The sequence below is a fragment of the Pogoniulus pusillus genome, chromosome 5 (genome assembly GCF_015220805.1).
Source record: "Pogoniulus pusillus isolate bPogPus1 chromosome 5, bPogPus1.pri, whole genome shotgun sequence".
NCBI classification, from domain to species: Eukaryota; Metazoa; Chordata; class Aves; order Piciformes; family Lybiidae; genus Pogoniulus; species Pogoniulus pusillus.
This window is the reverse complement of record NC_087268.1, coordinates 20120285-20408642: the sequence shown is the minus strand read 5'-3', so window position 1 is coordinate 20408642 and position 288358 is coordinate 20120285. Positions and strand designations below refer to the sequence as shown.

The window sequence follows — 288358 nt, the reverse complement described above, 5'->3', positions numbered from 1 at the left end:
TGATTCATGGTTAGCCCACTCCCCCTTCCTGTCTAAAGATCCATAAAAGCAGGGGCACTTCCTGTTCTCCCTCTCTTCCTGCTCTGCCTGCCTGTCTGAATCACCTGTTTCCTTCTGCTTATTGTTTCACCACGTGGCCATCATCACGACGAGGTGGACAAAACCCATTGCCACCAAACCTGGTTGTATATTTACGTGTTTTATATCTTGTTTTCCCTTCCTTACACCTTTGTAACTTCCCTACCACATATACATTTTATTTATTGTTAAACTTTTCTTCTTTTAACTTCTAAATCACAGTGAGATCATTTATTTGGGTCTGCTTACCTTTCCTCTCTATCTCCATCTAATTCCTTTTCATTTTGGGAAGAAAGGGGAAGAGGGAAAGGCATTCTATAAATTGTTACTGGTTCTATCAACTGTATTTGAGTCTCTGGGAATTTAAATTAGAACTGAGACAGGATCTCATCCTGTTGCTTAATGATAAAAATTAATGCCCAAGCCACACAGACTATTTTAAAGGATGTAAGAATCACATTACTATTAGTCTCTAATTTTCAGTGTTTGACACAAAGTTTGAACAATTATTTTAAGGGTGAACATAAAATGAATGGAGCTCCATTCATGAATAAGAGAGAAAAAGGAACAAACCTCTACGTACTTCAACCTCCTGCTAATAATTTTATTCATCACTTATACCACCAATACACTGGTCAGTTCAGGCAAAGTTTACAGACAAACAAAAAAAAGCCAAGTTATATTTTAGTAGGAGAATGCTGGCAGTTCTCTTTCTACTATGTGCAGCAGCATCAGAATGCTCTGGGACAAGAGCAGGACAGGCACAGAGCAGACTACAGCTGCTGTTTTGGAGGATGGGGCTAGGAAAATAGATCTGGGAAACAGGCACATAAATTCATACTATAAGACAACAAAAAAACAATTATGAAACCAGAAAATGCCATGATTATATCTGAGATTTTGTGTGTGTTGTTTTCCAGTTTCCATACTTTCAGTTGCATCCTTATGTGATGCATTTCCTGCAGGTAATACATTTTTCTTCCATATATCAAATACCTTTGAAGTCACAGAATCACAGAATTTCTCAGATTGGATAAGCCCTTCAAGCTCATGGAATCCAATCATTAGTTTCACACTAACAAGTCCTTGACTAAACCAAATCCCTCAGCACAACATCTAATCACTATGAATCACTATGCTTGGAAAGGACCACCAGGATCATCCAGTCCTTCATCCCAGCATCCTTCATCACTAGACCATAGCCTCAAGTGCCACATCCACTCTCCACACTCTCTCATCCACACTTCCAGGGATGGTGACTCCACCACCTCCCTGAGCAGCCTGTTCCAGTGCCTGACCACCCACTCAGGAAAGAACTTCCTCCCAACAGCCAACCTAAACCTCCCCTGACACAACTTGAGGCCTTTTCCTCTTGTCCTATCATTAGTAACTGGGGAGAAGAGACCAGCTCCAGCCTCACCACAACCTCCTTTGACATAGCTGTAGAGGGCAATAAGGTCCCCTCTCAGCCTCCTCTTCTCCAGACTAAACAAGCCCAGTTCCCTCAGCTGCTCCTCATAGGCCATGTTTCCCAGATCTGTCCCCAGCCTCATGGCCCTTCTCTGCACCCACTCCAGCACCTCAATGTCCCTTTTAAACCAAGGTCGTTATCTCTCACTTCCTACTGTAGAGCAGCCTTAACTGTTCACAGCAAAGTGCTTTTTCTCCTTGGATGTCTAGGGAATACCTAGCATCAAAATTAAATAGAAATGTGTTTGAAAGCTCATGGGTAATTACAGATGCCAGAAGGTGGAAGACAGACAGCAGATATCAACTGTGAGAGTATAAATCTTCTCTCCCTTGTTCATGTAAATCAACAAAGATAAAAATCGCCTTTGCTAGCCCTCTCCCCTCTCCCCCTCCCCAGACAACAGCTGCTCAGGTGGTTTTGCCTGAAATGTCCAAGGATGTGTACTGAAGGGAGGGGCAAAAGCACACTGCCAGTGCCAGACCCCTGCAGGTAAAAGGACTCCTGAGATGTACAACAATTTCTGCCAACGACTTGGCTGATGGGTCACCCCTGGCCACTGATAACACACCTGGCAGTCACTTATGCATTAATGTGGGCCAGGGGGAGCTGTGAAACTGAATAAAAGACTTACATCAAGCATAGAGAGCCTGTGAGGGAGTGAGCAAGGGAGGGAGGGAGGAAGGGAGGGAGTGAAGACATCACCATGGACATCCAGCCTGGAAGCAGCAGCCCACAAACCCTCTCTCCGCCACCATGACCAACCACCATGCTGTGCCTTGATTGATGCCTACTCAACAGAAGAAGACATCACTCACTGGAAACACATCCATGCGCAAAACTGATAAGGACTTGGACTTTGGAGACTCTCTCCCTACCCTCCTCCATCGAAGGATGAAACCAGGAACATCTTCTGCAAGCCAAAAGCAGCCCTCCTGGCCCTTCTCCGGTCAAATAAAGCATCTTGGGAGTGTGTGGGGTGTGGTAATATAATCCCTTTTCTGCTCTTCTCCTCTTTTTGATTTGGTTTGATCTCTCTCTCTCTCCCTCTCCTTCTCTCTCCCCCTCTCCCCCTCTCTCCCTTTCTCTCTCTTTCTCTGTTTCATTAAACCCCATCTCTCTCCCCCTCCTTCTCCAGCCGATGGCAATATAATCCCTCTTTTTCTCCATTGTTCCTTCTCTCTCTCTCTCTCTCCCCCTGTTCACTTTACCCTTTAATAAATAGTCTCACTGTGATATACCATCCTGCTTGTACCTTAATTCCACAACACAGAAATAGATAAGAGCAAATCTCACTCCTCTAAACAGAGACATTTTTAATCTCTCTCTCCTCCAGACCATGACACCAGCTTCAATGCAAAAGATTTTGACAGTTTAATATCTCAAAAGTGACAATTAATTTCTGAAGGGATTTCATAGTGATCAATTCATAGACCCAGATTTCTGGGGTGGAAATATGTAAAATTATTAGTAAGCGATATAAGAAAACTCAAGGACTGCTGGTAAAAGGGCCTTATAGACCTGATGCTCATTTTGAAGGTGTCTGTGGTAAACCATAAAATAGCGAACTTTGTAGAGATGTTTGTTTATAGTGATCAGCTGATAATATGCAAACCTAAACCATGGCTGCTGTAGAAGTGTTGGAATGGTGCAACTATTGGAACTTGAAATACTGGAACATAAGTCATGGACAGGAAAGAGTGCATGAGCTCAGAAGTACTAAGTTAAGATAAAATAGAAGATTGGAATGACCTTAGAGGATGTTGTAACAAATATAAACAAATGTAAGCCTGGAGCCTGTGGTTTTCACCTATCTCTGCTGACTTAGATTGCTTAGACACAATGCATGTAGTGTTGAGAGAATATGATGTATGTCTACGCCAATTAGTATGGAATTTCTAATGCAAGTACATGTAACCAATTACAGAGATCTGTGATATGCAATCTTGTAAAGGCTCAGGCCTACAGTGACTAAGGAAAGCAGGAAGGAGATAAAAGAGAAGCAGAGATATGCTGACATCAGCAATAAAGAAGGGTCTGCTGACCAGAGATGAAAAAAAACCTGTGAGGAAGACTGTGTGGGATGTTCATCACAGATAAAGATTCCAGACCACCTGGATGGGTTGGAATTGGGGAGGAGAATGGAAAATACCTCTGTTAATGAATTCCAAGAAATAATTCTAATAACTCTACCTCATATTATGAATACATGTGCCCTTGTAACATAAATTGTGGCTTGTGCCAGCATCAGGGTTTGGGCAGCACTGAGTTATTTGAAATAAGAGAGCAAGATGGGTAACATTAGGACACAGAAAAGGATATGAGATAAGGAGTGCAGCTTCAGGGAGAACAACCTTGAAAATCTGGCAGAGAACCTGCAATGTTAGCTGTGTGAGGGGACTAAGGGGGGCCGGCCAGTCAAATTTGCTCCTAGGGTGTGTGGACAGCCCATACTCTGTTGTGCAACCTATCAGAATCATACACATTGTATTAGCTCTCTATATAAGCATTGATTTTAGCTGCAATAAAAGTTCAACTTATGCATCACATTGGTGTCTCAGCATCGTTCCGGTCCCTGCATGACCTAGGAAACCCCGGCATGCCAGCATGGGCTGTGAAAGATTGATGGAGCCATCCTGCCTGCAGCCAGTGCTGTAATAAAATATACCTACTGCAGAACTCTGCATGAGTTTTGGGGTCCATTTCACAAGTCATAAGTATAAAAGTCAAACATACCTTTTCAAAACTCAGTTTTTGATTAACAAGGCAAAATCAGTCACTGCCTTCCTGCTCCATGTAGCCATCCTTTGTACAGAGAGGAAAATGCAAGAAGGAAAAAAACAACCAAAAAAATCAACAAAAAACCCCAAACCCCCCAGACCACCACAGCAGAGTCCATGACACCCAAAAGTCCCAGTTCATGCTCATAGCTCTGATCTTTTTGCTAGCCAAGCAGCCCCCACACATCTTACCACATGTTGCACATTCTCTGCTATGGAAAGGAATTCTCTCGACTCCTTCTGCCTGTATTCTGGGACAAACTCTATGTTGGCAACACGTAACAGTCCAGCAAAATACAATGCATCTTTGTTTGCTGCCTGAACTGCAAAAAAGAGAGATGACAGTTGTCATTCATATTCTTCCTTTGCTTTCTTTCATTTTTTACAAATAAACTCTAAACAGTAGAATCAGTCAGGGTTGGAAGGGACCACAAGGATCATCTAGTTCCAATCCCCCTGCCATGGGTAGGGACACCCTACCCTAGAGCAGGCTGCCCACAGCCTCAGCCAGCCTGGCCTTAAACATCTCCAGCCATGTGGCCTCAACCACCTCCCTGGGCAACCCAGTCCAGGCTCTCACCACTCTCATGCTGAACAACTTCCTCCTCACAGCCACTCTGAACCTACCCATCTCCATCTTTGCTCCATTCCTTCCAGTCCTGGCACTCCCTGAGAACCTCAAAAATCCCTCGCCAGTTTTTTTGTAGCCCCCCTTCAGATCCTGGAAGGCCACAAGAAGGTCACCTGGGAGCCTCCTCTTCTGCAGACTGAACAGCCCCAACTCTTTCAGTCTGGCCTCACAGCAGACCTGCTCCAGTCCTCTGAGCATCCTTGTGGCCCTTCTCTGGACACACTCCAGCATCTCCACATCCCTCTTGTAATGGGGGCTCCAGAACTGGATGCAGTACTCCAGGTGAGGTCTCAGCAGAGCGGAGTAGAGGGGGAGAATCACCTCCCTTGCCCTGCTGGCCACAATTCTCCTGATGCAGCCCAGGATCTGGTTGGCCTTCTGGGCTTCAAGTGCACACTGCTGGCTCATGTTGAGCTTCTGGTCCACCAGCACTCCCAAGTCCTTCTCCTCAGGGCTGCTCTCCAGCGACTCACTGCTCAGCCTGGATTTGTGCTTGGGATTGCCTTGACCCAGATGCAGGACCTTGCCCTTGGTCCAAATGAATATACTCAGCCAAAGAACACTAGTTTTCACAACTCAAGCAATCTGAGTATCACAATACAAAGGCTAGTTGAGCACCTTTTCCCTACATACAAGATAAGTTACCAATGAAGGCAATATCAACATCTTGATTCTGTCTTCAGCAGAATTAGCATTAGGGGTCTGATGAGGACACAACCCCATTAGACACATCTGTGGTTTGTTCTCATTTAATGTCCTTAAATCTTTTTTTGTGTAAGAGACAAAGAACTTACCAGACTTTCAGTAGGCCAAGAAACACAACAGAAGTCAAAATTTCAAGCAATCGAGCTCATTGGAACTGTCGGATCTGTACAACTAGCTAACATCTTAAAAATACTTAAGAAAACACTTAAGAAAAAAGTCAGACTTCCTAAAGCCAGCAGCTTTACCCAAAAGTCTTCCAACCCCCATTTAAATAAGTTCCAATTTTAAAAACAGCCTTTGAGACAAGTTCAACCCTGAACTCAATTGAAAGTACTATTTGGGACAGCCATGTCATGAGCTTTCTGCAACTCACCAAAGAAGAGCCACAGTAATGTCCAGCTTACAACTCCTAAAATAAATAGGATGAAGGTGAAGATAATTATTTTGTTTTGAAAATTCCACATCAGTGTAAGAGTTTTCTTCAGTTTCAGTTTGTCACGTTTTTGCCTTGCCAGAATCCTCCTTGCCAATTTATCTTCTGCACTTGCCATTTGGACTGAAATACTGGCTACCTAAAATAGGATGAAAGGCAACAAAACTGTGAGACCTTTCCAAAATCAATTGAGTGATCAATGACTGAAACAGACGCCTGCATATTCAGTCTTTTACTGCATATACTTCAGTTCCAAGCTAAAGTAATTTCCTTCAAGAAGTTTGCAGAGTAATACATAAATATCTGAAACCACAACTGTAGAATAACTACTTGCCATGAAACAGCTACCCAGCACGAACCATATGAATGAATGAAGTGCATATCTCTCACTATCCAGTTATGAATAACTTGACAGAGGTTAAATCCTCTTCCTTTCCAGCTTGGTCCTGGTAGGGCATAAATCTTGCTGGACTGGTCTGGGGCCACTGCTCTCCTCCTCCCTTGGGTCCAGAAATCATAGAATCAGTCAGGGTTGGAAGGGACAACGAAGATCACCTAGTTCCAACTCTCCTGCCATGGCCAGGGACACCCTACCTAGAGCAGGCTGCCCACAGCCTCAGCCAGCCTGGCCTTAAACACCACCAGGCATGGGGCCTCAACCACCTCCCTGGGCAACCCATTCCAGACTCTCGACACTCTCATGGTGAAGAACTTCCTCCTCATGTCCAGGCTGAATCTTCCCACGTCCAGCTTGTTGAACCTCATGGTCTTGGCTTGTGCCCAACTCTCCAGCCTGTCCAGGTCTCTCTGGATGGATCCCTGCCCTCCAGCCTGTCTGCTGCACCACACAGCTTGGTGTCATCAGCAAACTTGCTGAGGGTGCACTCAATGCCTCTGTCCATGGCACCATAATGATGTTGAACAAGGCTGGTGCCAGGACTGATCCCTGAGGGACTCCACTTGTCTCTGGCCTCCACTTGGACGTGGACCCATTGACAGTCACTCTTTGGCTGCGGCCATCAAGCCAGTTCTTTATCTAGCTCTAGGTCCACCCATCAAACCCATGTGTCACCAGCTTGGAGACCAGGATGTGATGTGGGACAGTGCCAAAGGCCTGGCTTAGGTCCAGGTAAATGCCATCAGTTGCTTGCCCCTCATCTATGAATGTTGTGACCTCTTCATAGAAGGCCACCAGGTTTGTCAGGCAGGATTTGCCCTTGATGAAGCCATGCTGATTGTAGCCAACCACCTCTTCACTATTCTCCTGTCTCAGTAGTGCCTCCAGGCTGATCTGCTCCAGGAGTCAAGTTGCAGAGCAGACAAAACAAAGGGAACATCTTCGTACAAGAAACATACTGGGCATCAAGGAGTCATGAGTATATGTGCCAGTTCCATAGTTACAATGTTTCCTGGGTTTGCATTCCTATTTTCCAGGTTCTGATTGTTCAAACTGTTTAATTCTGTGTTTATAAATACCCTTTGTGCAACTACTTACTGTTGACCAAGAAACCAAATTAATTTCATGGAATTTTCAGCATTTTTAAACATGAATAAATAATGTTTTTTATATGGGAACATTCATATTAATAATTAATATTTGATATATTAATTCATCACAAGCTTGTCCTTAGATATCAGAGGGGCTGGAGGGCAGCTGAGCTTAAATTCTGAGTGATGTCAAATTGGATCTTTTATTTTGACTGGCTGTCTAGGTTCTACTAAATTTCCCAGAGACTCAAATGTAGTTGATAGAACCAATAACAATTTATAGGATGCCCTTCCCTCTTCCTCCTTCTTTCCCAAAGAAAAATAATTAGACGGAGAGGGGAAAAAGGTAAGCAGGCCCAAATAAATAATCTCACTGCAATTTGGAAGTTAAAAGAAGAAAAGTTTAACAATAAATAAAAGGTATATGAGGTAGGGAAGTTACAAAAATATAGGGAAGGGAAAACAAGATACAAAACACATAAATATACAACCAGATTTGATGGCAATGGGTTTTGTCTGCCTTGTGGTGATGATGGCCATGTAAGTAAGACAAAGAGCAGCAGGAAACAGGAATGGCGATACAGGCAGGAAGAGAGAGCAAACAGGAAGTCTCCCTGCTTTTATAGATCTTATAAAGGAAGGGAGAGTGGGCTAACCATCTTCTGGTAGTGTTCAGACCCACCTCTGGGAGGGGTCACACCACCTGGGGCCAGGTTCAAGATCACACACACCCCCCCCCCCCCGGAGGGTTAACCCTGTACACTGGCCTGACATTCTTGGGAATGGAACTAACACTCAAAATGGAGCTAAGCACCAAACCACTTTATTTAACCAGCAACAGGTGCAGCTACCACCACGATGCTCCTGTTTGTAGGCTGCACTGCACTGTGACAGCTCAAGGAGGAACAGAGAGTGGCAGTGGCAGGAGCATGAGTGACTGGCACGAGAAGAGTGTGCTAGTTTGAAGTTAGCTAGAATGTTTTGGTGAGAGGAACTAGATTACAGGCTGTGAAAGGGAAACAATGGTGATGTCTACTTCACTCATAGACTTGCTGAGAGTTATAACAGCAAGAATCCAAACATAGATAACATAGTCAGGAGTTGCTCTCTGTCTGGGCTTTGAGCTGCATTTCTCTCTTTCTAACCTAACCTGATTAATCCACTTGCTTCCTAATTCCCCTGGCTGACCCTCCATTCTTTCCTGGGCACAAGGCAACATGTGGGGTAAGGTAGAGGGATGGGAGAAGGTGGAAGGGCCATTGGGAGCCCCTCCTGGAGACTCAGGTTTCTGGGAGGGCTGTTGTGTTTCTGTATTACCTTTCAACTTGTATATTTCTGGATATAACTGTATATATTGTAAATACCTGCTTCTCTATTGTGCTAAGCTGTAAATATAAGCTTCATTCAGTTTCCAGAGCCGGCTGAGTTTAGTCTGGGTGATGTACTAAGTTGGGGAGGGTGGGGGTGGGTAACACTCAAACCACTACAAAGAGCAAACAGGAATGGCAGCTCCTCAAGGGGAATGGCAGCTCGCAGAAGTGACAGCAGCTCACAGAGATGGCTGCTGCAACAGCTCCCTACTGCCAAGCTGATCTCTTTGGTAACATCACCGTGCTGCTAAAAATAGCCATGCCTTCCTTACTCCTCAGTTGACTCTGAGATGAGATGCAGATGACTAAGGTTGGGTGCCTTGTGTTGGTTCTGCATGTAGGCTCGTTTGTTTCATAGCTACGGGGACAAAAGTTCCACAGCTTAAACTGGTCTCCGAACAGCGTTGATACAGATTTGTGTATGTTTTTGATCCCTTGCAATACCTTATTAGTGCTAGATTAGCCCTCTTTAGACCAGAGGTAAGACAATGTTGAATTACCTTGTACTATCTGCAGCTGAGATGTATAGACAGAAGTATGGCAGAACAGCAGCTTTTCAAGAACAGTTTGGTAGCATAACCTAACAAGGTGTCTCGTGCCCCAAATCTTAGCTGCTTCGGTGGTGAAGCAGACAAACATTCAGCTCCTCCCCTTGTAGGAGCTGGGAGGGAGGGGTTAGCATGATATTAAAGTTGCATGTCCTTTAGTCCAATACTATGGTTTGTCATTTTACTTCCAAGGAACCATTCAGCCTACACACACTTCCCAGCTCATAGTCCAAATTACACTGCTGCCCCCATGCCCCTAAAACTGTAAGAAGATATTTTCTTCTCAGACTAGAATGATCCCTACAAAAGTAAGCTCACCCCACTTATTCCTCAGGGAAAAAGCTTCTACTTCCTTTCAAGATGAGGAGCAGAGGATGTGGGCAGCCTCCTCCTGCATGTCTAGCTCACTTTGTAAAGTGCCCTGCAGTGAACAGGAGGATGTCCTCTCCAGGTACAAAAGACTGCTGTGTAACCACCTCTGCATTTGCAGCAATATTGTCTACTTCTTGTTAAAATGTCATTGTCGTGGCTTTTAAAGAGAGCTGACAGAAATGAAGCTCTCGGATTGGAGAAAAAACACAGAATTATATTTGGAGAGATACAGAAAATAAATGTCAGAAGCAGATACAACAGTCATGGTGAAGCCCCTTGAATTCTCCCCCAACCCAAAACTAAATCTATAATCACCAAGTGCTTCAATCCTATCCCCACCCCCCTCCCAGAATGGCTCTGCCATCCAAGAGGCCTAAACATAAGCCTCTGGAGGCCCCAAAACAGGCCTGCTGCTGACATGTTTGTCCGATGAATTGTCTCCCACTCAACACAGGGCAGGAGGGGGAGGAGAGGAGAACAAGCTGGCCTTGCCCTGAGTTTATAAAGAGATAACAGAATTATAGATGTGATGGTTTGGGTGTTACCCATCCACCCCCCTGCTTAAGAAAATCACCCAGACTAGACTCAGGAAATTAAAGAATGAAGCTACATTTACAGCTGAGCACAACACGCAAGCAGGTATTTACAATCCATACAGCTATGAACAGACATAGACAAGTTACAAAGTAATACAGAAACACAACAGCCCTCCCAGAAACCAGAGTCCCCAGGAGGGGCTCCCAACCACCCTTCCACCTCCTTCCCACCTCTCTACCTTACCCCAGACTTTGTCTTACGTTCAGGGTGAGTTTGGAGAATCGGCCAGGAGAGTTTGGAAGCAGAGGCATTAGTCACACAGACGGATAGAGAGAAAAAATTTCATGCAGCCCCAGAGCCCAGGAGCAACTCTCTGTTATCTAACTTTATGTTCTTCTTGTTATACATCTCAGCAAGCCTATGAGTGCAGTAGCCATCACCACTGTTTCCTTTTCACAGCCTAGCATCTAATTCTTCTCACCAAAATATCCCAACTAGGCTCAAACTAGAACAATGGGATTGAATAACAATCTTCTAGTCCCCAGAAGATTTTTTTAAACCTATATTTCTCAACCTGGGACAGTTACACAGCTACAGTTTGGTCTGTTCTGGGAAGTTCATACCAGGCATTTTCTTCTGTGGGAGACTGTCAGCACATTTAAGCATATATTTAAGTTGCTCCAGGTACAGCAAAAGCTGTCTAAGGAAGTCTCTGAGTCTTCACAAAATTCTCTGTTGGACATCTCCTGTGACAAATACTTTGTTGTGAGATCAGCTAGAGGTTCAATCACCTCTTCTCAAGTGTTCTCACTGGGCATATTCCCAGGCTACTCAGGACATAGATTATCTGAGTATGAAGACAGGCATTGTGATATTCAGCAGCACCACAATTAGAAACATATTGTGATGGTTTGGGTGTTACCTGCCCCCTCACACTTTGGAAATCATCCAGACTAGACTCAGTCATCTCTGGAAATTGAATGAAGCTTATTATTTACAGCTTAGCAGAATATACAAGCAGATATTTAGAGTATATACAGTTATATACAGACATATGCAAGGTAAAAGGTAATACAGAAACACAACAGCCCTCCCAGAAACCTGAGTCCCCAGGAGGGGCTCCCAACTGCCCTTCCACCTTCTCCCACCCCTCTCAACCTTACCCCAGTCCCAAGGAAGAATGGAGGTTTGGCCAGGGGGTTAGGAAACAAAGTGGATTAGTCAGAGAGACAGCAGAGAGGCTAGAGAGAAGTGCAGCTCAGGCAATGCCCCAAGAAGAAGAAGTGCCTTATCTATGTTTGGATTCTTGTTCTTGTACAACTCAGCAAGCCTATGAGTGAAGTAAACATCATCTTTGTTTGTTCTTCACAGCCTATAATCTAGTTCTTCTCACCAAAACATTCTAGCTAGCTTCAAACTAGCACATATATTTATTTTTAAAAATCCTTTGATATCCTGCTTATATCACAGCTACCTAATGCTGTCACACTAATAAGGAACACCCAAAGAAAATTATTCCAAACCCACATGAATTCCAGTGAGACACAAGCTCTCAAGCTGCTGCCTTATGAAGTTCTGAGTTCTACATGACATTCGCATTCACAAGCAACAATCAGTACCCAGCAGTGAGAATTTTAGTCTGAAGTCTTCCAAGGAACACGAAACAGACTGTGACAAAAAAATATCAGCCTCAGGATCCCAGAACATAGAAAGAAAATGTTGGTCTTGTTTGTTTATGTGTTTTAGGAATAAGTAGTTTTGAAGATTTTTTTGGGGTGGGTCTCTTCCACCTCATATCTAATTTCATCCTGATTGTGACCTGGGACCTACTCAGAGATATGGCATGTTTCAGCAACGCCAATTCAAGGTGTAGTCTCCACCTTTTCAGTGAGCACATACCAAAGAGTTCACAACCACACCAGAATGGATGCACAGAATTCAGCTTTGGCAGATGTGACACTCTGTAGATCTACAGAAGTGGCTGGCAGCAAGGAGAAAGGCAACAATGAGCTGCCATTTACCATGGTTATTTACCATCATTTCATGCTTTGAAGTTTCTTGGAAGATAAACTGAAAGAGCAGGTGATCCGGAAACTAAAAGGTATATATATGACTCATTTTTCAGCCCTACTAATTATATTTTACTTAAGGAAAGTCAGGAAGTTCTTTACTGTGAAAGTCAGGAAGTTCTTAGCTAAGAACTGCATTCCACATTTTCAGTGTTGGATACAACAGCTATGTGTGCGATACCCAGGAAATGCCAAGCATATTTACTTAAAATACATAATCATTTTCCAGGTAAAATTGTAATTTGGCTATCACCATATACTACATGATTTAATTACTTCTTTGTGGCAATGTTCGTACAATAATCTGCTTCTGTATCTTCTCGGGGAAAACTAAAAGCATTTTATCTACTTTCTCCACCAGACATTTATGACAGACTGCCATGACATCAAACAAAGCCTTTAGCATTGGCATATTAACATTCCTAGTAATTCAGTAGTCTGGAAATAATTGTTACTAGCAAATTTGAAGATATAAGTTGATCTTGCAGGTTAAGTTATAAAACAGAAAATTGTAACTGTGTTTAATACTTAAGAATTTGATCACAAGAGATTTAATAATATTAGAAAGTGTATGGAATCAAGAATGCTTAAGTCACCTACTTACTCTTAATTCATCTTCAGCTTTGGCTGCTGGGTAATCATTCTTTTCATCCATTGCAGCAGACAGTTTTTATTGCTTGTACCAGCTGAAAACCAGCCTAGCACCTTCTCCCAGACACTGATGTTTCTGAAGCCAAGGACAGCTAGTAGGACCAAGAGAGGCATCAGTTTACCTTGATGAATTTCCAATTGTAATCTCATCTGCCCTGTTGCTCCTTTTGACGGTAAGAGAAGGATCAAGTAATTTTAGACCTCAAGGTTTGACTGAATAAAACAGACTTTTCCCAGTCTTTTTAAAGCTAAAATAACTGCTAGTTTATAAAAAAAAAAAAAAAAAGCAAAACAAAAGAGCCCACCCAAACCAAAACAACAATTGAAAAGAAAAACTCCAAACAAACCCCATACCAAAACAAAAATAACCCACAAAAAACCCAACCAAACAAAAAAAAAAAAAAGCAAACAAAAAAAAACCCCAACCAAACCAATCACAGTGCTAGAATCCATGTAAAATTAAACTATACAGCATAAGAAAATTAGAAAGCTGTGGTGGGTTGAATTACCCCCAGAATAAATCATCAGGGGACCTCAAAAGGTTTGGAAGGAAAAGAAAGCAGTGTGCCCAGGTGGCCAGGAGAGCCAGTGGTATCCTGGCCTGTATCAGGAACAGTGTGGCCAGTAGGACAAAGGAGGTTCTTCTTCCCTCCTACTCAACACTGGTCAGGCCACATCTTGGCTACTGCATCTAATTCTGGGCTCCTCAATTCAAGAGAGATGTTGAGGTGCTGGAATGTGTCCAGAGAAGGGCAGCAAGGCTGGTGAGAGGCCTGGAACAGTGAGGAGAGGCTGAGGGAGCTGGGGGTGTGCAGCCTGAAGAAAAGGAAGCTCAGGACAGACCTCATTGCTGTCTACAACTACGTGAAGGGAGGTTGTAGCCAGGTGGGGGTTGGTCTCTTCTGCCAGGCAACCAGCAACAGAACAAGGGGACAGAGTGTCAAGTTGTACCAGGGGAGGTCTCGGCTGGATGTTAGGAGGAAGTTGTTGGCAGAGAGAGTGATTTGCATTGGAATGGGCTCCCCAGGGAGGTGGTGGAGTCACTGTCCCTGGAGGTGTTGAAGCAAAGCCTGGATGAGGCACTTAGTGCCATGGTCTAGTAGCCCAATGGCTAGAGCTGGGTGCTAGGTTGGCCTGGATGATCTTGGAGGTCTCTTCCAACCCAGTTGATTCTATGATTCTATAATTCACAAGCAAGCTAAAACCTAGAAGTGTAAAGTACAATGTATATGTACAAAATATATATAAATACATTTGCAACTATTTACAATTCAGAAGAAACACAAGGACCTAGCACAATTTTTTTTTCCATTGTGTGAGAATCCTGGAGTTAGCCAGAAAGAGTAACAGTTTTTGTGTGTACCCTTTTCATTTGAGGAGCTGGATATTTTCATATTTGAAACAGACTTCTATCTTGCATGAATAGCAGCAAACTTGTGCATTTGAGGTTACAAGCTAAAGGATATGACCTAGCCCCAGATTCCTTTTTCCAGTGAGTGAGGATCCTGGAGCTAGTCAGAATGATGCATAGTACTCATGTGTGCCCTTGTAGGAGCTAGAAGAAACAGAAGCATATTTCAAGGAGGACTCTTTCCCAGCCACACAGTAACAAAGGTGTTCATTCCATATTATAAGCTAAAAGAAATTGTATAGCCCCAAATATCTTTTTTGATTGCATGAGGATACTGCAGTTAGTCAGACTGAATCACAGTTTTTCTGAGTATTCCTTTTCCTCTTAGGAGCTGGATGGAAAGATACACATTTTTGAAAGAGACTTCTTTCTCGGCTGATTAGCAACAAAGGTGAGCATTCAAGGTTGGAAGTGAAAAGAAACCACCTGGACCAGATTTATTTTTCCAATATGTGAGGATCCTGGTAACAGTTACAATGATGCATTATATTCATGTCTACCCCTTTCCTTGTAGGAGCTGGAAGCAAATACATGCATTTTGGAAAGAGGCTTCTTTCTCGTCCGAATAGCATCAAGTTTGAGCTAACAACTGCTGTTGGTTACACAGATTGGGAGTGATAAGGTTATGGACAGGAGTACAAAGGCAATTAAAAAAGACTTCAGGGTTTTGGGGAGAATACTTGAGGGCTTGGGTGTTCTCAATCCCTCTAGTGACAGGAAGAGATATTGACGCAAAGAAAAAGCCCACATGATTAACACAGGCCTTGGAGGTTGATGGCACCAACAGAATTTTGGATTTTTGACCACGGGGAGGTTTTCTTGGCACCAGGCCTACCAAATGCACATGAAGTTCATGTGTCCCATCAGGGGAAAAGAATCTTTGCACATGAGTTTTCTGGGTTCATTGACAAGACTTTAAACTAGTTTTAGAAGGGGACAGAGATGTAGCTGGCCTTGCCACTAAGAACCTTGGGTGTAGTGGTCCAATGCCTTTGAAGCAGTGTGTTGGCATCTTAAATAAACAGGTCTATCCCTCCTCAAGGTAGAAAACTATGTACTCCCTCCCTAAAATGTTTATACACCAAGGCACACAGCCTGGGCAACAAACAGGAGGAACTGGGGGCCATTATGCTACATGGAAACTATGATATAGCAGCCATCACAGACACCTGGTGGGATGACTCCCACAGCTGGAGTACTGCAATCGATGAATACCAACTTTTCTGAAGGGATAGGCAAGGAAGAGGAGATGGTGGAGTGACCATTTATGTTAGGGAGACATATGAAACTGTGCAAATGAATGAAGGTGATGATAGGATTGAGCCCTTATGGGTAAGAATCAGGAGTAAGGCCAGTAAGAGTAATATTGTGGTGGGAATTTGTTATAGACCACTTGACCAGGATGAAGAGGTAGACAAAATTTTGTATAAGCAGATGAGAGAAGTTTCACAATTTCTACCCTTTGTTCTCATGGGAGACTTCAGGTCCTGGCTGTCTGCTGGAAATACAGTGTAGCTGAGAGAGAACAGTCTTGGAGATTCTTGGAGTGTGTGGAAGATAACTGCCTGTTACAAAATTACTGTAAAATATTAATTATTAATATTACTACTGACAATTAATTGTCATTAATATGAATATTATTGTTGATATTAATTTATTGATATGAGTTTTGGGTATGACTGGTTGATTCTATGATTCTATGAATATAAAATATTATTTACTACTATTTAAGAAATTAGGAAATCCCTTAAGATTCCTTTGGACTTTTGGTTGACAGTGTTGTGGAGGGCCTGTAGGCCCAAAAATAGGCTTGTTTATGCCTTGCCCTGCCTGGACTTGTTTTTCTGCCCAAACCAGGGGTAAACACATTAAAAGGATAAAAGGGGCACAATAGGCCTGGGGCCATGGAGTCTGGCCTGCCTATGGTCTATGTTGTATAAAGTGTTTGTAAACAGGTTGTGTAAGCCCCCAGACACCCATCTCGTGTCTCCCTGGTGTAAGCCCATGTGATTCCCATATTTGGGGAAAGTCCAGGCAAGTGCTTTTTGCCTATTATGGTAAGGTTTGGCTGACTGCCAACCTGATTGGTCATTCTAATGGCCAAGGGGCCATTAATCTTGGCCCACATTCAATAAATAGTAGTACACATGTAAACAACGTGCTCAGACCCTCATTCTCTGACCCGCTTGCAGCGCAGACACCCCTGCATGCATACCTTATTTGCAGAGCTCACTTAAGCCTGCCTATATATATATATGTGGAGCTCATGGTCTCCCAGCCAGCCATGCACAGCTTGCATGCCTGCTGCCTTATTACTGCCTGGTAAGCTCCATGGTTGCTGAGTTAACCAGGAAGCACACTCTGGATTGTCTGCACACGATCAGCCTGCTAGCTGCATGAGAATCATGCTGAGACAGTATGACATCCTACTCCTGCACCTGAAATCCTGCCTGCTAAGAATCTCTAAACAGCATCCAGAAGAAGCCAGCAACACAAAGACAGAGATTGCATCCTTCACCAGTAGAACCAGGGCAGAGACTGTCATTTCCCCAGAAGCCAGGAAGAATCTCCTTTCCTCTCAAGCCAGGAGGATTCCAGCCTCAAAGTCCACGGGCAAAGCTCCCCTGAAGTTTGGACACTGGCATAGGCTGTGATGTAGCCCTGGAGGGCGATTGATAATTAATAAGAATTGTGAGTAAATGCTTTAATGCCTCTGTAAATATCTGTTGTCTCTGCCATAGAGCAGAATCAGTTTCCAGCCCACTCTGCTGGACGAATAGTGTATAGACCCCAAACAGCATTAAGCCGCGGGGAAAAAATCCTCTCTCTGTTTATAGTTTGAACTGTTTGCTAGTTATTAATATGTTACTGTAGATATTTTATCTTAGAATGTTTTCATGACTGTGTAGAACATTTTAATATTAAGTATACAGTGGTTGGGGGGGATGAGAGTTCAGAATATTGAGTTTAATAAATATATATTTTTATATAATATTATCTTGCACCAATTAATTTCTCCCCTCTGCCAAAATCAGTGCAGGTGGCAGAATACCCCTCCGGGACAGACAGTAACTAGTCGCACACAGATTATTTATAAACACAGGATTAAACAGTTTAAACAATCAGAACTTGGAAAATAGGAACGTGAAAAGAGGAAAACTTCTAACTATGCTTATGGAGCCATAGCATTAACTCTAGTATATGTACTCACGATGCTCTGATCCCTGAGTAATTTCCTGTACGAAGATTCTTCAAAAAAATATAATTATGATCCTGTGGGTAAAAATGCAAACTATATTCCAGGCAGGGGGAAGAAAATGAGAACTGAATTTCTGCAAGCTGCAAACATGTGGCCACTTTGAACAATGCTCATCCAGCCTGGCCTTAAATACCTCCAGGCATGGGGCCTCGACCACCTCCCTGAACAACCCATTCCAGCCTCTCACCATGCTCATGCTCAACAACTTCCTCCTCACATCCAGCCTGAACCTGCCTATCTCCAGCTTTGCTCCATCCCCCTAGTCCTGTCACTCCCTGATATCCAGAAAAGTCCCTCCCCAGCTTTTTTGTAGGCCCCCTTCAGATCCTGGAAGGCCACAAGAAGGTCACCTGGAAGCCTCCTCTTCTCCAGACTGAACAGCCCCAACTCTTCCAGACTGTCCTCATAGCAGAGCTGCTCCAGCCCTCTGGTCAACCCAGTGGCCCTTTTATGGACAGACTCCAGCATCTCCACATCCTTCTTGTAATGAGAGCTTGTCCTGGAGTCCTGTATACCCCTGAATTCCTCTCCCTCTGTGGCTTGAATGGGAGAGGAAAAGGCGCAAAAAGACCTGTTTCCCCCGCCCCGTGCCCTGCAGGCGTGAAGGGGGTGAGCAAGGGGCCCTTCCGGCATGAGGGGTGCCTCGTGCAGTGCCCGTGTTGGAATCGGGCTGGGGATTGGCTGTGGTCTTCGTGCCTAGGAATTGGTAACTCTGCTCTTTGTCTAGGGAGGGTATAAATATTGGGGGACTTCCCACTCTTGGGGTTCCTGCCTTGGAGTTCACCCCTGCCTGAGCGTTCGTGCCTGCCTGAGAGTTCTCCCCCCTACCTGGATAGATTCTACAGAAGGAGCTGCTGGTGCTATGCTCTGAAGGATGGCTTCATCCATTAGTGCCTATTAAGGCCTTAACAACTCTCCTATGACTTCTGAAAGAAAACCCGAGCGGACAAGCAGCTGGACCACCCTTTTCAGCCAGCCTGACTGTGAGTTATTTTGGCTCAGATTTATTATTAAGTAAAAAATGCTATAATTTAATAGCTATAATTTAATAGTTAAAGCCTTCTGACTTCCAAAATAGTCAAATGGTATCTGTGTAGATCTTCTCAAACAAACTGAATCTGGTAATTAAAACTAAATTAATTTCTGTATATAGTTTTGGGGGCAGGTTTCTGGGAAAATAAAGTAACTCTTTTTATATATAAATTCATGACTCGGCCACATTAATTCCCTGCCTCCACAACAGAGCTCCAGGTGGGGTCTCAGCAGAGCGGAGCAGAGGGGAAGAATCACCTCCCTGGCCCTGCTGGCCACATTTCTCCTGATGCAGCCCAGGATCTGGTTTGCCCTCCAGGCTGCAAGTGCACACTGCTGGCTCATGTTGAGTTCTCGTCCACCAGCACCCCCAAGACCCTCTTCTCAGGGCTGCTCTCCAGCCACTCACTGCCCAGCCTGGATTTGTGCTTGGCATTGCCTCGACCCAGATGCAGGACTCTGCACTTGGTCTTGTTGACCTCACAGGGTTGGCTTGAGCCCAACTCTCCAGCCTGTCCAGGTCCCTCTGGATGGCATCCCTGCCCTCCAGCCTGTCTGCTGCACCACACAGCTTGGTGTCATCAGCAAACTTGCTGAGGCTGCACTCAATGCATCTGTCCATGGCACCAACAAAGATGTTGAACAAGGCTGGTCCCAGGACTGATCCCTGAGGAACTCCACTTGTCACTGGCCTCCACTTGGACATGGACCTGTTGACAGCCACTCTTTGGCTATGGTCATCAAGCCAGATCTGCTCCATGATCTTACTGGGCACAGAGGTGAGACTATCTGGCCTGGAGTTCCCTGGCTTACTGTTTGAAAATGGGAGTTCTGTTTCCCCTTTTCCAGTCAGTGAGGACTGCACCAGACTGCCAGGACTTTTGGAATAGAATAGAGAGGGGTTTAGCAACCTCATCTGCCAGTTTCCTCAGCACCTGTGGGTGTTTCCTATCAGGTCCCATTGACTTGAACACTTTCAGGTTTTTCAAGTGATCACAAACCTGATCATCACTTACGATGGGCAGCTGTACAGGGTTAACCCTCCAGGGGGAATGACCTTGAACCTAACCTTAGGTGGTCTTGAACCCTCCTCAGGGGTGGGTCTGAACACCACCAGGTGATTCATGGTTAGCCCATTTGCCCTTCCTGTCTAAAGATCCATAAAAGCAGGGGGACTTCCTATTTTGTGCTCTCTGTGCTCCCTGCCTCCCTATTTACCAGTATCACCATCCTGTTCCTTGTTCTCTTTGGTTTACCACGTGGCCATCACCCACGAGGTGGACAAAGCCATCACCATCAAAATCAGGTTGTATTTACACATTTTGTATTTGTTTTCCCTTCCCTATACCTTGCAGCTTCCCTACTTCAGATACCTTTTTTAATTTATTGTTAAACTCTTCAACTTCCAAAACAAGTGAGATTTCTTTATTTGAGTGTGCTTACCTTTTCCTCTCTCTACATCTAATTTCTTTCTTTTGGGAAAGAAGGGGGAAGAGGGAAGGGCAGTCTATAAAATTATTATTGGTTCTATCAAATATATTTGAGTCTCTGGGAATTTAAATTAGAACTGAGACATTTAATTTGGCATGTCAACCAGTGGGGCTAGGTAGAAAAGAATTCTTTTAGACAAGATTTGGAAGTTAAAAATGGGTGTTTTGAAAGTTTTAATAATCCAAGCATTTGGATGGCTATTTTGGTCATGGATTTTAAAGTTGATAAGTTATCACGTTTTCTGAATAATGATTGATATGGTTTAAGAATATTCTAAGCATTTGCCTATGCAGGTGCATGCATATTTTCTGAATTCTGTTGGAAATCGAACCATTTTTGGGAATGCTTCTGAAACATGGAACAACTCTGAGAATGTGTGCTGGGAAACAGAAGGTCCAGATATTTTGTGGGGAAAATGGTACTTGCTAGCAGTTTTTGCATTGTGTTTAAATGTGATTCAGGGAGGCTTTATTGTGGTTTTAACCTGGACCACGTACAAGCTGCATTTGGCTGCAGCCATTAGGACCTTTGGGAAAGAGATAAGCAGAGGGAGGAGTGGCCTGCCCAGTGCTTGCTGCTGTGGGGGTTGTCATTGCGGGGGCTCTCAGACTGGCATTGTGAGTGGCCCAGCAGGCCTTGATGTGGTGGTCCCTGCCTCAAGCACAACTCTGCCCCAGGCTCCGCCCTGAGCTCCACCCCAGGCCCCACCCCAAGCTCCACCCCCACAGCCAGCAATTGCTCTTGCCCCTGTGACTACGTGCACGACTAAGTTACCAAAGATGAGTCCCTTCCCAGACATGGACAGCGGAAGGAAGCTCTGTGGAACCAGCACCCCTCAGCACCACACACCAGATGGAAATGGGTCTGAAAGCACAGTGGTACTGATCAGCTCGATGCCCAGGAAGAAGATCAGGCAGACAAGGCAGGAGTAAGCCAGAGCCAATGGACAATCTCTTTTAGCCTGGCTCTTGAGCTGCTGTGTTGGAGGAGCAGAAACTGTGGACTTAGATCAGAGGGAGGCTAAGCAGTTGGGGTCCTTGTTGAGAGATGGGGGTGTGGATAAAGAGCTGGGGAGGCTGAATGGCACACACACACTTTGGGCCAGACTCCTCACAGCTGTGAGATACAGATACCCCTCCGAGGATGACATGATCTTCCATCCTCTTAAGTGGGCAAATATGGAACAGGGGATCATGTACTTGAGGCACATGGCTGTACAAGAGATAATCTATGGTGATGGCCAACTGCCTCTGGACCCAGATGATGTCCCTGTGAAGCCAACCGTCTTAAAGAAATTGACCCAAGGTGCCCCTTCCACATATGCACACACACTGGGAGGGCTATTCTTGGGCAGAGACCTGAACAATCTTCCAACTGTCCAGGAATTTGTTAATGACCTGAGGCAGTTTGAAGACAGTGCCTCCAGAAAGGCAGAGGATGATTACGCCTCACCTTCTGAATGGGTACAGGTCTCAGCTGTTAGAAACACACACTGCTGTACTGCCCCTTCTCCTCATAGGAGACCAGTCCAAGCCAGATAGGGGACACTTAGAGGCTCATTGTGGAGAGCACTGTGTGAACACGGGGAAAACGTGGACAAATGGCATGGCCAGCCCACCTCAGCTCTGTGGGTCAGAGTGAGGGAACTACAGGGTGCAAACACAGGGAATAACTCCTTCAGAAGAGGGGTTGGTCCAGTGTCACACAGGCAACCCTCTCGCTCAAGGGGTGGTCCTGCCAGTAATTCAGGTCCATGTGCCTCATGTGGTCACAGTGCTCACCATTAGAGGTGCCCTGTCTCCAGAGCAGCTCTTCCTTCCAGCCCCTGCCATTATCTTTCATGGCTCCAGGAGTGTGGCTGCCCAGGGTGGTGGTTGAGTCACCAACCCTGGGTGTGCTTAAAAGTCATTTGGGTGTGGCTCTTGGGGACATGGCTTAGGGTGAACCTTGTAGAGCAGGGATATCAGTCAGACTTAGTGATCCTGAGGGTCTTTTCCACCCTGAATGTTTCTGTGATTGTGTGAATCTGAGTGGTCATTACAACCTTGGTGAACAGAAACGACCCCTGATGTCAGATCTGTGGTCCCATTATGAGCATCAGGGAAGATCACACCACATGGAATGGCCTACAGGAAACACACTGCAAAGTAGGAGTCTTTCCTCTAGGTGGGAACCTTTTAGGTAACTTTAAAATTAAGTCTCCTGAAGGAAATGCAAGCAAAGGCCTACAGGCAAGTACAATCTATAGCACATGCAAACTTCCCATTGAGCAACAAACATTGATGCACATGTTGTGTCTAAACACAACCTGAAACTTTGAAGTCTAGCAACTATATTAGCATATAACTTTACAAATAAACACTCTGGGGAAAGACTCTTCATTTTGGCTCTACTCTCAATGCTTTCAAAACAACAGAGACTTTCAGTAAGCACCAAGTCTCCCATGGCTAGACTTCTACCACACAATCAGTTTAGAACAGTCCACTGTTTTGATTTATATTTGACTTTTGGAACAGATTGTCCTACAGTAGCAAATTACCAAAACAGATATAACCTTTCACATGTACTGCCTTCTATTGTGTGCAATAATGGGCCTCTCTTTTGTGCCATTATCCTGTGGCAGGTTGACTTTGCCTGGCTGACAGATGTGTATCAAGCTGCTCTTTCACTCCTCTTCCTCAACAGAACAGAGGAAGATAATTAAATGGAACAACTTGCGGCTCAAGATAAAGACAGTGAGATTAGTTATCAACTACCTTCAAAGACAAGACAAACTCAACAGCAGGATGATGAAAAGCAAAGAAAAAAATAAAATCACTCCTTCACCCTCCCCTCCTCCTTGGGCTCAACTTGCCCTCTGCACTCTTGACTCTTCTACCTCCTGCCCAATTCCAAGAGGCACAGGGACATGAGTAATGGGTGATGTTGTGGTCAGTTCACAACACTTCTACTTGGCTGCTCCTTCCTCCTCACAGATTTCCCTTGCTCTAGTGATGGTTACACCTCACAGGTTACAGTCCTTCACCAAGTGCTCCAGCATGGTTCCCTTCCATGGAGAACAGACTGCTTCAGATTAGGTTCCCCATGGGCTGCAGTTTCTACCAGAAAATCTGCTCATGCATGGGCTCCTCTCCATGGGCCATAGCTCCTGCCAGAAGCCTACATCTGCCAAGGCTCTGTGCAACTTGCAGGGGAATCTCCTCTCCAGACCCTGATGTCTGTTGGACTGTTTGTTTCTCGTGCATTCTTTTGTACTCTTCTCTCAACTGTTGCACAGTGGTTTCTACCCTTTCTTACACATGTTTTCCCAGAGGCACCACTGTCTTGGATGAGTGGCTCATCTGTGCCTTTCAGTGGATCTGTTGGAGCTGGCTGGAATTGGCTGTCTGCAACAAAAGCAGCTGTGATGCTTTGGCACTGGCTGGAGGTGAGATGCTCACCAAAGCTATCACTGCCCTTCTTAGAAGGACAGAGGAGAGGGAAAATATAACCAAAAGGCCATGAGTCAAGACAGAAGCAATTTAACAGTATGAAAAGCAAAACAAAAGACCATGTGCAGAAGCAAGAGTAAACAAGGATGTAATTCTCTACTTTCTATTGGCAGATTGTGTTCAGTCCCTTTCCAGAAAGAAAGGCTTCAATGAATGTAGCAGTTGCTCCAGAAGACAGACGCCATCAACAAATGGCCCCACACTTCCTTTTTTCACTTAGTTTTTATAGCCGAGCTGATGTCATATGGTATGAAATGTCCCTTTGGTTAATTTGGATCAGCTGGCCCAATTGTGTCCTCTTCCAAGGTCTTGCCCAGCCCTCAGCCTACTGCTGGAGGGGAAAGTATTGAAAAAGCACAGCCTTCATGCTTGGCTCAGCAGTAGCCAAAACATTGGTGTGTTATCAACACCCAGCAATATCACTGCAAAACACAGCACTACAGAAGATAATCTGGGAAGATTTAACTCCAGCTCAGCCAAACCCAGTACAGCAAACCTCTCTAGCACAGGCCTCACTGCCATAGTGCCTTACTGCCAACACCTGCACACCTACATCCAATACATATCTCAACATAATTTCCTCATTTAATGTATCTCTTTTGAATGATGCAAGAAGTTCTTGAATGCAGGGTCTGCACTACCTTAAAAAGTCCAGCTGCTTCGGAAGTCCTTACCCTTCCTGTAAGGTCTCTGTCAATAGGTACACCTCCCTGTCACAGAAAGAATAACATTAAAGTGTTCTATCCATGGCAACAGTACTACAAAAATGCTTCACCCCAGGAATATCCACACTTCAGCCCCTCCAGACCTGTAGACTTTATCCTGCATGAATGGTTACTCATTTTTAAAATGTTTATTCGATACAAGGCCCACAGTACCACAACAGTCAGAGTTAGCAGAGGTCCTTTAAAAAAAACAAGCTCTATAATGCCCAGAGAGCTTAATATATGCTGATACTGGCATTTGCATCATTTAGAGAACATACTGCTGAAATCCTTCTCACTCGTGGCCACTAAAGACAATGTAAGATTTCAACCACAATTAGAGTTGGAACCATATGTAAGGCTCCCACTTCCACAGATCTCTACAATTTATTCTCATTTCCTGGCTTTAGCAGGTATTCAGCCTTAAACATCAGACACAGTATCTCAGTCATTTACGTTGACTTAACTCATTGTCTGGCCTTAAATGTTTTTTTTGCCTTTCAGTGAATCCTCAAGTTCTTCCTGTTCATGGTCTGAACGTTAAACCCAAGGTCTTTCCACACTCATACATATTCTATGTGTTTAAAACAACACTGCAGGTACAGTTGAATAGGACTGATCTCTAATTCCACAAAATACTAGTGAGTCCAAAGTCCTGCCCTATCTGTTATTTATACCCTCAAGAAAAATTGCCACTGTTCTGAGCTACACAGTTCTACTAGGAATACATTTTTATAAGAAGCCCACTGGAATTTCAAAACTATGACACTTTAGAATTAGTTGATCTGATTTTTAATAGCAAACACTCCCAGTGGTAAAACACTGATGTCTTGAAGAAGTAGCAAATGATTCTGCAGAAGCCAGATCCAGTACAGAAAAAGATGCTGAATTACTTTGGGAAAAATGACTAAAAATGAACTTGGCTTTACTTGTGGTTTCTTATGAATGCAAACAAATCACAACACTCTGAGAAAGCTCACTTGGCATGTTAATCAAGTGCAACAGAACCACTGCAGCTGGAAACTTACATTTCATTCTCCTCATCTAGTTTTGATGCATCCTCCTGAAGCACCTGTAACTGTTGTTGGGCCACGCTTAGTTTGTGAGATGTTCTCTCCAGGTCTCTCTCATCAGTTCCTGGTTAGTCAGCTTCAGCTTGATGTTTTCTACTTTGGTTTCTTTACCAGTGAGAAGTTTTGTAGATTGCTGCTCTAACTGGGGTGGAAGGAAAAGAAGAGAAAGTAATGTAACTGAGGCATCTTGGGTTTGAGGCTTTCTGTTAAATTCTTAGAGGTCAGTTGAATAAGGAAGCTATTTTTGTCAATGCCATTTGAATAAAACATATATGATGCTCTTCCACTGCTCTGTGTGCAGACATAGCTGCATTACTCAAAAATAAAGCCATTCTACTCTCTCACTTCATTTAAAATAGTTCAAAAATGCACCAGAACAAACCACAAAACAGGTGTTAACAGAGCTGATATTCATGACTACTACTTTAGACAACTTCCCACAATGACAAGGCCTATGAAGAGTGATTGACACTTCTGCCTAAAAACTATTAGATTTAAATCTGATAGCTGATAAACCTTCCCATCCCCAGTAACAGCAATAAGTGGTAACCTTTCTGCCATCTCTGCTAAATCTGCAAGAAGTGTGAACTCGTGCTTTTTTGTTCACTTTTATATCAAGTCTCCAAAGTATATACAAAGGAAAGATACATCCTGCTGTGAAACAGGTAACAGTGATTTCTGGCTAACTGCGCAAATTAAGATGACAGAGCAAAAGTTATGTAAACTAAAATTAGTCCACTTCATATTAGGGACCTACTGACCTGAAGATCTAAAAGGTTTTTAGATTTTCCCAGTATGCATTTTGAGAGATGTGAAATGTATTAGGAGCATTACACTGATACCAGTTCAGTCTACTAAAACTGAGACACAATGAAGGATTTTGTTAGAACTCTAATTTTGCACATCCCAACAGCAGGATCCCAAACCAAAATCCATCCACACCCAGATCTGCCAGTCTGTTCATGTTCCACATGTCTTGGTTTTGAATGCAACCTTAAGGTCCAGGTTCAAAACAAAAGCAGACAATGCTTTTCTATCTGAGACTGTGAATAGTCAGGAACAAAAGCAGAGTGGGCACACCTAACAGCAGCAGCAGATTAACCTATTTGCTGAACTGTAGCCTCAGCAAGCTTATAATTCCCATGAAACGCTGACTAGCTGGGCATCAACGTACTGACAAGCAATGCTGACTCACACTGATAGATCGCTTCAGTTCCTGAATATTGCTTCCAGTTCTCTGACAAATTGAAGTTATGTAGTATAACTAAAAACCAAGATGCTTCAGTGGTCCGGGGTACTCCAAATTCCTTTCTTCCCCCCCACCCCCGCGGGTTTGAATGGGAGAAGAAGGCTTGAGGGGTGGAACAGCAAAAGGTACTTTCCTGCATGTGGGCTGACCCATGTGGAAGCCCATGCTGGAATTGGGCTGGCAGTTGGCTGGGTTTTCACATCCAGTATAAAATGGTAAATGGACACTTTGTCTAGAAAAGCTTAAACAGAGCAAGAGAGAAGGGGAAAAGGTTCCTGCCTTGAGACTTCCCATCTTGAAAGATTCCTGCCTTGAAAGAGCTCCTGCCTGATAGAGTGCCCAACAGAACAGGTTCCTGCTGTGACTGGACCATCTCTGCTTTTGGACTGCTCCTACCTTTTGCACAGCTTTTGATTTTACCTCATCCCTGCTTTTGGATGGTTCTCCCCACTTTTGCACCCTTCTGTACAAACTTGCAGGCTTGGCAAGCCCTGAAGTCCTTTGAGAGAGCTGCCAGTGACACCTGGACTGGCCACTCTCAAACCATATCAGCAGCTGACTTCCTGGCTGCCTTCCGAACTGGGAAGATGCAGTTTGGGCTCTTCCCTGCCACTATGAGGGCAGCATTGTTCCACAATCATCCCACTTGTGGAATAATTGTTTGGGAAATTGCTGAGTTTGGCAGCACTACCACTTGCCTTTAGCTTTAAAAAGCTTTCTTTGTCAACTCCCTCGACATCTTTAAAAGCTTCGTAGAGAGACACGATTATATCAGCTGATCTAGCATTTATCTGCTCTAAAGGCTCACTTGCCGTTGCTGTCACAGCTTTCCTTAGACTTGCCGATTCAAAAGCGGAAGCAAACCTGGCATACAGGGCGTCTGCGGTATCTGGCAGTGTGGCATCTCCTGCCGCAGGAGAACTCCTTCCGAACTGAGCCATCTTTAAATTTTTAACTCTGCTGTATTTACATGTACCTCAATCCCACTTCTGACACCAATTCTGTCATGGAACGCAGTTTCGCGGCAGAGTTTATGGGGGAAATACGTGAGGCGTTGATTATTTTATCAGTGATTTATTGCAAAGAATGCAAATTCCCTCTTCCCGAAACTACACCACCACTGTGAATTCTTTTGATTGAGGTCGAAATAACATTTCAGAGAATGGCAAATTAAAGAGTCTATGATGTTTAAAGAGAGTTCTTTTGAGTCTCTGAGGTTTGAGTTAACAGTTCGTCAGCTACTCACAGTCTGTAGCTTGGTAGGGAGTCCCTTTCTCCCGGTGAGGGTCCAGGTATATGCAGGCTTTCCTGCCTCTGCGGCTCGGCGTGTCCGCCCGAGGCGAGGCTAGATCGGCAAGCAGTTTGTTGTTGTTAAAAGTTCGAGGAAGGACAGGAGCGAGGATGAGGTCCAGAAGGACGGGAAAAAACCCGCTTCTGCTGTGTGGATCTGTACTGTTGGATGTTGCCTGCAGTGTCAGAGGGCTGCTTCCACAGAGGAATCTCACCTCCATGAGTAAGACCTGCTGTTCCCTTAATCCTCTGCTCAGCCTGAGCAACAGTAGGGTAAAGCTGTGTTTGTAGCTTAGCCTTTTCCATTTCCTGACTTCCTAAATCTCTACATTTGTCTATAACTTTTTTTTTAAGAAGCTCCCAATCAAATTGAATCTGTAAATAAACCTAACTAATTTTGTATATAGTTTGGGGGTGGGATTCCAAGAAAATAAAATCATTCTATTTTTATGCTTCCTGACTCAGCCACATTAATTCCCTGCCCCTATGACATTCAGTTTACTAGTAGATGAGACTTTCTTACCCAGAGGAGCAGTTTTGAGAGGTGCAAAATAGGATTGCACAAAGATGAACTTTCAAAAAGCTGAAGAGCAACAGAAATCTCACCTACAGAATACTATGGCCATCTGAAAACTTGCACAGAGACTGGCCTGGAATTGTAACTGCAATGGCAGCCATCATCAACTCCCAGAATGACAGGTACAGATGTCAGAAATATTTGTTAGAAATCCTGGTGCCTATCTGTGGAAATGGAATGAAGAAGGATAATAACAGGTAAATGCTGACCTTGATTTCCCACAGCTGCTGGCTACATTATCTGAGGAAGGATAGATAAGTGGACAACTCATTAATAAGAAAAACAAGGTGGGTTTTTATGCAAAGGACTGGTTTCTTCTTGCCTAATTATGCTAATATGTAGATGTGTTCTCTAGGCTCTGAGACTATATAATGAGAGCCAAAATGATCAATAAACATCTCTGGTATAATTCACATTGAATCATCTGGAGTTCATCACACTGATCTGTGAGGACTTTGACCACGTCTCCCACAGCAACCAGAGAGCTGCAACCCCTACCCATCTGAGAAAAAAAAAATATTAAAGCTATGCTTGGTATCAGAGGTCTCAGGATACAAGAGGAGAAAGTTTAATTTCACAGCATTACAGCTCCTTCCTTTTGTTAAATTTATACAAACCTTTAAGTCATGCCAAATGGCACTTTTACTGTTGCCATTTAAGCAACTGCTAATAGAGTGGAATACCTCATGAGGTGCATGCACAATTGTTAAAGAATGGCATTGACTCAATAGGCTCTGACTGCTTATTGGAGCTGAAAATTGGCACCCATGGTGAAGCGGATGAAAACTGAGTGGGAAAGACTCATGGCCCACATGCTTTAAAAAAAAAATAATCTAAAAAGCAGAGAGAATTAACCAATTGCCACAGACCAAGCAGGGACACACAACAACTGATGGTCTCCTTTTCTTTTCTTTTCTTTTCTTTTCTTTTCTTTTCTTTTCTTTTCTTTTCTTTTCTTTTCTTTTCTTTTCTTTTCTTTTCTTTTCTTTTCTTTTCTTTTCTTTTCTTTTCTTTTCTTTTCTTTTCTTTTCTTTTCTTTTCTTTTCTTTTCTTTTCTTTTCTTTTCTTTTCTTTTCTTTTCTTTTCTTTTCTTTTCTTTTCTTTTCTCCTCTCCTCTCCTCTCCTCTCCTCTCCTCTCCTCTCCTCTCCTCTCCTCTCCTCTCCTCTCCTCTCCTCTCCTCTCCTCTCCTCTCCTCTCCTCTCCTCTCCTCTCCTCTCCTCTCCTTTCCTTTTCTTTTCCTTTTTTTTTTTTTTACAAAAATTTGAGGAAAACCTCACAAGTTTGAAATCACACAAAGAATTGGGATTGTCTAATACAAACAAGTGACTTATGGAAAATGAGACCTCACAACACGCAAAGTGTTAAGGCATGTTTAATCAGCTCTGGGTGATGACAAGGGGAGGTCATCCTCCAAAGCCCTTGCACACCTTCACCTTGTTCAGGCAGAATATTTATGCTACCAAATCATACATATTCAGTACAGGGGTAGGGTTATTACAATTAGTTCTGGGAATAGGTGGAGTTATTACAGTCAGTTCCTGTTGCGGAGGGGAAATTAATTGATGCAAGATGATATTTTATAAAAATACATCATTTATTAATTTTAACATTCTGAACTCTCGCCACCCCCAACCACTGAATTTTAATATTAATATTTGTTCTTTAACACAGTTATGGAAGACATTCTAGGAATAACACCAAACAGAACTATTATTATCTAGCAAACATTCAAACAACAAACAGAGAGAGGGAATCTCCACAGTCAGTATGCTGTCTCAGGTCAATATGCTGCTTGCTCATTAAATGGGCTAAAGCTCTTTCTGTTCTATGGCAGAAGGCAATAGAGAATCACAAAGAGGCACTTAAGTACTTACAGATTATTATTATTATTATTATTATTATTATTATTATTATTACTCTTGTGGGGGCTAGCCACAGTCCAGACAGTACCCAAAAGCTCTCAGGGGACTCTGTCTTGTTGGACGTTGAGGCTTGAATCTTCTTGGCTTCTCGGGAAAGAATGCAGATGATCTCTGACCTTATTCTCCTGGCTTCTTCTGGACAATCTGTGTATATGTCCAGGAATTCTAGGCAGGACCTTCAGGTGCAGAAGGCAGATGTTGTGCAGTCTCAGCACAATGTCACTCTGGCCACACAGGCCAATCGCGTGCAGACATCCAGGGTCTACTCCTGGTTACTCGCAGCAGTGGAGTTTACCAGGCAAGCAATAAGGCAGTGTGCAATAGCAGCACAGCTGGGCACAGCAGAGAGAGCAGGCACAGAGCAGGGAAGCAAAGCAGGGAAGCAAAAGCAGGTTGTTCACCTGTGTATCTCCTTTTATCAATGTGGGCCGAGATTAACTGCCCCTTTGGACACAGAATAGCCAATCAGGATGGCAGTTAGCCAAACCATACCATATTAGGCAGGGTCCACAGGCCTGGCTCCCCCAAATATGGGAAGAGCACAGGCCTTGTACCTGGTAGGCCATAAGCTAAGTGCGTGGGCTTACACAACCATGTTATGCAACCTGGGCCCTGGGCAGGCCAGACTTTATGGTGCCAGGTCTATTGTGTCCCTTTTGTGTCCATTTGTGTCTGTTTGATAGGTAAACAGGTATAAGCCTATTTTGGGCCTATGGGCCCTCCACAACAGTTCCCAGAACTAATTTTCCATACTGTCCCACCTCTTCACACATGCATATTGCCAGCTGGTGGTTGCCTTTTGGGGTCTTGGGGAGGAAGGTTGATGTCTTCCTCAGGCTGACCTCTCTACCTTTCGTCCACCTGGCATCAGTTGTGGGTCACATTCTTGGCTGGAGCCTCCAATGTTCTCATCTTTGAATACAGTGTTCTCCATGAGAGTGTTTCAAGAGCCTCTCAAGCTTAACCCCCCTCCTTTGTGTTTGTCTGATTGATGATGCTTTGTATGCTGCCATGAAGGTCCTGTTGTTCAAAAGCACTTTTGTTGAGACTCCTGCAAATTTATAACAAGAGAAGAAACGTGAAATAATAGGAATTACAAATAGATTAGGCAAAACACAAAAAATGGTTTAGCACCAGAAGTAGAGTTAGATAATTGTTGGACTTGCTGATCTTAAAGGTCCTTTGCGACTAACACTATTCTATGTTTTTACAATACTATTAATAACAAACAATGCTATTAATAACAAACAATGCAATGAATAAGAAAGGGAAACACAAAATTGATTTTGAAATTCTAATAAACACAAATGTTGTTTCATTTCTCCAAGTTAGGCAATAGTAGACAATAAGCAAGGGAGATAATAATTGTAAACTTTCCTGGTACTGCTGCTTGTATCACTTGATTGCATTGACTCTAAGCCTTGGAATGGTTTCTGTGGCTTTGATACAAAATTTAGAACACATATATTATGGAGAACCACAGGAAATGTGTTTTACAGAACTACTGGTTGACAACCAAGTATTAAAAAAATCTTTGAAGTAAAAAAAAAAACAAAAACCACAAACCTGGAACAAACAATTAAAAAAGAGTAAAATCAAGTTAACACTCTAGCTTTATTCAAAATGTTAAGTAAAGAATTTTATTGGATTCAGAAGAACAGCAATAAGATAAGTCTACATCTTTCCATTCTCTTGCTATTTAGGATAAAGTCTGCTGCATAAACAATTCTCTTCCCTTTGCCTCCCTGCCTCCTGCTTCTCACTCTCATCCTGCCCTCCTGTGCTGGTTCAAGGCTAATTGCAATATTTTAACAAGATAAATTAGATCATTGGTTATGAAAAGAAAGCAGTGATGAAGTCTGTGTCATTCATTGGTTTACTGAGAGGGATAAAAAACTAAAAGTCACAGCCTTCAGGTGTGTCAGCCAAGCCTCTGAGTTTGGTATCATCAGCAAGATTGTTGCTGGCAATAGCAAACCGGGAGGCTTGGCTGACACACCTGAAGGCTGTGTGTCCATTCAGCATGGCTTGGGAAGATTGAAGATTTGGTCAAAGAGGAACTTGATGAGGCTCAACAAGGGTAAGTGCAGAGTCCTGCATCTGGGAAGGAACAATAAATTGCACCAGTACAGACTGGGAGGTGATCTGCTGGAAAACAACCCTGTGGAGAAGAGCCTGGGAGTCCTGGTGGACAACAAGTTATCCATGGGACAGCAACGTGCCCTTGTGGCCAAGAAGGCCAACAGAATCCTGGGGTGCATTAAGAGAAGTGTGGCCAGCAGATTGAGGGAGGTTGTTCTCCTCCTCTACTCTGTCCTGGTGAGACCTCACCTGGAATAGTGCACTCAGTTTTGGGCTCCCCAGTTCGGGAGGGATAGAGATCTACTTGAAAGAGTCCAATGGAGGACCACAAAGGTGATCAAGGGGCTGGAGCACATACCCAATGAGGAGAGATTGAGGGACATGGGGTTTTTTGGTCTGTTGAAGAGAAGACTTAGTGGGGATCTAATAAATGTTTATAAATATATGATGGCTGAGTGTCAAGAGGGAGGGGACAAATTCTTCTCAGTTGTGCCCTGTGATAGGACAAAGGGCAATAGATGTAAACTATAGCACCTCAGCGTGAAGAAGAACTTCTTTACTGTAAGGGTCACAGAGCACTGGAACAAGCTCCCTAGGGGGGTTGTGGAGTCTCCCTCTCTGGAGACTTTCAAGACCTACCTGGATGTGTTCCTATGTGACCTGCACTAGATTATGGTCCTGCTGTGGCAGGGGAGTTGGACTTGATGATCTCTGAAGGTCCCTACCAACCCCTACAATCCTGTGATCCTGTGATAGCAATGAAACTTATCACAGAACTATACAGAATAGTCCCAAAGGGATTTCTAGGCAGGATTAATTGTGCATTGTTATGTGCTTCCAGAAAAAGGAAAAAAACTTGACATATATTCAGTCTAAATAAGTTACTTCATCAGCAGTACACCTGACTTACTATCAGTTTCTCACTTACCACATCTGTCTTCCCAAAGCTTTATGTTTTAATCTCTTAGAGGTAAGGTATAATTATTTTAACTGGTTTCTCTTATAAAATTCTCACAGCTTGCATGCCACTGATGAGGGAGGAAGTGTTTAGAACAAATTACTCCTTTTACAATTGACAAACCAGAAACTGTATGACTGCTGCCAGGTCTTTGGGACCTGCTGAAGGAGTGCTTCTGCCCTCTTCTGACCATATAATGAACACAGACCCGCCTGCTACTCCAGTACAACTGCTTGTGGATCTTGCTGTAAATCTGACTGGTAACTATATGCTTCGCCAAATACAGCTGGAGTGCCTTACTGCAGAGTTCAAAGGCACAGATCTTTTTAATATGACCGTTCTAAAAATTTAGAGGGAAAAAAAGAAGAAAGAAAACCTATCCAAAGATACCACTGGAGCTTAAGGAGAAATCTGCAGTGACCTCCAGTGTGCTCTGTGCTTACTTTCTATCTGTGCTTACTTCTCTTTAAATATCAAACCTTCACCCTGATCAATAAAAAGATGGAAGTCAAATAACTAAGACCATGATTTGAACCAAATTCTGCAACATGCATTGAACCAAAACATGTTGCAACACTAATGCTCAAGACTCATGACAAACTCAGGGCTCAAAGTGCAGAGCTGTGTTCTAAGTCTCAGGTAGAATTTGCAATTTCAGAAAGCCTCATGTTTGTTTGTAGTCTGGAAAGGAGAACCTCAGAACAACCAGTAATAAAATAATTTCAAACAGCAAGACATGTTCAGGAAGGTCTAAATGTCTAATATAATTACGAGGTTATGGACACATCAGAGGACTTCATTCACAAGATCTGTTCTGTGAAGTTAATTGGATTTGAGATATTCATCACTTTTTATACTCAGGACTCCATTGGAAATCATGCCTCATACTAAAAAACTTAATGTTTGCACCTTGTATTTTGTGCTAGTTTGAAGCTTAGCTAGGATAATGTTGACCATAACAACTCCAAGCGGCCCAGGGCTCCTCAATTCAAGATAGATGTTGAGATACTGGAATGTGTCCAAAGAAGGGCGATAAAGCTGGTGAGGGGCCTGGAGCACAGCTTTGTGAGGAGAGGCTGAGGGAACTGAGGGGTGTGCAGCCTGGAGGAGAGGAAGCTCAGGACAGACCTCATTGCTGTCTACAACTACCTGAAGGGAGGCTGTAGCCAGGTGGGGTTGGTCTCTTCTCCCAGGCAACCAGCAACAGAACAAAGGGACACAGTCTCAAGTTGTGCCAGGGGAGGTCTCGGTTGGATGTTAGGAGGAAGTTGTTGGCAGAGAGAGTGATTGGCATTGGAATGGGCTGCCCAAGGAGGCAGTGGAGTCATCATGCCTGGAGATGTTCAAGCAAAGCCTGGAGGAGGCACTTAGTGCCATGGTGTAGTTGATTGGACAGGACTGGGTGATAGGTTGGACTGGATGATCTTGGACGTCTCTTCTAATCTGTTTGATTCTATGGTATTTTAGTGAGAGGAATTAGATGCTAGGCTGTGAAAAGGAAACAATCGTGATGTGTGCTGCGCTCATAGGCTTGCTAAGATGGATAAAAACAAGAACACAAACATAGATAACAGAGTTGCTCTCTGGCTTTGGCTGCCTGCACTTCTCTCTCTCTAACCTGCTGTCTGTGTAACTAATCCATCTGCTTCCTAACCCCCCTGGCTGATTCTCCAAACTCACCTTGAACATAAGGCAATAACTGGGATAAGGTAGAGGAATGGAAGGGAGGTGAAAGGGTGCTTGGGAGCCCCTCCTGGGGACTCTGGTTTCTGGGAAGGCTGTTGTGTTGCTGTATTACTTTATACCTTGTCTATGTCTGTCTGTAGCTATATGGATTGTAAATACCTGATTGGATATTGTGCTAAGCTATAAATATAAAGCTCCATTCTAATTTCCATCTCGGCTGAGTCTAGTGTGGGTGATTTTCTTAAGTGTGGAGGGGCAGGTAACACCCAAACCATCATGTATTTGAAGCAACACTTCATTAATGATGAGTAGTACTGAACTAACAAACAGCAGGATGCAGAAGTCACTGACACAGGGTACCTTTTGAGAAAAAAAAAATATTGATTTATGTCTTTGCTATAGAAAGTGAACAGGAAAAATGCAATGAAAATCAACTATACTAATTTCAAACTTGCATTTGCAATAGAGGGATTCTAGATAGTCATTCTAATCAAGCTTCGTCAAGAACTGTAACAGTATATTTCTATTGTGCAGTCCGTCAGTAGAAAACATCTTTATTTTGTATAGTTGTGCCAGTTTGAAGCTAGCTAGAATGTTGTGGTGAGAAGGATTAGATCACAGGCTGTGAAACAGAAACAATGGTGATGTCTACTTCACTCATAGGTTTGCTGAGATGGATAAGAACATGAGTAAAAACATAGATAAGGCATTCGGACACAGCCTGGGCTTTGAGCTACATTTCTCTCTAACCTCACCTTCCGTCTCCCTGATTAATCCACTTGCTTCCTAACTCACATGGCCAACCCTCCATTCTTCCTTGGGGCACAAGGAAATGTCTGGGGTAAGGTAGAGGGGTGGGAGAAGGTGGAAGAGTGATTGGGAGCCCCTCCTGGCTCACTCAGTTGCTCCTCACAAGATTTATTCTCCAGGCCCTTCACCGGCTTCATTGCCCTTCTCTGGACCCACTCCAGCACCTCTACATCTCTTTTGTATTGCAGTGCCCAAAACTGAACTCAACACCCGAGGTGTGGCCTCAGTAAGGCCAAGTGCAAGGAGACAATCACCTCCCTACTGCTGCCAGCCACAGCATTTTTAATACAAGCCAGGATGCTGTTTGCCTTCATGGCTGCCTGGGCACACTGCTGGCTCACATTCAGCTCTTGTCTGTTACAACCCCCAGATCCCTTTCTGCAAACAGCTCTTCAGCCACTCTGCCCCAAGCCTCTAGCATTGCTTGGAGGTGTTGTGACCCAAGTGCAGGACTTGGCATTTGGCCTTGTTGAAACTCATCCCACTAATGCTGGCCCATTGATCTAGCCTATCCAAGTCTCTCTGAAGAGCCTCTCTACCCTCATTCAAATCATCACTGCCACTTAACTTGGTGTCATCTACAAACTTACTGATGACCTCTCTATGCCTGAATCAAGGTCATCAATAAAGATGTTAAAAATAAGTGGTCCCAACACAGATCCCTGTCCATCCAGGGCTTTATCCAGCAGACAGTGTGCTCATGCAAGCCATGAGTAGCCAATCTGTCTACAAGAATCTTGTGAGGAACAGTATCAAAGGCTTTTCCAAAGTCTAGGAATACAACATTGACAGCCTTTCCCTCCTCCAGTTGCCAGGTTATCTTGTCATAGAAGATCAGGTTGGTCAGGCAGGACCTGCCCCTCATAAAGCCATGCTGACTTGGCCTTATCCCCTGGTTATTGTTTATATGAGGTATGATGGCATTTGAGATGACTGCTCCGTGACCTTCCCTGGTACTTCTTGTATTCTGTCCATTGTCGCAATCTCAGTAAGGGAATGTCTTGGGATGCTACTGATCTGAAACCTGTGCACGAGAGGTAAGGAAAACAGCAAATCAGACCATTTTAATGATACTTTCCACAACCTCTTAGCAACTACCTCCTTCATTAGGCAATAAAACTAGGAATGAAAAGATTTTTGGAAGTGCCTACCCTTGATGTACTACACTCAAGACATCGCAAATGGTATAATGGAGAGGGGGAAGTCTGAGTGTAGGATAAGACCTCTGAAAAGTAATCTCAAAGCAAAATAAAACAGTTTCATGAGAACAATAGACAATCAGTTAATTTGAATAAGAAAACACAAGAAAGATGAGTAAATAAAAAAAAAAACAACAACAATTTAAAGTCACTGTAAGTATTCAACTGGTATCCTTTTTGACTCTGTTCACCTTAACAGCTTGCATCCAATGCTTCATATGACAGCTACAGAATGAAAGGTAACTGATGACTGGTGGAACCTGCTGGAGGGTGGGAAGTCCCCGCAGAGGGATTTGGACAGGCTGGAGCCATGTGCTGAGGCCAATCGCATGAAGTTTAACAAGGCCAAGTGCTGTGTCATGCACTTTGGCCACAACAACCCACAGCGGCATTACAGGCTGAGGGAGGAGTGGCTGGAGAGCTGCCTGGTAGAAAAGGGCCTGGGGTGTTGGTGGCCAGCTGACTGAACATGAGCCAGCAGTGTGCTCAGGTGGCCAAGAAGGCCAAAAGCATCCTGGCCTGTGTCAGAAGTGGTGTGACCAGCAGGAGGAGGGAGGTGCTCATGCCCCTGTACTCAGCACTTGTGAGACCACATCTCGAGTTCTGTGTCCAGTTTTGGTCACCACAGTATAAGAGGAACACTGAAGTGCTGGAGCAGGTGCAGAGAAGGGCAATGAGGCTGGGGAGAGGTCTGGCAAACATGACCCATGAGGAATGGCTGAGGGAACTGGGCTTGTTTAGTCTGGAGGTTGTAGTGGGGCTGGAGCTGGTCTCTTTTTCTCAATTACTAATGATAGGACAAGAGGAAATGGCCTCAAGTTGTGTCAGGGGAGGTTTAGGTTGGGTGTTGGGAGGAAGTTCTTTACTGAGTGGATGCTGTGGTAGGCCTGATAGACCCAAAATAGGCTTATACATGTCCTGCCTTGCCTAGGCATGCTTTTCTGCTCTACCAGAGAGGCAAGCACAGGAAACAGACACAAAAGAACCAGTAGCCACTGAGTCTGGCCTGCACAGGGTCCTGTGGTAAACAGAGTACACACACTTATCTTGTGCCTGCCTAGAGCAAGGCCTGTGCTTTTCCCAAATTAGGGAAAAGTGAGCCTATGGCTTTGCCTAATATGGTATGGTTTGGCTAACTGCCATCCTGATTGGCTATTCTGTGTCCAAAGGGCAATTAATCTCTGCCCACATCAATAAAAGGAGATAAGCAGAGAAACAACCTGCTTTGCTTCCCTGCTCTTTACTGTACTTCTCTGCTGTGTTTAGCCGTGCTCTGTTGTTGCCTGCTGCAATTGCTTACTGCCTTATTCCTTGCCTGGTAACCTCCACTGCCATGAAATTACCAGGAGCAGACTCTAGATGCCTGCATGCAATCAGCCTTTGTGCTAAGACTGCATGACATCTACCTCTACACCTGAAAGTCCTCCTTAGCAGTCCTGGACATATACACAGATCATCCAGAAGAAGCCAGGAGACAAGGTCAGAGATTGTCTGCATCCTTTCCCCAGAAGCTGGGAAGATTCAAGCCTCAATGTCCAACTAGACAGAATCCTCTGAAAGCATTTGGGCACTGTCTGGACTGTGGCTAGCGCCCGTAAGGGTAATAATAATTTGTGAGTAAATGCTTAAATGCCTCTTTGTAATTCTCCATTGCCTTCTGCCATAGAGCAGAAAGAGCTCCTTGAGCCCATCTACTGGGCAAGTGGCATATTGACTGCAAGCAGCATTTGTCTGCCGGTATCTTCTCTTCCAGTTCAATTAGTGTTTATATATTTTGCTGGTTATTACTAGATCTAGATATTATCTATGGAATGTTTCCATGACCGTGTAAGAGGGGGGTGGCAGAGTTCTGAATAGCAAAATTAATAAACAATATGAATTTTGGAAAATAATCATCTCACAGCAATTAATTCCTGCAACAGGAAGTCCAGCAGAGAGCCACAAAAATGATTAAGGAAGTTGAACATCTTCCTCATGAGGAGAGACTGAGGGAGCTGGGGCTTGGAGCTTGGAGAGATGACTAAAGGGTGACCTCAATCATGTTTATAAATGTGTAAGGGGTGAGTGCCAGGAGGATGGAGCCAGCCTCTTCTCTGTGATGCTCAGTGACAGGACAAGGGGCAATGGGTGGAAGTTGAGGCATAGCAGGTTCTGTGTGAACAGGAAGAAGAATTTTTTTTCCTGTGAGGGTGACAGAGCACTGGAACAGGCTGCCCAGGAGTGTTGTGAAGTCTCCCTCTCTGGAGATATTCAATAACTGTCTGTATGTGTTCCAGTGTGAGCTGCTCTAGGTGATCCTGCAGATGAGCTCCCAGCCCCTGGCATTCTATGATTCTATATGGGCTGAAAAGATACAGTTTATTTAGTGGCCAGTGTTTATTTGAGGTCTGAGTTTTATGTGTTATTTTGACCTCACTTTTGTGTTGGTGGAGCAGGCAGGTTAGCCCTTGTGCTAAACCATTACAGAAAACCTCTCCATAGGGCACCTGTCCTCATCAGCTCCCTTAGGACCTGCACCAAGATGTGCTTCAGCAATTTCCTTGACCTGTTTGTGTCTGCTGTGTGATGTTCCCAGTTGATGTCTGGGAAATTAAAATCGCCCATAAGGACAAGGGTGGTTGATGTAGAGATATCCCATAGTTCCTTGGTGCATTGCTCCTGGTTGGGTAGGTGATAGCAGACTGCCATAACAACATCTGCTTTACTTTTTTTCCCCTTCATTCTTACCCAGAGAGTCTCAGCCATCTCATAACCAGATGTAAGCATCCAGCCCCTCCCTGACAGCAACTGCCACCTGCCCATGCCTTAAGTTCACTTAGTTTGCCCATCCTTTCTGCAAAGCTGATGCCACAGAACCCTCTACTGAGTTATAGAATCATAGAATCATAGAACCAACCATGTTGGAAGAGATCTCCAAGATCAGCCAGTCCAACCTAGCACCCAGCCCTAACCAATCAACTAGACCATGGCACTAAGTGCCTCATCCAGGCTTTTCTTGAAGACCCCCAGGGACGGTGCCTCCACCACCTCCCTGGGCAGCCCATTCCAATGGGAAATCACTCTCTCTGTGAAGAACTTCTTCCTATACCTACCCTGGCACAACTTGAGACTGTGTCCCCTTGTTCTATTGCTGGTTGCCTGGGAGAAGAGGCCACCCCCCACCTGGCTACAATGCCCCTTCAGGTAGTTGTAGACAGTAATAAGATCACCCCTGAGCCTCCTCTTCTCCAGGCTAAACAGGCCCAGCTCCCTCAACCTCTCCTCATAGGATTTGTGCTCCAGGCCCCTCACCAGCTTTGTTGCCCTTTTCTGGACATGTTCCAGCACCTCAACATCTTTCTTGAATTGAGGGGCCCAGAACTGGACACAGTACTCAAGGTGTGGTCTTCACTGTGCTGGACGTTGCCACTTAGCCTGAGAGCCCTCAGAATTCTGATGGTACATATGACCATTAAGCAGCTCAGTCTTTTCCCAGTGCATGATTCAGCAGCAGGCCTATGCCTCCCTAATTCTTTACATTTTGGGTTGAGTTTGTTTGCTTTGTTGTTGTTGCTGTCTTATTACTGCTATACATCTAGAAATCCTTTTTGCTGCACTTCAAATCCCTCGTTGAATTTCATCATCTGTACTAAATAAAAATTCTAACAAAGAAAGTTTTTACTTCCATATGACCTGCACTAGAAATATTTTTTCTTAAAGCACATACATGCTTCATTAGGACTGTTGCACAAACTGGCACTTTTTCCAGTAAGGCAACATAAGCTCAGGAATAAAGCAGGAATTAATAGGGGTAATAGTGTAAATTAAGAGCTTAGAAAGCAAGACTTAAGATCTACATTGCATATTTGCCCTGTCCCTCAGAAGACAGTGTCCATTCTTCCCAGTTGCAGCTCAGCACTTCCTACCTCTTCTGCCTGTAGAGGAAACCAAATTAGCTATCTAATCCACAGTGACCTATTTCTTCCCCCTTAATGTTGGAAGTGCAGCCTTTGTGCATGCTCCTGCCTACCAGCAAACCCATTTCTGAAATATTAAACCCCACCATATTTGCAGGGGAATGTTCAAATCAGGGCATCCTGATTTTTTTTTTCCTATCACATTTTACAGCCACACTCTTCATACTCCTCAGATTGAAAAGCAATTAATGTTTATTTAATGTTTATTTTAAAAGAACAATGGAATTTTGGAAAGTTTCACTGCAAAGGTGTGGAGTCAGTTGTATAATAGATTAATTTCTCTCTTAGGCTGTGCCATGATACAGTTCTAATTCTATGCAATATTCCACAATGTGCTAAATCATAAACTAGTCTTTAAACCACACTGCTATTAAAAATCTTGATTTACTCTATGAAATGTATTGTCTGTCAAACCCAGCATTAATTTTATATTGCCTTAATTATTCTACAAAATGTTATGCTGAGGGGATCATTTTTTGTCCTCATCTTGGTAATCTGTCATGAAGCATTACATGGATTCCAGCCCAGAAACAGCTGAAGTGCACTGACAGCTAAAGGCTCTGTTAATCACATCTCCTCAGATCGGGGTTTCTTTCATTTAAAGAAATTATAGAGATAGGTAGAGAGAGAAAGATAGGTAGAGAAAGACAGGTAGAGAGAGATGGGTAGAGATAAAGGTAGAGAGAGATGGGTAGAGAGAGAAAGATAGGTAGAGAGGTAGAGAAAGATAGGAGAGAGATAGGTAGAGGGAGGATGACAGGTAAAGAAAGACGGATAGAGAAAAAAAGGTAGAGAGAGATGGGTAGAGAGAGAAAGATAGGCAGAGATAGACAGAGAAAGATAGGCAGAGAGAGGTAGAGAGAGATAAAGGTAGAGAGAGAAAGGTAAGTAGAGATAGATAGATAGAGAGAGATAAGCAGAGAAAGATAGGCAGAGAGGGATAGGTAGGTAGAGAAATTTGAAACATATTGTGCATCAAATCCAGCATTAATTTTATATTGCCTTAACTATTCTCCAAATGCTAAATGCTCTGTCAATCACATCTCTTCAAATGAGTATTTGTCCATTTAAAGAAATTATCATTCTAAAGAGAATTGTATATATTTTTCTTCACTAATGCAGTTCTTGTAAGTAGAATGTTGAATACAGTTCAGTGAAGGATTTTGTGCATTAAAGGAAAACTTTTAGAAACTCACCACATTATGAGCATGCTTGATGGAAATCTGCTTTTTACAAAAAGACAGAGGAAGGTCATACTGTGGATCTGGAAATCAGTTATGTTTACCATTACTGCAGCTCAAGTCCAAGAAAAATGGAGAATCTGTTGTAATAACCAGTGAAAGCACACAACAGAAGACAGTTCTTGTCCAGAAATCAATTGCTTCATAGAGCAGATTTAGAGCAGTAACACAGTTTCCTTTGATTCATTAACATAAAACCAGAATGGTTCATTCGTTATTCAGACTACAGTAAAACTGATAATTGTTGTGGAAAGGACACAAAGGCAAAGTGTATGCAATAGTGCTGGTATGGAGATACTCCAGGAGGCTTGTTAATCTGACAGGAAGCCAGCTGTGATTACACAAACTTTGTGTTCACAAGCCCTAGTCTTCATGGGAGACTTCAACCACCTTGAAACACGTTGAAGGAACAAAACAACAAGGTATGAGCAGTCCAGAAGATTTCTGAAATGCATTAATAATTTCATCCTCCAAGGGGTAGAAGAGCTGATGAGGAAAAGTGGAGCTCATTGTTCTCACAAAGACTGGTGGGCAATCTCATTACAGCTAAGGCTGCTCTAGGCACAATGCACTGTAAATGGGAGCTACTTCCAAAGACATGTATCTGTAATCCCTGTTATATTTTGTCTTCACATTTCCTATTTTTCTCTGTGCCTTGTGAACAGCAGACAGCTACACAACATCCATTTAGAATCACAGAATTAACCAGGTTGGAAGAGACCTCCAAGCTTATCCAGGCCAACCTAGCACCCAGTCCTGTCCAATAAACCAGACCATGGCACTAAGTGACTCATCCAGGCTTTGCTTGAACGCCTCCAGGCATGATGACTCTCCACCTCCTTGGGCAGCCCATTCCAATGCCAATCACTCTCTCTGCCAACAACTTCCTCCTAACATCCAACCTAGACCTCCCCTGGTACAACTTGAGGCTGTGTCCCTTTGTTCTGTTGCTGGTTGCCTGGCAGAAGAGACCAACCCCACCTGGCTACAGCCTCTCTTCACGTAGTTGTAGACAGCAATGAGGTCACCCCTGAGCCTCCTCTTCTTCAGACTGCACACCCCCAGCTCCCTCAGCCTCTCCTCACAGAGCTGTGTTCCAGGCCTCTCACCAGCTTTGTCGCCCTTCTCTGGACATGTTCCAGTATGTCAACATTTCTCTTGAATTGAGGAGCCCAGAACTGGACACAGTACTCAAGGTGTGGCCTGACCAGTGCTGAATACAGGGGCAGAATAACCTCGCTTATCCTGCTGGCCACACCATTTCTGATCCAGGCCAGGATGTCACTGGCTCTCTATACAGGCCAGGAAAGAAAACTGAATGACATTGTAACTAAGACAAATCATCCTTCCTACTCAAAATCCATTTTTAATAAAGAACAGGATCTTTTGCCTGGTTCACTTTATGGCAATACAAATGCAAGCAGAGCATGGGAACGGAAAGAGGGAGATGAGCAGGCTAAGGCCTTACACTGCCTGGTTCGTGAAATCAGGACCCAAGTTAGATATTCACCATCTGTTACTGGTTTACATATTAGTCAAAGGAAAGAAAATCTACCAGTAGAGAATGTGAGCAAAGAGAAGAAATATTTGAAGTTGTTTCCTTTTGTGTAAATATGATTTAATTTTATTGGCATTCATTGGCTAGCAGATCAAAGCAGGACATTTCCACTATCTGACTTCCTGGTAGGCATACTATTAACATCCTGACCAAGCAGCTTCTCCAAATGCTGATACATTTACCCTTTCATCCCTAACTGCAGAACACATACATACAATAGGCAAACAAAATATAGAAATTACATTTCTCATTAACAAAGTCAATAGCTAAGAGCATAGCAGTATGAAACTCTTAACAGCTCAAAGTGCACAAGGAAGAGACACTCCTTTTATGCCACTACATGGACATGATTAACGTCTGAATAGGTAGTTTATTTTCTTTCTCGTTTTGCCATACTGTATATCCTCTCTCCAATACACTGTATTTTCTTTCTTGCTTATTCTACTACACACCAAATAACCTCCTATTCTCACACATTCTAATTAAGTCCTTTAAAATGAAAAAGTTCTACTCAATAGAACTTGTGAGCTTCCAGTATTTGTGTTCACCTTGGCCACTGCTTCTCCAGGAATCAGGATGAAAACCCAGTGTAAACAGTCCTGCTACATACATTCACTTACCTGGAAGGAGTTTGCAGCAAGATGAGTGTTGGTCTCTTTCCCCAAGTAACAAGCAATAGAACAAGAGGAACTGGCCTCAAGATGCACCAGGGGAGGTTTAGATTGGATATCAGAAAAAAATTCTTCACTGGAACAGGCCAATCTGAGAAGCAGTGGAGTTACCATCCCTGGAGATACTTAGATGACATGTGTATGTTGGCGCTTAAGAACACCAGTTGGTGGTCTTAAAGGTTTTTTGGAACCTTAATTACTCTCTGATTCTGTGATTCATTATCATAGGAGTGGAATGTGACCTCTTGAACTAAATGCCACAAAAGTGGGACCAGAACTGGAGGACATGTGGCACAACTATCTATAAGAGTACATGAAGGGAGAATGTTGCTCTTTTAAGGGTCAAGAACTACTTCCTAAGGAAGGGAAGGAGGAAGCTGTGAGTAAGAGCGTATAGGAACACAAATCTGATTGACATGGTAAGGGAGGAAGTGGTAATAACCAAACTAGATCAATCACATCAATTGATAAAGGCATGTGAGATGGTGAAAAAGTTTATTCCAGTGGGGTTATCTGAGTGGAGACCTGCCAACTGGGAAACTAAAGGGGGAAAAGGGGAAATCCAAAACAAAATACAGAGACACAGACCTGACAAGCATATAAACAACTGCAAGAAACAAACCTCACCACATACATTAAAGTTAACTAAAGGACATACAGGTCAAAGAAACTTTAGGACTGACATGCTCATCAAATGTACAACCTGTATAGGTCATTAAGAAGCATAACATTTAGCGATGAGTCTTCATCCTGAAGGTAATCTGCAGGTATGTAGACTCCACAAACGCTTTAGCCTTCATGCTTGTGTGCTGGTAACAGTTGTCCACAAACCAGCAGCTGAAGTGCCATCCAATGGACATGGACAATGGCACTGAGTGCTCCCTGAGCAAGTTTGCTGACAACACCAAGCTGTGTGGTGCAGCAGACAGGCTGGAGGGCAGGGATGCCAGCCAGAGGGACCTGGACAGGCTGGAGAGGTGGGCACAAGCCAAGCTCATGAGGTTCAACAAAACCAAGCGCAGGGTCCTACATCTGGGTCGGGGCAGTCCCAAGCACAAATACAGGCTGAGCAGGGACTGGCTAGAGAGCAGCCCTGAGCAGAGGGACTTGGGGGTGCTGGTGGATGAGAGGCTCAACATGAGCCAGCAGTGTGCACTTGCAGCCCAGAAAGCCAACCAGATCCTGGGCTGCATTAGGAGAAGTGTGGCCAGCAGGACCAGCAAAGTGATTTCCACCCTCTACTCTGCTCTGCTGAGACCCCACCTGGAGTACTGTACCCAGTTCTGGAGCTCCCATTACAAGAGCGATGTGGACATGCTGGAGCGTGTCCAGAGAAGGGCCACAAGGATGATCAGAGGGCTGGAGCAGCTCTGCTGTGAGGCCAGAGTGAAAGAATTGTGTCTGTTCAGTCTGGAGAAGAGGAGGCTTCCAGGTGACCTTCTTGTGGCCTTCCAGGATCTGAAGGAGGGCTACAAAAAAACTGAGGGACTTTTTAGGATATCAGGGAGTGACAGAACTAGGGGGAATAGAGGAAAGCTGGAGATGGGTAGGTTCAGGCTGGCCTTGAGTTGTTCAGCATGACAGTGGTGAGAGCCTGGAACAGGTTGCCCAGGGAGGTGGTTGAGGCCCCATGCCTGGAGGTGTTTAAGGCCAGGCTGGATGGGGCTCTGGCCAGCCCGATCTAGGGTAGGGTGTCCCTGGCCATGGCAGGGGGGCTGGAACTAGATGATCCTTGTGGTTCCTTCCAACCCTGACTGATTCTATGATTCTATGTACTCCTGGAATTTACATCACTAATTGCAGCTGGTACATTATAGTGCTTGGATGGGAGGGCACTGGGACATCTGTTAAAAAGCAAAACAATCTTTTTGTTACTGAACAAACTGTCCCTGTTAATGAATTGGAATGAACACAGGCACATTCCCAAATTTCTTTGGATTAAATTAGACCTGTTCAGCAATAAATGAATACATGCCCATTCCAAAAAGCAAAGGCAGCAAAGGAGGCCACTATGATACAGAATAAGATCATCTCTTATTGAAATGTTCTGCCACAATGGTAACTGAACAAGAAAGCTTTACCTCAGATCAAGACTCCTAAGAGAAGAACATGCTCACTTGAAGAGGTATAAAAAGGAAATGGAACACACAGTTTTACTACATGAAACAGCAACAGAAATTATCAGGTTTCCTTCCCTGGTATCAGACCAAATCCTTTTTAAATTTAACGCTCTGTAGTTCAAGAAATTATTTTCCTCCCTTCATCTCTCACTGTTCCTTTTATTAAGTACAACTATTTACTGTATTTGCTACGTGTAGAGATTTGGCCCTTGCTTGCAATAATAGCCTCTCTTCCTTGACATTAAAAGGATGGCTACTTCACAGAGATACTTCAGCGTCAAGATTCCTTAAGACAAAAATAGGCACTAAAAAGCAGAAGAGGGTATTAAAATAAAAGATGAAAATACAACTGCACAGTGGCCTGGTAAGATTAAGATTCTGCAATTCCATTTCAGTTGAGTGTTAAACAAGACAACATCACACAAACACTTGGAAATGCCACTAAGACCATTACAGATTATATAATGTTGTGCCCATGAAACACTGACAAAGAAATATCATTTTTCTTAACTAAAAATGTCCATCCAGACTTTAGAAAAAATAAAAGGCCAAATCAAAGAAACAAGAGCATGTATATTTGTTAGTCTGACAGAAGACTGCATAAGAATAAAAAGGATTCAGTAATACACAAATTCCCTGCTACTAAATTTTATACAATTCAAGGAGGAACAATGTACATTTTGCACAGCTAGTGAATCAAAGACAAATCAAGCCTACAGGAGTGTAGCCTAGAGATCCCAACCAGGATCAAGATCATACTTCCTGTCTCACTTAATCCTTAACAGTTTAGGAACAGAAGAAAAAGGAAGAACTATCATGAAATTATAAATACACTCAACTTGTGCAAGACCCTGCTGACAGGCAAAGACAGTAGCACTAAAGAGAGGGAACAGAAGTTTGCATCCTCAGTTATGATGCCATAGACATAGTCATATTCTGTTTCCAGTTTCACAGGTTTAATGTGATTTTGGCATGGTCATGCCAGCTGCAGTGCCTTTTCAATACAACAGATTTTAAACACAGCCTTTGATCCCAAAGTCCAGTAACAAATCCACGACAGACCAACATAGATCATTCTGTACCTGCCAGAATTATATACTATTTCTATAAGGATTTGTTATTGCTCATAGCCAAAGCAGTAGCTTGGAAAGCTTCCACCTAGATTTTGTATTACTGTCCCTTAGTGCTCCTTTAACAAAGCAAACCACCAGAGATGCAACTATGTAGCAAATCATTTAACATTTCAGTGCATTTCACTGCAACAGCCTCTTTTTCAGGCTCTTCAGGTACTTAGGTACTCCAGTTTGCCCTTTACCCAAACACTGCCTCTTTTGCTCTTTCTACATGTGAAAAATACTTAACTTTAAAACGGTAACAGAGTTATGAAAGCCTGGTATACACAAATGTCACTGAAAGCTTTCTACTAAACTGTTTAACACCAAGAAGATGGCATCTTTTGAAATTGTTCTTCTTAGTTGAACTGCACTATTATCTGCATACTGTCTTCAGTAAGAGCAGGTACACAAGAATGCCAAGTGCTTCATAAACCCTATCCAGACAAGAATCACAGCAGCACAGCTGCATGAATGTAAGTGTGCACACACACACACAGAGTAATAGGAGAGCAAAAATGCCATAATAAGAACTCAGAAACGTGTATGGTACTGCTGATACTCCAAACCCAAGTTTAACAGTCACATATCCAACAACTAACAACAAGAACTTAGGTGCGTAACTTCCATCAAAACGAAAACTCAAATCCTAGTGCAAGGGCTCTGTCATCTTGCAAATGTGTAACTGAAGTGTACAGTAAAACATACCTACAAGTTAAACATTGCTAAGGGAACTCTGAAGTTCACCAAAGCTGCTGTTTTCTACATACAGCTGGCAGATTTTTTTGGTAGATTTATAATCTAAGAGATTTCCAAATAGAAGGCCACACTGTCCTGGCATCATCTGGGTTACAGAGCTAACTTTCTTCTTAGTAGCTATAATAGGGCTTTGTTTTCAATTCAGGAGGAGGCAAATGCTAATCATATACTGACATTTTCAGTTGTCCGTGAAGAATCATGGACCTTCCAACTTCCCATGCTTTGCTGCTGTGCAAGAGCACAAGCATCTGGGGGAGAGCACGGCCAAGACCTAAACCAGCCAAAAGGATATTCCACACCATAAAACATCATACTTCATATAGAAACTAAAGGAGCTGGCCAGGAGAGGTGGGAGGAGTTGCTGCTTCAACATTGGCCACAGGTGATGAGCAATTGCACTGCCCCTCACTTCTCAGATTTTATTTTTAGTTACACTCCTTTTCACTATAGTTAGTAACACAAAAAGTGAGCAGCTGTGTGGTGAGGTTAAACCACGGGAAACATGTACTACAAAACATGGACACACACATGAATGTAGCCACGTCCCCTGCTTTTTTCCCCCATTGTTTTTGTTATGTTCTACAGACAATCTTTATAAAAGATTAATTTCCTCATATGCATACTATATTACAGGCATCTTTCTACCACACAAATACTTGCAATGCATTAATAAAAAGAGAACATAAGTCTTGCCTTGGAAAACTTACCCATGCCCAGCACATTTAAGGCCAGATAAGACCAAGCCATTTCACAACTGTACTAGTCTCTGCATTTGCAAAACGTATTGGTAAAGTTTCCGGATTTAAAAACCTGTTTGACAACCTCTTCAACATTTAACAGCTTCCCTCCTTCAGAAACACCTCTCGCGCCTCATGTGTCTGCATTATTGTCTTTACAAAATGAACAAAAGTATCAAAAAGACAAACATGACTCAGTTCAATTGCTTTCAAAGTTAACAAAATTCTATTAAATACTCAGGGTAGATTTGGTTTGCATCAAAGATAACGAAGATCTTTGGGTTCCAGGTATTATCCACACAGCTGTCATACAAGTTCACAAAACTTCCATCCTTTGAAGGAGGCCTCATATATTTTGAATCACCATTGATATAGTCACCAGTTAATACACGAGCAAGAAACATGACTTTATCTGATCTGTGCAGATGAGGCTGCAGATTCACACCATGAATTTGGAAAGTATCTCCATGTTTCATGTCCTCTTTGCAGAAACGACTGGAATAGGATGCATCTCTTGCAAAATAGGTGCCTTTCAAATAGAAAAAAACCAACAACTGATGACATTCTTATGACTGATTAACTGCTAGAGCATGGATCTAGACACATCTATGATAGACTGACCATAGCATCTGAATGATGAAAGATGTTTATTCTTTTATGTTTATTAGGCATCCAGTGGGTTTCTGTTCTAAATTATTAGATTATATCAACGTGACCAAATAATTTTAGTGAGAATGTTTCAGTAGGGAGATTGTCCTGAGATCAATACTGCTTTGTTAGGCACCCCTCCCCTACACTCCCTGGTCCTACCAGACAGGCAATATAAAAGCAGAGCTAGATTAAACAGCTCTTGGGTATGTTATAGGGAACACTCCACAATGCTGAAGTGTTAAGACTGCAAAACTAAGTTACAAAAATGCTTACCTTTTCCATATACAGCAGCATGCATCCCATTTATTCTCCAGTCAAAGTTGTGTATGCATATTGCTTCTACAAATTCATTACTGGTGCCATGAAATAACATCTGTTCATTAATAGTTGGGACACCTCTCTTCTTCTTTAGTTGAGCTTTTTTCCTACAAAGAACACACAATACACCACAACAAACATCTGCATGATCAAAATAAATTACTCTTCACAATATGGCAGAAAGGACAGATCTAAGCCACTCTACTTTTAGAAGTGTCTAGACGATTCTAGTTTTGAAGGTACATATATAAAAATCACACACTTCTGGATGCTTTGGACAATTTTCAGACATAATTCAAGATTAGAGAAACATATTGCAATGAATACCTTGTTTATAAACACATACATTTCACAGAAGTTAAAATCTTGCAGCACTTGGCTTAAGAGATATGTTTAGTCAGGTTTATTGCTCAGCTTTTTTTTTTCCTTCACCTTTTAGTGCTTGTTTAGTATCTTTATTGATGATCTGGATGAGGGCCAGAGAGCAGCCACGCAGAAAGGGACCTGGGGGTACTAGTTGACAGCCAACTAAACATGAGCCAGCAGTGTGCCCAGGTGGCTAAAGCCAATAGCATACTGGCCTGTATCAGGAATAGTCTGGCCAACAGGACTAGGGAAGTCATTCTTCCCCTGTACTCAGCACTGGGCCCCTCACATTAAGAAAGATGTTGAGGTGCTTGAACGTGTTCAGAGAAGGGCAACAAGGCTGGTGAGGGGGCTGGAGCACAGCCCTGTGAGGGGCAGCTAAGGGAGCTTGGCTGTTTGGCCTGCAGAAGAGGAGGCTCAAGGGAGACCTTATTGCTCTCTACAATTACTTGAAAGGACGTTGTAGCCAGGTGGGGGTTGGCCTCTTCTCCCAGCAACCAGTGATGGAACAAGAGGACAGAGTCTCAAGCTGCACCAGGGGAGGTTTAGGCTGGATGTTATGAAAAAAAAATCTTCACAGAAGGAGTGAATGGCATTGGAATGGGCTGCCTGGGGAGGTGGTGGAGTTGCTGCCCCTGAAAGTGTTTTAAAAAGACTGCATGTGATGCTTAGTGCCAAGGGTTAATTGATTAGATGGTGTTAAGTAATAGGTTTGACTTGATGATCTTGAAGGTCTTTTCCAACCTGGTCAATTCTGTGATTCTGTAACTTAAATTCATGTCCTTATGCATATTCATTAAGGTACTTTAAAGTAAGAATAAATTACATATCTTTTAAAAAATCATGCAACTTATGCAAAATTTAAATATACATATCTGAGCTGTTTTCTCACCATTCAACACTGTTCACCTGGGTTTAATAGTGTAGTAACATCTTTAAAAGTGATTCTGATATGTATGCTTTCTCAGAGGGTACACAAATAATCTGCCAAATAAAACTGCTTAAGACTGATACTACAAAATAAGTGAGACCAGAACTCTGTGCATCCCACTCCTCCCTGGCCAACAGAATACATAGAGGGAAAAGAACTTTACAAAAGCTTTTGTAGTACATTAAACTTAAAGAAATTACAAGAATGTGTGCTATTTTGGCAATTATTTCTGTCATAGGTTTCATCAAGTTGAGAAATGAAAACAATCCACAAATATGAATTTGCATTGTTCACTTACAAATAGTTAAAGCAATACAAGCCTGGCAAAGAATTATTTTACAAAAAGCTTCTCCTTACTTCACTGTAAATAACATGGAAATACACCACATGGGACATCCTGAACATCTTTAATGCTTGTGCTATTTTGAGCCTAGCTAGAATGTTTTGGTGAGAAGAGTTAAGATTACAGGCTGTGAAAAGGAAACAATGGTGATCTCTACTTTACTCATAGGCTTGCTGAGATGTATAAGAACAAGAACATAAACATAGTTAACACACTCGCTCACTGTCTGGGCTTTGGGCTGAACTCTCTAACCTAACCTGCCCTCTGTGTGATTAATCCATCTGCTTCCTACCCACCCTGGCCGACCCTCAAACTACCTTAAACATAAGGCAAGATCTGGGGTAAGATAGAAGGGTGGGAGGAAGGCAGAACGGTGGTTGGGAGCCCCTCCTGAGGACTCAGGTTTCTGGGAGGGCTGTCATGTTTCTGTATTACCTTTTACCTTGTGTATTTCTGTATATATTGTAAATACCTGCTTGTATATTGCACTAAGCTGTAAATATAAAGCTTCATTCAATATCCAGAGCTGCTGGGTCTAGTCTGGGTGATTTTACAAAGTGTGGAGGGGCAGGTAACACCCAAACCATCACGATGCTTCAGTCTTATCTATGCTACATCTAATCCCTTTCTACAAGTATTACATCTCTATACTTGTAGATGCTACAGTATTGACAGCAGAATTCTGAATACAGAGAAATGACAGGTAAGGAAATTCAAAAAGAAAAAAAGGTCTATTTTAATTCATAATAAAAAGCAATTAAAGATATTTCTGCTGTAAGATTCTGAGATCTGCTCTGTGAACAACCTGCAGGTTTTAGAAATAATCTCACCTGCAAAAAAACTCCCAGAGGTCTAGATTTTGTATTCTCTTAATTCTTTTAATTCGGTGGCTATCCATTGTTTTGCCAAAGAGACTAGAAACTTCATCATATTCATTTGTTTTCTTTTGCAATGGAATAAGCTGGCAGGGAAAATAAATATCAGTATGTTAATATTAATTCAATTTGATGCATTCTTTCATTATCACATTTTTGATCAACTTTCATGCCAATTCTTACCTGATAGGGCTCCTCCGTATTTACATTCTCCCAGTGTGAAGGCATAGGAATAGCCTCATTTTCACAGATGAAACTTCAAAAAGAACCCATAAAACCACATCATGTCAAAGACATAAACCATTTTTATTCCTTTCAAACTGCTCCAAACAATACAGTACGTAAAAAAACTTACATAAAGCCATTCAGGATTTTAATTTAAAGGCTGTTGTCAGCAGGTAAGGTCAAAGGCAAGAAGTCTTATTTTGTATTCAAATTCTAGCTTAACTCATAACTAAACCAGGGTAATGAATGGCTTTACTACACCATCTACCCCCAAAAAACATAGGAAGATAAGTCCACATCATCAGAAAAGCAACACTAGTTTAGACATGTGAAAGTCTATATACACAGCCTGAACATTCCTACCTATCAGGAATTGCAATTAGTTTAAGCTTCTGCAAACTGAGCCCTTATTTGAAGCGTTTAAAAGCATCGTGTTAGAAATACACACTTGAAAAAAATCATAGTTGAATTCAGATTTTTTAAAATAAAAAATACAAGTAAACCCTTAAAAAAAGTTTTCAGTATATGCACCACACTCACAGCATTTTTAAGGCTTAATAGCAGGACTAAATGCAATCATGTGAAAGTAAACAATGATGTCATCACACAGAAAGAGATTACTAAATGCAGTTACTACAGAAATAAAAATCCAGAAGTGAATGATCACATTATTGCATCCACTCTTCAGCAAATAGCCATTGGAAAAAAAATGGTGTGAGAGTTCAAAAGAACAGGCTTTCTAAAATGTCAGCAGAAAAGGACTGCTACCACATATCTTATTACAAATACCAGACCTCTTTCTGAAAGTAAAACCAGATTGCAAATGGGAACCAAATTTATTTCTAAGAAATTATTTGGACAAGAAAACACACATATTGCATACAGTCAATTTTACTGTGTCAGTATCACTACACAGATCAGTCTATTGCTTAATGAGTTTTAGATTTACATCAGCCCAGCTTTACATCTAATGATTCGAATGGCAAGAAATTTAATAAAAAGCAATTAGACCACCATAGCAATCTGGTTATTAGCATCCACTTTATTGCAATTTCAAATTATTTAAATAATAGGAACATACAAGCAAGGGATATAACTCAATGCTTTTTTGCTGCTGCAATACTACTTCTAAATAATTGATGAAGTCATTATAACAATGAAACAACGCTTCACTTTTTTGCCACTTCCTCTCCATAGCAACTCTGATTGGAGCAAGGGACTCCAACAGCTAAAGTCAGGCACAGCTTTAAGAACTTTGCCAAAGGCTATCAGTATGCAGTATGTCTCATCTCGCTCACTGAGTTCCTTCTTTTTCTGTGTGCTAGTTTGAAGCTAGATAGAATGTTCTAATGATCAGACTAATCCCCTGGCTGAACCTCCATTCTTCCTTGGGGCTGAAGTAAGGTTGAGAGGGGTGGGAGAAGGTGGAAGGGCAGTTGGGAGCCCCTCCTGGGGACTCAGGATTCTGGGAGGGCTGTTGTGTTTCTGTATTACCTTTTACCTTGTATATTTCTGTATATAACTGTATATACTCTAAATATCTGCTTGTACATTCTACTAGCTGTAAATATAAGCTTCATTCAAATTTCCAGAGCCAGCTGAGTCTAGTGTGAGTGATGTCAAAGTGGGGGGGGGGGGGCAGGGAACACCCAAACCATCACATTCTGAAAAAAAAAACACAAAAAAACAAAGATAAAGATAAAACCCAATCTGTAAATGAGTCACCCTTCTTTTCTGAAACGTCTTCCTTCTTTACTTGACTAGCTCTCCCATCTTGGTTCACCTCTTACATTGTTTGATACAAAAAGCAATAAATAGAACCCATCTTTTGGTTTCATTTTACTTGGAAGAATTAAGAATAAAATAAAAATGAGGAATCTTGCTTTTATTTCCTTACCTGAAAGCACTGATAGAAAAGGGAGCTCGCTTTATTGGACGTTGCTTAAGGGTAGTTAGGTTAGTCTGTTTCATCACTGAGCATAAAACAAGAGTTAGAATGAAAGTTTCTGGAATTTCTCTATAGCATATGAAACACTTAATTGTCATTCAAAAAATAATAGCACTACACCGAAAGCTGTGTGACAGGAACTCTTATCTCAACAATTAACACTTCAGCATTTTTCATTAATGTTTCTAAATATTGGCCTCACAATCATTGCCAGTTATATGACCTGGCAAAAGGTGCAAATATTACACCAACCAAAAAATTACTATTAAAATACCCATCTAACATTCATACAGTCACAGAATCCACCAGGTTGGAAGAGATCATCCAGTCCAACCTATTACCCAGCCCTACCCAATCAACAACATTCAGTCCCACTAAATCACTGGCAAAACTTTTACTGGCTTTACTATAGCTGGTAAGATGAAGCACAGTACTACCATCCTTAATTCAAGATATAATGAACAGTAACATAAAACCCATTCTTTAGCATTTTTATTTAGTACTATTTTTCTGGAAGCAAAACAATTTTTTTTTTAACAGACATTTCAAAACAAGTAAACTTCCTTTTATCACACTGCTTTGCTCCCACTATATGAAATACTACTATTTAAACATACAGCTTATTGCTGTTTTGCAATTTAATCATAAAATAATCTATGGGTGGAAAAGCTTTACACATGTAATTAGACCACAGCATTCAACAAAGAACAGATTAACTTATAATTAGCTATATACATTAAATTCATTTACAAACATGCCATAAGATCTTTACAATCTACCAAACAAACTCTTTTGCCTATAGAATCATAAAATCATTTCAGTTGAAAAAGTAATTTAAGATTGAGTCCAACCTATTTCCTCCTTATTCTAACAAAAGAATTGGCCCTGACTACCTGAGGAATTATTAAATCACTTTTATGCCAGTATGTCGTAGAAAACTTCCTTATAATGTTTTTTGTTCAAACTGAATGAAAAAGGTTTTTCAAGCTTACAGGTAGTTGCATGTTAAAGAAAAAAGGTTTGAACTTTGCAGTCCTGCAGATGTGTGCTACATACCACCTTTAGCTGAGGTTAAGTGGCAGTAACAGGATGAACTGGTACTACATAAGGCATCCTACTTTATTAATAAAAACAGAAGAGGGCAGCTGTTTCTAAACTTCTAGGTACTTTCCAGTAAGGAAGACACAGAAACATAGAATCAACCAGGTTGGAAGAGACTTCCAATATCATCCAGTCCCACCTAGCACCCAGCCCTATCCAGTCAACCAGACCATGGCACTGACTCATCCAGGCTTTGCCTGAACACCTCCAGGGACGATGACTCCACCACCTCCTTGGGCAGCCCATTCCAATGCCTATCACTCTCTCTGGCAAGAACTTCCTCCTAACATCCAGCCTAGACCTCCCCTGGCACAACTTGAGACTTTGTCCCCTTGTTCTGTTGCTGGTTGCCTGGAAGAAGAGACCAACCCCACCCTTTCAGGTAGTTATAGACAGCAGTGAGGTCACCCCTGAGCCTCCTCTTCTCCAGACTAAACATCCCCAGCTCCCTCAGCCTCTCCTCACAGGGCTGTGTTCCAGGCCTCTCACCAGCTTTGTCACTATTCTGTGGACACGTTTCAGTATCTCAACATCTCCCTTGAACTGAGGAGCCCAGAAACAGACACAGCACTCAAGGTGTGGCCTCACCAGTGCAAAGGAAGAATAACCTCCCTTGTCCTAATGGCCACACTGTTTCTGAGCCAGGCCAGGATGCCATTGGCTCTCCTGCCCACCAGGGCACACTGCTGGCTCATCTTCAGCTACTATCTACCAGCACCCCCAGGGCCCTCTCTGCCTGGCTGCTCTCCAGCCACTCTGTCCCCAGCCTGTAGTGCTGCTTGGGGTTGTTGTGGCCAAAATGTAGAACACTGCACTTGGCCTTGTTAAGTCTCATCCTATTGGCCTCTGGTACACCCATCCAGCCTGTCCAGGTCCCTCTGCAGGGCTCTCCTACCCTCCAATAGATCAACACCTGCTCCTAACTTGGCATTATCTGCAAACTTACTGATGATGGACTCAATCCCCTAATTTCCAATCTCAAGTCTACTGGATACAAGAACAGTAATTTGCTTAATTGACAAATTAAGTCATGTATCAGGTACCTTCTATTATTTCAGTTCACTCTATACAAGATACATACCTGAAAAGTCTAGTGTGTAGTTAAATTTTGTGGTAGTAAAAGAAACAGAACCACGTGGATTTGTTCGGAAGCTCCTTTCAATGTCTTCACTGCTGACAGAGCAATGATTGTTTGAATCAGTCTTCAAAATAAATGAGAAAGCACATTTAGACAAATTCAGGAATATGTACTTTGATGTATGGTATCCATCACAGCTAATATAGCTTCATATGCATTTACCTGAAACATGTGCCATTTACCACACTCAGCCAAATAAAACCATCCCCACTGGGTATCAGAGGTATCCATCTCTTCGACTGAACTTTCTGTCTTTGGAAAACATTCTTCTGATGTTCTTTGGAGCATTTCCTGAAACATTCATGCACATAGGTAAAGGAAGTTCTGATAGTATTTGCAAAAATGCATTGAGGGATCGATTTAAAAAAGCAAAATAAAGAGAATTTACAATACTTTAAAAAAAAGTGGCAGGCCAGGTGTCTTCCATACAACCAATGACTACCATAGCTGGGTTTCTGCAGAACAGAAGAACAGAGGAAAGGACACAGAAGAGGCCTACAAAATCATGACAAAGCCAATACACACAATAACGAATTACATTTTCTTCCAACATAAGGAGAAGACAAAGATCAAAGGTTGCATAAGTAAAGTTCAAAATACTGAAAGAGAAAATTCTTCATAAAATCTTGGAATTATTTTTCCATTGTATGCTGTGGATTCTGCAAATTTACGGAAGTTCAAAAAACAGCTAGACAAGTTCAAGCCTACCAAGAGCTATGCCAGAATACATCTAGAAGTACAGTATCTGACAGCTATCGGTTTCCTCTTCATTCATCAATAAATCCTGAAAACTTCTGAAATTTGCCATCCTCCATCCCCAGGCAAAAATTCTAACTAGGTTGAGAGGAATCTTTCAGGAATCTTTCTTGCCTTAGTCCCATAAGATGTCAGCAATTAATCCACTCTAATTGCTTAACCAAGACTGGCATTCCTTCCAGCAATTTCCTTAACTTTTGTTTCTAAGAAACTGAACACTCCCCTTCAGCACAAGTAAATCAAACAAGGGTTAGCTAGCAATCTGGATGTTTCAGATGTTGCCTGGGCACTTCAACCAAGAAATAAAATTGGAACCTAGATGCAAGTACTGGAGGCACCAGCTCACCAGTGCTGCTGGGGCAGGAGTTAAAATTGGAAGGCAACTCTTTTAGCATTCTGATTTCCCCTTATTCTTCTTAAACCTGCCCTCTATGATTGTCAAAAAACCTCTCTGTGTTAATTCTAGAGACTACTTTAATCATCAAAAGCACCAGAAAAGCCAGATGCTTAGAAAACAAGGGAATCAGAAGTGGACATTTCTAAAGTGCAGAATCTAAGGGCAAACCTGCTTTAGTACAAACAGAGACCTACAGCAGCTACAAGGCTACATACATAACTGTCTTAAGAACGAATGGAACAACAGTAAAGGTACATCACCTGCATGGGAAAATATTTTGAAATAGATAAGAAAACTGTTCCCTATTTTAGAGGGCATCTGTCAACATCTATTCCACACAGCAATGCAAAGTCACAGAGTCTTCATTGTTAGGTGTTAACGCACAAGTGCCCACATCTCTTGATGAAATATCATTGACCTTCTGCTTGATTCTTCCTCTCAAATAAGTACTTGACTATGTTCTCTCCTACAGAGTGAAGGCAGAGGTAGTCTATGCTTTTTAAAAGCTTAGAGGAAAGCAATTCAGGCCTTTTAGTCAATGTTTCTTTTCCTCATGTTCCCACAAACTTTCTAGACTTCATCAGGATTGCAACATTAGTTCAGGGCCTTGAATGTGATAAACTACATCAACAATACCTGTAATACCATTTGAACAAGTTATAAACAGAGAAATTGTGCTCATTTGTGTCCTATTAACACGTGTATTCCTGTGGTCATAACACAGCCTCTAGAATAAACTATTTACTATGGAGGCAGTTATTCCTAGAGCTTTCAGTAATGTTACATTATATTCACATGTATTACCCCAATCACAACGTTTAGTGTAAGCAGGCAGATTCCAGAATAGTTAGAAGTATGAAATAATGACCCAAAGGCACGAACATGTAAAGCCATAGAAACAAGAGAAGCTCTGAAAGATGACACAAGTCTGAATTGCTCGACATACGGATGAATTTAAAAGCAAGCCTGCACAATTTATATTTATTTTGTCCAGGAAATCTGAACAGTGAACAGAAAAATCTCAGTGAGTTTTTCTGTGTGCCAGACAACTACCAAAGGTGCATCAGTGAAAATTTTATTAGCGATGCTGTCGCTAACAGGTGGCCTCTCAACTCCCATTATCAGCACTGTTTCTACCGGTGCAGGAGTTACTAGAACCACTAAAATTAAACAGTTACTCTGACTTCCAAACAGAATGAATGGTCACTGGGTGTTGTGCTGACTGTACAGCTTTACTGCTGCTGGTAATGGACTGCCTCATTTTCCTGAGGTACTTCCTAATGACAAATCTGATTTCACAGTATGTGGAATCACAGAATGGTTTGGGTTGGAAGGGCTCCTTTAAACCCCCACATCATAGGAAAAAGTCACCTTCAGGTTCTCAAAGCCCCATCCAACCTGTCTTTGAACACCTCTGGGCAACCTGCTCCAGTGTCTCACCTCTCTCAAGGTGAAAAATAATGAAGCATTCCAAGGGGCTGTTGTCCGCTTTCTTGTGCTGCCTGCTTCCCTTGGAAAATTGCACTTTATTGCCAAAGACTCTTTCACCCACGAACACCAACTTTATACAGTTCCCTGCTGAAAACTCTAGTAGGGCTGAGAGTCTTCATTACAGCACAAGAGATTTTAGATTGCAGGGCCAGAAGGAAGAACAGCATCAGCACTAGTGAGGGACACAAGGTTAAACGACAACGCCCTCGCATCTCTATCATCACTTACCCGCTTTGTGCTGCTGGGGACCCTTTTAGCGACCCCCTCCAATGCTGACCCCCTTAGAGCTCAAGGACACGGTGGAGCAACCGATATAAACACAGCACTAGTCTCTCCCCATGTGGGCCCTAAGTTTTCCCACTGGAACGGTGGCCTACGCACCCTCCACCCTCTTCCCTAACCTGGCAGCGCGCTCGCCGGCGGGGACTGGGCGGCAGGGGAAGCGGCCTGCGGGACGCGCCTAGTAGGAAACAGACTGAAGATGAAGAAAACTAAAGGAGCGGTCGTTTCCGCCGTTTCGCCCGTCCTCCTCCCGCCCGCACTCACCGCATCGGCCGCCCACCCCGGGGTCGCTCCCCACATGCCGCCCGGAGAGTGTGTAGGGAAACAGTGCATGTGGGCAGTGACAGCAAAGCCCAGGGCCCACCGCCACGGCGCGGCCTCCAGGCGCTTCCGTTAACGGCGGCGGGCGAGGGAGGCGGGGCAACGGCGGGTAGAGGGCCTTCGATAGGCTTGTCACGCAAAGGGGTGGGACCTAGCATGTAATTATGCAGCTGGATAGGAGGAGCCGGAGAGGGAGTGGAGAAGAGGTGGGGTCACTGTCGTGATGGTGAGAGGGAGAGGGAGGGCCAGCGGCAGGAGTGGCCAGTGACGGTCCGGGCCTGCTGCAGTCGGTGCTGATGGACCGGGATTAGCTGGAGTAAATCACAAAGGCATATGTCCAGGCGGGTTTGGAATGCCTTCAGCGATGGAGACTTAAGAACCTGTCTGGGCAGCCTGGTCCAGTGCTCTGACACCCTCAGAGAAGATTTTTTTCACCTTCCGTTCGTGTAGAACCTTCTGTGTTCCATTCTGTGTCCAGCGTCCTGTTACTAGACACCACTGAAAAGAATCTGTCTCCATCCTCCTGATACTACCCTGTAGATGTTGATAAGTATGAATGAGATCCCCCCTGAGTTCTACTTTTCTCCCAGCTGAACAGCCCCAGCACTCAGCCTCTCCTGGTAAGGCCACTGCAGTCGCCTTCTGCTCTTTGCAGCGTGGGTAGTGTTTTGGCAGTGACAGGACACAGACACGTGTCTTTACAAAGAAAGACATTGCAACATGCAGCCTCAAATAATGAAAAGAAGTGGGAATTATAAAGAGCACAAGAGGAGCAATGGTTGGAAAATGTTTCAGGTTTTAATTGGCTGTGCCATATCAGAGATTCAACCTCATAGGATCATAGGATGTTAGGGGTTGGAAGGGACCCAAGGAGGTCATCAAGTCCAATCCCCCCAGCCAATAATATCTAACACAGATCACAGAGGAACACATCCAGACAGGCCTTGAAAGTCTCCAGAGAAGGAGAATCCATGACCTCCCTGGGGAGCCTGTGCCAGTGCTCTGTGACCCTTACAGTAAAGGAGTTCCCCCTTGTGTTGAGGCGGAACCTCTTGTGATGCAACTTACACCTGTTGCTCCTTATCCTATCCTAGGGAGCAAGTGAGCAGAGCCTGTCCCCTGCCTCCTGGCCAGCCTTCAGATACTTAGACACATTTATCAAATGCCCTCTAAGTCTTATTTTTCCCAGACTAAAAAGCACCAGGTCCCTCAGCCTCTCCCCATCAGACATGCCCTTCTGTTCCCTAATCATCCTCATAGCCCTCTTCTAGATCCTCTGCAGCAGATCTCTGTCCCTCTCAAACTGGGGAGCCCAAAACTGAACACAATATTCAAGATGGGATCTTGAATACCAGGGCAGAATAGAGGGAGGAGGAGAACCTCTCTTGATCTACTGGACACAGTCTTCCTATTACACCCCAGGATCCCATTGGCCTTCTTGGCCACAAGGGCACATTGCTGTGCCATGGGTAACTTGTTATCCACCAGAGCTCCCAGGTCCCTCTCCACAGTGCTGCTTTCCAGCAGATCACTTCCCGGCCTGTACTGGTGCAGTTTGTTCTTCCTTCCCAGGTGCAGGACTCTGCACTTGTCCTTGTTGAACTTCATCTGGTTCCTCTGTGCCCAGCTCTCCAGTCTGTCCAGGTCTCGCTGGATGGCTGCACAGCTTTCAGCTGTATCAGCCAAGCCTCCCAGCTTGGTGTCGTCAGCAACCTCACTGAGCAGACGTTCTGTGCCCTCATCAACATCACTGATGAAGATGTTGAACAGGACCAGCCCCAGCACTATTCATCCCTATTGCCTGTAACTGAAAAAAAGAAGATTTGAATCCTTTTCAGTGACACATCCCCATATGCCTTTCCTTAACTAACGAAGGTGTCCTTCAAAGACAGCGGAAAATGACTCAAACATTTGAATTTTTAGGATAGTCTGCAGGCCTAATAGGATAATAAATATTAACTTCTCTGCCTGGGAATGTACAAAGCCGAATTTTAGTGACCATGCAATGTATGATACAGGGAGCTGTACATGTAAAGGGGAGTAGGCGGACCAGAAGTCTCTACAGTTCAAGTATGTCAGCCAACGGGAAGAGGGTGAGGGTTACTTGCAGACAGGAATTTGGGAAAAAAAGAAGGCTATGTCCTCGAGCAATTGAGAGACCCCACAGGGATTTACACCAGTCCTCTGTCTCCTTTGTGAGCACAAATCTCTAGCAATGAAAGTTTTCTGTACAATGGTTAAGTTCTCCAGTGCAGCAACCCTCTACTGCTTTATACCTCATGATTTTGATTTTCAGTTCTTTTAGTTGTCGGCTGAATAAGCAAGAATTCTTACCAATGAATTTTTACAACCCATTATCTTCCTGTAAAATGAGCTACATTCATGACTATGACTGTTTCACTAATGATAAATAAGTAATTTCCTAACCTATGTTATTGCCAGGGGTTATTTCTTCACGAGTACAGAGCTTTACTTTTGTACTTGTTCCAATTCATAATGAGCCTGTTCCTCCAGTTTGTCTGTGTCTTTCTGAATAGAATCATAGAATGTTAGAATCAACCACGTTGGAAGAGACCTCCAAGCTCATCCAGTCCAACCTATCACCCAGCCCTGTCCAGTCAACCAGACCATGGCAGTAATTGCTTCATCCAGTCTTTTCTTGAACACCTCCAGGGTGTTGTATGACTTTTTATTTGATCTACCAAGAAGACAATCAGAAAGGGAGAGAGTTTTCCTCACTGAGGTGCTTCAAGGGAATAATTTGTCTGCACAGTGGTTTTGTGGGTGCTTCTACAAGGACATTTGGTACTGGAGAGCTCTGACAACTGTCCCTTGGAAGGAAAAAAAGGCACAGACTGAGAGCTTGCAGATGCAAGGCTGTAATATGAATATCTGGCAAAGCAATGCAGAGAGGGGCTGGATACCTAGGTGGGAGAGCCATCCAGCACCTGCTGTTCTGCCTTTTCCAGGTGTCTTTTCCTATGCCTGCAGCTAGCCAGGCTGAGAAAAACACTGAAGTTGGGGAGTGAAAGAGCCTAATCAACTAGACCATGGCACTAAGTGCCTCATCCAGTATTTTCTTGAACACCTCCAGGGACGGCGACCTCACCACCTCCCTGGGCAGCCCATTTCAATGGCAAATCACTCTCTCTGTGAAGAACTTCCTCCTAGCATCCCACCTAGACCTCATGAATGTATCAATTAGAACAAGAGAAAGAGAGTAAACAACAAACATACATTTTCTTAGAGGAAAAAGTGGATGATTCTTTGGTATTTGCCATTTGGTAGCAGACCGATTTCTAATAATCGGTGTAATTATATATTCATGCAGTTGAAGGCTAATGCTGAGCCATCTGGACACCCACAAGTCCATGGGACCAGATGGGATCCATCCCAGGGTGCTGAGAGAGCTGGCAGCTGAGCTGGCCAAGCCGCTCTCCATCATTTTCCAGCAGTCCTGGCTCACCGGAGAGGTCCCAGGAGACTGGAAAATGGCCAACGTGATCCCCATCCACAAGAAGGGTCGGATGGAGGAACCTGGGAAGTACAGACCTGTCAGCCTGACCTCAGTGCCAGGGAAACTGATGGAACAGGTTATCTTGGGGGTGATAAGAGCGCACCTAAGGGATGTCCAAGGGCTCAGGTCCAGCCAGCATGGTTTTAGGAAGGGCAGATCCTGCCTCTCCAACCTGATCTCCTTCTATGATCAGGTGACCCGCTTGGTGGATGTGGGGGGGGGCTGTGGATGTGGTCTATCTGGACTTCAGCAAGGCCTCTGACACTGTCCCCCACAGCAAACTGCAGGCTAAGCTGTCAGCCCATGGCTTGGATGGCAACACTCTGTGCTGGGTTAGGAACTGGCTGGAGGGCTGGACCCAGAGAGTGGTGGTGAATGGTGCCACATCCAGCTGGTGGCCAGTCACTAGTGGTGTCCCTCAGGGATCAGTGCTGGGCCCCATCCTCTTTAACATCTTCATAGATGATCTGGATGAGGGCATCGAGTCAGTCATGAGCAAGTTTGCAGATGACACCAAGCTGGGGGCAGATGTGACTGAGTTGGAAGGCAGAAGGGCTCTGCAGCGGGACCTTGACCGCCTGGACAGATGGGCAGAGTCCAATGGGATGGGGTTCAATAGCTCCAAGTGCAGGGTGCTGCACTTTGGCTACAACAACCCCATGGGGAGATACAGGCTGGGGTCGGAGTGGCTGGAGAGCAGCCAGACAGAGAGGGATCTGGGGGTACTGATTGATACCTGCCTGAACATGAGCCAGCAGTGTGCCCAGGTGGCCAAGAGAGCCAGTGGCATCCTGGCCTGCATCAGGAATGGTGTGGTCAGCAGAAGCAGGGAGGTCATTCTGCCCCTGTACTCTGCACTGGTTAGACCACACCTTGAGTACTGTGTTCAGTTCTGGGCCCCTCAGTTTAGAAGGGATGTTGAGATGCTTGAGCATGTCCAGAGAAGGGTGACGAGGCTGGTGAGAGGCCTTGAGCACAAGCCCTATGAGGAGAGGCTGAGGGAGCTGGGATTGTTTAGCCTGGAGAAGAGGAGGCTCAGGGGTGACCTTATTGCTGTCTGCAACTACCTGAAGGGTGGTTGTGGCCAGGAGGAGGTTGCTCTCTTCTCTCAGGTGGCCAGCACCAGAACAAGAGGACACAGCCTCAGGCTGTGCCAGGGGGAGATTTAGGCTGGAGGTGAGGAGAAATTTCTTCACTGAAAGAGTCATTGGCTACTGGAATGGGCTGCCCGGGGAGGTGGTGGAGTCGCCGTCCCTGGGGCACTTCAAGGCAAGGTTGGACATGGCACTTGGTGCCATGGTCTAGCCTTGAGCTCTGTGGTAAAGGGTTGGACTTGATGATCTGTGAGGTCTCTTCCAACCCTGATGATACTGTGTGATCCTGTGATACTGTAAATTATACCGAAGTATAATTTTGCTGGAACTAACTGAAAGTAAGCACAAGATGAACAGAAAAAACACTTACAATACAAACATTCTGCATCAAAACTCCCATTAAAAAAAAAAACCAAACCAGAATGACCGCATCATGACTAATACAATTAAAATGAAAAACAGAGGATTGACATTGTTTTGCCACTTTGCAGAGAACATTGAGATTTTGTGATGGGCACACATGTTGCAGCATAAAGGAAATGGTAAAGTGTGTGTGAAGCTTGTACAAAGTTGTACACGCACAAATACAGTTGCCCGGAGGCAAGGAAAGAGAAGGAGCAAATTCTCCTTATTACAGAGCGTCACTTCTGGAGGTAGCATCCGTCCACCTCAAACATGGCTTTGGCCTTGAGATGTGGAGGAAGCGGTAGAATCCATCATTACACATCCTTTACTTGAAAGTCTACATCATCTTGATTTGTTGTTTAAGGAACTGTTAAATGTGTTATCTTTTTTAACCTGCCTCTCCTGCATCTGTTTTTCAGGTAACACACATCTAGAGCTGTTTCTGCAGTGCTTTCCCCAATTCCTCCTTTTCTGCAATCTCTGTGAAATAGAGAAGATCTGGGAACATCTCAGGTCCTTGAGGGGTTTTTTTTCTGTGACACTGACTAAAAGCCATGGTCAGTTCTACCCCTAAATCATGGAGGACACAGCAAAAGAATTGTCTCACTTGACTTTCATATTCCTAGGTGTCCTTTATTTTTTCACAGAGTCCCCCTGTAATCCATGAGGAAGAAGTAAGGGACCTGCTGAGAAACTTGGATTTTCACAAGTCCATGGGACCGGATGGGATCCATCCTAGGGTGCTGAGATGGCAGATGAGCTGGCCAAGACACTCCCCATCATTTATCAACAGTCCTGACTCACTGGAGATGTCCCCAAACACTGGCAGCTGGCCAATGTGATACCCATCCACAAGAAGGGCCGGAAGGAGGAACCGGAAAACAACAATCCTGTCAGCCTGACCTCAGTGCCAGGCAAGGTGATGGAACAGGTCATCTTGAATGCCATCACAAAGCACCTACAGGATCGCCAAAGGATCAGGCCCAGCCAGCATGGGTTTAGGAAGGGCAGGTCCTGTCTCACCAACCTGATCTCCTTTTATGATCAGGTTACCTGCCTGGTGAATGTGGGGGCTGTGGATGTAGTCTACTTGGACTTCAGCAAAGCCTTTGACACTGTCTGCCACAAGAAGCTCCTAGCCAAGCTGGCAGCTCCTGGCTTGGACAGATTCACTCTGATATGGGTCAAGAACTGGCTGGATGGCCGAGCCCAGAGAGTGGTGGTGAATGGTGCCACATCCATTTGGCAGCTGTCACTAGTGGTGTTCCCCAAGGATCAGTGCTGGACCCAGCCCTGTTTATTGGTGATCTGGAGGAGGGGATTGAGTCCTGTATCAGTAAGTTTGCAGATGACACCAAGCTAGGAGCAGGTGTTGATCTGTTGGAGGGTAGGAGAGCCCTGCAGAGGGACCTGGACAGGCTGGATGGGTGGGCAGAGGCCAATGGGATGAGACTTAACAAGGCCAAGTGCAGTGTTCTACATTTTGGCCACAACAACCCCAAGCAGCACTACAGGCTGGGGACAGAGTGGCTGGAGAGCAGCCAGGCAGAGAGGGCCCTGGGGGTGCTGGTAGATAGTAGCTGAAGATGAGCCAGCAGTGTGCCCTGGTGGGCAGGAGAGCCAATGGCATCCTGGCCTGGCTCAGAAACAGCGTGGCCATTAGGACAAGGGAGGTTATTCTTCCTTTGCACTGGTGAAGCCACACCTTGAGTGCTGTGTCCAGTTCTGGGCTCCTCAATTGAAGAGACATGTTAAGGTACTGGAACATGTCCAGAGAAGGGCAGCAAGGCTGGTGAGAGGCCTGGAACACAACCCTGTGAGGAGAGCCTGAAGGAGTTGGGGGTGTGCAGCTGGAAGAAGAGGAGGCTCAGGGGTGACCTCATTGCTGTCTACCACTACCTGAAGGGAAGTTTTAGCCAGGTGGGGTTGGTCTCTTCTTCCAGGCAAGCAGCAACAGAACAAGAGGACACAGGCTCAAGTTGTGTCAGGGGAGGTCTACACTGGATGTCAGAAGGAAGTTGTTGCCAGAGAGAGTGATTGGCATTGGAATGGGCTGCCCAGAGAGGTGGTGGAGTCGTCGTCCCTGGAGGTGTTCAAGCAAAGCCTGGATGAGGCACTTAGTGCCATGGTCTGGTTGACTGGATAGGGCTGGGTGCTAAGTTGGACTGGATGATAATGGAAGTCTCTTCCAACCTGGTTGATTCTATGATTCCAACATTCCAGCCTGTCTTCTTTTTTGAAAGGAGGAGTAGTCCAGGAAGTTCCCAACTCTTCAGCAGATGTTATGAGAATTTAAACGCAAGCAGATTCACTTGCAGCTGCAGGAAGCCAAAAAGAGGAGGATTTCAGTTTTGTTTTGGTTTTGTTTGTTTGTTTTCTCCCAAGAAGGATATAGCAGAGTTCAGGAGAACCAGAACACTTGGATACTTCCACTCATTTTGGACTTCCATCTTTTCTAGGCTAACACAACCATGTGTTGCTAAGTGCAGCACTGCATAACGATGTCAAGGTCTCAGCCAAAAATGTGCAACTCAGAGAGTGAGATAACCTTAAAACCAGTGCCCCTGCCAGCACTAGCATAGCTTCTCAGGTATGACACCAACAGATTAATTGAGTTGGTGGTTCTCATTGACCTTGCAGTGCTGCTCCCTGTGCATTGTTCTAATGACTAAGCTCATCGTACTTCACTTAATGTGTGTGTAGTCTGCATATTCCTTCTGTGCTGCAGTGCATATATCATGCCTGCACTGGACTCCCTCAGTCTGAGGTTTCAGTATAAAGGTTAGTTCTATACAGAGGGAACAAGACTTCCCCCCCCCCCCTTTTTTTTTTTTTTTTTGTGCAGCCTCTCTATTTTTGGTCCCTGTCTTAGGCCAAGTTTATTTATGAGTAGAGAAAAGCATTTGTGGATCATTTTTAAGCCCACTGAACTGTAGAAGCCACTATCATTAGCTTGTTGTGTGTCTGGTGAATCTAGTAAGCAAGACTGAAACAATCAGAGAAAATCCCACACTGCAAACTGAGATCGGGAACATGTGGTTGTCTCAGCAACCCGGACAGAATAGCCAGTCATAAGAGGAAGCTCCCAGACACACTGTCACACAAAAAGGAACTACACAAGAAGTGGTAGAAAGGGCAGCTATAGTGGGGGGCATATATGGAAGGTGTCCAAGAAGCAAGACAGCTGACTGGAAAAGGGGAAACATAACCCCCATTTTCAAAAAGGGAAAGAAGTATGATTCAGGGAACTATAAGCCAGTCAGTCTCACCTCTGAGATGAGTAAGATCATGGAGCAGATCCTTCTGGAGGCACAGCTAAGAAAGAATAATGGAGAGGTGGTTGGATATAACCAACCTTCAGCAAGGGCAAATGGTGCCTGACAAACTTTGTGGCCTTCTATGAAAAGTTGACAGCATCAATAGACAAGGGGAGTGCAACTGGTGTAATTTGTGTGGACCTGAACAAAGCCTTCAACATTGTCCCACACAACACCGTAGTCTCCAAACTGGTAAAACAAGGGTTCAACAGATGGACAGCTCAGTGGATTAAAATCTGACTTGGCAGCTGCACCCAAAGAGTGGCTGTCAATGGGTCCATGTCCAAGTGGAGGCCAGTAACAAATGGAGTTCCTTAAGGATCAGTTCTGGGACCAGTGTTGTCAACATCTTCATTTGCACCATGGACAGTGGCATTGAGTGCACCCTCAGCATGTCTGCCAACAACACCAAGCTCTGTGGTGCAGCTGACATGCTGGAGGGAAGGGGTGCCATCCAGAGAGATCTTGACAGGCTGAAGAGGTGGGTCTAAGCCAATCTCATGAAGTTTAACAAGATCAAGGACAAGGTCCTGCATTTGAGTCAGGGCAATCCCAAGCATTGATATAGGCTAGGCAGTGACTGGCTTGAGAGGAGCCCTGAAGAAAAAGGCTTGGGGGTGCTGACAGGTGAGAATTTCAACATGAGCTGCCAGTGTACACTTGAGCCCAGAAAGCCAACCATATCCTGGCTTGCATCACGAGACGTGTACCCAGCAGGTCAAGAGGGATGATTCTCCCCCTCTACACTACTCTTGTGAGATTCTACCTGGAGTACTGGAACCCCTGTTACAAGAGAGTTATGGATGTTGTGGAATGTGGCCAGAGAAGGGCCATAAGCACCTTTCCTATGAAGACATGCTGCAAGAGTTGGAGTTGTTCAGTTTGGAGAAGGCTCCAGGGACACCTTATTGTGGCCTTCCAATATCTGAAAGGGGCCTACAAGAAAGCTGGTGAGGGACTTTTTAGGGTGTTGAGTAGTGATAGAACTAATGAGAATGGATCTAAGCTAGAGAAAGGTAGATTTAGATTAGGTATTAAGAAAAAGTTCATCATAAGGATGGTGAGACACTGGGACAGGTTGCTCAGGGAAGTGGTTGGAAGCCTCATGCCTGGATGTTCTTAAGGCCAGGCTAGATGTGGCTCTGCATAGCCTGATCTGGTGGAAAGTATCTCCACCATTGGAACTAGATGATTCCCTGAGGTCACTTCCAACCCTGACAATTCTGTGATTCTGTGACATAGAAGAGGCCCTTCACAGACAAATAGAAGCAGCTTCCAGACCACAAGTCCTGGTCCTCATGGGAGATTTCAATCACTCTGACATCTGCTGGAGGGACAACACAGCAAGGCATCAGCAAGCCAGGGTGTTCCTGGATTGCATAGATGACAACTTTCTCTTCCAAATGGTAGAGGAATCAACAAGAAAAGGTGCTGTGCTGGACCTTGGTTTTACCAATACAGAAGGGCTGGTGACTGAAGTGAGGCTCAGGGACAGTCCTGGTAGCAGTGACCATGGCATAGTTGAATTTAAGATCCTCAGGGCAACCAGAAGGACATATTCTAAGCTTATGACCCTGGACTTGAGGCGTGCAGACTTTAATGGCTTCAGGGATCTGCTGGCGAAAGTGTCATGGGACAAAGCCCTAGGGGGAAGAGGGACCCAGGACAGCTGATCACTGTTCAAGGATCACTTCCTCTGCGTCCAGGAGCAGTGCATACCAACAAAGAGGAAAGCAGGGAAGAATGCTAGGAGGCCTGCCTGGCTGAGCAGGGAGCTCCTGGACATACTGTCACACAAAAAGAAACTCTACAAGCAGTGGAAGAAAGGACAGCTGGAATGGGGGAGATATAAGGAAGCTGCCTCAGCAGCTAGAGATCTGGTTAGGAAAGCCAAGGCAGAGTTTGAATTGAATCGAGCCAGAGATAGTGAAGAGGTGGTTGGCTACAATCAGCATGGCTTCACCAAGGGCAAATCCTGCCTGACAAACCTGGTGGCCTTCTATGAACAGGTCACAACATTCATAGATGAGGGGCAAGCAACTGATGTCATCTACCTGGACCTGAGCAAGGCCTTTGACACTGTCCCACACCACATCCTGGTCTCCAAGCTGGTGACACATGGGTTTGATGGGTGGACCAAGAGCTAAAGAACTGACTTGATGGCCGCAGCCAAAGTGTGACTGTCAACGGGTCCATGTCCAAGTGGAGGCCAGAGACAAGTGGAGTCCCTCAGGGATCAGTCCTGGCACCAGCCTTGTTCAACATCATTATGGTGCCATGGACAGAGGCATTGAGTGCAGCCTCAGCAAGTTTGCTGATGACACCAAGCTGTGTGGTGCAGCAGACAGGCTGGAGGGCAGGGATCCATCCAGAGGGACCTGGACAGACTGGAGAGTTGGGCACAAGCCAAGCTCATGAGGTGCAACAAGACCAAGTGTATAGTCCTGCATCTGGGTCGAGGCAATCCCAAGCACAAATACAGGCTGGGCAGGTACTGGCTGGAGAGCAGCCCTGAGGAGAGGAACTTGGGGGTGCTGCTGGACGAGAAGTTCAACATGAGCCAGCAGTGTGCACTTGAAGCCCAGAGGGCCAACCAGATCCTGGGCTGCATCAGGAGAAATGTGGCCAGCAGGTCAAGGGAGGTGATTCTCCCCCTCTACTCTGCTCTGCTGAGACCCCACCTGGAGTACTGCATCCAGTTCTGGAGCTCCCATTACAAGAAGGAGGTGGAGATGCTGGAACGTGCCCAGAGAAGGGCCACGAGGATGCTCAGAGGGCTGGAGCAGCTCTGCTGTGAGGATAGACTCAAAGAGTTGGGGCTGTTCAGTCTGGAGAAGAGGAGGCTTCCAGGTGACCTTCTTGTGGCCTTCCAGGATCTGAAGGAGGCCTACAAAAAAGCTGGGGAGGGACTTTTTAGGCTGTCAGGGAGTGCCAGGACTAGGGGGAATGGAGCAAAGCTGGAGTTGGGGAGATTCAGAGTGGCCTTGAGGAGGAAGATGTTCAGGATGAGAGTGGTGAGAGGCTGGACTGGGTTGCCCAGGGAGGTGTTTAAGGCCAGGCTGGCTGAGGCTGTGGGCAGCCTTCTCTAGGGTAGAGTGTCCCTGGGCATGGCAGGGGGGTTGGAACTACATGATCCTTGTGGTCCCTTCCAACCCTGACTGATTCTACGATTCTATATAAGTATAGTGGGTCTAGCAGAGATAGAGATAATTTTCTTTGTAGCAACATGTATGGCACTGTTTTGGGTTTGTGACTAAACCAGCCTTGTTAGTAGCACACCTGTGTTTTGGCTTTCAATGAGCAGTGCTTCCACACTATCAAGACTTTCTCTTTTTTCCCATTCAGGTCCACCCTAGCAAGTGGGCTAGGGGTACACATGAATTTGGAGAGGACACAAGCAAGACAAGCAAGATCTAAACTGACCTCAGATCTGCATCATCACTATGGATTTGCTGGGGGATTGCTCAGCTGCATATGACCCACAGTCCTTGACCATAACCTAACCTGGACTTGCTGTTCCACATCCTGGCTTCCCTGGTGTACTGGTTTCAGGGTAATTGGAATATTTTAATGAGGAAAAATTAGATGATAGAGTGTGAAAATAAAACAATGGTGCTGTCTACTTCATTCATATGTTTGCTGAGATGTATAAAAGCAAGGATACAAACATAGATAAGACAGTTCCGTCTGTCAGAGTTTGATGTCTGTGTTTTCTCCCTGGGCTTTTGCTGTTCTGCTTGCATCTGTGTAACCCAACTAATCATTCTGCTTCTAACCCCCCCTGGCTGATCCCCTAGGCTCACCTTGCACATAAGACAAACTCTGGGATAAAGTAGAGGGGCGGGAAGAAGGTGGAAGGGTGATTGGGAGCCCCTCCTGGGGACTCTGGTTTCTGAGAGGGCTGTTGTGTTTCTGTATCACTGTCTGTCTATAGCTGTATAGATTGTAAATGCTTGGATATTGTGCTCAGATGTAAATATAAAGCTTCATTCTTTAATTTACAGCTTGGCTGAGCCTAGCCTGGGTGATTTCATAAGAGTGGGGGGGAGGGGGGGTGGGGGGTGTGCAGGTAACACCCAAACCAAATTACACACATACATACTGTGTAATTGTAAGAGGGAAAAGTTGGTCTGTGTTTGATCAGAAGTCACAGCAGGCTGATAATCACTATGTTACCGGAGATAAGATCTGGAGGAAGCAGGGCTTGCAAGTATGCACATGAACAGGAGGGAAAGATGGTACGGAACAGATGCCAAAGTAAAGGAGGAGCTCTGTTCTTCTTCATTCAGCCTTCTGAGACGTCCTGGCCATATGTCACAGAATTCTGATCCCATCTATATCAAGAGCTGGGTTGGAGTGGCACCAATCTGACCACCATGATGGTGCAGTTGTCGCTGGGGACGCCTATCTTAAGAAGATAAGTGCCTGCCAGCCCTCTGATCTATGCATGTCAAGGGTTTTGCTGGTGAGTTGTATAGGGTGAGTATAACCTGCTCTTTTGATCAATGGAGTTACTCAGCATCCCTTGTCATATACCTTTCTCTCTGTGATTTTAGTATTTGAGCTGTAAGCATTGTAGTTTCCAGTATACCTTTCTCTTCATGGTTTTAGGATTTCAGCTATAATTAAGTGTTGAAACTGTACCCAGAGGGAGGGTACCCAGGTGTCAGAGCATTCCCTGGTCCCCAAAGAACTCACTGGAACAGTAATACAGGAGAATTGTGAAATCCAGTGTATTCCACAGAAAAAAATAACTTTAGCTGAGAGACTTTAAATTCGGAGTGTGTAATGCAAGCTGTTAGTTTTTTTCTGTTCTAGGTACTACCTGGTGTCCAATGAAAGAATCTACAAGAGATTCTACAATACGTGGGCATGAACCCAATGTCACCTGGGAGTCCCTGTTCTTGTCTCATCTGTGAGGAGACAAATTGTTTTCTGAGCTTTTGAATCACCTACATCTGAGATAGCCAGAACGGAGTGTAAACTGAACTTGTAATATTCATTTTTGTAAATATGGGTTTAGATTAGACAGATAGTTCTCAGCAAAACTCTGAGTGAAATAGACAGGGGCAGATTGTGCTGGTTTGAGGCTAATTGGAATATTTTAATGAGGGAAAAATTAGATGATAGACTGTGAAAAGAAAACAATGCTGATGTCTGCCGCACTCATAGGTTTGCTGAGATGTATAAAAGCAAGGACACAAACATAGATAAGACAGTTCTGTCTGTCAGAGTTTGACGTCTGTGTTTTCTCCCTGGGCTTTTGCTGCTCTGTTTGGATCTGTGTAACCCAACTAATCATTCTGTTTCTAACTCCCCCTTGCTGATCCTCACAACTCACCTTGCATGTAAGGCAGACTCTGGGATAAAGTAGAGGGGAGGAAAGAAGGTGGAAGGGTGGTTGGGAGCCCCTTCTGGGGACTCTGGTTTCTGGGAGGGCTGTTGTGTTTCTGTATTACCTTTAACTTGTATATAGCTGTAAATATTTGTACTATATTGTAAATATCTTCTTGTATATTTACTTCCAGCTGCCTTAATCTAGTCTGGGTGAATTTATTGTGTGGTGCAGCAGGTAACTCCCAAACCATCACACTTGGTTAGGCACTACTTGTGCCTGCCTCCTTTTGACTAGCCTTCTATGGTAGAGCAGCTAGCCCTCACTGTTCTCTGACAAAGAGGCAGGATTTTCAACGAGACTACAAAGCATGTCTAAGGTCTACATAGCTGTGAGTGAGACATGTAGCAGGATTACAGCACTGGACTTGAGGCATGCAGGCTTTGGCTTGTTGAGAGAATGAATCTCCTAGGCAGTTTTCCATGGGAGTTGCCCTGAAGAGTAGAGCCCAAGAGAACTTCTTCCTCGGGGTACAAGAAGGGTCCATTCTGATGTGGGGGAAGTCTACCAGTCCTGGCAGAAGGCCGGCATGGATGAACAGAGAATTCCTGACCAAGGCTGACAGCACCAAGGAAGTGCACGGAAGACACAAGTGGAGCTGGGCAGCTCTAGATGAATAGAGCTGTTGCCTAAATGTGGTGGAATCTGGAAAGCCCAAAGCTCAGCTGGAGATAAAACTAGTGAGGAATGTGGAAAGCAACAGAAATTACTTCAATCAATGTATTGCTGGTAAAAGGGAGACTCAGTGTGCTGGTTTGAGGCTAATTGGAATATTTTAATGAGAAAAATTAGCTCATTGGATGCGAAAAGGAAATATAGTGATGTCTGTTACCCATTCATTCTGCTGAGCCATACAAAAAACAGGACACAAAGAAAGATAAGACAGTCTCTGCCTGGCTATTGGTGTATTAACTTCTGCCTGAACGTGCACATTTTCCAACTAATCATTCTGCTTCTAACACCCCTTGCTGACCTTTCCAGCTCACCCTGCACATAAGAGATTCTGAGCTAAGGCAGGGGGTGGAAAGAAGGTGGAAAGGTAGTTGGGAGCCTCTCCTGGGCACTCTGAATGCTGGGAGGGGTCTTGTATTTCTGTGTTACTTTTGACTTGTATATGACTGTCTATAGTTGTAAATATCTGTGATCTGTTGTATATCTATGCTTGTAAATTGTGCTAAGCTGTGAATATAAAGCTTCATTTCTTAACTTTCCAGACAGCTGAGTTAGTCTGGTTAATCCGGGGGGGGGGGGGGTAGGGAGTGGGAAGGAGAAACTCCAGAACCACTACACTCAGAAAAAGTGAATCCTCTGCCAAATGGGGCAGACTACCTGGTGGCAAAGTGAACCTGAGCTTAGTTGGCAAACCCTGGCAATGTTGGTGGAGCATTACTCACAGTAGAGCAAGACCATGCTGGGGATCAGAAGGCAAACTGGACATATGCAAGTCTGTGAGTCCCCCTGAAATGCAGTCAGAGGTGCAGAGGGAGCTGACCAAAGTCACTGCAAAGCTGTTCTCATCTTTGAGAGTGACATGGGGAGGTCTGATTATGAAGAGGCATCTAGCACAGGCTCTCTGGCTATCCCCTGAAAGGCACGAAAGAGGCCCCCAAGAACTGCATGCTCAGTGCCACTCCTGGAAAGGTCACAATATAAATCCTTCCCAGAACTATCTCCAGTTGCAGGAATGACAAGAAACTGATTGGGAAAAGACAGCAGAAATTTATGGAGGGCAAATAATGCCCAACCCACCTGATAGCTTTCTACAGTGAGACAACTGTTCTCCAGTGAGACAACTCCAACACAATTTGCTGTTCTTTGGGGATCACACACAAAGTATCTTTCCAAGAGCTCTGAACTTCGACTGCAGTGGAGTTGGAATAGAACCTTGTGAGTCACCTTTTGTAATTTTTTGGTCCACTTTTGCTTTTGGTGGTAGTTGAAGCTAGGATAGAAATGAGCTCAAAGAGTCACATTTTAAAAACTCCTTTATTTTTTATATCATCCTAGTAAAAATCTTTTATAGAAAGGTGAAAGTAGATATTGCATAGAAGAAACACTGGTGCAAACATCACCTAGTAGGAATGGCATGTTGTTTCTTAGCGTCTATTACCTACTGCACAACAGATGGCTAGCCCATAAGCAAACACCTTCAAGTTTCCCCATACCAGATACAGGATGAAGCTGCTCAAGTCTATGGGAAGAAGTTACATCAGAATTATGTGTGTCCTTTTCCATGCTGCTCCCAGGAAAACATCCTTTTCCTCCTTGCATTTTCTGTGCCTAGCCAGGAAAGCCCTTGAGGATCCCTTTGGCTGCCCTCTGCTAGCACCTTTCCCATGTGTGAGCTTGTATTTCATGCATAGAAATGGGGAGTGGACAGAAGATGGGAGAGTTGGCCCAACAGGACTATGCTCTTAGGAAGTCAATGAATGATGTATTCAAGGCATCTTTTGTCATCCTGGAACCATTTATGCTATTTTTATCATCTCATGTGCTACTTAGCTATGGGTACTTCTGAGCACCCTCCACCTGGGCTTCCTCTAGCAAGCTTAGTACCACCAGGAGGGAACAGAATTCACTGCCATCACTTCAGCAGCTTTCAAGTGGAACTTTTTCAAACAGTTCTCCTATTATGCCTCTGCTTAAGACCTGCTGCAGCTTCCACGAGTGAAGCACAGTGAGGTGGCACGTATGTTACAGTCTGAAGGGACGCTCAAGGAAATAGCACTTGCATACTTCTGAACTGTGCTTTCATGGATTAGAGATACAGAGAGATAGGTATTTATACAAACCCATTTTTGTGTCTGTTAAAGATACTTTTACTCAGCATCAGCTTTTATTTAAAAACATGCAAAAAAACCTCATACTTGAATAATCAGAGTGACATTTGGGGAAAACACACAGAAAGCCACTCACCGGCATAAGCAAAAAAAGTGCATACATGCATGAGCCAAAGCTCCCTTTGACCACTTAGTGTCTTCTGTAACAAACTGACTGATGCAGCCTTGCTAATTTCTTTTGCCAGGAAAATGGCATTACTTTGCTGTTCCTTTCAGGATGTCACTTCCCACACCAGCAAGTCAGCCAGAGACACCAAGCAGCCCTGCTTTTGACTCCCTCCCTGTAGGTGGCTTCATAGATGAGTACATGAAGCTTGTGTAAATATGTCACTTAATACTGTGCTTGAAATGCCAAAAGTAGTCAAAATAAGGTTCAGGATCTACATAAAATGGAATGAAGTATTCTAGAACAGTAAGTTTGGATGGATGACAAAGTAGTTGAGTTTGCAACTACACATTTTATCTCTTAGTTACTCATAAACATTTTTTATTTCCTTAGTACTTTAATATCTTTAACTTTTTTATTTTGTACAAAAACTGATTGCAGATTAAAATTTAAGATGTGGCAGGTACCACTGTACAACCCCAAAGGACAGAGGTGACACTCCTGTTCAGCGCTGCGCCCTGCTCCTCTGAATGCCAAAGAAAGCTAGAGAAAGCTAAGCGCCTTTGCCCAAAGGCAGAATGCAGCGGAGCCATCAGGTGAAAATCATCCTAGCTTTTCTTCAAAAACAGGAACACATCTTAGCAACTTTGGGTACAGTCTTACATGTAGCAGCAAATGCACTGGGCAACAGAGCCCCGTCTTCAACATAGAATGTCCATCTCCAGTGGGGCTCAGATGCTCCTGGTCCCAATTTTTGTTAGAAATGGAAGTAAAACTGGATTCACTTTTTGTGCTTTTCCTCTGCTTCTTCCCTTACTCTTTCAAAGGCAATACAAGTTGAACCCATATGTCATTGTCTGTTTCAGTGGGAAACAAAAGCCCTGTAGGACTTTGGGCATTGTGCTCATAGGGGCAAAGACCATGCTTTAGGAATAGCAACCTTCTTACCTCCTGCACATCACACTCCTTCCTGTCACACTGATTTCATAAGAACTCAATTAAAACAAAAGTGACACATGAGCCACACAAAACAGCATTGCTGCCAGATGTACAGGTGCATTCCAGACCTAATACAAAGATAAACAAGGGACCAAAAACTTCCTGATATGAGGTGGCTTGACAGTTATTTCAGCCCACAAGGAAATGACAGGCTGAATGATACAACAAAAGGTCTATCTGTTAACAGTTTGAAGCATTCAGACTGGACATTAAGAGAAACTTGGTTTCCAGAGAAGTAGTTTGACATAGCATGGCTGGAAAGGCACAAAATCTCCATCCTCCACAGTTTCTGAAACTCAGCCTGATAATATCACAGTAAACCTCATGGCTTAGATGACAGTACTCTTTTGAGAGTGACACGGGGTGAGGTAACCGTAATTGGATGAGGATGACCTCCACAAGAAGATCATTTATGACTCCTGCTAATATAAAAAGTCGTGTTTCTTCTAGAACTGAGTTGAGCCCTGACTGAAGTTTAAAAAGCAACACACTCCAGTGTCTGTGCCTGTTCTTCCTTCATAAAACAGCAAAAAACTTGGAACGAAAGGTAAATGGAGACTACTTGCAATGAAGCTGCATTCAAACTATAGAAATATATATTCAAGTTTTCTAACAGGAATGTTGGTAAAAATATGCATTGAAGTGAACTCTGAACTAGCCCATTGGATAAAGCAATTCTGTACTGAAAGCATGAGAACACATACTGCCTCTGAGTGCTGCTTTGGAAATTGCCCCTTTCCTGCATTGTCTGGTCACCTTTCATCAGGCCCTGTTTTCCAGCTCAAGGAGACAGCTGTTGTCTGCCTGTGAGGAAGGGCCTAGCATGACAATGTTGCCATCAAACTGCCATCCACTTCCCTCATATCCAGCAGAATGATGTGCCTAGGACAAACATTTTGAAGCAGACCACACAATCTGTGAAGTCTGCTGCCAACTGGTCAGGTTGAAATCTCTCTGCTTCATGTTAGGGGAGAAGTAACTTGCCTAGTCACTACTTTCAGCTTTCAAAGTAGCACAGCATCAAAGTAGCCAGACACTGCTTTGGATGAGCAAAGGGCTCACAGGAGTAGAAAGCTCACCATCCGCTCCAATGGGAAGGCATTGCATTCCATCTCAGGAAGAGTCTCTGAGTTGAAAGGCACCACCTTTGTTACAGTACAGACATCAAGGCCCTGATAAAGGTAGGTGATTGATGTCTTCCCACAGACTTAAGAAAAGTTATGTCTTTATTTGCTTGCACCATCAGCTTTGTCCTCTGAGATCACACAGTGGTTCCTAGATTAATGTACAATAAATGTGTAAAAACAGAAACAGAAGTAATGAGAGGCAACTAAATTCTAAGCTATAACCATCATTATAATAATAATCATTATCATCATAAAAAAGTATACACTGTAAGGTACAAGCAGCTGCAAAGCAAAGCAGCTCAAATTACTAGGACTCTCAGTTAGAGTGGCTTTTCCCAGTCTTCCAGTAAATTAAATGTGAGGGTTGAAAACTTAATGGAAGACTTTGAAGAATTCTCCCTCGAAGATGACCACGCGTAACTTTTGCACATGGATTAGTAGAGCAAAACATTTTCTTCAGTTAAGAAATGTTCTTAGAGCAGGTCTACGATTTCATGCAGATAATCCATCTGTTTGGGGAGGTTTCCCCCCTCTTTGGCAAGTGAGAAAGTGACATGAAAATGAGTAAAATAACTGGATGAGTAACAACAAAGTAGATTGGTCAATGGGACGGATTCCCTCAGCAGGGCTAGGCTTGATACTTTTGGAAGTAATTTCTTTCATTCATCTGTACGATGAGACAGAAGGGTTGATGTGATAACGTTTCAGAGGCTTTAAGCATCGTACTTTTTGCCAGTCCTGTGAATCTGCTGGAAGAGTGTCATGGAGAAGGCCATGCCAAGAATCTGAAGGAAAACAAACAGTAAGGGCTTCAGTATAGGACAGGCTGACAACACTGCACTGATGTCCTGTGTTCATGCTCCAGTTGTAGTTCTAAAAAAAATTCTGCACTAGCTGTATTACTCAGGCTTCAACATGGATCAGTAAATCTGGATGTATATTGTTCAGACACACAGTGATATCCAGAGATATATCTGTCAGCTCACAGACGGAGGCAAAATGCTCTCAGGACTCTTTGCCATATGCATCATTTTTTTTTCAGAATAAATACAAACAAGTGTCTCTGCCTTTTTAACCCAACCAGATAACTGTGATTGAAAGCCTCAGATTCAGGTATTCTTCCCCAAAAGTACAACGGTGACAGAGGAACCCCCAAACCTTAACAGATGATGATGACATTTTGGCATCTCTCTTTTAAAACAGATTAGCTTACTCAGTTCAGTGACCATGAGTTGACTTATTTGAGCAAATTCTGAAACTTGCTTTCAAAATTAAACAGTTCCCCTAGGAACAGCATAACAAACAGCTAAGCATGGGAACTGCAAATCAGTGCTCTGATGTCAAAAAACAAATAAGCATGTAGCACTGTAGCATGTCTTCTTTGCAAGCCTGGCTACTTACCTGCTTCCTTTCTGAGTACATAGCCTTTAACGAACTCAGAAAAGAATTGCTGAAAGCATGACTGAACTCAAAGTGGTTAAGCACCACTTTTCACGCTACAGAATCAAGAATGCTAACAATGCTAAGCATTTCAAAAGTCACACTGACAAACATCATACCAATATTACCTGCATTATGAGGATGCACATCCCAACTGAACCAAGGACATGCTTATTCTCATCAAACCAGGTCATGACTCTCTCATAACATCCCTGAAATGGCAAAAGAAGAAAATTGAAATCCCAAGGTCACATTTTCTTTCATACACATCCCCTTTATTTCCTTACTTCTGTGACCTGGAACACAGGCAATGCAAGCCTTACCGTTTTCCACACTAATCCAGTGGAATTCCGTCCACAGTCTTGGGAGTTTTCTGTACAACATCTGTCTGGAACAGTGTTTTCTCCCAGCACTGGGTACCAATCCGTAAAGTCATTCACACCACAGCATTTCATCTATAGCAAAACCAAAGGATTAATAAACTTCACTAGCACAATTCTTGAATCACGAACCACCAAAAATGTTTACTTCCAAAAAAGTAAATAAAGGGTCCCATGCCCAGAGGATTTTAGTTTTCTGGTTACAGAGAAGCCAGCCCAACAGCAAAAGCCTCATTGCCAAAGCTGCAGTTCTACTTATGCAGGTTTGTCTTCTTCTCTGTTTCAGATCTTTCACCTTACAAAGTACACTTTGATCCTGGGTTCCACAGAGACGTTCAAGAGTGCAAGATCAGAAACCGAAGTTTTAATCAGCCATCTTTTAGACTCGGCATGGATGCCAAACAGACAGCACCAGCAATTATGGTCCAATTATTAGGTTTTTTCCTTGAGAAGATATGTTACCTCTGCTTGAATGATATTCCATGCATTTTTCAGTCCAACATTATTTTCTGAATTGTAGAGCTTCATTCCTTCCTTCAAATCCTTCTTTGCACTCTCACTGACCTGCACCATGTGAAAAATAGAGAAAAATCCATGCACCACTCTTTAGAGGAAATAAGCAAATGGCACACACTTGCGTATGGAATGTAGCTCTCCTATCTTCTCTTATCACAAGCTTAATGTGGGTAGAAAAGCTCCATCAGAGCTTCAACTCTCACAAATCCCTGGGACCTTTCAGTACTTGCCAAGGTCAGTCTCTCTCAGATTCTGAAATACTGGATTTATTCTATTGAGATAGCAGACCAAACAGCTTAGCTTCTACTAAGAACCTATCATACAATCACAATTTGATCCAAACTAACTGTTAGATAGAGCAAAGCTGGAGGTGGGGAGATTCAGACTGGACATGAGGAGGAAGGTGTTCAGCATGAGAGTGGGGAGAGCCTGGAATGGGCTGCCCAGGGAGGTGGTTGAGTCCCCATTCCTGGAGGTGTTTAAGGCCAGGCTGGATGAGGCTCTGACCAGGCTGATCTAGGGTATGGTGTCCCTGCCCACGGCAGATGGGGTTGAAACTAGGTGATCCTTGTGGTCCCTTCCAACCCCAACTGATGCTATGATTCTAACTGAAGAACAGTCTGTAGAGATCTGCTGAGCTTACTTTAACTTTGCCAGAGATGGCTGTTGGTAACACTCTGCAGCAGCCTTTCCTTCCTGTAAACTATGGCCTACTTGAGTTTGCTGATATCATAAAGCCAGAGTCCCAGCCTCGCAACCATAACACAGGTACCATTCATGAAGGTTTAGGCTGGTTATAACAAGCAGCCATCACAAAATGAATTGTTCTCTTTGCAGCAACAGGCTTCTAAGATTGATGATTTTTCAAAGGTGGTCTTCTTTCCTTACAGGAGGAAGCTGAAATGCTTACTGGGAGACCCAAGGTGTCTCATTTCTCATATAAATTCTTGTAGGAATAATACTTTTAGGAACACTTGTCTTGTATAATACCTGTAGGAAATGTAGCTTGGTTCTGACAGCAGTGAGCTGGCAGCAGCTAAAGGATTAACATATGGGTCCTGGAATAAATAACAACTGTATGTTTCATCCCTCTTTGATATCCCACTGAAAATGGCAAGTTAACCCTCAGCACCTGAAAAGTGGCAGACATCATAATGACAACCTGAGAAGGCATAAAAATCTGCTAAGAGTTAGTTTTACAATCAGTCTGGACACACTCATACTGTAAAGTGTTTAGCAGAGTTCTCCAGTTCCTTAAGGATTTTTCCAGTCTTCCCTATCTGACAGAGGGACGGGGATCTGCTGGAGAGGACCCAGCAGAGGGCTACGAGGATGATTAGGGGACAGGAGGGCATGTCTGATGAGGAGAAACTGAGGGACCTGGGGCTTTTTAGTCTGGAGAAGAGAAGACTTGGAAGGGATTTGATAAATGTTTCTAAGTATGTGAGGGCTGGCCAGGAGAGGGGGACAGGCTCTGCTCACTGCTCCCTGGGATAGGACAAGAAGCCATGGGTGTAAATGGCAGCAAAAGAGGTTCTGCCTCAACACAAGGGGGAATTTCTTTACTGTAAGGGTCACAGAGCACTGGAATAGGCTTCCCAGAGAGGTTGTGGTGTCTCCTTCTCTGGAGCCTTTCAGGGCCTGTCTGCATGTGTTCCTCTGTGATCTGTTAGATAGTATCACCCTGCTCTGGGGTTGGACTTGAAGATCTACTTGGGTCCCTTCCATCCCCTAACATCCTGTGATCCTGTGACAGGCCAGCCAGTTGTGCCTACTTCACCTAGTCTCTATTAGATGCCTACAGGTGGGCCTGTGAATATCCCAGATCACTCTCCTCCCAACCTCTTCAAGGGTTAGCCATAAGAAGCTAACCAGGTCTCAAGTAGGACTTCCCACAATCCAGGGCCACAAGAAGATCAGCTTCTTTTAGAGACCTCAAACAACTATTTTGAAAGCTAGCTAAGCTTTTAGAACTAAGAGGGGTATCATAGTTTTAGTTCAGGGAGCAAACTCTAAAGCTCAGCAGGTTCTTCTCTTCTGTTTGCCCTACTCATCATTACCTCCACTCTTTATAGAAGCATCTTACAGAAGACAGTCAAGATCTCAAGGATAAACCTTAACCAAAGTGAAAAGCACGAACCTCCATGAAACAGAAGCAAACAAAATCTGATTTATATGCTAGTACCAATAGCATATTTTCTTACCTTGTCCATATAAACAAAGAACAAAATTAGTAGTATCAGCTCTGCCAGGAGAATTATGAGCAGAATGATGAAAAACTAGAACAAAGGAAAAACAGACAGTGTCAAAACATTTGCCAACTAGAGAGTAAATCTGGAACTGCTAGAAACTCTGAAAACTATAGGCATTGTCCTCAAAACCTTTCCTCTACAATGAAAAACATGCAAGTGCTATTTCAAACTCTATTGCCACTAAAGCTCCTGTAGGTCTCATCAGCAGTGAGGAAGCTCACTCTTTAGCATTTCCTAAATCTTAGCTTTTGCCCTTTGTGCTTTTGTCTTGCTTTTTATGACTGCCACCACAGCATGCCCCTGGTAGTCTTTCCTTCACATATTTGTCCTCCAGGTTAACTGTCTAAGGTGGTCTAAGGAATGTTGCCCAGCTGTTCTCCAACAGTATGGAAAAGAGACTTCTATACATGGAAAACTAATGTGCTCCTTAATGCCATAGCAGCTGCAATTCATTAGCTATGACTGAACTGGAAGCTGTCTGCTTTGAAAGACTTCCTCTAACCTTTTGCCACAATAACTTTTTCCTTGGTGTGGGGAGAAGTGTTATGAAAGCTCCTGGGTTTTTGCAAGCTGAGTGACCCACACTGCATTTTATGACAGGGGTTCCTTGTGTCTGTGTTTCAGTGCTGCTGGACAATGACTTGGCAAAAGCAGTGGGCTTTTCGTTTATTGATATGGCCTGACAAGGACCTTGACTTCTTAACTTTGGGTCGGATGGTTGCCACCAACATCAAAGGCCTTAGATGAGACACTTTGAGTAGCATCCAAAAGCAGCTGTGCTTAATATTTTTAAGTCAATCCTTCTAACAGACATTACAAGAAAGGCTATCCAGGTTGAACCCACAGTTACTGTTTATCCATTCAGAAGCAATTGATAGTAATTTTCTTTGTTATCTGATACATGATGGCACAGTAACATGTATATATTTACTAATACACTAATGGTAGCACTGTGAACAAAGCTGTCTGTGCTAGTTTGAACCTAGCTGGGATATTTTGGTGAGAAGAACTAGATGCTAGGCTGTGAAAAGGAAACAACAGTGATGTCTGCTGCACTCATAGGCTTGCTGAGATGGATAAAAACTAGACCGCAAACACAGATAACAGAGTTGCTCTCTGGCTCTGGCTGCCTCCCTTCTCTCTCTAACCTGCTGTCTGCGTGACTAATCCTTCTGCTTCCTAACCCCCTGGTCAATTTTCCAAAATCACCTTGAATGTAAGGCAAAGTCTGGGATAAGGTAGAGGGGTGGAAGGGTGGTTGGAGCCCCTGCTGAGGACTCTGGTTTCTGGGAGGTCTGTTGTGTTTCTGTATCACTTTTTAACTTGTCTATGTCTGTCTATAGCTGTATAGATTGTAAATACCTGCTTGGATATTGTGCTGAGCTGTAAATATACAGCTCCATTCTTGTAATTTCCAGCTCAGATGAGTCTAGTCTGAGTGATTTTCTTAAGTGTGGGGGGGATGGGTAACACCCAAACCATCACACTGTGGAATGTCGTATTACAAGAATATAAAAGATTGAAAGCCGAGGGCAATGTTACAGCGATCCACACAACTGTTTTGCACTGGCCATTTGATAACAAAGCAACAGTCACTTGTCTTAGAGAAAAGAAGTAGTGATGTCTTACACTCAACAGGAGGCACTTGTTTTCTTTGATAGCACCTAGGCAGCCCAGAAAGCCGGTCACCATGATGATTGTGCCAATGGCAATGACTAGGTTGGCAGCTGAAAGTGAGGGAAAGCTAGGAGAAAATGTGGCAAAGTTTCCTTGCGACACCGACAGCCAGATGCCCACACCCAGCAGCCCACAGCCACATAACTGTAAAGAGAGAAACAAAAGAGAGGTTATGCCATTCATCTAAATGGCTCTGTCTTCTTCCCTCCTACTCTGACAGGATTTCTCAAGCAAATTCTCAGGTTCTATCATTTTACAGATGTGAAACCAGAGCTACCCATAGATCTCCCAGCTGCACAACCCAAGGCAATTTTTCTGCAGGAAAATTAAAGGCAGTATTTGGAAGAAGTGTGCCTGAATGAACTACCCTGGGTGATCCTGCCTTGGCAGGGAGGTTGAACTCTGTGATCTCTGGAGGTCTCTTCCAACCTCTAACATTCTGTGATTATGTGGCACTTATTTCTGCACTCACATACAATGTTTCACATTATTCAGCCCGGTATTTCATCATCCTAGAGCAGGCAAAGAAGTCCAGGAGATTAGACTCAGTCATATAATTTCAATAAATCTTTGTCCTTAGATGCCCAGTCCCACTGGCTTTTAGTACAAGTTCTCATAGCTTTGCTGTTGTTTGCCCCTGTTCATGTGTATTTCTAGGCTCAACTTTTGTTAATTTCTGTCAGTGAGACAACCTGAGAGAAATGCAAGACTACTAAGTGTCTTGGTTCTAATTTCAATTCCCAGAGACTCAAATATATCTGATAGAACCAATAACAATTTATAGAGTGCCCTTCCCTCTTGCCCCTTCTTTCCCAAAAGAAAGGAATTAGATGTAGAGAGAGGAAAGGTAAGCACACCCAAATAAATAATCTCACTCCGATTTGGAAGTTAAAAGAAGAAACAGTTTAACAATAAGTAAAAAGGTATCTGAGGTAGGGAAGTTACAAAGGTACAGGAAAGGGAAAACAAATACAAAATGTGTAAATACAACCCAATTTTGATGGTGATGGCTTTGTCTGCCTTGTGGGTGAAGAGAACCAGGAACAGGATGGTGATGCTGGTAAGCAGGGAGCACAGAGACAGAGAGAACAGGAAGTTCTCCCTGCTTTCATGTACCTTTAGATAGGAAAAGGGAGTGGGCTAACCATGAATCATCTGGTGGTGTTCAGACCCACCTCAGGGGAGGGGGTCAAGATCACCTAGGGTCAAGTTCAAGGTCACTCCCCCTGGAGTGTTAACCCTGTACACTAAGAAAAGATAAAATCAACTAAACTTCACTTCTTACTCATAACAATACCATATCTAGTTAAAAAAATAATGTTTCCCACCTTAGGTTATGGTACAGGTATTCAGAAGAATGGCCAAGTGTTACACTACAGGGAGTCTAAGAGCCATCTTTTAGTACTGTGCTAATTTGAGCCTAGCTGGAGTATTTTAGTGAGAGGAATTAGATGCTAGGCTGTGAAAAGGAAATAGTGGTGATGTCTGCTGCAATCACAGGCTTGCTGAGATGTATAAAAACAATAACGCATAGATAACAGATTTGCTCCCTAGCTCTGGCTGCACTTCTCTCTCTCTAAGCTGCTGTCTGTGTTTAATCCTGCTTCCTAACCCCCCTGGCCAATTCTCCAAACTCACCTTGAGCATAAGGCAAAGTCTGGAGTAAGGTAGAGGGGTGGAAAGGAAGTGGAAGGGTGGTTGGGAGCCCCTTCTGGGGACTCTGGTTTCTGGGAGGTCTGTTGTGTTTCTGTATTACTTTGTAACTTGTCTATGTCTCTATAGATTGTAAATACCTGCTTGGATATTGTGCAAAGCTGCAAGTATAAAGCTCCATTCTAATTTCCAGCTTGGCTGAGTCTAGTCTGGATGATTTTCTTAAGTGTGGGGGGCAGGTAACACCCAAACCATCACGAGTACTTGTTCAAAATGGCAGTTAAATGACTTCCCATCATCATGCCTGTGATTGCTGTGCAGCAAAATCAGAAGCAGGACTTTGTTCCGCTTTCATTAAATCTGTCAGCCACTGAACAGCACTATTAGAGTTTCCTGCCAAATCTATACTTTGCCAAGATGAAGCCACCTTCACTGGGAGGGGGATGAGAGTACACATACACACAAATAGAGATCAGAGTATTTTGCTCCAATTTAATTTGACCACTGTATGGGAAAACCAAACCAGCACCTAGTAACTGCTCACAGTGATATCCCAAAGCACCTGTCAGCAGTGAGGAAAAAGAGAACTACATGTTCTTGTCATCTGTCAGGTTCACCACACCCAGCCCACTCCACTGTGCTCAAGTAAACTTACCACTTTTAGTCAAACTGGAAACTCAATGCCAGAGAACAGCATCTCCACTGAAACAGGGTTTAGTCCCACCTTGTGATGAACACTAATCTGGTATGATGAAGAGCTACAAACCTAACTTTTGGGGAAAATGCCTGCACTTCTGTCTAAGGTGATTTACCATCAGAGGTGATAGTTCAGGGTACAACTGGCTCCTTTCAGGTTTGCTGCTTGCCAGAACATGAGAAAAAACAGGAGTAGTATTTTTTTCTAAATTCATGTCACCTTATCTATGAGCCAGGTGCACATTTTTATAATCAGATGCATGGTCATTCTCTTTTACTTCCTCTGTGAGTCTTCTGTCATCTTGGAGCCCCATTCCTAGTTTGCTTGCACATTTTGGAACTGCTGTGCAACTGCAAGCTCGCTAGTTTAGTGAGGAACTGTGAGCAGGAGTAGGCCTTATGCAAGATGCTCACAGTCATTCCCATTGGAGGCAAAGTATGTCCTGATGTACAAAGTCCACAAGAGCTAACCTCATACAAAGCATAAAGATGTAGGTCTGTGTATGCAGTGAAAGAGATGGAGATGGAGATGAAATATACTGCATTGGTGGTTATTTCCAGCCCCGCCTTTGCACCTAAGTATTAGTTAATTAATATGGAAAAACACCCCACACACTGGGTAACAGAGAGGAGATTTTCAGCATTCTTGTAAGGAGGCTGGGAAGCTCCTCTGCTTTCAAAACTCAGCACACCATAACTGCAGAGAGTGAGATGGGGAGCTTTACATCACTGGGCAGAGATAAAGGCTGCTTCCTGTAATAGAATCGGATGCACCTGAAACATGAATGTATGTAGCAGAAAGAAGACAAACAGCTGCAATCCCTATGGAAAGACTGGAACCAAACATATACACAGGTCTGTGGCAGGAAAAGTGCAACAGGACTTCCCTCTCTTCCTCTAAATCCATCCTCTTCAAGTAACAGTCTTGATTTGTCATTGCCTTTCATGCCAGTCAGCAAGGTCAATGTGAATGTGGTGTAGCAGACAACTGTGGAAGGACGCAAGACACAACTCTCCTGATCACATCCTGCTGCAAGACAGATCGAAACTATTCTATGGTTCATGGAGTCAGTCACCCTGCTGCTCCAGCTTTAAATTCCATCTACTCAGCCATTGAATTACTGCACTTTTGGTGACTCAAACCCTCTCAGGAATCCATTCTGATGCTCAGCTGCTTCAGCTGTTAGATGAGCACTACAGTCAGTTGCTCAGGCTGAGAACTTGACGGACCAGGAGCTTAGAAGCAGCTCTCACCACATAAGATTAATTTAAGGTTTTAAATGGCAATTCTAAGCTGCCAGGGCTGTATACTGCCAACAGGTGATGGCACTTCAATCAGTGACTACATGACACTCCATGGATAAGACTGGGAATGTTTCCAAACAAGTTTCTACCAAAGGCTGAATTTGTTCAGTGCGACTTTCCTTCTGAATGTGATTTTCGACTTTAAAGGTTATTCTCAAACATCTTACTTAGACTCTATCAGGCTCATAAATCACAGCCCCAGTGTTTTGATAGAGGGCAGTGAATTCTGGAATCATCAGGCCAAACAGATCATTGAGGCTAAACAGGGTTATGTTAAGAGCAAGATCAGGGCAAAAGGCTTGCAGAGGAATGGCAGGTAAAGTACAAAAAGGAGCATATAGAGTCAACAGAAGGGCACTGCACCTCAGTATCTATCTCCAGTGATAAGGACAATAGTAAAAGAGATAGAATTAAGAAGCCCTTACCAGCATCTCTAACTTTTGTAAAAAAGCAGCACAATCCTTCACAGAGACTGAGTCAGGAACAGAAAAGTGTCTAGGGAATTACTCCAAAAGGCTCATGTTTATGTTTATTTAGACAAAGGTAGAAGGCACTAATTGCCTGCACGAGGGAAGGAAGAGCTACCTTCAAGGGCAGAAAATAATGAAAGTAATAGATCCATTGCTGCTCCATGGGATGGACATGAGGACTGAAAAGAACTAAGAGAAAAAAGGAGAATCAAAGCCTCTGTCCCTCTGATAGGGTCACAATTCAGGAGACTCTCTACATACACTTCTATACAGGACAGATAATTTCTCCACTTGCTTGTGGTAGCCCCCTGCAGTATTTTTGCAAACTCAGGAGCAAAACACTTTGTGTTTTGGCAGATAACCAGCCAGCTCTCCACCTTCACCTCTCCATAATGCCCCTAGCAGTGAAAAAGCATTTGACATTTAATGTGAAAGATTTGCAACAGAGGTCTCATGGATTACCAATATGCCTGTGCTGTTCCTAGGCAGACCACTTATGGAGATACAGTTTGAGTGCCAGGCATCTCAACACATTGAGAGAAGTGTCCTTCACAAGGTCAAATGAAGCAGTATGCCAGCTGAGACAGAATAAAGTTGATCTATACAGGCAAGTTTATATACAGTGAGGAGAGTAATGAAGAGTTGCAAGAATGTTGGATGTAATCTACCTGGACTGAAGCAAAGCCTTTGACACTGTCTGCCACAACAAGCTCCTGGCACTGCTGGCAGCTTGTGGCTTGGACAGATTCATTCTGGTATGGGTCAAGAACTGGCTCAAGGGCCAGGCCCAGAAAGTGGTGGTGAATGGTGCCACATCCAGTTGGCAGCTGTCACTAGTGGTGTGCCCCAGGGATCAGTGCTGGGCCCACTCCTGTTCAATATCTTTACTGATGATCTGGATGAGGGGATTTGGTCCAGCATCAGAAAGTTTGCAGATGACACCAAGCTATGAGCAGGTGTGGATCTGTTGGGGGGTAGCAGAGCCCTGCAGAAGGACATTGCCAGGCTGCACAGGTGGGCAGAGGCCAATGGGATGAGATTGAACAAGGCCAAGTGCAGGGTTCTGCGCTTTGGCCACAACAACTCCAAGAAGCACTACAGGCTGGGGACAGAGTGGCTGACTGTATCCAGGAAGAAAGGGACCTGACAGTGATGGTAGATAGTGGCTGAAGATGAGCCAGCAGTGTGCCCTAGTGGGCAGGAGAGCCAATGGCATCCTGGCTGGATCAGGAACAGGGTGGCTAGTAGGACAAGGGAGGTTATTCTTCCCCTTTACTCAGCACTGGTCAGGCCACACCTTGAGTGCTGTGTCCAGTTTTGGGCTCCTCAATTCAAGAGAGATGTTGAGGTGCCGGAACATGTCCAGAGAAGGGCATCAAGGCTGGTGAGAAGCCTGGAGCACAATCCTGTGAGGAGAGGCTGAGGGAGTTGGGGGTGTGCAACTGGGAGAATAGGAGGCTCAGAGGTGACCTCATTGCTGTCTACAACTACCTGAAGGGAGGCTGCAGCCAGGTGGGGCTGGTCTCTTCTGTCAGGCAACCAGCAAAAGAACAAAGGGACACAGCCTCAAGTTGTGCCAGGGGAGGTCTAGGCTGGATGTTAGGAGGAAGTTCTTGCTAGTGAGAGTGATTGGCATTGGAATGGGCTGCCCAGGGAGGTGGTGGAGTCACAAAGCCTGGATGGGGCACTTAGTGCCGTGGTCTGGTTGATTGGTCACAGATGGGTGCTAGGTTGGACTGCATGAGCTCGGAGATCTGTTCCAACCTGGTTGATTCTAAGATTCTATGAGATGGATAACAGGCGACATTCTCAAAGCTCTCACCAGGTGGCAGCCCATACCCAAGACCAATAACCATTTCAGTCAAATTCTATTTCTCCTCTCCAAAGCTTCTGAATTATTGTCATTTTACTTGGTGTGAGTGCTGCTGATACTAAAATGTATGCTTCAAACATTAGGTCCGGGACAAATGCTTTTTTCATTCATGTTACTTAAAAAAAAAGTGTCTCAAATATATCCACTGACTTGGGACTTAATTACATACAACCATACCAACCGGAGCTAGCTACAATTCTAGCAATAAAGTAGCTTTTCCTGACATTTTAATCTCTACCAATCTCGTTTTTTATACAAAGTGAGCAGAGTAAAAATTCTTGCACAGGTATTTATTTTCACAAGATCCATCTCTTTCTGTTTGGTATAAATGAATTCTGGACGGTAGAATAGAATCATAGAATCAGTCAGGGTTGGAAGGGACCAGAAGGATCAGCCAGTCCCAAACCCCCCTGCCATGGGCAGGGACACCCTACCCTAGAGCAGGCTGCCCACAGCCTCATCCAGCCTGGCCTTAAACACCTCCAGGCACGGGGCCTCAACCACCTCCCTGGGCAACCCATTCCAGGCTCTCACCACTCTCATGCAGAACACTATCACAAAGTCATTCAGATAGACAGACAGACACAGTCTTACTTCTAGGGCAGATTAGTCAAGCTACAAGACAGGCATTTTCAGCCTCAAAGTAAGCAAAAGTAATACCAAACTTCCTTACAAATTATCCCTCGTGTCCCTCATATTGTTATTTCACTATCAAAGCCTGAATCAGAGAATACTATAGGTTGAAAGGGACCTGCAGAGATCATCAAGTCCAGCTGCCTGCCAAAGCAGGATTACCTAGGCAGGGTAGTCCACACAGGAATGCATCCATGTGGATTCTGAAAATCTCCAGAGAAGGAGACTCCACAACCTCTCTGGGCAGCCTCTTGCATTGCTCTGTCACTCTCACCATAAAAAAGTGTCTCCTCATGCAGAGATAGAACCTCCTGTATTCCAGCTACTACCCATTGCTCCTTGTCCTATCACTGGACACCACCAAATAGAGACTGTCACCCTCATCTTCATACCCTTCCCTCAGACATTTATAGATGTTGGTAAGATCCCCTCTCAGCTTTCTCAAGACTAAACAGTCCCAGTTTGCTCAGTCTTTCTTCCCAGAAGAGATGTTTGTGTCCCGCAATAATTCTTGAGCTGTCTGGTGGACTCTCTCCAGTAGATCCCTTTCCCTCTTGACGCAGGGAGCCCAGAACTGGATGCGGTATTCCAGAATTCACACAATTCTCTCAACAGCTGTCTGCCATCATCACTGTGCCCAGGAAACGTGCAGCATTCCAGAAAACATTACAGGAGTCTCAAATGTTTCAGGAGAAATTAGAACTCCATACAAACCCAGAGACAGAGAGAAACCCCAAAGCAATTCTGTCTTTGTCATTACAGTGGGAAAGGTTTCTTGAATACCTCCCGGAACAGTGTCTCCACCACCTCCCTGGCCTTATTCCAATGCCTGACCACTCTTCCATACAGAGATTTGTCATAATATCCAATCTAAACCTCTCCTGGCACAATTTCAGCCATTTCACAGAATCACAGAAACATTCTGGTTGGAAAAGATCCTTAGGATCACCAAATGCAACCAATATCCCTACCCTTAAAAGTTCATCCTTAAACTATATCCTCCATCACCACATCCAAATGACTTTTAATCACACCCAGGGTTGGTGACTCAACCACCTCCCTGGGCAGCACATTCCAATGATTGACCACCCTTTCTATGAAAAAATGTTTCCTAATGTCCAGTCTAAACCTACCCAGTTGCAGCTTGAGGCCATTCCCTTTTGTTCTATCGCTATTTACCTGTCAGAAGAGACCATCAGCAGCCTCTCCACAACATCCTTTCAGGTAGCTGTAGACAGCAATGACGTCTCCCTTCAGCCTCCCCTTCTTTAAACTAAACAGCCTCAGCTCCCTTAGTAGTTCTTTGTAAGTTTTATTCTCCAGGCCCTTCCCCAGCTTCATTGCCCTCCTCTGCACTGCCTCCAACACCTCCACATCCTTCTTGTAATGAGCTGCCCCCAAACTGAACACAATACTCGAGGTATGGCCTCACCAGAGCTGAGTACATGGGGACAATCACCTCCCTACTCCGTCTGGACACAGCATTTCTAATACAAGCCAGGATGCCATTTGCCTTCTAGGTCACCTGGGCACACTGTTGGCTCATACTGAGTTGTCTATTTATGACAACCCTCAGGTCCCTTTCTGCCAGACAGCTTTCCAGCCACACTTCCCCAAGCCTGTAGTGGTGCTTGGGGTTTTTGTGGCTCAAGTGCAGGACCTTGTTGAAGCTCATCCATGAACATTGGCCCATCAATATAATCTGTTCAAGTGCCTCTGTAGAGCCTCCTCACCCTCGTGCAGATCAACTCTGCCACCTAACTGCTGTCACCTGTGAACTTACTGCTGACACACTCTATGTCGGGGTCCTCAAACTAAGGCCCACAGGCCAGATACGGCCCCACAGGGTCCTCAATCCGGCCCGTCGGTATTTACAGAACCCCCCACATCCCCCCACACTGGGGGCTGGGGAGAAACCAAGCAGCCACAGATGACTTCCTGCCACTTAATCTGCGTGCCAGCCTCCGCAGCCCCCAAGCACCCACCGGGACTGGGCTGGAACCAGCGCCTTGTCCTCGACCTGCTCCCACCACAAGGCACTTCTCAGCTACAAACCACGCCACCGCTGCAGCTGCCAAAGAGGTGTGTCCAGAGAAGGCCGATTTATTTAGTACAGTGAGTCTTTCAGGACCTACGATTACAGGAAAGATTGAAGAAATGGGGGAAAATTTGTATCTGCAGTTGCAAAACTCCTCAAAAAAACTTTGCCATTTGAGCTGATCCTCTAGCTCAGACATAGGGAAGAGATGGACACTCCAGGGATAGGCCACATAATGGCAACAATAGATAAATTAATATAATTTCATTGGAGCATCAAGAGCTTAATGTCTAGAAGCACAGCTTGTTCTCCCCCTTCTCCCGCTGGCTTCTGCTACTTCAGCTTTGCCTATCTTCCCCGGCTGCTGTTTTGGCTGCTGCTGCTTCTGCTGCTTCGCCACTGCTTGACCCCTCCCCCATCTCCCTTAATATTATTGTATTGGTTTTTTTTTTCCTTCCTTCTCTAGTTATTATCACTCTTTACATTGTTATACTATAAGAAATACAATTTCATTTTTCCCTGACTTTCAAAAAAAAAAAAAACGGTCTGTGTTGTGGTGTTTATTTCTCCCCGGGGGAGGGATCTGCCCTAACCCAAGACAATAATTTTGGTGCTTTTCCAAACGTGGGGCATGATTTTGGTTTGTTGTGGGAGAATTTCTCCCGCAGCGGGGTATGAGCTGTAAACATGAGACCTTGTGATGGGAGATGTCCTTGGAGTTTTGCAGGCTCCAAGGAAGGTAGGCTGTGGACTGAGCAACTCATGCACACCTGCTGGGGGCTGGAATCTGCTGGCCCCTGGGGCGAAGACAACTCCACGGGGCTGACCCTGCCAGCCCCCTGAGGTGGAACCATGGGCTGTTTTGATAAGGAATAACCTATCTCTGTCTTACACACAACTTTGAGCCAATCTGTACCATCCACTTGTACCAATCTCAAACTAAGTTAGTTGTGCACGCCTCTTCCAAGTAGCATATAAGCCGCTGTATTGCCTTAACAAAGCGCACTGATGCATAGAAGCTACAGAGTCAACTCTTCAGTGCCCCGATCCGTGTCTTGCCAGCCTCCAGACCCCAAAAGTTTGTCTTTTTTTTTTCCTTTTGATTGATAATCAGAATAAGAACATCAGGGGAAAATGAAGTTGTTTGATATATTCTGGCCTATTATTGCCTCAATTCTGACTTTATCAGTTCAGCAGTGTTTTACAGCTATGGTGCACTACCAGGTGTGTTCATTCTTCACTAAGATGGTCCGGGACTCGGTAAAAGCTGTGCTAACGAAGGTTAGAGGTGTTGTTAGGAATGTTTTAGGGTTTAGGAATGTCGCTGAGGGTGTGCCGTATGTTACATTGGTGTCAGAGACTAGGAGTTACTTGGAAGAGATGAGCTACCCAGTAGCCTGCCTAATATGTGTGAACTTGATGTTTTTGGCTGCTATTGTAGGTCTGGTTGTAGTGTGGAGATGAGAGAGATGCAGGAACAAACAGGTTGCAAGTGAGGTTTTTACCTTTTCCGGGGGCAATAGCAGGGAGCTAAGGATTAAAGAAACAGTCTGCGACCGGAGCGGGGGAGGGAAGGCCACGGCACCGGGCAGACGGACTGCTCGCAGAGCAGTGAAACGTCCTGCCTCGGAACCTTTGAAAGGAGGAAAAATTGTTGGACATGGCCCGTACCCCACTGACCCTGAAGCATGGAGGCAGGAAACAATCTGGTTCCCATTCGTACCTAATAGAACAGAGGAATGTAAAGGTAGAGACGATGGAACCCCTGCAGAAGTGCAGTCACAAAGGGCTGCTGCGGCGGCGGCAGATCTGGCTGCAGACAGTGTGGGCTATGGCAAAGTCCCTCAGACAGATAAAGTTGAGGAACTGGCTTGTGGAAAATGCAGCTCGAACGTTTTGATCTGTAGGAGGGTCGCTGACACCAGAGCCTCTGCCAGTAGAGAGGCTGCTGAGGCAAAGACTCTTTCGCCTGCAACCAGGGGACCGGAAGTGGTACTGGGGGATGCGGCGGGGTCCTTGGAGGGCGAGCCCACTAATGCCGTTGTGCCTGCTAATTCCACTGCTCCTGCCTTAGCCCCGCTTGTCTCTGCCGAGCCGGCTGCTGTTGCTGCTGTGGGGAAGGGTCCTTCTGCCTCAGCCTCAGCCCTGCTACCACGTGAGGAACAGAGCCAGGCAGACAAACAAAATTCAGATGATTCAATGAGAGGCACCTCCCAGAGTAAGACACAGTTTACTTTAGATAAGGTCTCCCTTGCTCTGATTAAAACAAGGAGAAAAATAGCAGCTAGCCTTGGGGGTCAAGATAGCTCAGATGACGATGAGGATAAACCAGAGCAGGGTAACCCTTTTGCTGTGGATGAGTAGCTTCAGAAGTCTACTCAACTCATGAAGCAAAGGGAAGAGGATCCAGGAGAAGGTACATCGGCTGGTGTGAAGGCTAATACCCTTGGGGGCACAAGGGGTGGAAAGGCTAGAGCGAAGAGAAAATACATTCAGGAGACAGATGATAGTGATGATGAGGAGAGAGCCCCATTGCCAAGGAAGGAGGTCAGGCATATTGGGTAAGACTATGCCCGGAAAGAGCGAGAACTGCTGATGAGTTGGCTGAACAGATGCTGGGATGGAGGCATGGACACCATAAAAATAAACCCTCCGACAGTAAGGCAGTTGGGAGTTTTCTCAAGAGACAATGGCATAGATAAGCACTTAGGACATCTCGGTGGCAACTCTAACCTCTGGTCACGTGTATTGACAGCTGTGGTACTGTGGTACCCTAACAGGGATGATTTACCCTGGAGAGCCTTACGCTGGAATACAATTGAACAGGGGGTTCAGTGCTTGCGAGAGATGGCCATAAGAGAGCTATTCTATGGAGATTATACAGCGGAAGACCCTGAGGAGATACCTATGAGCCGAGCTCTCCTAAAGAAACTTATTCAGCTTGCCCCCCCTAATTATGCCCATACATTGGCAAGTAAAATGGTGGGGAAAGATGATGCAACAACTTCTATGACTGTGGGTGAATTCGCTGATCAAATGAGGCAAATGGAGGATAGCCTTACGGTTAATGCTATGGTGTCAGCCATAAATACTATGACTGAAGAGATTAAAGATAGCATGAAACAACTCAAGGAGGAATTTAAAACCTCCATATCCCAGTTGGCAAAGGGCAGTGACCTTTCTTCTTCACCATCAGAGTGGGTACATGTCTCGGCCATCAGGGATAGGCATCCTCCTAGAAGACCAATTCAACCTAACTCACTAAAAAATAGACAACAGTCACGTGGGTCTCTTTGGTTAATCTTACGTGACCAGTTCAGAGAAAACATGGATAAATGGGATGGAAAACCTACCTCACTTCTCCTAAAAAGAGTGAGAGAGTTACAGAGTGAGAAGCCTAAAAAAATAGTTGCCTCAGTTTCCCCACATGACTCCGATGGTTCTGGCAATGATTCAACTAACACCATTAAACACTGTGCCAATTGCACTTGTAATGGCCAACATTAGGGGGGCCCTGCCTCTTACCAGGTGGAGGCCAGGGACCAGGAAGACAATAGGATATACTGGAATGTATATGTTAAATGGCCTGGTACCTTGAAAATTCAGAAATACAGGGCTCTAGTGGACACAGGTGCACGATGCACATTGATGCCTTCAAACTGTAAAGGAATGGAGTCTATTACTATTTCTGGAATTTCAGGAGGCTCTCAAGAATTGACAAGGTTAGAGGCAGAGATGAGTTTGACTGGGAGTGATTAGTGAAGGCATGCCATTGTAATGGGTCCAAGTGCACCTTGCATCTTGGGAATTGACTTTCTGAGAGAAGGGCGCTTTAAGGATCCCAAGGGTTTTAAGTGGACCTTTGGAATAGCAACTGTAGAAGCTGTTGGAGATAAACTGAAGTTGTCTGCTAGGCCTGAGCTCTCAGATGACTCTGCAGTTGTTGGGCAGCATAATGTAGAGGATGTGAAGTTGACAGTTGCCACTCAAATTGTACACAAACTGTGACTCTTTGGTGCCCATACATGCTCTGATTCGTCATCTGGAGCGCCAGGACATCATTAAAAAGACACATTCACCTTTCAACAGTCCCATATGGCCTGTGTGAAAGGCAAATGGAGAATGGCAACTAACAGTTGATTTCTGTGGCCTAAATGAAGTCACTCCGCCCATGAGTTCTGCTGTGCCAGACATGTTAGAACTCCAGTATGAGCTGGAATCCAAGGAGGCCAAATGGTATGCAACCATAGATGTTGCTATTGCTTTCTTTTCTATTCCAATAGCAGAAGAATGCAAGCCTCGATTTGCTTTCACTTGGAGGGGGATTCAGTATACATTTAATCATTTGCCCCAGGGGTGGAAGTACAGCTCAACGATCTGTCATGCAGTGATCCATGATGCATTGGAGAAAGGTGGAGCTCCAGAGCATCTGCAGTTCATTGATGACATCATTGTCTGGGGGAACACGGCACAAGAAGTTTTTGAGAAAGGTAACAAAATAATTGACATTCTGCTGAAGGCAGGTTTCGCCATAAAGCAAGACAAGGTGAGGGGACCTGATAGAGAGATTCAGTTCCTGGGAATTCATTGGCAAGATGGTCACCATCACATTCCAATGGATGTGATAAAGTTTCTGCCATGGCAAATCCCACAAATAAGGACACATTGTCTTTCTTGGGAACAGTTGGATTTTGGAGGCTGCACATCCCTGGATACAGTCAAATTGTAAAACCTTTATATGATGTAACTCGAAAGAGGAACAACTTTCAGTGGGGACCTGAACAACAAGCAGTCTTTGATCAGATAAAACAGGAAGTAGTTCATGCAATGGGTTTGGGGCCTGTCTGGTCCAGACATTAAGAACATTCTGTATACGGCTGAGAGTGATAATGATCCAACCTGGTGCCTATGGCAGAGAGCCCCAGGAGAAAAATGTGGTCGACCACTTGGTTTCTGGAGTAGATACAGAGGGTCAGAAGCAAACTATACACCAACTATACACCTGTTTACGAAGGTGTAAAAGCTGCTTCAGAAGTAATAGGAACAGACTCTCAGCTTCTCTTGGCTCCCAGATTACCAGTTTTGAACCGGATGTTTAAAGGGAAGGAGTCATTGCCACATCACGCAACCAATGTTACCTGGTCTAAGTGGATGGCTCTCATAACACAGCGAGCACGCATGGGGAGTTTTGAACGACCTGGCATAGTAAAGATGATCACCAACTGGCCAGAAGGCACAAACTGTATAAATCCTCCAGAGGAGCGAATAAATCAGGCTGAGTAAGCTCCTCCTTACAGTGATTTGTCTAAAGAAGAAAGGAACTATGCTCTATTTACTGATGGTTCCTGTCACCTTGTTGGAAACAAGCGAAAATAGAAAGTTGCAGTTTGGAGCCCTATACAAGCAATGACTGAAGCAAAAGCTGGAGAAGGTGAGTCAAGCCAGTTTGCAGAGATGAAAGCTATCCAACTTGCTCTTGATGTGGCTCAGCGTGAGAATTGGCCTAAGCTTTACTTCTATACTGATTCATGGATGGTGGCCAATGCCTTATGGGGTTGGCTAAAGGACTGGAAAAGAAATAATTGGCAATGGAAAGGAAAGTCAATTTGGGCTGCTGACTTATGGCAGGACATTGCTACCTGTCTAGAGAAAATCCCTCTGAGAATACGACACATAGATGCTCACATGCCCAAGAGTAAAGCTACTGAGGAACATCAGCACAACCATCAGGCAGATTTGGCTGCCAAGGTGTTTCAAACCGATGTGAATTGTGATTTGGATTTAGATTGGGAACACCAAGGCAAACTGTTCTTAGCCCGGTGGGCCCATGATTCCCCAGGACATCAAGGCAGAGATGCTACCTACCAATGGGCACAGGATAGAGCAATCAACATCTCCATGGATGCTATAACACAAGTTATACATGACTGTGATATTTGTGCTGCTATTAAACAAGCCAAGGATCTGAAGCCCTTGTGGTATGGTGAGCGATGGGCAAAGTACAAATACGGTGAAGCCTGGCAGATTGAACTCTACCTCGTTCTTGGACTGGAAAGCAGCATGTGCTGACCATGGTAGAAGCAAGCACCAGATGGCTGAAAACCTATCCAGTTTCCCATGCTTGGCAGAGTCCAATAGGATGGCGTTCAATAGCTTGAAGTGCCGGGTGCTGCACTTTGGCCACAACAACCCCATGCAGAGATACAGGCTGGGGTCGGAGTGGCTGGAGAGCAGCCAAACAGAGAGGGATATGGGGGTGCTGATTGATATCCACCCGAACATGAGCCAGCAGTGTGCCCAGGTGGCCAAGAGAGCCAATGGCATCCTGGCCTGCATCAGGAATGGCGTGGTCAGCAGGAGCAGGGAGGTCATTCTGCCCCTGTACTCTGCACTGGTTAGACCACACCTTGAGTACTGTGTTCAGTTCTGGACCCCCAGTTTAGGAGGGACATCGAAATGCTTGAGCGTGTCCAGAGAAGGGCAACGAGGCCGGTGAGAGGCCTTGAGCACAAGCCCTACGAGGAGAGGCTGAGGGAGCTGGGATTGTTTAGCCTGGAGAAGAGGAGGCTCAGGGGAGACCTTATTGCTGTCTACAACTACCTGAGGGGTGGTTGTGGCCAGGAGGAGGTTGCTCTCTTCTCTCAGGTGGCCAGCACCAGAACGAGAGGACACAGCCTCAAGCTATGCCAGGGGAAATTTAGGCCCGAGGTGAGGAGAAAGTTCTTCACTGAGAGAGTGATTGGACACTGGAATGGGCTGCCTGGGGAGGTGGTGGAGTGGCCGTCCCTGGAGCTGTTCAAGGCAGGATTGGACGTGGCACTTGGTGCCATGGTCTAGCCTTGAGCTCTGTGGTGAAGGGTTGGACTTGATGATCTGTGAGGTCTCTTCCAATCCCAATAATACTGTGATACTGTGATAACACCATTTTGGGCTTGGAAAGACAAATCCTGTGGTGACAGGGCGCTCCAGAGAGAATTGAATCAGATAATGGCACCCACTTTAAAAATAATCTCATAAAATCTTGGGCCAAAGAGCACGGCATTGAGTGGATCTATCACATCCCCTACTATGCACCCGCCTCAGGCAAAATTGAACGCTACAATGGCTTGCTAAAAACAACTTTAGAGGCAATGGGGGGAGGAACCTTAAAGAACTGGGAGAAACATCTAGCCCAAGCCACTTGGGTAGTGAATAGTAGAGGTTCCACCAACCGAGCTGGCCCAGCTCATTCAGAGGTCTTACAAAAGGTAGAAGGTGACAGGGTTCCTGTCATTCGTGAAAAGAATTTGCTGGGCAAGTCTGTTAGGGTATTCTCCCCTTCGGGGGAGGCTACACCTGTCCGAGGGGTGGCTTCTGCTGAAGGACCTGGTCATACATATCGGGTTATGCAGAAGAATGGTGAAATACAATGTGTGCCACAAAAGAATCTGACATTGGCAGAAAGAATGTAGATATGTTGTTACGAGTTCTTTTGCAGATGATTGTGGTGCCCAAAAACCATGAAGAGCCCACTCTCCATGAGCATGAACCCTGTGAGTGCCAAGAGTCCTGCTCTATTCCACTCATCGAAGAAAACATCTGACTGTTCTAGAAAACCACTGAGCTAGCCAACGCCTGAGACAGATGGAAATGAGAAGATGAATGACCAGAAATTGAAGAAAGATGCTTGAAGCCTGGAAAACAACCATCTGACCATCTACGATACTGATGTTACCCCTAGTTACATAGAATGACTTGATGCTGCAATGGTAAATTATATTAAAGGGGTGGATTGTGGCCGTTTGAGCTGATTTTGTAGCTCAGACATAGGGGAAAGATGAACACTCCAGGGATAGGCCACATAATGGCAACAATAGATAAATTAATATAATTTCATTGGAGCATCAAGAGCTTAATGTCTAGAAGCACAGCTTGTTCTCCCCCTTTCTCCCGCTGGCTTCTGCTGCTTCAGCTTCACCTATCTTCCCCGGCTGCTGTTTTGGCTACTGCTGCTTCTGCTGCTTCGCCGCCGCTTGACCCCTCCCCCATCTCCCTTAAGGTTATTGTATTGTTTTTTTTTTTTCCCTTCCTTCCTTCTCTAGTTATTATCTCTCTTTACATTGTTATATTTATACTATAAGAAATACAATTTCATTTTTCCCTGACTTTCAAAAAAAAAAAAAATGGTCTGTGTTGTGGTGAGTTTATTTCTCCCTGGGGGAGGGATCTGCCCTAACCCAGGACACTGCAGTTGCAAAACTTCTCAAAAAAAATTTACTACTTCTCATTGGCACTCGACGAAAGCAATGATGTTCATGCTTCTGCACAACTTCCAATTTTCATTCATGGGACAAATGATTCTTTTGAAGTCACATAGGAGCTTGCTACACTGAAACGCACCAAAGGAACAACTACAGGAGAGGATATCTATGAGAAAGTTTGCCAAACTACAAATGATTTGGAGCTGGACTGGGGTAAACTATTCAGTGTGACAACTGATGGTGCTCCTAGCATGGTGGGGTCTATGAAAAGAATGGCTGCACGCATTAACAAAGAGATAGACAAACGCAACCGTTCACATCCAATAGCCATACACTGCATCGTCCACCAATAAGCACTGTGTTGTAAATCACTGAAGCTGGACTCTATCATGAAAATTGTGCTTTCTTTGTGTGTTAACTTCATTAGAGCTCATGCACCAAACCACAGACAGTTTCAGGAATTTCTGTCTGAGCTAAATGTTGCCTATGCAGATATTCTGTACCACACAGAAGTCCGTTGGCTGAGTCGAGGGAGAGTTTTGAAATGATATTATGACTTACTTCCACAGGTTTATGATTTTATGCTTTCTAAAAACAGAGAAGTACCAGAGCTGAAAGATGCAGAATGGAAATGACACCTTGCGTTTCTGACAGATGCAACAGAGCTTCTCAACAATTTCAATGTACAACTTCAAGGAAAGGGGAAGCTCATCTGTGATATGTATTCACATGTGAAAGCGTTTCAAGTCAAATTAGACCTGCTCATTAGCCAAGTAAAGGAGGGAAAATTCTGCCATCTCCCCACAACTCAAAACCTGTCTGCAGAAAAAACAGCAGTTGCATTTCCAAGGAGAACACATATGGATGTGCGGGAATCAGATCCAGACTAACTGATGAACACTTGCATCACTTGCTACATCTAGCAGTGAGAAATATGGAACCTAACACTGACCGTCTCATTAGCCAAAAGCAGGCCCATAGTTCACATTTAAATATTATTTGGTTTTGTTGATTACAATTGTTCTTCATTTTAAATATTGCATTCTCTTTCCTGTTTTTTTGTGCACTACTACAAATAAAATATGTGCAGTGTGCATAGGAATTCATCCATTTTTTTCCAAACTACAGTCCAGCCCCTGACAGTGTCTGAGGGACAGTGAACGAGCCCCCTGTTTAAAAAGTTTGAGGACCCCTGCTCTATGTCTTCATCAAGGTCATCAATAAAGATATTAAACAGAAGTGGCCCCAACACTGAGCCAGGGGAGACACCACTTGTGACCAGCCACCAGCTGTATTTAACTCCATTGACCACCACCACTTGGGCCCTTTTGCCCAGCCAGTGCTTTATCCAGCAGAGCTGCACTCGTCCAAGCCATGAGCAGCCAGTTTGGCCCCAAGAATTATGTGGGCAACAGTGTCAAAGGCTTTTTGGAAGTCTAACAATATCTACAGGCTTTCCCTCATCCAGTAGCCAGGTCACCTTGTCACAGAAGGAGAACTGGTTCATCAGGTAGGACCTGCTCTTCATGAACCCCTGCTGACTGGGCCTGATCCCTTGTTTGTTCTCTACATGGCATGTAACAGATCTCAAGACGACCTGCTCCATGACCTTCCCTGGAACCAAGGTCAGACTGACAGGTCTATAGTTTCCCAGATCCTCCTTTCTTCCTTTCTTGTAGATGGGTGTTACATTTGCTACCCTCCAGACCACTGGCACCTCCCCAGTTAGCCAGGACTTCAGGTAAATAACGGGGAGCAACTTGGTGAGCACATCTGCCAGCCCCTTCAGCACCCTTGGGTGTAGCCCATCCAGCCTCATACACCTATGTGTGAGCCTAAATGGTGTAGCAAATTACTGATCACTTCCTCATTTATTGTGATGATCTCATTCTGATTCCTTTCCTTGATGCCTAGTCCATGAGGTTGGGTGTCCAGGGAACTGCTGGATGCAGTGCTAAAGGCTGAGGCAAAGAAGGTATTAAGCACCTCAGGCTTTTCCTCATCCTTAGTCACTCTGTTTCCCTCTGCATCCAACAGAGGATGGAGATTTTCCCCAATCCTCCTTTTGTTGTTAGTGAATTTATAGAAACATTTCTTATTATCCTTAGTGGCTGTAGCTAGTTTGAGCTCTAGCTGTGCCTTGGCTCTCCTACTCTTCTCCCTGCATAGCTTCACTACAGTTTTGTAGTCCTCATGAGGGGCCTATCTCCTCTTCCAAAGGCCATAGACTCTCCTTTTATTTTTGAGGTCCAGCCAAAGGTCTCTATTTAGCCAGGCTGGACACCTTCCCTGATGACTTGTTTATTGGCACACACCTGAACAGTCTGCTCCTGTGCCTTTAAGACTTCCCTCTTGAAATATGTCCAGCCTTCCTGGACTCCTATATCCTTAAGGATGGCCTCCCAAGGGATTTTGTCTATTAGTCTCCTGAACAGGCCAAGGTTTGCCTGTCAGAAGTTCAAGATGACAGTTTTACTAGCCCTACCTCCTCCTTGTTTCCCCAAGGACAGAGAATCATCTCATGATCACTGAGCTCCAGATGGTACTCTTGTCCTAGAAGATACTAGATACTAGAGAGAAGAGACAGACCCCCACCTCACTACAACCTCCTTTCAGGAAGATGTAGAGAGCAGTGAAGTTTCCTCTCAGCCTCCTCATCTCCAGATTAAACAATTCCAGTTCCCTCAGCTGTTCCTTGTAAGACTTGTTCTCTAGGCCTTTCATCAGCTTTGCTGCCCTTCTCTGGACAAGCCCTTCTTGTAGTGAGAGGCAGTCTTGGCTGGAGTGACCACAACATGTTAGAGTTTAGTAATGACAGGGAAAGAAACAGGGCAATAAACAAAATTTCTGTCCTGAACTTTAAGAGTGCTAAGTTTGTCCTCTTCAAAGACTTCATCCGGCAAGGGAGATATAAGAAAACAAAAAGAGATTCTTTAAACATATCAAGGAGAACTGGAAGCACAGGGGAGAAGTGGGCCCACTGCTCAATGATGTGGGAGATACAACAGAAGATGCAGAAATGGAGACATTGTTGAATGCTGCCTTTGCTTCAGCCTTCACTCCTAAGACTAACCCACAGCAATCTCAGTCATTAGGAATAAGAGAGCAAAACTGGATGGAGGAAGATATCCCACTGGTCAGTGAAGACTGTGTTAGGCTGAATATTAGGAGGAAGTTCTTCACAGAGAGAGTGATTTCCCATTGGAATGGGCTGCCCAGGGAGGTGGTGGAGTCACCGTCCCTGGAGGTGTTCAAGAAAAGACTGGATGAGGCACTTAGTGCCATGGTCTAGTTGACTGCCTAGGGCTGGGTGCTAGGTTGGACTGGATGATCTTGGAGATCTCTTCCAGCCTGGTTGATTCTATGATTCTATGATTTGGATGCCTGCACATGATTTGCCTGTGTGGCCAGTGTGACATTGTGCTGAGACTGCACGACACCCTGAAAGTCCTGCTTAGCAGTCCTGGATGTATACAGATCATCCAGAAGAAGCCAGGAGACAAGGTCCTTTCCCCAGAAGCCGGGAAGATTCAAGCCTCAATGTCCAACAAGACAGAGTCCCCTGAAAGCATTTGGGCACTGTCTGGACTGTGGCTAGCGCCCGTGAGGGTAATAATAATTTGTGAGTAAATGCTTAAATGCCTCTTTGTAATTCTCCATTGCCTTCTGCCATAGCAGAAAGAGCTCCTTGAGCCCATCTACTGGGCAAGTGGCATATTGACTGCAAGCAGCATTTGTCCGCAGGTATCTTCTCTTCCAGTTCAATTAATGTTTCTATATTTCTATATTCTATTTTTTTAATTATTATTAAAACCAGTGGTCGGGGGTGACAGAGTTCTGAGTATCAAAATTAATAAACAATATTAATTTTTGAAAAATATCATCTCACATCAATTAATTTCCCCTCCCCAACAGGTAGGGGGAATAATTGTATTAGATAGGCATTACTTTTGTAAAACTCATGTAGAAATAGTTTTGTAAACAGTTTTGTAAATAACAAATAAATAGTTTTGGAACTAATAAATAAATGTATAAATAATTTTACCTTGGTAAAACTCAAGTATAAATAGATGTCGTGAGAAATCTTTGCTGAGGGGACATTACTTTGAGGAGAGATCTCAGTGCATTGCACATTCTGCAATAAAGAAATGCCACTTCTTCATACTACATTAGTGTGTTAAGAAGTTTCATTTATTGAGTGACACTTTTATATATGTAGGCACACATATATTTCTAATGTATTAAAATACAAAGTTATAAAAACAAAATACACATAGCTAAAACCCCAGATATAAAATAGATGAAGCATTCTGTAATAACAGCTAAAGGAGTGAAACACTAAAGTTTAAGTAAACACAGAAGTAAAAGACTAGGTATGCTTCCCCTAAATTACCAGACTGCAGAATAAGCCCTGATATGTCTGAGGTGGAGGGATGCCAAAAGGATGACAACCCTAGACATTGCAACATGCCCAAGGGCTACAGACCCCCTCCTAAGAGGCCACCATGGAGCATCCAGCACACAACCTGTTGTGCAAAGCCCAGTCCATTGAATGCAACTGAGGAATCTCTGCATCTTCCCCTCAAACACCAGCTTGACCTTTACAGCACAGCTGCGAAGGCCCCCAGAGCTCTCTGGGAAGTGAGAACTGAGGCTAGTAGAAATACAGCAACCACACAGCTGGAATAACATCAGTGAAGACACACACCCCATCTCTGGAATAAATGCAGTAAAGCATGGCAGCATAATATGCAGAAGGGGTATTATCTGTCCTTCTCCATGTTGATGGAGCGCACGAGGCATCTCGTTAACCCTCACATCTTCAGCTGTTGACTCTCCAGCAGTAAGCCTTGTCTGTGATCCTGTCATAAGGAAAACAAAGCTCAAAACAGATTAAAAGCTTTGCACTTCTTTCTACAGCTGAGGATCTAGCATGTATTTTGAGGGCACTTACTATCATTAATAACTACCTAGAGCCCATGTTTCTTTGAAAGCAGCAAGCATGAGTATCATAGCATCATAGAATCAACCAGGCTGGAAGAAACCTCCAAGATCATCCAGTGCAACCTAGCACCCAGCCATGGGCAATCAACTAGACCATGGCACTGCCTCAGCCAGGCTTTGCTTGAACACCTCCAGGGATGGTGACTCCACCACCTCCCTGGGCAGCCCATTCCAATGCCAATCACTCTCTCTGCCAACAACTTCCTCCTAACATCCAGCCTAGACCTCCCCCGCCACAACTTGAAACAGTGTCCCCTTGTTCTATTGCTGGTTGCCTAGAAGAAAACAACCCCACCTGGCTACAGCCCCCAGGTAGTTGTAGACAGCAATGAGGTCTGCCCTGAGCCTCCTCTTCTCCAGGCTGCACACCCCCAGCTCCCTCAGCCTCTCCTCATAGGCCTTATAACCAACCAGAAGAGTACTGAGTGGCAATTCTACTGGCAGACAAGAACCATGCCAAGTATTTTGATTAGTATGGCTATCCTCCAAATAGTGCTTTCTTTCCTGAAATTATCTGGAAGTAAATGTAGCATCACCTCTCCATGGCCTCTGGATGCAGTGTTGTTTTCCCAATCACCATAATAAAAGGTTACCTTCTGAACAGCTTTAAAAACTGTATTCTAATAATCTAGTACAAAGAGAGCAGATGTTGATGTGCTCTCCCCATGATGAGTGCTACTCCAAATATTTTTTCAGGAGATACAGACTTCCATCTCTTTGTAGTAGTTTAAAATGAACCTTCTGTCCTGGGTTTAATGTATAAAGATAGAATAGGAAAATCATAAAGATGTTGAATAGAAAAACCACCATGGGGGGACTCTGCAAGCAGTACATATGACAGTGACACCTGATGTCCCCCAATAGGTAGGGAAAAGTGCACTGAGTGCCTGACTTTTTTAGGCTGTCCTTCCCCAATACACATTTGGTCTGCTAAGGTAACTAATGGAGAACCTATTTCATGTGGCAGGCATTCTGTGGGGTTTGTGCCTTTATCTAATTGAATGTAGTGTGAGGACTTCCCGTTGGAGTCCAGTTGCACTTTAGGCTTCTCAAAGACAAGTGCAATGGATATAAATGTACAAGAAAACAGTAGACCACAACAGAAATCACATTTCCAAAAATAAATAAAAACAACATTCTGTACAGTCTGTAAGGAAAAGTTACTGGTCTGAGTTCCCACTGGGACACAAAGAATCACTGGGCTCCTGTAAGATCTCCACGGACTTCACACGGATTTTCAGCAATCAACAGAGAAAGTGATTGGCAAATGAGTAGCAGTAGTATCAAACAGCAAGAGTTACAAAGTGTTCTGAATGCTTTCTTGTTACCAGAAAGAGAGACTAAATTAACTAGTGGTAACTATGTTTGGGAAAATATGTTCTCGACTACTCATACTCACTTGACTATGGCTTTGCACACAAAATTACTTTGGTTTACTTTGTACTAATCAGTTTGCTAATGCGTTTACAGCTTACTTTGTACTAAAACTAGCTTTCATCAATCAATGAAGATAACAAAACGCAAATTTCATTATAAAACGTTACACAATGAGAGGGGGGGAAAAGGGGTTTGGTGACAACATCATGTAGGACATCTCCCAGTCTCGTATTTTTGCTCTGCTATTTTCATGCCTGTGAAAGTCGAAGTACACCAACTATCTGAACTGAAATGCAAAATGCAAAGCCCTGAGTCATGAGCATATTTTACTGCTCAATAGGCTAAGCTACTGATAATAACACAGATGCTAGCAGCAGTATCACTGTTTATGAAAATTGCTATCTCCCTACATTCTATGCACACAGCAAAAGACACGTAGTATTTCAGTTCTGAAAGGAACAAAACTGTGTCCATGGGATTCATCTGAGTGTGATGCAGTGACCATGCCAACACTGAATCAAAGTAACATTTCCTAGGTGTAATTCTTTCCATATCTAAAGAAACCCAGCAAGTCTCTGGGCTGATTTATTTATTTTAGCTTAGAGGAGGGAAATACATCCTCAGTAATTTACACTCACAGTATCACACAGTATCACAGTATCATCAGGGTTGGAAGAGACCTCACAGATCATCAAGTCCAACCCTTCACCACAGAGCTCAAGGCTAGACCATGGCACCAAGTGCCACGTCCAATCCTGCCTTGAACAGCTCCAGGGACGGCCACTCCACCACCTCCCCAGGCAGCCCATTCCAGTGTCCAATCACTCTCTCAGTGAAGAACTTTCTCCTCACCTCGAGCCTAAATTTCCCCTGGCATAGCTTGAGGCTGTGTCCTCTCGTTCTGGTGCTGGCCACCTGAGAGAAGAGAGCAACCTCCTCCTGGCCACAACCACCCCTCAGGTAGTTGTAGACAGCAATAAGGTCACCCCTGAGCCTCCTCTTCTCCAGGCTAAACAATCCCAGCTCCCTCAGCCTCTCCTTGTAGGGCTTGTGCTCGAGGCCTCTCACCAGCCTCGTCACCCTTCTCTGGACACGCTCACTTGACTGTAGCTAAAAGAAGCAAATCATGCTGCTACAGAAGACATAATGCAACCCGGATTCCTTATAAATGGAATGTAGAACATCTTGCTCATGTATGGATCCTGCTACCCAGTCTCTCAGAAGTGTGGCCAGCAGGGTGAGGGAGGTGATTCTCCCCCTCTACTCTGCTCTGCTGAGACCCCACCTGGAGTACTGCATCCAGTTCTGGAGCCCCTGTTACAAGAACGATGTGGAGATGCTGGAGCATGTCCAGAGAAGGGCCACGAGGATGCTCAGAGGGCTGAAGCAGCTCTGCTGTGAGGACAGATTGAAAGAGTTGGGGCTGTTCATTGTGGAGAAGAAGAAGCTGTGAAGTTACCTTCTTGTGGCCTTCCAGTATCTGAAGGAGGCCTACAAAAAAGATGAGGAGGGACTTTTTAGGCCAGTAAGGAATGACAGGACTAGGAGGAATGGAGCAAAGCTGGAGGTGGGGAGATTCAGGCTGTTTGTGAGGAAGAAGGTGTTCAGGATGAGAGTGGTGAGAGGCTGGAATGGGTTGCCCAGGGAGGTGGTTGAGGCCCCATGGCTGGAGGTGTTTAAGGCCAGGCTGGATGAAGCTGTGGGCAGCCTGCTCTAGGGTAGGGTGTCCATGGGCATGGCAGGGGGGGTTGGAACTAGATGATCTTTGTGGTCCCTTCCAACCCTGACTGATTCTGTGATTCATCTTCTAAAGTTTTATTTCTGTCAATGCAGAATTCACTGAACTGTAAACTACATTCTATTGAAAAAAATACAAGACTGTTAGTGGATTTTCATCCATTGTGCCATGAAGACATCCAAAATAGACAACCATTTTGAGCTAGTCGTGTTATATGGTCAAAGTTAGCCTCAAGGTCAACGTGAAAAATAAACACTCTAGGTTTGTTTCTCTTATCCTAGGTGCTATTTATTTGGTTAGAGACACACATTTGACTGAAAAACTTAAACAGATGAAAGGATGCTGCTCTCCAGTAGTCTCTTTGGTTCACCTATTACTATGAACAAACTACCTGATGTACTTATCCTAGTGTCAGAAATAGTTGATAGTCAACCACTGAGAAGAAAATCAATTTTGGCCACAGACAATGATTTATGAACCTCTGTTTTAAATATATGTCTTCCGAGCAAAGGATTCATTACCTTTCTTGGGATTTCATTCTACTCTGATAAGAAAAAAAAATGAGGAGGTACAAACCTAACAGGAGAGTGCCCAGTAGCCACTCATGGCACTGCACAACTGCAATGCTACATTACTTGAATTTTTACCAGAGACAGCTGCCTTAGTTGCTGAGCTTCTAATATGTAGCTGTGGAACTGACTAGACTCACATCTGCTAACGGCAAATGTGACTTCATCTTCTCATACTCTAATGATGGAACTCAGACAGATCTATCTTGTTACAAAAATCACATCTATTGTGGTGGTTTGGGTGTTACTCACCCCCACCCCCCCCCACCCCCCACCCCCCTTTGGAAATCACCCAGACTAGACTCAGCTGGCTCTGAAAATTGAATGAAGCTTTATATTTACAGCTTAGCATAACATACACCAGATATTTACAGTATATACAGTTATATACAGAAATATACAAGGTAAAAGGTAATACAGAAACACAACTCCCCTCCCAGAAACCTGAGTCCCCAGGAGGGGCTCCCAATCGCCCTTCCACCTTCTCCCACCCCTCTTAACCTTACCCCAGATGTTGCCTTGTACTCAAAGAAGAATGGAGGGTCTTCCAGGGCTGTTAGGAAGCAGGTGGACCAATCAGGTTAGATTAGAGAGAGAAAACCCAGCACACAGCCCGGACAGAGAGCGTCTCTCTTATCTAAGTTTGGATTCTTGTTCTTATACATCTCAGCAAGCCTATGAGTGAAGTAGACATCACCATTCTTTCCCTTTCATAGCCTGCAATCTAGTTCTTCCTACCAAAACAGTCTAGCTATTTTCAAACTAGCACATCTATGACAAAGAGTAATACACAGAAGTTCAAGCTATTCCTCTGCAAAAACCCTCACTGCCCTGAAGCTAAGCTTCTAAATTTAGGGCAGTATTGCCTACAAGAGGGAGATGACTTAAGACCTAAAACCAAATAAATAAATAACCCCTTGCAGAAGTCTCACTACACTCCATGGAAAACTTCAGCAATTTACACAGGAGACCTCAATTCAAATTCCTACTGTTGGCAAAATGGTTAGAATTTTCTGTCCTATAATCTTCCATTTTCCCTAAAGCACTCTAGTTAAAAGCCTCATCATTCTGGGCTGTCTGTATGGAGAAACATGCTCATCTTCAGAAAAAGTGTGCCACACAGAAGTAGATATGCAGCTATGCAGAAAATGAACAACAGCATCCTACATAGCCCACAAGCAGAGACAGAGATGATTCACGCACCCAAGTTTCACTGTCTTTAAAGTTATGGCATAAAACTGCAAAGATATACAACAAAACAGGTGTCAAGTGGAACTAGAATTGGAACTTATTCCACTTCAGAATGAACACCAATCTAGAACACTGAAGGTAAACTCTATTGCCCCTCTATAAGTGACACAACTTCTGCAGATATTTTGCAGCTACCTTGTTGGCCAAAGCTCACACAGATCAGTGTGATCAAAAGCAATGCCACATGAACTCCAGGCCATTCAATGTGAATTATACCAGAGACATTTATTGATTGTTCTGACTCTCATTATATAGTCTTGAGCATAGAGCACACACCTACACATTAGCATAAATAAGCAAGGAGAACCCCATCCTTTGCATAAACCATGCCTTGTTTTTCTCATTAACAAGATGTCCACTTATCTATCCTCTCTCAGATACGGTAGCCAGCAGCTGTGGGAATCAAGGCCAGCACTCGCTTGTTATCACACTGTATTCCCACATGGATGGACATATAAAACAATATAGTCCAGTTCTAATGGGATGGGACTTTGTAAAACACACTTGTATGAATTGCATTTGGGTTCTCACATACATCTTTTAATTTATTCCATCAATCTGCATACTGCTCTTTTACTATAAATAGACATGAGAATTATTGAGGTGGGTTTACACCAGTTAGAATTTGAGATTTATCCCTCAAAGGTAAATTACCATGCTTATTTGGAATGTGGACGTAAAATGGAATTACAAAAGTAGGTTAAATATAAAAGGTAATAAACATATTACCTTCTATATTTAGACAATAGTCCAGCTACCCTGCTGGACATCCCCCTGGACAAAGCTCGGGGGCTGTTACCAGCTAATACAAAATTATCTATCCCTGCTCCCAGTCATTGTTCTTACTGATAACCCAAAGGCTAGGAGGACAGTCAAGCAAGGCCAGAGGATGATACGGGGGGGGGCGGGGGGGGGGGGGGGGGGGGGGGGGGGAAGAAGCAAGAGAGAGAGCCCATAACAAACTGTACTTGAAACTATATAGAAATTTTAGATCAATGGAATGAGATAAACCTATCTCTTCTATTTTGTTCAGCCCCCTGAGAGTCCATTCACTCTCTGAATTCTCTGGTAAACTTTTATTTACAGTTAAGATACTAATCTTAAATCTGTAACTATTATCTATGATTATGTGCATAAAACATACACCACAGGCACAGAATCACAGAATCATAAAGTGGCTGAGACTGAAAGGGACCTCTGGTCATTTGGTCCAACCCTGCTGCTCAGGACCACTGAGAATCAGTTGCCCAGGACCATATCCAGGCAAACTTTGAGTATCTCCAGGGATGGAGAGTCCTTAACTTTTCTGGGAAATTTGTTCAAGTGCTTGGTGACCTTGACAGTAAAAAAGCATTTCCAACCTGCAGTTTTTGCTCACTGCCTCCTGTACTATCCCAGGTCACTACTCAAAAGGGCTTGGCTTGACTCTCTTTGTGCCATCTCTTCAGGTATTTACATACATTTGACTATATGCCCCAGCTTTCTCTTCTCCAAGCTAAACAGTTCTGGTTGTGTCACCCTCTCCTCATATGAGAAGTGCTTGATCATCCTAGTGGCCTTTCGTTTGCATATCACTACTATGTCCACATTTCTTGCATTGGGATGCCAAGAACTCCAGTTGTGGCCTTACCAGTGCTGAATAGAGGGGAAGGGTCACCTTCCCTCTACCTGCTGCCAATACTCCTCCTAATGCAACCCAGGATACAGTTAGCTGCCATTTTGCAGCAAGGTCACATTGCTGGCTTTTGTTCAACCTGGTATCCACCAGGATTCCCAAGTCCTTTCCTGACACTTTTGAGACAGGCAGCTCTCAGCATGTAACTGCTGCACAGGGTTGCTCCCTACCACGTGCAAGACTACATTTCCACTTGTTGAACTTCCTGAGGTTCCCATCAATCCCCCGTCTCCGCATCATGACAATATTTTGGTTTAAGCAGAAGGAATTCAGCAGAAACTAAACCAAGGCTCTCTGTAGCTAAAAGCACAGGCCAGTATCTTTTGAGCTAAACAGCAAATGCCATCAAATGGGCCCTAAGCAACTTGTCGTGTAAGGGCACGCAGAGACAGATCTGTCACTCACATGCAATCATTCTAATGCAGACCATTCTAATTATGCAGAACATGATCTGGCAAGCAGTAGGCAGCAGAAAACAGAAAGAAGAGCAGCCAGGAGCTACACAAGAAAGCTTAAGCAACATATAAACAAAATCTCCAAATCTGTAAAACCAGCAGTGTTTCAAGAAACTGACAAAAGCAGCTTCAAAGAGAAGCTACAGTGGCCTTCATTCATTGTTTCCAAGTGTGAGATCCACACAGCAATAGCTAGAAGCCATGAAAGATTTATCTGACTCCTAGTTTGATTTTATATATGCCAATATGTTTCTGCAATTATTGTCTGACTTCACAAACACCACAAAAGTACAAAAAGCTAAGCAGCAATAGCTTTGCCATTCATAATGCTTGTCTGACTGGGGCTTGACAAGGCTTTGCCGTGCCCTCACTAACTCCTAGTTTATGACGTTCTATACATAGCATAATACAACTGAATGCATCTCTCAGTTATAAAATGGAAAGGGGAGGGGGAAAGAGGGAAAAAAAAGTTGGTACTGTGCTGTGAATATTCCTCCTGTGTAGACAGACAATTTAGCTCACACCACCTGATACTTAGGTTTACTGTTTGCATTTGGTCCTGGTCTGAGAAGCAAGTAAACCGTGCACCAGCAGCTAACATCATCACCTCTCACAGATTAGCAGCTGCCATTCTTGCATGGCTACCTATCCACCTTTGGTTCAACCACCTGCAAGAGGCACAGCTCTTGTCTATCCACCTGCTTTAGCAGAGAGATGAATCAGAACCAGAGATCAGCATTAGAAGGAGTCTGTAAATTGAATGGCAAATGATAACAAAGGTTCACACATCTCCATTCTGAATATAAGACTATGAATGGCATATGGTTTGCAGCAATGACAGCTGGAGAGAGACCTCACTGGTCTCCAGAAACATGGAAAAGGAACACTGATACTACTAATGGGAACACTGATAAGAGAATCTCTGTGCTTAAAAATGCTTTTCCAGTGGGAAAGGGTCCATATGAATGGATTTAAGTCACAGCTATTTAAACTACAAACAAATGACAATTTAAATCAAATCAAGAAATTTCAAATAAGTGGTGGATTTTAACTCCGCATTGCTTTTGTATCCTTCACTCAGCTTCAAACCACATTTAATGCATCTTTTTGTTAGGTGAAAAAAGAATCTGTGTTTATACACTCAGTAATCTTTGACTGTTGTTACTGTGGTAAAAAGCATGTGGGTTTATTTCCTATATGATTTTATTTTTTAAATTTTATTCATGGCAACTGAATTCATGGCAAATGAAACACTACAGCATTTCCACAGGTAAGCAATCAGTTCACTCACCAATCAAGTCAAAGACTTATATTACTCTTGATACCACTTTTTCCATTTTTCCATTTTGTGGCTTTGATATAACCCATCCAGATCCTGTCCAGAGTGAGTTCCTCCCCATACGCAGACCAGCACAGGTTGGATCAAAAGGCCAAGGTCCATATAATTAAATTCAACAAGGCCAAGTTCTGAGTCCTCCACTTGGGTCATAACAATGGCATAAACATTCCAGGTTTGGGTAAGAGTGGCTGGAAAGCTGCTTCATCAGAGAAAGGTCTGGGGGTGTAGACTGACAGCCAGCTGAATGTGAGCCCAGTGTATGCCCAGGTGGTCAAGAAGCCAAACAGCATCAGGAATAGTGTGATGTGATGGTTTGGGAGTTATTCGCCCCACACACACAATGAAATCACCCTGACTAGAGTCAGCCGCCTGCAAGTTAAAGAATGAAGCTGTATTTACAGCTTAGCACAATTTACAAGCAGATATATAGGCAATATTTGCAGTGATATACAAGTTAAAAGTAATGCAGAAACACAGTACCCCTCCCAGAAAATCAGAGTCCCCAGGAGGCTCCTTACCCAAATCTCTTCCCCGCTCTCCCCTCTTTCACTCCTTTCAGAAATAACCAGATCAGTCCCTGTATATCTCACATGATAAATCTGGAGAGATCTGAGGTGAGATGTCAAAAAGGCAACAAGAAGGCTAGAGGGAAAAGGATTATGCTGAATTAAAGAGTTAAGGCAGAGGCAACCACAAAGACCAGACAACCATAAAGAAGGAGCCAAACTGAGAGCTGAGAAGTGTGTAAGAAGCGAGTATCTTATCTATATTTCTCAGCAGAAAAATGAGTGAGATAGGTTAGGACTGTTTTTTTTTTTCTTTCTTCTCACAGCTAAGGATTTCTCTCAGTAAAACCTTCTAATTAGCCTCACACCAGTACATGTGACCAGCAGAAAAAGGGCAGTGATTGTCCCCCTGGATTCAGCAATGTTGAAGCCGTATCTTGAGTACTGGGTTGAATCTTGGAGCCCCAACTACAAGAAAGACAATGAAGCACTGCAGTGGGTCCAGAGAAAGGCAAAGCTGATGAAGTGTCTGGAGAACAGGTATAGTGAGGAGCATCTAAGGCAACTGAGATTTAGTCTGGAGCAATGGAGGCTGAGGGAAGACCTTCTCGCTCTCTATGACTCCCTGAGAAGGAGTTGTAGTGAGGTCAGTCTTGTCTCTTCTCCCTAGTAAGAAGTGATAGGACTAGACAAAAATGGCCTCAAGTTGCATTAGGGAGGTTTAGGCTGGATATTAGAAGAAACTTCTTCACTGAAAGGGTTCTCAAAGACTAGGGTAGGCACCCCAGGGAGGCGGCTCCACCCCTGGAGGTGTTTAAAAGAAGAGGAATATGGTGCTGATGGACACAGTTTAGCACCAGACTTGGTAATAGATAGGTAATGGGTTGACTTGAAGATCTCAAAGGTCTTTTCCAATTAAAAAAACTCTGATTCTAAAAACAAGAGTATGAAACATTGCATTTTACATAAAAAACCTTAGCCATTTTGATCACAGACTCTGCAGCTGAAAAACATAATAATAATGACTGCTTGGGTGTGATTTCACAAGGGACTTACAGAGACTTGTACTACCCAGTGAAAACAAAAATAAATAACTGTTTCCTTTTGTCAAATTATTGCATTTTATTTTTATCATACAGACAATTTTACTAGTTAAGATATCTCAGCTGTTTAGTTTATATGCACAATATTAAATAATATGGTTTGGCCATAGGAAGCAGCATCAAAACTGTGATTACAGGTATGGCCAGGAACAGAAGTGGGTGAAAATGGAAAACTCCAACTGATGGTTCCATTATAGCATTATTGTCTAAGAGAACTATAGATTTCTCTAGCTCCTCATGTGTAGGAAGGAAAAAGGGTGTCAAAGATCAAAGACCTCACTGTTTGGTTTTTTTTTTAATGAAAAACTATAATGACAAGTGTATAAATAAGTCTTCAATACCTACTTCAGCAAACCAGCAATGCCTAATTCAAAACGACAGTAGTTATTTCCACATCATTCGTGGAAGATGTCCAGTGAATATTCCCTTGTCTGTTTTGCTAAAAGTAAGTAAAGCAAGGCTTGCGCCATCTTTAGCACCATGAGAATGAGAGCAATTTCCCTTCCCGCCAGTTAAAATAGAAACAAAAGTTTTGCCAGAATGACTTGAAAGCATTGGCAGATGGATAAAATATTTCTGAATTTGCATCGTGTTACAGTGAAACCTATTTGTCTTGGTTCTAATTTTAATTCCCAGAAACTCCAATATAGTTGATAGAACCAATAACAATTTATAGGATACCCTTTCCTCTTCCCCCTTCTTTCCCAAAAGAAAAGGAAATGGAGAGAGTGGAAAGGTATAGCAGACCCAAATAAATAATCTCACTGCGATTTGGAAGTTAAATGAATAAAAGTTTAACAATAAATAAAAGGTATATGAGATAGGGCCACTGCAAAGGTGTAGGGAAGGGAAAACAAGATACAAAACATGTAAATATACAACCAGATTTGATGGCAATGGGTTTTGTCCACCTCATGGTGATGATGGCCACGTGGTGAAACAAAGAGCAGCGGGAAAACAGGAATGGTGATTTCTCATGAGCAGGAAGGGAGAGAGAGCACAGGAAGTCCCCCTGCTTTTCTGGATCTTTAGACAGGAATGGGGAGTGGACTAACCATCACCTGGTAGGGTTCAGACCCACCCCTGGGGAGGGGTCAAGATCACCTGGAGTCAGGTTCAAGATCACCCCCCCCAAGAGGGTTAACCCTGTACACTATTCTGCTCTATACAAGGAAAAGGAAGGAAGGCTCACTTCTTACCAAAGACACTAGGCTCCCCAGTGAAGGCCCTAACCATGGTTTGCTGGTGAGTATGTAGGATAGCTGGCTTTGTGGTTGATACGGGAAAAGGGCCAGAGAACACAGAGTGTAGGAACCTAGTTAAATCATTAACTATGTGAGCACTGATATAAAGCATCATATATCAGATAAACACAAAGGAGGGGGGTTAAGCTTGAGAGGCTCTTGAAACACTCTTATGGAGAAGAAGAACACTGTATTCAAAGATGAAAACACTGGAGACTCCAGCCAAGAATGTGACCCACAACTGATGCCAGGTGGACGAAAGGTAGAGAGGTCTGACTGAGGAAGTCATCAGCCTTCCTCCCAATAGTCCCCAAAAGGCAACCACCAGGTGGCAATGAGCATGTGTGAAGAGGTGGGACAGTATGGAAATGAGTTCCAGGAACTGACTGTAATAACTCCACCTATTCCCAGAACTAATTGTAACAACCCTACCCCTGTACTGAATATGTATGATTTGGTAGCATAAATATTTCACCTGAACCAGGTGAAGGTGTGCAAGGGCTTTGGAGAATGACCTCCCCTTGTCACCCAGTGCTGATTAAACATGCCTTACCTAATAGCACTTCGCGTGTTGTGAGGTCTCTTTTTCCATAAGTCACTGTGCAGTGTACTTCCTGTCTTGTGCTGGTTTTGCCAGGCTTAACTCTGGCAAAGAAAATAACTCTGGAAGGCTTTACCTAAGTGATCACCTGTAATGCTCTACTGCTAACTGACCTAAGTGTCCCCAGCAAAAGACAGCCCCAAATGCTTGCTTTCTCATTAAGGAAGAAAATGTATCAAAGCTGCTACAGAAATTATTTCTCAAAGATATGTGAAAACATTTAATGCCTTTGAAGTTCTCAACAAGCAGATTAATAAAAAGAACAACAAAACCATCATCCCTGGGAAGAGACAAACGCAAGAGGGCATGCATTTGGCAGCAGACAGGGGAATCACGCACAAACCAGCTTTCTAATTTCAGTACTCTAACACTCCATCAATAAGTAGCCCAAACCACCTTATTAAAATGAAAGACAATTCAAAATTCTCACATACTAGTTTATGAAGAAGCAGCTTGACTTTGGCCAGAGTTAGTGAACCCATACCATCCAGTCACCTTTTCATCTCTAGGTATGAAAGGCACTGCCACTGAGCATGCTTCATAGAAGAAAAAGAGACTGGTTTCCCATTACAGAAGCAAAGGCATACCTAAGAAACACTAGCTTTTAGTCGTCTATCCTGGTTTTTCAAAGAGAGATAATCCACAATGCTTCATTGTCAAGTACTGTGCCATACCTTTCATACACTCTGCTGGGGCTGAGAATGTTCACTATAGCAGAATTCAGCTGGAAAAAATAACTGACTTAAGTGACACAACTGTTTGAGACTAACTCAGGAACCAAAAAGGACAGAGTCTCAACCTTTTCTCTAACTGCTCTGCATATATCTTAGTTTATGTCTTCACCCCAGCCCATCAAGCCCCTCCTCCCCTCTCCAAAGAAGCACTTGCACTCCCTCTCTGAGCAGCCGATACCTTTCCATTCCCAGTGTGGCTGTTTAGAATATTCAGAGAATCAAATAAAAATAGATATTCACATAAATACTTTGGATTTTCTGACCCTGAATGCTAGCCTCTGCCTAGAGGTGCTAAGATTGCTGCAAGATTTGAGAGAACCTTATGTGCAGTTTCCTAATTTTAGATCTTCCCTGAGGACCAGCAGACCATCTTTGGCTATGTCCTCGGTGGGCTAAATTTCCAAGATACCCAAAACTCTGCTCTTTTACACGGGCAAACTTGTGCAAAGCAGTCCCAAAAAGACTTTAAAAGCACATTCTCTTTTTCTTTTCTTTTTCCCAGCTAGCTAGGATAATGAAGATGTTCTACACAGCTATTCACAAAAAAAGATTCCCCAATGGTTTCTAGTTCCAATTATTTTTTTAACAACTTAGGATCTACATGAAGCATCAATCAATGAAGTAAAACCAGAAAGAATAACCTCTTCATCACTTTGTAAACAGATTGCTTCCAGACGAATCATATCAATTTTTCTCTCACTTAATAAATTACTACAGAGGCAGGATACCATCTGAGATTCCCAACACCTATAAATCACAACTTCTACATAATGCTAATACTGTATTATAATAGTCAATGTCATAGTATAGTTTTGGTGAGAACTAGATCACCTCATTTCTGGAAGACTTCTCACAGCACCTTTCTGTTCTTTAGAACTGAATCACAGAGAGGCATTGTGCTAGTTTGAGCCTAGCTAGAATATTTTGGTGAGAAGAATGAGATGCTGGGCTGGGAAATGGAAACAGTGGTGATGTCTGCTGCACTCATAGGCTTGCTGAGTAACAACAAGAGCACAAACACAGACAATGGAGTTTGCTCTCTGTCTCTGGGGCTGCACTTCTCTCTCTAACCTAACCTGCTGTCTGTGTGACTAATCCCTCTGCTTCCTAACCCCCCTGGCCAATTCTCCAAACTCACTTTGAATGTAAGGCAAAGTCTTGGATAAGGTAGAGGGGTGGAAAGGAGGTGGAAGGGTGGTTGGGAGCCCCTCCTGGGGACTCTGGTTTCTGGGAGGGCTGTTGTGTTTCTGTATTACTTTTTAACTTGTCTATAGCTGTGTAGATTGTAAATACTTGCTTGTATATCGTGCTAAGCTGCAAATATAAAGCTTCACTCTAATTTTCAGCTCAGCTGAGTCTATCTGGATGATTTTCTCGATTGTGGGAGGGCAAGTAACACCCAAACCATCACATCTATAAAGATGCATTAGCCAAGACACGTACTGATTTTTTTTGTGTATGCATAATCAGACTATATGAAAGGGAACCCCCACACACAACTAAGAAGCATGTGGGCATTTTTAAGCCTCTAAATACTAACAGCAGACTCTCAAACTGTCCTGTTGTCTTCATTTTGCATTACTGGATGAAAAGCCCTTAAAATGCTCTCCTTGCAGATGCTGCACTCCCTTAATCTGTTTTACCTCTTGCACCATATATGACAGCAATTACCTCAAAAATCCTTGCAGATCCACAGATTACATTTTTGGAGTAGAAGGCCTCCACAAATTCGTGCCTGATATATATAACTAGGAGCACATAACTGTAAATTAATCCTTATCCTTTAGGAGACTACAAAGCAAATAGATAGGAAGTCATGACCCACACACACACATCAGAACACAGATCCTCTCAGGACAACCTGAGATGTCTCCTAGAAAATGCAAGAAAAGGGTTCTGAATATTTTTTGGAAAATACAGATAAAAATTTGTGACAAAATCTGTTTACGTTTCAGTAATGTCCAGTGTTACAGATAAGCTCTGGAAAATGTTGTACACAACCAGAGCAAGAAGGCCAACAGCATCCTGACTTGTATCAGGAATAGTGTGACCAACAAGATCAGGGCAGTCATTGTCCTCCTGGACTCAGCAATGGTGGGGACACACCTTGAGTATGGGGTTCAGTTTTGGGGCCCATACTACCACACTGAGGTATGGAATGGGTCCAGAGAAGGGCCACAAAGCTGATGAAAAAGGGTCTCCAGAAAGGTCTGGAGAACAGGTCTTGTGAGAAGCATCTGAGGGAACTGAAGCTGTTTAATATGGAGCAAAAGAGGCTGAGGGAAAAATCTTGCTCTCTACAACTCCCTGAAAGAAGGTCATAGTGAGGAGAATGTTGGTGTCTTCTCCCTTAGTCTTTGGCTCTTTATGCCTTCCAAGAAGAGTAAAGGAAATGCTCCACATATCAGGATTGGATAGAATTAGAATGTTTAGTGGAAATATTACTAAAAACTACATATAGCAGCACAGAAGAATATAAAATACAAAGAAACCCATAGGCCACAGAACCCATAGGCCACAGTTCTCCAAAATCTCCTTAGGCCAAAATTTCCACAAACCTCCCTACAAAACCAGGCCAAAACTCCAGGCACAAATGCCCCCAGTCCCCACACCTCTCTACTTCTCCCCAGCATGAGGCCTGAAATGATGCAGCCAGAAATTAGCCTTTGCCCAGGCCACTAGCAGGGTGCTTGAGATCAAAAGTCTTGCCCCATACCAAGCAGGAGATAAGGGAGCGGAGAGAGGAAAAGGGGACTGGACAGTTTGTGCTGTTCCCTTACGAAGGGAGATGCAGGCATTGTGGGTTTCCTGGCTTCCCCCACCAGACTGGATTATTCTGCTCCCTCTCTACAGCCTCAACTATGACATCCCTGTGAGAAGTGATAGGACAGGAGGAAGTGGCCTCAAGTTGCATCGTGGGAGGTTTAGGCTGGATATTAGAACAAACTTCCTCACTGAAAGGGCTCTCAAATACTTGGATAGGCTCCCCAGGAAGGTGGTTGGATCCCCATCCCTGAAGGTGTTTAAAGGAGGCAGAGATGTGCTGCACCAGACTTAGTGCCATGGTCTAGTTGACTGGATAGGGCTGGGTGATAGGTTGGACTCGATGATCTTGGAGGTCTCTTCCAACCTGGTTGATTCTATGATATGATATTCTAGTAGAGTTAGATAATGGTTGGACTCAATGATCTTACCAGTCTTTTCCAGCCAAATGGTTCTGTGATTCTAAGGGAGATTCCTCGGTGTAGACTTAGATTAAATAACATCTGGATGAGATTCAACAATGTAATTTATTTTCTCAGTTATAATCCTAAGTACAGCATCTTGATGAAACTGATACTTAGCTTTACTTTTAAAATCTTCCTTGTTTCATCCATCATCTATTCCTGTACAATAATAAGCAAAGTATATTTTAGTCTTCTTGCAATGACAGATGATTGAAGCATGCATATGCAATGTTCTCCATAAGATTGAGGGAAGTGTAGAACTTTTCGTGAGTTAGAACAGAAATGCTATTTCAACAGCACAATCCAAATAAAGGTTAAAAAAAAACAACCAGGTGCTGCCCTTTTCATGTGTCCCCTTTCACCCCTCACACAAGCATATGCATACATAATGAATAAGCCACATGCTTTGTTAAAAACAACACAAATTTAGTCTTTTCCTGTACACACACAAACAATGTGTATGACATAAAAAGTGAGGTCACATTTTCTATATCAGTAGATTCACACAGATGACAGCAGATTGTCATTACAAAGGTTAATGAAATTCTTAGCCATAAAGCCAAGAAAATGTCAATGTTCATTACTTCCTTTTGTTAGCATCTGCTTAACAAACTCATTATAAATGTGTTAGCTGCAAATCTTCCTTCAGAAACACGGCATGGGTCACCACCTGTTAGTGGGGAATGCCACATGGACTCGGGCCAATGACCTTTATTGTTTGTTCTGACTCCATTTATATAGTCTTGAGCATAAAGCACACACCTACACATTAGCACAATCTAGGCAAGCACAACTGAGTCTTTTACACACATCACACTTTGTTTTTTCATTAACCAGGTGTCCACTATCTCTTCTCTCCCATGGGAGGCATCCTGAAGCTACGGGAACCAAGGTCTAAATGCTTAGTCTGCTTCTTATTCTTTCTCACATTGCATTCCCACATAAATGGGCAGAGGAAAATTTTCCATTTCTAATAGCTCCACATTTTCTCCTTATCCAAAGAGAAAGTCAAAAGATTCCAAGCAGCTTCAAAGACAGTTAACAACAGCAAATGCTGTTATCAGCCAGAGTCTGTCAAAAGCTAGTGTCAAGACACTTGTTTTTAAGAGGGAAAAATAACTCAAATCCTTTACTTTCTGTCTGTACAACAAAGAACAGAAGGTTTTTTTTTAAAAAAAAAAAAACATTGTTGGCCTCCTGAAATTCTTGCAGCTAACTCTACTTGTAATATACTTAGTGACTTGAAGTAAGTTATATGTTGGAAAGGCTCCAGTGGAAGAATGCAAGAAGTTTTTCTCCTAGTTACTTTAAAGGCATCCCTCCTTTTATGAAATGATTAATTGCTTGGTCTGCTGTGAAGTTCCAAATGTTACTATTCCAATATGTATGTTCATAGTGCCTACATTTACAGCTCACTCAGGATCTGGCTACATTGTTGGTTCTGTATCTCAAATGTTTCATCTACACTAGTCCTGCCAAGATTCAAGCTCACAGCTCACCACCACTTACTGAGTGACTCATGCTTACTGCTCCCTCATAGGTCTAAGTTCTGCAAGAGGGTTCCATAGGACAGACAAAGCCTCCAAATTCTTTACTGTGAGATTTGGAAGCCCAACCTCTGTTAAGTAGCCATGCTTGCAATTAAAAAAAAAGTATTTCTGAAGACTGCAACTATTATTTGCAATTCTCTTATGGTAGTGCTCAGGTCAGAATACTGAATACATAAGAATCTTAAAAAGCTAGAGATGATGAAGGACAAACACATGTGCTCAGTTAAAACAGCCCACTCTCACAAGCTCCCCACTCCCCACATAGATGAGAGGTAAAGTAAAACAAAACCCTCAAACAGCCTCTTGGATAAGATAGACAGTTGAATGAGACATGCTATAATTTAGCGTTAGCAAAAGCAGCAACGTTGTAGCATGACAGTACTGTAACTGGCTGTGGCTTTCTTCCTGTATTAGGTAATCACTATGCCACTGAAGCAGCAGTACTATTACTTATAAGAAGGCTAATGTCTAGATTAGTCTAGATTGCCCCTAACAGCACTTGCTGGTGCATAGTAAAAGAGCCCTTTTAATATCAACCTCACAGGACTCAGGCATGACCAAAGACTGAAGTACTTTGAAACTACCCCACAAAGGTTGGGGAACTCCAAGTAGGATCAGAGGCTATGAGAAGTGATGCCATATGACAGAACGAAAGCATGAGGTAAATTACCAATCATATTTCTTATTCCAAGTTCAGTACCATAATTTCTAACATTCTACTACAGAAAGCCTGCTGTACTCAATCACATTAAGTCCTCACCATATACTGCCACCTTGTCTCTGGCAGTATATGAAACCAGAAACCTCCAAAGGAAATCAAATTAAAAAATGCACCCACAAAAGTGAATTTAAGAACATCAGCTGACCTCCTTGAGACAAAGACCAGATACACAGAAGAAGTGAGACTTTCTATTCCTCTGATACTTGACCAGTGGGTAGTCTTCTCAGACAGAAGTCCAAATTGGTTTTGTACCCTTTGGTGCTGACACTACTATTCACAGCCACAGTACGCACAAGAAGAGCAGCATTTAGGAACTTTATGGGTTTCAAACATTTTGCATATTGATTTGTCACATGCTGTGGAACAAGATAAAGAGAAACTACAGATTCCTTTCTCTATCAAGTTTCATTATTTCACATTCTGCTGCCTTGTCATTCAACTGATGCCATTTTACTATTCAACTACTCCTTTGCAAGACAAACAGCAACCGTCTCTTGAGCTCTTTCTATTTGGTGCATCTCTTAGAGGTGAGTGAGCTTTCTCCTTTAATGCCTTTGAAGAAAAGCAGGATCCTTGGCTAGGAAGAGAGGGCCTTTTATCTGTCTTGTTCCAAGCACACAGAAAATTCAAGCATCAGATGACAGCACAAAGACCATAACATCTCCCTGTAACATATTCTCATTTGTTACAGAGGGGTTTGAGTCTGCGTTTGGGGTGAGATATGAGGCTGATTTAAAGGTTATTAAATAATTTATTAATATATACAAAGTGGATTCCCCCCAAACATGTACAGCTAACCCACACAAATTCTTTGTATGCGATTGGTGAAACTATTTTACAGAATGTCTGTTTACAGCCGAATTAAGCAACTTGGTAGAGGTTTTAGAATTATCCTGGTCAGAGAGTCTTGTGGTATAAAGTGCCACTAGCAAAGTTAGTAAAATTCCCTAGCAACTTGAATCAAGAGAGTTCAAATACTCACTAATTAGAAGTCTCAGTGTCTGTGGTCCCAAAGTATATACAGCGAAAGCCACGTGGTCGATTCTCGTGGAGCTAACAGTTCAGTTCGAATTGGGGCATGCTGCCCGAGGAGATTCCACGGACACGATCGGGCTGATGCGGTGGGCTGCAGTGGCGGCCGGCCGGGAATGCCTTGTTCCATCATCCCCTGGATCGGCGCAGAGTGCCGTGGAACAAAGGGTCACGTAAGGCCCCAGGCAGCAGGCAGGCTGGGAGAGGTGAGCGGAGGAGGCGGCAGGAGCACCTTGTTTACCTGAATCGCCCTATTTATCAGATGTGGGTCAAGACTGACGGCCCCCTGGCCACAATATTGTCCAATAGGCATCTGGCAGCAGGCCAAAACACACCAAATTAGGAAAGCCTAGTACCCCCCACAAGTCTAGTACCCCCCAAATATGGGGATAGCAATGGTGGGCCACACGCTAAGCGCGTGGGCTTATGCAAGTGTGTTATACAACCTGAGCCTTGGGCAGGCCAGACTTTGTGGCACCAGGCCTGTTGTGCCCCTTTTGTCTGTTTAATGTGTTCACCTCTGGTTTGGGCAGGAAAACATGTTTGGGCAGGAAAACATGTCCAGGCAAGCATAGGCATATGTAAGCCTATTTGGGCCTATGTGGCCCTCCACTATGTCATTCCACTGTAAGAAGTTACAATTACAGTGCAGTTACAGCTTCTGCAGTTCACCACTAGAAAAGATGCAAAGACAAAACATTTGTTTTGAGCATCAGGTTTATCAGGTTTCAAGGCCAGCAGCTTTAAAAACACACCAGAAAGCAAATTACTGGTTTAATCTACACCAATATGGTATAGCAGATTGCTTACTGCTCTTTTCACAAAGCAAATCTGCCTGGTTTCATTTTCTGACACTCATTGAAAATACAGAGAACTTTTAGAAGGAACTGGATAGTTTTATATCAAGGTCATGTGACTGCGTCCCACCAGACCCCACAGATCAATGCAGGCAGCTGCTAGCCCCAGTGTGGAGGACAGCATCTATTTTCACACAGCAATTACTGCATTGCCTGCCAGAATTCTGTTCTATATCCAGTAGGTGACATAAACAACAGCAATGAAGCTGGAAGGCAAGTTTATCTCTCTCCTTCCTGCACTGCACTCAGAGGTGAAATTACAGCAGAATGAAACCTTGTCTTGTGCCAGGGAAGCATATGCTGAACCAGCATTCTCTCTGTCCTCCTTGGCCCTTTGCTCCAACAAGGAAACACTGGGTCCAGCTTCACTAATAATTAAAATGATAGGTGCGTAAGTTATGTTAATGTAAATATAAAGAGGTTACGCCAACCACAATGAGAAACCTCTAAGCAACACATGTGTCGAGATGCCATACTATGATGTACTGCTCTGTGCTAACATAATATATGCTACTGATTAAAGGTTGCATTTGTCTGAGGTACAAACTTAAAAAAAAATATTAAAACAGATTTCTTTCTGACTTCTAAATTGGCATGAGTCAGGAACAAAAAATAAACCAGAAAAAAATATGCTGCAAGAACAAACTCACTCGATCACAGAGCAGAATTTGGCTGTTTGTTTGTTTTTCAAAGAAAAGAGAGGGTTTGCTTTTCTTCATCATCTATTTATAACATCACTACCATCTCATAAAACCGTAGCTTTAAAACTGACAAATTGCCAAGAAGCTTAGGATTTACATTCCATCTAATAATAAAACTGACAGACTGAATGAGAGGATGGAAATGAATTAAAGTGAACTACAATAAAGACAAATGGGGAGCACTTCACAGTGATTACTCCCTTCTAATGCATGAAACCAGAAGGAGTTTAACTGGCTTGGCAGCTGTTCTACATGGACTCATCTCATGGGCAGACATGGAGGTAAACTGAATACAGAATACTGAATATCAACACCAAGATGATAATCTTCCTGAAATGGAAAACGGCACTGTAGCATAGCAACCTCACCTGACAACATATGCATGCATTTCAGATCCTCTTGTTTCCACTGTTGGAACATGCACAGCTGCCATATTTAAAAGTCACAGTGGAAAACACTCCACTGAAGCACTCCATCACCTGAAGTTTCCTGTCATAGAATCATAGAATCAACCAGGTTGGAAGAGACCTCCAAGATCATCCAGTCCAACCTATCACCCAGCCCTATCCAGTCAACTAGACCATAGCACTAAGTGCCCCATCCAGTCTTTTCTTGTAACACCTCCAGGGACGGTGCCTCCACCACCTCCCCGGGCAGCCCATTCCAATGGGAAATCACTCTCTCTGTGAAGAACTTCCTCCTAATATCCAGCCTATACCTACCCTGGGACAACTTGAGACTGTGTCCCCTTGTTCTATGTCTTTCCAGGGTTCTAGTGATGCCCAAAGGCCATGTTCTCCTGGGCTCTGACTGTTCACTCCCAAGCAATGAAGTTACAAAAAGAGGAGGCTCGGGGCAATCTCATTGCTGTCTACCACTACCTGAAGGGAGGTTGTAGCCAGGTGGGAGCTGGTCTGTTCTGCCAGGCAACCAGCAACAGAACAAGGGGACACAGTCTCAAGTTGTGCCAGGGGAGGTCTAGGCTGGATGTTAGGAGGAAATTGTTGCTAGAGAGAATGATTGGCATTGGAATGGGCTGCCCAGGGAGGTGGTGGAGTTGCCATTCCTGGAGGTGTTCAGAAGAGGACTGGCTGAGGCACTTAGTGCCATGGTCTAGTTGATTGGACAGGGTTGAGTGATAGGTTGGACTGGATGATCTTGGAGGTCTCTCCCAACCCAGTTGATTATATGATTTTGTAACAATTCATACAGATTTATTTTCCCTTACACCACAGAACAGCTGCCTTTCAGCATAAATGCTCTATGGGGGTTAAATTACATAGAAATTACAATGCGCAGCAAGGATGCTAAGAAAGCACACAAGTCCTTTGCAGACCTTTTTTCTTCCATGAAGTAAAAGGGACATGCTTTTAATTTAAATTCACAGGAATTATTAATGACCATCTCAGATGTTTACGTACACATTCAACCTTTAGATTACACACATCAAGAAATGGAGACTCATTCCTGCAGAGAACTGGAATTCCAAGGGAGTCTAGTCAAGAAGATGTAGAGCAAGTTAACTACTGGTATTTCCTCCTGATGTGTTCACATGGTTAGAGTTTACCTGCAATATACAGTTTGTGCATATACTAGAATTTATCCATATGCTCACACTTCTGCACTTAAAAGCACACTGAATGCATGAACACATTTGCTGTGCACAAAGCCCCTTTCTTTTATGAAAACAAGTGTTTTCTTTAAAAATCCCAGGGAGTTCTACATTTGATATTCTACCTGGTCCTTTTCCCATTCATTCTGAATAAAAAGATGGTACTACTGATGCGACAAGCAATAAATACATGTAGTATTATGAAAGAGGAGTAAAAGTCCTGTCTTCCTGTCTGTCTGACTTGGACTAAGGTAAATGCTGTTGTCTTCTACATATACATTAACAGCACTGGCATGGCAGCTGTAAGTTACTGTGTCCAGCAATTACACCCAAATGTGATGTAATTTGCATGGAACCCTCCCACTGAACACTGACTGATGGGCCTGTAAACCAAATCAGCAGAGAAACGAAAGATAAAGCCCTGTGATGAGCTTGACACAAGAAAAGAGCAACCAAGTTTGGCCACTTCATGGCAGTAAGCATATGAAGCAGTGAACAAATTTGCTATCTACAGATACAGGTAGATGAAAACGGATCACTGAAAAACAGACAGCTTTTAGAAGTGCCAGAGCTTAGCACTTGAGAGAGAGAACCAGCTGATAAGATGGGGAAAGCATCTGGGGGCTTGGAGCAGAGCTGTGAGGTACCAGAGTAGTGAAGCTAACCTCAGCCACAACTCAACAACCACTCCTGGATGCAGATGGATGCAGCTATAGTGCATGTCAGGGTTTGTTTTGTTACTAAGATTTATAAGGGGGAAAAACAACATGTGTTTGATTATTCCAGTTAGAAAACAATGCAAAAAGGAAGATGTTGACCTATTCCCTTCTCTTTCCATGCTTTTAGCCTCTTCCCAACCCCATTCTCTTCTATCTCATATTTTCCTTTCTATTTTCAAGCAATCACAGAATCATAGACACATTCTGGTTGGAAAAGTCCAACCACTATCCCTACTCTACAAAGTTCACCCTTAAACCATATCCTCAAGCACCACATCCAAATGACTTTAAACACATCCAGGGTTGGTGACTCAACCACCTCCCTGGGCAGCACATTCCAATGCCTGACCACTTTCTGTGAAAAAATGTTTCCTAATATCCAATCTAAACCTACCCAGTTGCAGCTTGAGGCCATTCCCTTTTGTTCTATCACTATTTACCTGTCAGAAGAGACCATCAGCAGCTTCTCCACAACATCCTTTCAGGTAGCTGTAGACAGCAATGACATCTCCCCTCAGCCTCCTCTTCTTCAAACTAACCATCCCCAGCTCCTTCAGTTGCTCCTCATAAGATTTATTTTCCAGGCCCTTCACCAGCTTTGTTGCCCTCTGCACTCACTCCAGTACCGCCACATCCATCTTGTAATGAGATGCCCAAAACTGAACACAATACTCAAGGTGTGGTCACACCAGAACTGAGTACAAGGGGACAATCACCTCCCTACTCCTGCTGGACACAGCATTTCTATATATAAGCCAGGATGCCAGTGGCTTTCTTTGCTACCTGGGCACACTGCTTGCTCATATTGAGTTGTTTTATTTTTAAATCACCCAAATCTTCTGTTTCTTTCCTACTCCTGCTACCTTATTGTTATGGTTTTTACTGATCAGTGGTAGTCAACTTTTTCCATTTCCCTTTTTGAACAATACACTATGAACATATTGCCTCACTTCTTTGTCTCCCCAACAGACATGAAGTGACTGGTTTGTGTAAGAAAGAATGAAACTGTCTGTCTTTGACTACAATAATTACTTTGTATGCAGAAACGAGCTGTTAACAACTCTCTGACAGGGCTGAGAAGATCCCAAGTGGCAGGTCAAGAAGACAAAAGAAAATTGCTATTAGGGATTTATCAGGTCAACAGCAGATAGAAAGGCTGTGTGATGACATCAAATGTTCCCTGTGCCACTCATGACAGACCTGGAATTCCATCTCAGTGCTACTGAACACATCCATGCTCTCACCACAGTACTGGTATGTGCTCTTTAGATGTCTTTAGGCAGTGGGCTTCAGCAAGTGCTTTGCAAGAGATGTCATGCTATGTAAATGACACTGCTCAGCAAGACAGAAATTAAACCACCTCGGACTACAAGAGTTGAATCAGACTTCTACACAGACACTGAGTAATGAAAACAATTTAATTCTGGACCTCAGTGAGTTTGCACATGACATTAAGCTGGGATGGACATTTTATCTGCATGAGGGTAGGAAGGCTCTCTAGGGGATTTGGACAGGCTGGATTGATGGGTCAAGGCTACGAAAGATTCACAGTAACATGGGTATGGAACAACCACACTGACAATAGCAGCACAAAATACGTATTACATGCAAATTTGCTCATCTAAAACAAACAAGGGAAAATGTGCCATAAAAAGCAGCAGCCTACAAGTAAGAGTAAAGGCACTAATCTGTGCTGGCTCTCTAGACACCTTGGTTTATTAGGCTCCTCTCCCACTGTTAGAAAAGTATTGTTTTGGTATACGCATGTGCTTTTGTCCCAGCTATAACCAGGATGATTATGCAGCCACTCCAGACAAGTAACTGTCTGTCCCTTGGAAACCCAGCCAAACAAATGTTCTAGAAACACTGTAGCACTTCCACAGGTAAGCATCCAGTTCACCCACCAACTGAAAGTCTTTCATTTTTCCATTTTGTGTTTTTAATATATCCAATCCAGATCTTCTCCAGAGAGAGCTGCTCTCCATATGCCAATAGAGACCTGGACAGGCTGGATCAACAGGCCAAGGCCAATACTATGAAACTGAACTCGGCCAAGTTCTGTGTCCTCCACTGGGGTCATAACAACCCCAGGTGAAAGGGGCTGCCCAGCAGACAAAGAACTGGGGGTGCTGGTTGACAGTCAGCTGCACATGAGCCAGTATGTGCCTGGGTGGCCAAGAAGTCAAACAGCGTCCTGGCTGTGGTGGGTTAGGAACTTTCCCCACTTGTGGGAGAATTCTCCTGCAGCGGGACATGAGCTGTAAACATGAGAACTTGTGATGGGAGAATGTCCTTGAGCTGGAAGCTACAGTGAGCAACCCACGCACACCTGCAGGGAGCTGGACCTGCCAGCCCCTGGGGCAGACACAGCTCCAGGGGGCTGAGCCTGCCAGCCCCCTGGGGTGGGAACTACAGGTTGTTTTGGCACAGGGCAACCTATCTGCGCCTTGCACGTGGCTCTGGGCCAATCTGTACTGTCCACCTGTGCCAGCCCCAGGTTGATTGTATACACCTCCTCTGAGCACTATACAAGAGGCTTCGCTACCCTAATAAAGCTGTACTGATGCATAGAAGCTGCTGAGTCGACTCGTCAGTACCCCGATCTCACCTCTCCCCAGCCTCCGGACTCCGACACCCACTCCAACCTCTAGTGCCCTATATCTGTCATGCAAGGGCAACTGAGGAGGTGAGGGGGGCTGGAAGGGATTTCCCTTGCCCCTTCTCGCAGGCACCTGTGTCCATTTCCCCTTGTTTCTTGGGTCATCTCCCTCTGCTAAGGGGGTCTGCAGAGCATGGTGCCATAGGTCCAACTCCCTTTCACATTCCCTAATAGCCCTTAGCCTTTCCACTTCATCCTTCGGTTCAGCCACTAGGTTAAGCAGAGCACTGATGTGCTCACACCTGATGCAGGCATTGTCTCTGCCACCCTCCACTTTGCGTGCCAGGCTCCAACACTCCTTGCAGCCAGTTGCCTGGACACCTGCATGCCTACGGGTGGGCTCTGTTTGGGTGCCCACAGTTTTACAAGTGACCTTTGACCGAGTTTTCACCATGTCTCACTTCCTTCGAGGAACTGACGAGAGTTGATGAGGTGTGGGATTGTTTGGTTTTTTTGGGTAGGTTGGGGTTTTTTTCTTTCTCCAGTGCACACTGTGGGCTGGGCTCAGCAGAGAGCAGCTCTCTTCTCAACTCAGCACAGGGTTCGGCAGAGAGCAGCTCTCTTTCCGGCCCAGGACCAGGTTTGTCACGAAGTGGCTCTCTTCCTAACTCAGGCTGTGGTGTCACTGCTGCTGCTCCTTGTTTAAATGACCCACGTGTCTGGCACCGCCTCCGCTGCATCACCCTCCAGAGTGCACGTAGGCCACGTATCCTGCCGTGCCTGCCACTTCCTTGTCCCCTTCTCGGTTTCTCTGGGAGAGCCTCAAAGGAAAGAAAAAAATCTTCGAAAAGGCTTGGAAAAAGCTTGGAAAAAAGCGCGTTCCAGCAGAGCTAGCCTCGGTACTGCTCTCTGCCCGAATGCAATATTGCAACAGCTAAGTCAAAATGACCACTGTATGGGAAAACAATGCGATACTCCCTGTAATTACTAGACGAAGAATTTACAGTGTTTTATTTAACCTCACAAATGCATAAATAATATCACTTTAAAGACATCATAAAGCAGATTACTAAAATATAAAACTCTTTCTTGCCACGTACAGTGGAATTGTTTCTATCTTATCACTTAAATTTCTTTTTGTCATCAAAAGCTATTCATTAATACAGAAAATAAGCTTCATTTACATAATAGTATTAATATTTATGCTACCCACTTCTGTAACTGGCACTTGATAATGAGAAAAAGAAAAGGTGTAACACCCCATTGCAGCTGTGCTCATTTGGGGTACCCTCGTTAGCTACATCAGATTCACTATATCAGATCCTCACTAGTGAATTCCTACATAAATTCTTTGTCTTAGAATCATAGAATCACAGAATGGTTTGGGTTGGAAGGGACCTCCAAAGGTCATCTAGTCCAACACGCTCTGCAGTCAGCAGGCACATCCTCAACTGATCAGGTTGCCCAGAGCCCTGTTGAGCCTTACCTTAAATATTTCCAGGACTGGGGCCTCAACTTCCCCCTCCCCGGCCACCCTGTTCCAGTGTTCCACTGCCCTCATGGTAAAAAACTTATTCTTAAAATCCAGTCTAAACCTGCTCTTCTCTAGTTTGAAGCCATTGCCCCTCATCCTGTTGCTGCAGGCCTTCCTGAGCACATTCTGTCTCCTAAACATGCGAGCAGGCTCACTGAGCTCTTAAGGAGGTTGTGGTGGCAGGCACCCTGTCCCCTGGGATCTGGGAGGAGGTCCTCGTTTCTGGCTGAGCAGGGCTGAGATGGCCTGGCCTTGCTCTCTTGCACTAATCTGCCTTGTCTGATGATAAACTTCTTCTGTAATTGTAATAACATAAATCTGTGTAGTGGAAAGTCCTACTGAACTTCCTCAGAGAATCATAGAATCAACCAGGTTGGAAGAGATCTCCAAGATCATCCAGTCAAACCTAGCACCCAGCCCTAGCCAGTCAACTAGAAAATGGCACCAAGTGCCTCATCCAGGCTTTTCTTGAACACCTCCAGGGATGGTGACTCCACCACCTCCCTGGGCAGTTATATTTAATGTGAGGTTCTCTTGCCCAAACTACTGAAATCCTTCATATTTTTTATAGGTAAATACACAGCAGGAGCCACTTTTGTAGAGGCAAATGTTTTGGGGTTGTTTTTTTTTTATACTGAAATTTCATTAGAAATGATACATTAACTATCCAAAAAATCCCCCACCCCACAGAGACATAGTCCAAAACCTTGTCTCTATGATTACACTTAGATAATGTTAAATGAGAATCTCCATTCCAGTGAGGGAAAGAGGCAAAACACACTGAAAGCTGTTGTCATCAGTCACTTCAGCACTATCTGCAACAAATGCAAAAAAAACTCAAACAAAACAACAACAACAAACACACAAACTTATTTTATGATGCTATACAAAAATGGTTCTTTCTCCTCAGTATTTTCTAAGAGCATTCTATGGCACCAAAAGCTGCAAAAAAAGCAGAGCTGGAAAAAAAGAATGCCCCAGATGGCAACCTAGTGAAAGCTGTTAAAAAGAAATAAAAGTTGTGTATGGAATCTGTAGTTTTCATTGCTAATTATTTCCTCAAGTTTGGAATTCTAACCTGCAAGGAGCTTATGAACACAATTACAAAGATTTTTGCAAGATTCACACATGTTACAGATGGCAATGGTTACTCTTTCCATCACAACTGCCAACAGCTGTCTGCCTGAAACACAACCAGCTGCATGGAATACACTTTCACTGCAAGCAGTAAAAGGAACAGACAACCATACTACCCTTACCACTTCCATATCTTGAGAGTAAAAAAGAAGGTGGAGGAAAGCATAAATTGGAACAAACCAAAACTAATCTCATTTAACATCTACCTTCTGAAGAACTTCATTCTGTCATCACAAACATAGACTAAAATTGTATTTACAGAGAAGACAGAAACACATTCGTGCTGGACAGACAGCAGTGCATTCAGTTCCGTATCTCATAAGTAAGCATTTAAAGATCAGTGTCATCACCAATCACATGCATCCAGGAGAACACACAAGGCACAAAGAGGTGCTAATGGAAGCACTCAACCTACAGCAATCACATCTTTGCAGAATTTCATGGTAGTATCAGGCTATATCTATGTTGTGGAGAGGAGTTTTGGGGAATGATATGCAAGGCCGAAATTGAAAGAATTTCAACACTATAAACACTAAAAATCCCCTTCCCCAAACTTATTTATAACTATCCCACGAAAGTTCTTGGTTCGTGGTTGCGAATTAAAATACAGAATGACTAAAATGAAGAGAGTCTGTGAATTTAAGAGAGTTCGTTGGAGTCTTGAGAGATTATTCAGTCTTTAGATTAAGTTTTGTCAGTTACTCACTGTCCAAATGCAGTTCAGAGAAGTTTTAAAGTATTATGGATTTAAGGCGCATTGTCCGAGCCTCCGCGGGTCCGGGCCGAGCTGGATGCTGACTTCCGAGGCTAGCGAGGATCGGGGCGCTGCCTGGAACGGTGCCGTCTTGAGCTGGCTGTAGTTTTATTGCTGCAAATGCGATGTGAATGCCAAGCGAATGTTGGTCCATGCCGATGCGTGTGTGCGTGTGTGAGGGTATCAGCCAGAAGAGAGCGAGCAGTTCAGGGTAACAAGCAAAAGGGGTGCAAGGGTGTAAAAAGGGTGCTCAATTAAGGCAAATGCAGCATTTTTATAGTGTCCAAAAAAGGTGTGTTCAGTCAACTCAGGCGGACTTACGTGAACTTCACAGATTGGTACAAAGTTATAATCAATTCATACATTGGATAATTTTTACCAAAAACAACCTATGGTACCACCCAGGGGTCAGCCCCCAACAGGTGTTCATCGGGTAATCACTGTGCATGAGAACCAAGGTCCCTTCTTGCAAAACAATAGCCTATGTTTATATTTTTTCCCCTCTGGGGGAGAGATCTTCCCAGAGACTATACGACTGCTGGGACAGCAGCTGTTGTCATGCAGGCAGATAGAAAGCAATGTTTTGACTTTTTGATGGAAGGCCTTTATGTGAGCCATAACTAAATGTACAAATAAGGGTTTTGCAAAAGGGCTCTGCTACCTTCCATGACAATCTACCATTACTGTTAGCTTAGGATCACTGAATTCTTCACCAACGTTAATAGCTGCCTTAACCTTACTATTCATGCAAGTACATCCTCTCACAACTACAACCATCTGTTTCCAAAGCAGGACAAATAGAACTGTAGATGACGCACTAACCTGAGTACTAAGCTTGCATCTTTTCCCATTTGTACCAATCATCTGCACCCCATTTCTCATTTTGAAGTTACTCCTGACAAACAGGAACAATAATACATCTAAAAGAGAGGTAAAAGAAGACACACTACACTTCCACAAGGCCACGATGGAGCAAAGCTGGAGATGAGTAGGTTCAGGCTGGCCGTGAGGAGAAAGTTCTTCAGCATGAGAGTGGTGAGAGCCTGGTATGGGTTGCCCAGGGAGGTGGTTGAGGCCCCATGCCTGGAGGTGTTTAAGGCCAGGCTGGCTGGGGCTGTGGGCAACCTGCACTAGGGTAGGGTGTCCCTGCCCATGGCAGGGAGGCTGGAACTAGATGATCCTTGTGATCCCTTCCAATCCTGACTGATTCTATGATACTAAATCCATCTGCTGTCCGTGCTGCCAGGATACTATGCCTCAGGTCCAGGCAGCTCTGTGTTAGCTGAGTGCACCTGAGGTGTGCAATAACCTGAAACATGGGAAGTCTCCTCACACTTAGAGTACACATACCCAGGCCTTAGTTTCATACGCCTTTACAGTTTTGCTTCCTAATTGATAGCTGTGATAGTTTAAGGCTTATTGGAATATTCTAATAAGAGAAATTGGTACTTTCCTGAAAGTTCAGTGCAGAATCTAACTAAATTATATCATTGGTTGTAATAGAATAATAATGATAAAGTCATCATTCATTGGTTTGCTAAGAGGTATAAAAAGCCAATGTATAAACAATTTGTTCTTCTTGGCTCTTGGGCATTAGCTCTGCTTGCTTCTCTCTAACTCCTACACTAACATTTTCCAGATAACGTGTAAGCCTTGCCAGTTTTCTGGCACAAAGGGTGATGTTGCCTCCTTCTGGGCTTCTTCTTTGTCCAGGGGGGAAGATTGGATTTCTGTATTATTTCTAAAGTGTATATAATTGTAAATACAAGTCATTAGATTTTATATATATGCTTTTAAATTTAGCTTTGCCTAAATTATAGCTTTAAAAATATTTTAAAATATAGCTTCCAAGCCACCTGAGCTGGTCTGGTAAGTCTTAATTTGGGGTGGAGGGAAGTTCCTAATCACCACATTGAATTTTTGGTGCCCAACATGGGGTTAGATTGACCGATTTAATACTAATCAATTCCAGAAGCTACGATCACAGAATCACAGAACCTTAGAGATTGGAAGGGACCTCCAGAGACCATCAAGTCCAACTCCCTTGCCAAGCAGGATCACCTAGGGTAGTTCACACAGGAATGCATCCAGGCAGGTTTTGAAAGTCTCCAGAGAAGGAGACTCCATGACCTCGCTAGGCAGCCTGTCCCAGTGCTCCATCACCCTCACTATAAAGAAGCTTCTCATGCTGAGGTATGTTTGTAGCCATTGCTCCTTGTATTATTGCTGTGGACCACTGAAAAGAGATTGGCTCCATCCACTTGACACCCACTCCTCAGATATTTGTAGATATTGATATTCTCTCACTTTTTTCTCCAGACTAAATAGCCCCAAGATAAAGCTACTTTGGGTTTTTGTGCTAGTTTGAAGCAAGCTAGAATGTTTTGGTAAAAGAACTAGATAACAGGCAGTGAAATAAAAGCAATTGATGTCAACTTCTCTCACAGTCTCGCTGAGAACTCTGGGAAGAAGAAAGACTTTTTCTCCATTTTTGTCTCTCACTCTTGCTTTTGCCTTTGACCTGGTCACATCTCATTAACCCTGCTCCTACTAACCCTGCTCCCTAACCTCTTGGCTGCACCTCTTTTCTTCCTGAGAACTGGGGTAAGGTTGAGAGGGGCCGGGGGGAGGTGTTGGGGTGGTTTGAGAGCCCCTCCTGGGGACTCAGGTTTCTGGGAGGGGAGTTGTGCTTTTGTATTGTTTATCCTTTGTATATTTCTGTATATAATTGTATATAACTGTATATATTGTAAATAGCTGCTTGTAAATTCTGCTAGCTGTAAATAAATTGCTTCATCTATATTCCCAGGGTCCGTCTGAGTTAGCTGGGGCAAATACAAAGTGTGGGAGGGGCGGGGTAACCCCCAAACCATCACAGTTTTCCAGCATCTAATATATCCAGCTACAGTATGGATATTTTGTGAATGGATTGCTTCATCTATGCATCAGTGAATTTCCTGGCCTATTATAAGGATGTTAGGGAAAGGAATGAAATTCATGCTCACAAAGCAGGGTAATTACTGTTTTGGTTTTATGGGCTATAATAATTATACAAATACCACTGTTAGTGTTCCATGTGAGTTGAGTTGGTTAATTGAGTGCAGAAGATTTTGTGGAACAGCTGGAACAGCTGTTTAAATCTGGTCTTTGCAATTGCAATAATAAGGCTGACTGTAGTTTTGTGGGTGGAAAAATCACATAGCGCTGCTTTAAGAATGAATTCCTCTTCTCACAGAAGGTGGAGGAGTAGAGGCTCTGAGTCAAGTGAGATGCAGAGAGCTGATGGGATGGTCCCAGCTGCTCAGAGCTCTGTGGTGGGGCACCAGGCTGCTTCAGCCATCGGCTACATAATTGCTGTGGCAAGCATAGTCAGCAGATCCTCCTCTGCAGGCGAAGAAGGAGGAGGCACCCAGCTGTGCATAACGCTCCATCTGCCATTAAGGAGGCACAGCCGTGCGCAGCTGTGGTGACCATTATGAGCGAGGCAAGGGCATTTCCGCTTACAGCAGCTGGAATGGAAACAAGCCCAGAAAATGTGGCAGGGTCCTCCCAGAGCTCACCTGCTCCTGCTAAGGCTGCAGACTGCCAAAGTGCATCTGCTTCTGCCAGTCTGGCTGCAGCAGTGGCTAAGGCTGATGCTAGCCCAGCCTCTGCTGTTGCTAAAGCTGCTCCTATTCCTCCAGAGAAAGACAAAGTAGAAAACAGATAAACCCATTTTAGATGACAGAGATCCCCTGGAGGGTACTTCTAAAACCAGTTTTTCTAGTTCCAACAAAAGGAAAGGCAAAAGATACAACTCAGATTCTAAGGAGGAAGAGGATGGGCTAAGCCTATCTGGCAAACCAGATGAGACAGAGGAGGAGGAGGAAGAGGAGGAGGAGAAAGTTAGCCTTAGGGATATTGCTAAAGTATTGAAGCCACAATATAGTGAGGAGGACAAGGGGAAAGGCTATTTGAAGGCACATGTTAAAAAGGGTGAAGGTTCTGATGAGTTTAAGAATGTCCCTAGGAAACTTTTCCAAATCCAGGGGAAGAGGATGCAGATGATGAGGACTTCAGCAAAACCTTTGACACTGTCTGCCACAACAGGCTCCTGGCAAAGTAGGCAGCTCATGGCATGGACAGATTCACTCTGATATGGGTCAAGAACTGGCTGGAGGGCAGGCCCAGAGAGTGGTGGTGAATGGTGCCACATCCAGTTGGCAGCTGTCACTAGTGGTTCTCTCCAAGGATCAGTCCTGGGCCCAGTCCTGTTCAGTATCTTTATTGATGATCTGGACCAGGGGATTGAGTCCAGCACCAGTAAATTTGCAGATGACACCAAACTAGGAGCAGGTGTGGATTTGCTGGGGGGTAGGAGAGACCTGCAGACGGGCCTGGACAGGCTGGATGGGTGGGGCAGGGGCCAATGGGATGAGATTGAACAAGGCCAAGTGCAGGGTTCTGCACTTTGGCCACAACAAACTCCCAGCAGCGCTACAGGCTGGGGACAGAGTGGCTGGTGAGCAGCCAGGAAGAAAAGGACCTGGTAGATAGTAGCTGAAGATGAGCCAGCAGTGTGCCCAGGTGGCCAAGAGAGCCAATGGCATCCTGGCCTGGATCAGGAACAGTGGGGCCTGTAGGTCAAGGGAGGTTATTCTGCCCCTGTACTCATCACTGGTCAGTCCACACTTTGAGTACTGTGTCCAGTTCTGGGCTCCTCAATTCAAGAGAGATGTTGAAACACCAGGACATGTCCAGAGAAGGGCAACAAAGCTGGTGAGGGGCCTGGAGCACAGCCCTGTGAAGAGGGGCTGAGGGAGCTGAGGGTGTGCAGCCTGAAGAAGAGGAGGCTCAGGGGTGATCTCATTGCTGTCTACAACCACTTGAAGGGAAGTTGTAGCCAGGTGGAGGTTGGTCTTTTCCACCAGGCAACCAGCAACAGAACAAGGGGACACAGCCTCAAGTTGTCCCAGGGCAGGTCTAGGCTGGATGTTAGGAGGAAGTTCTTCACAGAAAGAGTGATCTGACATTGGAATGGGCTGCCCAGGGAGGTGGTGGAGTCACCATCCCTGGAGGTGTTCAAGCAAAGCCTGGATGAGGCACTTAGTGCCATGGTCTAGTTGATTGGCTAGGGATGGGTGCTAGGTTGGACTGGATGATCTTGGAAGTCTCTTCCAACCTGGTTGATTCTAGGATGACATTCAGAGTTCTAAAGAGTCCAGGAAAGAGGTCAGGCAGTAGAGGAAAGAATACCAGAAAGAGTCAGAAGAATAAATTTTGAGCTGGTTAGGGAGATGCCCTGATACAGATGCCAGTATTCTAGAGGTAGGCAACAAGTCTGCAAAACAAATAGGGCCACTCAAAAGAAAGCAGAATCGACAAATACATAGTAAGACCTCTTGGGAAGGTCACCCTGTGAACATGCCTCTTGTTGGCTGTGTTACTGAGCTACCCTTCCAGAGATTATTTACCTTGGACCCCTTGGCATTGGTTCACAACTGAGAAGGGAATCAAGCTTTTGAGGGCGTTTGCTGTGAAGGAAATACTTTATGAAGACCATAGTACATGGAACCCTGATGAAATTCCAATTGGAACAGCTCTTTCCAAGAAGCTTATTAAGCTCCATCCTACACTAATATCTTGGCAAGCAGATTTGTGAGAAAAAACAATCATGTAAAGCTTCTTACTGTAGGTGAATTTACTGACCAAATGAGGCAGCTGGAAGACAGTCTGTCCCATACGTCAGTAATTTCTGCCATAAAAACTCTGGCTACAGAGAAAAAGGATGCCATGAAACTTCCATATCCAAGTTGGTGAAGGAGAAAGACACCATTCCTTCACCTTCTAAATAGATAAATGTCTCCACTATCAAAAACAGGCATTCATCTCCCAGAAGGCCATTTCATCCTAGGAGGCAAATTCCACCTAAACATTAGCAATCACATGGGTCTCTTTGGGTAATCATGCGTGACCAATTTGGTGGGAACATGAATAAGTGGGATGGTCAACCTACTTCAGTTCTTTTGAAAAGAGTACAGGAACTGTACAGTGGCAGAACCAGACATAACAATGCCAGAAAGGTAGCTGTCACTACCTCAGTTTCCCAGAACAACTGCAATTGTTCTAACAGCTGCAATTGTTCCCACACTAACACTAAGCACTGTGTGCATTCTACATGCTATGCTCAGCATTAGGGGGGCCCTACCTCCATCCAGGAGGAGGAGAAGGATGATGGAGATAACAGAATCTATTGGGATGTACTGGTTAGGTGGCATGGCACTTCAAAAGTTCCTAAGTACAGGGCCTTGATTTGACACAGGTGCTCAGTGTATCCTATTACCACCAAACTGTAAAGGGACAGAGTCTATATAACTCTTTCAGAAATCACTGGTGGATCTCAAGAGTTAACTAAGTTGCAGACTGAAATAAGTCTAATGGGGACAGAATGGAAGAAATATACTGTTGTAACTGATCCTGATGTGCCTTGCTTTCTAGGAATTGACTTTTTGAGATTAGGGCGTTTCAAAGCTCCCAAGGGTTACAAATGAGCTTTTGGAATAGCAACTGCAGAAACTGATGATGGTAAATTGAAGTAACCTATGAGACCTGAACTCTCAGATGAGTCTGCAGTTGTGGGATAACATGACACAGAGGATGTGAAACTGCCCAGTGCTTCTCAAACTGCATCACAGACAATACAAAACTAACTGTGACTCTTTGGTGCCCATTCATAAGCTGATTCATCAATTGGAAAGTCAAAATGTCATCAGCAAAACTCATTCACCCTTCAACAGTCCAATTCGGCCCATGTGAAAGTCAAATTGAGACTGGTGTTCAACAGTCGACTTCTGTGCCCTGAATGAGAAGAGTTCAGCTGTACCAGATATTGTGGAACTCCAGTATGAGCTGAAATCAAAAGAGGCTAAATGGCATGCTACCATAGACACTATTAATGCTTTCGTCTCTATTCCCATACCAGAGGAATGCAGGCCTTAGTTTGCTTTCACCTGGAGACAAGTCCAGTACACGTTTAATCAGATACCTCAGGAATGGAAAACAGTGCAATGATTTGTCATTTAGTGATTCATAATGCATTGGAGAAAGGTAAAGCTCCAGAATACATGCAATTCATCAATGACATCATCCTCTGGGGTAAAACTGTGGAGGAAGTTTTTGAGAAAGGTAACAAAATAATTGACATTTTGCTGAAGGCAGGTTTTGCCACAAAGACAAGGTAAAAGGACCTGCTAGAGGAATCCAATTTTTGGGAGTGGGATGGCAAGATGGCCACCATGACAGTCCATGGGATGTGATAAACAAAGTCTCTACCATAGCAATTACTATGAATGAAAAAGGACACTCTGTCTTTCCTGGGTGCAGTGGGATTCTGGAGACTATATTCCTGGATTCAGTCAGATTTTTAAACCTTTGTATGATGTGACTTATAAGAGAAACAATTCTGAGCAGAGACCTGAGCAACAAGCAGCCTTCATTCAGATAAAGCCAGAAGTAGTCCATGCAAGGGCTTTAGGACCTGTCTGAACTGGTCCAGACATTAAAAACATTCTATATACAGAATCAAGTGAGAATGGTCCAACTTGGAGCCTACGGCAGACAGCTCCAAATGAAAAACGTGGACAACCACTTCGAATCATAGAATTGTCAGGGCTGGAAGGGACCTCAAGGATCATCTAGTTCCAATCCCCCTGCCATAGGCAAGAACACCTCACACTAGATCAGATTGCTCAGAGTCCCATCCAGCCTGGCCTTAAAGACCTTCAGGAATAGGGCTTCCAGCCACCTCCCTGGCAATCTGTTCCAGCGCCTCACCACTCTCATGCTGAAGAACTTCTTCCTAACATTCAATCTGAATCTACCCAACTGTAGTTTTCTTCTTTACCTATAGTCCTATCACAACCTGACATCCTAAAAAGTCCCTCACCAGCTTCCCTGTAGGGCCCCCTCAGATATTGGAAGACCACAATAAGGTATCCTCTGAGCCTTCTCCGGACTGAACAGACTCAACTCTCTCAGTCTGTCTTCATAGGACAGGTGCTCCAGCCCCCTGATCATCCTCGTGGTCCTTCTCTGGACACATTACAACATGTCTAGATCTTTCTTGTAATACAGGTGCCAGAAATGGATGCAGTACTCCAGGTTGGGTCTCACCAGAGTGGAGTAGATGGGGAGAATCACCTTCCTCAACATTGCTGGCCGCAATTCTTTTTAACGCAGCCCAGAATCTGGTTGGCTTTCTGAGCTGCAAGAGCACACTGGAGGTTCACGTTGAGCTTCTTATCCACCAGCAACCCCACGTCCCTCTCCCCAGGGCTGTTCTCAAGCCAGTCACTGCCCAGCCTATATCAGTGCTTGGGATTGCCCCAACCCTGGTACAAGACCTTGCACTTGGTCTTGTTGAACTTCATGAGGTTGGCTTGAGCCCACCTCGTCAGCCTGTCAAGGTCCCTCTGGATGGACCCTTCCCTCTAGCATGTCAGCCACACCTCACAGCTTGGTGTCATCAACAAACTTGCTGAGGGTGCACTCAATGCCACTGTCCATGGCACCAACAAAGACGTTGAACAATATTGGTTCCCAGTACTGATCCTTGAGGGACTCCACTTGTCACTGGCCTCCACTTGGACATGGAGCTATTGACAGCCACTCTTTGGGAGCGGCTGTCAAGCCAGATTTTAATCCACTGAGTTGTCCATGCATCAAACCCTTGTTTTACCAGTTTGGAGACTAGGGTGTTGTGCGGGACAGTGTTGAAGGCTTTACTCAGGTTAGGTAGATGATGTCAGTTGCTTGCCCCTCATCTATTAATGTTGTGACCTTTTCATAGAAAGCCACCAGGTTTGTCAGGCACAATTTGCCCTTGGTGAAGCCACATTGGTTGTGCCAAATCACCTCTTTGTTATTTCTCTGCCTCAGTAGTGCTTCCAGAATGATCTGTTCCATGACCTTACCAGGCACAGAGGTGAGACTGACTGGCCTATATTTCCCTGGCTCTTCCTTCTTTCCTTTTTTGAAACTGGGGGTTATGTTTCCCCTTTTCAAGTCAGTGAGGACTTCACCAGCCTGCCATGACTTTTGTAATATAACAGAGAATGGTTTAGCAACCTCATCTGTCAGTTCCTCAGTATCTACTGGTGTATCTGTTGTGGGGCACTCCAAATTCCTTCTTCCCCCTGCTCCCCCATCTCCGGAGGTTTGAATGGCAGAAGAAGGCACAAAAAACTGCTTTCCCCAGCTTGCAGGCTTGAAGGAGGAACAGTAAAAGGCACCTTTTCTACACATGTACTGACTGACTCGTGTGGAAGCCCACATTGGAATTGGCTGGTGGTTGGCTGGATTCTTCGTGCACGGTATAGATAGCAAGGGGACACACTGTCTAGGAAAAATCCTAAACAGAGTGAGGAAAAAGGTGTGAGGTTCCTGCCTTTACAGAGCTCCTGCTTTGCAGTGTTCTCGCTCTTGGGCAGCTCCTATTTTTGCACCATTCGGTGCAGTTCCACTGCGGCACCACTCTTGCACAGTCCACACCACTCCCCCAACAACTCTGCAAGTTTGGCAGGTCCTTAGCACCTGGACTTCTCTCGGACCACACCACAGACTGACTTCCTGCTTGCTGCCTCAGCTGGGCAGCATGCCAGCAGTTTGGCTTCTCCCAGGTGCTGCGAAGGCAGTGCCATTCCACAAACCTGTCTTGTGGAAGCTGTGCCAGAGACACTTCTGACTTTGGTGTTTTTTTTCCACTTGCCTTGGACTTTTGCTGCATGGATCCATACAATTGGATATTGCTTGCAGTTTCAGAGGCTGCTGAGCAGAGAAATTCACCAAGGGATCATCGCCAATTTCCTACCACACCTCTGTGAGTAAAGTCTGCTGTTCCTTTAAATTCTCTGCTCAGATGATTTATAAGTGAGGTAAAGCTGTGTTGTACCTTAGCATTTTCCATTTTCTGACTTTCCTAAATCTCTAAATTTGCCCATAAGTACCCTTGTGAAGATTTACTGACCAAATTAGAGTCTTTAAATAAACCTTAACTAGTTCTGTATAAAGTTTGGAGGTGGGTTTTTTTTTTAATAAAATTGTTGTACTTTTATAGTTCCTGCCTTGGCCAATTAATACCCAACCAAATCAGTACCCTGTTGGGTCCCATGGACTTGGACACTTTCAGGTTCATCAGATGGTCATGGACCTGATCTTCACTCACAATGGGAAGTTCTTTCTTCCAGTCCCTGCCATTATCTTCCATGACTGTGAGTGCGGCTGGAGCGAGGACTGAGGTAAAGAAGTCATTGAGAACATCAGCCTCTTCCATGTCACTTGTCACCTGTTTCTTTCCTGAGGGAGCCTACAACTTTCCTAGTCTTCTTTTTGCCATTAATGTACCTACAGATATTTTTGTTGTTCCACTTGATCTCTCTGGCTAGATTTAATTCTATCTGAGCTTTAGCCTTTCTTACTGCTCAGGCCACTACCTTATACACCATCCATTCTAGCTGACCTTTCTTCCAGTCCTTGTAGGCTTTCTTTTTGTGTGCCAGTGTGTCCAGGAGCTCCTTACTCATCCAAACAAGTCTCCCAGCATTCTTTCCCACCTTCCTCTTTGTTGGTATACTTTGCTCCTGGACATGGAGAAGGCGATCCTTCCACACTGACCAGCTGTCATGGGGCCCTTTTCCATCCAGGGCTTTGCCCCACAGTACTTTGGTCATCAGATCCCTGAAGTGATCAAAGTCTGCATGCCTGAGGATCTTAAATTCTATAATTTCATGGTCACTGCAGCCAAGGTTATGTTATCTCTGAGCTTTACATTGGTCACCAGACCTCCCCTATATGTGAGAACAAGGTTCCAGTACCACAGAATCATAGAATCAACCAAGTTGGAAGACACCTCCAAGGTCATCCAGGCCAACCTAGCACCCAGCCCTACCCAGTCATCTAGACCATCCAGTCTAAATGCCTCATCCAGTCTTTTCTTGAACACCTCCAGGGATGGTGACTCCACCACCTCCCTGGGCAGCCCATTCCAATGCCAATCACTCTCTCTGGCAACAACTTCCTCCTAACATCCAGCCTATACTTCCCCCAGCACAACTTGAGACTGTGTCCCCTTGTTCTGTTGCTGGTTGCCTGGCAGAAGAGACCAACCTCCACCTGGCTACAGCCTCCATTCAGGTAGTTGTAGACAGCAGTGAGGTCACCCCAAGCCTACTTCTCTCCAGGCTGCACACCCCCAGCTCCCTCAGCCTCTCCTCATAGGGTTTGTGTTCCAGGCCCCTCACCAGCTTTGTCGTCCTTCTCTGGACATGTTCCAGCACCTCAACATCTCTCTTGAATTGAGGAGCCCAGAACTGGACACAGTACTCAAGATGTGGCCTGGCTAGAGCTGCGCCAGGGGAAATTTAGGCTCGAGGTGAGGAGAAAGTTCTTCACTGAGAGAGTCATTGGCTACTGGAATGGGCTGCCCGGGGAGGTGGTGGAGTCACCGTCCCTGGGACTGTTCAAGGCAAGATTGGACGTGGCACTTGGTGCCATGGTCTAGCCTTGAGCTCTGTGGTAAAGGGTTGGACTTGATGATCTCTTCCAACCTTGGTGATACTGTGATACTGTGATACTGTGAGTACAGGGGAAGATGACCTGTTCCATCACCTTGCCTGGCACTGAGGTCAGGCTGACAGGTCTGTAGTTTTCTGGCTCCTCTTTTCGACCCTTCTTGTGGATGGGCATCACGTTGGCCAGCTGGCAGTCTTCGGGGACCTCTCCAGTGAGCCAGGGCTGCTGATAAATGATGGAGGGTGGCTTGGCCAGCTCATCTGCCAGCTCTCTCAGCACCCTAGGATGGATCCCATCTGGTCCCATGGACTTGTGAGGATCCAAGTGTCTCAGCAGGTCCCTTGCTTCTTCCTCATGGATTAGAAGGGGACTATGCTGATCCCTGACTTCATCTGCCACTTCAGGAACCCAGTTGTCCTGGAGACAACCTGTTTAACTATGGAAGATTGAGCCAAAGAAGGTGTTAAGCACCTCTGCCTTTTCCTCATCCTTTGTCACTATATTCCCCTCTCTATCTAATAAGGACTGGAGGTTGTCCTTGCCCCTTCTCTTGCCATTCATATATTTATAGAAACATTTTTTATTTTCCTTAACAGCCGTGGCCAGCCTAAGCTCCAAATGGGCTTTTGCCTCTCTAATTTTTTTTTCTACAAGACCTAGCAACTTCCTTGAACTTTTCCAGGGAAACCTCCCTTTTTTTCCAAAGGCAATATACTCTCTTTTTTGTCTTTAATTCCTTCAGCAGCTCCTTGCCAATCCAGTCTGGCTACCTCCCTCATCAGCTCATCTTCCAGTACAATGGCACAGCTGCTCCTGTGCCTTCAGGAGTTCTTTCTTGAAGTAGGTCCAACCTTCCTGGACCCCTTTGTTTTCAAGGGATGTTTCCCAAGGAACTTTCCATGTTAGTTCCTTAAATAGGCTGAAGTCTGCCCTTCGGAAATCCAGTGTGGAGGTTCTGTTGATGCCCCTCCTGGTCTCACCATATATTGAAAACTCTATAATTTCATGGTCACTGGACCCCAGGCAGCCTCCAACCACCACATCCCCTACCAGCCCCTCTCTATTTGTGAGCAGCAGGTCAAGAACAGCTGCCCCCTGGTAGGCTCACGTAACAGCTGGGATAAGAAGTTGTCCTCTACACACTCTAGAAACCATCTAGACTGCCTCTTCTCTGCAGTATTAAAGTCCCAGCAGATGTCTGGTAGGTTAAAATCGCCCACCAGAACAAGGGCAGGTGATCTTGAGGCAGCCTCCAGTTGTTTAAAGAGTAAGAAATCAACCTCTTCTTCTTGATTGGGTGGCCTATAACAGACTCCAAAGAGGATATCGGTCTTGTTGGCCTTCCCCTTAATTCTCACCCATAAAAACTCGATCACCCTTAATTTCTACCTCCATGACACCCAGAGCATCCCTAATATACAGAGCCACTCCTCCACCCTTTATCCCTTGCCTGTCTCTCCTGAAGAGTCTGTAGCCACTGATTACAGCACTCCAATCCCACCACGTTTCTGTGATGGCGACAACATCGTAGTTTTCCTCCTATACCAAGGCTTCCAGCTCCTCTTGTTTGTTACCCATACTTTGTGCATTAGTGTACATGAACTTCATCTGGGCTGCTGGTTTTACCCCTATCTCTGGCCTACCATCCTCAGTTTTCTTTGGTTTATCTCTAGTGCTGTCATGTTTAACTCCTTCCCCCTTCCACTCTAGTTTAAAGCCCTCTCAACAAGCCCAGCCAGCTCATGTGCCAGGGTCCTTCTCCCCCTCTGAGTCAGTTGTACCCATCTGTTGCTTGCAGACTTGTCGCCATACAAAGTTCCCCAAGATCAAAGAATCCAAAGTTTTGTTGGAGGCACCAGCCTCTGAGCCACTTGTTAATCAAATATGTTTTCCTGTTCCTCTCTTCATTCCAACCTGTGACTAAGGTCCAGCATATCACCTTTTCTTGTTGGTTTCCCTAACATTTGGAGGAGGAAGTTGTCATCTATGCAGTCCAGGAACATCCTGGATTGCTGGTGCCTTGCTGTGTTGTCCCTCCAACAGATGTCAGGGTGGTTGAAATCCCCCATGAGGAACATAAGCTCTCAACCAGCTCATCACGCTTTCCCAGATAGAGCTCCACTGACTGCAACTTTTCGCTGCTGTAGAGGGCAACACCCCACCCTCCCCAGCTTCTTGTTCTTCCTAAAGAGCTTGTACCTATCTATTCCTACATTCCATTCATGGGAATCATCCCACCGAGTTTCAGTAATAGCCACTATGTCATGGCCTCCCAGCAGTACAGTGGCCCTTAATTCATCCTGTTTGTTGCCCAAGCTGTGTGCATTTGCATAGAGGCACTTCAACTGGGTTGGCCCTGTCCTTGTCTTGTGCCAATCTCCCTTGATTCCCTTGAGGTGTCCTGATGCACTGGTTTGTCTCAGGGCAACAAATAGAGAGCCCTTACTAGCACTCCATCCCACTGCCTCTGGTGAGCAGCCCCACAGGCCAGCATGAGACTATTAACCACTTCCCCCTTCAAATCTAGTTTAAAGCACTATCAATGAGCCCTCCCATCTCCTGCCCCAAAATCCTTTTCACCCTCTGGGACAGGTGCAGCCCATTAGTTGCTCAAAGAGCTGGTGCCTTGCAAACTGAGCCATGATCATAAAATCCAAATCCCTGTTGATGACACCAGTCCTTGAGCCATGAATTGACCTGTTGGCTCCTTCTATAAATTCATTTGTCCATTGCTAATGTCAGAGGGATGGAGGAGAACACAACTTGAGCTCCTGATCCCTTTACCAGTTGCCCCAAGGTCATGAAATCTCTATTAATTGCTTGTGAGTCTCTCACTGATGCATCATCACTGCCCACCTGAAAGACCAAAAGTGGGTAATAGTCTGAAGGACTCACAAGGATAGGAAGTTTACATATGACATCCTTTATGCAGGCACCAGGGAGACAGCAGACCTCTCTATGAAGCAGGTTTGATCTGCATAATGAGCCCTCCTCTCCCCTCAGCAGGGAGTCACGTACAATGACCCAACTGGCCAGAAGGCACAAACTGTACAAAACCTCCAGAGGAGAGGGTAACTCTTGCTGAGGAAGCTCCTCCTTATGGTGGTGTTTCTGATCAGGAAAAGAACTATACTTCATTTTCAGATGGTTCCTCTCACCTTGTTGGAAATAAGCAAAGGTGGAAGTCTGCATTTTGGAGTCCTACAAGAAGAGTTATAGAAGCAAGAGATGGAGAAGGTGAATCTAACCAATTCGCTGAGGTAAAAGCTGTCCAACTTGCTCTTGATGTAGCTGAACATGAAAATTGGCCTGTCCTTTAACTCTGCACTAATTCATGGATGGTAGTCAATGCTTTCTGGGGTTGGCTAAAGGACTGGAAAAAGAGTGGACAGCAGAGGAAAGGAAAGCCTACTTAGTCTGCTGATCCACAGATCAGACAGACATTGGTGCTCATCCTGAGAAAATTCCAGTGCAAGTGTGACATATAGACCCACATATACCTAAGAACAGAGCTACTGAGGAACACCGACACAACCATCAGGCAGATCCAACTGCTAGGATTTCTCAAGTCGATACAAACTGTGATCTTGACCTTGATCACACTGTGGTGACCTATTCTTAGCTCAGTGGGCTAAGATTAGTCTGGACATCAAGGGAGAGATGCAACTGACCGGTGGGTACATGATAAATTCACTGAGACATCTACGGACACTATCACACAAGTACTACGTGACTGTGACGTTTGTGCTGCTATTAAGCAGGCTAAGCAAATCAATCCCTTATGGTATGGTAAGCAATGGTCAAAGTACAAGTATGGTGTGTGGCAGATTGACTACATCACTCTACCTCGTACTTGTTATGGCAAACAATAAGTACTAACTATAGTAGAGGCAAGCACCAGATGATAGAAACCTATATCCAATTCCACATGCTACTGCATGTAACACTATTCTTGGCTTCGAAAGACAAATCATGTAGAGACATGGAACTCCAGAGAGAATCAAATCAGACAATGGCACTCATTTAAAAATCAATCTGGGCCAAAGAGCACAGCTTCAAGTGGATATGCCACATACTCTGCTATGCACCAACTTCAGGAAAGACTGAATGCTGCAATGGTTTCCTGAAGGCCATGGCAGGATGGAATTTCAAAAAAACTGTGACAAACAGTTATCACAAGCAGCCTGGTTGGTAAATAGTAGAGGTTCTGTACATCAAGCTGGACCTGCACAATCAGACCTGTTAAAAAAAGTAGACAGTGATAAAGTTCCTATTGTACATGAAAATAATCCATTAGGAAAAATGTTTGGGTATTTTCTCCTTAGGGTGAAAGGAAGCCTGCCCCAGGGGTGGTGTCTGCTGAAGGTCCTGGTCATACCTACTGGGTAATGCAGGAAAGAAACTCATTACTGTGAGGATGATGGGATGCTGAAACTGGCTGCCCAGAGAAGTGGTGTGTTGTAGCACGGTACTGCTCGTAAATCTCTGCTTGCTGAGGGACTTGTGGTAGGCCTGTGGACCAACATGATCAGAGGCCTAGTTACGAAGGACTCCAGATGATTCAATGTGAATTATGCCAGAGACACTTTATTATGTATAGCCTGAGCATATAAGCACTCAGCCAGTAGAGCACACACCTACATATTAGCATAATTAGTCAAGGACCATCCACTCCATCAGCATAAACCATGCCTTGTTATTCTGATTACTGAGGTGTCCATTATCTATCCCTTCTGAGATAAGTTAGCCAGCTGCCCGTGAGAACCAAAGTCTGTTACCACAAGGATCTGCCCATTGTTTACTCTCCTCACATCCTTTCCCATTGCCCTTCTGCACCTGCATTCCCACAGTGGTGGATGCCTTTACCTTGGAAATGTTCAAAGTCAGGCTGGATGGAGCCTTGAGCAACTTGAAGCTGATCCTGCCCATGGCAGGGGGTTGGAACTAGAAATCTTTAAAGTCCATCCCAATACAAATCATTCTATGATCATAATTTTCTAGATCATGCTACAGAGACAGGCTATAAACTATGGGGATTGCATCTTTGAAAGGAAAACCAATCATCATGATCTGGCACACTCTGGATTCTGGATGGGAAGCTGGTAGAGCAGGCAGAATAGATCTCTAGGCAGGATCTGACCCATGGGCTGTAAGCTAGACATCCCACAACTGCACAGGCAAGAAAACAAATGAAAACAAAGTTTTCTCCATTTTGCAGAAAAGGAAGTAAGAAAAATTTGCATCATAATGTCTCCCATGAAGTTACTCCAGGGGTCTAAAGCAGAATCAAGAACTCCCACTCAAATTGGTCTTGAATCCTTCCAACACGATCCAAACTTGAAATAAGATTCAGTAGCAGAGCAAATGATCACACACCAATTGCGAAGATCACACTGAGGTTTCAGTTTACTTGTGTAATAAGAGGCAAGGCACTCCATGGCAAAAGTTGCATGCTTAACAGATGAGTTGTTACTATTTTTGCTCTCTATGTTTGGGATGCTATTCAAGACTTAGCAAACTTCACAGCTTCTAGAAATCATGACATCACAGGGAAAGGAACAGATGATGTCACAGGAGCAAAAGCAGACGGGATACCACAGCAGCGAGGGTGTTTTCATGGATATGATTCACACAGTCAGAGAGGAACAAACAGCACAGATCCTGAGAACAAATAACCAGCTAATGAAAATAATTTTCTCTAAAAAGGATGTTTTCCAAAATTTTCTTATGGAATAGGTATCCTCAGCTGTTTGGAGTCACTGAGCAAGCCATGACTGCAGCAATGGAATTAACAGAAATGCGCAATATACCAAGAGAATGCTATAGTTTACAGCACAAGAGCAATACTGCTATTGCTGATCTGGGAATCAAGCCCTCCTTTCTAAACCTTCAATACCCACATCTCCCACTTCAGATCTAGAGACATGAAGCAGCAATGGGTTTAGGACAGACTTAGCATTTTAAAATAATGCTATTCTTTCAGTTTTACATTGGGCTGGCAGAATGCTAACAGAGTATGACATTTAATACAGTCATAGCTGTCACAAGACATATTAGATTGTTCTATCCATGGACTGTGTTCTATATATAACTGATGAGGAGCTTGTATTAAGGTTGCATTTAGAGGCCCCATCTACATAACTAAAAGTCCTTTGCACTGAGTTTTTAATTCTATATGAATTACAAGTTTTCCTCATGATAGCAATTCTTCTTCTCCAAAAGCAACTCAAATATTTTGATGCTGTATGTACAATAATCTTCAATGTTCACAAAGGCTACAATTTAGAAACCTAGTCCAATTAATTTCAAAAATTAATAGTACACTAAAGATTTTTTATTTATATAGAAGAGAAACAGAATGTCATATCAGTGTTAAACAAGGACAACTCAGTATATTATTATTATATACTGGATTGTGAAACAATTAGACTCCTTTTCCTGAGACTCATCAAAGAGTCCATCTCACACACACAAAAAAACCCTCTGTCAAAAGCAGGAATAACTGCAAAGATTTCTGCAGTCTTGTGGTATAAAATGCCACTGATAGAGTCAATGAAATTTCCTAGCAACTTGAATCAAGAGAGTTCGAATACTCACTAATTGGAAGTCTCAGTATCTGTGGTCCCAATACATATATATAGCAAAAGCCACGTAGATGATTCTCGTGGAGCTAACAGTTCAATTTGAATTTGGGGCACACTGTCTGAGAAGATTCCACAGGCACGATCGGGCTGATGTGGCAAGCTGGAGCGGCGGCAAGCTGGAGTGGCGGCCAGCCAGGAACATCTCGTTCGATCACCTACTGAACCAGTGCAAAGTGCCATGGAACAAAGGGTCATGTATAGCGGATAAAGGTAGTGGCCCCAGGCAGCAGGCAGGCTGGGAGAGGTGAGCGGAGGAGGCGGCAGGAGCACCTTGTTTACCTGAATCGCCCTATTTATCAGATGTGGGCCAAGATTGACGGCCTCTTGGCCATAATATTGTCCAATAGGCTTCTGGCAGCAGGCCAAACCACACCAAATTAGGAAGGGTCCATAAGTCTGATATCCCCAAATATGGGAAGAGCACAGGTGGGCCACACGCTAAGCACGTGGGCTTATGCAACTTGTTTACATCCACCTTATATAACCAGGGCAGGCCAGACTTTGTGGCACCAGGCCTGTTGTGCCCCTTTTGTCCATTTAATGTGTTCACCTCTGGTTTGGGCAGAAAAACATGTTTGGGCAGGAAAACATGTCCAGGCAAGCACAGGCATATGTATGCCTATTTGGGCCTATGTGAGCCTCCACTACAAAGGGTCCATGAGATCATGACTGGGCAAGCCAGGACAAGTATCTTCCACAACATGCACTATCTGGTTTGACAAGAAAAATTGTTCATTATAAAAATTTTAGAACTTTTTTTTGTGGAGGTTCTATCCCTGTACTCAGCACTGGTCAGGCCACACCTTAAGTACTATGTTCTTATCTGGGCTCCTCAATTCAAGAGAGATGTTGAGATACTGGAAGATGTCGAGAGAAGGGCAACAAAGCTGGTGAAAAGCCTGGAACACAAACCCTGTGAGGAGAGGCTGAGGGAGCTGGGGGTGTTTACCCTGGAGAAGAGGAGGCTCAGGGCAGACCTCATTGCTGTCTACCACTACCTGAAGGGAGGCTGTAGCCAGGTGGGGGTTGGTCTCTTCTGCCAGGCAACCAGCAACAGAACAAGGGGACACAGTCTCAAATTGTGCCAGGGGAGGTCTAGGCTGGATGTTAGGAGGAAGTTGATGCCAGAGAGAGTGATTGGCATTTTAATGGGCTGCCCAGGGAGGTGGTGGCGTTGCCATCCATGTAGGTGTTCAAGAAAGGACTGGATGAGGCACTTAGTGCCATGGTCTAGTTGACTGGATAGGGCTGGGTGCTAGGTTGGCCTGGATGGTCTTGGAGGTCTCTTCCAACCTGGTTGATTCTAAGATTCCATTTGCTTCATTACAGTTTAGTGAATTCTGCATTGACAGAAATAAAAATTTAGAAGAAGAATCATAGGGTTGGAAGGGACCACAAGGATAATCTAGTTCCAACCCCTCTGCAATGCCCAGGGACACCCTACCCTAGATCAGGCTGCCCAGCTCACAGCCTCATCCAGCCTGCCCTCAAACACCTCCAGGCATGGGGCCTCAACCGCCTCTCTGGGCAACCCATTCCAGGCTCTCACCATTCTCATGCTGAACAACTTCCTCCTCACATCCAGTCTGAATCACCCCACCTCCAGCTTTGCTCCATTCCCCCTAGCACTGTCACTCCCTGATATCCTGAAAAGTCCTTCCCCAGCTTTTTTGTAGGCCCCCTTCAGATATTGGAAGGCCACAAGAAGGTCACCTGGGAGCCGCCTTTTCTCCAGACTGAACAGCCCCAACTCTTTCAGTCTGTCCTCACAGCAGAGCTGCTCCAGCCCTCTGAGCATCCTTGTGGCCCTTCTCTGGACACACTCCAGCATCTCCACATCGTTCTTGTAATGGGAGCTCCAGAACTGGATGCAGTACTCCAGGTGGGGTCTCAGCAGAGTGGAGTAGAGGGGGAGAATCACCTCCCTTGACCTGCTGGCCACACTTCTCCTGATGGAGCGCAGGCTCTAGTTGGCCCTCCGGGCTGCAAGTGCACATTGCTGGCTCATGTTGAGCTTCTCATCCAGCAGCATCCCCAAGTCCTGCTCCTCAGGGCTGCTCTCCAGCCAGTCACTGCCCAGCCTGGATTTGTGCTTGGCATTGCCTCGACCCAGGCATTCCAACCATTTACTTTTCTTAGCCACTCTGCACCTTCATCTTTTCTTTTGTTAGGCATCTGGAACAGATGCCAGCTTTAAAGGATCTTCTTTTATCTTCCCATGACACTTTTCTACACAGTTAGGATAAGACACGTTTTCACTAGTAATTATCAATTCAAAGTCTTCTTCAGCTTCTGCCCCTGCAACAGACAGGTGTGGAGAGATTTTTTCTAACAGAACATAAAATGATAAACATGAGCAACCTGTGCTGGGAAGTGTCCTTGAGTCCATCTTGGGGCTTAAGAGACCAGGTGCTGGGTAGCACCCTCCACATGCAGCTGCAGGGTGTGGAGTGCCAGCTGCATGTGGGCAGGGTTAGCCAGCCCCAGAGGCTGACCCTCAGATTGTTATGGTTAAATCAGCCTATGTATGCCTCACATGTAACCCTGTACCCTCCACATGTAACCAATCCTAAACTAAGTTAGTTGTGCACACCTCTTGAAAGCAAGCACATAATTCACTGCAACACGGAAATAAAAGCGGAAAATGACCATCTAACCACATTGGTGAACCCAGAGTCATTTTACCCAGGTGCTCCACCGGCAGACAGGCTTACTGCATTCCTCAGGCGAACTGGAACCACTCCCTTCTCCCCATCAACAGCTGGGAAGAGAATTTCACAAGCAGGTTTTTAAAATGTTCATGCATTTAATAAACTTGTGCATGTAAGAGGGAAAAGTTGGTCTGTGTTTGATCAGAAGTTACCACAGACTGATAATCACTAGGTTACTAAAGATAAGATCTGGAGGAAGCAGGGCTCGCAAGTATGCGCACGAGCAGGAGGGAAAGATGGTATGGAACAGATGCCAAAGTAAAGGAGGAGATCTGTTCTTCTCGGTTTGGCCTTCTGGGACATCCTGGCCATATGTCACAGAATTCTGACCCCATCTATACCAAGAGCCATGGGGGCTGGGTTGGAATGGCACCAGACTGATAACCATGATGGTGCAGTTCCTGGTGGGGACATTAAAGAAAATAAGTGCCTGACAGCCCTGCGATCTCAGGGGTTTTGCTGGTCAGTTGTATAGGGTGAGTATAACCTGCTCTTTTGATCAAGAGTTACTCAGCATCCCTTGTCATATACCTTTCTCTCTGTGATTTCAGTATTTGAGCTGTAAGCATTGTAGTTTCCAGTATACCTTTCTCTTCATGGTTTTAGGATTTCAGATATAGTAAAGTCTTGAAACTGTACCCAGAGGGGTGGGAGAGTGGGGTGTACCCATGTGTGCTTGTATTCCCTGCTTCCCAAAGAACTCACTGGAACAGGGCACATCAGTGATGGCACAAGAAAGGTATGTCTTTTTTTGCTTCCTTTATCATAGTTGAACGTATATAAAAGTGCTTTCTATCCCCTGTGCACATCCTTCAAATAAAGAATGTGCATCATCCTTTAATTTCTTGCAATACTCTGTTGGAGAAATTCTTGTTAGCAGAAGCACACAGAAGTGATAAACATGAGCAACCCGTGCTGGGAAGACCTTGAATCCATCCTGGGAGCTTAGATAGCAGGCACAGGGTGGCTTCCCCCCACATGCAGCTGCAGGGGGTGGAGTGTAGCTGCAGGTGGGCAGAGTTTGGCCAGCCCCAGAGGCTGACTCTCAGAATGTTGCGGTATGCTGACCTATTGATGCCTTACAAGTAACTCTGGACCCTCTGACTGTAACCAATCTTGGTGGAGCACGCCTCTTGCTAGACTGCATATAAGTCACTGTATCACGGAAATAAAGTGGATTTGACCATCTAACCATATTGGTGAACAAAGAGTCATTTTCCCATAGTGTTCCACCGACTTAAACTCCAACAATACTCCACAAAACCCTTTGATGCAATATTGGATCACTGCTACCATTTTACTAACACACCCCAGCAAACCTTACAAAGCTGCAAAGCACACTCACGTATGACTTTTTAGGTAGAAAGAGTGTCAAGTTCCCTCCTTCACAACAGCAGTTGCCTGCAGGCACTGTATGCTCATGGGAACTTTCTATATACACTTAATTATTCCCTTCCGCAGTGAGAGGTTCATTCTGTTTTCTTCTTAAAGCACATCAATTTTCTCAAGTGTAAAATTATAACTTGAGCAGCCTAATACAAGACTTACAGCAAGTTAGCTTCAAGTCAGTTCTTGATTCTCAGCTTCTGGCTATAGTTCTTAAGGCTACCACTAAGTGGTGCTCTTAAAGACAGCAGCTTGCTACATAATTCCCTAGCCACATAATTGCAATTACACTTCCCATTTTTCTCACTTGTAAAGAACTTTTAATCTTCAGACAGCAGAAGCTACTCATAGACTCACAGACAGTTAAATGAGATGGCCTAGCTGTCTGTCAAGCTGAGCCTTGAAATTGCCTAACGCAGGGGAGTCTACCACCTCCCTTGTTTAATAGTTGGAATGGTGAAAAGAATTTTCTGGAATCTAGTCTGAATCTCCCCAGTAGCAACGTGTACCCATTAACCCTTGTATTTACCATATGAGTCTGTAAAAAGGGAGTCTCCCTCCTCATTATAGCCACCTTTTATGCACTTTTAGTTATTCCAGATGCCAAATATTCTTACAGCAAGCATACTGAAGTCTCCTGATGAAAGATTCCACAGAATTGTAAAGTGATGGTAAAATGTTGTTATTAATGTGCATATGAAGGCACTTCCACTTGAACTTTCAAGCGCCTTTACACCCTTGGGGAGGACATCAGAAGCAAGAAACAAGAGAATTGAAGAAAACTAGCAATTACAATAAGATCATTGATGTTTTGGTTGGTTGGTTTTTTTTTTTCAGTTTGTGCTAGTTTGAAGCTAGCTAGAACAAGAATGTAAATATAGATAAGACAGTCTCTCTCTGTCTGGGCTTTGGGCTGCATCTCTCTCTAACCTAACCTGCCATCTCTGTGATTAATCCACCTGCTTCCTAACCCCCCTGGTTGACCCTCCAATCTTCCTTTGGCATAAGGCAAGATCTAGGGTAGGGGAGAGGGGTGGGAGAAAGGTGGAAGGGTGGTTGAGAGCTCTCCTGGAGACTCAGGTTTCTGGGAGGGCTCTTGTGTTTCTGTATTACCTTTTAACTTGTATATTTCTGTATATAACTGTATACATTGTAAATCTCTGCTTGTATATTGTGCTAAGCTGTGAATACAAAGCTTCATTCAATTTCCAGAGCCGCTGAGTCTAGTCTGGGTGATTTTCCAAAGTGTGAAGGGGCAGGTAATACCCAAACCACCACACAGATAAAGATGGAACCCTTTTATTTTTAACTCAAGTGTTAACACACAACATTAATGATATTTCACAGTTCCTGGCACCAATCACTACTAGAACTAACAAGCCAGATGTTTTTCCTCCAAAGGAATGAAAGTAAGACAAAAATAAATTCTAGCAGCAAATAAAAGTAGCAAAATGTTGACATCCCGAATTAGCTCTAAGTTTATACATCTGGCAGTCATATTCTTAACTTCTTATTCATCTACAGATAAATCATTTGTGTGACAGAGCAGCATAACTTATATCTGATATTGAAGTCCCAATACAGATGCATGCACACACTTCTGTACAGCCAGTAAGAACAATTCATTCATAGAGTGATGAAGTAACTTCAGTTTTCACTACATGCACTACATGGAAGTGTGTAGGTACATAGCTAGGCAAGTTGATTTTGGAATCAGGCCAAACCTAAAATTGCATACTTTGTGACATGTGTGACTATGTGTCTGTTATACACAAAAGAATGTTGGGCCATACTATGACATCAGCTGAAGAACATACAGCCTTTTGTCTACAGTTAATGTTAGTGAAACAGTATGCATAACAGCACATGCTGTTAATATTAGTGCGTATTTCTTATACCTGCAATTCAAACATATCAAGAGATTACAAGTGAAATTCCACCTGCACCACTCCCTTGCTTCTTTCCTGTCAGGAGTACCAACACTCATAAGTACTTGGTTAGCTTAAAGCCTTGACAGGTAAAATGCAGCAATGCAGTTCAGAAGTAGCCTCCTATTACTCAGCACCTACTCCAGACCCCTTCCATTACCTCTGTGGATTTGCAATTACCTCTGCATCTCATTCTTCTCTACCCACAAAAGATCCACAAGCACCCTCACATAAAGTAATGTTCTTATCACTTGTACCCTAAATGTTTTCTGATATGCAAACAAGGTAAGTGAAAAAATAATCACCCTTTAGTGGCAAATACTTGGAATCATTGAAGCATTAAGGTTGGATCAAGCCCAACTACCTACCCAACACCACCATGCCCACTAAACCATGTCCCAGAGTGCCATGTCTACATGTTTTCTAACATCTGCTTCCATGGGCAGCCTGTTCCAATGCCTTACCACTCTTTCAGTAGAGAAATTTTTCCTAATGCCCAATATAGACCTCCCCTGGTGCAACTTGATGCTGTTACATCATTTACCAAATCACTGCAGACTGTGACAGAAATCAAGTAACAACATATCTTGGTTTAATGTTATTATTACAGGAGGAATAGATACTCTTCATTAGACTGAGCAGCATGCTTGGTTAGCAGCCAGTGTGCCAGCTGTCAGACTTGGGCACACATTGATATAGATATGTCAAATACAACCGACTTGTCTACACTAGTATTGCAAAAATGGCAAACAGGAGCAAGACAGGGCCAAACTCTAAAGCTGCCACAGAATATAAAACACAACATCCTAAGAAGTCTCAGCATGAGTAAAGACTTTATGCTTTAAACCAAATGAGGTAGCAGGTACTTGGAGATGAGTGTTTGAAAAACTGCATATGGAAGACAGATAAGCAGCATCTGTGTCCTAGACAGAATGCTGTTGCAAGGTGGTTAACAATGACAGCTCAGCCTGATGCTTTTTGTCTTTCTTCTCATAGTAACTAACTTGAAAAGTCTAAGAACCTATCCAGCAATATTTTTTTCTCCAAATTAGTTTGGAAATGGACATGGAATTTAGCTGTAATTGGTTATGTTTGTGCCAAGCACTGCTGCTACAGCACATTTCACTTGTCAATGTCTTTAAACTATGAGCACACTGCAATTACGCTGCATTGATTTTAAATGCAGACTTAGCACAATAACATCTCCAATTTGTAAGCAAGACACCAGCACTATAAAGCAAACTATCTGTGACAAAGATGAGGAAATTAATAGAGAATAACATAGAAAGCTGTCTTTTGATTTCTAAATATTAAAACTCTGGACTTTAGAACCCATTATCTTGTGCTGTATGTGTGCTAGTCTGAGACTAGCTGAAATATTCTAGTGAAAGAAATTAGATGCTGTGTTGTGAAAAGGAAACAGCGGTGATGTCTGCTGCACTCATAGGCTTGCTGAGATGTATACAAAAACAAGAACACAAACCATAGATAACAGAGTTGTAGTGGCTCTCTGTCACAGCTGCTGCCTGCATACTTCTCCCTGGCCTGATTTCTAAGTCCTTCTGCTTTCTAACCCCCCTGGCCAACCCTCCAAGCTCACCTTGCACATAAGGTAAAGTCTGGGATAAGGTAGAGGGGTGGAAAGAAGGTGGAAAGGTGGTTGGGAGCCCCTCCTGGGGTCTCTGGTTTCTGGGAGGGCTGCTGTGTTTCTGTATCACTTTTAACTTGTATATTTCTATCTATAGCTGTAGATATTTGTCCTGGAGTCCTGTATACCCCTAAATTCCTCTCCTGCCATGACTTCGGGGGAGAGAGAAAGCCGCCTGGTTCCCCCCCCCTCCTCGCCTGCTCTGCGGGCGTGAAGGGGGGTGAGCAAAGGGGTCCTGCCCACATGAGGAGTGCCCCGTGCAGTGCCCACGCTGGAATCGGGCTGGGATTGGCTGTGTGCTTTCGTGCCTAAGGTGTGGTAATTCTGCCCTTTGTCTAGCGAGGGTATAAATATTGGGGTCTTCCCGCCTTTGGGGGTTCCCGCCTTGGAGTTCGTCCCGCTTGGAGTTGGTTACTGCCTGAACCTTCGTGCCTGCCTGAGACTTCTCCCCCCCCCCTCGCCTGGTGCTCTGCTCCAAGGGATTGCTTCACCCATTGACACCTTTTGTAAGAGCTGAATACCTCTTAACGACTTTTTGGCAGCTTCTGAAGGAGAACGAGAGGGACAGGCCGTGATGAAGTCAGCCTGATCATGAGTTATTTTGGCTCAGCTCCGCTTTATTAGTAAGAAAAACGCTACAATCTAATAGCTAAAGCCTTTTCCAACTTCTGACTTTCAAAATAGTCAGATTATCTTTGTATATATAGTTTTGGGGGTGGGTTTTTAGAAAAATAAAATAACTATTTTTGTATAAAAATTCCCAACTCAGCCACACATTAATTCCCTGCCTCCACAACAATATTGTGAATACTTGCTTGTATATTGTGCAAAGCTGTAAATATAAAGCTTCATTCCTTAATTTCCAGCCGGCTGAGTCCAGTCTGTGTGATTTTCCAAAGTGTGAGGGGGCAGGTAACACCCAAACCATCACAGAATGCCATTCACATGGCATAGGAATAGAATTGCTGAATGATGGCAGCTTCATTGACATGTCCCTCATTTTTAGACAATTTACAGAGAATTGAAGAATCTTGCAGGTTCTTCTTTCTGCAAGAAAAAGCCAGTTGCTTGACATTGTAAATCTTGCCCATATGGCCTTACAGTGGAAACATTACTGAAATCAACATGGACTTACCAAGAGGAGATCTTGCTTGACTAACCTGGTAGTCTTATACAATACCATGACCAAGTGGGTAGACAAAAGAACAGCTGTGGATGTCACAAACCTTGACTTTAGCAAGGCTTTTGATACTGTCTCCCATAACAGCCTCATAGGAAAGCTCAGGAGAAGCAGCATAGACAGTTAGTTGGTCTGTAAGGCTGTGGAAGGGGTCCTAGGTTCCCTTAAGAAGACCAGAGAGATGAAGTCCCATCCCAGGGGACAGCCCTGGTCACACCTGGAAATCATAACTTTGTTATTCAATCCCATAATCCCGCTATCACTTTATAAGTGGGCAGCAAAGCCAAATCTTTCTCTTTTCTCCCTTCCTTTCAGATCTCCAGAGGGAGTCTTATCTGTGGTAACTATGTGGGAGTAAACCTGTCTGCAGCCTACAAGGCAGCAGCCACAGAGACTTCTGAGCTGTGCAGTTTATGGTCTGCTTGGGCCTAACAGGAGACAGTGAGGAGGGAGAAAATGAGCACTGGGGTTTTGGTCATTTAGCCTGGTTAGGGGGAATGTTTGGGGAGAATTCTCATGTATCCTGTATTTGCATTAGGTGTTAAGGATTCATGTATGCCATTTCCTGCACATCTTTAAATACAACTTTTCTGTATTCCTCTCCAATTCAGTAAGTGTTTTTTTTTTAAAGGTACTGCCTTTTAAAAGTAAAATAACCAGGTCTGTCCACTCTTAAACAAAAACATCAACAAAGATGGATTGAAAACTGGCCCAACAACAGAGTTCAGAGTGTTGGCATCAGTCAGGTTGGAGGCCTGTAGCCAGTGGTGCTCCCCAGGAATCAGTAATGAGTCCGGTTTTGTTCAATATCTTTATCAACAACCTGGATGAGGGCATTGGGTGTACCCTCAGCAAGTCCACTGATGATACAAATCTGGAAAGGGTGGGGGTGGCTGACACCCATCAGGCTATGCAGCCATCCAAAGAGATCTGATAGGCTGGAGAGCTGGAAAAAAGGCTAACCACATGGAGTTCAATAAGGACAAGTGCAGGGTCCTGCATCTGGGGAGAAATAACAACAGACAGAGGGCTGCCCTGATGGAAAGCAGCTCCAAATCCTTGGAGTCTGGTGGACAGCAAGTTCTGCATGGGACAGCAATGTGCCCTTGTGGCCAAGAGAGACAATGCCATTCTGGGGTGCATCAGAAAAAGCCTGTGTCCAGCAGGTCTAGGGAGATTCTTCTCCCCCTCTACTCTGCCTAGTAAGACCAAACCTGGAATACTGTGTCCAGTTTTGGGCTCCCCAGTTCAGGAGAGACAGGGACATGGTGGAAAGAGTTCAGTGGAGAGCCATGAGAATGACCTGAGCATATCCCCTGTGAAGACAGACTGAGAAACCTGGGGCTGCTTAGTCTGGAGATCTTATCAATGTGTACAAATCTCTGAGGGGTGGGTGTCAACTGGTTTGGCCAATTTCTTTTCAGTGGTGTGCAGCAATAGGCCAGAGAGCAATGACTACAAACTGGAACACTGAAGGTTTCACCTCAACATAAGGAGAAACTTATTTACAGTGAGTGACAGAGCACTAGAACAGGCTGCCCAGAGAGGCTGTGGCATCTCCTTCTCTGGAGACTTTGAGAACCTGCCTGGATGCATTCCTGAGTGAAATACCCTGGGCGATCCTGCCTTTGCTGGGAGGTTGGACTCAATGATCTCTGGAGGTCCCTTCCAACCTCAGAAGTTCAGTGATTCTGTGATTCTGTTAAATCTTCAACCACTGTGCCATGAAAGTATGAAAGAAAAGAATGTTGAATGAGTAAATTACTTGACAGAAGATTTCATTAACCTCTCTGTGAATTGCTACAAAACACTTTGTAACAATCAAGCCTCCAGTGCACTACCAGGCCAATGAAACTAGATAAATACATTTTATTCAGGAAATTCTGTCTTGGGAGACTCCAGATATTTCACAGCTAAAATCCTGATGCTTATGGCAGCAATACAACTGAGAAATAAGCAACAAAGTAAAATACAAGACTCCCACTAAAATTAGGCTCTGACCCCTTGTCATCCATACCTGAACAAATGTGTCCAGTACACAAACTAAAGGCTTCTTTTTCATCCTGCCAGATTCCAAAAGGACACCATGACTGCAGTGGTTTAGAGCAAGGCTACCCTGCCTGCTCCCCCAACACAAAAGTGAGGGGAGGAGTAACACATACAACTCAGGGTTGAGATAAAGATAGAAGAGTTTAATCTAACATATCATAACCACAATGCATAATTACCTTAACTTAGCCTATCTGAGGAAGAAGCATACGAAAAATACACAGGGGAAAAAAAACTCAGCATAAACCAGAAAACCAAACCCAGCAGCTACCTGACTCCCACCCATTCCACCATAATGCCTGCAGGAAAAGCCAACACCCAAGAACCCAGAAGCAGCAACCAGAGCAGGAAGGCTCCAATGTTGCAATCTGAACTCCAAGCCCCATAATACTTTGCTCCAGTTAGCACTTTCATTTGCTTTGAAGCCATCATGACTGCGCCTTAGTATAAATAACAGCAGCAGATTCAGCTCAATCCATGACAGAGATGCCAGATCCACTGCACTGGATCTGCCTGGACACTCCACAGGCACAGAAAGGATGTAGAAGTGCTCTGGATAGCAATTGCTTGGCTGGAGGCAGATGGATTTGTTCAGCCAAACCCCTATTCCCAAGGAATAACACATAGAGAAGCTTTCTGATTCCCAAGAGAAGAATATTGAAGTGTATTTGGTATACTGAAAAAGGAGAGAGTGCCTTCTTCCATGGCCCTAGCAGATGGACAGAGAAAGCTGTCCTCCAGAAATGCAGGAGCCAAGACTCCACAGGAAAAAAACTAAAATTAAAAAAAAAAAGCCCAAATTTCCAATAATCTCCAACAAGCAAAGTCTTGAAAAGCAGGCTGTCTTAAACAAGACACTCAATTTTGGCAGGAGACAAAAGGGTTGAGTTAATGAGACATGAAATAATGTGAGGATTTAATTGAGGCTTGAGGCTTGTTACAAGAGTTTCTATATGTTTTTTTCTTCTATGGTACGTTTGCTATGTTGATGCATTTGCTTTCCAGAGATAGCTGGGTCTGATGTTCTGGGATCCTGCATGTGCTCTCTGAAATGCTGTTTTGATACCTCAGGGAAATGGCTTAGAGCTGTGCTGTTGCTGTGCTGGTTACTGGCATGCCAGGTTTTGTCCAAAGGGATGCAGGTCTTTCCCAAGAATACCAGTGGGAGACTTGTGCTGGGGGTGGATAATTATGAGTGGCAGCATATGTGGGAAAGTGTGGGCAAGTGCCTAGGATGGTGGTCACCTTCAGTGGTGTGGAATTTCACCCCTGAACACATGCAAAATGCTGACAAAATGCTGGTGAAATGTTTAGAAGAAAGTTGTCTGCCTGGAAGTTCCCAAGTGACAGAAATCACTGTGATGTGTAGGTGCCTGATCCATGCCTATCCAGCCCTTCTCTTCAGCATTTAGAATGCTCAGGGCCAAGAGAAGGTCTCTGGACCTAAATGCAGACTGGCAGGCACTGTGGCTACCCAGACCCAAACAGCAGGCATGGCAGATGCACCAGAGAAACAGCCTTTGCCAGTATCAGCTGCCCCTGTATGGAGAAAGAAACATGAAATGAAAGAAACTAATCTTGAAATGGATGAGGATGAAACAAGGTCATCAGGGGACCAGGAGGAAGAGCCACAAGTGGTCACTCAATCTTTTTCTCTGTCTTTGGAAGATGGCCAAGGACAAACGATAGATTAAATCATTAGCAGGTGGCAGCAATGTGAGGGAAGTCTCTCTTTTCATGTACAGGCCTGTGTGTCAGCTGTGAAGGAACTGTCCAGGAAGGATGAGTGAATCCAAGAAAACACATTCTATTCTACATCTGTATGGTTCTGGGTTTCAGCCATGAGGAGCTGGCACTTACCTATCCAAGGGAGAGAATTCGGGAGGCACACACCACAGTGTACTCTGTGTATTTATGTTATCACGTGGAGGACATGAGGAATTAGGATGGAAGAATCACTTCAGATCTAAGTGTACGAGTTATGTAAGTTACAAGGAAATTCTCCCTGGAAAAACGCTTCTCCAGTTCCCAGTGGAAAATTGCCCTAAAAGAGAAGAAAAACTGATACTGCTTCTGATCCTCCTGAAAGGATTTCCAAAGCATCTTCACAAGATGCAAGTAACACCAGTCAGAATTAGAGGGGTCCTGCCTCCAACCAGATTGAGTGGGACAACTGGGTTTATTGGACTGTATGGATACAATGGCCTGGCAAGATGAACCCAAGAGAATATAAAGCTTTAGTAAATACAGGCACACAGTGCACTTTGATGCCATCAAACTATGAGGGGTGGAACCCATCTGTATTTCTGGTGGATGTTTTGGAAGCTGAGCACTAGAACACAAGCCACAGCTTGCTTTCACTTGGAAAGGTGGAAGGAATCACTGGAATCAATTGTCCCAGGTGTGGAAACACAGCCCCACCACGTGGACTGATCCAGACTTTACTGGAACAGAGTGGAACTCCAGAGCATCTGCAATGAGAAGTCTTCTGTGTACTGCCAGGCGACCTCATTTTCAGTGATAAAGGGCACTGTTTATGCTGTATGTTGTTTGATGTTAATTGCCCCTAGGCATGATGTAGATGGGATAGAATAACGGGTGGAGACTGTCATGAGCTGACTCGAATCTGCTGATGGATATTCAGTATCATGCTGTCATTATGCCAGCCTCAAAATGAAAGTGCTAGCTGGACAAAGTATCATGGGACTTGAAGTTCAGACTATAACATGACAGGCTTCCTGGTATGGTTGCTGCTTCTGTTTTTCCACTTTGGGGCGTGGGTCTTTTTCACTGGGTTGGCTGCTGCGTGCTTGGGGACTGCTGTATTCTTGGGTGGGGGGAACTGTTTTGTTGCTGGCTTCTGCTGCTGCTTTTGCTAAGATAATTGTATAGCATATGATATGATCTCAGTAAACTCTTTAGCTCAATTCAGAGGGTTTTTCTGTGTTATTTTCCCTCCTGTCTGTGTCAGGGTATGGGGGCTTTGTGAGAGCAGGTTTTAACACAGGACAATGTTTCACTAAAGCATCCACTGACACCTTCATCTTCCAAACACTGTTTGCTTTCTTATTTGCCAAACACATTGCATGGGATCAACACTTAAATTTCTGAAGACAGATTCACAAATTGCATCAGTTTTGAAGGGACCTTCAAAGGTCATCTTGTCCAACCCTCCTGCAGTAAGCAGGGACAAATCCAACTAGATGAGGCTGCCCAGGGACACAGGGCTGGTCTTCTTTTTAAAGGTCTCATAAAAATAGCAGCCAACTACCCTAGTTTGACTGTCACCAACCAATACCAACAGCGCTAAAAAACAATGCACACTAGTGAACTTGCCATTTGCCCTTAATTTCTCTCTTTGGCTGGGCATCACCCATTGCACTCATCAAATTTCTTAACTACAGTCTTTAAAGGGGCAAGGACTATCTCCTTTACCTTCATTTGTAGGGATCACTACAATGGAGAACTTACTGGGTTCTACCAAACCTTGCTGAAATAATAAACCTGGCAGATTGAGAGAGATAGAAGAGCCAAAGCAAGTGTTTGTTGGAAAGCTTGCACAACATCAGAGCTATTCTTCTCTGTTGTTTATTCCTGTAAACACACATGCACACGTGTGCCCAAACATACAGCAAGCACTAGCAAGAATTGTCATACGCCTCTTTTGTAATGCTAGCCTCATTTTTTTTTAATCTAAGTTGCTAGCTTCTGGTAGGAAACTTTGACTAGTCCACTAAAACTCTTGCTGGAGAGTTGTAAACTCACTGGCAGCTGAGGCATTACAAACAGGAATACTCAAAAACTCTTCACTTGAGCCACAGCTCTTACAGAACACTCACAATGTGCAGTACAGTATTTCAGTTCAGAACATTTGAGTTATTTCAGTTCCACTACTTTGCTCATATATCACTCCTAATTTTCCTTTAAAAGAAAACTGTAGTAAGAAGATAGTAGAAATTCAGACTTAACTTGGGAAGACAGGTTTCAAGTAAGTTTAAATGATGTTCTTAAGAAAGTCACTTAATAAACGTACTTTGCTTTACCCATTTAGTGCCTGCAGTCCTGAAACAAGGCAGCATCAAGACTTTCACCATTTAAACTCCAAATGCAAACATGCAGGGATGGGAAGGAGCCAGATGGCTCCAGGGATGAGTGGCTGGTCAAGGGATATTCCATCTTTCATTTTATCTAGGTCAACAACTTGAAACAGAATGAAAAAAAATACCAGCTAAAGGGAAAGGACCTGCCAACACTGCCCAGTCCCCATGTGGCAAACAGCAACTGGCAGCTTGGGCAGTTAAGTTACCCAAGGACATGGTTACTACTTGGACAAGGGTTAGCAGAAAAACTGTGGGCACCCAGAGGCCACACAGAATCAACCAGAGACCTCCAAGATCATCCAGTCCAACCTCCAAGATAATCCAGCCCTAGCCAATCAACCAGACCATGACACCACTAAGTGCCTCATTCAGGCTTTGCTGAACACCTCCAGGGACAGCAACTCCACTACCTCCCTGGACAGCCCATTCCAATGCCAATCACTCTCTCTGGCAACAACTTCATCCTAACATCCAGCCTAGACCTCCCTGGCACAACTTGAGACTGTGTCCTCTTGTTCTGTTGCTTCTTGCCTGGCAGAAGAGACCAACATCACCTGGCTACAGCCTCCCTTCAGGTAGCAGTGAGGCCTGTCCTGAGCCTACTCCTCTTCAGGTTAAACAACCCCAGCTCCCTCAGCCTCTCCTCACAGGGCTGTGCTCCAGGCCCCTCACCAGCTTTGTTGCCCTTCTCTGGACACCTTCCAGTATCTCAACATCTCTCTTGAGTTGAGGACCCCAGAATTGGACACAGTACTCAAGGTGTGGCCTGACCAGTGCTGAGTACAGGGGCAGAATAACCTCCCTTGTCCTGCTGGCCACACTCTTCCTGAGCCAGGCTAGGATGCCATTGGCTTTCCTGGACACCTGGGCACGCTGCTGGCTCATGTTCAGCTACTATCCTCTAGTACCCCCAGGTTCCTTTCTTCCTGGCTGCTCACCAGCCACTCTGTCCCCAGCCCGAAGCATGCAGGCATTCAGGCAGCTGGCTGCAATGAGTGCTGGAGCCTGGTACTTGATGTGGAGGGTGGCAGGGATAACAGCTGTGTTAGGTGTGAGCTGATCAGAGATCTGATGAACATGGTGGCTGATCTGAAAGAAGAGGTAGAAAAACTAAGAGCTATAAGGGACTGTGAAGAGAAAATTTCCACAATCTAATTTCTACAAAGCCAGAGCAGAGGATAACTCTCAGTGGAACAGGAGATTCATTATCTTCCTATCAGCAAGCCCCGCAGCCTTCACTTTGTAACCCACATGAGCAGGGTCAATGGGAACAGGTCCCTGCCCAATGGAGCAAATAGCACAAATGGAGCAAGTGCACTCCTTTAAGAAGCACACTGCCCACAGTGCCATTGCAGAATAGATATGAGGCTCTGCAGGATCAGACCTGTTAGTCATGAGCAAGGATGAGGACTCAAAAAGGCCCAAAGTTGCACCAAAGACAGGTTGCCTCAGGCCTGCCATCAAAACTGACCCTGAAAAGAAAACTCAAAAGGCCACTGTCATAGGAGACTCCCTGCTGAAGGGAGCAGAGGGCCAAATATGCAGACTAGACCCACTTCATAGAGAGGTTTGCTGCCTTCCTGGTGCCCAGCTAAGGGACATTGTAGGTAAAATTCCCACCCGTGTGAGTCTTTCAGACTACTACCTAGGTAGTGATGACGCAACAGTGAGAGGCTCATGATCAATTAAAAGATGACAGGGCCTTAGGGCAACTGATAAAGGAATCAGGAGCTCCAGCTGTGTTCTCCTCCATCCCTCTAACATCAGCAATGGATGAGGGAACTTGTAGGAAGAGCCAACAGCTCAATTCATGGCTCTGGGGCTGGTGTCATCAACAGGGGTTCAGATTCTACAGTCATGGCTCAGTTTACAAGGCACCAGAGCTGCATGTAACTAGTGGAAGGCACTTGTCCCAGAGAGGGAAAAGGATTTTGGGGCAGTAGTTGGCAGGGCTCATTGATAGGGCTTTAAACTTGATTTGAAAGGCTCATGCTGGCCTGTGACAAATAGTGGGGCAGCTCACCAGAGGCAGAGAGATAGTGTGTTAGTATGGGCTCTCAACTTGCCACCCTGAGGCAAGCCAGGGATGAACACCAGCACACTCCAAGGGAATCAAGGGGGATTGGCACAAGAGGATGACAGGGCCAGCCCAGCTGAAGTGCCTCTATGCGAATGCATGCAGCTTGGGCAATAAATGGGATGAATTAAGGGCCACTGTACTGCTGGCATGCCATGACATAGTGGCTATTATGGAAACTTGGTGGGATGATTCCCATGAGTGGAATGTAGGACTTGATGGATGCAGGCACCTGACGAGCAGAACCAAGCAGATGAGGTCCTTCACAGGGAAATAAAGGTGGCTTCTAGGTCACAAGACCTGGTCCTCATGGGGGATTTCAACCACCCTGACATCTGCTGGAGGGACAACACAGCAAGGCACCAGCAATCCAGAATATTCCTGGAAGACATCTAGAAACGCTGCTATGCTGGACCTTGTTCTCACCAATAGGGAAGAAGTGGTGGGTAATGTGAGGCTCAGGGACAGCCTTGGCTGCAGTGACCATGAAGCAGTAGAATTTAACATCCTCAGGGCAACAAGGACATATTCTAAGCTTATGACCCTGGACTTTAGGCGTGCAGACTTCAATCACTTCAGGCATCTGCTGACCAAAGTACCATGGGACCAAGTCCTAGAGGGAAGAGGGGCCCAGGACAGCTGGTCACTGTTCAAGGATCACCTCCTCTGTGTCCAGCAGCAGTACATACCAACAAAGAGTAAGACAGGGAAGAATATTAGGAGGCCTGCCTGGCTGAGCAGTTGCTCCTGGACATGCTATCACTTAACAGGAAACTCTACAAGGAGTGGAAGAAAGGACAGCTACTATGGGGGGTATACAAGGAAGCTGCCCCAGCAGCTAGAGATCTGGTTAGGAAAGCCAAGGCAGAATTTGAGTTAAATCAAGCCAGGGAAGTCAAAGGGAACATCAAGAATTTCTGCAGGTATATTAATGGTAAGAAGAAGCCTAGGGAAGCTTGCCCTTATTATCAGTTATGATAACATTGCACAAACATAGATAAAAGGTATATTAAAGTGCAGCTCTGCACTCTAAGATATGGGCAATATAAACTTCTGCTTCAGTAAGTACTGAGATCAGGGACTATGAAGGAAGGTCAGGCCACACTGGTCAGGCCACACCTTGAATGCTGTGTCCAGTTCTGGGCTCCTCAATTCAAGAGAGATGTTGAGGGACTGGAAGGTGTCCAGAGAAGGGCAAAGCTGGTGAGGGGCCTGGAGCACAGCCCAGTGAGGAGAGGCTGAAGGAGCTGGGGTTGTTTAACCTGAAGAGGAGGAGGGGTGACCTCACTGCTGTCTACAACTACCTGAAGGAAGGCTGTAGCCAGGTGGGGTTGGTCTCTCCTGCCAGGCAAGAAGCAACACAACAAGGGGACACAGTCTCAAGTTGTGCCAGGGAGGTCTAGGCTGGATGTTAGGAGGAAGTTGTTGCCAGAGAGAGTGGTTGGCATTGGAATGGGCTGCCCAGGGAGGTAGTGGAGTTGCTGTCCCTGGAGGTGTTCAAGCAAAGCCTGAATGAGGCACTTAGTGCCATGGTCTGGTTGATTGGCTAGGGCTGGATGATGTTGGAGGTCTCTTCCAACCTGGCTGATTCTAAGGTTGCTTACCCCCATGGCACAACACTGAAACTTTCTTTAGTTTTCTTCTGCAGCAGCAGGTGCTAGCCCTAAATATGCTACACTTCACCATTAAGCCAGCTTGAACAACCCTCGTTATTGGAAAGCAAGCAAATGGAAGCTTCCTTTCCTAAGGACAACTTGGGTACTAAAAGCAATGGAATGAAACCTCCAAAATCCTCCTGGAGAGTACCTGTTAGTGCTGTAATTGTGAGCAGCACCCTCATCGAAAGCTACAGACTATGTCCTTTCTCTCTGCTTTGCAAGTGCTCTCCTCTAACAGATGGTCAGTGTACAGGTGGTAAAGATCCACAGAATTAGAAGCTCTGTTCTCACTAGCCATACCCTCCAAGAATAGCATGGCTTTGCTTCAGATTTTCTGATGAGTACATGTCTCACTTCATGGTAAACAGCAGCCAGGAAAACAAAACAATACAGTCGATTTCTACTGCATTGTAAATCCGCAGGAGACAAGTCGGAGAAATCATTCACTTAAAAGCTGAAAACCATAGCTTGGTAGCCAAGATGGACCTTAATTGGCATGTGGAGTTCCTCTGTCTTCTGGAAGAATTCACAGATTGTTATTCATATTCCCTTTACCTTTCAATGACTTATCCCAAAAGCTCTCACCACATTTAAAATCAATTACTCTACAGTTATTTTTGGAACGTGACAACATCAAACCAGAGAAACATCAGCAGGACTTGGGCTTTATAAAGGCATAAATTTACTTCTTCCCCCTTCCTGCAATTCCCCTTCTCCTCTGCAGTTGGAAAAATCAGAGGGACAACAGAGAGATAATTCCCTTTTTTCCCAGAGCCATTTATGTTCCACAGAGTATACAGATTATTCTGGGTTCAGCATCACTTCAGAACGGAGACATTGTGGACTACTGGAAGTGTATGCAGAATTATGGACTTCAAAAATCTCAAATATCTTACTTTCTGCACAGGGCAACACAGGCATGGCCCCAGGGTGCTCCATTATAGATTATCTGTATGGTCCCAAGAGATTCACGTAGGCAAATAGAGTGAGATATGTTAAAGCTTTCTCCCAGGACAAATTTCCTGGCTGGTAGGTATGAAGCAGGGCTTACATTCCAGGCTTCTCCTTGCAGCTCACCTACCAATTTTTCACTTACTTCACACTCTCCGTGAGCCTAGCAAAAATCTAACTGCAACATCCTGTCTTGAATCATTCTGAGATTGAGTATTTGTGGCCCTAAGCAAGTCTGTAAAAATGAGCTATTTTCTACTGCCAGGTCTGACTCCTAGAAAGAAAATTATAATTATCAAGACAAGATTATTTTTTATGTGGCAGTGATGACATAAAACTCTCTCTCACAGGGAGCTCAGTTTTCCATTTCAAGCAAATAGATTTTCTGTCCTGAGCATCAGAAGTTTAAACCATTCATATTTCCCAGTGCTTCATATTCAGCAAGTCTCTCTTCCAAAAGGCAGTGTTGAAAAGCGGCAGGGAGGTCCAGTGTTTCATTACATCTCTATATTTTTACATCAGATGTGTTAGGTTTGCAGTTATCAAATAAGAGGTTTATTTGTTTAGTTGGGTTTGGATTTTTGTTTGGGTGGGGGGGTTGTTTGGTTTTGTTGTTGTTGTTTTTTCCTGCTGATTCTGAATTATTGAAATATCAGCCTTAGGTCTTAGAGACAAGATGATCTATTTTTAGCCTATCAGGTAGTGACAAGACTAGGGGAAATGGAGCAAAGCTGGAGGTGGGTAAGTTCAGACTGGATGTGAGGAGGAAGTTGTTCAGCCTGAGAGTGGTGAGAACCTGGAATGGGTTGCCCCATCCCTGGAGGTGTTTAAGGCCAGGCTGGCTGAGGCTGTGGGCAGCCTGGTCTAGGGCAGGGTGTCCCTGCCCATGGCAGGAGGGTTGGAACTAGATGATCCTTGTGGTCCCTTCCAACCCTAACTGATTCTATGACTCTATTCTCTTCTGCCATTGTTTTAGAGGGGTTTGAGGCTGTGTTTGGGGTTAGATATGAGGCCGACTTGAAAGGTTTTCAATAATTTAATAATATATATACAAAGAGAATTTCCCCCAAACTTCTGTACAGTTAACCCACACAAATTCTTCGTACGCAGTTAGTGAAACTATTTTACAGAATGTCTATTTACAGCAGGATTAAGCAATTTGGTAGAGCTTTGGAAAGGTCCTGATCAGAGAGTCTTGTGGCATAAAGTGCCACTGGCAAAGTCAGAGTCCTTAGCTACTCAAATCGAGAGAGTTCAATTACCCACTCATTCGAAGACTCAGGCTCTGTGCTCCCAAAATATGTGTGGCGAAAGCCACGTAGGTGATTCCCGTGGGGCTAATAGTTCAGATTTTGGGGCACGCTAAGAAGATGCCACGGGCCCCATCAGGCTGATGCGGTGAGCTGGAGCGGTGGCGGGCTGGAGCGGCGGCCGGCCGGGAACGCCTCGTTCGATCACCCACTGGATCGGTGCCAAGTACCGTGGGACAAAGAGTCATACATAGCGGATAAAGGTAGTGGCCCCAGGCAGCAGGCAGGCTGGGAGAGGCGAGCAGAGGAGGCGGCAGGAGCACTTTGTTTCCCTGAATCGCCCTATTTATCAGATGTGGGCCGAGATCGATGGTCCTTTGGCTACAATATTGTCCAATAGGCTTCTGGCAGCAGGCCAAACCACACCAAATTAGGAAGGGTCCATAAGTCTGATATCCCCAAATATGGGAAGAGCACAGGTGGGCCACACGCTAAGCACGTGGGCTTATGCAACCTGTTTACATCCACCTTATATAACCAGGGCAGGCCAGACCTCATGGCACCTGGGCTTACTGTGCCTCTTTTGTCCGTTTACTGTGTTTACCTCTGGTTTGGGCAGAAAAACACCTTTGGGCAGGAAAACATGTCCAGGCAAGCACAGGCATATGTAAGCCTATTTGGGCCTATGTGAGCCTCCACCACAGCCATGCTCACACTAATAGCAATGCTTTTACAGGCAAGTTCTGTTTGAGATTTTGGTGACTCACAACAAAGCCACTATTTCCGTGAAGCATGCAGATCTGCTCAGTGGCTGGATAGGCACTGAAGGATGACAAGTGAAAGGCTCTCCAAGCCACCTCAGTCAGTAAAGTCAGTACACACATCTACATATACAATAGATGGCATTACTGCACTTGAGCCATGTATGTTTAGATGCTCTGTGTGAGGATGATGCACATGAGTCAGCTCTGTCCAGCTGCATACTCAGGTTAGCTTCAGGCATAAACGATGCAAAAGGACCTGTAAGAAGATGTCATCTCACACTCTCAAATTACTTATTAAAAAAACAAACAAACAAACAAAAAACAGGATAAAAAAAACCCAACACAAGAAGAAACCAAACCCGTAACTTTTCAGAACTCTCCTAAGAATGAGATATGCACCCTGGTGCATTCCACTGCTTGAAAAAGTTTAATTCAAGTCTGGTAGGGGTGGAAGATCTGGTCATGTCTAAGAAGAGAAGACAAGGCTTCAAGGAGACCTTGTAGCAGCCTTCCAGTCTCTGAAGAGGGCCTATAGGAGAGCTGAGGAGGGACTACTGACAACATCTTGTAAGGACAGGATGAGGGGTAACGGGTTTAAACTGGAAGTGGGGAGACTTAAAGTGTGTATTAGGAGGAAGTTCTTTACAGTGAAGGTGGTGAAACACTGTAACGGGTTGCCCAGGGAGGTTGTGAATGTCCCCTCCCTGGAGGTGTTCAAGGACAGGTTAGATGAATGCCTTAAGTGACCTATTCTAGTGGGAGATGTCCCTGCCTATGGTGGAGGGGTTGGAACGACCTATTCTAGTGAGAGGTGTCCCTGGCTATGGTGGAGGGGGTTGGAACTAGATGTTGAGGTCCCTTCCAACCTAAACGATTCTATGATTCTGTGATTCTACACACGACTATTAAGTGTCACTTTTACACAGCCCGGAAACCACAAGCAACATATCTAACAAAATGTCACCTCTGCTGGCTACAACTATAGTTATATAGGTTGTTACAACGATAGCTAAGAAATTCAAGGGGTAAAGAGAAATGAGATGATTTGTAGCAGACAGGGGAAGAGTACACAGAGCTATCCTCAGGCTCACCATGTGTATGACTCTGATTAAGACAGTCAATTCCTTTGTTTCTAAGTTATCTGCCTTGTAAACCATAATGCAGGGCTCTGCAATTTGAATAAGTTATCTTGATACTCATTGTGGCTGTGCTGCTGCCATTCAGCAAGGCCTGGACAGACTGGAGAGCTGGGCAAAGGGGAACCTAATGAACTTCAATAAAGGCAAGCACAGAATTTGCACCCGGGGAGGAAAAACACCATCTATCAGTATAGGTTAGAGGTTCATGGGCTGGGAAGCAGCTCCACAGAGAAGGACCTTGGAGTCCTGGTGGATATTAAGTTACCCACAGCACAATAATGTGCCCTTGTGGACAAGTAGGCCAGTGATACCTGGAGTGCATTATGAAGAGTGCTGGCCAGCAGGCTGAGGGAGGTTCTCAACCCCCTCTACTCTATCCTGGTGAGACCACATCTGGAGTACTGTGTTCTGGGCACCCCAATTCAAGAGGGAGAGGGAAATAGTAGAGAGAGTCCAATGAGGGCTATGAGGATGTAATTCAGGGACTGGAACATATGTCTGATGAGAAAAGGTTGAGAGACATGGGGCTATTTAGTCTGGAGAGAAGACTGTGAGGGAATCTTCTCAATATTTGTCTATATCTAAAAGGTGGGCATCAAGAAGAAAAGGCGAGTTTCATTCAGTAGTGCCTTTTGATGGGACAAGAGGCAATGGATACAAACTGGAACACAACAAGTTTTACCTCAACATGAGAAAAAAAGTCTTTAATGTGAGGGTAAGAGAGAACTGTAACAGGCTGCCCAGAGGGCTGGTAGAGTTTCCTTTTCTAGAGACTTTCAAAACCAACTCTGGATGCATGTGACATACTCTGCTTTTGCAAGGGGGTTTGAATCGATGATCTCCAGAAGTCCCTTCCAACCTCTAACAATCTATGTCTCTCCATTGATTTTTTGTTAAGTTTCTCTTCCAGGAAGGTTAACACAGGAAAAGCAACAGGCTTCTCCCGAGTCTTCACATTTACTTATTTGGCTTAAATTTGGTAAAGGCCACAGTAGAAAGGAATTTGCACACAATCACAAAGCAGAGCTGGTATCCCCCCAGGTGGTTGAACTCTTCTCACTTTTGACCCCCAGATTTTGCTCAGGAAATGAAAGAAAACCATCAAGTCTTTCATTTACAGCACAGATAAGCACAATACAAGATCTTCTCATGCTTCCCTTGCCAGCATATCCTAAATCTTCTTGAAAGGCATCATCACCTGGCACTTTTTGTGAGCAAATTTATTAAAAGAAACATCTGTAAAGAAACTGCCTCAAGGCTACAGTTCAGTGGTAGCTATGGCAGTGTTCCTGTGCTGCTGGCTTACAATCACCACGAAAAATCCCCATGAAGTCACGAATAAATGGAGCTCTTCATGCCTTTGCAATAGCATCACATGGGCATATCAGTCCAAAAGGAGCAGGAATCTCTTTTACAAACCACACTATTCTGAACACAGAAGAAAGGACACATTTAAGCAGCTCTTCTCAATTCAGTACCTTTGAATAAGAACTGTTAAATAAAAGTTGATGTAATTTGTCAGCTGAAATGTATTTGCTATTCCTATAGCTGAGCTACTAGGCTCTGAAAATATCTTTTTAAAGTCTTGTCCTAATTAATACCTTAAACAAGAGATAGCTTGGAGTCATGAGATTTAACAGCAAATAAATGAAGGTAAAAGTTTTTGGCTTCATGCCAAAGGCATTCTAAATTAAGTCTCCCACTAAATGACCAGCAACTCTACTCACAGAAAAGAAAAACAACACCAAACAAACTTAAAAAACCCCAACTAACATTGTGGTTAAAAAAAAACAAAGCCAAAACAAAACAGCTAAAACAAACCAAACACCACCACCACAACACAAAAGTCCCCAACCAACAAAAATCAAAAACCCTTCCGAAAACAAAGCAAAAAACCCAACAAATCATCCTGGTACCCTGCAAATGGAAACCACCCTCTCATTAATCACTCATAATAAACTAAACATTCAAATGAAGACCTATCTTTCTTTCTTTTCTTGGTTTAGAAAGTAAACAATTTAACTCTTGTAATCATGCTTACCTGTCAGATATAAAGTATCTACTTCAGAACAAGTTTAACCACAGCCTCTCTATCAACTACAATCTCTCCAACACGGTATCAATAACACAGATCTCCATAACAGGCATCTCTTTTGCTTAGAGAGATAATGAAGGGAAGATTACTTCTGTCTGTGAAGCTGGAAAGACAGCAGAGCTTTCAAGAACTCTGTCACAAGATGTTGAGAGCAAGCTTAACAAATCTTTAGGTGCCTAACATCTTGTTGGTCACTCAATAGAGTGCCAGGCATTCAGGAGTCTGCAAACTCGCCATCAACCCATTCTTCTTTCAGATTGCTAATGGCAGCTGCAATGCTCAGCCAGGGAAAAGCTTCCAAAAATCCTACTTCTGATTATGGATTTTTGAGTTCAGAACTTCAGAACAACCTGGTGGGTTTTGGCTGTTTCATTGAGGTTTATAGCAATTGGTGGCTCAGTGTCATTTTCTAAAGCTAGATCTCAGCTAGGATTAGAAAGCAAGGCTTGATTTTCCAAGGACTTATACACGTGGTATAAAATAATTTCTGCAAACAATACAGACTATTAAAAGTCATATTTTAAGGGGCTCAACTACCATCAAGTTGTCAAAACCAATTTAAGTTAGGCATGTTCATGACTAAGAGTACTAGTTTTTCTCCAATACTCACCATTTTACCCTGAAGAACCAAAAACCTTTGCATCTTTTTCCTGCTCCTTCCTCCTGGAGCACTAGGCAAAAAGCTGTCTGTCCAGTGTCAAAGAGATGAAATGTGCCTTAGCATTAGAACAATTTCAAACTTGACAATGTGTAATGTTGTGACCTCTGTGTTTCTTAACTTTCAAATTAAAATAATGAGATACCTAACTTAAGCATAACAAGCACATACTACCTATGCCTTCAGAGGAATAGTAACTGGGGGTCCATTCAGCGCAGCAAGCTGTCTCTGTGGCAAGCTACATGCTCCCAAGGTTTTTCCTTCTTTGCACACATTCCTGATTCTGCACACTACCTTCCTTTTCAGTGATTCCAGCCCTAAGGCAGACCTAAAGACTACACAGTTTATATAATCCTAAACAGATGTAATTCAGTAAGGGCTGTTTTTCCTCTTTGTGCTATTAGGTTTGAACATTTTCTTTGCTAAACCCGCTTATAATACATTCTCTGACACAGATAACCTTTAACTGACTACCCAGAAAATACACTGCATCAATGATTAGACATAAATCTACACTGATGGTGCAGGGAGAAAGAGCTACTGCCAAAATGAAGGTCACACCAGGTTGCAGTCTTGCAAGGACAGACAGAAGCAGGAGACATTAGAGGGCAGAAACAATGAAAGAAGTCTCCATCTCTCACTTAAGCTTCAATGATGCATAAAATTAAGCTAGAGACTGCCATTAAAGCAGTATTGTAATTACAGCTTCTAGAACCTTTTACTGTTAAACTGAACAGAGAAAGAAGGTTCTTGAGAAGGTGCTGAGCTTCTTTCAACAGAAAAAAGAACAAGATTTACCAACTATCCGCTCAAAATTGTTAAGTCACACAGTGTGTGCATGTAGGCACTGTGCTGTCAGATTTGTAAAAGCAGTGCCTCACCGTGCAAATGAACCCTCTTGGCTTTCTCTGATGGAAGCTGGGAAAGAAAACAAATAGGCCAACAGCTGCTACTCCTCAGAAACCTGATCACAACCCCAGGAGGATCTCTGCCTCTCCCACTCAGTTACATATTGAATCACAAAAGAGCAGGTATGACATTAGTACCAACAAGGCTAGGCATGGAGAACAGACAGGTGGGTGTACAGCTAAATCCAGGGCTGCAACAAATTCTATGCCATGGATTCTAACCAAAAGAAGGAGGAAGAAGAGACTAGGGGGGGGAAGGGGAAGAAACGATGGATATTTTTATTCTCTCTGGGTTGTTTTTTTAATTATTTATTTCTTTATGATGCACCCAGTCAAACTTTAAAATACGAAAGATATTTCTATGTGTATATTTCTGAAGACATCATAGAGAAATACAATAGAGTTCTTTTTCCCCTTTTATATTCTTTTAATGCACATCCTTCTTGAGTATGTTTATTAGGGAACTCATTGTAGATCCAGAATCAGGATCTCCTAAATGCAGTTGTAAGAATTCTGGAAGAATAATAGTAATTAAAAAACAAACAAACAAACAAACAAAAAAAAAACCAAAAAAAAACCCCAGAAATTATCCAGGTCCAAACAAGAAATATTTTCTCCTTTATATTGCTCTGGTTCCACTCCCCTTTGCCACAATGCTCTCTGTTCTTTTGTGATCCCAAGACTCTCTCAAACTGGACCAACCAACAGCCTACAGAAGAGTTATACCCAGAACTTCAAAAGAAAGAGACACACCACTGAAAAAACATTAACATCAGGGATACAGGACATAAGGACAGCTTTGGGTAAGAATAAATATTTTCCCACTGCTTGCATATCAGTTTTGACCAAACAATAGAGAATGAGACAAAGAAATAATAGTTTCATGAAAAATGCATTCTATGATGTGGGGAAAAAAAAAATCCAGGGGGGAGGGGCCAGTATATATATATAGATCTATAGAGATAGATATATAGATATACACAGATATACACACACTTAATCACTATATATATTTCTATATATATATGTATGTATGTATAAATATACGCAAGTGATTAAGAACTGGAAAGATTAAGTGACTAAGTAGTGATTAAGAACTATATGTGTTCCGACTGATTTTGTGATTCTATGATTAAGAACTAGAAAAATTAGAAATAACAATTTACATATGAGTGAAACTTCTGATAACAGATCTAAGTGTACAGCACAGAGAAAATACAATCCGTAAGTTTCTAATTTGGATTTGGGTTAAGTCTATAATTCAGTGGCTCTTCAGCATGTAACGTACAACAAATATTCAAGGTTCCAGAAAGCAATTGCTGCTCCAATCAGTATAAGCCATTTCAAATAGGTTAGGAGGAACTCACTGAATAATTTGTTTATTATTCATGCTACAGGAATGCAAATTCTATTGGCAAAATGAATCAATCACACAACAAAGAACTATTTGCTGGAGTCTACATTTATCATCTGACAAGCTGTCACTACGGATTGGGTCAGGCTTGTAACACAGTATCCAAATGGTGAGGGGAAAAATCCCTGTGGCTGCTGAAATAGGGAGCAGTTCACCCATTTAAAGTAGCCCTCAGTAGCTTGGGTCAACTATTTAGTACTGCTGACACACAGCTGCAGAAACTTTTAAGTGAGAAATTTGCAGTTTTGTACATTCCAAAACTGTGCATGCTATGGACACAGTTCTTTGAGGACAAGCTAGATGAAGCAGACCAAACGAAATACTGCTGGGCTCTAATACAGCCCTCTCAAAAAAAAAAAAAAAAAAAAAAAAAAAAAAAAAAAAAAAAAAAAAGCCCACATTCAGGAACCTGAAAAAGGACTAAAACGAGGACACAATGTCAGAATAGATACAGTGTTTGGAACACAGGAGAGCTGTCATGCAGTCTGCACTTCAATAAATCGTGTAAAAAAAAACTCGCCACCTCTATTTGCACAGAATACTTTTCCTCCAGACACATTGCTTTCAAGGTTTAGCTGTTCTTCAACCTCCCTTAATGCAAGTCTAAAATACAAAGTATTGCTTCAAACATGCCACACATGAGAATACACCCCAAAAATTAGGTGTGCATTTAAAAAAAAACAAAACCCCACAACCATCAGCCCACCCCACTCCCAGCCCTGCTGAAAAATCATCAACTCCTAAAACCTTGTGATCCTCAGATATACACCCTGTGGATAAGACTGAATGTAACAGAGAAAACAAGCACTAGCTGGATTGCAGGAGCCCTGACCGGAACAGAAGTACTGCAGAAAGAAAAAGAAACCAACCAGTCAGCAGTTCCGATACTGACTGTGAAGCCATGTAACATGTATATAGAGATGCAGAAAATCAATATAGAATCATAGAATCAACCAGGTTGGAAGAGACCTCCAAGATTATCCAGTCCAACCTATCACCCAGCCCTATCCAATCAACCAGACCATGGCACTGTACACTAAAGCACACAATTACACACTACAGCTGGTTGGATGGGGCCTGGTAAGACCAACGTTTTTGTTCTTACCAGCATTAGTGCCATGGTCTAGATGCCTGGCTAGGGCTGGGTGATAGGTTGGACTGGATGATCTTGGAGGTCTCTTCCAACCTGGTTGATTCTATGATTCTATGATTTGCACCAACTGTACATTCATTATGGACAGAGTTCAAGTATGACTCACAGGGTCACAGCTTCAGGATAGGGTACCAAAACTGCTGAAAGGCTCAAAGAACTAAAAATGGTTTAGCTGAAGTTTACTGCAGGAAAGCCTACAAGAGTGTCCTGGGTTAGGGTGGATTCCTCCCCCAGTAAAATAAACTCACTACAGCATGAATTTTTTTGGAAAGTCAGGGGAAAATGGAATTGTATTTCTTAAATATAACAGTATTCTTAAATATAACATTATAAGGAGAAATCAAACTACTAGAGAAATACAATAACATTAAGGAAGATGGGGAAGAGGTGAAGCGTCGGCAAAGCAGCAAATGCAGCAGCAGCCAAAACAGCAGCAGGGGAAGATAGCAGCAGGCACAGCTGAAGCAGCAGAAGCAGCAAGGGGAAGGTCCAAGCTGTGCTTCCAGACATAAAGCTCTTGATGCTCCAAGGAAATTATATTAACTTATCCATTGTTGCCATTCTATTGCCTATCCCTAGAATGTTTACCTCTCCCCTATGTCTGAGCTAGAAATCTAGCTCAAATGGCCACAAAAAGAAAGCAGGTAGATCCACAGAAGGAAAAACAATAAAAGGATGAAAATGTTTAATTGTAGCAATGCCACATGAATGCCAGATAAAATATCTGAAGGGGACCTACAGGAAGGCTAGAGAAAGCATGTTGGTTTGAGGCTAACTGGAATATTTTATGAGAGAAATTAGAAAGTAATGATGAAGTCTATATCATTCGCTGGTTTGCTAAAAGGGATAAAAAGCCAAAATATAAGCAATTTGTCCCACTGCTCTGCAATGCTGCTTTTGTTCACTTCCTCTTTACTCCACTCTAGTATCTCTCCACTAACAAATAACAACTTAAGCTTTGCTTTTATTCATCTCTCTGGGAAAGTAGAGGGAGAAAAAGAGGGTAGCTTTGAGCCCCTTCTGTCAGTTTTCTTTGTCCAGGAGGGAGTTTCAATTTCTGTATTAATTCTAATATGTATACAGTTGTAAATAGTTGTAAATATTTTGTGCTTGTAAATGTTGCTTTGCTGTAAATAGAGCTTCATCTCACTTCCAAGCCATCTGAACTGGTCTGGTAAACTGCTTCAGTGGGAGGAGGGAAAGTTCCTAACCCATCACAGAAAGACTGTTTAGAATGGTTTGTAGTGATAGGATGAGGGGCGATGGCTTTAAACTGGAGCAGGATAGATTTAGGTTGGACATAAGGAAAAAGTCCTTTACAATGAGAGCGGTAAAACATTGGAACAGGCTGCCCAGTGATGTGGTTGAGGCCCCATCCCTGGAGACATTCAAGACCAGGAGCCTGATCTAGTTGGAGGTGTCCCTGCTCACTGCAGGACACAATGACCTTTGAGGGTCCCTTCCAACTCAGTGCAATCTGTGAATTTGTCAGTGGTCAGAAGTGAGAAAGAAAACATTTCTGCTCTCATAATAAAGCTTCTCAATCTCACCAAACAATACATGGAGTGCTGTGCATGTTGCTGCTCTAAATTTGACATTAGAGCTATACCACAGTACTCCAGGACAGCACAAATATTGGTACAAGCATTTAAATACAGCCTTGGGCTGCACTGGCAGGACTATCCAGCAGATCAAGGGGTGTGATTATTCTGCTCTACTCAGCACTTTTTAGACTGCACTGGTCTCCAGGTTTGGCTCAAGAAACTGGAGTCTAGCAAGCACAACAAACAACAAACACAGCTTGCTTCAGGGAAGATTTTGGTGTGGCTGTAAAAAAAACTGAGAACAAACTGAAATAATTTGAAACAATCAAATACGGGAATAGAATGCCAAGAGAAATGATAGAACCTCTCTTGCTATAGAGAGAGCTGAGCAGATGGGAATCTCACAAAGTTCAACAAATGAAAGTGTAGAGTCCTGCACCTGGGGGAGGCATTGATCTGCTGCAAGGTGGCTGTACAGAGAAGGACCTAGGAATCCTGGAGAAGTTCACCATGATTCAGCAATGTGCCCTTGTGGCCAAGAAGGCAAATGGTCTCCTGGGGTGGAGGACGTAGCCAGAAGGCACTCCTCTGCCCCGGGGAGGCCGCATCAGCAGTACTGTGTCCATTCTGGGCTTCCCAGTTCAAGAGAGACAAGGAACTACTGGAGAGAGTTCCAATGGAGGGCCACAAAGATGCTCCCCTTTTTGCAGTGACCTCATTTTAATTTAGAATTTATCTGCTTTTTCTTCACATTCCAGGAACAAAGTAAAATAATTTAAAACAATAATGGCAAGCAGAAAGGAGGAAAGTTCACTGCTTTACAGAGTATCTGTCAGCAACCACGAAATTACCAGGCAGGAGATTTAAAAGGAAGTGCCCTTACACAGAATACATAACTAAACAGGTGAATCTACTGCTGGAGAATTTAGGAGGAACATAGACATTGCATACATTTCTTCAGTTGCTTTAATGCCTATTAAGCATTCATTGCCATGTACCTTAAACATTTTGCCTGATCCAATATACCCAGTTCTACATTTGAGCTTCATGAATGGGTCACAAATCAAACCACTAGAAGTCAAACATAGTCTTGACTGTCTTAACTTGGAACCCCACTATAGTTTGTTTGGATCATACATTTCAATGCTCTCAGCAGAATGATAGAAACCTTACCACTAACATATAATAAATCATAAAGCACATGGGTGATTTATTCCATCTGTAATTATATTGCAGACAGAGCAATAGGCTAGAAGACAAAACAAGGAGATAATCAAACAACAGTGCCAGTTTCCATTTCTACCTGAAGACAGAAAGAGAGAAAGAGATAAAATGCCCAAGAAAATGTGATTCTGGCCTGCCAAGATAACAAATACCTGCATCACAACCAAGTCATACATCATAGCCACTTCCACAGGTAGCTTCTATGAACTGAGTAGATAACACCTTAAAAAATATCTAAACAAGTACACAAAGAACAAAACAGGATCAAAGATAACCCCAGATGTCTGGATTTTAAAGGACATCCCAAGACACAAAACCATTGAAACATTCTCTCAGATGCTGACAATGGGAAAAAAAAATCCCAGCAGAGAGTTCTTTCTATGTTCCACATGCTGAAAAAGTCACTAGTGCAAAGGTTGCTCTCACAGTAGAAGACAAACACACGGCTTCATGGGCTATGGAAAGTTGGAAGAATTGCAACTGTCAGATATGCAACAGGAAACTTTTTTGTCATCTTCTCTCTACCTTTTGTGAATGTTAAATGCAATGCTCATTTGTACCATTTATGGACTCATTTTATTAGCTGGTTTGGAGTCATAAATTAGAAATATTACAATGGAGACCATAAAGAGAGACATCTCACAACAAAGTCTTCATCTCAACTATCATCTGTTGGATGACAAGCTCAAGAAAGGAACTTCAGCTTTCTTAGCAACATTTTGAGGATGGTGAAGAGGTTTAGAATTCATATTCTGTGTCATGAGAAACTTCCACTCTTCTAGGTACTCCTGGAAGTCATGCTAGACATCTGGAGCATAGTCAGTCAAATAAAAGGATATTTCAGACCCTAAATCTGAGAGGAGTTTTGTACCTGTTGACCACGCTGTACAAACATGTGGAAACCAGAAGTGGCTTGCCCGCATCAAGTCTCTCTCAAGGCATTGCATGTAACACTTGGCCTGTTGCTTAAGACACTTCCGCAGATCTTTAGAGATCCAGATTCAATTTCAGTTTAACTTTGCACAAGTCTCTTAGTAGGATATATCTACACTATGGACATAGACAGATTTAAGCTGTCTCTGCCCACACTAACCTGGAAATGAAAGTGATGGGCAAACTGCTGCAAAGCCACCCAAACTCAAAGTAGGGGATTGTCAGGATGGGCAACACCATGCAGAACTCCACACAAGCCTACCTGTGCTGAACTGTGCTGCATATGGACTTGCTAGTTCTGGTCTCCAATAGCTCTTAGCCCTTTACCCTGTGCTCCAATGCAGGCATTCTCTTTGTTTTGTGGCCCAGTTTTCCATCTGTATCAGAGGGATAAAAGCACAGCCCAGATTTACAAGGTGTCAAGAGGATAAATATATTAAGTGGTCCTAAGGTACTCTGAGATTATGGCAACAGATGCAGTGTAAATTCCTTGAAGAAGTGAAAATAGAGATGACAGAGAAACCAAAACTCTAAGGAAAGACCAACCAAGGGCATAAGGTTTTGTTGGTTTTTTTTCCTAATTTAACTTCTTTCCATTCACAGGACACTGCAGAAGAAAAGGGACTCTTTAAGACACAGTAACAGCTAGATGAAGCAGAAAAGGCCAGGGAGGGATGCACAGAAGTATAGAACAGTAAGATTCTTAATCACTAATTTGGTTTAAACCTAGCAGGAGACAAACCAAAATGTTTATACTTCAGAATCACAATCCATTGACAGACAGCTCTCTCAGCTGCTTAAGATCATAACTGGCTGAAAATGCTCCAAGACAACATAGAGGAAGAAATGACACAGTGATGCAACTACTATGAATATGTAAGAATTCAGCAGCCTAATTTAAAGAGAAATATGCTTAATACATCTATTAGAAACCTAAAAGAACAAACCCCTGCTTCAGAAGTAGCCCTCATAGTAACTTCCAGTTCTCCAAGACCACAAATGAAGAGAGACAATTTGCATAGTACAGGGCCTGTTTTTTCACTCTATTTTATTTTTGCATCATTCCAGACTCAGAGATTGTGCACTGTGGTATACAGAGATGACTATACATGACAGAATTTCTGCAAGTTAACTGCTTCCACTATTACATATAATACTTGCAAAGTAAACGGCTTGGCTTAAATTAACACACTTCACGTGCACGGCATGGTACAAGTGTGCATGCAAGCAACTAATGCATCTCTGCTAATGAGTAGTAATCTGTTAAGCTGATGAACCCCTGCAGCTTATACTGATCTGTTCATAATCTTATCTTCATCCATAGATCATGATTTGTTTTGGTCTTCATCATCATCAGAACATTTAAAAACATTCCACTTAGGTTATTAAAAAAAATGTAAGAATTGATCAGTCACAATTCCTTACAGTCTCAGAAATAAATAATTCTATAAGGAACTCTCTCTCTCTCTCGAGTCCAGTGCAGAACCACTAAGATAATTAAGGGAATGGAGCATCTCTCTTACAAGGAGAGACTGAGGGAGCTGGGGCTCTTTAGCTTGGAGAGGAGGAGACTGAGGGGTGACCTCATTAATGCTTATAAATATGTAAAGGGTGAGTGCCAGGAGGATGGAGTCAGGCTCCTCTTGGTGATGCCCAATGACAGGACAAGGGGAAATGAGTGGAAGGTGAGGCGTAGGAAGTCTCATGTAAACATGAGGAGGAGTTTTTTTTCAGTGAGGGTGACAGAGCACTGGAACAGGCTGCCCAGGGGTGTCGTGGAGTTTCCCTCTCTGAAGATATTAAAAACCTGCCTGGCTGAGTTTCTGCGTAATCTGGTATAGGTGATTTTGCTCTGCAGGGAGGTGTGAGAGTCTAAATCCTCTCTCTGGTTCATCAACAAAGACAAAGATTGCATCATTTCTCCCTAATCAACAAAGGTAAAGATTGCCTTTGTTAACTCCCGGGACTCAGACTCGGTGCTTGGCCTAAAGCTCAGGGATGCAAATCAACAGGCAACGCCTTCGAAACTCCTGGACCTCAGCCTGTCTGGAATGCCCAGGATGCCTACATCTTATCTCAGCTACCCCCAAGGGAAAAGGTTTATGTGTATTCAGGGTATGGACAGGTACAGCCAGGCAGGGGGCGGAGGCCCTCTCCCCGGTGGCGCCGGACCCCTGCGAATGCATGAGAATACACAGGAAGATTCCCTGGGGAGCTGCAGCTGGACACTGAGCAGAAAACTGTACAAAAGGCAGGAGGAATGCCTGCCAAAGTGTGGCACTCCCACCAGACCACCAGTGGCACCTCCACCAGACCACCACCAGAGCACCAGAGCTGCACACCACCCGAAGAATCCCTGACAAACTCCGCAGAAGATCATCCCATGGCCACGCACCCGTCTCTCTCTCTCCCCTCCACCTGCGACTGAGGGTAATATGAGCACAGCTCTTTTCCTTCCCTGCCTCTTCTCTTCTCCATCGTTCTCTTTATCTCTCTCTCCCCCCCTTCTCCTCTCTCTCCCTCTGTTTTATCGAACCCTATCTTTTAATAAATAGTTTCATGGTTTTCGTTTGCACCTTAATTTCACAACACGGAAATCCGTAAGCACAGGTCTTGCTCCTCTGGACAGAGATACTGTTAATCTCCGCTTCTCTGGACCTTGACAGGAGGTTGGACCGGATGATCTTTCGAGGTCCCTTCCAGGACCTTACATTCTGTGATTCTGTAACAAAGATTTGCATACCAGCTTCTTGTGAATTTAAATCCTTGCAGCAACTCTCAATACATGAAGTAAGAATCAACAGCAACACAATAATTTCCAACTGCAGACTTAGAGAATAGAGCAGTAGAATGCACATAAACCAGAATGATGGGGTAATCCACAAAAGAAATAAAGAAACAAATTTAATCTTTGATAAATGTGAATTGCCAGTGTTATATAGGAAGACAGACACTAGTTTAATGCTCTTTCAAACATTTGTATCCCTGGTGCTTTGGTTAGAAACACTGAAGGTGTTTTCATTCAGGAAAGCAAGAAGACATGGCAATAAGATATGAACAAAATGCAGGCTGCAGTGAGGACCAGGCAGATTCTACCATATGTACAGAATCCACTCATGGTTACAGAATTTGCTCCCCATTAAAACAGAATGTGCTAGTCTGAGCCTAGCTGAGATATTTTAGTGAGAAGAATTAGATGCTAGGCTGTGAAAAGGAAACAACAGTGATGTCTGCTGCACTCATAGGCTTGCTGAAATGTATAAGAACAAGATCACAAACATAGATAACAGAGTAGTTGCTCTTTGGCTCTGGCTGCATGCACTTCTCTCCCTAACTTGCTGTCTAACTAATCTCTCTGCTTCCTAATCTCCCCTGGCCGTTCCTCCAAACTCACCTTGAATATAAGGCAAAGTCTGGGATAAGGTAGAGGAGTGGAAAGGAGGTGGAATGTGGTTGGTAGCCCCTCCTGGGGACTCTGGTTTCTGGGAGAGCTGTTGTGTTTCTGTATTACTTTTCAACTTGTATCTGTCTGTCTATAGCTGTATAGATTGTAAATACCTGCTTGGATATTGTGCTAAGCTGTAATATAAAGCTCCATTCTTTAAGTTGCAGCCACAGCAAACCCAAAAGAAAGGAATAAAAGAAATGGCATTCTGTGCTTTAGCTCGCATTCCCTCCTAAGGGATGCAAGGGGTAACCAGCAGATCTGTGTTCCCAGACGGCACAGAGGCTCTGTGTGAGAGACAAGGGACTCAGCACATTAATGGTGACACTGAACACTTAAGAGACAGATTCGGATCTGTTACTGAGACTGCAGGAACTTGGCTAGGCAGTTATTAAAGGACAGTGCCATATGTAGCTGGGATGTATTGTGATTCTGGAAAATCTAGTCCTACCTGCATCCCCTGAATGCTGGTAAAACTACTGGTCATCATGCCAAGTTCTGAGAGACATTATGGAAGACTGTTGGGAACTAGCTGAAAAATGGGGGGGCACAAGCCCCTAGAAGCTTGTACAATCAAGCTTGGATGTGAGGTCTGAGTATTGAAGCACAGTAAGCCACAGCGCAGTGTGTGAAGAAGCTCAGAGGAATTTGTCCTTGAGCTTTCTGATAAACAGCTTCTGTGGGACTGTGTGCAAAGTAGGAGGGAAATGGGAGGAATATGCAAATTCCAATATTCAGTTGCAGTAATGGCTATAACAGTAACTGCAAGTAGGGAAGATCAGCCATATTCAAATATTTAGATGCACCAAACGCTAGTGAACAGTACCACATTGCATGCCGTGTATGCTCACTTTTCTCACCCTAACTGAAAGTATGTGCTTTGTAACTTGAAGTCTGATGCTCTCAATAAAGTGTGGATTGCTTGGATAGCATAGCTCATATTGAGCCGTCTCCTTGCTTTCTCTTCCCATCCGCGGAAGACAAAATATAGATGACAAATCCTGGCATCAGATTCCAAGAATATTCATAATCCTGGATGGAGCAGTTATTGGGAAATGCCATGTGAATGTTGGCTTAGCTCAAGAAGAGCAGAAGGAAAGGAAAATTATCATCCCCAGACACCAAACACATAGAAGTTTAGTTGTCTCTGGTGAATACATTCAGCAATTTAGTCTCTCCTAAGCAGCAAGGCACTGAGTTGAAGTGAGACAGGAGCTGATTTAAAGCTAACTTTTTTCAGAGTGCTATTAAATTGCTTTGAACTAAGCAACTGCAGTAATTTCTGTGAAGTTATATTAAAATGACTGAGTTTTATGTGACAAGTCCCCAACAAGTTCAGCAAACATCCACTGGTCACTAACACACCTCCATCCATATTAAGTTCCTGTAATTTGTTTGGATGGTGTGGTTTATTTCATTCTGCAAGATACCTAAAGCAATGCCTGAGATAGGCAGCAGAATTCCTCCTTCACTTTGCAGTTTCCATGAGTTCCTGAAAGGGTGGCTAACGTTAGAAATCATATAGCACAAACACAGAGAAGCTATTAAGTAAAGTATACCGTATTAGTTGTGGTGACTTGACTGCCCATTAAGAACACCTCAACCTTAAGTATAGCACAGTCCCAATTAACTGAAATTTACTATCCACAAATTGGACAATATCCTTCCATAATTATTACCCAGGTCTAGTTCTGTGTCAGCAACATTTAAATGTTGCAGGCCGCGTTGCCTGCTATCACTGCTTGCTGGCGGGCACCAACGTTAAACAAGCCCATAAACCAGTATGGTTTGGGCCAGCCGCCTGAGTCTTCAGAATGATTCAATCTGAATTATGCAGAAGCCGTTTATTGATCATGACAGCCCAAATTTATACACTCAGCCAGTAGAGCACACGCCTACACATTAGTATAATTAGTCAGGGACAACCCACCACATCTGCATAAGTCCACGCCTTGTTATCCTCGTTAGCGAGGTCCGTTATCTACCCCTTGTGAGATAAGGTGTCCAGCTGCATGTGAGAACCAAGGTCTGTTATTACAAGGATCTGCCTGTTGTCTCTTCTCTTCGCTCCATTCCCACAGCAGTCCTGCACCTGCACCCCACAACTCTTCTGCATTCTGCATTCCCACATTTAAATAATGAAATTAGAAGCCTCTTTGGACACACAGATAATGGAGGTAAAAGTTCATCCTCTACTCACATGAGGAAAACTCATTCCTCAGACTCTTGCAGACTGACTTACCTGAAGGGCAGCAGGAAGAGACAAAAAGAAAGCATGATAAAAAAGGCCCAAGTGAAGCAGCTTACTGAAATGCTCTGCATGGGTCTAGGAGTTCAGAGGTAAGTGAGAAACATCACAGATATTCAGCTTACTCAAAATTACCAGTAAGTGCACCCTATGATTCTAAACACCACTTTACAAAAATTGATATCATAAAGGTTTTTGAAAGTTAAGGCAACTGAGACACAGAGGTATGAAGGAAATTGCTTACGGTCAAAGAGCCAGAAGATAAGAGGAATGGAACCTGAATCATATATTGAAAGTAAAATGTAACTCTAGGAGTATAGGGGTGCAGGGAGGGCTGGAGGAGACTAATTTCTTTTCCAATTTTAAATCCTTACTCTGCTTCTCACTTTCAGTAACTATAAACGTCCTCATATACAAATGCGAAACTATGTCCAGCAGGCTACATTGTAACAAATGTGTATAACAAATCTACTTTCTGAGTCATGAATCAGCTCATCGCTTCTCCAAAATGGCAAATGGCTCTCACACCCTCCTACAGATAGAGTAAAAATATTTTGACACAGAAGAAAAACAAAGTAACTATTAAAAAACCCAAACAACCCCACACTAAAAAAAAAAAAAAGAACAATTTGAATAGAATACAGTGTTAGAGAAAAGCAGTTAGAAAGAGGAGCACTGTGAAAATTGCCTTATCGGATGTTTTCCCTATCAAGCTGAAAGAGTCTGGATCTTAAAGGCACTTATGGGGGCTCTCATCAATTCAATTAACCAGTCTAACTCAGCTGTGAAACAAACATTGCTACTTTAAATGAAAACTAATTTTGGACCTCAGATAATGTTTGAATATTACTGTCATCTGTCGGCATGCAGCTTTTCAAGCAGATTTTATTTGCATTGTATTTATTAGGACACTACACCATCTGAACTAAACACTGCTTTTTCTTTTCCTTCCAGTCAAAATGGTGAAACGCTAAAACACTTAACCTAATTGCTCTTCCCACTGAGATGTATGTTTGCATAGGCATAACAACAGAGGAAACAAACACTCAAAGCAGCAATTTTTCCAAAGCTTATCTAATCCCCACTAAAAAAACGTCACCATTTTCCAATTTCACTATCTTGCTTATTTTGTTTGGTGATATTTATTTTGGTGTGGAGTGGATTGGGTTTTGGTTTGATTTGGGTTTTTTTTCTGGGTGGGGGGGGGGGGTTGTTGGGGAAGCAGGGCATAGCTTAGGGTTTCAGGTTTGGTTTTGGGTTTTGGTTTGGGTTCATTAGTAGGTTCTGAGTAGTCTTACTCTCACAGGACTGTACCACAACTGTCACCACATTGCTGCCTTATGTCATTAGAGGCTAAATACAACAGAAGTAAATAACTCTATAATGTCAAGAGACAAGTATCTCAGGCTCACTCACTGTCTCTCCCTCTCACTATTCCCTCTGTCAGAAAATGGGGAGTATTAGATAATGCAGCCCAGAGCAGGATAACAAATAAGAGAGAATTTGAACCTGTTTCCTGTTCTAAGCTGTCTGCAGTTTGCACTTCTATTCTCATTTCAGGGACAAGCTGCAGAATCCTCTTAAACCTCAGAGACTAACTTTCAGTTATGAGCAGGAACAGTCTCTTCATATTCAACTGATTGTCCCATAGGTTCAGTTCAACATTGCAGATTTGTACTTCAAACTAAACAGTGCACTATAGTTTATGTCCCATGGACATGTTCCACTTCCTTTAGTCTGGGACTTCAGTAAGAGTGACTTGTATGGCTGCTGTGCTTTAAATTCACTAATAAACATGCAACATCGTTTTTAATTTACAGGGGGGAAAAAATCGTTATTCCTGCTGTAAGATTAAACTAGGTAAATAACTAATGCATAAAGATACTCTGGAGGAGCAATAACCTTTATTTGCTATTTTAATATGAGACTATCTGTCAAAATGTTGCTTTTTTCAACTTTTTTGCTTGACCAGCAAGTTTTCAGCTTTTCTTGTCTTAGGTTTTATTGAAAGGAAACTGCTTCCAATATATTGTAGAATTTACCTTGAAAATTACTATCAATATCTGAATTTGTCATTTTTACTCCATTATAGATAAATGATAATTTCTAATTATCACATTAATAAATATAGAATCATAGAATCAACCAGGTTGGAAGAGACCTCCAAGATCATCCACTCCAACCTAGCACTCAGCCCTGGCCAATCAACTAGACTATGGCACTAAGTGCCTCATCCAGGCTTTTCTTGAACACCTCCAGGGACAGCAACTCCACCACCTCCCTGGGCAGCTCATTCCAATGCCAATCTATCTCTGGGAAGAGCTTCCTCCTAACACCCAGCCTAGACCTCCCCTGGCACAACTTGAGACTGTGTCCCCTTGTTCTGTTGCCTTTCAGATTTTTGGTAGTAGTTTAAATAAAAACAATGTAAGAAATTAATCATATTGAGGATCTTCTTGACTCTACTTTTTCTTAGCTTTTCCTGAAACACAGATTAGAGGCTTAATCATCTTGCTATATGTTCCCTCTCATAACATGCATTTTACATTAAAATTTAGCAACACTAAAATCTAACCAGATGTGTAATATGAATGCTTTGTTGTATGAGGACTTAACACAGAAGCGGAGCAACCAAATGTAGACTCATGCCCACTTGTGAAGTTTTGGTAACTTATTCCGGTCACTTCAAAATTACCTTTTTAGGACTGTATGAATTTCTCATTTTGCAAGTTACATTTGTTCTTAAAACTTATGGTTTATAGAATTTCCATGTTACAGCCAGCAAGATCTTCTGATACATTTTGTAAAAATAATTATTGTGATCCTTTTCTCTACTAAAACAAAGTTAAATCTACCCTACAAAGACATACACCCTGATGCTTATATTAGCTTTCTTCTTATCTGTAGAAGCAAAAATCAATATTTTGTTTCTTCTGTAGAGCTATATTGGCTATTTTGCAATCTCCATACATTTGCACACCAATATTCTTGAAGGCAAACTAAATCAATCATCATTTATAGATGCCCAAACTCTTTGAAAAACATACTATGCACTCAGTGTAAATCATTATCCTAGCCACACAATTAAATACTATAAGCTTCCTTAACCCTCAGCTCAGACTTTCCTAATCTCTAAAAGAAAGGCAATGCCAGATGGCCAAGAACAACTGTTAAGAATCAGGAGGACACAAAGAAATATCTGAAGAGCTCTGCAATACGCTAGAGGATCACATTCTGTTTAACCTGCTGCTGGTCCTCACTTAGATCAATTTGTTTTGCAGAACTCACACGAGATCCTTCCACATTAACTAATACATATGCTACTAATTTTCCAAAGCTGTCTTCTGTTGTCATGAAACTGATTCACCAACACTGAATTCTTGCTGAGCAGGACCGATGCACCACCTCTTTAACACAGTTATGGTAGTGACAGTATTTTTGCTGCATAACAAGAGAACCTCCTAATGACTGCACTTCTCCATCACCTTCAAGCATACACATGTGTGACTATGTGGCAATGTCTATATTTTGAAATATTAAATATATATATATATATATATATATATATATATATTAAAAAGGTGCATAAGACAATATACGTATACAATTGGTCTTCAAATACACAAAAGCTGGCTGTCAAGCTGAAGGACTAGTGTGCTAGTTTGAAGCTAGCTAGAATGTTTCGTTGAGAAGAAATAGATTACAGGCTGTGAAAAGAAAACAGAATGGTATCTGCTTCACTCATAGGCTTGCTGAGAGATACAAGAACAAGAATCCAAACATCGATAAGGTACTTCTGGGGGAACTGGCTGAGATGCATTTCTCTCTAGCCTCTCTGACATCTCTCTGATTAATCCACTTTGCTTCCTAACCCCCTGGCCAAACCTCCATTCTTCCTTGGGACTGGGTAAGGTTGAGAGGAGTGGGAGAAGGTGAAAAGGGCAGTTGGGAGCCCATGCTGGGGACTCAGGTTTCTGGGAGGGCTGTTCTGTTTCTGTATTACCTTTTACCTTGTATATTTCTGTATATAACTGTATATACTGTAAATATCTGCTTGCATATTCTACTAAGATGTAAATAATAAGCTTCATTCAATTTCCAGAGCCAGCTGGTGATTTCCAAAGTGTGTGGGGGGGTGGGGAACACCCAAACCGTCACAACTAGCATAGCTCACTGCTTCACAAGGGACAGATTAGATCTCAGCCTTTTCCTCTGTGAAAAGAAGCAAATAATGGAAGAGTATTTCTTTTTTTCTATTGATGATCATCCTTCTGTAGGCCAACACTCAGAATTGCTCAACACAATAATGCCCAGCACTCTGGGATGCCAAAGTATACCAGAGGAAGCATCTCAGAAATGTCATTTTACCATAGCAGAGCCTGACAGAAAGCATGACAGGGCCTTTCTGCTACCACTGTCTCAGAACAACTTAGCTTTGTGGCAAGCAAACTTGTCAGCCAGGCTGCATATTGCAGCTGTACAGCTGCTAAACTGGCACCAGTTTAAACTATCCATGACTTTCACTCCTTTTTCCAGTTTCTTAAATCAGTATTGGCTCCTGTACAAAACCCAAACAAAACACTCCATTGCTTTATCAGAAGGTAACCACATGGAAGTGGTCTTCTCACTTCTGAAGACCAGGAGTCTCATCCTTGTTTGACTTACAGGTTCAGAAAATGTCATGCTTAAAAAAGAATCTTTTCTTTTTAAAAATAAATCGCATTGCGCTGCAAGAGGTGATTGTTACTGCCACAGCTTTATGCTTTTGGACTTCGGTTTCTTAACAGAAACTCAGGAAGAAGTAATGAGAAGAGGCAAACCTCAAAACAGGGGAAAAAAAATCCAGGTTCAGAAGAATGACAGTAGAGAAATACCAGGGAGTGCTTCAGGACCGGGTAGGAGAAGAGGGCATTAGCAAAGCTGTGCGAGGGCCCTGGGGTGCACTAGCAGTTCAGGGCAGGAATAAGAGAGAATGCAAGTGCACAGTGTTCATAAGCAACACATGCAGAGCCAAACATCCAAAACTCATCAGACTAGCATAGCATAACTCATGTATATTCCAGATAAAAAGTCAGAGGTAGCCAACTACAGAACACCTACCTTTTGTATGCTTCATTCTAGTTTGCTCTTCCATGAACAGTAAGATTGCAATGTTATTTATTTGAATGGCTCAAGGCCATAAAATAGCCTGTTTTTTTAAAAAAAAACAAATAAGCAAGATTGCAGCCCTCTGGAAGGATGTGTAGGAACATCAAGCCTGGGTTGCAAAAGTGACTGTAAGCCAGCTAAAGTGAAGAAAGTGAGACTTATGAGGAATTTAATCCAGGCTGTTGGATCAAATTTCTGTTGCAAACTACTTAGAAAAGTATCTAACATCTTGCATCTATCATGTTTCTGTAACCTGTACACGTTTCTGTAATTCACCACTCCAGAGTATCACTTTCTTTTTATACAGTTCCTTCATACAAAAACAATGTTTAAAATATTAGACAGAGATACGGTGACAAAATTTTACAACAGGAAGAAAAATGGCATGAGCCTCACTACAAAAGACACGGTGCAGAGGACATAAAGAGGGATAAGAGCTGCAGAAGCACAGTATCCTAGAGAACTCTTCCAGATGGTAGGCTAGATTTAATATGAGCAGCAATGTATTTGTATAGAAAAAGAGACCTAAGGAGAAAGAGATGAATATGCAGATGAAGTTTAAAATACTTTCGCAAGTTCAAGGAATAGAAAAATTGACTCTGTGAAGGTCTCATGAAGAGTCAAGAAAATTGCTTCTTGGGAAGGAGATAAAAATAATTAAGTTACTGCATCTAAGTAGATGAGGGGTAAGACATACCTCATGAATGATCACAGAGGCCATGAGCAATGGTAACAGAAAGAAGTTGTTCCAAAACATATAGTGCATGAACAAAAGTACTTCCAAAGCATGAAAGTAATGTATGGTCAAACAGTCAGTTTGACACAAAGATGGTATGTAATAAGTGATTTATTCCAGAAATAATTACAGTAATTTTATTGTAAGGTTTGTGCACAGAAAAAGAATAAAAATCACAAGTGACCTTTGATCAGATGCTCTTTGGTAATCAGGTCTATGTCTATATCTAAGACTCATACAAGTTTAGTGACTATAGTAGTTCAGCCTATTACTGATAAAAGCTCACTGTTGCAGGAGTAGCTCAACACGTACCAAATCTCCCATTAAGTCTTGCTCTTAAAGGTTATTTTGGTAAGTGGGTCAAGATAAACAAAGCAGCTGTTAGTAAGATTCCTGATTTGAATAATGCCATCTCTACACCAGAGGTAGCTACCTGAATTAAACTGTTTATTTTTACAAAATAAATGCAGGGATGGCCCTTTCATTTCTGAAGCACATTGTACATGTCTGGATCACAGCCATAAATTGTGTACCCAAGCTTTGCCATCATTTGAAAAGCAGTGACCTGCAATTTCAAAGTAAGCCAACCATTTCATGTTGGGATATATTATGCACACTCATTATTTCAATTTGTCTGTAATGGCCTAAAAAGTACTGTTCACTCAGTGATGCCTAACTGCAGATAACCTAACTTCTCCTCCCTCCCTTGTATGTGACAATACTTTGCTCAAAGTAGCCATTACACGTTTAACTTGCTTGCTGAGAATTGCTACAACTCCTTGGCTAATGGAGGAGAATCGATTTTGGTCTTTAAGAGCAAGTGCAAGTCTCCAACTTCACACACTAATGTGGACAACTGCAGGTAAAACTGAATCCAGATTAACTCACCATTCCAGGCATTTCTTATTTAGGCTGATACTTTAAGAGGTCAGAACAGACATGCCTTATTGGGTTTAATAGGACAAATTGGGTAGAAGTTCCTTCAAATGAAAAAGCAGTTTGTCAAATGAAATTTACAAAAAGCAAATGAGATTTATGGTGACAACAAGAATGTAGTTCCAATTTAAGCTAACCAGCAGCTTAGTGCAGCCACAAGGTGTTACAACAGAATGCAAAAATCCTGCCACTGCAGGATTTTAATGCTACAACAATTTTGCTGTGCCTTCAAGGACCACAATTTTGCTCTTTCTCAGATAACCCAGTTTAAAACACATGTTAGATCACCAGGTCTGAGGACCTAGCAGCCAAAATACAGTAATCAGGTTACTACCTGAAAGCATGTGTGTTTTCCCAGGAGACCCTGGTTTAATGCTGAAAATTTTCCCAGCAGGTAGCAGAGGGAGGGGGGAACTTACTGTACTTGCTTCAAAGATACACTGCACACATAATGCAGCAGTACAGGATACACTGACAAATGAAGGTAATGAAAAAAGCAGTACTCACCCAAAATATTAAATTGAAAAGGAACATCATGTATTTCAAACAACACAGGCAGCCTCTTGCCATGTTGCACTTCTTAAATTCTAAAAGGAAAACAAAGGATAGATCCAGGTAAAAGACCACGTATTTGCTGCCCTTGGGTGCACTGTATTTGTCACTTTTTGTGCCAGTCCCAATGCCGGTGCTGGTTCCAACTCCAGTATGGCTCTGTGTGCGTGATCCAGTTGTACCATAGAAAGCTCCAGCAGTAAAACCTCGGCCAAACTGCCTCCCTGAGGTAGAAGGTTTAGCAAAATCTGAGTCTTTGCTATCCAAAGATGGACTCCGGTGAATTGAAGAATCCTCACTACTTGACTTCTCCATGATCTCTCTTTTCACAGTTACCAGATTTAATGTATAGCATCTCTCAGCATTAAATGCAGTGCCTTACGAAAGCCACAGTGTGGTAAGAACTGTCTGTGGTTTGCTTCTCTTTCTTTTCTTAATCAAATAATCACTGCAGAATTTATTCACTGCATTGTTGCCGGTTTTGTTTTTTACAGCAATGTAGTCTGTAATTTATCTGTAGCATGGATTTATACATTAATATCCCATGCAAGAGCACACTCATTATTTATCTCGATGAATCAGTTATGCAGAACTTCGATCTTTATTCAAAGGAGCCATAAGCTCTTTCTCTCCCTCTAATCTATAGGCAGCAGATGGTCCTTGCATCCAATTCCAAAAAGCTTCTGCAGCACACCTGGAAGGCTCTCCTTGAGCCAGAGCACTTTCCTTGCTCTCAGCTTCTCTCTGCGTCTCTCCCACTCTCTCTCACACACCGTCCTTTCTCTTTTCATCCATCTGCAGTATCTCATTCAGTAACCAGCCATCTGAGTGCACTCTGTTCCACTGCTGTTGCCGTGAAATCATCAGCAACTGCAACCACCGAGCATTTCCCACAGAAATCCCTGACTATCAAATAATAAATGCTCCCTCCTGCTCGCCCCTCCTCTCTGCTTTTCATTGGGCCAGCTAGCAGAAGTCTTCTCTCTCACGGCACGCCTCCATGACATAGTATCTTTAATAGGATTAGAATTATTCTTGACTATAGAAGTGCACAGCAGAAAATCTCTTCAAATGTCAAATACTGTTCAGCTGCTTATGAGCCAGAACTGTGAGGCAGTGACGCCTTTGACACAATAAAATACTGGAAAAGTATAGATTAGATAGGCAAGTGGTACCCTCTGCCTGCTCATTAAATTAACAGTGACTTACTTTTTTTCTGGCTTAAATAAATGCCATGGGACAAGGAACTGGAACAGACTAGCATCCAGCATACACTGAATAGGCAAGTGTCTGGGTTATACATGCGCATAACATCACGCCATTGCCCATGATACAATTATCCATAACCAGAAACGCAGAGCTGTTGTTACTCACAGGGTCATCAATCAGCTCTTAAAACTCTTAAATGTAAGGGCACTGAATGAAACTACATCTATTTATACTCTATTTAACTGGTATGTCAGAGATGGTTCTTGTGCATAGCAGTAAGACATCTTATAATGCAGCTAGCCTGTGAACTAGAAACACTGACCCAAATACCACATTTATTTTCCAGAGAGGAGCAGAACATGCCTGATAGGACTCTGAAAACAGCAAGGGCATTACCATGAACATGTGTGTCTGTGCATATACATGCAAGTGCCTGAAAGGAAGGAAGATAAATACTTCAGGTCACGCCTGGTGCTTCCAAATTTATCATTCTGTCATAAGTATAAAAGTAGATGCGCTGATGATACAAAGTGATACAGCAGATTTAAAATGCAGGTTATGATTTTCCTTCTGGAAACAAACAAACAAACAAAGCACATTAGGAGGCCACTACTGAAAAAATACAGCTACCAGGAAAATAAACATTATGCACAACTTTCAACTGACCTTTTGCTATAGGTCGAGGACTAGCCTCCAATCATAAATAAAAATCCTCCAGATACCAGAGAGTACCATGGGGCTGGACAGTCCCCCTGAGAGGTTGGAGAGGGCATCACAAAACATTTTTATCCCATCCTCCTGCAAATCTCTATATAATCAGACATTACAGCTTTTTTCTTTGCACTTTGCTCTTGCATTCTCACTCTTCTCCCTGCTCCCTCACTTAAATATGTTTGAGTTTGCTCCATGGGAGGTGCACTGTACAGGTTGCTCCTGATGTGGCTGAACGTGAAAATTTGCCTATCCTTTGCCTCTACACCAACTCATGGATGGCAGCAAATGCTCTATGGGGTTGGCTAAAAGACTAGAAAAGGAATGGTTGGGCAGAGGAAAGGAAAGCCTATTTGGCGTGTTGATCTATGGCAGGACATTGATGCACGGCTGGAGAGAATTCCAGTGAAGGTGTGGCACGTAGATGCACACATGCCTAAGAGCAGAGCCACTGAGGAACACCAACACAACCAGCAGGCAGACCAAGCTGCTAACATTTATCAAGTTGATGCAAACTCTGATCTTGACCTTGACTGGAAACACCGAGGTGAACTGTTCTTAGCTTGGTGGGCCCATGATTCATCTGGACATCAAGGCAGAGATGGAACATACTGATGGGCACGCGATAGGTCAATTGACTTGTCTATGGACGCTATCACCCAAGTCATCCATGACTGTGTCATTTGTGCTGCTATTAAGCAGGCTAAGCGAATCAAGCCCTTGTGGTATGGTGAGAGATGGTCAAAGTACAAGTATGGTGAAGCCTGGCAGATTGACTACATCACTTTACCTCGATCTCGATCTGGCAAGCAGTATGTGCTGATGATGGTAGAGGCCAGCACCAGATGGCTGGAAACCTATCCAGTTCCACATGCTACTGCACGTAACACCATTCTTGGCTTGGAGAGACAAATCATGTGGAGACATGGAACTCCAGAGAGAATCGAGTCAGACAATGGCACTCATTTCAAGAACAATGTTGTGAAAAACTGGGCCAAAGAGCACAGTATTGAGTGGATCTACCACATACCCTACTATGCACCAGCTTCAGGGAAGATTGAGAGCTACAATGGTTTGCTGAAAACCACCCTAAAAGCTATGGGGGGTGGAACTCTGAAAAACTGGGACAAACATTTAGCACAAGCTACCTGGTTGGTAAATAGTAGGGGGTCAGGAAACAAAGCAGGACCTGCACACTCATTCAAACTGTGGATGGTGATAAAGTTCCTGTTGTATGTGAAAAGAATCTGTTAGGGAAAACTGTCTGGGTATTTTCTCCTTCAGGAGGAGGGAAACCTGTCTGTGGTGTCTGCTGAAGGTCCTGGTCACACCTACTGGGTAATGCAGGAGAATGGTGAAATCCAGTGCATTCCACGGAGAAATATAACTTCAACTAAGAGAGTTAAAATTCAGAGTGCGTAATAAAAGCTGTTAGGAGTTTTCTGTTCTAGGTATTATGGGGTGTCTAAAGACACAATCTATGAGAGAATCTACAGTATGTGAGCATGAACTCAATGTCACCTGGGAGTCCCGTTCTTGTCTCATCTGTGAGGAGACAAACTGTTTGCTGTTTTTGAGCTTTTGAATCATGTACATCCAAGATAGCCAGGAGGAAGTGTAAACTGTATTTGTGATATTCATTATTGTAAATATTGGTTTAGAGTAGACAGTTCTCAGCAGAACACTGAGTTATATAGATGGGGGGATTGTTGTCGCTTGCAGCTAACTGGAATATTTTACTGTCAGAAATTAAATCCTCGGCTGTGAGAAGAAAGAAAAAAAAACAACAGGACCCTATATCACCCATTCTTCTGCTGAGAAATGCAACTAGTCAAAATATAGATAAGATACTCACTTCCCATACACTTCTCACTTTAGCTCTCACTTCTGGCTGTGCCTTCTTTCTGGTAATCTAGTCTCTGTGGCTGTATCTGCCTTAACTCTGATCCAACCTAACTTTGTTTTTATTCTAACCTTGTGAGAGTCTAGATCATCTCTCCCTTGGTCATCAACAAAGATAAAGATTGCCATTGTCTTTCCCTTGTTAATCAACAAAGACAAAGATTGCCTTTGTTAACCTCTCGGGCTCAGATGAGGTGCCTTGCCAAAAGCTGAGGGATGCAAACCAACAGATACTGCCTTTGTGGACATCCTGGACCTCAGCCTGGCTTGAATGCCCAGGATGTGAACATCTTATGTCAGCTACCCCAAAGAGAAAAGCCTTATGTGTATTCAGGGTATGGACAGGCAAGCAGTGCAAGGAGGGGGCAGAGGCCCTCCCCAGTGTTGCCACTGGGCCCCTGCGAATGCACGAATACACAGGAAGATTTCCTGGGCTGCTGCACCTGGACACCGAGATAAAAAACTGTATAAAAAGACATGAGCAATGCCTGCCAAAGTTTGGACCTACAGGTGTGCACCTCCACCTGTGCACCTCCAGTGGAGCACCCCCAGAGCTGCACCTCCACCAGAAGAACTCCTGACAAACTCCACAGAAGGACATCCCTGAGCCACGCACCTATCTCTCTCTCTCCCCCTCATCTGTGGCTGATAGTAATACAATTCCTGCTCTTTTCCTTTCCTGATTCTTGTCTTTTTCTCCGTTGTTCTCTCTCTCCTTCTCTCTCCCTCTGTTTTGTTCAACTTCATCATTTAATAAATAGTTTTTGGTGCTATCTGGTCTTGCTTGCACCTTAATTTCACAACACGGAAACCTATAAGAACAGATCTTGCTCCTCTGGACAGAGATATTGTTAATCTCTGTTCTCTGGACCTTGACAATCCTCCTTGACATCTTTTTGACATATCACCTCAGATCTCCAAATTTATCATGTGAGATATACGTGGGTTGATCTGGTTATTTCTGAAGGGAGGGAAAGAAGGAGAGGGAAGGGGGTTTGGGTCGGGAGCCCTCCTGAGGACTCTGATTTCTGGGAGGGGTATCGTATTTCTGTATTACTTTTAACTTGTATATAACTGTATATATTTGTGTATATCTGCTTGTATATTGTGCTAAGCTGTAAATATAGCTTCACTCCTTAACTTCCAGATGGCTGAGTCTAGTCTGGGTGATTTCATTGTGTGTAGGAGTGGGTAACATCCAAACCATCACAGCAGGTAAGGCCTACTGTGGCAGGGATGGAGAGAGATAAACTGCACAGCATGGCCTTCGGGCTTTGGAGCAGGGGTGACTGGGCCATTGTTTATATATATATATATACATAATGTATATATTTATTACCTTTTGTATTTAGTCTACTTTTGTAAATAATAATTTCATTTAACTTCCAAATTCTGTGCAAGTATTGTCATTCACTCCTTTTGGGATAAATCCCACATTCTATCTGGCACAAAACCAGCACACCCTTTCAGATACACACTATAACATAATTATTTCACAGAATCACACTGTCAGAGGCTGGAAGGGACCTCAAAAATCATCCAGTCCAAAGCCCCTGCCACAGCAGGATCACTTATAACAAATCACACAGGAATGTGTCCAGGAGGGTTTTGAGTATCTCCAGAGAGGGTAATTCCATAACCCCCTGGGCAGCCTGTTCCAGTGCACTGTCACTCTCATGGGGAAAAAGTTCCTCCTCATGTTTAAATGACATTTTCTATGCATCAACTTCCACCCATTTTCTCTTGTGATGTCACTGGGCATCACCAAGAGAAGCCTGACTCCATCCTCAGGGCACTCATCCTTTACGTATTTATAAACATTAATGAGGTCACCTCTCAGTCTCCTCTTCTCCAAGCTAAAGAGGCCCAGCTCACTCCAGCTCTCCTTGTCAGAGAGATGTTCCATTCCCTCAATTACCTTTGTGTCTCTGTGCTGGACTCTCTCAAGATGTTCTATGTTTTTCTTGAACTGGGGGGGCCCAGAATTTGACACAGTACTCCAGATGCAGCCTCAGCAGGGCAGAGTAGATGGGCACAAAAACCTCTTTCAACCTACTAGCCACAGCCGTTCTAAAACACTCCAGAGTGGCATTGCCCCTCCTGGCCACAAGAGCACATTGCCAGCTCATGGTCAACCTCCCATCCACTAGGACCCCCAGATGCTTTTCCCCTTCACTGTCTTCCAACAGGTCAGTCCCCAACCTATACCGATCCCTGGAGTTGTTCTTTCCCAAGTGCCAGACTCTACACTTGTCCTTGTTGAATTTCATTAAGTTTCTCCCTGCTCACCCCTCCGGCCTGTCCAAGTCTCACTGACAGCCTTCTGGTGTGGCAGCCACTCCTCCCAATTTGGTCTCATCAGCAAACTTGCTGACAGTGCTCTCCATGCCCTCATGCAGGTCATTGATGAATACACTGAACAGAACTGGTCCCAGTACTGACCCCTGTGGGACTCCACTAGTCACAGGCCTCCAACTAGACTCCATTCCAGTTACTACAACTCTCTGGCTTCTTTCCTTTAAGTGGTTCCCAATCCATCTCACTACTTGATCATCCAGCGCACACTGCCTCAGTTTAGCCAGAAGGATGCTGTGGAAGACAGTGCCAAATGCTTTACTGAAATCAAGACTAACCACATCCACTGCTCTACCATCATCTATCATTGATGGTATATCTTTGAGAAGAGATAATATAACATTTATTTAATCTTACAGATTTATGCTCAAAAGTCCCTCAACATATCCTGTAATTTTTGTCTAACCACGTCACAACCAACACTCAAAAGCAGTGCTGTATCTTCCTTGATAGACTTCTTCTGAAAAAAGTCCCTCCACCACAAAGTGCATCACCCTCAAACAGTCAGTATTTGTACATGGAATACCTTGTCTCACATCTCTTCTCATCTAAAGTAACATTTGAACAACAGGCAGGCCCAAGCCTATATCGATGGGATTTAATCACTTCAATTTCATTTCAAGTTACTTCAGAGCTACCTGCATCAAACAGTTTTTAGGTTTAGACCTTAAAGTTTTCGGTTTTCAATGCTACAAAGATCAGTTTTCTTTTCCATTACCTGTAATGCAGCTCCCATTAAGGGCTCTCCATGACTGATTTACATCACAGTTTATACACCTGAACAAATACCCACAGACACACTTACAGCCAATACATGATTTCAAATTCAAAATCCAAGCTTGAGCAATGTTTGGAATGCTTCCGAGAGATGGAGATTCCACAACCACTCTGGGCAGCGTATTCCAGTGCTCTGACATCTTCATGTTTATATGGAACCTCTTGTACTCACCCAGCTGTGTTTTGACTACCCACTGCACTTAACTTTGCCTCTGAGACTTCAGTGGTAGGTGTTGCTGCAAGGCCATTCAACAGCACCTTAGAGTGGTCCTACTTGACAGTGTAACCTCAGCTGGGGAACAAACACATTCTGCTTCATCACAGATCTCAGAAAAACATTCAAAAGCTCACTCTGTACCTTAATCTTTGATTAATGAATCACAGGATTTTGTTGCTAAGAGATGTCTCCACATCAAAAAAACATAGAACAGCAAGTTGGAAGTGACCTCAAGGATCATCTGGTCCAAACTTTCTAGGTAATAGTATAGTTTAAATGAGACGGCCAGCACCATGTCAAGCTGAGTGTATAAACTGTCCAATGTATGAGAATCCACTGTTTCCCCTGGGAAATTATTCCAATGCCTAAATGTTGTCATGGTAAAAAATTTTCTTCTGGAAATCATCTCAATCCCACACAGAAATGCCTGGGACAAGGCAATGAACATCAGTCTGCTGCATCTAAATGGCTCAGACAAGTACTAAGGGTAAGAAGTTCGGCAACTTTCAGACACCATGTGAAAAAATGGATGTCACAATGGCTGTAACAGAAAAACAAAAGGTAACGGTATTAGTAATACAGCCCCAACAACACAGGCTGGTTCTCCTACTGAAACTGATTGACTTGGTTCTCTCCTGGGAACAGTCCACTATAGCCCTGAGAAGACAGACTTGCACATTCACAGACTGCATCCAGTTGGAAGGGACCCTCAAAGGTCATCTTGTCCCACACCCCCAACAGCTTCAGCTAGTATTCTAAGTCACAAAATAGTTACTCTTTTTTCCTCAGCACTCAGTTTTATCTGACTAGAACGTCAGTGATAATGATATTCATCTACAGTGCTCCTGAACCCCTCTGTTTCTGCCTGCTTCAGCTGTCTTTGCACAACTGACCTGCAGAACCATGCTATAAAGCAGAGGAAAAGTTGACCAAGTTTATACATGCATTTATAACATTCATTTACAAAGACATAAAAATGTATTTCAGCAATATATAAATATTATGCTTACTTTTACATTTATAAAAATGGAGGCATCCCAACACCTGTTCCTGTGTGATTTACTCTAGATGATCCTGAAGTGATCTAGCAGGAAAGCTGGACTAGACAAATTTTGAAATCTGCCTGTATTTTTCATAACCAAATAACCCAGTCCATATTTTACCTTTGACACACTTTCATTTTCTAACAGGATAAATCTTCCATTAGAAACAGACAGAACTGCTTCTCCATAGCTTCAATTATGGAGCCTCCAATTACTGACCATAATGCTCCACATTAATTAGAGCATATATGAACAGCTTGTTTGCTATAAATGCTGAAAAGAATCACTACCAAGCATTTAGAGACAAGTGGAATGCATACCTGGTTTCCCTACTACTGCTAATGGCAGCTCTTTGTAACACTCTCAGAAAACCACCACTTCCTTGAACACTTGCTGGACAAAAAGATGGAGGGGAAGACTGGATTAATTAAGAAACAAATTTGATCACAGTTTGTACCTGCAACTTTAACAGTAAAATACTCTCTTTTAATATTTTAGAATCATAGAATCAGTCAGGGTTGGAAGGAATCACAAAGATCATCTAGTTCCAACCCCCCTGCCATGCCCAAGGACACCCTACCCTAGAGCAGGCTGCCCACAGCCTCATCCAGCCTGGCCTTAAACACCTCCAGCCATGGGGCCTCAACCACCTTCCTGGGCAACCCACTCCAGGCTCTCACCACTCTCATGCTCAACAACTTCCTCCTCACATCCAGCCCGAATTTCATCACCTCCAGCTTTGCTCCATTCCCCCTAGTCCTGTCATTCCTTACTGGCCTAAAAAGTCCCTCCTCATCTTTTTTGTAGGCCTCCTTCAGATACTGGAAGGCCACAAGAAGGTAACTTCACAGCTTCTTCTTCTCCACAATGAACAGCCCCAACTCTTTCAATCTGTCCTCACAGCAGAGCTGCTTCAGCCCTCTGAGCATCCTCGTGGCACTTCTCTGGACATGCTCCAGCACATCCACATGTTTCTTGTAATGGGGGCTTCAGAACTGGATGCAGTACTCCAGGTGGGGTCTCAGCAGAGCAGAGCAGAGGGGAAGAATCAGCCCCACCGCCCTGCAGTCCAGGCTCTTGTTGGCCCTGTGGGCTACAAGTGCACACTGTTGGCTCATGTTGAGCTTCTCGTCCATCAGCACCAGCAAGTCCCTCTCCTCAGGGCTGCTCTCCAGCCAGTACCTGCCCAGCCTGGATTTGTGCTTGGGATTGCCTCGACCCAGATGCAGGACCTTGCACTTGGTCTTGTTGAATCTGATGAGGCTGGCTTGTGCCCACCTCTCCATTTCATGAGGGAGGACAGAGACAAGCTTGTAGTCTTCTCTCTTCACCTAAGCAATAGCAGTTGTTTAAATAAGTAAATCTCCAATAGAATGAAGACCATAGAGTTATGTTGTTGTGTGTGCAGTGCACTGTTTGCAGAGCTTTACTTATTTAGCATGAGTAGCTTCCATTTGCTGAAGCCTGAGGCTGTCAGCTGAAATTTTCCACTAGGATTTACTGAACTGTACCTAGTTAGTCAAAACAGGGACTCCAGAACCAGTGTAAAACAAGAGCTAAGGAAGCTTCAATATTACAACCACCAACAGCAGTAGCAACTAGTCAAGGTAGTGAACTCAAGTAAGTAGTCAGAAGATGCTGGAGCATCTCAGGCAAGAGCCACCAGTGGACCAAAGGGCATGTGGAAGGCAAATGAAGATGACATACAAGTGGGATACACAGTCTGTCAGGGTATAAATGCTTTGCTCAAGTCCTTCTCTGGAGACACCCAGCTTGAGCTGGCCCTCCTGCTGAAACATGCTAATAGGTTATTTATTTTTAAGAGATTCTCTGCCTGAGACTGCTTCAGGAAGTCCAGGGTTCAAGATCATGCATGTTTAACACCCTGTAGCAGGACCAAGAGCATGCAACGGGCATGACAGAAGAAAAAAGCCCATGAGAATGATGTGAATATTCATTTTTAAAAGGCAGCATGTATCTCCGAAATCTGTTCAGTTATGCTGTGAGCATTTATAGGCAGACTCCTTTCACAGCTAAGTGAATGTTTTCATTGCTACACTTTCCATTTGTGGCATTTAAGCATAAATGAGTGTGATTCCATGAATAAGGACATTTAAAACCAAGGTCAGGGCTGGCAGAGAACCAGATGTCTACAACAGGCAGCAAGCAAACAATTATTTTAAGCTTCCCCATTAACTCTTCATCAGCCAATATACCGTATCACTGAGAATGACAGGCTGACTGCCACACTGGAGAGCCATCACCTCAGAAATGTGTGACTTACCAAAAAGCTGTTTACCAGCAGCCTTTGAAAGCAAAATATGATACCAGGTTCCACCTTCAAGTCAAAGTGACCCAAAGCTTTTATAAAGGAGTCAAAGTACCATAGGAACTAAGTACCTGCCTGGAGCCAGTGGCCTCACAGATGGAAGTTGTCAGCAGAGTATGCTGAGTTTCCCTCTGCTTGGGCCCCCAACATGACTCAGGGCAGAAATATTTAGAAACGAGGGCAGGATCTCATCTCTACAGCCGCTCAGTCTTCAGTCTGCTCCCAGGGCTCCCTGAGGTCTACCAGCTGTGGTAACAAACTATATTGCCTAGCAATTTCCCACATATACTTCCTTCTGTCTTTCGAGGGAGATATGCCTGAAATAATAGGAAACATTATTTGAGTAATTTAAAATAACTTGCACTGATCAAACCACTGCATAAAGCATCTTGTATGTTGTGTGGTGGCACTATGGGTCAACTTCAACAGATAAATTAAGCTAAAAAACACAATTTAAAATAGGACGTACCTGCATCTATTCTGCATAAGATACAACCACGAGTGTATAAGTGAAACCAAGGTAAATCTCTTACTATAGTACAGCAGGTTTATGTAACAGTGCTGCTACTCATGAGTTCCGTGACCAGTGTAAGCTCTTGTTACAAGGCTATGAGACATTTAAAATGATGAAGAGGGAAAGGGGGAAAAGATCAGAGTACAGTTTGACATGAACCTATCTCTCAAACCACAAAAAAGCATGAAGAGTTAAATTAACTGATTTACAGTAGGAGCTATTGAACTATTTAGAGTGTATTAATTAGTCTGTTTATATAAAGGGAGAAGGTTAACAACAAAACATAGTTTTATGAGCTTAATTCATAGAATCAGTCAGGGGTGGAAGGGAACACAAGGATCATGTAGTTTCAACCCCCCTGCCATGCCCAAGGACACCCTACCCTAGAGCAGGCTGCCCACAGCCTCATCCAGCCTGGCCTTAAACATCTCCAGCCATGGGGCCTCTACCACCTCCCTGGACAACCCATTCCAGGCTCTCACCACTCTCATGCTCAACAACTTCCTCCTCACATCCAGCCCGAATTTCATCACCTCCAGCTTTGCTCCATTCCCCCTAGTCCTGTCATTCCTTACTGGCCTAAAAAGTCCCTCCTCATCTTTTTTGTAGGCTTCCTTCAGATACTGGAAGGCCACAAGAAGATAACCTCACAGCCTCCTCTTCAGCCTGCACATCCCCAACTCTTTCAGCCTGTCCTCATAGCAGAGCTGCTGCAGCCCTCTGAAGCATCCTCATGGCCTTTCTCTGGACATGCTTCAGCATCTCCACATCGTTCTTGTAACAGGGGCTCCAGAACTGGATGCAGTACTCCAGGTGGGGTCTCAGCAGAGCAGAGTAGAGGGGAAGAATCACCTCGCCATCCTACTGGCCACACTTCTCCTGATGCAGCCTAGGCTCGGGTTGGCTTTCTGGGCTGCAAGTGCACACTGCTGGCTCATGTTGAGCTTCTCATCCAGCAGCAGCCCCAAGTCCCTCTCCTCAGGGTTACTCTCCAGCCAGTCCCTGCCCAGCCTGTATTTGTGCTTGGGATTGCCTCGCCCCAGATGCAGGACCTTGCAATTGGTCTTGTTGAACCTCATGATCTTGGCTTGTGCCCACCTCTGCAGCCTGTCCAGGTCCCTCTGGATGGATCCCTGCCCTCCAGCCTGTCTGCTGCACCACACAGCTTGGTGCCATCAGCAAACTTGCTGAGGCTGCACTCAGGTTAGGGATAGGACCTCACATTAAGGAGGAAGTGCTTGGTGAGAATGTCATGTGTTAGCTGGAATACCAAGCATTACGAGCCTAATATTGGATATAAAGAATGGACACAAGCCTGTTTGACTCCTTAAAAGCCAAACCAACCTCTCAGCCACACCTCCATGCCTAGGAAGACCACAGAACAGATCCTCCTATATGCCATGCTAAGGCACATGGAGGACAGGGAGGGGATTCAAGACAGCCAGCATGGCTTTACTGGGGGTAAATCCTGCTTGATGAACCTAGTGCATTCCTATGACAAAGTGACTATGTCAGTAGATAAGGGCTGACCTATGGATGTCATCTCTCTGGACTTCTGCAAGGCCTTTAACACGGTGTCCATAAAATCCTACTTGACAAGTTGGAGATAGGGATTTGATGGGTGGACTGTTCAGTGGATAAGGAGTTGGCTGGATGGTCACATCTGGAGGGTAGTGCACAATGGCTGGAAGCCCAGAGGGAGAGCAGTGACCAGTGGAGTCCTTCAGGGCTCCATTGCTGGGACTTGTGCTATTGAACATTTTTATCAGTGACATAGACAGTGAGACCAAGTGCACCATCAGCAGGTGTGCAGGTGACACCAAACTGAGTGGTGTTGTTGATAGGCCAGAGGGACAGGAGGTCATCCAGAGGGACCTGGGCAAGCTGGAGAAGTGGGCCCAGGTGAACCTTGTGAGGTTCAACAAGAGCAAGAGCAGGGTTCTGCACCCGAGCCGGACCAATCCTTGCTATCAATACAGACTAGGGGATGAGGTGACAGAAAGCATCCCTGTGGAAAAGGCCTTGGTGGTGCTGATGGATGAGAAACTGCACATGAGCAGACAGTGTGAGCTTGCAGCCCACAAGGCCAATTGCATCCTGGGCTGCATCAAATGAAGCGTTGCCAGCAGAGACAGAGAGGTGATTCTGCCACTTTGCTCCGGTGAGTCCTCACCTGGAGTAATGCGTCCCGTTCTGGAGCCCTCGATACAGGAAGGACATGGACCTGATGGAGCGAGTCCAGAGGAGGGTCATGAAAATGATCAGGGGGTTGGAGCACCTCCGCTATGAAGACAGGCTGACGGAGCTGGGGTTGTTCAGCCTGGAAAAGAGGAGGCTCCAGAGAGACCTAACAGCAGCCTTCCAGTACCTGAAGGAGGCCTATAAGAAGGATGGAGAGAAACTGTACACAATGACCTGCGATGATACAACTAGGGCAGTGGCAGATCTAGATTGGGTGTTAGGAACAGGTTCTTTACTATGAAGGTGGTGGAACGCTGGAACAGGTTGTGCAGGGAGGTGGTTGTGGTCCCATCCCTAGAGATACTCTAGGTGAGGCTAGGTGGGTCTCTGGGCTACCTGTTCTAGTTGAGGATATCTTTGTTGACTGCAGAGGGCATTGGACTAGAAGACCTTTGGAGGTGCCTTCTCTCTTCTAGCATGCAGGGCGGTTCTTTTGCACCGTGCTAGTGCAAAATGACAGCTGATATTGAGCTACAGGAATTTTTCTCTTTTGCACAAGAGTAGGTAGCATCTACATTTGGTCTTGGTACATAAAAGATCAAACTTTGGAGGGAGAAAATGAGATATAGTGACTGAACCTTACTTTCTTAATGTGAAAGGATTTTCACACTCAAATTGATATAATTTAGTCGTAGTTTTGTTTTGTTTTAACTGAGATAAGTGTTGGCATGGTGAAGGTTTAGGTAAAGATGCTTTTTACACTTGGAGGATTGATTTGGAGTCTAATGTGGTGATTAAATTAGGGATCACAGTTCTTTTGGGAAGGTAGGTTTCAATGAGAATGTAAGCCCATGGAGGGATACTTATATGAGGCATGTATTGAATGAGGACTGGATCCCAGTTAACAAGTCTATTCTAGATTCTTGAAGACTTGTTAGCTCACTGCAATAAACAAATGGGCATACCTGGCTGGATATTAGTATGACTTTTGTAGATACACTTGATTGCTTCAACAATCTCTAGTACTTTCTATCTTCAGTTTCATCCTAGCAGTTATGTACTTCTTTGCTTTCTCGCATGGTTTTGAGCATATTGTAGAAAATAAATGTTGCTGTTAAAAAAAAATAATTACTCCCAATGTTGTTGAGAGCTCTCTGAGCATTGCCTAAGAGCTTCAAGACTTGGGTGTGGAATGACCAAAGTATCTGAATATTTTGGGATTCTTTTTCCATTGATTATATGAGTGCAGCCTTTAAAGTGATTTTCTGCCTCATCTCCTCCTAGTCCTGCTGCTTTGATTATTGCATTTGTGTTGACTGCTGTTCATCTGACAACTTCAATCAAACTCCCTCTAACATCTTTAGTGAAACAGCCTCGGGTTCTGAGGTCTGTCTGTCCTGTAAGGCATGTAATTTCTTTTAGCTCCCGCTTGCTATTATGATTCCAGGGACACGTGTGCCTTGTCAAAAGAATCAAGTTCAGTAGTTTGCAGAAAATAAAGAAAATACTTACTTGGTATTTACTTATAGACGTAGAAATAAAAATTCTTTCAATTAATACATGAAGGTTCTGCTCTACAGCTAAGTCATGGTGCCTTTATCGTGAGAGTCCATAAATGTTGCAGAATGCCCTGCACTGAAGGTGAGAGCCTGGGCCATTCTGCACATGCCTGAAATTCATGAACACGGCTGTGAAACTACTATGAACTTGTGAATATTCACTTCCCGCAACTGTTCTGATGTGTACCTGAGGCTGCAACCTGTTAGAGGTGGAGGTTTGACTGGCCAGCTCCAGTTACGTCTTTCACCATTTAAAAATCTGCCAAAAGTAGAATTAGTTGTGATTTTCTTTTGTACTTTTATGGTCAAGTTCATTATAGACTTTTCATTTTCTTCCCTGCCTTCCACCTCCTCCAGACTCCAAGATGTCCTGTGTCTCTCTGACGGGGCTGTGCAGGGTAGGATGGCATGCAGAATATGAGTCCAGAGTCGTGCGTGCCTACTCCTCACGCAGGCTCCAAGTCAGCCTTGCAGGCTGTTCTGCCTTGCTATTCATACCCCAAACACATGCTTCTGTGTGCTGGGTTGAGTTTCCAGGACTTGTGTGGCACTGTGCTTGCTTGCTTCCTTCCTTCATATTTGACTGAAGTTAATAGACAGTCTGGTTGCATAAATCTTATTTCTTTAGAAATCCAGAGTGAAAGTCTGCATGGCTACCCAGATTAGCCTTGAAAAGATACATTCTGTCAGGGCATGAAAATCTGTTTGATTCCTTAAGAATTAAAGGAGTGTACAACACATTGAAACTATGTGTATAGGATTCTTTAACTTGATCATCAAAAGTGTGGTTTTCAGTCACAGAAGCACTGGAAACTGGGAAGTTAAAAAGATTTTAATTCTTCCAGCAGTTCCCTCAAATAGATCTTCAGCATTATGGACATTCAAAGAACAAGCGCATGTTTGTTTTCTTCATAGTTTTTGCTCCTTGTAATACAGCACACTAAAGATACATCAAAATGCTGCAGAGGAGGTGTTTCTCTATGCAAATGCTTGCCATGAGAAGAGCACATTACAAAGAGATTAGGGACTATGTAACTTCAAAATCCCAAGGGAAATAACATATCCTGCATGTCTGCTGCAGAATGAAACAGGCAATCCCAAGCACAAATCCAGGCTGGGCAGTGAGTGACTGGAGAGCAGCCCTGAGAAGAGGGAATTGGGGGTGCTGGTGGACGAGAAGCTCAATGTGAGCCAGCAGTGTGCACTTGTAGCCCGGAGGGCCAACCAGAACCTGGCCTGCAGGTCAAGGAGGTGATTCTCCCCCTCTACTCCACTCTGCTGAGACCCCACCTGGAGTGCTGCATCCAGTTCTGGAGCCCCCATTACAAGAAGGATGTGGATGTGCTGGAGCGTGTCCAGAGAAGGGCCACTGGGGTGATCAGAGGGCTGGAGCACCTCTTCTGTGAGGGCAGACTCAAAGAGTTGGGGCTGTTCAGTCTGGAGAAGAGGAGGCTCCCAGGTGACCTTCTTGTGGCCTTTCAGTATCTGAAGGGGGCCTACAAAAAAGCTGGGGAAGGACTTTTCAGGATATCAGGGAGTGACAGGACTAGCAGCAATGGAGGAAAGCTGGAGATGATGAGATTCAGGCTGGCTGTGAGGAAGAAGGTGTTCAGGATGAGAGTGGTGAAAGGCTGGAATGGGTTGCCCAGAGAGGTGGTAGAGGCCCCATCCCTGGAGGTGTTTAAGGCCAGGCTGGATGGGGCTTTGGGCAGCCTGCTCTGGGGTAGGGTGTCCCTGTTCGTGGCAGGGGCAGGGGGGTTGAAACTAGATGATCCTTGTGGTTCCTTCCAACCCTGACTGATTATATGATTCTTTTCTATGATCTAGATGAGCTCAGACTGGATTGTCTGTAACTGTTAAACTGCATTTTGATTGCAAATGGGTTTTTATTTTGAGAGGTTAGTCCTTTACTCCATATTTTTACAAGGAGCTTTGTAACAGACCAATGTACATTATTGGTAACATAATATCCCTTTTAGCACTTAAATGAAAAGCTGCTGCTAAACTCAGGCTGCTGTACAAAATGTTTTATTCACTCTTATTGCAGTAACATCTAAGATGTCCTGAACTAAATTGAATGTTTTTTCTCTCTTCTCCCACCTCTTTCATTATTTCTTATTATTCTCCTATTCTCCATGGATTGTTTTTGTGCAGTTTCACAGACTCTTCTTTCTTCCTCACTTTGGTTATGAGAACACAGCAGTATGATAGGAAAGCTGTAGGGAAAGACTTATAACCCAAGATATATCTGAAACACCTTTCTAGACTGAAAAAGCTGACAATATTGCACATTGCTAATACCTAGTGAAGGAGATGGGTGCATCTAAAATTTTATTAGCCTGTCAGATCAAAGTCCTTTAAACAGCTTTCCACTGGGATGATATTGTGGCAACACCAAAAGAGATCCTATCATCTCAGTGCTTAAGGATCTAGGATAGGGTGTCCCTGCCCATGACAGGGGGGGTGGAACTAGATGATCCTTGCGGTCCCTTCCAACCCTAACTGATTCTATGATTCTAAGGTCTATAGGTTTATTCAGGTGCGGACATGAATTAAAATAGAATAATTATTTATTAATTAAAAAAAAATCTCACTGTAACCTATTTACAGGTTCATGTATTTGGTTGTGATTAGTTATTTACACAAAATGTACATATAAACAGCTTAAACAATTTAAGCCAAGTTAGAAATTCACAAACAGTAATTTAAATCATGAAAGAGATTCATGGCAAAATGCTGTCTTGCCCCCAAGGGGCTTCTATGACTGCTAAGCAAAGGTGGCTGGCAAGAACCTTTACAGAGACTGTATGTAAACAAAAATATTTGGTTTACTCACTAGCTGTTGGAGCTGTAATTCTAGCTGAGACTTAAAAAGAATTAGGAACAGAGAAACTTGGTCACTGATTGTGAAGTGGAAAAGTACTGGAGTCTCTGAGTGAAGAGGTAAAGATGCCAGGGTTAGACCATAAAGTGACATCAATGGATAAGTTAGTATAATTTCGTTGGAGCATTGAAAACTTTATATCTGGAAGCACAGCTTTTATCTGCCCCTTGTTTCTTTGATGTGCTTGCTGCTATCTATCCCCGCCGCTTGTTTGGGCTGCTGCTTTGCTGCCACTTTACTCCATGCTCGCCTCCTCTAAGGTTGCTATATTCTGTAAAAGTTTGTTTTGTCTATACTGCTATATTTAGTTTAACTGTAAAATTGCAGTTTCATTTCCTGACTTCCCAAATCCTGAGTTGCAGTGAATTTTCTCTCTTGGGGGCAGATTTACAATAAGTTATTAGGAGAGGGATCCACTCTAACCCTTAACACTCTTAAGTTCCTGGAAGCTTTCTGGGGCTGCAGTATTTTATAATCCAAAATACTGTGTGGTTGCACAAGTAAACAGATATGGTGTCTACCATGTGGAAGTTTTGCCACATGTCGGACTGTGCCAGAGGAAACTTTGCCATCTGGAGAGTTTACAGCTTTGCTTTTCCTATAGCAGTCTTGCCACTGAAGAGAGAGTGGTCTCGGAGGAAAGCTTTGCCACCAAGGGCATTGCAGAGTGTGGCAAGGTGGGTTCGTTGCTCATTGTGATGGATTGGGTGTTACCTGCCCCCACTTTGTAAAATCACCCAGACTAGACTCAGTGGCTCTGGAAATTGAATGAAGCTTTATATTTACAGCTTAGTACAATATACAAGCAGGTATTTACAATATATACAGAAATACACAAGGTAAAAGGTAATACAGAAACACAACAGCCCTCCCAGGAACCTGAGTCCCCAGGAGGGGCTCCCAACCACCCTTCCACCTTCCTCCCACTCCTCTACCTTACCCCAGATCTTGCCTTATGTTTAAGGTAGTTTTGAGGGTCATCTGGGGGATTAGGAAGTAGGTGAGTTAGTCACACAGATGGCAGGTTAGGTTAGAGAGAATGAGAAGTTCAGCCCAAAAAGACCAGAGAGCAACTCTGTTATCTGTATTTATAGTCTTATTCTTATACATCTCAGCAAGCCTATGAGTGGACATCACCATTGTTTTCTTTTCACAGCCTGTAATCCTTCTCAACAAAACATCCTAGATAGCTTCAAACTAGCACTTTAAACCGTCACTTTTTGGCAGCCTTTTTGCCAGTTTCAGCTACAGTGTGGTTTTCTTTCAGTTCACAGGATGCTGCACTGAGTTCTGCTTGCTGTCTGAGTGAGTGGTGGTTCTCCACTCTCTGGTGAGCAACTTTTGGGCTCTGGTGCTTGGCTCTTGGAGCTTTTCCCAGCTCCCAGGCTCTAGTAGTGTCTCCCAGGGTCTAGTAGTGTCTCAGCCCTCCGGCTATGTCTTTTGGGCTCTGGCACTTGGCTCACAGAACGACTTTCTTGCAGCTCAGGCTCAGAGCCGCTATTCACTTACAGGCTATGCATTTGAATGTATCATTTCTTAAAACATGTAGAGTCTTTTCATGATTGCGTCTGACAAATTGCCTTTCTTCAGCAGACAGGGAGTAATGCCAGTACTGAATTGATTTCCACACAATTGAAATAGAAACACTAAGTATTCTATGAGAGTGTCCTGTAATAAAACCAGGGTGGGAGGAGAAGACTGGCATGTGGTCAGTTTAGAAAAGTTGGGTTTCAGAGGTGGGAGAGGATCATGAGTTCACAAAAGTTTCCTGAAAAGTGTCTGAGTGGTTTGAGAGAATCTGATGCTTCTTCTAGCCAGATGTTTGGCAGGAAAGGAACTAATGCAACATAAGAAATGAGCATATAAGAAAAATAACAGAAGGAGGTCCCATGGCCAGATAAAATCTAGAGAGAAGAGTATCTTTCATGTAAGGGATACTATTGCCCAAACCCGTATGGAGCTGTTTGATAAACACTGAGATGATAGAGTGACAGCAACAAAAGGAAACAAAACATTACCACGTGGATTATATTATTGTAGATTTTCTATTAACCTCTTCTTCTAAAGGGAAGAAGTCTGGAAAGCCTGTTCAGTAAATTGAATCAGGTTTGAAATTAGTCTAGAACTTGGACATTTAGAAATGGTTAAAGATCATATGCGTCTTATTGCTGTGGGCATCACATTTGACTCCTGCAAATCATATCTGGACCAAGATTAGCAATGTCTACCCTTATGTGGTAAAGCATTTTAGAAGCCTTTGGTTTAGTTCATGTTGTTTAAAACCTACCTGGATATAGACCATTTACAAGGCATTGTGGCATTGGCTTATATTTCATAGGTTCCTCTGATCTAGAGTGTAGCATGAAGTATTGTGTTGGTAGCTTCTGAAACAAAACGCCATCATCTCAATTAAGGCTTAAAAGGAAAGTATCTCTCTTACCAAAGTGCTGCCTCTAAAGGCCAGTTGGTATTGCATAGTCTATACTGCATGCTTCTTACATTCTTAATTTGATCAGAGCAGATGGAATGACACAAGTAGTTTTTCCCTCCAAAACCTGCTTTTTTATCTTTCAGATACCACCCCTGAAGAGTATTTTGTTTTACTCATTTCTGAGAGACACTGATGATATGAATAAACTTTTTCAAGACTGAAGTGAGTCATAGAATCATAGAAGGGTCTGGGATGGAAGGAACCCTCAAAGGTCTTCTAGTCCAATGCCCTCTGCAGTCAACAAAGATATCCTCAACTAGAACAGGTAGCCCAGAGACCCACCTAGCCTCACCTAGAGTATCTCTAGGGATGGGACCACAACCACCTCCCTGCACAACCTGTTCCAGCGTTCCACCACCTTCATAGTAAAGAACCTGTTCCTAACACCCAATCTAGATCTGCCACTGCCCTAGTTGTATCACCGCAGGTCATTGTGTACAGTTTCTCTCCATCCTTCTTATAGGCCTCCTTCAGGTACTGGAAGGCTGCTGTTAGGTCTCTCTGGAGCCTCCTCTTTTCCAGGCTGAACAACCCCAGCTCCGTCAGCCTGTCTTCATAGCGGAGGTGCTCCAACCCCCTGATCATTTTCATGACCCTCCTCTGGACTCGCTCCATCAGGTCCATGTCCTTCCTGTATCAAGGGCTCCAGAACGGGACGCATTACTCCAGGTGAGGACTCACCGGAGCAAAGTGGCAGAATCACCTCTCTGTCTCTGCTGGCAACGCTTCATTTGATGCAGCCCAGGATGCAATTGGCCTTGTGGGCTGCAAGCTCACACTGTCTGCTCATGTGCAGTTTCTCATCCATCAGCACCACCAAGGCCTTTTCCACAGGGATGCTTTCTGTCACCTCATCCCCTAGTCTGTATTGATAGCAAGGATTGGTCCGGCTCGGGTGCAGAACCCTGCTCTTGCTCTTGTTGAACCTCACAAGGTTCACCTGGGCCCACTTCTCCAGCTTGCCCAGGTCCCTCTGGATGACCTCCTGTCCCTCTGGCCTATCAACAACACCACTCAGTTTGGTGTCACCTGCACACCTGCTGATGGTGCACTTGGTCTCACTGTCTATGTCACTGATAAAAATGTTCAATAGCACAAGTCCCAGCATGGAGCCCTGAAGGACTCCACTGGTCACTGCTCTCCCTCTGGGCTTCCAGCCATTGTGCACTACCCTCCAGATGTGACCATCCAGCCAACTCCTTATCCACTGAACAGTCCACCCATCAAATCCCTATCTCCAACTTGTCAAGTAGGATTTTATGGACACCGTGTTAAAGGCCTTGCAGAAGTCCAGAGAGATGACATCCATAGGTCAGCCCTTATCTACTGACATAGTCACTTTGTCATAGGAATGCACTAGGTTCATCAAGCAGGATTTACCCCCAGTAAAGCCATGCTGGCTGTCTTGAATCCCCTCCCTGTCCTCCATGTGCCTTAGCATGGCATATAGGAGGATCTGTTCTGTGGTCTTCCTAGGCATGGAGGTGTGGCTGAGAGGTTGGTTTGGCTTTTAAGGAGTCAAACAGGCTTGTGTCCATTCTTTATATCCAATATTAGGCTCGTAATGCTTGGTATTCCAGCTAACACACGACATTCTCACCAAGCACTTCCTCCTTAATGTGAGGTCCTATCCCTAACCTGAGTGCAGCCTCAGCAAGTTTGCTGATGGCACCAAGCTGTGTGGTGCAGCAGACAGGCTGGAGGGCAGGGATCCATCCAGAGGGACCTGGACAGGCTGCAGAGGTGGGCACAAGCCAAGATCATGAGGTTCAACAAGACCAATTGCAAGGTCCTGCATCTGGGGCGAGGCAATCCCAAGCACAAATACAGGCTGGGCAGGGACTGGCTGGAGAGTAACCCTGAGGAGAGGGACTTGGGGCTGCTGCTGGATGAGAAGCTCAACATGAGCCAGCAGTGTGCACTTGCAGCCCAGAAAGCCAACCCGAGCCTAGGCTGCATCAGGAGAAGTGTGGCCAGTAGGATGGCGAGGTGATTCTTCCCCTCTACTCTGCTCTGCTGAGACCCCACCTGGAGTACTGCATCCAGTTCTGGAGCCCCTGTTACAAGAACGATGTGGAGATGCTGAAGCATGTCCAGAGAAAGGCCATGAGGATGCTTCAGAGGGCTGCAGCAGCTCTGCTATGAGGACAGGCTGAAAGAGTTGGAGCTGTTCAGTCTGGAGAAGAGCCAGCTGCGAGGTTACCTTCTTGTGACCAGATGTTAGGGGAGCGAGGTAGAATGCTGGGGTTTAGCTTCAGGAGAAACATTAAATACAGGGTCTGACAATGGAGAGGGGAACTCTTTGATACCAAGAAGTAAACAAAGTAATATATATCTCTGAAACACAAACAAAACCTCAACATACAATCTAATGTCATTTTGATTTTCTGCACTTTCAGGATTTTTATTAGTTCTTGGAAAAGGAACTCAGGCACTGACACCTGTAAATGCTTCAAAATCTTCCAGCATGGTTAAACAATGCAAACATCACAGAATCACAGAATGTCAGGGGCTGGAAGTGACCTCAAAAGATCATCTAGCCCAACCTCCCTGCCACAGCCAGATCAACAGGAAGACGTCCAGGTGGGTTTTGAATATCTCCAGAGAGGGAGAAGCCACAACACTCTTGGGCAGCCTGTTCCAGTGTTCTGTTGCCCTCACTGTGAAAAATTCCTCCTCATGTTTACACGAAACTTTCTATGCCTCGACTTCTACTCATTTCCCCTTGTCCTGTCATTGGGCATCACCAGAAAGAGTCTGACTCCATCCTCCTGGCACTCACTCTTTACATATTTATAAACATTAACAAGGTCACCTCTCAATCTCCTCTTCTCCAAGCAACACAGCCCCAGCTCCCTCAGTCTCTCCTTGTAAGAGAGATGCTCCATTCCCTTAGTCTGTGCCAGACTCTCTCAAGCTGTTCTATGTCCTTCTTGAACTGGGCGCCCCAAACTGGATGCAGTACTCCAGATGCAGCCTCACCATTGCAGAGTAGAGGGGCAGGAGTGCACTCAAAGAATTTTAGCTAAAAAAAGGATTCCGTACTAGCTTTCCATCTGGCAGGACCCCATATATCAAGCCTGTGGAGAACCTGGTGTCTTTTTATTGGTTTGTACACAGCCATTTACTCAATATCACCATTTCATCACTACCACTGTGGCCTACTTCTAGATTGCAGGGCTTTGGCAACTTAAAGCCACTGCAAATCCAACCCCCTTAGTTTCTGGTCTTCTCCCTTTCCCTGTGGTGCCCTACCCTTCCCAAGTGCTGGCACTCACACTTATTCAACAAGACTTTTCAAGAAGCTGAACAAACTCTCTCAAACAAGAAACACAAATCATCCCTATGAAAAAAACACCATCGCCCTGGACAGGGCAGCTCCCCAAGCACACATTAGAAAGCATGTTCAGGACCCTAACCTAAGGTTCAGCTTCAAAAGCTCTGCAACCACAGATTTAACAAGGCCAAGTGCAGGGTTCTGCACTTTGGCCACAACAACTCCAAGCAGCGCTATAGGCTGGGGACTGAGTGGCTGGAGAGCAGCCAGGAGGAAAGGGACCTGGGGGTACTGATAGACAGTAAGCTGAAGATGAGCCAGCAGTGTGCCCAGGTGGCCAAGAGAGCCAATGGCATCCTGGCCTGCATCAGGAACAGTGTGGCCAGTAGGTCAAGGGAGGTTATTCTTCCCCTGTACTCAGCACTGGTCAGGCCACACCTTGAGTGCTGTGTCCAGTTCTGGGCCCCTCAATTCAAGAAAGATGTTGAGGTGCTGGAACATGTCCAGAGAAGGGCAACAAAGCTGGTGAGGGGCCTGGAGCACAAATCCTATGAGGAGAGGCTGAGGGAGCTGGGCCTGTTTAGCCTGGAGAAGAGGAGGCTCAGGGGTGATCTTATTACTGTCTACAACTACCTGAAGGGGCATTGTAGCCAGGTGGGGGGTGGCCTCTTCTCCCAGGTAACCAGCAATAGAACAAGGGGACACAGTCTCAAGTTGTGCCAGGGTAGGTATAGGCTGGATATTAGGAAGAAGTTCTTCACAGAGAGAGTGATTTCCCATTGGAATGGGTTGCCCAGGGAGGTGGTGGAGGCACCGTCCCTGGGGGTCTTCAAGAAAAGACTGGATGAGGCACTTAGTGCCATGGTCTAGTTGACTGGATAGGGCTGGGTGATAGGTTGGACTGGGTGATCTTGGAGGTCTCTTCCAATCTGGTTGATTCTATGATTCTATGATTCTAAATGAGGATATACCGTCTGGATATTCTTGTGACACAAGACATCCATATTATACCATTTTATGGATAGCAGAGATGCCAACTAAACTGTCAAAGCTCACACAGCAAACCTCTGGCAGGAGAGGGAAGCTGGATTTAGGCCAAGAAATGTCTCTTTCAACAACTGGACCCTGTCACTTGAAACTGTCTCAGCAGCAAAGAGCTGAAATTCCAAAAGACAAAGGAAGTGCTATTTTAAAGATGGGAAGCAGATACCCATATGAGAAATGCAATTTTCCCAGTCAGTTCCAGTTCTTACAAACCCTGATGAGGAAGAAAGCAACAGTTAAACAGCCAGCTCATGACCATCAGAATACACTGTGAGCAACGATTCAGTTTTGCTGCTTGGTTCTCAAGAAGACATTTTTTGGTAAAATCAGAGGCAGCCCACTCTGAATAATTTCCTATTAAAGGCACAGAGAAGAGTAAAGAGCCTAAGAACAGTTGTGTACCAAGTCATTCTAGGCCTCAGAAAGTATTGTGGTTTTTTTCCTACGTTTGTGTCTAATAAGAAAAAGACAAGTTCCTTCCATTAGCTTAAATAATGGTACAGTGAAGGTATCTCACAACCAACAGACACTCTGAACTTTCAACACATCGTAACTTAGTAAGTTTTTACAGACTCCCCATCACCTTTCTCAGCTTCTGATGACTGCAATGCTGCTCCATTTATGGCAGTGAAGAGAGTGCTTTACCAGAGGCTTTAGATACTAAAGGGTATAAGGAATCAGGTTATGCAGAAAGTATCTATTTCCAGCATAGGAATGCAGTGTGTAACCATCCCATGACAGGGAGCTCAGCTCAAATAGAAAGCATAAGACCAAGCATATCAAAGCACCAGGAACAGTGCATCCTGGGATACCAACAGGAAAACAAGGGGAGTGCAGAGGGGCTGTAGATGGTGTGGGTAGTATAATGAGCACTTAAGTCTAAGAAAGAGAAGGAAACAATAAGGCAGATCCCGAAGTTTTACAAGGGCAGCTGGAAAGCACTTCACAGCCTTTGACTGACTCAGCATATAAAATACCAGAAAAAAGCCACAGATAAAATTATTAAAAAAATAAAAGCTACAGTGGAGCAGTTCATTAATTCTTCAAGATAGAAGGGATATTAGATTTAAAATTCCTATCTTGGCCTCAGATCCTTAAGGGAGCTCAAAGCCCTTCCTTTCAGTAGCACTTAGCACTACAGCTCTTTCACATGGAAGGCTTGGTGTCTCAATACACAAACACAGAATTTATGGATTTTGAGGTGCCCATGTGAGAACTAACACATTTTACAAAATCCACTCCTATGTTTAGCCCTGCCCTGAAACTAAACTGAAGCAAAACAAACTTTGCACACTCAGTGCTTATCTCACATATTGCAGCAACTGTTTTGAAGGTCACATCTTGAATAAGTTATGAACATTGGGGCTATGCAAACATTTTAGGAATACTGATATATCTTCATTCCAGATCTCCCACCCTACTGACTGCACCTTTCAATTTCCATACAGAAAATGGGAATCATGCTGCTCACAGACAGTTCCAGACCTAAACATCAGGGATATGGTCCTGCATGTCTGCATTCCACCTAACAGAATGGTTTGTCAAATACTACACAAGCTGCTGGCACTAAAGGCCCACAGAAATACCAATGTGTAAAGGGTTAACCCCTCCTGGGGTGGTCTGAACCTGACCCCAGGTGAAGTGGTTATCCCACTCCCACTTCCTGTCCAGACCCCCTATAAAAACAGAGGAACTTCCCGTTTCTGTCTGTCTCTGCTCAGCTTTCAACCGAGGAGCACCACCCTGTTCCTGCTGCTCCTGCTTTGCCAAGTGACCAGCCTACCACATGGTGGAACAACCACGCCCTTAATCTATCTCCATCCATGGCCATCAATCTGATTTTGTATATATTTTGTATCCTGTTTTCCTTCCCTGTATCTTTTTATAACTCCTCTTACCTTAAATACCTTTTATTTATTGTTGAAGTTTTCCTTTAAACTTCTTAATCAGAGCAAGACTATTCTTTGGGTGGTTTATCCCTTTTCACTCTCTATACTTAACTCTTTCCAATGAGGGGAGGCATCCTATTTATGTTATTGTTCTGTTAGGCTTTGAGTCTCTGGGAAGCTTAAACTGGACCAATACACAATGGCACAGACCAGCAACAAACATGAACATAAATATGAAAAATCTGTGGAGCACAGAGACATGAAAAGGACACAGGGTTACTCAAATAAAATCACAGACACTCAAATGCTGGGGTTTGGGCTGAGTTGAGCAGTCTGAATCAAGGGATGAGGGAAGGGTAATGTTAGGTCATTCTGATAAGGAGCACAGCTGCAGGGAGCAATGGCCTTGAAGGGGGCCGGCAGAGAGAAACTGGTTACATGAGGGGGATTAAGGGGGGTAGTTGGTCAGCTCTGCCTCTATGCGTGTGAACAGCCCATGTTTCTGTTACATGACCTATCAGAATTACACACACTGTATTAGCCACTATATAAGCATCACTCTTAGCTTCAATAAACAGAATTGACCCTATGTATCATGTCGATATGAGCTTGAGTCATTCCAGTCTCCTGCATGGACTTTGAGGAACCCAGCACTCAAGTCTCCACCAAAACTTGACTTTGAGAGAAAGGAAACTTCCTCCAAGGTAGAACTTGTTCCTTATCATAGTGCAGGGTGAGCTCCAGATTCCTTTTTAAATATCCTCCTGGCTAATAGCCACAAGGCCCAAAGGCAAAACAACCAACACAGAGGACAATTGCTCAGCAAACACCAATGGAATAGATACCATAACAAAAAGAGGCAGAGACGAGTACTGTAAATGTAGAACTGCTGCCTACAATCTACAACAGCACCAAAGCACACACAGAAAAGTTGAGAGTGATTAATTTCTGCTTTTCTAAAACCCAGAAAATAATATGCTGAGATCCACAGTAAAAAGACAATTCCATTTGAAAGTGTATCCACCCTAAACACTGGGAACCATCATTACCACTGCAGGTACAGTCATGCAACCACAGGTTTATTTTGTCCCTGGAAATAAAGTGGCTTCCACAGCCCATGAACAGTTTGCTCTGAGGAGAAAGCAGCTGCATGTACAACCTAATCATGTACCATGTAAGGATACAGTTCCTGCAGTGAAGAGGGCTGGGACTCCATACTCATCTCCTGTCCTTCAAATCCAACATGATCCTTACATTTTCCACAGAGGCTTTTTGCAATGCATAGCAAAATTCCCCACATAGCTATGATCCTACTAATCACATTCCTTGTTTCTTAGTTGTGTTACTTGAGACCTAGGTTGCTCTGCAAGCCGAATGGCCAAGCACTTACAATTACAGTGGGACCTGCACTGTCAACATGGGTTGTTATTTAACACCAAGTGTCCTGAAAAAATAGTCTAAAAGTAGACAGCCAAAGAAAGAAGGTTTTCTGAACCTCATAGTGTCAAACTCCAATGCATTACACTGGAAAAAAGCCAACCCTCAGCTTTCACTCAAACAACTGCTCTGAAAAATTTAACTCCTCAAATTTTATGAAGTGCTCCAATATCGATAGAAAAAGGTCACTATAGACTATGTTCAGAGCAGAGTTTAAACAGCACACACTAATTACAACAATGAGTAAAAACCAAACCAGATGTTTCCTGGCTGTACAATGCAGTATATTGCCTTCGAACACTATGGGGTGGTATCTCAGGGAACTGAGAAGAGGCATCACATTAAATCCAAATAAGTCATACACCTTAATCCCCTTGTTGCCATAACCTTACAGAATCATAGAATCAGTCAGGTTGAAAGGGACCACAAGGATCACCTAGTTCCAACCCCCCTGCCATGGGCAGGGACACCCTACCCTAGATCAGGCTGCTCAGAGCCTCATCCAGCCTGGCTTTAAACACCTCCAGGGATGGGGCCTCAACCACCTCCCTGGGCAACCCATTCACAGAATCAGACTCACAGCCAAGTAGGTCTCAAACAATTCACTTCGTATACCCTTCTATCCAAAAGCATCCACTCAACAGGAAGCTGTTCCAGCTCTGACATATGCTGTATGCCATACTCACAGGTGGGAGACAGCAAGATGTCCTGGAACTGCTGCGCAGAAGCCCAGTGAAGAAAGAAAAGCACTACTTCTCACAGCTCTGTCAGAAATACTTCATCTTACCAGATCTCAGAAAAATTGCAGAAATACCTACTTAGTATCCAGCTCTCCAGCTGAGCACTTTCTGCAATACATGTTTCTAAAAGCTTGCAAGGCTGGAAGCTCTCCACCTTCTTCAGTCTGTGCCAGTGCCATCCTTACTCCCTTGCTAGAACAACCATAGTGAGCTTCTTTTGCTTTTTACTTCTTGTCAATGCTTAAGTTCTGCAGCCTCAGGAATGCTCTGTCAGTTTCCTCCTTGGTACATTAAACCAGCACAGCTGATTCCTATTACTGGCTTTACTATATCTCCTTTTATAACAGATTACTATATGAAAACAATATTGTATGTGTAGCAAGTCTATTTGTAGCCCAGCTCTCCTTTATAGTCTGTTATGAAACACAGGTATTTTTTGTACATGTAAGGTCAAAGGATTAATTCTCCTGGGTTTCTTCCTACCTTGTCACCTCTCTTAGCACTGCAAATAGTGACTAAGCAGTAAAACGGCATTTTTCTACCCAGAAACCTCTACTAGCTCAGGTCTGCATGGTAACTCATTTCATACAGCCCACCAGAAAGCTATCAGTTGGCAACAGCTTCCAGTTTTTAGTTGGACTGATACCTTACCTTATGGGATTCTGCTGCAACACGGCAATACAGAGATTGCTTGCTATGTGGGTCTTTTTTCAGTCTGAAAGTGAAACCTTGATAGAAAATAAGCCTCTCCATCAGTCTCCCACAACAGCTAAAAAATGTGTCTCAGCACTTTAACATCAGACTTTGCAGGAATCAATACTACCCTAAATTGTGTTTACCTTTCAAATGCAAAAAGCTACATTGATGTATTAACTGAGAGTTATGTTTAAAAAACAAACATCAAAAAGCTAAGGTGTGCAAAGTAACTGAAAGTAAATTAATTCTTTAAAATACTGTAAACACCTTTGAGGGTAGTTGCTGCATTTTAAATGAGTGCCATGTAATTTTCAACTTAGTAAACACTATAGGTAACAGAATGAATCATAAAATAGCTCAAACTGGAAGGGACCGATAAGGATCATCAAGTCCAATTCTCAGTGAAGCACCTTTCCCTAATACTCAAACTGAATTCTCCCTAACGAAGCTTCATTCCATTTCCTCGTGTACTGTTCCCCACAGAGAGGAGATAAGCACCAGTACCAGGTAGAGAATCCAGCAGTAGCTCTCGCTAAATTTCATACAGTTGGTGACTACCCACTTCTTGAGTCTGTCTAGATCTTTCTTTAAGGCCTCTACCCTTGAGGGAGTCCACAGTTCCTCATAGTTTACTGTTGTTTGCAAACTTAAGTTAGGCATATTCAATTCCTTCATCCAGGTAATTTATAGAAACATTAAACAGCACTGGCCCTAAAACTGAGCCCTGGGGAACCCTACTAGTGACTGTGCACTGGTCAGATGTAATCCCATTTTTTATAAACCTTTGAGCCCAAATGACCAGCCAATTTGCTCACCAAAACTATTATGGACTTGTCTAGCTGTATGCTAGACATTTTATCCAGAAGGATACTGTAAGAGACACCATCAAAAGCTTAGAAACCAAGCCTGTCACATCTACTGGCTTCCCCTGGTCAGCTAGAAGGGTGTCCTTCTCATAAGAAGTTTAGTTAAGCTGGACTTTCCCCTCATGAACTCGTGCTGGCTATGGCAAATGACTGCACTGTCCCTCAATGCTTGGGTAAACCAGATATACCTGGAAGTGTAAGATGAAATGACTAAAGAATTTTTGAGTTATGAAAACTTCTAAGACCTAAAAAATTTCCAAGGTATTAAAATATTTTTAAACATATTACAGCATTTGCTGTTCCAAGGTTTGCTGCTAAATTGCAGGGAAGAAAAATGGGGGACATCACCTTTGGCAGAAGGAATATTTTCTAGGAAGCTACCATTGTCATTCCAGCCTTATCAACTAGTTCTTTCTCAGCACCTCACAGGAAGCTGCAAGCTTGGTGTCTTCCTCTCTAAAAACCGTCCTTGATACACAGGGATAACTTCCATGTTTATATTTTAACAGTGACTAACAAATGTAGTTCACCACACTGCAGATACCTAGACCTAATACTAATTTAAAAGCACGGCACATTTTAAAGAACATTTTTCTTTAAAAGAGTGATTGGCATTGGAATGGGCTGCCCAGGGAGGTGGTGGAGTTGCTGTCCCTGGAGGTATTCAAGAGAAGACTGGATGAGGCACTTGGTGACATGGTCTAGTTGACTGGATAGAGCTGGTGATAGGTTGGACTGGATGAGCTTGGAGGTCTCTTCCAATATGGTTGATTCTATGATTCTAAGCCTTTAGCACAATTAAAATAGCCTTATGTAACCATCTAAGAATTTGTAATTCTTCTAACTAACTTCCAGATTTCAAGCCACATATGACTTTACAGAATCCTGAAATTAGTTACTGAGCCAGCAGTGTGCACTTGCAGCCCGGAAAGCCAACCAGATCCTCTTCCATTACAAGGATGTGGAGATGCTGGAGCATGTCCAGAGAAGGGCCACGAGGATGCTCAGAGGGCTGAAGCAGCTCTGCTATGAGGACAGACTGAAAGAGTTGTGGCTGTTCAGTCTAGAGAAGAGGAGGCTCCCAGGTGAGCTTCTTATGGCCTTCCAGTATTTGAAGGGGGCCTACAAAAAAGCTGGGAAGGGACTTTTTGGGCTGTCAGGGAGTGACAGGACTAGGGGGAATGGAGGAAAGCTGGAGGTGGGGAGATTCAGGTTGGATGTGAGGAGGAAGTTGTTCAGGATGAGAGTGGTGAGAGCCTGGAATGGGTTGCCCAAGGAGGTGGTTGAGGCCCATCCCTGGAGGTGCTTCAGGACAGGCTGGATGAGGCTCTTGGCAGCCTTCTCTAGGGTAGGGTGTCCCTGGCCATGGCAGGGGGGTTGGAACTAAATGATCCTTGTTGTTCCTTCCAACCCTGACTGATTCTATGAATTTAATATTATACCAGCAAATAAGTAATTTTGGAGGTTTTAATGCAATGTAAACCACATGGAAACTATTTTTTCAATCAATGGAACATTCATTGTATGCTAAGAAATAGTAAACACCATTTGCCTATTTCCCCTTTTCCCAGATAAAATGAACAGTTTTTCCCCAGAGGATAACTAGTACATTAATAATGCAAAACAAGATTAAACGAGGTCATTTCAATTTTATTTAGATTATCAAAAAATTAGCAATTTAGAAGTGCACTATAAAAAGGATTTTGCTTAACCTTTTTTTGGACATCTTCAATACAGCAGAATGATAAACTTTGTTTTCTGAAAATGGACACTTCTGCTGTGGACTTGTGGTTCTTCCATCCTTACATTTCTCACAGAATTTAGAAAGTGTTGAAATTACATGTAGATAAAATAAAACATGGGGTTCATTAATTGACAGTTCATTTCCAAATTGAAGTAATTTGAAAGAGCTGATGCCACTACTGACAAATTACTGAAACAGTCTTTTGATGCCAAATCCAAGTTTCTGTTGTTATGAGCTAGGAAAATGGGGGAAAAAATCTTCCAAGCTTTCTTAAAGCAGTGCAGATGACAGAAAAAAAGTGAAATACCTCATTTTCCCTTCTTAATAGGTCACTCACCTGGAGGTCACTCTGTTGCAATTGTCAACCTGTATACAGTTCTCCCATTTGTTTTAACAAAGCTAAAATAAAATCTGGTTTAGAAGTATCCAGCACAGTTCCACAAAGGCCAATGCTTTAAGCTCACAGACTTCAGCATCAGAATCATAATTAACCAGGTTGGAAAAGACTTTCAAGATCATTGAGTCCATCTCATCACCTAACACCTTCTAATTAACTAAACCATGGCACTAAGTGCCTCATCCAACCTCCTTTTAAATACCTCCAGGGACAGTGACTCCACCACCTCTGAGAGCAGCCCAATAAAATGCCAATTACTCTTTCTGTGAAGAACTTCATCCTAAGATCCAACCTAAAACTGCCCTGGTGCAGCTTGAGGCTGTGGCCTCTTGTTCTGTCACTGGTTGTCTGGCCAAAGGGACCAACCCCGACCTGGCTACAACCTCTCTTCAGGTAGCTGTAGAGAGTAATGAGGTCTGCTCTGAGCCTCCTCTTCTCCAGGCTGCACACCCCCAGCCCCCTCAGCCTGCCCTCACAGGGCTGTGCTCCAGTCCCCTCACCAGCCTTATTGCCCTTCTCTGGACACGTTCAAGCACCTCAACATCTTTCTTAAACTGAGGGTCCCAGAACTGGACACAGTACTCAAGGTGTGGCCTAACCAGCACTGAGTACAGGGGCAGAATGACTTCCCTGGTCCTGCTGACCACACCATTCCTGATACAGGCCAGGATGCCATTGGCCTTCTTGGCCACCTGGGCACACTGCTGGATCATGTTCAGTCGCCTGTCAACCAGTACCCCTAGGTCTCTCTCTGGCTGGCTGCTCTCCAGCCACTCTGTCCCCATCTTGTAGTGCTGCATGGGGTAAATCACTTAAATCACATGAAAACCACTGCTGCCTAGTTTTCTGGAAGGCTTGGTTAACAGAGCACCAGTGCATCTAGTGATATCAACATCCCTCTGATCCACAAACTGCTAGACATAAAGACTTTGTTTAGTTAAAAAAACCCCACCGCTGTCACAACTTAACCTAGACAGGTCACCTCAAATACCGTCTGAGCTTTTACTGATAACTTCTAGAGCAAAGAGCCTTGGTTTGCCTGTGGCATGCTGACTTGGAAAGAGCTGCTACTAAAGAGTGTCTGATACTTAGCAATTACTCCTCCCCATCACACTTTTTTGCACCTCTCTTTCAACGTTGCTGCTGAGTGAGAAACAGCTGAAGGGGCACCTACTTGAGATGCATTGAAGGTTTCTGCATTAACAGGATATTTGCACTCAAGGTCCTTGTGTAAGGGCACTGAGCAGAGTCAAGGAGGAGTAGAACAAAGTGCCTGCAACTTCCCTCTGCTTAACCCTCTCTTGCCCAGCTCCACTGCTTCTGCTTGGAATGACACTAAACCCTGCTTTATACAAATGCCACACTGCTGTAAGGCTACTAATAGTGTGGGTTATGACCTAATGAGACACACTGCTGTACATGGAAGGACTCCTGAGTGACGGGCACTACTTCTCAGGCTGGACACATGGCACTCTCTCAGCTTCATTTCTTTGCCCTGTTGACTAACTGTCCAAACTCTTAGGCATAGGGATCAGATTCAGGACGTTCTTCTCAACATACATAACTTGATGGGAGATGTTTTTAAATTAGGGGTTTGGGTTTTTTTCCTAACGTCTTATCATAGTTCACTAATATTTTTTATCTGGACTGTGAGGAAATTTTGATACCTAGGCAAAGATTGTTAATAACTATGAAAACTGTTTATTAACATTAAAACTCACCAGAAAATGTATTCACAAGGTTCAAAATGCAACTGTTTGGAAATCTGTACATGCAGGGAACAAGCAAAATTAGAGCACTTATTTCTTAAAGTGGCAAATGCAAACATACTGGAAGAGAAGAGTCCTTCAGTTGATTATACCGTGTGAGGTTAATTATACCACTAGAGGACACAGCAAGCCCCTTTCTGCTTAAGGTGATTAGTGAATTACAAGAGGCTTTAAAGTATTTACTCAAAACATTATCAGACAGTACCCAAAGCATGCAGAGGGTTTGCTGTCAAAGTTTCCCATGCTCTTTTCTCAGGAAGCTGGGCCTCGATGGCATAGTCTCTGACCTGGTTCCTCTTGAATCCCGATTCAGCAGAGGCAGACAGGATGCAGTGTGACGCGCAGTCCTGGCACAACGCCATGCTGGCCATGCAGGCAGGCCAATCACGTGCAGGCATTTAGAGCCTGTTCCCGGTTAAGCTTTTGAGGCAGTGGAGTTTCTCGGCAATTTCAGGATGCAATGAGGCAGCAGCAACAGCACACCATGCCACCTTCCCATCCCTTTTTATCAATACCATTCCAGGACTAATGGGGCTTTGACATAGATTAGCCAATCAGAATTGCACTTTTCCAAGCTTGGCAATATTAGGTGAAGCTAGAGTTTTCATTTTCCTTTCCTGTGGTTGCTTCCCCCAGCACAGAAGGAGGAGGAGCAGGGGAACATGTCTGGACAAGCCAGAGTCCTTAGACTCAATGGCTCCAGGTCCTTTGTCCTCTTTCCTGCGGTTGGTTCTCCCCACAGCAGAAGAGAGGGAGAACAGAAAAGCATGCCTGGGCAAGCCAGGGCATGGATAAGCCCACTTTTGGCCTACCAGGTCTACTACAACACAGGTAAAGCCAAGTACTGGCAGTTCCCATGTGCTGAAAGACAAGCCGGCAGGGAAGTCGACCAGCCTGGATGAGCAAACAGCTCCTGAAGGAATTGGGGGAAAAAAAGAGGGTGTATCGCCTTTGGAAGGAGGGGAAGGCTTCTCCTGACATGTTTAAGGATGTAGCTAGATTATGTAGGAGAAAAATTAGAGAGGTTAAGGCCCAACTGGAACTTAAGCTGGTTGTGTGAAAGATAACAAAAAGCTTTTTTATAAATTTATCAATGCTAAAAAGAAGAGCAAGAAGAGCCTCCACTCCATACTGGACCAGGAGGGGAACACCATAACTGATGACGAGAAAAAGGCTGAGGTCCTGAATGCCTTCTTTGCCTCAATTTTCAACAGTGAGAAGGCAGGAGGAGGCAAGTGGCTTCTTGAACTGGGGGATGGGGTCAGGGAGCGGTGTGTTGCCCTGGAAATCCATTAGGAATTAGTTCAGGACCTGCTGAGCCACCTGGACACCCACAAGTCCATGGGACCAGATCTCAGATGGTGCTAAGAGAGCTGGCAGATGAACTGGCCAAGCTGCTCTTCATCATTTACCACCAGTCCTGGCTCACCGGAGAGGTCCCAGGAGACTGGAAACTGGCCAATGTGATCCCCATCCACAAGAAGGGTCGGATGGAGGAACCCAGGAACTACAGACCTGTCAGCCTGACCTCAGTGCCAGGGAAACTGATGGAGCAGGTCATCTTGGGAGCAATAACTGCACACCCTCAGGTCCAGCCAACACGGATTTAGAAAGGGCAGATCCTGCCTCTCCAACCTGATCTCCTTCTATGATCAGGTGACCCGCTTGGTGGATGTGGGGAGGCCTGTGGATGTGATCTATCTGGACTTCAGCAAGGCCTCTGACACTGTCCCCCACAGCAAACTGCTGGCTAAGCTGTCAGCCCATGGCTTGGATGGCAACACTCTGTGCTGGGTTAGGAACTGGCTGGAGGGCCGAGCCCAGAGAGTGATGGTGAATGGTGCCACATCCAGCTGGTGGCCAGTCACTAGTGGTGTCCCTCAGGGATCAGTGCTGGGCCCCATCCTCTTTAACATCTTCATAGATGATCTGGATGAGGGCATCGAGTCAGTCATCAGCAAGTTTGCAGATGACACTAAGCTGGGGGCAGATGTGGCTGGGTTGGAGGGCAGAAGGGCTCTGCAGTGGGACCTTGATCACCTGGACAGATGGGCAGAGTCCAGCTCCACGTGCAGGGTGCTGCACTTTGGCCACAACAACCCATGCAGAGATACAGGCTGGGGTCGGAGTGGCTGGAGAGCAGCCAAACAGAAAGGGATCTGGGGGTGCTGATTGATACCTGCCTGAACATGAGCCAGCAGTGTGCCCAGGTGGCCAAGAGAGCCAGTGGCATCCTGGCCTGCATCAAGAATGATGTGGCCAGCAGGAGCAGGGAGGTCATTCTGCCCCTGTACTCTGCACTGGTTAGACCACACCTTGAGTACTGTGTCCAGTTCTGGGCCCCTCAATTTAAGAAGGACATTGAGATGCTTGAACGTGTCCAGAGAAGGGCGACAAGGCTGGTGAGAGACCTCGAGCACAAGCCCTACGAGGAGAGGCTGAGGGAGCTGAGATTGTTTAGCCTGGAGAAGAGGAGGCTCAGGGGAGACCTTGTTGCTGTCTACATATATCTGAAGGGTGGTTGTGGCCAGGAGGAGGTTGCTCTCTTCTCTCAGGTGGCCAGCACCAGAACAAGAGGACACAGCCTCAAGCTATGCCAGGGGAAATTTAGGCTTGAGGTGAGGAGAAAGTTCTTCACTGAGAGACTCATTGGCTGCTGGAATGGGCTGCCTGGGGGACGTGGTGGAGTCGCTGTCCCTGGAGCTGTTCAAGGCAGGATTGGACGTGGCACTTGGTGCCATGGTCTAGCCTTGAGCTCTGTGGTAACAGGTGGGACTTGATGATCTACGAGGTCTCTTCCAACCTTGGTGATACTGTGATACTGTGATACCTGGGAACTAATTTTCTCGTAAAGCCGACTTGTTTGCAATGGCGAGGACAACAAAACTGACACAGAAAACAGGTCTTATGAAGAGCAGCTGAAGGAACTGGGACTGTTTACAGAAAAGAAGATTGAGGGGAGACCTTGCCACTCTGTACACTTCACCTGAAAGGAGACTGGAGTGAAGGATCAGTTTCTTTTCCCTAGTAGTAACTCACAGGACAAGAGGAAATGTCCTCAAGTTGCACCAGAGGAAGTTGAGGATGGATATTAGAAAAAAAACATCTTTACTGAAAGGGTTCTCAAACACTGGAACAAGCTTCCTAGACAGGTGATTAAGTCTCCATCCCCCTTGGTGTTTTAAGTGACACAGAGATACCATGCTAAGGGACATGGCAGAGTTAGAGAACAGTTCTCAGTGGTTCCCAAAGTTCTTATTTCCCTTGCAGGTCTCACAAACCCCATGCGTGAATTGGAAAGACAAGCTCTCTCCATCAGTCAGACAGAAGTCAGATCCCTACAGCATAAACATCCCTCCACAAACGTCTTGTTGACATTCATACAAGAAGCTGGTTTCCAGAAAGGATACACTGAAGCAAGTGTTCTTGGGTTCAGCTTTCCAGGTATAGGTATTCACAGCCAAGTACTAGCCATCAAGTATACTACTATGGCACTATGTGCATACACAAGACATTAATTTTGTACTTCTGAGCATCGCTGCATCAGAAATAATTATTCCCACCTCTCCCCAGTCATGGACAATGATTCTAAATAGTTAGAGCAGGTTTAATAGGGAGTCAGTTCAGAACAGACTACTGCCCATACTCTTACACAGTCAACATGAGAAGTCACAGCAACAGAGATCTCACCATATTGTGAATTTGTATGAACTGTTTCATCACGTAAGGACATCAAAAAAATACATTTTCTCCACAGGGAACAACTGCCAGCTGCAGGGTTATAATCTGTGACTTGACAGCATTTCATCCTCTTGTGCAGGGTTTTTCTTTTCTTTAGCTTAATATAGCAGCATAGTTTTATCTTAAACAATAGACTGAAGTAAAATTTAGTCATTCCTTTTCTTAAATAGGTCTCATTGTCAGCACCCTATAATTATTTTAGCATATGAACATGGCAGTTCACACTGAATCTCTTACATTTACGCAATCTTGCGCACCTTTGGCATAAATCATAAAGTCCTAGAGATCTTGCATGATAATTCAGTCTGTACAAAACCTGCCAGCTTTTGAAAATGCCTTCTCTTATAGACTACCCAGCAGAAGATCTGTTACATTTATAAGATTCCTATAACCCAGTACTATGTAATTAAAGATAAATTATCAGCATTAAAAAATAAGATCCAACCAAGTACAAACTCCCAGCCAGAGTAAATAGATCTTGTCCCAAAACAAGAACTTGTAGTTATTATTGTGTCATACTTCCTGCATGTTCTTGCCTAATTGCTGTAGCCTCCCTTTCAAAATTACAGCACATTCCTCTCTACGCATGGGTATCTAACTGTCAGAGCTGAATATTGAGACCTGAAAATCTAAAAATGCTGAAGTTCACAAGATGGTGTTCATAAGAAGACCATGACTTTTCATACTCAGTACTTCCATTACTGCAAGTACCTCACCCTTTTAATGAACGGTAACGAGTGCCAACTCAGGCACACAGCCATGGAGAAAGCGAAGACTCCTTGTAAGCAGAGAGTACAATAATACACAGCTTTGTACAACTACCCATCTGAGACAAATCGGCATACTGCTACAATGCAGCTAAAAGCCAGCACACTGCCAGAACTCTCTAAAACCACCACACAACCCATTGTTTTCTCACCCCAGCATGGTCTTTTTGAAGGTCTTGACTCATACCAATCCTTAACAAGACTGAAAAGTCTCAAAAAGACATAAGAGATTCAAACTAATATCCACAATGAAGATGAACTACCTATCCCTTTTCAGATGTTCTATAATTTTTTAGACACTGCAGAGCAAAGAGATGATTTGGGGCTTTTAAGAGAGATGAAACAGCAAAGATGTCAAATAGGAACTGCTCAGATAAAAACAGAAATCTCACATGCCAAGCATAATGAAGATTGGTGGTGGTCCACACTATGAATATTGACTAACGTTTAAAATTTAGTTGCTTAAAGCTCTGAAATTCATATTTAAGGTCAGTTTGTAAAACTGCCTGTGCTAGTTTGAGCCTAGCTGGGATATTTCAGTGAGAGAAGTTAGATGATGGACTGTGAAAAGGAAACAATGGTGATGGCTGCTGCACTCACAGGCTTGCTGAGATGTGTGAAAACAAGGACACAAACACGGGTAACAGTTGCTCTTGGGCTCTGGCTGCATGTACTGCTCTCTCTCTAATGTGTTGTCTGTGTTAACTAATCCCTCTGCTTCCTAATCCCCTGTCCGATTCTCCAAACTCACCTTGAACATAAGGCAAAGTCTGGGATAAGTTAGAGAGGTGGAAAGGAGGTGGAAGGGTGGTTGGGAGCCCCTCCTGGAGACTGGTTTCTGGGAGGGCTGTTGTGTTTCTGTATTACTTTTTAACTTGTCTATGTCTGTTCATAGCTGTAGAGATTGTAAATACCTGCTTGGATATTGCGCTAAGCTGTAAATATAAAGCTGCATTCAATTTCCAGCTTGTCTGAGTCTAGTCTGGGTGATTTTCTTAAGCGTGGGGGGGCAGGTAACACCCAAACCATCACACTGTCATTTATCCACGAGCTTGTCAAAAAATCTTTCAATATATATTTAAAATAAAATGTATATATTAAAATTTCTATTTGTAAGGGCAAAAGTTGGAAAATGTTAGCCTAAAACCTAGCTCTCCTGATAAGAGTTCATTATCTTACCTATTTTGAATCAAAAGGAACTACAAGGTGTAACTTAAGATGAGACATAAACATAGAAATGAGACTAAGTAGTTTTAAATACAATCTCAAGATTATTAACATTTATACACTCCGTTTTGCAATTATTTTGTATTTAAACTGGATGCTATTCTTGGTACATAGAATCATACAATCACAGAATCAGTCAGGGTTGGAAGGGACCACAAGGATCATCTAGTTCCACCCCCCCTGCCATGGCCAGGGACACCTTACCCTAGAGCAGGCTGCCCACGGTTCCAGCCAGCCTGGCCTTAAACACCTCCAGGGATGGGGCCTCAACCACCTCCCTGGACAACCTGTTCCAGGCTCTCACCACTCTCATGCTCAACAACGTCCTCCTCACAGCCAGCCTGAACCTACCCATCTCCAGCTTTGCTCCATTCCCCCTAGTCTCATCACTCCCTGACACCCTGAAAAGTCCTTCCCCAGCTTTTTTGTAGGCCCCCTTCAAATACTGGAAGGCCATAAGAAGGTCACCCGGGAGCCTGCTCTTCTCCAGACTGAACAGCCACAACTCTTTCAGTCTGTCCTCATAGCAGAGCTGCTTCAGCCCTCTGAGCATCCTCGTGGCCCTTCTCTGGACACACTCCAGCACATACATCAAATGTAATAACTTTTGACATCAACTTTCACAAATGAAAACTTTAAAAATGTGCTTTTGCTTGAGATACAAGCACTAAACCTCAAAAGAACCAACAACTTGTGGGAAACACTGAAAGAAACTAGCACTGCAATAATGCTATTTTAAAATGAAAACCTAGAAATAAACATTCCCCTTAGTGTACACAAGGATAAAATACCACTATGTACCTTTAAAACAACATAGGAAAGGGGTATTTCAACATATGCTCCTTTACCCAAACGGCATTGATCCATCATTATACTCTCACTTTGTTATTCTTAGAGGTATACTAACCCTCAAAATAAAGAAGCCATTAAAGTTCCTGAGAGTGACAGAAAACCGAGCAGAATACAAAATTTTACAAAGAGCTATTTACAGATATTTTCCTGTGAGAAAAGAATGACAAGAATGCATCCTGAATGTTAACAAATCCGCTAGAATAAATCAGTCTGCCTGGCCTGGTCAGCAGGTTTGGAGGGGGGATTCAGTAGAGTTGGAAATTTAAACTTCAGCTTGTAATTGTAAAAATCCTGCTTTAGAAATTTGAACCAGCACATAAACCCATGTAATATAATACAGAAGTCTGCTAAAAGGATACCCAGCTAGAAGGAGTCTGTGAAATCTCTAACTACTTAACTTGGAAAAAAGAATATAATGCCAAAGAGTGAAGCATTTTATTATTCTGCAGGGATATATTCCTAAGTGATTGACAAGGACAAAAATCAACATTTCTTTCCTTTCCTTGTGAATGGCACTGCAGATCATGTGTGCAATTCCTCCATCAGGGTGTTGACAGAGTGTAAGCCAAACTGAAAGAAATTTCCAACTTAAATAGCCTATTCTATTTAAAAGATATACTCACAGAAATTAGAATAATTGAACTTTAAAAGAATATCATTCAAAATGTTTATTCAGATTGTTTATGAAACAATTATTCAGAATGTTTAGACAACAATTTAAATTAATCAGTGACCAGTTACTGATGTTTGACTGCCAGGCAGGAAGGCATATGCAGTCCGGTTTTACAGGAGATCCAGTCCGTAACCTCCACATAGCCAAGAATTTCATTATCAGCTGTACAAATGAGAAGTTCAGTACAACATGGGAAGCCCAAAATTAATTACTTGACTGTTCCCTAGCATAACAAAAGCAGGCATACTATTCTCCCATGACATCTCCACACCCCTCAGACACATCGCTATGTAGTCCTGCTCTTCCAGAGTACCAGTGGTTCTCCAAAGAACAGGCACAAATAGACCACACTATACAAAGGCTGCTCTGAGATCAGCCAAGGAGAAGGTGACGTGTAAGACAGCTCAGGCTTCTTGGATAAGAACAAAAATTACAATTTGGTTATGATCAAACAAGCAAATAAATAATGAAAATGGAGAAATAGACTTGAGTATTATTAGGGAGTATTTCTTTATCAGAGGAAAGCAAACAGAGCATAATTAGACTTTTAAGAGGTAAGTCCATAAAAACCATTATTAACAGAATGAACAAGTTAATTCCACCAGCCTGAAGCAAACTGGGAATTGGTCTTCGACACCCATCTGTAGACCAGTGCTCACAGTTTAAATGCACTGTTTAAAGCGATCTCTCCACAGTCTCTAGGTCAAGAAACACTAAGTAGAAATACTTTTCCAGGATTGCTTACTGTGAACAGGATGGATAGCAGATGCAATTTTCAACTGAAAGTGTTCAACACCAGGTGGAGTAGGGCTGAAAATTCAGTCCTGAATGCAGTATACCAAAATGACATGGCAGACAAGTCACACACTGATGAAGGAAGCAGGTCCTTCCTGATGGGTAGAAGTACGAAACAGAAATGTCCACCCAAGGTAGTCTTGAAGCCATGTTTATTTAAAAAAAAAAATCACATTTTTCTTGACTCAGAACATGCTGAGCATATTCTGTGATTCAACACATGCAACCCTCAGGACTTCTGTAAGGGTCTCATATGGATTTCCATCTAGGATTTCTTTGACTCACCACATCAAAGGTAAACATCAGAAGTAGTCATCTGAAGTGTTTGTTTCAGCCTTTGTATAAGCAAGGATGTCCTTCCTAAATAATTTAAACACAGAAAGGACACATACAGTCCTCATCAGCAGGGAATTCCAAGATCCCTGAAGTGGAGAAACACTTTCATAAGCTTTACATAGAGAGACAGAGTGCATCCAACAAACACTCTTTCTTCCTAGGTTGCTTGGCAAGTGCTTGCTTTAATCTTGAGCTCACTCTGAGTTACCAAAGTAAATGAGAATTTCATTAAACTGTATTTGCTGATATCTGTCTTCTCCCTTTGAGAGAGAGTATACAAAATCAAGAAGAGTGGCTGATAGACCAGATGGTTGTGCCATTGTTCACAGAACAGGGTGGAGAAATGGACCGAAAGGTTGACAAAGAGAAATGTAAAGTCTTGCACCTGAAAAGGAACAAGCCCTTGTACCAGTATATGTTGTGGGCTGACTGGCTGGAAAACCAGTTGTGCAGAAATTAATCTGGAGGTTTCAGTGGACAATGGGTTCAACATGACCAAGCAATGCACACTTGAGGCCAAGTTGGGCAACAGTGTCCAGGGCTATATTTAAGAGTGACATCACCAGCAGGACAAGAAAGTAACTATTCCTCTCTACTCAGCACCAGTGAGGCTGCACCTGGAGAATTATGTGTCCTGGGTTAACACAGCCCATTCTCACAAGCAGCCCTCTACCCACACAGATGGGGGGAAAAGTAACACCAAAAAACATGTGGCATTGAGATAAGAAGTTTACCAGAATGATTCAATGCAATGTGCAGAAAAGTACAGTGAACTGCAGAAGCAGCAGCAGAAGGCAGCAAAAATGTACTTTCCCCGACTCAAGCATGCAGTAACTGGCACATAGCAAAAACTCAATACCGCAAACCCAGGAGCTGGGAGTCACAATCAGAATAGGAAGCCTCTCATGTTACAATCTGAACTTCAAGCCCCATGATACTTCGCTCCAGAGAGCACTTTTATTTTGAAGCTGGCATGGTATTGAATAGTCACATCAGCAGATTAAACTCAACCCATGACACTATGTCATGTGCTAGGCTCTCCAGTATAAGGAAAACTTGGTCATACTAAAATAACTTCAGCGAAGGGTCACAAAGATGATTAATTGCCTGGAATATTTTCTATATAAGGAGATGATGAGAGATTCATATTAAATTTAAGAAAGAAAACATCACATCAGGAATCTTCTTTATATCATCACATAAGCACACCGATAACCACTGCAGAACACCCCAAAACAGACAAATAAATGCAAAGATAAAAGAGCCAAGCATCAATCATTCTGATATCCTACATAAAGAGTCCCCAGTAGTTAAGAATTCTTGAATAAAAGTCATACAAAAAGAGACTGAGGTAAAGTAAATGAAATTTCTTCTGCTCTGATATGGGGATGATTAGTACTTATTTATTTAAAGACTTATTATTAAGACTATTTTATTATGGGACTTAGTACCCAAAGTCTTATTCATTCAGGTTCCTGTAGATGGTGACAATGTGGTTATGTGATAACAAAACACAGAGAGAGGAATACAGAGAGGTAATGGCAAGTGGTGGAACCCCTGTTAACACCTTGTACGGCTTGTTACTTTATCATAGAAATCCACTAGGTTAGTCAAGTAAAATTTGCTCCCAGTAAAGGCATGCTGGCTGTCTTGAGTCACCTCCCTGTTCACCATGTGCCTTAGCATGGCATCTAGGCTTAGCTGATCTTTGAACTGATACACTGAGTGAGGCTGGTGGTTAGTAAATCAAATTACAACATTTGCACTTGATACAGTAAGATTCTGAAGGCTTTTAGCTAAAAAAGTCTTTTCCTCAATCAGTCAAGCAACTGCTGAGCAAAGTGAAAAGGTGTTTACTGCAGCAGCTAATGCACGGAAGAGGAGACATCTGACCAGTGTCTCATATTTGTAACCTAGTTTTAGAGAAATGAAGGGTGAGGAAGTTGCAGACAGGATCATAAGAATGCAGCAAGGAAAAGCTGGTGTGTAAGTCTCAAAGGTGGAACCAGATAGCAAGCAGAGTGAGATAGATGAGTTTTGACACACAGGCCAGATAAGAGAAGATAGACGGAAACTCAGACCTGGAATTTCCCAGAAATGCAAAAACATACAACAACAGAAAATGCATAAGGTAAGATCAATTTTGCCATGCCTGAGAGAAAGCAGCATGGTGGCACATGCGCTACCTTGAGACAATGTGGAATATTTTAGTGAGAGAAAATAGATGCTAGGCTGTGAAAAGGAAACAATGTTGATGTCTGCTGCTCTCATAGGCTTGCTGAGATGTATAAACACAAGAACACAAACATAGATAAGACAGAGCAGGAGAGCCAGTTGGTGTGTGTCTCTGGGAGCCTGTGCTTTCTCCTTGGCCTGCTTTCTGTGTGACTAATCCTTCTGCTTTCTAACCCACTCTTGCCGACCTTCCAAGCTTACCTTGCATGTAAGGCAAACTGGGATAAGGTAGAGGGGTGGAAGGCTGGTTGGGAGCCCCTCCTGGGGACTCTGGTTTCTGAGAGGGTTGTTGTGTTTCTGCATTACCTTTAACTTGTATATTTCTGTCTATAGCTGCATAAATTGTAAATATCTGTGTGTATATTGTGCTAAGCTGTAAATATAAAGCTTCATTCCTTAACTACCAGCTTGGCTGAGTCTAGTCTGGGTGATTTCATAAGAGTAGGGGGGTGGGTAACACCCAAACTGTCACAGCACAGCATCTAGGAGGATCTGTTCCATGATCATCCCAGGCACAGTGGTGAGGCTGACAGGTTGTCCCCAGGGTCCTCCTTTCTACCTTTTTTAAAAATGGGTGTAATGTTTCCTTTCTTCCAGACCCCAGGGACTTCACCTTACTGTCAGGACTTTTCAAACATCATGGAAAGTGTCTTGGCAACTACATCAGCTAATACCCTCAGGACTCTGGGATGCATTTCATCAATTCCCATGGAGTTGTATGTCTCCAGGTTCCTCAGATGATCATGCATCTTGTCTCCACTTACAACAGGAGAGACTTTGTATTAGCTAATAAAGGACTGGTTGGAGACATTAAGGTTGGGAACAGCCTTGGTGACAGTGCACATGTCCAGTGTTACCTGCTGTTTGACAACTTCATGGACATACCATATGTTCTGAAATTGCAGGTATGTTTTAAGTTCTAGCCTGATTTTAGCAAAGGTAGAGGGGTGGGAAAGAGGTAGAGATTCTGATTTTGGTTCTGGTCTCCAGGGCTGTGAAAAATAATTTTGAAATAGTGAACTTTAATTGTAAATAAACAAATACAAAATAGCTAATATAAAGAAAAGACAAGTGGTAGAGAGAAAGGAAAAAGCTTTAATATGCCCCCCCGTTCCTTTATTTCCCAGTTCCAATTCTCTCACTTTGTGCTAACACAAATTCTGCTTACCATACTGCTGGGGCATTTGAATTTCTAGAGTAGAGGGACAAATAACCTAAACAATCAAAATATCCAAAAGAAACTGGTGTGCATTCTGAAGAGTATGGCCAGCAGGCTGAGATGGTTCTTAGCCCAGCTCTGCTCTGCCCTGGTGAAGCAAGGACAAGGAACTGGTGGAGAAAGTCTAGCAGAGACTCATCAATACTTACAAATATCTAAAGGATGTGTATCAGAAGGATGTACTTGGACTCTCTTCAGAGGTGTCCAGGGACAGGACAAGAGGCAATGGATACAAGAATAGAGGAGGTTGCACATAAACATAAGGGGAAAAAAAAAACACTTTAAGGGTGGCAGAACACTGGAACGGGATGCCCAGAAAGGCTGTGGAGTCTCCATCTCTGGAGGCATTCCAAGCCTGCCTGGACATGATCCTCTGTGATTTGTTCTGGGTGATCCTGCTCTAGCAGGAAGGGTGGACTACATGATCTCCAGAGGTCCCTTGCAAACCCTACCACTCTGTGATTTTGTAAACTAACCTCTTTAAAGGCATTCTTCACACAATATGAAAGCAAAAATAAACTAGTTTGGGTGCTTTCCTCCATCCCTTCCTTTTACATTGTAATTATTATAAGAACTTTTAGGGTAGGCAAAGAAAGAGCATAGCAAAAAGAAAGTACATAGCAAGCAAGCAAGGAAGGAAGCCATCCTTGAATACATTACTGGTAACTAGTTTATGATTTTACATCTGCATCTGTTTAACCAATTCTTCTCATGCACTCCTGCAGGCTTAGGAAAAACAGGCTGAAACTGGAGTACCAGCAGCCACATTTGGTTTTTGTTCTGAAAGGACCAGGATAGGAGTAATGTGTACATGTTTTCTACTGCCACTCCTTTTCCCTTTAATCAGATTTAATTACATTTTCAGACTATTCTGTCCTGTCATGTATATATATTTATGCTATATGAATGTACACAACACCCCTTTGTTTTGCTCTGCATACTGGCACTTGCATGCTCCAGATCAAACAATAAGGTGGTGGGAATGGGAGCTGACATTAACACACTGAATAAAGTGCTCAGTGAGACATGAAGATACACAATGAGACTTCTTTCCAACCTAAAGTTTTCAAAAGAAGGCTCCAAATGAGCCATTGTCTCACAAAATACAGTTTTGTTTAGTGCTTATTTGGATTTTTGTGGGGCAATTCTTGTTTTGGTCTTACTAAAACAAAGCATACACTAAAATGCTTTACTGTCATTAGATAATAGGAGACAAAAGTAAGAGGCACGGACAGAGGAAACATCTCTGGTAAGCCTGGATATAAGAGGGGAATTCTCTGAAATGGATAGACACAGAGATTCCAGTAGTGCACAGAGAGCAGCTGTTACACTGACAGTAACTAGACTGGGCTGAGGTCCTGAGGAAGTGAAATGAAGAAGAAACAAGCAGTGGAAGAACACAAGACAAGGGAAACAGAGTCCCTTCTGAATCAGTAGATTATTACAAGTTGTAGAGGTGGGGGAAATAGAGTGATTCTCCGAAGAATGTCAGCATCCTATTTGTACAGACAAAAGATTGTTCAGAAGTTGTTAGACAAGCATTACATGAAATAAAAGCAGAAAATGCTGAAGTTACAGATAGTAACTCCTTTATCTCATATGGACACCCTTCTCTTGCATACCAGTTACATAATGCTATAACAGAAAAATATAATCTCAAATAACTGGCTGCATGAGAGTCAATTGTATTTTGCCAAGTTCAATACATCTATCCAGGGGGAGTAACCCTGAACCTGACCCTAGGTGGTCGTGACCCCTCCCCAGGGGTGGGTCTGAACACCACCAGGTGGTGGTTAGCCCACTCCCCCTTCCTGTCCCATAAAAGCAGGGGGACTTCCTGTTTTCACTCTCTCTCTGCACCTCTCTGCACCTCCCTGCACTCCCTGCCTCCATGATTACCAGCATTACCATCAGTTCCTGGTTTCTCTTTGTTTCACCACGTGGCCATCACCCACGAGGCAGACAAAGCCATCACAATCACAATCGAGTTGTATTTGTACATTTTGTATTTGCTTTTTTTTTCCCTTCCCTAAGCTTTGTAACTTCCCTACCTCAGATACTTTTTTTTTCCAAGCTATAGTTTAACTTTTCTTTTTAACTTCCAAATTGAGTGAGATTTCATTTATTTGGGTATGCTTACTTTTCTCTCTCTCTCTCCATCTAATCCCTTTCTTTTTTGGGAAAGAAGGGGAAGAGGGAAGGGCACTTTATAAAATTGTTATTGGTTCTATCAAATTTATCAGAGTCTCTGGAAATTTAAATTAGAACCGAGACAACATCTTAAAAGCAGTATCCTGTCTAGCAGATGAGAATACTGAAACAGAGACCAATAAAACTACTATAGCAACATCACCAAGTGGTTTAAACAACCAGGAACACAATTCCCCCAACTCCCTTTTGCACTGCATATGGATGCTTTTTACAGCCAACACACTCCTTATCAACCCGTGATCCTAGCAAGATGCTCTCTGACCATTCTTTGCTCTCTGTACCTTCATTGCCAGTTTCTAGAGTGTTCAAGACACAAGTGAGAGTCAGTTGACTATCATCTGCAAGGCAGTAAGAAGCTTGCTCTAGCAAATGAATATCAATCAGAACATGAACCCCATTCCTGTTCTGCAGTGGGATAGGAATGCACAGCTGTTACTATATCTCAGGTTGGAGAGACATCAGAAACTCGACAGTCATGACTACCATAAGCACATTCTGAAACTGACCTACTCAGGTCCTCACTGGCAACTAGCCAGGCCCTTGGTGGTTGGGACCACTGTGCATAAAATTCACCAGATGGCATAATGCATGTTTTTAATTTCTGGGAACTAGATTAAGTATGAGGACTACTGCAACATTCCACCTCAGTCCCACTGCTCTCATACCTCAAACAGAGATGGAGCATTAGCCTACAGCCTTACAGAGGTGTAGCAAACAAATAAAACACATTCCAGCCTACACTGAATCCCTCTGATTCTAGTGACTCTAAGCTACGGAATATGTGATGGTACTTCACAAGTAAACACAATACAACATGTTCATTAAAAATAAACACCACCAAACAATAATTCCTTGCTGCCTCATCTTTCAAATCAAAGAGCTGCTGCTTACCACTTAGCAAAATTCTTGGTAGAACCTGCAATAGCATAGGTCTTGCAAATATTTTCTTATTACAAGCAAGACTATAAAAACACAGAAAGACAAGCTGGGTGAATAGTGAATAAGCTTTTAATTAGAGGCTATACTTTCAAAAGAAAGGATGTGGTTTAACAGTTCAAGTAAAAAACCACAGCATATTGGCTGGAGATTTTCAGCTTCTCAACTGCAACAGGAACTTCACAGGTAGCTACATCAGGTCACTTAGTGCTACCAGTCCTTTGGGATTCCGCATTCAGAAGAGGAACTGTAATTACCACCCTCCCTTATAACATATTTTGGGACCACATCTTGTGTACTGCATTCAGTTTTGGGCTCCCCAGTTTAAGAGGGACAGATATATGCTAGAGAGGGTTCAGTGGAGGTCTACAAGGATGACTAGTGAACTGGAGCACTGCCTTAGGAGGAGAGGCTGAGGGACTTGGGGCTGCTTAGTCTGGAAAAGAGAAGACTGAGAGGGGATTTAATAAATGTTTATAAACACCTGAGGGCTGGGGGTCAGGAGGGAGGGGACAGACTCTGCTCACTTGCTCCCTGGGATAGGATAAGGAGCAATGGGTGTGAGCTGCAGCACAGGAGGTTGCACCTCAACACAAGGGGAAACTTCTTTACTGTGAGGGTCACTGAGCACTAGAACAGGCTCCCCAGAGAGGCTGTGGAGTCTCCTTCTGTGGAGCCTTTCAAGGCCTGTCTGGATGTGTTCATCTGTGATCTGAGCTAGATTGTGTGGTCCTGCTGTGGCAAGGCGGTTGGACTCGATAATCACTTTAGGTCCCTTTCAAGGCCTGTCTGGATGTGTTCATCTGTGATCTGAGCTAGATTGTGTGGTCCTGCTGTGGCAAGGCGGTTGGACTCAATAATCACTTTAGGTCCCTTCCAACCCCTGACATCCTGCAAGCCTGTGATCTTCAGTTCTGTAGACCAGCAAAGCTTCCATCCTTCCGGCTCTCTATAGATTAAAGATCAACCTACAGAGAAGAATGAAGGGGAAAAAAGGAGGAGAAAACAGTGGTAAAAATGAAAGGTTTAAGCACTGTTACCATCACAGCTGTTAGGCCACCACATTTGCATTGCCTTTTATCTTTTTTTCAATACTGTTTTGGCAGTTCCCTGTTCCAGCTGTAGTGATCAAGAAGCTGACGCACTGCCTTTGCTGCTGACTAACAGCTAGAATTTTTGAGGCAGTGGTAACAGAAATGTACATTACATTGGAGAACCAAACACAAAGTATTTATAGAAATGAGTCCTTTGGTCAGAGAGCAGGAATTACACAAAGAAGAGAAATGCTACACTTTAAATCAAAGGCTAAGCAGTATCCCCAGCTGGTTGCTGGATACTACTGTCACTACAGACTTCCTCCACATCTGCGGCAATCCCTTAAATTATTTCACCTCCATTAAGCCCAAAATCAGCTCTGATATCAGTTCAGTAGAAAATTCATTTATCGTCTCTCAGACTAATTGGTCTAGTTGGGCAGCAATTTAACATAGGACTGAGATGTGGACTGTAGTTGGATACATCAAAGCAACTATGACTGCACCAAGCCACATCACACCACATTGTCTCAGCACCTGCAGTCATTATTATTACTTCAAGGATCTCGACTTAGAGCTGTATTTTACAGAGTATATCCAACCTTCCACATGCCAACAGTCCTCAAGGCTGTCTCTTTGCCCACAGTACCCTTTAACAATACTTACAGAGAGAATGAATTGCAAGAAACTGAAAGAAAGTTCCAGTTTGATTAAGCACTAGTGGCTGAATGAGCAGAGCACAACACTGACCACAAAGCACTACTTTAGCAGGTACTGCCACCAACAGGTCAATGGAGGTTTGGGATTACTTTGGTATTCCCAGTATGGACATGCTGTCTCTCTCAACCCCACCCTTAAACTGATACAGATTAGAGATTTATACTATCATATCAGAAAATAATCAGCTTGCCATTGTGTATCTTTGCAGTTAAAGAACTGATTTAATCTACAGCTCCAACAAGCATTTTACTGACATCCTTCTACAAAGAAAAGAACTTAAATAAACTGAAATATTGAGCTCCCTTATGGCTCTTACTGCATTTCTGCAGTGCATTTACAGCATTATGCTTTCCTGGTTCCAAATCTTAGTATTCCAGTTTGTTTTCCATGATACAATATAGTTAACATTACCAAACTGGAAAGCTCCCACTTGTTGCATACTAGTTCTTGAAACATCACTTGGTTGGCATGGTAACATCCAGATATTCCACCAAATTACACATGGTCATGGTAATGCAGACATTCCACTCAATTACATATTTTCCAGTCTGAACAAATCTCCTGTTTACCTGCAGAAACCACAAGTTCTTCTACCACAAATAGACTTCTTTCTTCCAATTTCATATCATCTGAGATTTTTTTTTTTCATTTTCTCCCAGGCTGTCTGTTGTGGGGCACTCTGAATTCCTTCTCCCCCCACCTCCATCTCCAAAGGTTTGAATGGGGGAAAAAGGAAGGCTCGAAAACTGCTTTCCCCCCATCCACGTGGACTTAGAGGGAGAACAGCAAAAGGTGACTTTTCCACACATGTACTGACTCATATGAAAGTCTATGCAGAAGTTGGCTGGTGTCTGGCTCGATTCTTCATGGTCACTATAAATGGAAAGTGGACACTTTGTCTAGGAAAGGATAAATAGAACGAGGGAGAAAGTGTGGAGGTCCCTGCCTTGGCAGAGTTCCCACTTTGCTGTGTTCCTGTCTTTGGATCGCTCCTGCTTTGGACAACTCCCACTTTTTGCACAGCTCTCATTTTCCACTGTCCCCACTTTAGACGATTCCCACTTTTTGCACCATTCTGTGCAAGTCTGCAAGCTCAGCAAGTCCTTAGGTCCATTTGAGAGAGCTGCTGGCAGCATCTGGACCTAGCTTCTCTTGGGCCACACCATGCAGCCCAATTTTCTGCTTGCTGCCCTAAGTTGGGGAAGATGTCAGCGATTTGGCCTCCTCCCTGTGCTGCTGAGGCAGCACTACTCCATGAATCTTTGTCTCGTGGAATTTGGCACATTTGGACTTTTGCCATTTGGATCCACAATTGGATATAACTTGCAGGAGGCTGCTTCCTGAGAGAAATTCACCAAGGGATCATTGCTAATTTCCCACTTCACCTCTGTGAGTAAAACTTGCTGTTCCCTTAAGATTCTTTGCTCAACCTGATTTATAGTGGCGTAAAGCTGTGTTTGTAGCTTAGCCTTTTCCATTTTCTGACTTCCTTAAATCTCTAAATTTGCCCATAAGCATCCTTTGAAGGTTTTCCCAAGTGAATTAGAGCCTGCAAATAAGCCTTAACTATCTCTGTAGTTGGGAGTGGTTTTTTTTTTTGGGAAAATAAAATAATTCTATTTTTATAATTCCCACCTCGGCCAACTAATACCCAAACCCTTACACTGCCTTGTATAGTTGAATAGAATTGTAGAATCAACCAGATTGGAAGAGACCTCCAAGATCATCCAGTCCCACCTATAACCTAGGCCTATGCAATCAACTAGACCACGGCACTAAGTTCCTCATGTAGGCTTTTCTTGAACATCTCCAGGGACATTGTACATGGTGTACATACATACATTGGCGTACATACACATCAGCTGGGCTGCTGATTCTATCCCTATCTCTGGCTTACCACCCTTAGCCTCCTTCAGTTTGTCTCTAGTACTGCTGTATTTAACCCCCTCCCTCTTCCAGCCTAAAGCCCTTTCAACAAGCCCCACCAGCTCATGTGCCAAGATCTTTAATTAGTACCTCTCAGCTTCTTTCATCACACAAATCTGAGTGCTATTTATCTGGCTTAGACTCACTTTATCTACACGGTGAACTTTAAAAATGTGAACTTTACGCATTCAAGAAAACAAATTATGAAGAATGGCAAGACTGCAATTTATTAATAAAACCTGAAGAAAGTAATACGTAACATTTGTAATATGATCTGGGCAACCCCACAAACCAGTATAGGTTGGGGACTGACCTGTTGGAGAGCTGCGTAAGGGAAAGGGACCTAGGGGTCCTAGTGGACAGAATGATCACGAATAAGCAATGTGCCCTTGTGGCCAAGAAGGCAAATAGCATCCTGGGATGTATTAGAAGGGGTGTGTTGAGTTCTGGACCACTCAGTTCAGGAAGGGCAGGGAATTGCTTTTGAAAGAGTCGAGGCACAGGTATGTTTATGGGAGTGGAACATCTCCTTTCTGAGGAAAGGCTGAGAGAGCTGGATCTTTAGCCTGGAGGGGACTGAAGGATGACCTCACTACTCATGACCTCATATTTTAGTATGAAACAATGGGTACTTCATGGTGTAGATGGTAGATTAGATAAATGGAAGTGTGAACAGAATGAATGCAGGTAATTAACCAATGTAATTGGTATGCATGGGTAGTAAAAGGTGTGATCTGAAGACTGTAGATTGCCACACAAATAGAACTGGAAGTGTATATAAGAATAGTAAGTTGTGCAAAAAAATGTTTTCACAGGGGGAAAGCCTTCTGAAGTTCATGCCTGATGCTGCCCCAACCAACTGCTACAAATGGTGATCCCAACTGTGGAGAGAAGAGTGGACCAGTAGCAAGCCTATCTGAACTAAATAATACAGTGGTCCAGAGAGCTGTTTAGTCATTCCATTCTAAACACCTCTAGGGTTTTGAGAGAAGGGGTGAGCAGTGGGAACCTCAGTAATCATGGGTCAATATATGACAAAAGAAATTAACTGTACCTTGAGCAGATTTGCTCACAGTGTGGTGGTTGAAACTGTGGGACTGCCATCACCACTGCCACAGAAGCAGAAGGAATGGTGCCACAGCACTTGGGCCCCCCTATGAACTTCTTGTGAATGCCTTGGGACTGGTTCTCGGGACCTGAAAGCATCTACGGATAGTCTGTCCTTGTTTGATACTCCTGATCTACTTCTCGGAGTCCAACTCTTTTATCCCTGCAACCCTCTATTTCATTGTGGCTTGAGGACAGCGACTGTGCATTTATTTACTCAGCCATGCATGGAGCTGGTTCCCATATGTCTTTCACTGCCCTTTCTCATTTAGAATGAGGTCACCCTGCAGTAAAGAGAAGGCTTCTCACGGCAAATGCTCTGAAGCACCTGTTCCAGTACAGTCTGGATCAGTCCATGATCAGTCCAAATGGTAGGGCTGTGTTTCCATCCCTGGAGCAGTTGATCCCAGTGACTCCTTCCACCCCTCCAAGTGAAAGCAAACTGTGGCCTGCATTTCAGTGCTCAGACTCCAACACATCCAACTGTTGGGATTGCTCTGTTACACCAGCAGTATAGATGGATTACAATCACTCACAGTCCAGTGGCATCAGAGTACACTGTGTGCCTGTATCCACTAAAGCTTTATACTGTCATGGGTTCAACTTGCCAAGCCATTGGATCCCTACAGCCCAATGAACCCAACTGTCCCTCTCCTCCATCTGGTTGGAGGCAGAGCCTCTCAACTCTGAGAGTAATCATTTGGTCTTGTGAAGAGGCTTTGGAAAGTCTCTTCAGGAAGATGAAAAGTAGTATCAGTTTGCCTGCTCTTTTCAATCAATTTGCCACTGGAAATTGGGGGAGTGTTATTCTGGGAAGAATTTCCTTATAATTCACAGACTCACACAGCTAGGACTGAAGTGAATTTTCTGTCCCACTTCCTCATGTCCTCCCCATGATTACGTAAGTAATACAACAGGGAATGTCATGATGTGTACCTCTCAGATTCTCTCTTTTGGACAGGTAAGTGCCCACTCCTAGTAGCTGAAACATGGGACTGTACAGGATGGGGAACAGGACATATTCTGTTGGAGCTGACAGACCTTCCTGAACAGTTCCTGCACAGCTGAAATGCAGGTCTGTAAGTGAGAAGAGCAACTTCCTTCATATTGATAGAGCATGCTAATCATTTCATCCACTGTTTGTTCCTGGCCATCTTTTATAGCCCTGGATGTTATTGCCAATGAGCTGGCATATGATGGTGGTGCACTTCATAGAAACTTTCTACACATGGCAATATGTGTACATAATGCCTCATCTGGGTCTGTAGCTTGAAGATTGTCATTCATGTTATTATAGAGCATTTTTGGCAAAGCTAGTTCCTTCAAGTATGGGATTCCTTTCTCCATGGTGATCCATCTTCCCATATAAGCCATCATATCTTTTTTGAAGGGGTAGCTATTCTTCACACCTAATAGAAGTCATGCCCAGAGTCTGAAACTTTGTATTGGTTTTACAATGATCTTGTCAATGCCTCCTTCTCTAGGCAGGGATCCCAACCACTTGGCTTCCCTGTCTTCTAATTTCAAACTACTGGCTCCAGTTTCCCAACCCTGGAGCAGCCAGGTGATAATGGGCCCACCTGGATGATGGCCAAAGTCCTTTTGTATGTCCTGGAGCTCTTCCTCCTGTTCCCGTGATGTTCCTGCTTCGTACTCATCCTTTGCAAGACAAACTGCTTTCCTTGTGTACTTCCTGTACTGTACAGGGGCAACTGATACTGGCACAGGCTGGTTCTCCAGTGGAGCTGCCATGCCTGCTGGACTATCTGTAGGCCCAGAGACCTTGTCTTTCCCCTGAGTGTGCTGAACAGGAGTCTCCATCTCTGGAGATATTCAAAACCCTCCTGGACAAATTCCTGTCTGGTCTGTTATAGGTGATCCTGCTGTGGCAGGGGGGGTTGGACTAGATGATCTTTTGAGATCCTTTCCAGCCCCTGACATTCTGTGATTTCTTTTACAAGAACCACATTTAAAGGACAGCCTATTAAGCACTCAAGATCAAATGCAACCTACTCTCAAATGCCATCAGAACAGCGATGTCTTTCCACTAGACCTATTCCCTACACGCAGTCCCAGTTTCATCTATTAAACATAATGCTAAAAATAGCCAGTGAAGGTTTAGCATTTTTTTTGTCTTGATAAAGCAATGGATGTCAGGGAGAAGGAGCAGAAGTTTACCCTTGAATGTAAATCATCAGAATAATTTACAGCTGGTTTAATTTCTTCATGTCTACAAATGAGAACACATAGTGGCAGTTCAGGGCATAATCACAATTCAACAATTGCACCTCACAGGAAGAAAGTCTGGCCCTCAGCAACTTCTAGTATTTATAAATAAAGTCTGCAATAATCTCTCAATTTGCTAGGATGGCAGGTAGAACTAGAAGGAAAATGCTACAGTTTTTCTCATTTTTATTGGTTCCTTCTTGTGATACAGAATCATCAAGATAAAGGAAAGTGCTCCAATATTGTGTAGTTCAAAAATCACTTCTGCGGAAACCTAGCTCTTACTACAGCAGTACTATGCCAGTGTTCACAAGCCAAGCAGTCCTGCACTTTGCAGAATCCCAATGAAAAATAATAAGCAAGCATCAACCATTTGTAAAACCTGTCCTAACAATAAGCAGAGGCTAGTTAAGAATGTTTGTTACATCAAAAACCGCCAAGAAGGTGTCAGAGATAACAGATATCTTTGCAACATAAAAAGGGAATGATGAGAGAAACAAAGCAAAAGCATAAAACTTGAAGCATTTTCAGGATGTGGCCACAAAAAGAGACCAAACCATTCAATTTTCAGTGATTCTAGCTCAGGCCTTTCTCTTCTCAAATCCAAGAAAGCAAAAATTCATAATTTTGCATCAGTGTCAGCATCACAAACCAAACCATGACGTCTACTCTCTGAAATCAGCCATGTTTTTCTTTTTTCCTCCAAAATAGTTTTTTCTCTTAACATACCTCAGCCTATATCTTAGGTATGGTATTTCAATTCTTCCCTCTACCTCTAAGAAAAGCTTCTGATAAAAATTTACAGGATTTTCTTATAATGACACAATTCCAGAAGCTTAGCTTACTGTCACTACAAAACTGATGTCCCTAAGAAAAGCATGGGTTGCTTTTCAGATCACAATTTGCAAAGAGTGAAACAAATCATCTGACACTAAGTCAAGGAAAATTCAGATTAGCCTCTTACACTAATCATAAGTGTAAATTCATTAACCTGTCTGTTCCTCCTCCCCCACCCCCAACACAGGAGTGAGGGAAAAGTACTATACAAAAACCCTCCAGGTTTACATAAGGAGTTGAGACAAGATTTCACTGAATAAATGAATAATATCACAGTATCACAGTATCACCAAGGTTGGATGAGACCTCATAGATCATCGAATCCAACCTGTTACCACAGAGCTCAAGGCTAGACCATGGCACCAAGTGCCACGTCCAATCTTGCCTTGAACAGCTCCAGGGACGGCGACTCCACCACCTCCCCCGGGCAGCCCATTCCAGCAGCCAATGAGTCTCTCAGTGAAGAACTTTCTCCTCACCTCCAGCCTAAATTTCCCCTGGCATAGCTTGAGGCTGTGTCCTCTTGTTCTGGTGCTGGCCACCTGAGAGAAGAGAGCAACCTCCTCCTGGCCACAACGCTCAGGAAAATCACGCTTTAATCCTGGCTACCTGACTAGTGCAGTCACTGACTGAGCTAAGAAATGCAGATGAAAGAAATCTGAGCTTAGAGAGAGAAAATGAAAAGTTAAAATTTCAAAACCAGAGGCTTTTTAATTTGGTTTCACTGCGCATTTTGCAAGATGCAGAAGCAGACCGTATTTCTCCACCATTCTCACTAGCGGATAGTGGGGGGATGGAGGTATTTACTCACACATTAACTAATAGAAAAGACGTGGCTCTGCCTTCAGGAGAAAAGCTATCAGCATCCCATTCAGACGCTTCTGGCCTCTATTCAACTAACAGCCAGGCCAGGGACAACTCCCAAAGTCCCAGATGCTCCTGCCAGAGACACTGCCTCCTCTGAGCCACGCAATTTAAAATATCATCTCGCATCAATTAATTTCCCCCCTCCGCAACAGATTGTCATTTTGAAATTTGCCACTGAAAAAAAAAAGATTACTTTAAAGCAAATCAGTAAAGATCAACTCAGGTGTTTCAGCATTTAATTTAATATTACTTACCAATAAAAGCTACAAAATTAACTGGAAGTGCTATAAAATAAACTTATTTTCTAAACTTACCAGAAGAGATTTCTAATACATTCTCATCTCGTCTTGTTTCTGAAACAAGGTGGTTTAAAATACTGATCTAATCACACAGGGAGTAAAAGCATTATGTGTTCAGAGATAATAAAAGGTGAAATTATTCTGTCCTCGACTGCTGATCAGTCTAACTGCATGCTACAACTATAATGGCATAAAGGAAGCTAGTGAGTTTAAAGCTAGATTTTTAGGTTGTAAAAGGAATGAAATAAATAAAGCAAATTAATTGCTAAAAAATAAACATTAACAGGTGACTAACAAAATTCCTCTCTTCTAGTAACGAAAAATTAAAGCTGCTCTCCTGAAGTCGGTTTCCTGAAAGAACTGAAAGTGCTTCAACTGCCCTCTAGCGTTAAAAATTAATGCCAAGGCTAACCAAGAGGTAGACTGAAAAGACACTTGTAAGAAACTAGTTACTATAGTGTCATGTTGACAACTATAAAGCTAGAATTTTAAAAGCAGATGAATAAAAGAGCAGTGGGACAACGTTTTCTTTAAAATTAAGTTTTTCAAACCTTCTTGGCAAGGTACAATTCAGTCCCACAATAGCTGGCTGAGATGACAGAAGACTTTTTTTTTCAACTTCAGCCCTGTATTTCTGTGAAAACTGAAAACAGTGCCCAAGAAAAAGTTCTGCTTGATACTAGAGAACGAAATTGATGTTTGATGCTAAAAAGAAAGAATCAAGCATCTAATTCCATATCCCAAGCTGTTAAGATAAGCAAGCATAAAACCTAAAGGAGAGCTACTGGATTTTATAATTCACTTTATTCACAGTAAGCTGTTTATATATAAGCATAGCTGAAAAATTCAACTTTTTCTTCACAGGTCCATATATGAATTTTAACCAGAGTTTAACTGGCATGCAGGACAAAGAAAATGCAGAGTGAAACCTTCTCTGAAAGGCATAAAGTTCTTTACCAGCAAAATAAAAGAAATTCTGAGCACCAATAAAATTAACATCCCAAAAAATGAGACTCCTAAGAACATTAGGTACTGAGAAAAGAAAAATAACCATTCTAGCATATATGTTATATAATGAGCTAAAACAGTAACATACAGATCGAGGGTTTAATCACCACATTTGGTTTGCTACATCAAACTTAGGAACCAGGGCACAGGCTAAAGCTGGATATAATGCATATAGTTCCATAGAAATCAACAGACCTATTACTCATGAATGGGTTTGCTGTATACAGTATAGAGGCTTTAGTCTCATAGAGTACTGTTTGCTGCAGAACCAGTGCCAGTGTAATTACATAGGGACAATGCTGCTCCTGATCTAATTAATCCTGCTGAAAGATAAAGGTGACTAGCTCAGTTGTAATACTGTAATAACATCTCTACTCCTCTTTATGACTTAGTATCTTCATGTAGTATCAGTCAGCAATAACCAAGGATTTTCTGAATGCATAGTCTGATATTATATGTGTACGACTGTCTTAATAAGATCAGGGATTGAATTTACTACAGCCTGCCAGCAGACTAGTCACTCCATTAAAATTTGTATTACGCCTAGGCCAGACCAGCAGTCAGTAGACTGGTTTGAAACAAGCCACCTTCTAGCTCTTAAACCAAAGGAAGAAGAGGCTGGCAGGTCTTTCATGTCAATGTCCTTCAAGCACAAGAACAGCCTGCTCAGAAAAGTAAGTATACATATAGGAGACTATACATATAGGAGACAAGGAACGCAGGACTGAGCTCTAATGCAAACAGGGCACTCACAAAAGACAGAAAGGATGACAGGTTACAGAGGAGGAACACAAAAGCCCTGTCTGGCATGTAGAGTACTGCTAAGAAAGCCAAAGCTCATCTGAACACAAAACTGTCAAGAGACACCAAGGGCAAGGTGAAAAACTACCTTAGTAGCAAGAGTGAATTAGGAAAGCACAGGCCTGCTGGGGAGTAAATGATACATTGTCAGTAGACCAAAGCTCTTAATGTGTTTCTTGCCTCAGCCTTCACAAGGAAGGTCTCAGACCCCTATGTCTAGAGAGGTGGTTCAAAGAGGACGACTATTAGTAGCAGAAGAAAATCAAGTCAGGGATCTCTCAAAAAAAATAAATCTCAAGCCACAGAAGTCTATGAGACAGGACACAATACATTCTAGGGTGCTGAAAGAATCAGTCAATGTAATGGCAAGGCTGCTCAGTAGCATGTTTGAAAGTCACTATCATGTTTGAAAGCTTGTAGAAATCATGATAGGTCTCCCACAACTGGAGAAAGGCAACTACTTACCCTGTTCTCAAAAAAAGGACAATCTAGGCAACTACAGGCTGGACAACCTTGCTTTGGTACCTGGGAAAGTCAGGTTGTCAGGGGATGATCTTGAGATCATCTCATCCAGTCCTAGGCTCATGCTGGGTCAATCACAACAGGTTGTCAAGAACTGCGTCTAGATGGTTTTGAGTATTTCCAGGGATGGAGAGTTCACAGCTTCTCTGAGCAACCCATCCCAGCATTGGGAGTTGACTGTGCTTACAGTAGGAAAAAAAAAACACAACAGTAATAGAAGAATCTATCTCTCTCTTTACATGTCTCCCTGCATCATGTATTATACATGCTGATAAGATGCTTTGAGACTTTTCCAATCTGAACAATCACAGCTCTCTCAGTGTCTTATGGATGGATTAATTCCAGTATGTCCATATCTTTCTTTTGGTGAGGAGCCAATAACCATGCTTATCAGCACTGAAAAGAAAGGACAAATTTTCCTCAACCTGCTGGAAATGCTCTTTTTAATGCAGTCCTAATGCTGTTGACTGCCTTTGTGATGAGGATGCATTGCTAGTTCATGATCATCTGCTATCAATCAGGTCTTTCTCTGCATAGATGCTTTCCAGAAGGTCTGCCCACAAAACATACTGGTGCATGAAGCAGTTATTCTTGGCACACACTCCTAGGCATAGGCAGATGCTGTTGATAAGGGGGAATAGTCAACACAGATTTACCAGAGATAAATCATGCCTGACCAATCCAATTGTCTTACATGATAAAACAACTGGATTTGTAGATAGTGCAAGAGCACTGGACTACATTTACCTCAGCAAGAATTTCCGTAACTTCTCACAGTGCTCTTGTTATCCAAGTTATGACATTACAGCCTGGATGGGGAGACAACTAGACAGGTTAAAAAGTAAGTGGTAAGGTTGGGCTCAAAGAATAGAGCTGAAGTGTTATACTCTATGATGGAGGTGAGCAATGAGTAGAGTAGCACACAAGTCTATCTTGAAGCTTTTCCTGTGTAATGGGAGGTGATTTGCTGGAAAGCAGTCCTGTGGAGAGAGACCTGGGAGTGCTGGCGGATAACAAGTTAACCATGGCACAGCAATGTGCCCTTGTGGCCAAGAGGGCCAATAGCATCTTGGCGTGTACTAGGAAGAGTGTGTACAGCAGATCAAGGTAGGTTCTCCTCCCCCTCTACTCTACCCTGCTGAGACCTCATCTTGAATATTGTGTTCAGTTTTGGGCTCCCCAGCTTAAGAGGGACAGGGATCAGCTGGAGAGGGTCCAGCGGAGGGCTACGAGGATGATTAGGGGCCTGGAGCACATGGCATATGAGGAGAGGCTGAGGGTCCTGGAGCTTTTTAATCTGGAGAAGAGAAGACTTAGAGAGGATTTGATACATGTTTGCAAGTATCTGAAGGCTGGCCAGGAGAGAGGGACAGGCTCTGCTCACTGCTCCCTGGGACAGGACAAGAAGCCATGGGTGTAAATTGCAGCAAAAGAGGTTCTGCCTCAACACAAGGGGAAATTTCTTTACTGTAAGGGTCACAGAGCACTGGAATAGGCTTCCCAGAGAGGTTGTGGAGTCTCCTTCTATGGAGACTTTCAGGGCCTGTCTGGATATGTTCCTCTGTGATCTGTGTTAGATAGTATAGTCCTGCTCTGGCAGGGGGGCTGGACTCAATGATCTCCTTGGGTGCTTTCCAACCCCTAACATCCTGTGATCCTTATGGGTGACCTGAAGACAGTGAGACAGCATCCTCTCCTGCAGATGACAGGAAACTAGGGGATGCAGTCAGTATACTCCAGGGCAGGCCTATCATTTTGAGTGACCCAGACAGGCCAGAAGAACAGGCCGTGAGAAAATTACTTCTGCTAAAAATGATTTGTGGGTCCTAGTGGACACTAGGCTTAAGCAGAAGTCAGAAGTACACTATGAAAGCAATGAAGGCTAAAAGATCACTGGACTGGACCCACAGGAGCATAAACAGTAGAAAAGGGAAGTGATTATTCTCCTTTATTCAATATTGTACTAAATCCAGAGGTTTTGGAACTCTAGCAGAAGAAAGATGTTGATAAACTTGAGCAAGTCCTGCCAACGGCCATCGAGATGCTCCAAGAGCACTGGTCCTGGTGAGAAAAGGCTGAGGAAACTGGTCTTGCTTAAGCTGTGTAAGTGTTGAGTGAATGTAATAGGAGATTTCCAGTTCCTAAGAACACATAGACAGACTCTATTAAGGCATATAGCAAAAGAACAAGAGACAATAAACAGAAGTTGCCACAGGATGTTAAAAAAATCACCATTCTGAAGTACTGGACAGGTGTCATAGAATCAACCAAGTTGAAAGAGACCTCCAAGATCATCCAGGCCAACCTAGCACCCAGCCCTATCCAATCAACCACACCATGGCACTAAGTGCTCTATCCAGGCTTTTCTTGAACATCTCCAGGGATGGCCAGTGAGCCAGGACTGCCTCCCTGGGCAGCCCATTCCAATGCCAATCACTCTCTCTGGCAACAACTTCCTCCTAACATCCACCCTAGACTGCCCACAGCGCAACTTGAGACTGTGTCCCCCTGTCCTGTTGCTGGTTGCCTGGGAGAAGAGACCAACCCCACCTGACTACAGCCTCCCTTCAGGTAGTTGCAGACAGTAATGAGGTCTGCCCTGAGCCTCCTCTTCTCCAGGCTGCACACCCCCAGCTCCCTCAGCCTCTCCTCACAGGGCTATGTTCCAGGCCCCTCACCAGCTTCGTCACCCTTCTCTGGACACACTCCAGTACCTCAACATCTCTCTTGAATTGAGGAGCCCAGAACTGGACATAGCACTCAAGGTGTGGCACTGACCAGTGCTGAGTACATTGAATAGGATCAAGCCTAGCAGGGGCAAAAAGGGAAGTCAGCAGACTGGATCCTACCAGGAGAGTTACTGAAGCAAGAGATGGAGAAGGTGAATCCAGTCAATTCATTGAGGTAAAAGCTGTCCAACTTGGTCTTAAGGTGGCCGAACATGAAAATTGGCCTATGCTTTACCTCTACACTGACTCATGGATGATAGGCAATGCTCTTGTGAGGTTGGCTAAAAGACTGGAAAAAGAATGGTTGGCAGAGGAAAGGAAAGCCTATTTGGTGTGCTGATCTATAGCAGGACATTGATGCACGGCTGGAGAGAATTCAAGTGAAGGTGCGGCGCATAGACAGATGCACACATGCCTAAGAGCAGAGCCACTGAGGAACACCAACACAACCATCAGGCAGGTCAAGCTGCTAACATTTATCAAGTTGTTACAAACTGTGATTGATACAAACCTTGATTGTAAACACCGAGGTGAACTGTTCCTAGCTCGGGGGGCCCACGATTCATCTGGACATCAAGGCAGAGATGCAACCTACCAATGGGCATGCAATAGGTCAATTGATTTATCCATGGACGCTACCACCCAAGTCATCCATGACTGTGTCATTTGTGCTGCTATTAAGCAGGCTAAGCGAATCAAGCCCTTGTGGTACGGTGAGAGATGGTCAAAGTACAAGTATGGTGAAACCTGGCAGATTGACTACATCACTTTACCTCGATCTCGTTCTGGCAAGCAGTATGTGCTAACGATGGTAGAGGCCAGCATCGGATGGCTGAAAATCTATCCAGTTCCACATGCTACTGCACGTAACACCATTCTTGGACTGGAGAGACAAATCATGTGGAGACATGGAACTCCAGAGAGAATCGAGTCAGACAATGGTACTCATTTCAAGAATAATCTTGTGAAAAACTGGGTCAAAGAGCACAGTATTGAGTGGATCTACCACATACCCTACTATGCACCAGCTTCAGGGAAGATTGAGCGCTACAATGGTTTGCTGAAAACCACCCTAAAAGCCATGGGGGGTGGAACTCTGAAAAACTGGGACAAGCATTTAGCACAAGCTACCTGGTTGGTAAATAGTAGGGGGTAAGGAAACAAAGCAGGACCTGCACAATCAGACTTGGTCCAAACAGTAGAAGGTGATAAAGTTCCTGTTGTACGTGAAAAAAATCTGTTAGGGAAAACTGTTTGGGTATTTTCTCCTTCGGGCGAAGGGAAACCTGTCCGAGGAGTGGTGTCTGCTGAAGGTCCTGGTCACACCTACTGGGTAATGCAGGAAAACAGTGAAATCCAGTGTATTCCACAGAGAAATCTAACTTTAGCTGAAAGAGTTTTAATTCAGAGTGTATAATAGAAGCTGTTGAGAGTCTTCTGTTCTAGGTACTATCAGTGCCCAATAACACACAATCTACGAGAGAATCTACAGTACATGAGCATGAACCCAATGTCACCTGGGAGTTCCTGTTCTCGTCTGTGAGGAGACAAACTGTTACCTGTTTTCTGAGCTTTTGAATCACCTACATATGAAATAGTTAGAATGAAGTGTGACCTGAAATTGTAATATTCATTCTTGTAAATACTGGTTTAGACAGATAGTTCTCAGCAAAACTATGAGTGAAACAGACAGGGGTGGATTGTGGTAGTTTGAAGCTAGCTGGAGTATTTTAGTGAGAAGAATTAGATGATGGGCTGTGAAAAGGAAACAATGGTGATGGCTGCTGCACTCATAGGCTTGCTGAGATGTATAAGAACAAGAACACAAACATAGATAACATGGTTGCTGTGTGTCTCTGACTGCCTGCACATTTCTCCCTAACCTGCTGTCTGTGCAACTAATGTTTCTGCTTTCTAACTCCCCTGGTTGATCCTCCAAACTCACCTTGAACATAAGGCAAGGTCTGGGATAAGGTAGAGGGGTTGAAAGGAAGTGGAAGGGTGGCTGGGAGGCCCTCTGGTTTCTGAGAGGGTCGTTGTGTTTCTGTATTACTTTTTAACTTGTCTATGTCTGTCTATAGCTGTAGAGATTGTAAATACCTGCTTGGATATTGTGCTAAGCTGTAAATATAAAGTTCCATTCCTTAATTTCCAGCCAGCTGAGTCTAGTCTAGGTGATTTCATAAGAGTGGGAGGGCAGGTAACACCCAAACTATCACAGGCACTCAAGATGACCTTGCTTGGCACTGAGGTCAGGTTGACAGGTCTGTAATTTCCCCATTCCTTCTTCCAGCCCTTCTTGTGAATGGGCATCACATTGGCAGCTTCCAGTCTTCAGTGACCTCTCCAGTGACTCAGGACTGCTGATAAATGATGGAGAATGGCTTGGCCAGCTCATCTGCCAGCTCTCTCAGCACCCTAGGATGGATCCCTCTGGTCCCTTACTGCTTCCTCCCAGGTTACAAGGGGAATATACTGGTCCCTGACTCCATCTGCCAGCTCAGGAGGTCAGTTATCCTGGAGACAACCTGTCCCATTATTGAAGATTGAGGCAAAGAAGGTGTTAAGTACCTCTGCCTTTTCCTCATCATTTGTTACTATATTCCCCTCCACATCCAATTAAAAGTGGAGGTTGTCCTTGCTCCTTCTTTTGCCATTGTTTATAGAAACATTTTTTATTCTCCTTAACAGTGGCAGACTACGTTCTAAATGGGCTTTTGCCTCTCTTTTTTTTTTCTACAAGACCTAGCAATGTCCTTGAACTCTTCCTGGGATACCTTTTTTCCCTCTTTTTTTATCTTATCCCCATCAGAAGCTCCTTGCCCATCCAGTCTGGCTGTCTCCCTCATCAGCTCACCTTCTGGCACATCAGCACAGCTGCTCCTGCACCTTCAGGGGTTCTTTCTTGAAGTAGGTCCAACCTTCCTGGATTCCTTTGTTTTTAAGGGCTGCTTCCCAAGGAACTCTCCAAGTTACTTCCTTTAATAAGCCAAAGTCTGCACCTTGGAAGTCCAGTATGGAGGTTCTGTTGATGCCCCTCCTGGTCTCACCATATATTGAAAACTATAATTTCATGGTCACTGGACCCCAGGCAGCCTCCGACTACCACATCGCCCACCAGTCTCTCCCTATTTATGAGCAACAGGTCAAGCACAGCTGCACCCCTGGTAGGCTCACATAACAGCTGAGATAAGAAGCTATCCTCCATACACTCTATGAACCTTCTAGACTGCCTCTTCTCTGCAGTGCTGAAGTCCCAGCAAATGTCTGGCAGATTAAAGCTTGTCCTAGAGGTTGTGGACTCTAAATCAATGTAGATTTTCAAGAGCCACATAGACAAACTCTGAATGAACTAATCTGAAATCAGCGCTGATCTTGCTTTGAGTTTGAGCTGGACTACATGATTCCTGCTAGTACCTTCTACTTTGAAAAATTCTGCAAATCATGCCACCTTATGAGTGACAGTAACATCACGAACTTTCTGATAGTAACACCACAAACATCCCTTTTTTTCTTTTTTTTTTTTTTTTTTGGGTGCTCACCACTCCAAATCAGCTACATTTATAAATGCTTTTGAAATGATATTAGCATCTGGCATAAGTCTATAGCAGGCCTTCCTGTTCTGCAATCACAAGGAGCAGTGACGTACATTTGTGGCACTGATGAATGTTTCAGCTGCTTCATCCACAGCTTATGTGCTTAAGTAGCATTACTAGTTTCAAGAAAATTTAAATCCATGTCCCCACTCCCTCCATATGCATCCTTTGGTGCAACCAACCAACGTGGGTAGCAAGATGCATAAAGTTTTACAGACAAAAGTTTTAATCAGGCCGGAAAGTGTCCATGACACAGATGGTTGCCCTTGGCCTGTGTATCACCTGTGTAGTGCCACTTTATTGCATCTGCTCTGTAAGAGACATCATTGGAAGGAAGGCTCTCAGCTGTAGAACAGTTATCAAGTACTTGCCCAATACTCAATGACAGCATCCATATTTAATGTCAATTAGTCTAGATAAAAATTTCATAAGTAGACCTACTGACACAAATTCTGAGAGCAGCGATAACCCAGCAGGGTCAAAACAAATCACTGCAGGGAATGCAGAGACTGATGTAACACTTGGCTTCAAGATGCCCCATGACTTTCAGTTACACATACAGAAACATTCACCCACATTATATAGCTACTCTTGTTCAGCAGTTTGGTGAAATCTGTCAAAAAAATGAAGACTGTTCACACTAGTATCAGCAGTAGGCATTACATCACAGTAAGCACCCTTTAGGAGGACAAAAGACAAACAGAGTTTTAAAATAGAGAATTATAAGTATTTAGTAAGAAAGTTGAAGTCTCCAAGGTAGAGGACACCAGTGTTCAACAAGTACAGAAACTTCAAAACCACTTTGCCCAGTGTCTTCCATGGCAGTGCTGCTGCTTTATGCACATTATCAGCATAATGTAATTTTGCTGCTTGGGCATACTCAAGACACCACAGCCAGCAATGTACTATCCTTTGGGAATCTTAAATTAATGCAGTATCTAGTCTGGCAACCATCCGCTTTTACAGAACAACTCAGACTGTCCCACAGCTGTGGGCAGACTAATTCCACAGGAGCTTCAACCATTTTCCTTTCTTTATCCTGACACTCCCATTGAATAGCAGAAGTTACTGAAATGGAAGGAAAATACATCTATTTCTAAAGAATAAACATGCATCAAAATCACGTGCAACAATCTTCCTAGCACAAGGTGACACATTCATGTCACATTCTTACAGGACCAAAAGTTCACTGATCCCTTACCAGGAAGTTTGTGGGCACAAGATCAGAGCAGACAAGCCATGATGCACAGCCTGCCAAAAATATTAGATCATTTGCAGTCTTCAAACGCTATGTGAAGTTCTATCACAGGAAGGCACAAGGAGAAATTGGAAAATCCTTCATTGAACTTAACAAGGGGAGAACAGAGTCAAGAGATTAAATAAAATGTTTAACATCCCTTTGCTCTCCAAATACTATTTGTTGAGTTTTATATTCAGATATTAATTAGTTAACTGTTACTCCCATTGTCTACTCCCACCATCACCTCTGGTGATGACTTCTACAGTGATGATGTGCTGTATGAAAAGTACACTAATTTCTTTCACTATTTTTCCCACCTATGAGTTTCTGTGAACCTTCCCTTCTTGAACATGATAGAAAGTAAGCAAAAGCTTTCTTTTTAGAATCTTGGAAGAGTACCAAATAAAAAGATAGAATGGCATGCATTATAATACTACATATTTTTAAGAACTTAATTTTAAGAACTTTCATATGTTCTGGCTGGGTATCACTAGAATTACAATAATGCAAGCAAAAGTGCATTGGTTTAATTATCATATGTTATTTTGAAGAGTACACAATTATCTATAGCTTTCTAAAAACTGAACGCAAAGAACAAAAAGTTGTCAGAGACACTAAATAGTTTCAGTATTTTAACCTATAAAAGTGTTTTCTTTTTCTCTATCTTTACATCACCTTCCTTAAAAGTATTTCCATGCACCATGCTACTTTATTTCTTTCCACATACTGCTACTATGTTTTCATTCATCCAAGGTTCATCAGCCTCATTTACTGTATTTGAAATTGCATAGGTCTGGATGCTTTAACAAAAAGAAATTTTTCTTAACTTGGCTACAGTCCCTCAACTGCCCTCTCAGTCACCAGTTGTAGATGACTGGTACTAGGCAACTGTAAGCCACTGTTCCTGAACAAGTAACAATTGTTAAAAAACCCAACACAGAGTTTAGTCTATGCATTGTTCTGTGTTGACATCAAAGGAAGCCCTCATATGAAAACACAAAAGCAGGAAACATTTTAAAAGCACACTGCTTGGCATCAGCTCTCTGCTGGCTTCAGGAAGCACTGTGGGCAACTTTAAAATAGAAGCAAATGACAAAAATCAAATCAACCAATCACCCACTCCACCTAAAAAAACCCAAACCAAACAACAAGCAGATTGAAGACTAAAGCTGCAAACGTTTGTGACTTGTAAAAAATCTTAAAGAAGATCAGTGCTGCCCCTGAAACTCTTCCTTTCTGCCCTTAGCTTTGAAAGCCAGACTTACAGATTCCCACAAATTCTCTCTCTTTTTTTTTTCTTTAATGCTAAGCAACAAGGCTACAACAATAATTACCTAGGAAGAATACCAGTTTTGCTAGCATCCTAATTTTCAAATTCAGAACTGCAAAATATTGATATTCAATTCAGTCCTGGATTCCTCATCTCATCTTGCGTATCTCTGGAAGAACTGAAGTGCCAACTTATCACAGATGTGGCTAAAGAAAAAGCACAATTTTCCTGTGTGAGGTCTCAAAGTAAAATCAGCTTTACTTTCTAGTAGGTGCAAAAGAACTTAGAAAGACAAAGCAAAAGAAAAAAAAAACATAGATTTAATAATCTGTGTTTTAAGCAAATGCTCACAATGATTTAAGCTTAAATTGTATAGCATCCATTAACAAATTAACATCCAAATAGTGAGCAAAATGGAAATGTCACAACAAGCAGCCTTCATGAACTTCCTACTGATACTGTAATAGGTAGAAGCCACATAAGAAAACAAAAGTATGAAATGTTGTTAGAGAAGCATGTAACACTTAAACACAAATTAACATAATAAACACTATTTTGGCTAAAAAATAATCCCTGGGTTTAATACAGGGTAAGCATTAGACATTATCTTTTTAGAAGAATGCTTATAAAAAAGCAAGTACATTTTAGAATAAAAAAGACTTCAGAAGAACAAACTTGAAACTACCTAGCTTTCTCTTTTCACCTTAAATTGCACTAGTGCTTCAGAAAGATAACATAAATTATTATGCCAGAAATACAGACAACATGATACACGCTTTTTGCCAGTAATTGGCATTAACATACTATTTGTAGCAGAGCTGAATGAGAAGTCCATCACCTATTGGCTTGTTTATGCCAAGAACAATGTAACCACAGTGCAAACACTCTGTGTGAACACTCATGTCAGAGACCCCATGAAGTCTGACTGTGCTTTAAGCTTAGTTCCTACCCAAATTCAAACTTTTCTCTAAGGATGAGTTTGTTCTTTTGCAATTGTTCCCCACAAATCTGCATCATTTGTCCTGCTCAGTCACAGGCACCAAATTCTGTTTCTTTTCTTAACCATGCCGACAGCATCTCACATCATTCTCACCCTGGCATTTTCAGTCCATCAGCTTGGAGAAATGTGTGGAGAACCTCATGAAGTTCAACAAGTGTAGAGTCCTGCACTTGCAGAGGACCATTCCCCTGCAGTATAGCTTAGAGGCTAACCTGCTGGAGAGAAGCTCTACAGAGAAGGACCTGGGACTCTTGGTAGACAAGTTCACTGTAAGCTGGCAATGTGCCCTCATGGCCTGGCATTGTTACTGAATACCTAATCAAAATTCAAACAGGTTTTTTCAACTCTCAATTCAATTAAATAATTGACTCAGATAAAGGTCTGGCATTTGCAGCTCTCAGAAAAAAAAACTTCTTAGAAAAAGAAGTTTCCTGCTGTGTTACTTTGGGGAATCTCTCCATCAGCCTCTGAAAGCCACTACAGAAGGCAAATTAAAGAAAATACCATCTCTCACATCCTGAACTCTAGATAGCAATACTGCACTTATGCCATATTCTTAATAACACTGCTCTTCACTTTCCATCCTCAGATGTCTTCCAAATCCCATCTAATTAACCATTTGTTTCCTGATTTGCCCATTTCACCCCATTCCTGGGGTGAAAACAGGAAAAATTCTACAAAGCTTCATGAATTAATCCCTGTGTCAGCCTGAAGGCAATATACAGTGAAGGAACTAGCAGGATAGAAAAGATAAAACAACTGAATATAGTTTAGTCCAACACAGTACAAAGCTGCAAAGAAGCTAACAGCCTCCCAGTACTGCAACGGTAAGTAGACAAAGGGGAGGAGCAATTAATTAGCTTGATAGAAGTGAAAGACCTAGGACTAATGACAAAAGAAGTGAAAGAACTACAATTAATGGCTATTCTTGTTACCTACATATATTCCTAACCTTGTTTTTTAAGAGCACTGTCAGCTCAAGAAATGTGCTTGGCAAAAACACTTGGCAGTGACTTCTACAATCTATAATGATGCACTACACAAAAAGTACACATTATATCAGGAAAAGAATTGTGCCTCTGCTTGGGGGAAACCAAGCTGCCTGAAGGGCACTCAGCTGCCTGAAAATCTTCAGGAACTAAACTCAAGTGTCAGGAGACACATCAGTAGGAAGCAATTTGATGCTGGCTCTGCAGAGTAGTAGAAAGTTTAATGTTTTACCACTACCACCATCTCAAACCTCTGTGATAGTACAAACGCTTCTGCTGAGTGACAGAGGTACCCCTTTGAAAATGATAGCCCAGAGAATTTGTGAATGCCTCATCCCTGGAAGTGTTTTAAAACCAGGCTGGATGAGACTTTGAGCAACCTGGTAGGTGGTGTCCCTGCAGGGGAACCAGATGATTCTTAAAGGTCTCTTCCTCAAGCCACTCTATGATTATATGACAGGGAGTAAATCAGGACTGCTAGCAAGGAAAGTAGTGTAGCTTCCAAAATTCCCACCTATATCACCACAGAGTTACAAATGCATGACCTAATTTTTCTCCTACACTGAAAGATAGAGTTAAGGGCTCATAAAGCTGAAGATTTTATGCAAAAGAATAAAAAGAAATAATTCACTGATAACTGAAGTTTTTGTACTCCAGTAAGTCCATTTTCTTGGTTCCTTAAGACAAATACACCTAATTATACAAAGTCCCTCTAAAGCTGAGCAGCACGAGGATGATGTACAGAGCAGACATGAACAGCTGGGTTGAGAATTTAAACACGGCATCTGAAAAATCAGAACTAAAACTGGGCTTGAATTGACTGTACAGAGAGCCTCCAGTAGTAAACTGGTCTGATAATAAAGTGAAAACTCTTGCTTCAAGAAATTGAATTTAGTTCACAGCTGTCCGGCAGGCTAGCATATGAACATACACACGTTACCATCAAAAATGAGGCCTTTCCACTTCATCACAGATATGCAGAAAAAAAAGTGCATGCAAAAAACCCAGACACCAGGCACCTGCTCAGGCCAGAGAGAAGCACCCCACACTTGCTTCCAGAGGTAGCCACAGTCAGGACCTGCTGTAAAGGCAGCTGGAGACTACAGCTCTGCAGGATCTTGGTGTCAAGCAATAGGGACAAAAAGCTATGATAAAGCAGAAAATAGAGCATCATCAGTGATGACATTCGTCCATCCTCTCTGACAAACAAGTAAGAGACAGCCTCACCTCATCACTCATAAGGAGATTTGATTAGACATCAGTAGAAATTTTTCTTCATACTAAAAATCTTAAATAAAAATCTACTTATGAGAGAGGGACAGAAATGTGATATTCCAAGGGATAGAAATATGATGTTCTGAGGGGCAAGAAGTAATAAGAAATTTTGTTTCTTGGTTACAGTAGTAGCACCAAAGAGAACTTCCTCATTAAATTAACTAATGATGGGGGGAATATTACAGGTTCAAGCAACCTGAGAAAAACCAGCAATTAACTCTCAACAGCATCTCTGGGACAAAGCATTCTCCTTTCCCCATATTTAACTTTTGCCAGTGGGGTGCTATCACACATGGAAATTCAAGTTTATGGCACATTAAAGCTTAGCTGTATCATATTACTTAGTAACTTACAGAACAGGATCATTTACAATTCTGCCTCAAGGCCTCGGAATCCAGTTTAAAACAGACTCTTGTAAACAAAATTACCCTGACTGGGCCAAAGGTCAAACCCAAGGTTCAGAGGAACTTTATTTATCCACCTGCATATTCTCAATACTTTCTTCAGCCACAGTTCCATATTTCTTTTATCTGTTCTTGAACCTGTTATGATAGAGGTGCTACCGTTGTCACTGATTGGCTCGTTCTCTGCCAGTGGCAGGCTCATCTTCAAGCCACTTGGCATTGGCTTTATCGAATACAGAGGAAGCCTCTAACAGCTTTTCACAGAAGCCTGCCTCAAGCTACCAAAACATCTCCGTGCAAGCACAGTATGGATAGTCACATAACTGCACAAGCAGATAATTCAGAGCTATATGAATATTAGATTATCTATCCTGCTACCTTAGCAGGACTCCTAATAATGTTCCTGAAGATTTGATAACATCATCCATTTAATTGGATAAGCTGTCGGTATGGCAAAGAACAGAGACTAATGCCAAGGACTCACTCAAATCAGAGCCGAACAAGACGTTTGCCAAACTGTGGAACACCTCAGCAGATTACACACATTTTACAAGTACATGCCTTTGACACAAGTAGGTCATCGAGTTAATTCTGTAACTGAAAGACAGCCAAAGAAGTTCGCTATATCTGTTCTCATGCTTCTCTTTCTCACCTTGCTTCTCCGACCTTATTTTGGATTAAACTTGACAGCCTATATTTGTACAGTACTTCCCAGGTCCTCCTCTCTGTGCCTGTCTCTGCTGAGCACAGTTCAAAGAACTTGGGAACCATAACCCTGCTCAACAGTCCAAAACAAACTAAACAAGTGAAAAACAGACTCACCCTATCAGGGTCAGCCTAGAAGATCCCACAAAAGCATAGTTTCAACTTATCCCCATACAATAGAACCTCCAAAAACTTAAAAATATAATAGCAAGGCTATCTGAAATCACATACAAGGTAAAGAAAGTGAGGTAATTTCTAGCCCTCTATTAGAGATGAGATACTAATTTTTTATTGGAAAAGGGATAAAACTGCATGCATGCATGCAAGAAAAGTGTTTGAAACGTCCCCTTTCTAAGAGATTTGGATCCTGTAGTACACCTTGATGATATGACTCACAGATCAACATTCTGAGAATCAAATCTATTGTCAAGCATTTGGGCTAGGCCAGCCACTAGACAAATGACAGATGCTTACTAACCTCTCTTCTTCCCAAAGGGAAGAGAATGCAAATATGGAAGAGTGAATTATGGACTGGAAATGAAAACTAAAACAGTTTTAATAAACATAATAACAATAAAATTAAATATATGCAAATATATATAAACCAGTATAAAACCAAACTTGCCTGATAGCAATTACATCACACATGGGGGCAGTCACATATTGGACTCTGCTGCAGACAGAAACTAGATTCAGGTACAGAATTCTGCAACTGGTTTCAGGAACACATGGAAGGCAGAATGGACAGAGTTCTCCTCAGATGCTGGCCACTGAAAAGGAGGCTTGATCCTGGTGATCCCTCAGCTTTATCCCAAATGTGATGTATCCCCTCAGCTTTATCCCAAATATGATGTATCCCTTGTTGGTTGGTTTAGGGTCACCTGTCCTGTTTGTTCCTTCCTGCAGGTGTGGCTTTTTACTTTCTGCACTCACAATGTGGCACACAAGATTTATCAGTGAATTTGGTCTCCACAGAAGCAAGTATAATAAGCCAGAAATTTTCTGCACCACCACCTGTGGTAGCAACTCATACATATCAGCATTATCACTGCTAGAAGTAGACATTCTCTGCAGAAATACACCATTAACTTCAGAAAGTGCCATTACTTAGAAAATTATCAGCTGAAAATTAGAACTTGAACTAGTTATGTTCTCATCAAATCAGGACACCTATGCCCATTCACCAGTGTTATATGATCATTTATCATAATTAACAAATGGTATTTTGAGACTGCCATAGACTTGGATTGGTTCCGAAATGTAATTATTTGCCAAACAGTACATCCCAGTGCCCAGTGCTACACAAAGGTGTAACATAAGACACTCACTTGATGTGCTTTCTCTTCTAGGAGCAGAGTTAAGGCTGCTGTGGGAATTCTCACTTTCATCCCATAAGGCAGTTTAAAAATTATAATGTTACATTAATTTCTGCAGTATCAAAATTTAAAAGGGTGGAAACAAGATGAAAGAGCTCACAATACATCAACCACAAGTGGTAGAAGAACGAAAAACAAACACCTGGAACAAATAACTACTTCAAGCTTCCCCAGTCATCTTTTCCTTAGTGTATTCCATCACCCAAGAACAGAGCCCAGCTTTCATAGAACACAGGTACAATAGTGGTGTTCCCCAAGAATCTGTGCTGGGCTCAGTCCTGTTCAATATCTTTACTGATGATCTGGATCAGGAGATTGAGTCCAGCATCATCGAGTTTGCAGATGACAGCAAGTTAGGAACAGGTGTTGATCTGTTGGAGGGTAGGAGAGCCTTGCAGAGAGACCTTGAAAGGCTGGATGGGTGGGCAGAGACCAATGGGATGAGACTGAACAAGACCAAGTGCAGGGTTCCACACTTTGGCCACAACAACTCCAAGCAGCACTACAGGCTGGGGACAGAGTGGCTGGAGAGCAGCCAGGCAGAGACCTGGGGGTGCTGGTAGAGAGTAGCTGATGATGAGCCAGCAGTGTGCCCAGGTGGCCAGGAGAGCCAATGGCATCCTGGTCTGCGTCAGGAACAGTGTGGCCAGTAGGACAAGGGAGGTTATTCTGCCTCTGGACTCGGCACTGGTCAGGCCACACCTTGAGTGCTGTGTCCAGTTCTGGGCTCCTTAATTCAAGAGACATGTTGAGGTATTGGAACATGTCCGGAGAAGGACAACAAAGCTGGTGAGGGGCCTGGAGCACAGCCCTGTGAGGAGAGGCTGAGGGAGCTGGGGTTGTTTAACCTGAAGAGGAGGAGGCTCAGGGGTGACCTCATTGCTGTCTACAACTACCTGAAGGGAGGATGTAGCCAGGAGGGGTTGGTCTCTCTGCCAGGCAACCAGCAACAGAACAAGGAGACACAGTCTCAAGTTCTGCCGTGGGCAGTCTAGGCTGGATGTTAGGAGGAAGTTCTTGCCAGAGAAAGTGATTGCCATTGGAATAGTGTGCTAGTTTGAAGCTAGCTAGAATGTTCCGGTGAGAAGGATTAGATCACTGTCTGTGAAAGGGAAACTATGGTGATGCCTACTTCACTCACAGGCTTGCTGAGATGTGTAAGAACAAGAGTATCAACACAGATAAGGCATTTGGGCACAGCCTGGGATTTGAGCTGCATTTCTCTCTAACCTCACCCTCTGTCTGTCTGATTAATCCTAACCCCTCTGGCTGACCCTCCGTTCTTCCTTGGGGCACAAGGCAACATCTGGGGTAAGGTTGAGGGGTGTAAGAAGGTGGAAGGGCAGTTGAGAGCCCCTCCTGGGGACTCAGGTTTCTGGGAGGGCTGCTGTGTTTCTGTATTACCTTTTACCTTGTATATTTTTGCATATAACTGTATACATTGTAAATATCTGCTTGTATATTGTGCTAAGCTGTAAATAATAAGCTTCATTCAATTTCCAGAGCCGGCTGAGTCTAGTCTGGGTGATTCCCAAAGTGTAAGGGGGTGGGTACCACCCAAACCACCACAAATGGGCTTCCCAGGGTGGAGTCACTGTTCTTGGAGGTGTTCAAGAAAAGACTGGATGGGGCATTTAGTGCCATGATTAGGTTAAGAAGGTAAGGTTCAATCACTGTATCTTTTTTTCCCTTCAAACTGTGATCTTTTATGTACTGAGATCCAATGTAAATGCTACATACTTTTGTGCAACAGAGAAAAATTCCTGTAGATCAATATCAGCTCTCATTTTGCACTAGCATGGTGCAAACAAACCACTCTGCATGCTAGAAAGCCAAGGGAGGTTGGTGAGTAGGCGCAAAGAATTTGAAGTGTATCACAACAGTTCTAATAAACTCTGAGCCAAGAGGGTTTTTTCCTTTGTATTTTACAGCTTTTAAGTCTAGGCAGTCACTGCAGTATCTAAGGCAAGACTGCATGGTATGGTTGGACTGGGTGATCTTGGAGGTCTTTTCCAACCTGGTTGATTCTATGATTCTATGAAAGCACTATTTGGTATGATTCAGAGCATGGCAAACAAACAAAATAAACCAAACAATTTAACAAAATAATTGCAAGATGTAAACGCACAGTGAACTTTGTTACCTTTTGGACTCCCTTCCCATCACAAACAATTACCTCAATAGGACAGAAAAGATGGATTTGGGGGGGATGGGGAAGATGAAAAAAAAAAAAAGGAAAAGTTATATCAAATCCCACCTGCTGCTTGCCAAAAGGGTTAAGTCTGAACCCTCATCTCTAGGGCATAAAATAGTAATTACATCTGGACTCAAATAGTGGCACTAGACTCACCCAAACTAAAGGGAATACAGAGATTAAAGTGAAAAGAAAAACTTGCTTTTGTAAGCCTGTTATGACCTGTATAATCTGTAGCAGAGGCAGAAATTATCTGAACAGAATCCTTTGCGTCGTGCAATCCATTGGTCCTAGCCACACAAAAATCTCTAACAGACCAGAACTGATGAGACAAAAATTCACAGCCAGATACAGCTGAAGAGCCCTGCAAGGTTTACTGCAAGGCTCAGGGAACTACAAAGTTGCTGTGACAAATGCAAGGAACGCACATTCTGCAAAGCAGGAAGAAAGGTGAGATTCCTGCATGAAATAATGTTTCTCTTTCAAGATCTTTAAAAAGCAGGTAAGAAAAAACAGAGGCATATTTAAATGACTTGAACTAATTTTGTTTCCCTTGTGGTTTAATTTAAAAATAGAGAGGAAGAAATGGACTACAGACAGCAAAACAGAATGTATGGTTCTCTTACCACAGAATGAACTTCCTCTGAAGAGCTCTTCAGAGAGGAATAGATGAAGATCAGAATGAGAGTTGAAAGTGAAGACTACACAGGTGGGAAAACCAAGTGGTGATGAGACACAAGCAAAACGTAACATGTAATAGAGTTTGTTTGGGGCCTCCCCACAGAGCTACACTACCTTCAACTGGTAGCATAAGAAAAGTGTAAGAGGGAAAAATAGAAAGAACCAATTGAAGGTGAATTTTCCAGGGAAAACTGTTTTTAAAAAGACATCTTAAGAAATTATCTTAAGAAAAACAGAATGAAAAGGGAAGAACTCTTGGGAGTTCTTTTGTGGTGACCATCCATAACGAATAGTTTGGACAGCACAGAACTTGGAAAACTGAAAGCCATACAAAGGAACTTACTCTGCGGTGGCAACTTAAGACTCCTACTGTTCTCATTTCCTCATCCTGGTTCTACCTACAAGATCCCTTCTCTGTTTCACAGTCCTTTTCACTTTACCTTCTATATTTAAAGCAAGAGAACACTTCCAAAAAGCTCCTGTTCACAATGAAGCCTCTTCCTCTCTTTCATATCCAAGATTACTGATTGCAGCAATTACTTTTATCATTACTTTCTTATCCTAATCTACAACTACATTCACCTGAAGTATTGTCCTGGGTATTCCCTGTTACCCACCTAAGCCAGGAGAAGCTTCACAGTGTAGGATCCAAGCCCATCTACCATCCAATGTGGTTGTGAGAGGAATAAGTTGGAGTTTTTCCAGAGTTGCAATTCTTCCCCATTGCTCTTCATGGTATCAAATAGTTCACCAATAGGTATCTACACAATTTATACCCTACTCATAGCTGCCCGTGCTGCTATCAGTAGTGTTCCAGGTGCTGTATAATGCAAGTATCTTACATGTCCTGCTGCTTTCTCCATTGCTAGAAAATAGATCATCACTGTTTAACACTCAAAGTCACTGCTATTCTCAAAACTTTGTCAGACAGCATACCAGCACTGGAAAAAAAAATAACAAATACTCTGCTGTATCAAAGAGAATCTCTTGATTTGTATTTGGAAAGTTTCCTTTACAGAGTTTTAAACCAGACATTTAGTTTATTTTACCAGGAGGCATGCTCCTGTCTGGTTGCTATTACAGGTGCCTTCTATAGCTAGAGCCATTATGCCATCCCCCTGATAGTACTGTGTTCACCTATATATAAATACATCTAAAAAAATACTCTGCACACTGTCCTGCAGTGGAAACAACATAGCAGACATTTTTAGAATGTTACTTTGTATCCTTCAAAATTTCAGCTATACTCTCTTCAAACCACTCAAAGGAACAACCTTCACTCACATAGGATGACAATTTTAATATAAAATCTCAAAATTAGCTTTGCAGTGCATAAGTACCTACTTGAGAAATCAAAGAACTGTTCAAAATAAAGCTAGATGAACACTCTGGACACAACCACCTTAAAACTGTGTGCAGAGTTACAGACAAAGAAAGGGAAAGTACACTTTCAAAGGCATTCTTGAACTATTTAACCTTTATAAATAATTAGCATATCCAAATAGAAAGTCTCCTTGCTTGTGCTCAATGTGAGTTCTGAATACAGCTGCAACCACTAAGAAAAGTTCGTCAACATACTGCCATAAGGGACTTGAGAAGAAGAATTCACTACCAAATTAGAAAAGATACTAACTCAAGTTAGTAACATTAAGAGTATGAAAGTCTGTCTCTTAGGCTCTGCCCCTTCATGGTCATATTCATTTCAAAATTAGTGATTACCTAGAGCTTACAGAGAATAATGAAACCTCTAAATACAGATAAAACTACCCATCAGAAAGTACTACTTATCTAGCTTGTCACATTTTCCTTCATAAGAGTCCTTGCCAAGTGTCCTAAACCTAGGATATTCCTTCAGTGTCAAGCTCTGCCTCCTGCAATCATTCAAATCAAATTAATTAGGAGTGGATTTAAAGGCCACCAAATACAGATGAACTCATAACTCTACTTTCTCTTCTCTTATGACAGTCACAAGATTTTAAGCAGTCTCCTTCAAACTTTCTGGGTGTGACATTTCAGTTCCTTGTGCAGCGCACCACCTCATCCTTCCTTTTCAGTCCCTCCTCCCAGTGAAGGGCCACAGACTTCCTCCCTCTTAGCTTACTGCCTTCTCAAGACTCCTGCAATTTTACTCACTCCTCCCAAGCTCCTTCTCCTGTCTTGTCCCCAGACTCCTCCTCAAATATACCACATAAAAACAATGGAGCTCTTGTGGTCCTATGCTTATGTGAGATTGACTTATTCCATCATATCACTATTATGAGTACATACAGTCCATGGAATTGTAAATCTATGAAGACTGTCCACAGTGAAGGTAACCCTACTTAGACAACATCAGTGTAGAAACCAAAGCTCATTTTACACAGTTTTGCTGATTTAGAGACATGAAGTGCTACAAGAATACAATTGGCTTTTCACTAGTTAATGCAGTTTGCTTCCTCTTTTGAATTTATAACAGGAATCATGGAAATAAATACCCTAGCTATTAGTCACTTCCACCTTCAAAAATATCAGGGTTAGAACAGCATGACAAAGTTTGCATTAGAAAGGAGAGCTGTGACAGCAAAAGTGCTTTCAAAAGAATTTAGGTAAGAAAAAATTTCCATTTGAAACAAAGATTAATTCAAATTTCAAATCCTTTAAACTGATGCTACTACTTCAGTGTTATCATAATATTACATCATATTCCCATCACTACAAAGAAATGCTAATCTTAATTAACACTTTATCCACTTGAAGTTTTATTGGAGCATATGTTTGTTAGTCTGCCTCATGTCCTGGGAGTTATACCCCAAACATGTCTATCTGGTCCACAGTCCTGATTTTAAAAGTTTTTCAATAACAGGATTTTTTTCACCTCTCCTCAAAAGGCAGTTTAATAGCTTAATACGTCTCACTGCCATTAAAATGCAGTGCATTACCTTCTGAGGATCTCCCATTTCCTATCCATTTCTTCTGTGTGAAGCAGAGGTTAGATGTCTCCTGGTTTACTGCGTTTGCAGATGAGGCAAAAGCAGCAGGTCTCTACCCAACGGTTGTTCTTATTCTACAAATTCTGGGCAACTTGTTCAAACAGTTTACTTTCCTCACAGCAGAAAAGGTTTTTAAAACATGTCGCTTGAACCTCTTCTTTGAACTTGTCCCTCATGCAACTACCCATATCAATTTGAAGAAACTAGTTCTGTCTTCTTAACAATCTCTTAAGTACTAGGTTACTTTAGATCCTTTCAAAGTCTTTTCTAGGCTCAGCAAGGCCAGTTCCATCAGCTAAGGGACATGGTTTAGCACCAGACTTGGTAGAGTTAGATAGTGGTTGGACTCAATGATCTTAAAGGTCTTGTCCAATGTAAACTATATGATATATATGATCCCCATATGGTACTAGGGCCCTAAGTGTACTGAACGGCCTTTAAAGGACCAGATTTGCCTCACCTCCACCCCTACTTTCTGCTCATGGCTACAGGGGCTCTACTTCAGCTCTGTCTTTGGCCATCAATCCCTATCCAAGCTATCTTGTAGGTGTGCCTTATACTCTGTTCATGGACTCTGCTGAGTCAGACCCTAGCCCATGGTCTGACTTCTTCACTTGACCACAGACCTGTCATATCACTATGGACCAGCTCAGTGATAACTTGATAACCATTGCTGGGCCTGCTGATTTGCATCTCAGCTTGATCTTGGACCTTTCTTATCTCCACAAGCCTGCCTGGCAATATAGAGTCTTACTCGGCACTAAGTCAGTAGCATGGTATGGGGCCCTTAGCAGTGGGACACCTGCCTTGTCAGCTGGGTTACCATGATCAGCTCCCAGAACCCCATTCCATCCCTTACTGAGGAACCGCTCCTCCTTGACATATGCTCTGGCCCCCAGTAGCCCTAGTGGCTGTCCAGTGGACTAGTTTCAGTTTATCCATACCTTTCTTGGCTTCTAGGACAGAAAAGTGAATACAGTATTCTAGATTCTAACAAATGCTAAGTACAGAGAAATAGTTTCCCTCTGCACAATGGAGGCAGTCTTATTAATATAGGCTTGCATACTGGTGGCTGCCTTTTCTTCCCAGGCACGTTGTTGGCTCATACCTAACTGCTTTAAAGTGTTCTCATCTATTTTTATGCATGAATAAAAGCAGTGACATTCTTGCAATGCAGAAAACTAATGACGCACCAGTCACTTGCAAACAGCACAATTCTGAAACATGACAAAAGTGACAAACTGAGATGAGCTTTGAATTGTAAAGCCCGAGTGCAACAGGAATGTTGGTGTCTTGCCTCTAAACAAACAGTTTTTCCTAATCAAGGGCAAACTAACTCCATACTCAGGTTTGAGTCTTGACAGTCTTGAGTCAAGACAGTCTTGAGTCCTCTAGCAGAAAATTGCTAATTCCATACATACCACAAACATGAAAGTAATTCCTCCAAACAGTTCTGCAGCCTTAACACTATTTTGCCATTTTACTCTGTGCAGTTTCTCTGTTCCACTTTTTTATGGTAATTATTTAGGAGCTGCTAAACACTAAAAATACACAGTTGTGTTGGAAATAACATCATAGATGAGCTGAGGTTTGGCATGCTTTAGAAGAAAATAATTTTAAATAGCAAGGAAAGAAAAAAACTGTGGGACATGCATCTCTGATGGCCATTTTCTGTTAAATAACCACAGTATCTAAGATAACACTACCTCAAGAGAAATGAACAGTCTCATTCTAACTCAATCAGAGCTTCAGCTGAATAATATTGCATTAGTTATACTCCGATTCCAAGGTCTTCTCATGCAGCTTTACTCATGAGAACTAGTCTTGAAAGTACAGATGTCCAAAACCAAATCTGCCCTTAGCTCTTCAGCCTTCATTATAAAAAAAAGCTTGTCTGTAGGATTTGTAATTTGAACATCAAAGGTCTAAAAATATGAAAGAGAGTTATCTCGTGGCAGAATTTACATTAGCTCCCATCAGTTTTCATTCCTGCAGCTCAGAAAAAAAATTGCAAAATGGCATTTTTGCAAAGGGCATAGACCCTAAGGACTAGGGCTTTTTTTCCTGGGTGTTATCAACCACATGCACTTCACATCAATAATTTACTTTTGGACATTTTTAGATATATTTGGCATCATATTCTGTGCCAATGCAACTCACGTGAATGTGTTTCCTCAGTCACTGTTACCCTTTGCTATTATATGTTCTGGCTATAATGAACTTCAATCATCTTAACAAACCATTAAAACCACCTGTGGCACCTGACTAAGAACTGTTAAGTTTTGGCCCATCTAGGAGTAATGGCACAAATGAACTGCATGATTTGACTCTCATGGCTGTTCTGGAGAACTCCCAACTTTTTCCTAGTCAAATCTCAAGTGACTCACCCCAATGTCTTAAAATAAATCAGTGCAGTCAGGTAAGAAAATCCTAGCCCCTGATTCAAACCATGGAACTATACAGAGTAAAAGCACAGAATAAAAGCATTGATAAAAACACTAAGCATAGAAATGCAACTTTAATCACCCTTGTATTTAGTTCCCCCCGCCCAGAACAGATCCTCTCCTCTCTGCCCATCAAACATCTTCCTGAGCCGAAGGCCTTTCCGAGAGAGGCAGTGCTCAGGAAGCATCCACCTCCCATCAGAAGAGCGGTGACAGGCAGATATCCAGATTCAGCAAATAAAGTTTCAAAAGCTAGAAGAGGAAAAGGCAAAGCCGACGTCTTACATAAGCAGAGGGAAGGCAGGAACTGTCGGCACCATCTCTGCGAGCAACTGCCAATGAGAGCTGTCAGCTACGGGCCAGCCAGGGCCTTGCTCCCCCATCGCCCCCTGGACCACGGCCTCCCAAAACGAGGTTCGGTCCCGCGCCTGCCTGCGCCCCACGGAGGCTTTTCTGCCCTCCCACCCATCCACGGCTGAGCTTAGCTTGGCTGTGTAACCTCGGCGCGGGTGCAAGGGAAGAACAAAGTGACTGCACGCTTGCCAGTAGTGCTGCTGGCGGTGCATTTTCCTTGGTGGCACGGAGATATCCCCAGCTGTGAAAGATCGGCAAGACGCGCTCCTCGGCCGGGAGCAGGACCGCGCAGGCAGATGCCGCTGGACTCGTTTCATCCCTCCAAACTAACTTTCCTATTTCCGCAAAAATTACACAGACAGGGCGTGGGCAAATACTACTGTTTTCGCCACACGCTCCTTACCCCCACAAACCACCCACTGCTTCCTCGCACCCCTGCCGGGACTCCGGTGCTCCCCAAGCGCCTCCAACCGCCAGGCCGGTGCCATCTGGTCCCTTAGACTAGCATCTCCACCACCGGCTGTTCCCCGCCTCCCCTCTCCCACCATCTCACAATCTTCCGCAACTCTCTGCCGCCTACCGCGGCGCCAGTTCTCACCCGCACGTCCCTGAGCCGGGCCGGATGGGGCCGAGTGCTGGGGGAGCAGCAAAGGCACAGCAGGACACGACTCAGGCTCCTACGAGCGGAAACGGGAGGAGGGACTCGGACCGGCGCTACCGAGCGGGGAGGAGCCGGGGGCGCTGCCCAGGGGAGGCACCAGCCTCGCGGAGGCAGCGGCGCCGCGGAAGAGGGGAGACAGCGTGGAGGGCCCGGTGTCAAGAGTGCGAGTCACACGGCCCAAAGCTGGCCCGGCGGAGTCAGATGCATGAGATCGCCAACAGTGCGCGCCAAATCCTTTCCGAAAGCTCTGTCTGCCAGCCCGCGGCCTGCCCCGCTGCCGGCGGGAGCCCCCCGGGAGGACGCCAGGGCTATCCGCCGCCTGCATCTTCCGAGACCTGGCGGGCTGCAGGCACTTCACCACCTTCCTGTCCTGAGGGGCCTACGGCTTAACGCTCCCTCAGATTTAACAGAGGCCGAGGCAGTGGCCACGGCAGGCCGAGGAGAATGCAACCAACGGGTGCCCAGACTGCTGCTACAAATTGCAGCTCCATGGTCTCCCTTTGCTTAAACGTCCCCAGCCCACAGAATCACAGGATTAAGCTGGTTAGAAAAGACCTTCGAGATCATCAAGTCCAACCTAACACCTTCTAATTAACTAAACCATGGCACTAAGTGTCATGGTTGCTGTCTACAACTACCTGAAGGATGGCTGTAGCCAGGTGGGGTTGGTCTCTTCTCCCAGGCAACCAGCAACGGAAAAAGGGAACACAGTCTCAAGTTGTGCCGGGGGAAGTATAGGCTGGAAGTTAGGAGGAAGTTCTTGACACAGTGATAGGCATTGGAATGGCCACCCAGGTGTTGTGGAGGGGTTTGAGTCTGCGTTTGGGGTGAGATATGAGGCTGATTGGTAGAGGTTTTAGAATTGTCCTGGTCAGAGAGTCTTGTGGTATAAAGTGCCACTGGCAAAGTTAGTAAAATTCCCTAGCAACTTGAATCAAGAGAGTTCAAATACTCACTAATTAGAAGTCTCAGTGTCTGTGGTCCCAAAGTATATACAGCGAAAGCCACGTGGTCGATTCTCGTGGAGCTAACAGTTCAGTTCGAATTGGGGCATGCTGCCCGAGGAGATTCCACGGACACGATCGGGCTGATGCGGTGGGCTGCAGTGGCGGCCGGCCGGGAATGCCTTGTTCCATCATCCCCTGGATCGGCGCAGAGTGCCATGGAACAAAGGGTCACATAAGGCCCCAGGCAGCAGGCAGGCTGGGAGAGGTGAGTGGAGAGAGTGGCAAGAGCATCTTGTTTACCTGGATTGCCTTACTTATCAGATGTGGGGCAAGCTTGATGGGCCTTTGGCCATGATATCGTCCAATAGGCTTCTGGCAGTCAGCCAAAACACACCAAATTAGGAAGGGTCCACAAGTCTAGTACCCCCAAATATGGGAAGATCATGGGCCCTACACCTGGTGGGCCATACGCTAAGCGCATGGGCTTATGCAACTGTGTTATACAACCTGGGCCCTGAGCAGGCCAGACTTTGTGGCACCAGGCCTATTGTGCCCCTTTTGTCCATTTGATGTGTTTACCTCTGGTTTGGGCAGAAAAACATGTCCAGGCAAGCATAGGCATATGTAAACCTATTTGGGCCTATGTGGCCCTCCACTACACCAGGGACATGGTGCAGTCACTGTCCCTGGAGGTGTTCAAAAAAAGACTGGATGGGATGGGACATTTAGTGCCATGTTCTAGTTGATTGGACAGGGCTGACTGATAGGTTGGACTGGATGATCTTGGAGGTCTCTTCCAACCTGGTTGATTCTATGATAAGTGCCTCATCCAGCCTCCCCCTAAACACCTCCAGGGATGTCAACTCCACCACTCCCTGGGCAGCCCACTCCAATGCCAATCACCCTTGCCTCAAAGAACTTCCTCCCAACATCCAGCCCAAACCTGTTCAGGCACAGGTTGAGGCTGTCCCCCCCTGAAGTGTGTGGGCTAGAAAATAAAGGAGTTGAATGGAAACTTTTGAGGTGTTGGGGTTTTTTTTGTAAAGAAAGTGTTTAGTCACTTTATTTGCTAATGCCTTGGCATTGTGGCTGTAAAGGGATCTGGGAAATCAGCTTTTGCTGGTTTGTCCTTTGATTTTATAGTAAGTTAGGCTAAGGTTAATATTTCTGGTATTTCTGCCCCAACAGAAATTACATTTGTAAGACATTGATATTCTTGTTTTTTGTTGTTTTTTAGAGTTGTCCTGGGTTTACTGGGACAGAAGAGCAGGCCAGCCATGGGCTGTAGGCCATTAGCAGTTCTGAATCAGCCAAGACAGCTGACTTAAGTTGGCTACAGGTGTATCCAAGACCGTGACCATCATACTAACTACAAAGCTTCTTTCTCTTGAGGACTGTCTTCATGGATATTGTGACTGCTGCTCTTCTGCTGGCCTGAGTATAACTTTATATATGTTGCATTGATATTTATTTCACTATTTCATTAAATCTGTTTTCATTTCAATCTGTAGCTCTTCTCTCCTTTTCCTGTTTCCCCTTCTCTGTTGGGGAAGGGATCATTAGGTGATAGCGTAACTGGTAGAATTTAGCCCCAAATACAGACTAAATGTAGGCAGAGTTGAATTTTGCTTTTTGCCTTGAAAATAGGCTAGATCTTTTAAAAAATATGTTTGGTATTTGTTTTCCATTCTTTTTTTCAGAATTGCACATGGCTCTTACTTATAATATACTGTATGGTTTCTTTTGGTTAACTTCTAAGCTTTGGGGACAGAGATCTACAGTCTTTTCGGTTTTTAAAGTGGTCTTGCAGGGATCTTGCTCAGTCATTAAGGGGACAGAAGAAGCCTTTTAGTCTAGTGTAAAATTTGCAGTATTCCCTTTGAGAGCTTTATTAAACTTTTTGTTTCTGAAGGCTATGAAATAAAGGTGAGGTCTACCAGACACACAAATTTTCTGTTGGTTCCTTCACTGAGCTTGAAAGGTAGGCAGATATTTCTTGGCAGACCCTGGTTATTGACACCAAGGAGAAATTGAAGAGCAAGAGTAACAAAGAACAGTGCCAGAATAGGCCTTTATTACTGCTAAGTGAAAAAAAGACCTGCATGAGTGTCCCTGAAGCAGTTGTCTTATGATTTCATCCTTCAGCCTCTTAAATTGTGTTGATTGTATCCAAAGGCTGTACTAATGTGATTTTATTTGTGATCAATAGCTACAAGTAGACTTGTAGGGCTCTGTAGCAGTTATAGAGTTAACACTCTAGTTTCATTTGAAATTTTAATGATGCAGAAGAACAACAATAAGATAAATCTATATAATTACCTTTTTTTGATGGACTAGTATATAATCTCCTGTATACCAAGTCTTTCTTCTTCTTTGCCCTTCTGCCTCCTTGCATTGCCTGCTCTTGAACTCCACGCTGATTTCTGCACTAAGCTTGACTGAGTAATAACAGCT

General features: G+C 43.6%; 3 protein-coding genes and 1 long non-coding RNA gene across 6 annotated transcripts in view; 1 reads left to right on the top strand and 3 right to left on the bottom strand.

Moving 5' to 3' along the window:
* The window catches only part of TMPRSS7 (transmembrane serine protease 7), a 53972-nt gene extending 40838 nt beyond the window's left edge, over nt 1-13134 (bottom strand). The window contains exons 1-3 of the mRNA XM_064144004.1: nt 13084-13134; nt 6036-6234; nt 4519-4649 (exon numbers count right to left, since the gene is read on the bottom strand). Coding sequence (XP_064000074.1) covers nt 4519-4649; nt 6036-6234; nt 13084-13134 — 381 coding nt within the window. The remainder of the gene's footprint in view (nt 1-4518; nt 4650-6035; nt 6235-13083) is intronic.
* Nucleotides 13135-49187: 36053 nt separating this feature from the next.
* PARP11 (poly(ADP-ribose) polymerase family member 11) lies at nt 49188-60748 on the bottom strand. 2 transcript variants are annotated; one of them, XM_064143433.1, is made up of 9 exons: nt 60606-60748; nt 57809-57870; nt 57578-57706; nt 57359-57479; nt 55126-55201; nt 53187-53259; nt 52959-53089; nt 50444-50595; nt 49188-50048 (listed from the first exon to the last, which is right to left on the bottom strand). In XM_064143433.1, exons 3-9 carry the CDS (start codon nt 57701-57703, stop codon nt 49735-49737), a joined length of 993 nt encoding a protein of 330 aa, XP_063999503.1. In that variant the 5' UTR covers nt 57704-57706; nt 57809-57870; nt 60606-60748; the 3' UTR covers nt 49188-49734. The 2 variants fall into 2 exon arrangements, with proteins under 2 accessions (XP_063999503.1, XP_063999502.1); XM_064143432.1 differs by lacking the exon at nt 57809-57870.
* Nucleotides 60749-76357: 15609 nt separating this feature from the next.
* Nucleotides 76358-284981, bottom strand: TSPAN9 (tetraspanin 9). 2 transcript variants are annotated; one of them, XM_064143431.1, is made up of 8 exons: nt 284895-284981; nt 200656-200735; nt 85680-85871; nt 84003-84077; nt 81745-81846; nt 81226-81357; nt 81031-81114; nt 76358-80247 (listed from the first exon to the last, which is right to left on the bottom strand). In XM_064143431.1, exons 2-8 carry the CDS (start codon nt 200716-200718, stop codon nt 80176-80178), a joined length of 720 nt encoding a protein of 239 aa, XP_063999501.1. In that variant the 5' UTR covers nt 200719-200735; nt 284895-284981; the 3' UTR covers nt 76358-80175. The 2 variants fall into 2 exon arrangements, with proteins under 2 accessions (XP_063999501.1, XP_063999500.1); XM_064143430.1 differs by lacking the exon at nt 284895-284981 and having other exon boundaries at nt 200656-201573.
* LOC135175670 (uncharacterized) lies at nt 181422-183688 on the top strand. The gene is made up of 3 exons (XR_010302431.1): nt 181422-181490; nt 182049-182170; nt 182765-183688. It is a non-coding gene; the product is annotated as an uncharacterized LOC135175670 (long non-coding RNA).
* Nucleotides 284982-288358: the final 3377 nt, after the last annotated feature.

What these genes read in the sequence shown, in the direction of transcription:
- PARP11 (XM_064143432.1), bottom strand. Translation starts at nt 60,674, where the DNA reads ATGCACTGTTTCCCTACACACTCTCCGGGCGGCATGTGGGGAGCGACC. An exon ending in CTACACACTAGACTTTTCAG is followed by an intron (nt 55,202 to 57,358) that starts GTATGTATCTTG and finishes TTTTATGCTCAG; the next exon opens with TGATGAAACAGACTAACCTA. An exon ending in ATACGGAGGAGCCCTATCAG is followed by an intron (nt 53,090 to 53,186) that starts GTAAGAATTGGC and finishes TTTCCCTGCCAG; the next exon opens with CTTATTCCATTGCAAAAGAA.
- TSPAN9 (XM_064143430.1), bottom strand. Translation starts at nt 201,015, where the DNA reads ATGGAGAAGTCAAGTAGTGAGGATTCTTCAATTCACCGGAGTCCATCT. An exon ending in TCTTTGTTTATATGGACAAG is followed by an intron (nt 81,847 to 84,002) that starts GTAAGAAAATAT and finishes CACATGGTGCAG; the next exon opens with GTCAGTGAGAGTGCAAAGAA. An exon ending in CTGGATTAGTGTGGAAAACG is followed by an intron (nt 81,115 to 81,225) that starts GTAAGGCTTGCA and finishes TTGCCATTTCAG; the next exon opens with GGATGTTATGAGAGAGTCAT.